General features: G+C 40.1%; 1 protein-coding gene across 4 annotated transcripts; it reads right to left on the minus strand.

Moving 5' to 3' along the window:
• Nucleotides 1-31,292: 31,292 nt before the first annotated feature.
• Nucleotides 31,293-203,779, minus strand: MYO1B (myosin IB). Of its 4 annotated transcripts, none has more exons than XM_045560105.1 (31): nucleotides 203,562-203,779; nucleotides 172,726-172,869; nucleotides 154,832-154,947; nucleotides 121,362-121,456; nucleotides 111,568-111,672; nucleotides 107,505-107,551; nucleotides 102,301-102,364; nucleotides 91,116-91,214; nucleotides 89,659-89,762; nucleotides 88,105-88,252; nucleotides 87,707-87,825; nucleotides 82,629-82,715; nucleotides 81,921-81,986; nucleotides 72,207-72,311; nucleotides 70,152-70,214; nucleotides 67,520-67,720; nucleotides 66,112-66,338; nucleotides 62,675-62,875; nucleotides 61,095-61,188; nucleotides 59,764-59,913; nucleotides 56,437-56,505; nucleotides 54,652-54,738; nucleotides 54,286-54,372; nucleotides 52,423-52,509; nucleotides 47,338-47,412; nucleotides 45,949-46,083; nucleotides 44,051-44,157; nucleotides 41,239-41,371; nucleotides 40,732-40,884; nucleotides 39,155-39,282; nucleotides 31,293-32,634 (listed from the first exon to the last, which is right to left on the minus strand). In XM_045560105.1, exons 2-31 carry the CDS (start codon nucleotides 172,858-172,860, stop codon nucleotides 32,511-32,513), a joined length of 3,411 nt encoding a protein of 1,136 aa, XP_045416061.1. In that variant the 5' UTR covers nucleotides 172,861-172,869; nucleotides 203,562-203,779; the 3' UTR covers nucleotides 31,293-32,510. The 4 variants fall into 4 exon arrangements, with proteins under 4 accessions (XP_045416061.1, XP_045416062.1, XP_045416063.1 ...); XM_045560106.1 differs by lacking the exon at nucleotides 203,562-203,779 and adding an exon at nucleotides 186,109-186,318; XM_045560107.1 differs by lacking the exon at nucleotides 54,286-54,372.
• Nucleotides 203,780-284,305: the final 80,526 nt, after the last annotated feature.

The raw sequence follows: 284,305 nt of genomic DNA on the forward strand, positions 1-284,305 counted from the left end.
CTTTCTCTGTTTTCCATTCCTACCTCGTCTTATTTTTTAAGCTGTAACTAAAATTAGTAAAAAATTTTTTGAGAAATGTAAATTCATTTAGAAAGTAGTTCTGCTGTAAAATATTTTTTTGGCATCAATTTCAATGAGCTCACTCTCCCCTTATTCTTTTGTTTAAAGATAATGGAAACTGGTAGGAGGAAGAACTTGGGGGTAGGGGGGTGTTTGGAGCCTTAGGACAGCCTGTGACAGGAAGTCCCAGCGGAGCAACCCGCAGCTACAGGAAGTGAGGAGCCTTTCTTCCCAGAGTCTCCTGCAGCTGTGTGGATTCAGGAGGCCACATTCCTGGGCCGACCTCCACTTAATAACTCTAACCAACAAGGCTCCAAACTTTGTCCCCAAAGTTGTAAGAATATTTTCTGATTTTAAAAGAAGTTTGACTCCTCACCAATGAGAAGCCAGCCTCTGTTGTGGGCTCCACCCCCTGAAGAGCCTTGGGGTCTCCTCTCCCCAGGCACAAGGCGGAAGGGCTTGGTGAAACTAAACAATCTTAAAAGAAAGAATAGCAAACCAAAAGTCTGGCAGATTTTACACATTCTTACCATCTGCCATGTTCTCTTACTAAAAGTTTACTGTCTCCGGGGATTCCAAACAGGTCTGATAAAAATTTGTATTAATAATATTAATTAAAAAAATGTTAACTAGTTAGAGGAAGCAGAAGTTATTGGCCTAGAGGCTAGAGATACGTGTGTGCCTATACATATAACACATATATATTATATATATATATCATTTTAGAACATGACTTTTCTAATACCCAGAGTGTGATAAAATGCCCTAACAAAATATGTTTACCTTTGACCTTCAGAAAAGAGATGTGATTTCAAGCCTTTTTTAACAGGTGATATACATTTAAACAGAAAGAAACATGCTAAGTTGGGAAAGAATTTTTTCAGTGGTGGAAATGGGATGCTCTCAAAACTATTGCCTTTGTTTCCAACTTTACAGTGCTCAACTGCCAAATATATTAGGGCCTTCAGGGAAACCATAAAAACTCATCATTTAAAGGCACATTAATTCTTCTAGGTCACTGGGTGTCATTAAGTAAATTACTGGTTCAAAACATCTTAAGATGCCTTTGGGGCCTGGAAGGATATATGCTGTTGTCAGAGAAGGACCAGAACCCCTGGATGGTTGGCCATCCTTCCATCCTCCCTGGGAATATCAGGATCAATCTATTTTAAACCCATGTTTAATGCCAGGAGGTTGCTGTGTATCCATGCCAGGAGCCAGCTTTTGCTGAATTGCAACTGCGTACTTTGTAAGGGCTTGATACGACTGACTCTTCACCCTGAAATACTCCTAACATTAGACCAGATTTCTCAAACTTTTTTTCTTTATTGCTCTCATAGGGAGCCCTTTTAGACATTTTTTTTTTTCCAATCACTAGCCCCTCCCCAGGAATTTAAATACTAAGGAGTAAGACTTTGTTGGGTAGGGTAGAGCCATAGACCATTGTAATATTTAAGTTACTGACCTTGTTGAAAGTGTGTGCATTAGACCAGGGCTTCCCAGCCTTGGCACTATTGGCATCTGGGGTCTGATCATTCTTTGCTATGGGGTGCTGCCCACACACAGTGAGACGTTCATAGTAGGATATTTAGAGCAACCCTGGCCTCTGCGCCCTAGACGCCAGTGGCACTCTCTCCTGAGTTGTGACAACCAAAAATATCTCCAGACATTGCCAAATGTCCCCTGGGAGACACAAGTGCCCCTATTTAAGGACCACTGCATCAGATATGTAAACAAGAAGGAGGTACATCAAAGTGTGGGGAAATTCAGAATAGCATTTTTGACAAACTGCAGGAAAGGCAAATTTTAAATGTGAACTAAGGGAAAGGCTAGGAAAGAGAAGGTGAAACTCAGACGACAATACTGTGGCCAGAAGAGTGAAGTGAGAAAGTGGGAAAGGCCACGCTGTGTGGGGGCAGGGGGAGGGGATGGCTGGGAAATCAGGCGCTGACCTCACTCTGCCCTCGGGGCTCCCACCACGTTGTGGGCCTGTTGGCAATTTGTTTGCTTATGTTTCATTTATAACTCTGTGGACTGTTCTCTTAACTTTTAATCATCTGCTCTGCCTCTTTTAGTGGCAGATTCCTAGGGAAGTATTGGCAGCGCTTGTCCCCGGCTGAATTGCTAGGCATCCAGGCCTTGGGTCTAGCTGGAGCCACCTGAGTGGGTGAGAACTTCGACTTCCTTGCCAATCTCTTTTGTAATCAGTAGCACTCATCCCTTCTTGACTGATTCTCAACAAGTGAAGATATGATCTAGACCAGTCATTTGCAAACAGCTCCACCCTACACACACACACACACACACACACACAGAGTATGATTGGGCTTTAATCTGTCTGATGTGTGTTTGTAAGATTTTATTTGAAGAAAGAATTCCTACACTTAAAAACATTTGGAGACTGTTAGTGACATCCTAGAACCTCATTTTGCATGTAGTGCTGAGAAAAGAGCTAAAGGTATCGAAACAAACACAAATAAAATACTGAACATCCAAGGAGCCCTGTGGATCTGAGGAACTCCATTTGAAAACCAGCAATCAAGATGGTTTTGTTGTCAGGGACTCTCTGTGCTGATGACAGACCCGCCCAAGGATGGGCACCAATGACTTCGCATCACCTGTAACAGCCCTATACAGATTGGCATGATTCGATTTCATCTCTACCTGTAAGAGTTGGGGAAGACTGAGAAGATGTAGGAAAGTACAGCAGAAATGGGTAAAAATAAGAACCAGAAGAAAAAGATTAAAGAATGTTAATTTTTTTTTCTTAAAAGGGAAAGGCGAAGAGATGATTTAATGTAGAAAGGGAGGCAGATGGTTAATAGTTTAAGGGCTTTCTAGTTACAATGAATCTTACAGACAGTTAACCTTTATGGTAAACCAGAGTGGAAGGCTACTATTTGGCTCCTAATAGTCATTCTTCCCCTTCTTCCATGGTAATAAAATTTGCACCTGGGCTGATAGCCGTGCAAAATAAATACTACATTTTCTAGTCACCTTGTATGTGGCCCTTTATCTAAGTTCTGGTTATGAGGATAAATGTTTTTGAGATCCTTTATTCTCTGCTTCTGTTCTTTTTGCTGCTGGCTAGAGAGTAGACATAGTAGCTGAATTAGAAGCAAACTTATTGGACTTCATGTGACCTTGGAAATGAAGGCTACTAAGGACAGAATCACAAGATGAAAGCAATCTTGGTCCCTACAGGCTTGGAGTGCTACCCTCACTCTGGACCAATCTCCAGACATACAGATGAGAGATAAAGAAACTATTATCTTGTTTGAGCCTTTATTATTTGGGATTTTTCTGTCACTCCTACTTTACCTAATCCCAACTCATGAATTTAGAGAATGGCCATTATCCTCCTCTCCAGATGAGGAATTTGAGGCTTTAAGTTACTAAATAATGCAAACCCATGCAACTAATAAACGAACACCAAAGTCCATGTGCTTTGCACTATACTGTGTTTAAATTACTGTATAAATTTAGAACTAGATGATAGAATGATGCTTACTATTGCTGTTCTCCATTTCTGGGACAAATAGGACATAGATTATCTTACAGTAAGAGTTTGGTAGACCTGTCTTATCACCTGATTCCTAATTAGGAGAAGCCAAGCTCCATCGGTGAATTTGTATCTATGGTTAAAGTACAGACCTATGTGAGAAAGAGGGATGATCCAAATTTATTCAGTCTTTTTTGCCCAAATGTCCAATGAGCATCTCCTAACTGCCAGGCACTGTTCTGGCACTGGGGAGTCAGCAATGAACAAAATAAACAAAAACTTCTGCCTTCATATGGCTCATTTTTTTCTAGTAGAAGTAGACAGACAATGAATAAAATGATGGTAAATTGATAATATTTTAGGTGGTAGTAAGTGTTGCGAAGAAAACTAAAGCAAAGAAGAGAGATAAGGAATACCAGTGGTAGTAGTGATGGTAGTTGGGGGCGGAGCAGGAGTTGCATTGAAAATAGAATGTTCAGGGAGGGCCTCACTGGGAAGGTGACATTTGAACCAAGACCTAAAGTTGGTGAAGGAGTGAGTAAGGTGGATATCTGAAGGAAGAGCATTTTAGGCAGGTGGAACAGCCAGGACTAAGGCCCTGGGACAGGAGTGTGCCTGCTGTATGTTAGCATAACAAGGAAGCAGGGCATGAGATCTGAAAATGGTCAGAAAGATAGTGATGGCAAAGGGCCTTGCAGGTCATTGTAAAGAACTTGGCTTTTACTCTGAATGAGGTGAGAAATAAATAGAGGGTTCTGATCAGAAAAGGCAACTGATTGTACTTAAATATTAAAAGGAGACTGCCATGTGGAAAATGGACAAAGAAGCAAGAGTGGCTGCGAGAACCGTTGGGCAGTTACTGCAATGCTCTAGGTGGGAAATGATGGCAGATTCTGTTTCCAGGAATGGCAGAATAACAAGTATCAGACTAAACCTCTCACAGATAACAATTATAAACTCTGGACAAAATATGTTGTTTTAAAAAATTTAAGGCACTGTAAAGTTACCAAAGCAGGAAGAAACTGTAGAAAATTCAACCCTTAAAAGAAAGGAACCATGCCAAGTAAAATTGTGGATTGTCACTGGATGGCAAGCTTTAGTCCATATGGCAGCTGGAGCTCACTCAGAAAGCACAGTCTTACTGACTTCAGGAGACAGAGCACAGAGTTCTGGGACGGTAAGAGCAAATGAAAATTGAGCAGAGAAATCTTAGAAAAAACATAACAGAGCAGGGATCCCCAAAAATCTGCATATAAATTCTATGCAACTTCTTGGATGATCCCTGAACTGTAAAAACATCAGGCAGATTCAAAGCTCCATGGAAAACAATAAATAAAAAAGCCATGATAGGCTGGGCACAGTGGCTCACACCTATAATCCTAGCACTCTGGGAAGCCAAGGTGGGAGGATTGCTTGAGCTCAGGAGTTCGAGACCAGGCTGAGCAAGAGAGAGACCCCATCTCTATTAAAAATAGAAAAATTAGCCAGGCGTCGTGGCACCTGCCTGTAGTCCCAGCTACTTGGGAGGCCGAGGCAGGAGATTGCTTGAGCCCAGGAGTTTGAGGTTGCTGTGAGCTAGGCTGATGTTATGGCACTCTACTCAGGGCAACAGACTGAGACTCTGTCTCAAAAAACCCAACCAACCAAACAAAAGAAAACCCATGACAACTGACTAGAGATTTTAACTATTACTCACAAAAGCAGGGGAGGGCAGAATTTGAAGTTCAAGTTCAGGTAGGTTAATTGTCTGTTCAAATAACTGGATAACAGAATCCAAGAATCTCCACCACATATAATCCCCAATGTCTACTATGCAATCCAAATTACTTGATGTGTGAAGAAACAGAAAAATGTGATTCACACTCAAGAAAAAAAGTAAAAAATAGAAACTTTGATTCTAATATGATCAAATATTAAAATTAACAGTCCAGAGCTTTAAAGTAGCTCTGATAAATGTGCAGAAGGACTTAAAGTAAAATGTAGTCATAATTATTGGTGACTCTAAGCAGAGAAATGGAAACTACAAAAAAGGGGAAAGTTTTAGAATTGAAAATTATATCTCAAAAAAAAATTCACTAAGATGGGGTTAAAAATAAACTGGAGATAGAAGAAGGAAGTGTCAGTGAACTTCAAGATAGATCAATAGAAATGATCTAATCCATGGGACAGATAGAAAAAAGCGTTTGCTTTTTTTAATGACTAGAGTTTAAGGGACTTATGAGATAATATCAAGCAGTATAATATTTATGTATTTAAAGTTATGGAAGGAGAAGAGAGTATAGATCAGTAGACCTGCACTACTAAAATAACAAGAGAAGGTTTTTGTCAGACTGAAGGGAAATGACACCAGATGGAAATACAGACTTACAGGAAGGAATGAAGAGCACTCAAATGTAAATATGTTGGTAAAAATTTTTTAAAGCTTTTTTTCTCCTACTTATTCTAAAGATTGCTCACTTTTTAGAGAAAAGAATATAATATTGCATTATGATATTATGGGGTTTATAACATATGTAGATATAAAATACTTGACAATGATAACCCAAAGACAAGAGGAGGTGAGTGAACATATACTGCTGTAAGGCTCTTACATTTTACCTAAAGCTGTATAATATTAACTCTAAATAGACTGATAATTTAAGGATACATATTGTAATTACCAGAGTAACCTCTAAAAAAATACAAAGATGTGTAACGAAAGAGCCAATACAGGCATTGAATGGGAATATTAAAATATATCTGATTAACTACCCTCCTCCCTCTAAAAAAGGCTGGAAAAATAGAATTGAGGGGAGGGTGTTTGGAAACACAAATCAGACAAATAGAAAACACCTATTAAAAATAGTGGACCTAAGTTCAACCATATCAATAAATATGTTAAACATAAAATGACATAAATAAACTAAATACTCCAATAAAAGGTCAGATATAGTCAGACTAGAAAAAAGACAAGACTTCACGTGTGTTGTTTACAAGAGACACATTATAAAGACACAGATAAGCTGAAAGTAAAAGAATGGAAAAGATATACTATGCAAATTGTAAGCATGAGAAAATCAGAGTGGCTATATTAATATCAGACATTGGGGTCCTCTATTAATACATAGGGATATTACCAGAGACAAAGACTGTCATAATGATAAAACAAAGTCATCACAAAGGCATAATCCTAAATGCATATTCACTTAATAACAGAGCTCCAAAATGCATGAAGCAAAAACTTATAGAACTTAAGGAAGAAATAGAAAAAGCTTCAATCAGAATTGAGGCTTTTAACAATCCCTTTTCAGTAATCGCAGAGCAACCAGAGCAGCTAGAACAACAACAACTAAAATTTTAATAAGAGTATAGACGATCTGAACAACCCTATCAACAACCTAACCTCATTGATGTTTATAGAACACTACGTCCAACAATTCCAGAATGTACACTTTTCTCAAGTGTACATGGAACACTCACCAAGAGAGAACTTATGCTGGGCCATTAGCTAAATATCAGTATACTTCATAGCACTGAAATCCTACAGAGTATGTTTCTGATCACATGTAATTAAATTAGAAATTAATAACAGTAAGATACTTAGAAAAGCCCCAAATATTTGGAAAATGTACAATACAATTATAAATAACATGTGGTTCTAACAAGTTATTACAGGAGAAATTAGAAAATATTTCAAACTGAATGATAAGAAAATATATTTGTGGGATGCATCCCAGTCAGTTCTTAAAGGAAATTTATAGCTATAACTGCTTATATTAAAAAAGACAACAGATTTAAAAATCAGTGCTCTAAGCTCTACATTAAGAAGACAGAGAAAGAAAAGCAAATTAAACCCAAAGCATAAGAAAGGAAATAATAAAAAGTAGAAATCAATGAAATAGAAAATGGATTAAAAATAAAGAAAATCAGCAAAGCCAAAAGATGATTCTTGAAAGAATTGATAAAATGTTAAAAAAACCTTTGCAAAAGTGATTGAGAAAAAGAGAGTAAACAAATTACCAATATCAGCATGAAAATGTACTTTATTAAGGGACAAAAAAGGCATATTATAAATAACTCTATGACAATACCCTCAACCACTTAGGAGACATGATCAAATTCTTTCAAAAACAACTTTCAAAAACTGACAAGAGGCCGGGCGCGGTAGCTCACGCCTGTAATCCTAACACTCTGGGAGGCCGAGGCGGGTGGATCGCTCGAGGTCAGGAGTTCGAGACCAGCCTGAGCAAGAGTGAGACCCCCGTCTCTACCAAAAATAGAAAGAAATGATTTGGACAGCTAAAAATCTATATAGAAAAAATTAGCCGGGCATGGTGGCACATGCCTGTAGTCCCAGCTACTCGGGAGGCTGAGGCAGTAGGATCGCTTAAGCCCAGGAGTTTGAGGTTGCTGTGAGCTAGGCTGATGCCATGGCACTCACTCTAGCCCGGGCAACAGAGCAAGACTCTGTCTCAAAAAAAAAAAAAAAAAAAACTGACAAGAGTAAAATAGAAAATAGCCCATAACTACCTATGAAACTAAACTCATTTCCCAAGTATTCCCACAACAGAAACTGTAGTCCTCGATGGTTTTACAACTGAAATTTAGTAAACATTTAAAATAAATAATACCAATCCAACACAAACTCTTACAGAAAATAGAGGAAGAGGGAACACTTCTCAGCTCATTTTATGAGGCCAGTATAAATCTGCTAACAAACCATCACAAGCAGAGAAAATTACAGAACAATATCGTTCATGAACACAAAAAAATTCCTTACAAAAGAGTAGGAAATCAAACCCAGTAATACATAAAAAGAATAATACTTCATGACCAAATGGGTTCTATCCCAGGAATATAAAGTTGGTTTAACATTCAAAAATCATGTACTATAATTAAAAGAATTAAGAATTAGAATTAAGGATAAACATATATCATTATGTTAATCAACACAGAAAAAGCATCAATAAATTCAAAACCCATTCATGATTTTTTATAAAAATTAACAAACTTGGAATGTAAGGAGTTTTCTCAGTTTGATAAGGGGCATCTACAAAAAATCTACAGGTAACATCATACTTTATGATATATTAATGTTTTCCCCCTAGGATCAGGAACAAAGCAAGGTTGTTCATTGTCACTTCTGTTTAATATTTAACATTGACTAGAGGGTTTAGCCAATTTAATCAGAGAAATAAAAGTCATAAATATTGGAAATTCAGAAGTAAAACTCTCTATTCACAGATAATATGATTATTTATGTAGATAATCCTAAGAAATTTATGTGGCAGACATACCCTAAGGCAAGGGTCCCCAACCTATGGTGAGTTATATAATTATTTCATTATATATTACAATGTAATAATAATAATAGAAATAAAGTACATAATAAATGTAATGCACTTGAACTGTTCCCAAACCACCCCGCTCCCTCCCCTCCCCTCTCCTCCCCCCATCCCTACCCCCAGTCCATAGAAAAATTGTCTTCCATGAAAACAGTCCCTGGTACCAAAAATGTTGGGGACCACTGCCCTAAGATACTCCAGTGAGTTACAACCCTTTTATAATTCCCTCCTCTTGGCTGTGTCAAACCTGCAATTTGCTTTAGAATATGGCAAAGGTGCTGAATCACTTCTGTGATTATGCTACATTAGATAAGACTGTCTCGGCAGAATGCAGGGAGAGGTTCTCCTACTGGTCTCCAAGAAATAGACCACCATGTCCTGAGAAGCCGATGAGAATGCCACATGGAAGAAACAGAGCAGCCTCAAGGTGCTGAGAGCAGCCCCTGGAGGACAGATAACCAGCAAGAAAACAGAGACCACAGTCCTACAATTACAAGGACTAAATTCTGCCAACACCCACATGAGTTCAGAAGAGGCCCGAGCTCTAGAAAGGAACACACTACAGCTGACACCTTGAGTGCAACCTTGCAAGACCTGCATCAGAGGGCTCAGCTAAGCCATGCCCAGATGTGTAAACCATGGAAACTGTGGGATAACACATATGCCTTGTTTTAAGCTACCAAGTTTGTCACTATTTGCTCTGCAACAATACAAAATTCATGCAGTAACTATGAGAATTAACATGTGAATTTTGCAAGGTTACAGGATACCAAGTCAATATACAAAAATTAGTTGTATTTCTATACACTAGTTGTAAATAACTGAAAAACAAAATTTTAAGAATTCCATTTAGAATATCCTCAAAAACTGTAAAATCATTTTAAATAATTTTGTTTAAACATGTGAGATTTCTATACCCAAAACTACAAAACATGGCTGGGAGAAATTGAAGAAGACTTAAGTCAATGGAGAAACATACCATGTCGACAACTTGGAAATGAGTTCTCTTGCCCACCATTTTCTTGCAATGTAAGATGTGCTGCACTGCCTGGATTTCCCATTTAAAAGAGAGGCATTTCCCCAGCTGCTTGGAGTATTGGCAGGTGATGGTCCTCAGCTGACCATCTTTCTTGGAATTGCTCTCAGCTGATGAGAGCCCTTACCGAAGATTGTGCCTCCAGGCTGGAGAGAGGCTTTTTTCAATGAATGGTGCATGTAGGGGTAAAAAGTCATAGCCCCCTTCCTTTAAGGTGGGACAACTTTGAAGGGCCCATCCCAGCTTCAGAGCTCTTTGTAGAATGAGCTGAGGCCCTTGTTGCAACTGTGTTGTAGTTCAACATCCCCCTCTGCCTGTTGCAATTCTGCTTCCCTCACTCCTTACAGGTATTCCTAAAAGCACTCCTCAATAAACTATCTGCTTCCAAATCTCAGAGTCGTAGCATCTGTTTCCTGGGAACATGACCTAATGCATTACCTAAATTGATCCATGTATTCAAATGTGATTCCAAGCAAAATCCCACAAAATTGTTTTCTAGAAATAGCTAAGTTGATTATAAAATGTATAGGAAATGTGAAAGACCTAGAAGAGTCAAAGTAGTCTTAAAAAATAAAGGCAAAAATAGAGGACACACACAATCTAATTTCAAATCTCACTAAAATTAAAGGAATCAAGTAATGCAATATTGGCATAAGGATGTATAAGTAAATCAGTGGAAGAGAATAGAGAGTCCAGAAATAACCCAATATGGTCAGTTGATTTTTGACATGGGCACCAGTGTGCCAATTTAATGGAGAAATAAAAGTTTTTTCAACACATGGTGCTGGTACAATGGGATAATAAAAAATGAATCTCAACTCCTTTATACCACATACAAGAATTAATTTGAAATGAATTATAGACCTTAATGTAAGATACTAAAAATTTTCTAGATAAAAAACAAAATAGAATATCTTTACAACCTTAGAGTAGGCAAATATTTCTCAGAGAGGACACAAAATGCACCAAACATAAAAAGAAAACCTGATAAATTGAACTTCATTAAAATTAAAAACTTCTTACCAAAAGCCAGCATTAAGAAAATAAAAAGGCAAGCCATCAGATAGAGAAAATATTTGCCATACATATATCTGACAAAGGACTTCAATCCAGAATTCACAGAAGCTCCTAGAAATCAATAATAAAAACACAAAAAACTCAGTGAAAATAATGGGCAAAATATCTGGACAGACCTTCATAAAGGTATACAAATGGCCAATAAGAACACGAAAAGATGATCAGTAGCATTTGTCATCAGGGACATGTTCATTTAAACCACAATGATAACTCCAAGATTCGGGGCCAAAGTATTTGGAAGGAAGAAGTAACCATTTATTAGGATGGGAAAATGGTGGGTGGAGAAAGTTTGTGGAGGTGGAAATCAGGAATCTGATCTGGGACATAGTAAGTTTGAGACATATGTTAGCCAGCCAAATAGAGCTGTTCAGTAGGCCATTGGAATATATGTTTGGAGTTCAGGGGAGAAGTCTGGGCTACAAATATAACTTTGGTAGTCATCAGTTTATTTAAAGCCACGAGATCATGTAGGGAATTAACATAGAAGATTGGATTCTGAAACATTCTTGATGAAGATCTTCCCCTTCTAAATCTATAAATGGCATGTAAATCCACAGTCTGTATTTAGCTATTTGCGTACTCATGGGGAGTTCAGTATGTTCCCCTGTCTAATTTATTCACCTAAACTTTATAATACAAGAATTTATTGAATATCTTCAGTGTGCAGGGCCCTGTCTCCATGTGTCTATCATGCAAGAACCAACATGTCTCAAAGATTCCACCTAGGTGATATGAATTAGTAGGGAGCATAAATAAACAATCTAGAGTCATGTATCTTGTCATGCTGCCTAACTGATTCACAGAAATTTATTGCCCTGATAAATTGCAAAGATGTTTTAGGTAATATTGAGCAATGCCTTTGCAAGAGAAAACACATAGCTCTGTTTTCTCACCACTTCTGGGAGATCAAGGGACAAAGCTTATCACTGTTTTGTTTACTTGTTTTTTAAAAATAAATTTGCTGTTCATGAAAGGTTACAATAAATTGGAGAAAACTTAACCCAAAGTCCCCTAGAAGTGAGTTTTCTAGGTCAAATCAACTCACGACCTCTGTGAGGCATTGCCTTCCCAAACTAAACAGTTATGGAAAAATTTACTCAATCTTTTGGTTGTTTTGTCTTCTTTATTTTCTTCATGTTGCTTTTTAAATTTTATTGTAAAATAAAACACTAATATGGAAAACCACACAAATCAAATGTATGGCTTAATGAATTATTTATTATAAAGCAAACACTTCCAAGATAATGAAACAGAATTTTCCCAATCACCCTGAAGTCCCTTTGATGTGCCCAGCCCCAATCACAGCCCCTCCTTTCTCCATGAATAACCACTATCCTGACTTGTTCCTCTGGTCTCTGTATTTCCTGCAAATTGGAAGTTGAATCCAGAGACCGGATCAGACTCAGGTTCCATTGCCTTGACAAATCTATAGGTGGTGTTTTTGGAGACTGCTGGCACGTAATACCTAGTTTTCTCTCCTTTTGCGATTTTAGAAACTGTTGATACTTAATTCCTATAGCTACTGAGTGGAGGTTGCAAAATGGTAATATTCTAATTCTATCACTTCTTTTTCCTTTATTAGTTAGAATACTTTCACCAAGAGATGCTTCCACTTATCCAGTATTTGGTTACACAGTGAATAGTTCATGTAGGAAAGGGAGGATAAATGTTCAGTTCTTTAGCTATTTACCAAAATAATGATTTGGTTTTCTATCAATCCTCCAAAAGTAGTAATTACTTTTTATATCAGTATGAAATTGTGAATTTAAACATAGGTGATGAATTTCAATCCATTGCAATTATCATTACTAACTGGAAACTTTCCATCTCTGGCCAATGGGAACCTCTTCAAGTTGGCTCCTAAGTCCTTTAGACATGGCCCCAGTAGTCTTTGATAGCTTCCTTGCCATTTAATGTGACAAAATGTTCCAGAGTCTTCTTATTTATTTCCTGCATTACACCTGGAATCAGAAATTTTTCCAAAGAGACCTGGTTCCTTGTAGTGATGAATGATATTGTAAGACCACAATCTGGATGGCAGATATGCTCACTGCTACTCTGAAGGTTGTTATTTCTAGATCTTTTCAGTGGACACACCTGGTAATAAAATAACATAAAAAACATCCTGGGTTTATATTGATACTTCCCATTCAGTCTTGAGATCACAGAGATTTTACTTAATGTCTTCTCTACTACTTAAGTATCACCTTTCCTCCATACCAAGAATCCTGTTTCTCAAGGAAAAAGGAGACTGGTAGACTTGAATATCTCATAACTATTCATTTGTTTTATTCCATATCATATACATAAGTCTCAGAAGAGCAATATTAAGACTAATACCAATATGATCGATGAAATTATTCTTCCCCTTTCTATTTTAAACAGTTGTACAATATCAACACTATCAGAGGATATAGCCTTAAGCATTCTTTCTTAGCACTCATTTAATTGTAGTTCTAGGGAACCTATGTACTTCACCAACCTATGTAGCTCACCAACAGTCCTTATATTATGATATTTGTGTGGTTATTTTATCTGAATCTCATTTCCTTAGAGATTTCTCAAGAAGTGTTCATGGGAACAATATTCCCTAAGTTCCATCTGTGCCCATTATACTTGAAAGTTTTGTGCTAGATATAAAACATTATTCACACTTGTTTTCTTGAGGATCTTAAATATGTTAATCTCTATTTTCTTGCATAGAGTATTAGTGTTAAAAATTATAATAATCTAATTTTCTTTTCCTTATAAATCATAACTCCTTTTTTCTAGGTATCAAGGAATATCTTCTTTTTTTTTAAGTTGCGTGATTTTACTAGAATATATCTTGATATTGGTCATTCTGGGTCAATATTCTCAGGGTAGATGGTGTGCTTTTTCAATATTTAGTTTCAAATCTTCTTAAAATTTATGTTCAGGAAAGTTCTCAAATTATCTGTGTGTTCTATCTTCTCTGCTTATCTTCAATATTTATTATGGTCTCTCAAATTCTTTGTCTTTCTTCATTTCCTTTTTCTTGTTTAGTTTTAAAATATTTTATATTTTAATTTTTTTTCATTTTTAAATAATTTCATACTGGCAAAAAACGTTGTAAAAAATAGCACAAAGAATTCAGTCTACTGTTTACCTAGTTTCCCCAAATGTTAACAACTTACATAAACATAGTACATTTTATCAAAATCAGGAAATTAACACAGATATAACTCTATTATCTAATCTATGGAACTTATTCAAATTTTAACTATTTGATTATTGTCTTTTTTAAAATCAGAATTTAGTCCAACATTACACATTGTATTTAGTTGTGTGTCTTTTTAGTCTCCTTTAACTTTGAGCAGTTGCTCCATCTTTCCTTGTTGTGCATATTTTTGAAAATTGCTGGCTAGTGATTTTGTAGACTTCCTTCCGGTTTGGATTATCTGCTGTTTCCTCATGATTAAGTTTAGGTCAGGATTTCTCAGTTTATTTGACATTTTGGGCCTGATAATTCTTTGTTGTGGGAGACTATCTTCTGCATTGTATTTATTGTACATTTAACAGCGTCCTTGGCCTTCACCCACTCAAGGTTAGCAGCACTCTTCTAGTCTTGACTTTCAAAAATGTCTCTAGATGCAGATGGGAAAGGGGAGGAGGAGATGGGTAAGCTCACACCTAACAGGCGCGGTGCACACTGTTTAGGGGATGGGCACACTTGTAGCTCTGACTCAGGTGGTACAAAGGCAATTTATGTGACCAAAGCGTTTGTACCCCTGTAAATATTCTGAAATGAAACAAAAAAAATGTCTCTAGACATTTTCAAATCTCCTGAGTGTGGGAGGAAATTAATCCTAGGTTATGTATTTTTGGCAAGAATACTACAAAAGCAATATGGTGTCCTCCTGATAGCATTGTATCAGGAGGCACAATTTGTACCATTACTGGTAATGTTAACTTTTGATCACTTGGTTAAGGTGGTCCTGCCAGATTTCACCACTTAAATTTAACATTTTTTCCTGTATAAAGAATGTGTCATGTAAGACTATGCAAATATATTCTACTTCTTATCATGCATTCACCTACTAATTTTGGCATCCATTGATGATTTTTGCATGAATCAGCTATTACTGTAGTTTTTGCCAATAATTTTTTCTACATTTATCACTTATACCATCACGTGCCACATAATGATGTTGTGCTCAACAACAGACCACATATACAATAGTGGTCCCATAAGATTATAATACTGTATTTTTACTGTATGTTTTCTATGTTTAGATACACAAATACCATTGTGTTACAATTGCCTACAGTATTCAGTACAGGTGTGTAGCTTAGGAACAATAGGCTATAGTGTCTGGGTTTGCATAAGTACACGCTATGTTTGCACAGCAGTGAAATTGCCTAATGATGCATTTCTCAGAACATATCCCTGTCGTGAAGTGACACATGGTTTTACTTCTGTGTTAAGAAAGAGTCTTCTCTTTTCTTCCATTTATCTCTTCATTTGATTATTTATTTATATTAGTATGAACTCATGCATTCTCATTTTATTTTATGTTTATAATCCATTACTGTACTATCATTATTCATTTTGTTGCTCAAATTGTCCAAGATATGGCTATTGGGAGGCCCTTAAAACTGACTTTTTTTTAACTTTGGTCATTTTATTGATGTGTAAAATGAAACCTAAGTGAAAAATGAGACAAGTTCTTGATCCTTCATCAGGTTGTGCCCATGTGGACATTCTGGACCTGCCCTGCTGTCTGGCTACCAGGTCAGACTTTATTAGTAGATGATGGTGATGATTTTTTTCCATCAGGACAAACTAAAACAAACAAAAAAAGCCAGGAGTGAGTTGATCAGGTCTGCAAATAAGAAAACATCAGTGTGACAGTTTGAAGTTTGGAAACTGGAGACAGGTAAGGCAGTGAGCACAGAAGAGAGAGGTGTTTTAAGAGGAGGGAGGTGCTACAGTTCAGATGTGAAAAGAGAGATCTGTGGAAAATTCTCAATAATTTTTTACATTGATTTCATGTTGAAATGAGAAGATTTTGGATATATGGGATCAAATAAAAATATTAAATATATTACTGAAGTTAATTTCACTTGATTCTTTTTATGTTTTTAATGTGGCTGTTAGAAAATTTAAAATTACATATATGAATTGCATTCATGGCTTACATTTTATATATATATATATATATATTTTTTTTTTTTTTTTTTTTGAGACAAAGTCTTGCTCTGTCACCTGGGCTAGAGTGCCGTGGCATCAGCCTAGCTCACAGCAACCTCAAACTCCTAGGCTCAAGCAATCCTCCTGCCTCAGCCTCCCAAGTAGCTGGGACGACAGGCATGTGCCACCATGCCCGGCTAATTTTTTTCTATATATTTTTAGTTGTCCAGCTAATTTCTTCCTATTTTTTTAGTAGAGACGGGGTCTTGCTCTTGCTCAGGCGGGTCTCGAACTCCCGAGCTCAAATAATCCACTCACCTCAGCCTCCCAGAGTGCTAGGATTACAGGTGTGAGCCACCGCGCCTGGCCGGCTTACATTATATTTCTATTGGACAGTGTTTGTATATATATAGAAAGCATTCTTTGTGATTAATTTATCAATATTAATGTACATTTTAAAATTTTATTCAAAAATTTAAGTTGTTTTTTTAAGGGCTATCTGGAGCATTGTTAAGAGTTCAGAAAAACAAAAATTACAACGAAAAAACATATGGGTAATGAAAGGGTTATAAGAACAGGGAATCAGCACTTTGTGTCCAAAACCTTTAGCAATTTTCCCAGCTCGCTGAATTGTGGGAACTCAGCTTTTCCAGCGAATAAATATACTATTTTTAACATTTTTATTATACAATTTGTCACAGGCTGTCTCATGAGAGTTTCAACAATCAGTTTCAAACAGAATCCGACCACAAGCATTTCTCCACATGTGACTCGGAACATCTGGCCGGCTGGAGTCCTCCTTCACGTCAGGCGGTGCCGGCAGTCTGCCTTTGAGTCCTCGCTCTTTGTCATACTTCCCACACTGGAAGCCAGGCGGGGGGACAGCAGCTTGCAGAGGCCAGCCTCCGGCAGGTCTGGGTCCTGGGCTGCTACTCCTCCTCACGTACCCTGCGGGCCCTTCGGATGGAGGCAGGCGGTGCCTGCCACGGCTATCACTGACTCCATGATTTATGTGGCATTTTCCCTAATGGGTTGAGATGAAAGCTTTGGTGTAGGAAAAAAAAAAAACAAAAAAATCAGTCAGCACCTCCAAGCTGAAGAGATCGTAATACCTGCCCTGAGCAGAATGCTTCAAGAAGGAGGCTCACGTTCTTAAGAAGCGCGGGGCTGCCGTGTCGCCCACACCTTCACATAATAAAGAAAACGTTTATGACTGGAAAAATGAAGAAGGCAAATGTGCTCATTCAGCTGGGGTGACCGCAGCAATGAAAGACGCCGAGAGAGGGCGATCTAGTGGGACACGAGAATTACGCAAAGGGACCCCCGCAGTCTTACCTCCCCTCTCAGCAATGTTGCTCTTTTTGAAAACTTAGAAACTGAACTTTAAAAATTCACTGATATTGTTGGCTACCTGAAAAAGCTCCGTGGTAAATTCTTTCCCAAAGGGAAGAAATCCTTAATGAAGTGAAAACTGTCCCTAAATTATGTTTCACAAGTGCAGGTGTCAATACCAGTTTTTCTTTAAATGATGGGTACATGCAGAAGAGTCTCGTTCATGTAAGAGGTAGATTCTTCAGAACAGCATCTATTTAGCTAATGCCTGTTTGACACTTTGGCTCTCCCATGTTCGGTAGGTAGACACACTACACCTCTCACCATTCCGTGATTCACATAGCTGTACACTTAGGTGCTCTCGGCTATAACAAGATGCATAAGAAAGCATCTGTCTCAGCAGAAAATGGATTTTGTCTTTAAAAGGATCATTATCAACATATGTGAAAATATTTAAGCAGAATTAATATGAATAAAAAATTAACTGGAAGATTAAATGTATTTGAATGAATATATGCCATTTTTTCATTATCTTAAATATCGAGGTACTTGTTGCTTTTTGCCACACTCATAATTGTATAAAATAAATGACAGAGAAGATAGTGAAAGTTTCAGCTTAAGTTGGGTCCAGTTTAGAGTCACTGCTACCATAACTTTAAAGTCTTTAAACTCTAATGACAATGCAACATGTAGCACATGTACATATTTTGTGGGGAATATTATACACTTTTATGTCATTACCTAGTTTTTATAATATTCCTTTCTGTGACTATTTAATGGATAAATGAATGAATGAAAGGGAAGCAATAATGTAAGAAGATGAAGAAAATAAAAGAAATTCTGCAAAAGTAACATAGTATTTATATTGGGAAGACTTTCACACAATACGCCTTTTAATTTTAATACGTAACAAGAATTCATGTGACTTGTTGAAAAGGTTTGTCCACCTTTTCTAGTTGGTAAATAGTCTTCCACATCAACAGAGGTGACAGCTGTTTGTTTGTTTGGTTTTTTCCTTTGGAAGAGGAGAAGCCTGAGGGATGGGCAGCCCCTAAACTGGGAAGGAGACTGAACTGACACACTGCACGGCCATAGTCAAGTTCTCTTTCTTGATAATGATGTTGGGCGATTGAGTAGATGAAATATTTATTTACATCTTTTTTTTTTTTTAAAGAGCTAGGTTATTAACACTTTGCAATTCTTCTTTCAACAGTTCGTTGGGTTTTGTCTATGCTGAAATTCCCTTTAACTATGCAGATAGGCTGTATTTCAAGAGTTTATTTTTTTGTTAGAGACCATGAATATCTTTTTCCATAAAAATCGTTCTAAAAGATGGTTGGATTCCTATGCTCATCCCCAAAGCCTATTCATGTCCTGTGGTTTTGAAACACCTCGTTTGCAGTGACGCATAATTGAAAATAATACTACTTGTCATTGAGAGAGAAATAACTAATATTGTTATTTATAAAGTAAAATAAGAAATATTTCCATTTGAAAACTGGCACTTCAGGAGAAGTTTACACTAGAAAAAGATGAGGAGATAGACTATATGTATTTTTAAGGTCTTTAGAGTTTTTTTTTCTATTTTCAGTTAAAATGCTTTTTCTCCTATTTCGATGAGGATAATTTGACGTAATCATCAATTAGAATGTAACCTGCAGGAGCCCAGGGACTTGTCAATTTTATTTGCCATTATTTCCTCAGCACCTAGAACAGTATCTGACAGAGATCAATATTAATTGCATTCATTCATTCAATAATTTTGCAAATATCTATTGAATGTCTGCCATTTGTCTGCCACTATATAGAAAAATTGGAATAGAAAAAAAGAAGTTGTGAAAAACCCAAGTCTCTACCTTCATCGAGTTACCTACCCTTTTGTAGGGGAGAGACAAACTCATAAAAGAATCTCAGTCATGAGTGTAAACGTTTAAAAAAGTTATCTAAGTGCTCTAAAGCTGTGGTCCCAACCCCTGGGCTGCAGACTGGTGCTGGTCCGAGGCCTGTCAGGACTGGGCCGCACAGCAGGAGGTGAGTGGCAGCGAGTGAGAGAAGATTCATCCGTATTTACAGCAACTCCCCGTAACTCAGGTCACTGCATAAGCTCCCCCGCCTGTCAGATCAGCTGGCATTAGATTCTTACAGGAGCACAAACCCTACTGTAAACTGCACATTCGAGGGATCTGGGTTGCACACTCCTTATGAGAATCTAATGCTGGTGATCTGAGGTGGAGCTGAGGCAGTGATGCTAGTGCTGGGGAGCGGCTGCAAATACAGGTTATCGTTAGCAGAGAGGTTTGACTGCACAGTAAATGTAATGTGCTTGAATCATCCTAGAACCATTCTCCCCGAGTCCACGGAAAAATTGTCTTCCGTGAAACCGGTCCCTGGTGCCAAAAAGGTTTAGAGTCTAAAGGAAAGTTATTTCACCATGATTAGCACACATTTTTGGTTCAAAGATTGCATGAAGTTGAAGAAACACAATTCTCCTGAGGCAACAGAGAGGCTAAGGGGCGAGAAGGAAGGAGGTTATACGCGTGTGCACGTCCAGAAGAGTGTGAGCTTTCCAGAGAGGCAGCAATTGCAGCTGAGAGAACGGCAAGCAGGGATGGAGTGCCAAATGCCGTCGTGTACAACGCCCCCGGGTGGGGCTGGAGTGAAAAGCGGTGGGGGTGGGGGTGGGGGTGGTGGAGATGTCCTCCCAGGGCAGGCAGCCATCCCATCCAGAGTGGTCAGTAGGCGTGGAATGGAAGGGGGGTGGTGAAGGCAGTTTCATTCAAATACACAAGATGTTTCATGACTTAGAAAGTTCCCATGTGGAGTCTTTCCAAAAAGTTAATTTTAAAATTTACAGAAATAACTTTTGATTAAAAAAAAACCATTTTTATAATTGAGTTCTAGAAAACTAATTGGAAGGATAAAATAAGGAATAATCAAACACTATTTATCCATTAGAGAGTATGTTAAGGCATGCAGCTTGAGCAGCCTCTTTGCCATTGCAGAATATTTTCTCCCACTTATAATCTCTGGCCCGACACCCCATGCTTTGCCCTGCCTTGCGTGCTGCTCTGTACACACAGCTTGGCCATATCCCTGTCTCCACCAGGTCATCCTCAGTTCTCCCATCTCTCTCCCCCTACTTCACCATCAATCTGTCAGAACGACCTAGAGCCACAAGGGTAACACCAGTCCACTCAGCGGAGAGCAATGGAGCATTTTCCTGAAGGCATGAAAGGAAGCTACATTTCTCCAGTAGCAGGGAAGGAATTAACAGTGACCCCTAGGGGCCTGACATCTGGGACTTTGCTTGGTCGAGTTGGTGGATACAATCCAAGCTGGCATCATGGAACTCTATTTTGTTCTTTTTGCTTTTTTCAAATTTTAACCCAAGTGTTATGATATTTGAGGGACAGGACATATTATTTTTAAGGAGGGTAGAAAAATGCAGCATTATGTTGCAAAACAGTTACAAAAATATCTCCAGTACTTCCTGATTAGATGCATCACAGATGGAGAGGTCCAGTCTGCCTGTTTGCAAGATGAGGTTAAAGTTCAAGAAAATAAGCACATAGGGAGGTTTTATGTTTCTCTTCTTTTTAACTGTACACCCACGTACATATGCACACAGGCATATTCTCACACGCACACCATATCTAACATTTAAATGGAAATAAGGCGTCCCATGTTGAATGAGTGACAGAAATAGGTCTATATAGTTGGCTTCTTTAGCATCTGAGCCCCAACGTTTTAAAGGGGAACAGTAGTAAACGATTCCCTTACAAATCTTAAATGAAGCATAAGTAAAACTCTGCAGATGCAATTGTTTCTCTTTACGGTCCAAAGCACCAGCTGTGTAGGTTCAAGGGCCATTTGGAGCTCGGGTGGCAGCTTGCCAGTGGGTCCTGTCTCTATCAACTGTCATTCACACCAAGTGCTGGAGGACATGCTTAAGATGCTAAAACCACTGTTCTCTTGGTCCCAGCTCCAGCAGTCGAAAAAATATTTTCAATCTGTAGCCATTTTTGTAGAAAACCTATCTGATCACGATTCTAATTTTCTTCTGCAACAGAATTATTTTATTAGTGGGTCTAGAAAATAAGAGGGAGGCAACAAAAAAGTAATAGCTTACTTAAAAAGAAACCAACCATGCCTGTGCTGTACGGCATATACTTATCAACAACAAAATCTATCCCCAGGGATAAGCATGCCTTTTTTAGGCACGTTCTCAAAAGTTTAGGATTTTTGTAAATTTTTTTTCTCATCATTCCACTTTTTTCCCCAATAGCTTGTTTTTGTTTTTCTCTAACTGGAAGTGGCTTCCAATATGTCTGTCAGCTCCCCTAGAAGTGAAGAACTCTAGGTTGTCACAATGGAGCATCGTGTTCCATTCTGGAGGCTGCATTTAGGAGGGACACTGACTACCCTGAGAGCAAGCCAGCTAGGGCCTGGATTCATACCGTACATGGAGAAGAAACAGAGGGTATCAAGCCTATGCTTTCTGAACAGAATGTGGTTGTCATGTTCAAGAGAGTGACCCACCAGAGTCATTTCAGAAAAGAACCAAGGTGGAAGTTACAGTTGCACTTTTCATACCATTCTTCAATCAAATTTTCATTGGTGACACATTTTACCTTGTGCCATTTTAGTGTTTATCAGTTAAATATTGAGTTACTAATTTTTCATAAGAAAACTATGAGTAATACCCCTCACATAGTGATTGCTTCAGGGCCAAACACCAATGCCAATAATTTGGGTTCCTACATAGCATTTGTCCTGAGAAGCTTGAGGGGTGGAGAGACAAGGGCAAAGTGAGATTAACCAAGGTGTATCCTTGATCAACAAGCTTCTACTGAAGCATGTGCTACAAAGGCTGTGTGTGTGTGTGTGTGTGTGTGTAAACCAAGAGTCAGATCTAATGACACTAACTCTAGAAGTAACTTCCAATCCACTCCAAAATGTTCTCCCAAAAAGATAAATGATGCTAAGGCCCTCGAGTCTCAGCAGTACAAATCTGTACAAATACCCATCATTACGTTGTTTATCAGAGGTAGCTGGCGTTGGCTTACTTCAGCCTCATGAAACCTAATTTGTTTCTCTTAACTTTCCTATTAAATAAATGGTATGTGTTGCGAGCAGCCACAATTGCTCTAAAAACAAAACAACATTCAGTGCCGCATTCTTACACAGACTTAAACATTATTTTGAAAGTGAGTACGTGGGCACTATCAATTTAAAATAACAATTTTCCCCAAGAGTTGAAATATTTAAATTCCCTATGTCTTTTCAGGCAGCTGGTGGTCTCTATTCCTTCCTCTTCCCTTTGGGAGAAATCAGGAGAGTACCTAGAACCTCAACTTGTCTGAAAGAGCATTGAATCCAAGAAAGGGCCATCTGAAATAAGGCCTGGCTTGCCTGACAAATCATTCTTCTACATGCGTTAAGTTAAATAAGCAGGAAGCCACTAACCTGAGGGTGTCTCTGGACTTTGAGTTCCTACATATGGAACTGCAGCCTAACCGTAGAATAGAAACAAACTAAAACTTAGGAGTTTAATAAACAGCCAAATTTCAGCCAATCACAGGCTACCAACTCATCACATCGTGTCCAAATAAGGCGATGCCTCCCTGTAGCCTATCAGGTGATCTCTCTACTTTGCTTTTGCATCCAGTATGTAAATTCTCGCTTCTTACACTGCTGGGTGGAGCTCTTTGACCCTATTCTGATTGAGTGCTGCCTGACTAAGCAATTGTTCTTTGCTCAAATAAACTCTGCTAAATTTAATTTGTCTAAAGTTTTTCTTCTAGCACCTGCAATGGGCTTCCCTCTTCCTTAGACATCTATGTCGGTTCTTCCACAAAAAGTGAGTCCTGTGGACTCAAGTAATAATTTCATGGAGGAGGGGAAGACACAATGTGTTTCTGAAATGGGTGACCATGCTGCATGATAGTTTATACTTGTGACATGAAGATAAAGTTTTGTTTTGGAATAAGCACCATCTTAATTAGCTTAGCAATAACTCTTATAATACCAGAAAAAATGAAGACCAGGGAAAAACTTATTTAATTATCATATCAATATTACTTTACTCAGGAAAGACCCACAAGAGAGAAAGTTTCTTTCTGAAACATCTTTTGGAGCTTCAAGAACTGCAAAACACAAATCTGCTATGCCCAATACCTGCCAGAGGGATGGTCCACAGGAATGGAAGGTAAGCCCCATAAACAGGTATTACAGAAAGGCATCTGCTCTATTTACTGAACAATTTACTATGTGTCAGGCCCTACCAGTTTTGGCTTCCACACTGGGGTCCCATCTTTCCTGTACCTTTTTTTTTTAATTGCAGCATCTTACATTAATATCCACCACTACAAGTTCATAAATGAAAACTCAAGAGTTGGGGCATATTTTCCTAATTCTCCTAGGGGAGCTTGTAGGAGTGGAAAAACAAGAAGAAATAGATTGTATTCTAGTCCTGTCAATAACCACAAAATCTCGTACCAACCATTGAATCTTTCTGGGCCCCAATTTTTCTTATCTATAAAGTGAAGAGATTGGAAAGTATAGATTGGCCATTTCCAGACTTTGGAGTTTTGTAAGTTCACATGAACCAAGTATATATTCTGTTGACTGTATTAAATAAGATTTGTAAACATATGTAATGCCATTTTCCAAACCTATTTAGATGTGCATTAAGAAAATGCAAATTTACTTGTCTTGAACTTTAAACATTATGTATTTGGCCCAATTAAAAGATGCTAAAAGCATGCCTACCACTATATAGGTGTTAATGAAGAAATTAAAAAACGGTCTTCATACTAGAAACTATTGGGAATCACCCAACTAGATGACATTGATAATCTCTTAAAATTCTGTTTCATTGATATTCTTGAAACCCTAAGTGTAAAGAGAAAATATTCTTTTTAGACAAGTGTCAAAAGTGCTTTCTTTTACTAGTACAGTCTTCGGCATCCACATGCTAAATCAAGATGGCAATCTCTGAGACACTCTTGATGTACCTTTATTTGAGCGGCAGAATAGGGTTTCTGCCAAGCCATCAACCGGCATTTCTGGCTAATGACAAACATTTGGCAAGACTGGTTGAAGTGAAGAGCAAAATTGCTCATTCACGGATCTAATTTAGGTCTAAAAGCATTTCACTAGCTCAATGGAAAGAACAAATGGTGATGCAGTTATTGGAAAATGAGCGACTTGATCACTCAAAATAGGACTTGATGGCAAAATCAGAAGAATTTAAATCTCTACACTAAACATAAAGCAGTTCCTATTACTAGAATGTACCATGTCTTAGCAGAAAATATAATGAACTCCCAAAGGGGTTTCCCCAAAGATGATGTATTCAAAGACGGGTTTGCTTTGGGAGGCCAGTGGAAACCATGTGACTAATGATTGCTTACTACAATGCAAGATGTGTAGAGCAGACTCGTATCCATTTTCCTAATTTGCCACATGTGCTCTTCAGAAATTACAGGGATACGAATGGTGTGTCTGCGTTTATACCTATCAAACCACACTTCTGAAATAAATTTTTCAAACAAACTTTGCCTGTGTGTCTGGTGTGGTTTGGGACAATTCAAGACACAACACATGGCATCTTCATCTGTGGGGCTTTTTTTTTAGTGAAAAGAACAAATCAGTGGGTGGATTTCCTTCCCTTTTAATAATGTTCCAGCAACAGTTCCCAAGTGCTTTTCATTTAATGTTACCAGATCCCATTTCTTTTTCAGATCCAAGTCCAATTTGTGCTAGGAAGTAAAGACAGCTGTTGGCAAATAGCCTCTGAGATGATCAGAAAGACTAGATTCCACCTATTACCATCTCCTGGATCTCTACATTAATTTGTTCATAACAATACAAACACAAGAACTTTTGCCGCATTTATATTCAAAGCCACAGTAAAGTGAAGGTATGTTCCATCAAAGGCACCTAGGCACCTATGAATATCTTCCTTTTTATTTTTGTTTATAGTTACCCAAAGGCTATAAAATAATGCTTAAGGTAATAGTAAGTTTTCTCTCCTGTGTACATGGCATGATCTCAATACTGCCAGGTTTGGCCATCTGAATAGAAACTTATTTCATTTTCTCCCATCAGAAAGTATTAGGTAGTTTTACATGAAAGAGTGCTCTGCCCCACCTAGTAGATAAAGCTCTATCCTCTAAGAGCTTCTATTCTAAAAGCTGTTGTTTTCAAACTCCAAGAAATCGATTTTCAGGTCATTTTAGGGGCTGTATCAAGGAGAATGAGTCTTGATTGATGCTCTGGTTAAATATGTCATTGTCCCATTCTAAAAGTTTGGATTTAAGAGACAACAGAATGGCAATATTACCATACTAGTTATATTGCTGAATAAACAAAGAAGGTGAATTTGGAGCTAAGGACTACTTTCAGGTTCAGGAAGAATGGGGAAAAATTTTTACTTCCTGCTGTGTAATGCCTTAGCAACTCTCCTCACCTCCTTTCAGTATATGAGTTTAGATGGCTACAGAACTTATTCATTTCCTATTTGACTTTTCCAAGCAATTGATTCTTATTGGTATATAGAAAATGAATTAAACATATTTTCCTTTGACTATAATTTGCTCCTCATGAAAAAAAAATATGATGTATATACGTCTTTATTGCTACTAAAACGGTTCATCTGCCTTTTTGGTACTATTCCTCTCTGTTAAAATCCCAATTTCAGGAAAGCTGAGCTGGCAGAGATTATTTTTAAAAAGGCAATTCTGAATTTAACTAGCTCAGAACTACATACAAAAAAATGGATTGGGTGATTACTGGGAAATAATTTAGTACATCTTTTTTTTTTAATTAAAAAAAATGTAGAAGGTATAGAAAAGCCAAACAAAGATACGGACTCCACCTCTGGCGGCATCTGGCCCCATCTATAAACTATTATCATTGCATGAGATAACCAACTGTAATATTTAAAGAATTAGAAAAACCCTCAGAGGTCTCGAATCAATCCAAGGGAGGGAAACAGGCAGTCTCACCTAAAAACTAAGAAAACATTCACATGCACTTACATAAGACAGTAATTTTAGGAAGACTTTATGGAAAATTTAAAAGGGGGATGACTAGTAATATGGATAAAAACCACTGAGTCAATGGAAAACCAAAATCACACAGAAAGAGAAGTTCTTAATTTACTTCAAGGAAATATCTAGTATTTTCCCCGTGTGATCCCATTAGGAACTCCCATGCTCAAATCCCTGTGGCTAAAGGGAAGAGCTTATTTTATGTTCCTAATTTAAGAACTCCGATGAACTATCACTGTTCCACATATCTGAAAGTGCATATTTATTAGTTTTAATGCTTTCCCCCACTCTTATCACCAAAGCTTACAACCTGTCACTAAGAGTTATGAATTTCACTTTTAAGCCACTATGCCAACATATTTCAAAGCCACAATAATGAACACAGTTCAGTGTTGACACAAAGATAGATAAACAATGCAACAGAAGACAGAAACTACAAACAGTGCACTGGGGCCAGGTTGGCCTTTGCAGTAAAAGGTGCTGGGCTCACTGGTTATCCATACAGGGAAAACATAAATCTTGATCCCCTATGCCATTAAAAAAAATCAACTCCATATGAACTGAAAATCTACATGTGAAAGGTAAAACAATAAAGCTTCTACAAGAAAACATAAGCATATATCCTTCATAACTTTGGGTAAGCAAATATTTCTTAAACAGGAAGCAAAATGTACTAACCATAAAGGAAAGAATTGATAAACTGTACACTAAAATAGAATTTCTGTTCATCAAGACACTGAGAAGAAAAAGGTAACCACACACTGTGAGAAGATACTTCCACCCACATAAAGATCTCGTATTCGAAATATATGTGGAACTACAAATCAAAAAGAAAAAATAGACAACAGAAAAATTGGCAAAATACTTCAGCTGACACTGAAGGTGGTATCCAAACGGCCAATACTGAAAAGGTGATTGAGCTCATTTAGTCATCGGAAAAATGAAAATTAAGGCTAAGATCCACCAGAAAGACCAGCATTTAAGACTGACAACAGCAGGTACGGCAAGGATGTAGAGCAACTACAACCCTCAGACACTGCTGGTAGAGCATCAATGGTACAGCTCCCTTGGAAGCACTTGGACAGAATCTGCTAAGACTGAACATAAGCTTATCCTGTGATCTAGCAGTTCTGCCTACATACATTCACCAAAAGACATGTACCAGAACGCCTGTTACAGCACTATGTACAATAGCCACATGGCCATCAACAGTTACAAGGATCACAAAATGGCAGTCTGTGCACACGATGAATTATTACACAGCCAGGAGGATCAACAAACTTAGCTATGTGCAAAAATATGAATGAATTTCACAATGTTGAACACATTGTTGAATGAAAGAAGCCAGGCAGAAGACTACATATTGTATGATTCCACTTACATAAAGTTTTAAAATGAGCACAATTAATATATGGTACTAGACAACAAGATCAAAGTTACTTTTGATAGGGATTATGACTGGGATGGAGAAGGGGGCTTCTGGCTGCTATCTTTGGGGTACCTCTTGTATTGGGTGCTACTTATTAATACATGGATGGGTTCACCTCCATGTGCACATTTCTGATGTGTATGTCATTACAAGGTTTATTTTTAAAGAGAATATGCCAGTTCTATCAATCAGTGAGCCCATTTCTCCCCCTCAAAAAAGAGAAGAAAAGAAAAAAGAAAGTTGGGATGAATATAATTGAAATCAGGTAGCTGGTTTATCTTTCTTTCTCTCAGTACTGCCAGGCCTTTGGGTGAATATGTCATTAAATTCTGTTCCCCATTCCCTTCTTAAAACACTGAGAAGTTGAGACTATTTTCCTTGGTTATAAAGTTACATTTCTGTTGAATTTTATGGAACTTTGCACAGGGGATCTGGCCACCATGCCAGTGAGAAAAAAGTTAATGAGGAAGAGATTGTGGCGTATGCTGTATTGTGATTAATTCCAGATTTTGAAAATAATCTTCAAACCAGAAAAAAAAAAAAAGAGGCAAACATTCCAAGGTTTGGAAGAAACCAACTCAAAACAATTAATCTTCTCCCGTGTGGCTATTGAAATAGAAGCTGATGAGACCAGAGAGCAAGTGCGAGCTCATCAATGTCATGGCTTCCCAGGGTTTAGCTGACAAAAACCTGAGAATCAAAGAGCACATAATAGAATTATTAAAACAAGATACAAAGAAAGAGCTCCTCCAATGATAATAACCTAAAGGAAAACCTTCAAATGGATAATGAAAGCTTACAGCTGTTTTTCTCACCAGGAGGAAAAAAAGCTGAAGGACTGCCCTCCATTCTATTCCCTGTTACCCGCTACCCTTGTGCCTCTAATTGTTTTAGAATTTGAGTGCCACAGTATTCATGGAAAACAATGCCCAGCTTAAAAACAAAGGCTCTTAATACAATGCGTTAATGAATTTACTAAATCCTTCCCCAGCAACACACACCATTTAAAAAAGTACTTACTATTTGAAGATTTCAAGAAGTCTAAGAAATACCTTACCTATTATAGGAAAAACAACAGATAAGAAAAAAAAAGTTTGTCTTTTATATTTGGCCAAAAAAAGAATTTTAAATCATGTTCTCATTATCATAATTATATTCAATTACATGAACTTGAGAGTTCTCAGCATATTAAATGGTATAATAATAAAACAGTTCATTCTCTTAGATCTCAGCCAAATCCTCAATATTGAAGATGTGCTTATGATTCCCAGAACTCTTACCCTGCTTCTTCACCGTTACGGACACACCCCATCGCCCCTGGAGTATGAGCAACGGTTTTCATACTTGAGCTGAAGACCTTACATCTGAGTTCTGGGTCCAGGTTATTATTCCAAAGGTGTGAGATACAGAACTGTCACCAGTTATTATAGGATAACTATTCCCATATTCCTTTCTTGTCCTGGGGTAGATGGATACCAAAGTCAAGAACAACTACATCAATCACACTGCTTACCTTGGCAACTACCGTGGTCTGATTTTTGGTGCTCGTTACCTGTTTACTTTTTTCAAGCATAACATCTGTTAGTCATGCCAGGGGCTGGGCAACCTTCTAAGTGATGGCTGAGAACAAGTTAGGGCTGTGTGGCTAGGCCAGAATATACAGGAATTCTGGAGTGCCACCAATACTTCAACTCTCCATTGCAGGACAGTGACAGAAACCCAAAGATAAAGCAGTCTCAGTTGCTTGCCCGTTGTAATAGGGTGATCCCATGGTTACCTGTAACCTCTAGTCAGGCGTTGAGGTGGCGGGCCGCACTGGCTGTTGTGGCCAACAATGCCGTGTACAGCCAGAGAGAAGCTCTAGACCAGTGGTTCTCATACTTGGGCATGAATCAGAATCACCAGAGGGGACTTTTTAGATGTAGATTGCTGTGCATAGCTACAGAGAAGCTCTAGTATTTTTTTTTTTTTTTTTTGAGACAGAGTCTTGCTCTGTTGCCCAGGCTAGAGTGAGTGCCGTGGCGTCAGCCTAGCTCACAGCAACCTCAAACTCCTGGGCTTAAGCGATCCTACTGCCTCAGCCTCCCGAGTAGCTGGGACTACAGGCATGCGCCACCATGCCCGGCTAATTTTTTCTATATATACTTTTAGTTGTCCATATAATTTCTTTCTATTTTTAGTAGAGACAGGGTCTCGCTGTTGCTCAGGCTGGTCTCGAACTCCTGACCTTGAGCGATCCACCCGCCTCGGCCTCCCAGAGTGCTAGGATTACAGGCGTGAGCCATTGCGCCCGGCCAGCTCTAGTATTTTTCTTAACAGTTCTCAAACTTTAATGTGTTTGAATCACAGAGATTTTCTTGAAAATGACTATTTTTAAACTCTATTCTGGAAATTCTCATTCAGTTGGTACAGGGGATGGCCCAAGAATTGGCAGGGGTTTTTTGTTTGTTTTTTTTAACATTGTCGTTTTTTTTTAAACAAGCTTTTCTTGTGATTTTGACACAGATTGATGCTTGGTGACATTTTGGAAAACACTTCTCTATACCGGGTAACCTGGGCCGTGGGGGCTCTCTCCTCATTTCTAGTGTGGTCAAGTTATTAATATTACTGCTCTCTTAGTGCAGAATGTGAAGCACTTTCACCTTGGGACGCAAGGAAGCTTTCTGGCTGAAGTTCAGCAAAACTATCCCACCAAGTAAAGTCTCAACTCATGCAGACTGAGTTCCATGATCAGAATTATTGAACACTTCAGTGGCAAGACTGTAAGTGCTGGACGAAGAGGGTGATCTTCCCTGACAGAGGAGGATTGTTCTTCGGTCAAGGGTATACGAGTAGCTGCGCTCCTCTGATAGAACCTCCAAACAAGCTCTCAAAAGCAACTACAAACAATGGTTTACTTTTTGGGGGATGGGTGGGAATTGAGAGATGGGTGAATGATAGGAGAATTTGTATTCTACACCTTCTTATACTTGTGTGTTGAACAATGTGAATGTATTACATATTTTAAAAAACATTAAGAAAACCCCCACTCAGTCCCAAATTTCTACTCACCTATATTAATCTACCACTTTAGGCACATGGCGGAGAAGAATGAAAGTAATTATATCCTCTACCTGTACCAATAAACACAAAGTACAAAAATCAAAAGAAAATCCCCAGAAAATATTTTCAATGAATGTTTCGGTTTATAAAAAGATAAGTGAAATTCAATTTCACAGAGAACATATAATGTTTGGATTGCAAAACCTTTCTGTGCGATGATACATTGACACACAACATACAAAAATAGCTTGACATACAAAAATACAGCTGTGATCCAGCGAATGGCACCAAATTTAGAACAATTTTATTATTTAACATAATACCAATGTATATACATTATCCTCCCAAATAAGAAACAATTTGATTCCAAAGTTTAAAATGTAGTTTCCAAAATGAATTCTTATTGTAAATTTGAAGAAAGAAAGAAAGCCCTGCAAATTACACAAACTTAATTTTGATCCTTGACTAGAATATGCACCCTGTACCAATCACCTTTCTCATACAAAAATGTATATTATAAATAAAACTTTCAAAAAAGATCTTGGATGTTTTATTGCACATCATACAGAATGTTTCCCACTATCTGAAAGGCTTTTAGCCCTTCGCTGTGTTAGCTGTTTAAAATATCTACTCAAACTTGGGTGAAAACAATCCTCTGCAGATATTAGTGTACCTAGGATCATGTATGTTTACCAGAAACAGGAACATCTACTCTTACTGGACCGCTTCTGTCACTGCTTCTAAAATAAGAATGACTTCTGTTTCCTACTGTTTAAAAATAATTACAGGAGATCTAAACAGATTAAAAGTCCTGTTCAAATGTCAGTTTTTTGTTGTTTTTTTTTCCAAACAGAAACCACATGGAGAGGGGTTTTACTTAGTCATATATTTCTACTCCCTCCTAGGACCAGCCCTTCTTGAAGCACACATTGTTAAAGATCATACTACAGGGTTCCTAACAATGCTGTCCACCATGAACAGTTATTGTTTTGGTCTCAACATTTTCAAACCTTCTTAGCGGTTGTTAAACCAGCACAAACCAGCCAGAATGGAATGGCCTTAAAAATAAAAAGTTTCCCTAGTAAGTTTTCATACCATCTAGCACAGCGCCTAGCACATAGTAGGCATTGAATAAATATTTGATGAATGCATGTACTATCTTTTAAGACCATTTCCTACACTTATATGTGTTAATGATTTATGAGTAATATGTTGACTTAGGGTACACAGATCTAACATGATGACTAAACAAAGAACACATATGACATGAAAATAGACACTGTTAGTTTCTACAATCCTGCTCCAGGACAGAACATGTATTTGAAAGGTTAAAACTATTCCAATAATAAAAATTGATTAGTCAAATATTTTTATTTCACCAAAGGACTCTAACAGTTAGCCTTTGGCCATTCCCAAACATACCATGAATCCCAAACAAAACAAAACCAAATTGCACCATTACAAAGAAACAAGTCCATGAAAGTAGAGGGGAGGCGCTAGTTAAGGGACAGCAACTTCAAGCAGACGGTTGTTTTTTCGTTTGCAGGTTGGGACACTCCCATTTTTCTGGTTGCCCTGAATAAACTTCACACAAACTTTGTCTTGTCTGAACTGTACCAGGAACCTAGGAGAAAAGAATAAAACAAATGAAAGAAAGTATGCACAAAATAGCTAGTGATTACAGTAACACTAGCTTTTGTATTTTAATAGACATTGATCTTGACAAGTACAGGCTGAGCATCCCTAACTTATCCAAAAATCCAAAATCTGAAATTTTTTGAGCACCAACATGAAGTTCAAAGGAAATGCTTGCTTGAGTGTTTCGAATTTCAGATTTGTGGATTGATGCTGAACCAGTTAAGTATAATGCAAATATAGTTATGTGCTGCATAAAGACATTTTGGTCAACTATGGACCTCACATACAATGGTGGTCTCATAAGATTATGATGCAGCTGAAAAATTCCTATCACCTATTGACTGTGCAGCTATCCCAGTGTTGTAGAGCAATACACTGCTCACATGTTTGTGGTGATGCTGGTGTAAACAAACCTCCTTGGCTGCCAGTCATATAAAAATAGAGCATATACAATTATGTACAGTACATAATACTTGACAATGATAATAAATGACTGTGTTACTGGTTTATGTATTTACTATGCTATCTATACTTTTCTCATTTTGGAGTATACTCCTTCTACTTATTAAAAAAAAAGTTCACTATAAACCAGGCTCAGGCAGGTCCTCCAGGAGCTATTCCAGAAGAAGGCATTGTCGTCATAGGAGATGACACTCTATATGTGTTACTGCCCCTGAAGACCTTCCCAGGGGACAAGATATGGAAGTGGAGGACAGTGATATTGCTGATCCCGAACCCGTGTAGGCCTAGGCTAATGTGTGTGTGTCTGTGTCTTAGTTTTTAACAAAAAAGTAAAAAATAAAAATATTACGAATAGAAAAGAGATTATAGAGTAAGGATATAAAGAAAGAAAATATTTTTGTACAGCTATACAATGTGTTTGTGTTTTAAGTGTTATAATACAAAGGAGTTAAAAAGTTAAAAAAAATTAAAAAGTTTATAAAGTAAAAAGTTACAGGGAGCTAAGGTTAATTTATTATTGAAGAAAGAAAAATATTTTCATTATAAATTTAGTGTAGCCTAAGTGTGGAGTGTTTATTAAAGTCTACAGCAGCGTAGGGTAATGTCCTAGGCCTTCACACTCACTCCCCACTCACTCACAGACTCACACAGAGCAACTTCCCGTCCTGCAGGCTCCATTCATGGTAAGTGTCCTAGAGAGGTGTACCATTTTTTATCTTTCATACCATATTTTTACTGTACCTTTTCTATGTTTAGATACACAAATATTTACCATTGTGTTACACCTGCCCACAGAACAGCAACATGCTGTACAGGTTTGTAGTCTAGGAGCAATAGGCTCTGCCATATAGCCCTGGTGTGTGATAAGGTATACCAACTGGGTTTGTGTGAGTACATTCTATGATGTTCACAGAATGATGAAACTGCCCAATGATGTATTTCTCAGAACATATCCCTGTCATTAAATGACTTGTGACTGTATTCCAAAATCTGAAAAAAACCGAAATCTGGAACACTTCTGGTCCCAAGCATTCCGAATAAGGGGGACTCAATCTCTATCACCCCTTCCCGTTAGCACTTCTTACACTGAATTATATCACTGCATAGTATTTCTTGTAGTTATCATTTAGCCCTAAGTAAACTGAGGTTTATTAACTCATCATATTCCAATAAGGTAAGAAGAGCTAAAAATAATTATTTCCATGTTTCAAATGGGAAGACCAACATGTTATATTCCCATTTTTCTCCATTTCTGTATGGCAAAAATATAAATTGGGGTGAGATCCTATTTCATTAACAAAAAATTGAGAAAATAAAGAATTTCAGAAAAGGCATCTGGAGACCCTCTGGACTATAGTTTCTAAACACTCGTTACTCATACTTCCTACATAATTTTTGTCACATCTGTATAAATATGCTAATAGTTATTTCTACTCTAAATAAATACATTTCAAAATTATAGTAGCCTACAGAATAAGGATAAAATCATGAGTTTGATCTTCCATGTATATTTTTAATACCTATTAAAATATTTACATAAAATTATAAATATATTTAAAAATCCACCTAAAACCATCTCTTATACCACCAGCACCACATGATACATTGAGGGAAACTACACTTCAGTCCAAATCTTTCCTTTCACAGACCAGCAGGGGCCAAGTGGCTGTCCACAGATTATTCTTCCACCTTCCCCGTGCTGGTGCTGTGAGGGGCACCCAGCTGTGTACAGCCCGATCCCTGCCCTGAAGGACAGCTTCACTGGGTGGGCACAAAAGCTGCATGGCTGGGCCGGAAACCAAGTCTTCCCATCTCAAAACTGGCGATCTTTTCTTTGCGGCTGCCACCATCAGCATAATGTTACACCATTTTCCATACGTTTCTCGGGGAACAGTTTTTTGAGTTAATGGCACATTATTAAGTGAGTCAACCTAACTACCACCGACTGACCACTGACTCGGCTGACATCCATGGCAACAGCAAGGATCTAAACAGCCCTGCTCTTTATACATCAGTTTCAGTTTCAAGGTCTGAAGAGACCACCTTTTGCAAATGTTATCTACTGCGGTGAAACCTAACACATAAACTAATTCATGAGTTGTTTTATAAGGATAGTACTTCTGATCTTTTAAATGAGTTGTTTCTTTTTAACTCAAAAGTACTGGGGAAAAAAACACAGCTATCGTTCCAGATTAGCCTATCTATGTCTCTGGCATGCATACTTATATCTACGTGCCTCAAAGAAAGAAGAAACATCTTTCAAGTTTAACACAAATCCACGCATTTAAAAAATACTCTTACGTTTTAATTTTCAAAGACCATCTGTAGTGTAATAAATGTACAGGAACTTCTTTCCCCAATAACTTTAGCATCCATTAATTATCTCCATGTTTACAAATCATGATCAAGATTCATGCTAGAAACAACAAGAGCTAAATGTACTGAGTGTTTACCATGTACACACTGCTCTTGGCCACTTACACATATTATTAGCTCAGCTTTAAGACAATCCTAGGAGGTAAGTACTCTTATTTATCTCTATTATTTATCACTATTATTTCACAGAAGAGAACTGAAAATTGTCCTCTAGCAAATAATAACATAGACGTATTATTTCATAGCATTAATGACAGTTAGAATTTCAAAGTAAAAGGAACACAGATTAGTTGCTTGGATTTAAATTATTCAGAAAAACAATTGTATAACTTAAATGATATATGTATGTGTGCACGGGGGAGTACCTATATATATACATGTATATATACATATATTTAAAATGTTTAATAGAAAAAATTCACTTTATGAATATGTTCTGAGAAAGGCATCATTAGGCAATTTCATCATTGTGCGGACATCACAGAGTGTACACAAACCTAGATGGTGCAGCCTACTGCACACCTAGGCTGTATGGTACAGCCCATTACTCCTAGCCTACAAACCTGTACAGTATGTGACTATACTTTATACTGTAGGTACTGTAACACAAGGGTAAGTATTTGTATATCTGAACATAATGAAACATAGAAAAGGTACAGTAAAAATATGGTACAAAAGATTAAAAAATTGTATACCCATATAGAACACTTAACCATGAATGGAGCTTGCAAGACCGGAAGTTGCTCTGTGTGAGTCCGTGAGTGAGTGGTGAGTGAGTGTGAAGGCCCGCATGCTATTGTAGATTTTATAAACACTGTATACTTAGGCTACACTAAATTTATAAAAAATATTTTTTTCTTCAATAATAAATTAACTTTAGCTCACTATAATTTTTATACTTTATAAACTTTTTGACTTTTTTGGAGTAACACTTAGCTTAAAACAAACACATTGTACAGCTGTACAAAAATGTTTTCTTTCTTTAATTCTTACTCTATAAGCTTTTTTCTATTTTTAATATTTTATGTTTTAAACTTTTTTGTTAAAAACTAACACACACACACACACAACACACACACACACACACACACACATACCCCTTCGTCTAGGCCTACACAGGGTCAGGACTGTCACCATCACTGTCTTCTACATCCACAACTTGTCCCACTGGAATATCTTCAGGGGCAATAACACGTATGGAGCTGTTATCTCCTATGATAACATGCCTTCTTTTGAAATACCTCCTGAAGGACCTGCCTGAGGCTGTTTTATAGTAAACGGTTTTTTATATATAGAAATAAATATAATAATGAAGTAAAATAATGATAAAAAGTAAACACATAAACCAATAACACTGTGGTTTATTATCATTGTCAAATATTATGTACTGTACGTAATTACACGTGCTATACTTTCATATGACCAGCAGCACAGTAGATTGTCTACACCAGCATCACCACAAACATGTGAGTAATACCTTGCACTATGACATTGCGACAGCTACAATGTCACTAGGTGATAGGAATTTATCAGCTCCATTATAATCGTATGGGACCACTGTTGTATATGTGGTCCATCGCTAACTGAAGCATCATTATGCAGTGTATGACTGTACTATACATCTTGCAGGTTATCTTTAAAATGTAATCTATTTACAGATTGAACAGTCTGGAAGTTTAAGGAGTGGAATTACAAGGCAGTTGAGTCTCTCACCGAATTCAATTCTCACTTCTATATGTGAAGGTTAAAACTGCACTGAAGAATAAACAAAACTTTGACTTCTTCCCATGACATCCAGTTTATCCATAATGATTATATGGGTTTGTTAGAGTATCTACTACTTCTGAAAAGGATACATCAAAGAGGGGTTTAGTCACTGAACTGCACGTGGTTTCCAATACTGGTTCTACACAGCTGGCAATGAAATGGAGTGAAGCCACTCAGGGATGACGTACACAGGCACAGGCACCTCTGCCTAAGAGCTCCCTGGGGTTATGGAACAGAGGCTGCTCTGGAAACCTCCTCTCCAGGCGTCCAGTGCCACCTAGGAAGGGATCCACGGGTGCTATGCAAGGTTCCATCAGCTGTTTGATTTTTATGAGACCAATGGATAATTAGGAAGTGGAGAAGGAAAAGTATTATAAAGCTATCAAATGTTTGTTTTCTTCACATGGCCCACTGTAAATCTTCACTCAGATAACTATGTTCACTGAAGGCTTATTTCATCCAGAATATCACATGCCCTCTGTGACGGGGCAGGGTCCCTGCCTTGTTTCCCAGACTGCGTGCCTCTGAGCACAGGTGCTGAGAGCCACTGGAGGGGTTCTGTCGTTGACTACATTTAGGGAACACAGCACATGCTATCCTCCCAAATCCCCCCCAGAGAGTCACAGCGTGCCACAAGATTTTACAGGCTCCGAGAAGTGCTATAGCGAAGATTTTAAATTTCCACCAGAGAGCATGTTTTTCACAATACATCGTTATTAATGTTCTATTAGAGTAGTGTTCTTAGAATATCCGTTTGGGACATGCTTAAAAGTAGCAATCCTTTGTGGCCTGGATTTTGGTGTGATTTCCTTATTAATGTAGTGGGCCAACTATGATGTCGCTTCATTCAGCCATACACACACACACCCCCCACCCACCGACCCACCCCCGAGAAGCTTCTGCACCTGAAATACATATAATCTTCCCGTGATGAGTGGGAATTAGCAGTCCCACCAAAGCCCATTATCCCAAATTATGAAACATTTCAACTAAAGGGATTTTAAAGCTCTAACAGGCCCTAACATGTTAAAACCTTAATTAACTGGAACCCAACCAACCATTATCTTTTTTCGTAATATTCTTTGTTTTATGAGAAAGGCCTCATTAACAAGAAAAGTTATTTAGTCCAAACAGCAATTTCCAATGTAGAGTGTACATAAAGCCCAATGTCCTACCCAATCTAAGCAACATTCTTAGTGTTCAATGAGAATTTAAGATAAGCCTTTAGCACTGCAGATCCTAACACATCAAAGAGAGTTTGACTTACAGAGGGGCAAAAATGAGTATGAATTTATTTTAGAAAGACTTTTAGGAAAAGATGAAACAGAATAGACTTTTTAAAACTAGAAAATAAGATCATTTCCTAAGCAATCTGGCTTATACAAATTTTTACTACCCATGCTTAGAAGTACATAAGCAGGTAGTAAACAATTTATTAAAAGGTAACTAATTAAGCATCAATCAATCTAGTAACTCAAACTCATCCAGACAACTCATAGATAGATTCACTAAATGGGAGGATGCCCCAACCTGTATGCAAATAATCAGCCTCTATAATCAGAACCTTAACAGGAAGTTAAAAAAGTGAATTTCAAATTTATATCAGTCTTAGCACTAACAAACTCTTGTCAGTATGGAATGCTTACCAATAACTCTAGCTATCCATGTATGAAAAGAAAAGGTCATTTCAAATCTAACCATTTGGAACACTAGAATGTCAGGTATATGAGGGCAGGGACGTGGTCAGTGGCATTCACTGTCCATTTATCACGTACAACAGCTACTGGACACATACCTGGGACTTAACAACTACTTGCTGTGTTACTGAATGAAATCAAAGATCTGAATTCAAACAATAAAGCTGAAAGTGAAAAGGCACATTCAAACAGTAATGAACATACTCATCGGAAATTTCAATATTGAGCTTCTGTTTGGTTTGGCTGAGCGTCGTGCGATAGAGCTTGGTGGCCATTTCAATTAGGTGGTCACTGCTGAAGAGAAAGTCTCCTTTACTGGCTGCTTCTGAGCCCTAAAAGGACAAACCAAGAGGTAGACTATCATAATTAAAGACACCTTAGGAGGTAAACGCTCACAGGCTTGGCTAAGAACGTATTTACAGTCTCTCTAAAACCTCAGACACTGGAGTCCATTCTCCCAAAGCAAACAATAATGACAAGAGCAGTCTTTCTTCCAACTTGCTCAGAGCACTTCATAAGGTCTCCTAACCCCTTGGTATCCAAAGCTGGTCAATGGACCGGAAGCACCACCTGCGTCGCCTGGGAGCTTGTTAGAAAAGTAGACTCTCAGGCCCTGCAGCAGCCCCACCGAATGTGAATCCCTGACAACACTCAGGTTCAGAGAGTGCTGACCTCACCTGCGACTCATTCTGGAGGAGACGGTTGAAAAACTCCTCAGTGGTTTGGTTAAAAAAATAAAAAATAAAAAATAAAAAATAAAAAATAACAACAACACTTCCACCAAATATCCTAGGGCAGAGGCTCTAAACCTTAGCTACACAAGGGAGTCACTTGGAGGAGTCTGCAAAAAAATCTGACTCTTTTGCCCCATTCTGAGAAATTCTGATTTGACTGTACTAAAAACATGGCCTGGGCATCAGCATTTTTAACATTCCCAAGCTGTTAAAATGTGTAATTTTAACATAGTGAGGTTGAGAATTACTATTCTAGGATTTGATATGCCCCCTTTAAGGTAAGATCCACAGTGGGGAAAACAGACTGAGGTAAGTTTTTAAGATTTTTCTAAGTTTAGAGTCAGCCAGAAAGTGGCACTATTAGCTAGACACATATGCCTAAATATGATTAATATTTCCTAACATTTGTTTATTCAGTGACTAAGTGTTATGTGACAGGCAGTGTCCATATAGTATCTTACTTAATCCTATGACGATGCTACGAAGTAGGTACTATTATTATCCCCATTTTAAAGATATGCACACAAAAGTTAAATGACTTGGCCAATGTCATTATAAAGTTAGTGAGACCAATTCCAGAGCCTACACTTAATCACTTCATTCAAGTCAGAAGGTCCTAGTTAAGCTAAAGGCAACGAACATCAAAAAATCTTTAGGTCAAAATTATTAGGCTGTTATTTTATTGTGGTTGTATCCTTTAGTACAAACCCCCAAATTAAAGATGAACAAGAAGACATTTACTAAGTTGACACAAAGAAGAAACAACAGGAGGAAACATAATTTGAAACATCTTAATATTTCTATGTATTAGTCTCAAAAAGCCAAGTGAACAAGTCAACAAAAGTGATTACATTTAATTCCAACTATTGAAAAACCAAGCCTGAGATCTTACATAGGGGTGAATATAGCCAAAATTTGTAAATCAGCAAGGAGGATATATAGACTTCAGGCAATAGGATTAATCAGATGTGGAAATTTTTAAACCAATGCCCAAGGGGTTGGACAAATGCAGAAATCTTTCAGTCAAGTCACTAGTTGAAACTTTACCTCTTTGAGGTGCACAGCGAAGAAGCCATCATTTTGTGAGCTCATTGACACCTTGGTCACATCCACCAAGGGAACCTCGGACTTGATTTGTCCAGACTTTTGATCAGCAAGAAGGAGATTATTATTTGTTAAGAGGAAAATCCGGGATGTACTCTAAAGCAAAGCAAAGAAGGATGTAAAACAATGATCAAAAATATCCAAAAATGATCCATGAATTTAAAGCATTATTTATTTCCAGAAATGCATATTTTATTCTAATATCTTTCAACAAGCATACCTATGTTAACCAAGAACACACTAAAAAAACATAGATAATACATTTTACTTCATAAAAATTTCAGAAAACATGCAAAATCCTACCTAAGCTTAAAGGTAAGGGGAAATAGCCCCCCCTCACAGTTATCTCTACCAAGAACATGAATTGCAAATTTTAAGATTCAGAAAACTAAGGATTACTGTCCCAACCAACAAATACTTCTTAACAGTCTTCAAGGTTAGCATTTTTACCTTCCCATTAGCACGGTTAATTTTGTTCACGACTTCAGCAATGATGATCTTTTCTTCAATGGCATCTTTGAGTTTCTTATACTTGGGGTTCTTGTTGATTTCCAGGTAAGCCCCTTGGAATGGCTGCCCGACACTAAAGGAAAGAATTTCTGCAGGTTAGAAACCATTTCAAATGCAAGTACTACTGGGAAAGGGAAACAGGTCAGCCGATTCTAAGGAGTAGCTGATAACTTCATAAAAAGTTATTTCAATTTATTTTATATATTACATTTTTACCTATTCTAAATATAAGTTAGAAAAGAAACTATAAACCTATTTTAAATATATTGTTGATGTGATCACGGCATTTGGTAGGTAAGACTTTGATGACGATCTTATCACATGGAACAATCAGAAATCGCTCACAACAAAAGCTAAGACTCAAATGCATAGCCTCATATGAAAGAAAAGGCAATTTCTTCTAATCTCTTAATATAAAGCTAACAGCTGCCCACAAAGGATTTACTAACGCCTTCAAACAATATGTGGCAATGAAAAAAGAGCTGAAATCATTACCATCACCTGCTCCAAAGAAAAATTTCATTTTCTTGCTGAGAATAAGAAAATCAGTAGGCTTTCTGGGAAAGAATGGATTCAGGGCAATCACTTTGGAAGAAAACTAAAGAGCGCTTAATATTACCATGTAATCCTGGTTCTAAATAGGCAATACAGCTGGTTGCCAACCTACCACGGGTCAACTTATGATTTTCAACTTTACAATGGTGTCCATACAACCCCAATGTTTTTAACTTTCTGTATTCAATAAACTACATGAGATATTCCATACTTCATTGTGTTGGATGATTTTGCCCAACTGTAGGCTAATGTAAGTGTTCTGAGCATGTTAAAGGTCGGCGGGGTAGGTTAGGTGTATCAAATGCATTTTCAATTTATGGTATTTTCAACTTCGATGAATTTACCAGGGTATAACCCCATTAGAAGTCAAGGATCATCTGTATACCAGAAGCGAATCAAGCCTCTCCTCCAACGTATGTCTCTAAAGGGACAGAAGTAACTGCAGCCAACATTCAGAATCAGAGCAGGTTTTCTTTCCCCAACAAATTCTCTCGCAAGAGGCCTAACTGTGCCCTTATCATTAAGATGCTGATTTCCCTAAATACTCGTGGGGGGACTCTCTTAGGACAGCATTAAAGACACCAAGAAAAAACTGCTGCTTCAAGCCATCTACAAGCTTTATTTTGAGCTATAAAGATCTGGCAATTTGCAAATATGACTTTAAATGCTTGTGTTGTGGGTGGAGGATTAGGGAAGAAAAATCCACGTAGGTGGTTAATGTTTCACAGCTCCCAGGATGTAAAAGGCCGACTGACTCCCATAAGAGCTGCCACTTCCCAGAGTGGTGGGAGGGTAAATTATTCCACCTCCCTCACTGCTGTGGGGTAAGTGTGGACACCATCCCTGAAAACTGATAAAACTACCCAAAAAGGACTTGGCCTGAAGTTAACTTTTAAAAATTCATATTCAAATGTATTTTAAATAATAAAAATTGCTAACAGCCTTTTAATTTGTTTCTTCAAAAATGTATTTTCCAGCCTGCAGTTTCTGAAGAGTCATGTGCAGGGAATGTTCATTAAGAAGGTTACTTTCTAATTTTAAAATGTATAAAGAAAAAGTTCAATAAAATTAGGTGCTGAAGCAAGCATATAGACAATTTTCTTGTTTGAATGTGCTTTATGTAATAGGCACTTTGGACAACTTTAGACTTAGCTACTGTGTTTGCCTTAAGGGAATATATATATCACCTCAAGCAGTCAAATCAGCCAACCCAGGAACCTGTGCAATTTAAAGTACTTAAACCCAATGAGTCTGGCAACTTATGTTCATTTAAACCTTTAAAAGGAGGCTCTTTCAAATGTGTATGGAGATACAGAGAATATAAATATAATATATGTAATAAATGTGAATATACTTAGCATATAAGACATTGTTGTTTCTAGGCCATTCTTTGGGAGAAGCTAAAAGTTGTCATAGATTTGGCTTGAAATTGTACAATCTACTTTTTATAATAAAATAAAAAATAAATAAATTAAAAAAATAAAAATTTATAAATATTGCATGAAAAGGAATAGAAATTCTGTGGGGACACAATGAATGTAGGAGATGTAAGAATACTCAGATAAGTAGTCTTTACCAAGGACTTCCCTTGTTAAACTTGTGACTGGTGTTCCTTCTTGTTCTGAGTACGTGGTGTTCACAATAAAGGAAATGAACTTGCTGCACAGGCCCCTGAAGCCACGTCCAGTGAGTGGGCAGACCAAAGGGCACTGCGGACCAGGGCTTAAGCAACACTCGAAAGCTACTCCACTGGCTCACTCTTTCATTGACCTTACAAACGAACTTCTCACCTGACTTGTTAAGACAGGTAGACTAGAATGGTAATTAGAGTATATCACCCACAGAAATTTGGCTCGTCTTCGAAAACTATGAAAAACTAACAGGAATTTACAATGCAAATGTATCTTAATAGCCTATACAATTTTTATTTTAAATGACTTCTATTTATTTAATAAAGTGTTCAAGCTAATGCCAATGAAGTAAAACCAACAACCGTAACCTCATTTCATTACAGTACACTAAGGAAGCCACTGCTCGAATGTGTTACGTGTATTCATATCCAGCTAATCATATGATAAAATGATTCACAAAATCACTCATTTAAGACTGAAATCAAACTCCACTAGAAAAGACCTACAAATATATTCAAGAAACTTGTAAATTTCTGACTTTGAGGGGTAAAGCAAAGACATAATACCTGGATGGGTATAAAGCCTTCTTGTCTTTGAAGAGTTCACTGGCTTCTAGTTTCTCTTCATAAATAAGTTTCTGCTGGTCTGTGAATTGGTCCCTGTATTTTTTACACTGTGTGACATGAGAAGAACAAAGCATTACTTATAAAAATAAATCATTACTCATTGTTAAATATGCTAAGCCAATTTAACAGCAACAAGGATAAGACTGAAGGTGCACAAAATATTCACTTAAAAGGCCAAAAACTTTCTTCCTTTGTTGGTTTTAAAAAGTTCGTCTTGGAAAATGTCATGAAGACTATTATTTGCATGGCAGAATTTGGGATGCTGATGTCCGTCCCTGCAGATCGCCTAGTCCTGAGGCTGTCACTCTTCTAGAGAGACTCACAGTAAAAGTCACTGTGCATCACAATCCAGTGCACACGTTTCCACACACACATACAGACAATTTATATAAAAGCTTCTCAAAACAATACCTATCCTCTCTACATGTCGTGGGTGCTGCTGTTTTCTATTCTATTTCCTTTATAAACACTGGTAGTGATCTTCTAAATTGATTTCATGACTCACAAATATGCTGTGACCTATAGTTTGAAAGCCACCGCTCCAAATCTACCCCCTCCACTAACATTTTGCAATGTGGACAAGAAATCTTAGAAATCCCACTTTGTTGTGATTCTGAGGCTGCAAAGAGAGGAGACAGGGATGGCCAGAGGAGCAGGGCCAGGTTTTTTATTAACAGATAAGCGTTCCAAGACATTCAGTTACAGGTGGGGCCGAGCATCACCGAAATAACTGCATGGAGAAAGGTTAGCATTGCCGCCGACCCTTCCCACAGAGGGGCTGCTCCAGGAGTAAACAGCCCTCTCACCTCCCACCCCCAATCCAAGGGAGATACGGGGGAGACTGTGGAGCCAGGGAGGGCAGAGGCAGCACCCCAGATTTATTTCTGAAAACAGTTTCTGTGTCAGACTCAAAAGGGGAGACAAACAATAGAGAGGCTGGTGAATCTGGCCAGACTGGCTCACGGTTACGGGACAAAACCCAGAATCCAGTTCCATATGTTGTGCTGGTATCACTCATCGCACTAATTAGCGATAACGTCACTCCACACATATGTGGTTCAGATACACAGACAACAAGCCTACACTCCTGGGCAGGAAAGAGCTTCCTAGAAGATGTATCCACTGATCATTCATTTACTAAATACCAGCCCTTCCATCTAATGGTTTTATTACATCTGATAACCATATATATTTAGCATTTCACATATCAACTGACTAAGTTATTGAAATACAGTCACCATCTCTACAAATGCCCCACGTGTCCCAGGCTGGGCAGTGTTCTCCTGTAAAATAAAGAGAGCTAAAATAAAAGCAGCATAAAACAGATTGTCAGCTTCCCTTTACTTCAGGTAGAAGAAGTTTTAATGTCTTTTAGGGACTTTAAGGCCTTTTTCCCACTCCATCAAAGTGTGTGAGTGTTCACATGTATTTCTAATGAGTACATGTTCCATAAATCTCATAAAGTAAACTCTAACGATCGGTAGAATTTCTTTATGTCTCTTGAAGGTGTTCCTATAGTATTCCTTCTGATAAAGAGAAGAACAAACAAACAAAAACTGAACTACTTGAAAGCCACGGGAAGCAGAATGGAAAGGCAAAGCGGGCGTGTGCTTTCTTTTCCAACCAGGTGGAGAAAGCCGCACGGCTGACGCGGGACTTCTCACAGAAAGTCAAGTATGGTGCATGGCTCAAACTTACCAGAGTTCTCAAGTAATTCTCTTCAAGGCAAAGCAAGAATATGTTCAAAATTTGATTTTACATAAGAGTTCTCAAACACTCAAAATATATGATAAGAAGTCTCTGGAAAAACATATAATATGACATTTTTTTTTTTTTACCCTCCACAAGTGGAAAATCCTTTTTAGCTCCTTGTGAGTAGAATCCAAGAATAGATAAGGTCTTGATGGCCAGTTCTTGTCTATTGGAGATAAGGAAGGCATCTTCTTTTTCATTTCTAAGAAGTATTTTTGCACCTGTATTGGGTTTGACAGAAAATACAAGAAAATGAGGAAAATATACCAGAAAAGACATTGCTTTACATATACCATGATCAATCTTTAGTGGAATTTATCAGGTTTTACTCCATAAAACTTACTTTCTTTCTTTTTTTTTTTTTCTGTAGCAACAGGGTCTGGCTATGTTGCCCAGGCTGGTCTTTAACTCCTGGCCTCAAGTGATCCTCCTGCCTTGGCCTCCCACAGTATTAGGTTTGCAGGCATGAGCCACCATGCCAGGCTAAGTCCATAAAACTTTGTAACTCATCTAGGAAGTCTCTATTCCACTCTTTCATACTGGTTGGGGAAATATGAGCTCCACCAAATGGTTAAAAGAAGAACACTAACACTCATATTAACATTAATACTTAATACCAGCTAATACTATAGAGCTGTATTGTCCAAAAGGTAGCCACAAGTCACATGGCCTATTTATATTTAAATTTTAAGTAAATAAAATTAAATAAAATAAAAAATCCAGTCAAACTGGTTACATTTCAAGTACTCAATAACCACATGAGCTAGTGACTGCTCTATTGTTACAGGACATTTTTATCACTGCAGAAAGTTCTATCGGAAAGGGTTGCTCTAGAGTACTTAATGTGTGCCAGGCAATGAAAGAGCTTTATATCATCACTCTATTTTAATCCTCACACCAATCAGCTCTATGAGGATAGTGCTATTATTGTTCCCATTTTAGGGATGAAAAATGAGGCTCACAGAAGTTAGGTAACTTGCTCAAGTCACAAATCTATAAGCGGCAGTGTAGGCTGGGTGCAGAGTTTGCAGTCTGTTCACCACCATACATACTTCTCTGGAAGACAGAGAACTCCAAATCCATGCTGGTAGAGTTGCATAGCCTTTCTCTCTTTCACCCTCTACCCACTAACTTGGTTGCCAGCCTTGCCCTGCCAATGCTCATGGCTGCAAGTTTAATAGGGCAAGACCTTGGTTTACTTGGGTTCATTTTCCCCGAAGTTCTCTCTCTGTCAAACAAGGAAAACATTTTATTGATCATGTATGGGCCAGTAACAACTCTTTCTGACATAATTCTACCTGAATTTGTTGGGAGAGGATAAAAAAAGATTACTAACTCTCAGCATCACGGTTATGATTTAATCATTATCCAAAAAAGTCACTTTTGTCAATTAAAGAAAGGCACATTTTATTGAGGTGATGCTATTAAGTAATTTAACAATGCTAATTAATCATATACAGAAAGTGTTCACTTACAATTCTCTGAAGTGTAAACTCATAGATTTTCTTTCCGGCATTGGCTCTGAAGAATTTTCTGTACTCCCTACGTACCTTTAGAAAGAAGAGGCAGATTATAGTGGTTAACACATGGCTGGCGCGTGTCCATAATGATACATCTCTCTCAAAAATGACAATGAAAATGTGTAGGACAAGTAAATTTACAAGTGTTCTTTCAAGGTTTAATAATATAATGGAAGCACATTCACACAGTGGCTCTTAAGTCAGAGAGAAAGAAATTGAGAAACGTAAAATGCAAATACCATAATGAATTGATGTTTTAAATCCTCTTAGTGGTTTTCGAAGAACTTGATGATTTGACTAGAAACATTTTAAAGGCACAGCTGCAAACTCATCACAAATTAAAATACATTTCAGAAAATATTATATAAGGTAATTTTCCCTTCAGATTGCTTTTTAAAAGCAAAAAAAAAAAAAAAAAGTCTGAAGAACTGTACTGTGGTTTCCAAAAGTCTTGCATATGAAGACAGGACTTTAGCACCACACATTGAGAACTGAATGTGGCTATGAATAAGAATTTTAAAAGAAGCTTTTAAACTACCATTATCTTCCATTTGATTGCATTAATTTTCTCTCTTAACTCTATTCCCACTAAACTTTATACTTAATGCTATCACAGAACTTAAAACATCATATATAGTTTTACTTCACATACTTTTTCCTTGCTACATTGTCATATTTACTTCATATGCTAATAATGTTTAACCAACAGCAGTAATTAAATGAAGTATTTGCTGAATAAAAGATACAGTAACATTCTGAAATTGAAGGAAAAATATTTTAAACATTTATCACCATCCCACTATAAACGGGAAAGTCAGAATTTAGCAAAATATTAGCCTATTTGAATAATTCAGACATTATATATCTTTTCCTTTATCTCCAATTTTCTGGGTTTAACTGCATATGTTCAAAATATTTCTACATTAGGGGTTGAAAGGTAACAACCTATTACTTAAATTCGGTTTGTACATAAATGTTTTATATGCATATTTTTAAGCTAAGAACTTAATAGTTGGGTTCTGACTGCTCCACTGACCAGCTCTTCTCTCCCTCCCTTGGGCCTCCCTATTCCCTGAGACACAACAACATTAAAATTAGGCCAGTTAATAATCCTATAATGACCTCTTAGGGTTTAAGTGAAAAGAAGAGTTGCACGTCTTTCACTTTAAATCAAAAGCTAGAAATGATTCAGCTTCGTGTGGAAGGCATGACAAAAGCCGGACAGGCCAAATGCTAGGCCTCTTGCGTCAAACAGTTAGCCAAGTTGGAATGCAAAGGAAAAGTTCTTGAAGGAAACTCCAGGTGCTACTACAGTGAACACATGAATGATAACAAAGTGAAACAGCCTTATTGCTGATATGGAGAAAGTTTGAGTGGTCTGGACAGAAGATCAAACCAGCCACAATATTCCCTGAAGCCAAAGCCTAATCCAGAGCAAGGCCCTAACTCTTTTCAATTCTATGAAGGCTGAGAGAGGTGAGGAAAGCTGCAGAAGAAAAGTTTAAAGCTAGCACAGGTTGGTTCGTGAGGTTTAAGGAAAGAAGCCGTCCCCCATAACATAAAACTGCAAGGTAAAGCAGCAAGTAATGTAGAGGCTACAGCAAGTTATCCAGAAGATCCAGCTAAGATCAGTGATGAAGGTAGCTACATTAAACAACAGATTTTCAATGTAGATGAAACAGCCTTCTATGGGAAGACAATGGCCTCTTGGACTTTAATAGCTAGAGAGGAGAAGTCAACACCTAGCTTCAAAGCTTCAAAGGGCAGGCTGACTCCACTGTTAGGGGCTAATGCCACTGATAACTGTTAAGTTGAGGCCAATGCTCATTTACCATTCTGAAAATCCTAAGGCCTTTAAGAATTATGCTAAGTCTACTCTGCCTGGACCTCTGTAAAGGGAACAAAGCCTGGATGACAACATATCTGTTTACAGCATGATTTACTATTTTTAGCCTACTGTTAAGACCTACTGCTCATAAAAAAAGATTTTGTTCAAAATGTTACTGCTCCTTGACAATGCAACCCAATCACCCAACAGCTCTGACAGAGATGTACAAGAAGCTTAATAATTGTTTTCAGGCCTGCTAACACAACATCTATTTTACAGCCCATGGATCAAGGAGTAATTTTGACTTTGAAGTCTTATTATTTAAGAAATACATTTTGTAAGGCTGTAGCTGCCATAGACAGTGATTCCTCTGATGGATCTGGGCAAAGTAAATTGAAAACTTTCTGGAAAGGATTCACCATTCTAGATGCCATTAAGAACATAAGTGATTCATGGAAGGAGGTCAAACTGGCAACATGAATAGGAGTTTGGAAGAGGTTGATTCCAACCCTCAGGATGACTTTGAGGGGCTCAAGACTTCAGTAACTGCAGATGTGGTAGAAATAACAAGAGAACTGGAATAGAAGTGGAGCCTAAAGATGTGACTGAATTGCTGCAATCTCATGACAAAACTTGAATGGATGAGGAGCTACTTCGTATGGATGAGCAAAGTGGTTTCTACTCCTGGTGAAGACGTTGTGAACATTGTTGAAATGACAACAAAGGATTTAGAATATTCCATAAAGTTAGTAGATAATGCAGGAGCAGGGTTTGAGAGGATTGACTTTAATTTTGAAAAAAGTTCTGTGGGTAAAATGCTGTCAAACAGCATCACATGCTACAGAGAAATCTTTAGTGAAAGGAAGTGTCAATCAATGTGGCAAACCTCATTGTCTTATTTTAAGAAATCACCACAGCCACCTCAACTTTCAGCAACCACCACCCTTGATCAGTCAGCAAAAATCAACATAGAGGCAAGACCCTCATCAGCAAAAAGATTACGATCACTCAAGACTCAGATGATCACTAGCATACTTTTTAGCAATAAAATATTTTTTCATTAAGGTATATACATTGGCCTTTTAGATATAAAGCTACTGCACACTTAATAGACTATAGTATAGCATAAACATAACTTTCATACGCACTGGGAAACCAAAAAATTTGCGTGACTCACTTTACTGCGATATTTGCTTTACTGCAGTGGTCTGGAACTGAACCTGCAATACCTCTGACGTATGCCTGTATTCAAATGCTGGTTACAGTTTATCATTTCTCTTCTAGCCACAAAGTTGTTAGATTCACAAACACTTTGAATCTCAAACTTATAAAGTTAGAAAGGACAAGAAGAAAAATGTTACCTATTAATTGGCTCCTGAAATTATAATAGCATAATAGCAGACAAGTTAAAGTGCAGTTACATGAGACCAAGTCCTCAAAAGTAAACTCAAAGCCCTAACTGTATTTAGTCGAGCCTCAGTATCACTGCGCTCATAGCTACATATTTTTTGATACACCACAGGACAGGTCGTTTTTTCCCCGAATACAACTATACAGAGTAGGAGCCCAGCCCAGTGACAATATGCTGACATATACGATGGTGCCCTTGGGCACCAGGAGTTCTAAAGGGTCCGCTGCACTTTGTAATCATTTCAAAGGGCAAAACTATCACTCATAATAACATAATTCTCATAATTCTCTTTTGGGAAAAACAAGTATAAAACTATTGTATTTTTGGAGTTCAAATGAGTTGAATCTTATTTCATAACAATAATAATGGCAACATATTCAAATAATGCTGTTTTCTTGGAAACTGGGGGAAAAAGTTATGTATAGAGTAAGCCCAATTAACTTCTGCTAAAATAACATTTACCTACAAACTAAATTTGCTTTGTAGGTTGCTAGTGCACGTCCCTAATGTAAAAACATTTTGAAATAATATGCAGTTAAACCCAGAAAACTGTCGATAAACATATTACTGATGGAAATCATTATAGAGAGTAAAAATCCTGACTCAATGTTGTTTTTTGCTTTCTTTTATGAAAATCAGAATGTAAATTAGAAGATATGAATAAAATGGGAAAATGTTTAGTTTTGTTTGGCTTTTAAAAAAACAGTTACAGAATTTGTTAAGAATTCTTCAGCTAGAACATCTGTTAAATTCATATTTAAGTTACTTCTTAATTATTTCAAATATTACTTGATGAATACTCAGTACAATCAAAAAGGATAATTTACTAAAAGTTTATAGGCTCAACTTACAGGAAAAAATGCAGATTGTTCAAAGCAGAATTCAGGGATATCTCTAATAGTTGTTCAGATTCAGAGTCAATGATTTCTCACATAATGTTCAAATATTTAGAATGAGATTAAATGTCATAGGATTAAAAACAAAAATAATAATCAGGAATAGTGTCAAAAAGGGACCTAATTATCCCCAAAAGGCAATAGGGATGGCTCCTTATGATGATTAGTTATTGAATATTTCAGAAAGATCAAATCTTTATATTGTCTGAAGATTTTTCAGAGCTCAGAGTCTTATTCTAAAGGTTTCCAGAGCTCAGAGTCATATTTACTTATATGTACTACTGCTCACATAAGTGTATCCTACTCGTAAACACCACTTTGAAAAATACGCCCTGTCTTAATCACAAGGCATTTGAATTTAAAGTTCTCTTTAACCTGAATGATCCACTGATCTCTGACTATGGTCTCATTCATTATAATCCATAAGTTCACTAATGCAAACTCCTTTGGTTTTTACGCTGAACAATTAGAATCATGTTGCTTTGAAGAAAGCTCCAGTCCAGCCAGCCATTACTGAAGCTGAACAGGCAGATAAAGGAAAACAAAAGCCTGGCAACCCCAGGCTGGCCACTGTGGGTGCAGGTCAGCTTCTGGCTCAACTATTGTCACTGTCTCACGGATTAGGAAAAAAACAACTTTATACTCATAAAGATAACATAAAATAAAAGTCGGACAACATCATATTGTTATTACTTTACACCTATTATTTAAAGAAACAGAAACCACAATAACATCAGAAAAAATATTAGCGCACAGGTTTCTTCTCAAAAAGAAACAAAATTAGGCAAGATGACATTCTACGTGTGCAGACCATCAGCAAGCATAATCAATAGTTTTCTCGGGGTTAGTAAGTGCTAGGCTTTATGGATTTCACCCTGGACAGAAAGAAGTGGTTGAGGAAGTACCTTCAGTCCAAGCCAGTAAGCCCAAATGACAGCAACTGCATGCTTACGCCTAGCCTCCTCCTTCAAGCGTTTCAATTCCCTTCGAGCCTAGAATGTTTTAGATAGTAAATAAAAGAGACAGCCCAATGCAGACAGCACACCAAACAGAAGAGCCAATTTACGAATAAGGATTCCAGAATGACAGAGGAACAATGCATAATCATTTATACCCAAGAACAGTGTCAGCTGGTGCAGTGCTTGTATTTTCAGTGCATTGAGGTTCTGTTCCAGAGGAGGGCAATCTGTGCGGTGTACCCAGGGTAATCACCTCCTGCCCCTTTGCTTCCATTCTTTTCCTTTCTTCTCCCCCGTTCTCTCTCCCTCTTTGCTCCCTTCTCCACACCTTCTCCCTCCCTCCCTATCAGACTTGGAACTCTGAGGGGCAGGACTAATAATTCCACTAGGCCTCCCTTCGTTGACAGCACGTGGGGCTTAAGAAGCTATGCACTCCTGTCTGAGTTCATTCATTTGGACGGATGAAAAGACAACTGTTGTGAACAACCATTTAGAACACTGGAAGTAATAAGGTTGTTTTTCTGAAGTGTAAACAAAAACCAAAACTAACAAAATTCAAAAATTCTTTCCAGTTAAAAAATGGGAAGTAACCATGTATAAAAATCCCAATTTTAGCTAAGGCCCCAAACAGGGAAATAATATACTGAAGATTGAAGCAAGACAAAAAGTAAAACACAACTTACAGGTTTAAAAAAATTACTCTCAGGGAAAAATTAATCTTAGGCATGCTATTTTAAAAGACAGAAATAGGCATTAATTTTTCAATATATTATAGTGCTGCGAGTGGGAAATGAGATCACTCATTGGAGAAATCCCAGCAATAACTGTCTCAGAGTCCTTGCGCCTCTGGGAGGACTTTCCCCTCGGTTGACTAAAGGAACTAGTTTGTGCTTCGCAGACTTTCAGGGAAAACACAAATGAACAACTTTGGTCAATTTTTGGCAAATTAAGCTCTTTATGCAGGCAAATATTGACTTTTCTCATTTTTTTCTCATAACATAGGCTTACAATGTTGACAAGGTACACTTAAAAACACAGGACTCTGTTGATATTTGTGTTTCTAACTGGAATACACATTTTTAGCAAAGATGACCTTTGATTTTCTAAGTAACGAAAACATCTAAAAATCTTGTCCCTTGGGGTATGTGAAATGTTCACAGAGCCCACGGCTATGCCTGGGGATTAGTGAGAGTATTTCAGGAGGCCTTTGTTTCTGAAAACAAACAGCTGATGCTGAAATTCCTGCAATTCTTCAGGGGCAATTATAGCTAGCTTTGCATGAACATGGTTTTCTGTTAAATCACAGATGATAATTCTTTGCACATGTAATATTTTGCTTATAATAATCAATAGCTGCCATAGTGAGGCAAAAAAACAATTTCATTAATGGATTAATTTTTTTAAGGCATGTGTTAAAGGCATTTGCATTGTCAAAACATTGCAGAGAACTGATTCAAGCCCACACCTTAATATTCCCAACATGCCCTCTCCCCAGTATCCCTAAATGACTGCTAGCATATATGGGGTGGGGGAGAAACTAAACATGCATATTACTTAAGAATTTTAAAAAAAGAGCAACTATACTAGTGCCTGATTAGTAAGCAATTAGTTTTTTTGGCCTACACATGCCTAAGCTCCCTAGGCACACTACTGATACTAACATCTCCAGGTTTATTCAGTCTGGCTGCTAGGACATGCACCAGTGTGAGCCACTATTCACTGTAGTCATTCACCCCCTGATATGCTAGAGATAAAGATGGATTACGGCAGAATTCCAAGATGGAGTGTTGGGATGTGTGCATCAAGTACCTTAGATCCAAGCCAGTAAGCCCAAATAACTGCAATAGCATGTTTATTCCTAGCCTCCTCCTTCAGCCGTCTCAGTTCCCTTCGCGCCTGTGATGCATGTGAAAAGGAGTTACAGAAGAGTTTAAGGCAGGAAAGGTTACTGCTGGTTCCCAATGGAGCAAGAAAAAGAAAGACACCGGTCACCGCCAAATGGTAAATGCAAAAGTGTGTGCCACCACCCCACACCAAAACGTTGGAAAGAGCAGGAGGCAGACGCGTGCTCAGTAGCTTAAGCCAGTGAAACATTTTCTGCCCCTGAAGCCGAGGCTCCGCGGTTGTACGCGATGTCACTCCCGACCCACCACTGTCCTCGGGGGTCTGGCTTACCTGGGTCCCGTGCCAGTAGGCTGCGATGGTCGTGACTGCTTCCTGACACCGCTTTTGATGCTTCAGTTCCCGCAGGATTTTTCGAGCCTAAGGCACAGAATCACCCAAAACAGAGTATGTTAAAGAAAGTGGAATTCATAGTGACTTGAAAAAAAGACCTGACAGGTGGCAGTCCCAACACTATGCTCCACTTTAAGGGGAAGATGAAGGTGCCCAGCTCAAAACTTGCTCTGACAAGGTGGTCAAGCATGACAGTGTAGGTCCCACTCCAGACTGGGACAGCAGCCTCCCGTGCCCTGATAGGCAACAGGAAAAATCTGACCACAGCAACGCCAGCTGGTGCACACCAACAGGAGGGAACAGTTCTCAGAATGTGGACGGAGGATTTCCAGTGATCCTCCAAAGTCCACTGCATCTCTTCTATTATTATGGTCTGGAATGTAACTGTAGCTGTCCTTTTTAAGTAAAAGAGATTTGTAAACATTTGCTAAAACAAAATGATTTAACTGATCTAAAACCAGTGGCTCCTTTCCAGTAGTTACTGGAAACCGATTTTATGGGGGCCGAGAGGACACCTGGTTTGGTAGCGGACTTTGGTTCCTGCCTCTGAAGTCCTGTACACTGGGACCAGGGTGCAGGCCCAGTCAGGTCAGGCAAGAACCCGCAGGCAGCAGTTTCACGTACTCTACATGCCTGGACTTGTGTTTTGGCATCTGCTGTGGGACAACTTCCGAGCCCTTGGGTTGTCCAGGGCCCAGGCAAAGGTCAGCCAATGCCACTGGACACCCGGCCCACCCTCGACCCTCCGAAGGGGCTGCAGGCCCGGCCACTACCTTGAAGTATGCCTTCTGCATCCAGGCCACTGCACAAAATCTCCTAATGGCAAAGTGGTCAGAACAGGCCCTGAAGTACCTTTGACCTAGAGCAAGGGTCAGGAAACCTTTTCCATAACGTGCCAGAAGGTAAATACTTTTGGCTTTGTAGGTTAAGCAGTCAGTCTCTACAACTGCCTGACTTTGCCACTGCAGCGCTAGAATAGCCAGACAACCTATGGAATAAATGAAGGTGGTTGTCTTCAGATAAAACTTTATGTACACTGAAATCTGTATTTCATGTAATTTTCACATCAAGAACTCTTCTTTTGCTTTTTTTTTTAAACAATAGTTTAAAAATATAAAAACCATGCTTAGCTTGCAGGCTGTATGAAAACAGGCAGCAAGGCTAGATTGGGACTGTGGGCCATAGTTCACTGAGCCCCAAACCAAGCCTTGGCAGGAAGGACCTGAAACCAGGTCCCCTGCTGTGACCGCTTCCCCAGCCTCCCCCCATTAGACCTGGCCAGAACTCAGATCTTTCAGTCATTATGGGGCAGCCCACAGGATGGTCACCGGGAAGTTATGGAAGTCACTGGCTGGGGGTGCTGAAGTGCTGTCAGTCTGCAAGGACTTGCAGGTGTGAAGCAAGGGCCGTGGGACAGCCTTCTGGACTACAGCTTCTCTTGCAAACACGGGGCAAGGGGATACTGAAATCACGTACAGTGTTATTTCAAGGACTTCCTGCTTAGAGAACAAAGCTCTTAAAAAGAAAGCTGGTTGCAAGGAAGCAGCCAAGACATGGTCACCAGGGTCCCCACTTGGCTCATAATATTTACTCTTTCCATCTGACTGTTTCCAGGGGAGGCAGGAGACGGAGGAGCCCTCCCCTGCAGGGCGAGCCTGGAGACATCATCCTTTGTGAAGAACCCAAAAGCCCCAGATAAATAAAGCACACTTATTTTAAACTCACCTTCCAACCCCGGATATAAGACTGAATCACCAAGGCAGAACTCTTTATCTGCTGATACCTCTTTAGTTGCTGTAGGACAAAAGGGGACAATGTTGGATACGTTGTAGTTACACATTATAATGTGGACAGTACAAGGATTGAGAAAAACTATTTGCTCACTTAGTGCAACTGACTTATGACCATCCACATACCTTCTGGAAACCAATATGCAAAGAACCAAAATATCAAACAGTCCAGAATGATCACAGTTACTCCAAGGTATGCTTTGAGGATGCTGAATATAATAATTTCTAAATGGCTCAGGACCCAGCATTATTATCATCTGTTCTTCCTGTTATGCTGTTATAATACAGGCCCCCCCCACAGCAGATCCTCGGTAAATGCGCACTGACTGAACACACACTGAGTTCTGCAACCACTTTTGACTGTTCTTTCTTCTTGCTGTCATTTCTCACTATGCTACTTCCTGGGCCCACCTCTAACCTCCCTAGTTCCTTTTAGGTTTGCTGTTTTTACTCTGCCTCAAGCTGAGAAATTGGCTAAAGATGTAAATAAACTGATATAAATTAAATAAGTATTAAACATATTGAGTTCCTACTCTGCATAAGACATTTTCATAAAACCATGGGGTTATAACAAACATCTGACTCCATCCCTGCCCTCAAGGACTTGCAGGCGACACAAGCCAACAGTGTAGACGGTGCCCTGGCTCGGGTGCAGCAGGGGCTGCTTCCAGGTGGGGTGGGTTAGAGAAAACCCAGCGAGGTCCAGGCTTGGGCTCGACAAGCTTGACACCCAGAGGCCTCTCTTACTCTAGGGCTGCTGCCTCGGAGGGTGGAGGCCGTCAGAACACTCTCCTTCGAAAAGGGAGCTCTTACAGGACTCAGTCTGCAATATACACTGGAACGTGGGCATGTCCGATGAAAATTCACAGCATTTCACGGTACTAAAGTGACGCTGTGAATCTCTCACGTTGGGAGTGCTAGATGGCCCAGCTCCCACTCTCTGAGGTGACAGAGAGGCCTGCCAGGATTCTGGAACAGCAGAGGTCACGGAGGATGATTTACTGGTAGACGGGCAGCAGAACAAAAGAGGATGCCAGGGAGAAAAGCCAGAGGACCCCAGGACCCTGCACAAGTCACTTGTCTTCTCTGGGCCTCAGTTTCCTCCCTCAGCTGACAAATGACAAGCTGGGAAATCGCTAAGATTCCTTCCAGAGTAATATTCCACAGATGTGTGAACAAGCCACACCTACAATATCTGACTACCTCTTCTGACATCCATTCGGTACCTCTATGTTGTCTTTTTAAGTTCCTAAATGGCTTGAAAATAACTATATCTCACTTGAAAATAACTATATCTCATTTGAAAATTCATCTGTAGGAGCCATGAAGTATCACAAAACACGGAAAAATAATCAGTAACTGAAAAGGGAAAATAGTGAGTTTAATCACTGGCTTGAGTAACATGTAGTTAACTAGTTGAAGTATTTAGTTCAAATTTTAAAAGAGCTGTTAAAACACTAGAGTGAGATTAATGCTTCTCTAAAAATTGGGCTATTATTTGTTTCCATTCTCCAGTTAATACTGCTCATAACTCCTACCACTGTGAGTTAATGACATATGGACACGTTTTTTCATCTGGTGACAGATAGCTCTATATTGGGAGGGGGAGTACAAATACTTTGCATTTCCTGTTCCTTCTCAACCTTCTGATCAAATTGCCCCTCTCAGAAGGTCTTCCTCCACCATCCTTTCTGAAGTTATAGCCTGTCTCCTCATTATTCTTTTTAAAATTATTTTATTATTTTCATTTTTAAAACTGTTTTTCTTTTTTATTTTCTCTTTTTCAGAGATGGGGTCTCACTCTATCACCCAGCCTGAAGTGCAATGGCACAATCATAGCTCCCTGTAGCCTCCAATGCCTAGGCTCAAGCGATCCTCCCACCTCAGCCTCCCAAGTAGCTTGGGACAATAGGGACGCGCCACCGGGCCCAGCTAATTTTTTTTTTTTTTTTTGGTAGAGATGAGGTCTTGCTATGTTGCCTAGGCTGGGGATTTTCTTAATGACCTCAAAATAAGAAATGATAAAAAGGGCTCCTATTTGTTGGTCTTCCCTCTCTCAGGCAAATAGAAAACAGAGCATTATGAATCCACAGCAGAATAAAGGAGCACTGCTACGTGCACAGAGGAGAATCCACTGCCACCAGGCTGAGTGACAACAGCTGTCTGTGCCTTTACAGAACACATATGAATGACTATCATTCATGTGGCTGGACAGGTTCATACTTTAAGACTTATACTGCTGGTTATACTCTTTTAACTAGAGGAATTTTAAAGATGCTCTTTGAAAGACCAAGCCAATTTTCTTTAGCTTAATGATTTTAAGTACCTCATTAATTTCTAAAGCTTGGAAATACTAAACTGTATTATGTGAGAATAGGTCAGCATAAATTATTCTTGATTAAATATTGTCTTATAGCAAAACATCTCTATGGCTAAGAAAGAGGAAGCATATGATAAAAAAAAAAAGACTTGAGTGCATATTTAATTCATATTCCAACTCACTCTGCAGTAAAAAAAAAGCGCAGAATGAAAAGCTCTGGAAGCACTATTCTTATCACTAATATGCATTCCCTGAGAACACAACCGAGCTCATGCTAGCCTAGAGGCAAACCTTCAGGCTTCTCTCAAACCTGTGGTATGCCTCCAACAAAACATCTACCACCGAGTTATGAAGGAAATTCCAGAAAGAAATTCCACATTAATAAACATACTTTATTATTGAATCTTTTCCCATAGATAATATGGCCAGATACCTGAGGGCTAAAGAGAATCTAATCCTTTAACCAAAACCAGAATTCTACTAAAACATGGCATTCGTTTTCTGGATTTAAAGCCATTTTCAATACTGTCATTATAAATGGAGAACAGTCAACTGTTCTGGAAAATGGACCCCAAGATAGTCAAAAGGTTAAATGACATTGTCCCTTCCAATATGATGACCAAATTGAAGATGCAAATTTCCCACTATATATATTTAGATCAGTGGGAGGCAATGTGGTGTAGCAAACTTGAGCTCTGAAATTGTCTTGGATTCAAATCCCAGCTCTGCCACTTATAACTGTGTGGCCATGGGGGACAAGTTACTTAACAGCTCAGTACCTTAGTTTTCTCATCTTTACAAATAGAACCATAAGAGCATTGATCCACCTCATGAGGTTGTTGGGAGAACTAAATATGTAAAAATTATGTACATAGTAAGTACATAACAAATGTTAGCAAATTAGCATCGTTATTACAAATTAAAAATGACCGGGACTCGTACCGCGTATCTCCTGTACCAGGCAGCAATCACGATCTGGCTTTTCTTCATTAGCAGGAAGTGTGTGCGGCATTTCCACCCCCGATAAATCTTCTGAATGAGCGTGGCCAAGTCCTCGAGCCTTTGCTTCCTCAAGTCTTCTAATTTAAAAAGCTAATAAGAAATGATAGATGGATTTATCAATAATCCCCCAAAACTTTACAGCATAGGAATTTTCATGAAGTAAAATGCCACAATGTTGGAGTCAACCAAATTGAGGGAAAAAAAATTGAATAATCATATTAATTACACACGAGATGGATAACAGCCCATGAGAAAATGATTTTGATGAATTCATGGAAAATGCACAATTTTTATTCCAGTGATGCAGAATTTATGACAAATCAGAGAGAGGCTGAAGGGAGCTTAAGTCTACCTTCACTCTATCTACGAGGATGCAATTTACTAATGGAAAGCAGACGCTGGCAAATTTTCTCTCTTAAACAATTTAAATACTAATGCGTTCCCAAATCTCTAAATTTCCAAATGACCAATCAACTGCTATAGTAATATAGTTCATGCTCATCTATTCATTTATATAAAGGTTCCCTTAGGGTTCTATGAGGTAGAATTTTATTTTATTTTTTGGGGGACAGAGTCTTGCTGTGTTGCCCAGGCTGGAATGCAGCAGCGTGATCATTCCTATAGCCGCAAACTCCTGGGATCAAGTGATCATCCCACTTCAGCCTCCCAAGTAGCTGGGACTATAGGCACATACAACCACACCCAGCTAATTTATTTTTATTTTTTGTAGAGACAGGGTCTCACTATGTTGCCCAGGCTGGTCTTGAACTCCTGGCCTCAAGTGATCCTCCCACCTTAGCCTCCCAAGGTGCTGGGATTACAGGTGTGAGCTACCGTGCCTGGTCTAAGAGGTAAAATTGTAAAAGTGTTCTTTTTAACTTTAAAAAAATTTTCATTTGAGTACCTTCAAGTATCTCTAAATAACAGGGCTACAGTTCCTAAAATTATTGCATAATTCAGACATTACAAATACAGACTGAATTTTCCCCTAGTTGGTGTGAATTCAGGAGATTTTATTGTTGTAGTAACAGTTTCTTTATAATTTCTTAAGTGTTGTACAATCTATCAGACCAAAGACTGACAGTTCATAAAAATTACATGTTTTTCCACTATCCCTGATTTGCTCCATCCTCTTAGACATTTGCAGATGAACACAAGACTGTGGCATTTGTGGCACCATCTTGGGTAATGTTATAAAGTTAAATATCTTTTAAGAACTTGCCTATATGATTCTAACTTAAGTTCAGAGTGTGAAAGTTTTGGTTACATACTGTTCTTGGGTTTCGGATGAAGATCTTTGATCTACCAAAGGAGTACTCTTCCACAGGGATCTCTAATTCATTAAACAGGACCTCCACACCAGACCTTAAAAAAATAAAAACAGTTTTCTGAGTTACAAAAATAGTTTTATCTTAGCTTATGTCATGATATCAGGTTCTCTGTGGTATAAAAAAATAGCTTCATTTCCAAGTATAACTGCTTTTTCAGTAATCATCCTTTTATCAAAGAATTTTCAAAACTGAATTCCATAAATTAAACCAAATTTGGTAAACACTAAAAAGGCAAATTTGGGTTCAGAACTATGTATTCTAAGAAAATATGGTATTAAAGCCAATTTCTTGGTTGCATTTGTACAGACAATAACACTTTTATCAAATATACCCATAATGATGTACCAACTAGGGACACTCAGAACCCACTCAGTTAATTCTTGAAAACATTTCAGACATTGTTCCTGGCCCTGAGGGTGTGCTAAGTGCCAGCCCAGTGGGATGCAGAAGAACGTGAGCCATACATGGTGGGAGGAAGGCCTGGACTTGGCTCTGACCTGCAAATCCTGCACCCTGGCTTTCCAAAACTAAACCTCGCTCCACCACCTGTGGAGTAGGTACCAGGCAGGGAGCAAGTACATGTTCAGTATTATGGTGCACGTTTTCCATAACACCCTGGGAATCAGCAGTGGGAACTGAAACAGTACCCAGATCCAACATTATTAGGCATTAGAGACCACACCATATGTCTGGAGTTTCTGTATCTTCTCATAACGCAGAACGAATGTCTTAATACTGTTGATGTTCCTATGAAAGGCCGGGTCCACTGAGAATGTGGAGGCAACACAAGCACAGTGAAATGAAAATCCCTGAGTTCCTGCCCAGCCCCATGAAACACGCACGTTAGCCCTCCTGTAGTATTCTGTAGAGAGCTTCCCCAGCCCGCAGAGAGCTCACAGGGCATGGGGACGCTCCTCGGATGGGCCTGCAGTGTCCAGCACTGAGCTGGGACTGAATGGGTCAGACAATTCAGGGCAGACTAGCTGAAAGCCATATGGCCCGTTCTTCAATCCAGCTTTCCCAGCAACAGCACTGACACTGTGAATCCCATCTGCTCCTGTCACCTAATTCTCAACTAGCGCAGACCTGGGCAAAGAGTGAGACCTTCACCCCCACCCACCGACTCTCTCTGGGGCTAAATTCCTCATGGGAAAAGTGGCAAGCTGAGAATGGTAATCCAGTGCCTCTAACTTTGCCCTTCTAAGATTCTACACAAATATATATATGTCAACTACAAATCACCTCCTACGAATTTACCATGGGCATATTTTAACAATTGTATTGACACACAAGTTCCAAGTGTGGATTCCATAAGTCTTATTTTGACATTAAGAAAACTGAGACCTCAATAATTAATCAAGAATTAGCACAAAATGGTACCGTCATAGAAAAGGGTCCAAAACAGAGGTTACACCCAATTTTTCATAGAATTCTGGTTTACCTAACATCATATGGGGAAAAAGCATGTTATTTGTATATTTTAAATATTCATTAGTAAGTACGGTCAATGGATTTCTTACCTTGCTGGCCCTTTCCAGTGGGGCCACGTTTGCTTACACAGCATTTTGTATCGTTCCAGGCAAGGCTCGTAGGCCTGCCTGAAGGCGTAGCCGGCCCTCCTCACTCGGACATTCTCCAAGAGGCCCAGGTACCTGATCTGATGACATACCAGAGCCTCACTGAAGATGTGTGCTGCTTTTTTATCATTCGGTTTGATACACCTAAGAGATTACAAAGATTTTAGGTTTTAAACTCTGCCTCTTAAGGATTTAACTATCTGTATTTTACAAAGTATTATATATGATTGTTTCATGGTACAATAATATGTTATTTCTGGGAAACCTAGTCATTTCTTTTGAAATGATTTCAAATCATTTTACAACAACCTAAAAATAAATACAATACTGCATATACAGCAGTTAAAAAAAAGAATAAACTACTACTATGGGTGACAACATGCATGAGAATCATTAACATTTCACTGGGTGAAAAAAGTGTCAAAAGAGTACCTGTGCGATGCCATTGATAGTTCAAGCAAAGCTAATCCGTGGTTAGAAATCAGGATTGCTGTGCCCTCTGGGGAGAGGTAGTGGTGGGGACAGACATGGAAAGGGCACAAGGGAACCTTTTGGGATGATGGAAATGTTTTACATCTTGGTCTGGATGGGGTAACACCAGTGCACACCTATGTAAAAATTCAACAAGCTGCACATTTAAGGTTCATGCACTTTATATATAAAATACCTCAATAAAAAGATAAAAATCGTTGCCTCCCTAGGTCTGTTCTTTTTAATCAGGGTACTTTGCTGCCCAGGGAAGACTACATTTCCCAGCCTCCTTTGCAAGTAGGTGTGGCCATGCCAGCAAATTCTGACCACTACTGGGATCAGACAGGAAGTAAGGACTGTAGATTCCGGTCTGTGTCCTTAAAGGAAAAGATGGGCTCTCTCCTTGGTCTTGTTTAGTTTACTGCTGGCTGCAAATGTTGACATGGTGGACAGCCATCTTTGACCACACAGATGAAGAAAACAGCTGAGAAATGGCAGAGCCACAGAATAAAAGAAGCTGTCCTATTAGCTCTGGAGTCCTTACATTTGGAAGTTATGTAAGAAATAAATGTCAATGTTGTTTAAGTCATTGTTGGTTTTGGATCATATTACAGTAATCCCTGTGCCCTAACTAATAAATACGATGGTTAAACATTTATGATTATGGCTGCCTGACTACAAGTGTCAAATAAATCACACACACACACAATATATGGACAATATCATCTTATCTATTAATAGTTTGGCCTTGGTGTTATGCTTTTTGTTTTACCATTTATAAAAATAATGTCCACTCTTTGGGTTAAACAAAGATAGACAAAATAGATCAATGGAACAGCCTAGTGAGTTCAGACCCCTACATATACATGCAACTGATACTAAAGGCACCAAAGCAAATAAATGAAAAAATAGATTATTTTCTTTTCAATATATAGTAGCAGAGCAACAGGATATCTATATGCAGGAAAAATAGACCTCAATATGAAATCTGAAATTACAAAGCTCTAGAAGAAAATATATGATAATATATTCACAACCTTGGGGTCTATTAATTAACATTTCTTAGAGAAGACATAAAAACCATGAAAGTGGAGGGAAATAAAGGAACTTTTTGAGGTGATAGAAATGTTTTATGTCTTGACCTGTGTGGTGGCTACCAAAAAGTATATGTAATGGTTAAAAAATTAATTGAACTGTTCACCTAAGATCTGTGCATATCACTTCATGTAAATGATTCCTCAATAAAATATAGTAAAATGTAAAAAAAATTCACTCAATTGAGATAACAAAAGCAACTAATCACAGAAAGTTTCCTAGTTTTTTTTTTTTTTTTATTTAAGAGACAGAGTATCATTCTGTCAACCAGGCTAGAGTGCAGTGGCATGATCATAACTCACTGCAGCCCAAATTCCTGGGCTTTAAGCAATCCTCCTGCCTCAGCTTCCCAAGTAGCTGGGACTACAGGCACACACCACCCCCTCAGCTAATTCTTTCTATTTTTTGTAGAGATGGGGTCTTGCTATGTTGCCCAGGCTGGTCTCAAACTCCTGGGCTCAAGTGATCCCCCTGCCTTGGCCTCCCAACATGCTGGGATTATAGGCATGAGCCACCATGCCCAGATGGTCTTGGCTCTTTTTTTTTTTTTTTTTAAACTAGAATCTTCTCCCAATATATGTTCTAATCTGACTGCAATCAAACCATGGGATTTTGCCTACTTATATTTCTACTAACATAAAAATCAGGTAAACAAGCCAAGCACAGAAATGTTCTTTCTCCACTCTAGTTTCCTCCTAACTGAATTTTCAAAGACAACTATAGAAAGTATTTGTGGGCACGGGTGTGCTGTCTGAAATCTGACCCATCAGAACATAGCTTCTATTATCTAGCTCACCAAATACACACGACAAATTGGAATACTAGTTGGTCTTTACTGAATCTTTTTTTTTTTTTTTTTTTTTTTTGAGACAGGGTCTCGCTTTGTTGCCCGGGCTACAGTGAGTGCCGTGGCATCAGCCTAGCTCACAGCAACCTCAAACTCCTGGGCTTAAGCAATCCTACTGCCTCAGCCTCCCCAGTAGCTGGGACTACAGGCATGCGCCACCATGCCCGGCTAATTTTTTCTATATATATATTTTAGTTGGCCAGATAATTTCTTTCTATTTTTAATAGAGACAGGGTCTCGCTCTTGCTGAGGCTGGTCTCGAACTCCTGACCTCGAGCGATCCACCCGCCTCGGCCTCCCAGAGTGCTAGGATTACAGGCGTGAGCCACCACGCCCGGCCTGAATCTTAAGATAGTTATACCTAAGATGGTCTATAAGTAGGAAAAAAAAAAAAAGACCAGAGATTTTTAAAGAAGATCTTTCTATTGTTTTTAAAACATTCAGATTGCTTTTAGAAATCACTGCTTTCTCCAGGCCTACACCTGTCACAGGGAAGAAAGAGGTGCATGTCCCCTAACAAGCACCAGAGTTGCAACTAAAGCTCCACTTGTTTCAGTGCTCTCCTCTAAGTTAATGTAATAAGAATTCAAAATGAAGCCAACAAAGGAGTTTTCTGCAAAACCCTGCCCAAAAAAACCACTTATATTTTGTTTCTTAATGTGTCATTAAAAAAAATATTAAACACACAGAAAGTTGAAAACCCCTAGATGCCAAAGACTAAGCTTCATTAAGTATCATTATCATCTCCCCGACTTTTTTTTTCTTCATTTTTTTTAACTTTCTTATTTTGGGGGAAAGGACAGTGGAGAATTTTTTAAGCCAACCCCAGATATTATTTCAGCTGTAAGTACATCAGGTATCCTCTGCTTGAGCTACACTCAGATTGAAGCAAACAGGAACATGATATTCCTTCGGAGCGCTCTCACATTTGAACTGTCAGAGAATACCTAATATATGTCAGAAATACCTAATATAGTTTGGGTTCTTGGTCTGTAGGTTTTTCATCAGAGTGGCCACGGATGCCTTGAATTGAGAGCCTGCAGTCGGAGGCCTTTTCAGGTTGATCTTGGTGGGATTCCCTTCGGGGAACAAAGACTTGATGAGGGCGTGGCTGGCCTTCCACATAGCCTGGGACAGGTCTCGATAGAGAAGGTCGTTGTTTTTGTCAACAAATCCTTCCACCTGGTACAGCACCTATGAGCAGCACACAGAACTCAACACTGGCACACTGCACGCTACCATGTCAAACAACTGTTAAAAATATTCCAACACTATCCACACTGCAGCCTCTTCCCTCACTACCAAAAAGTCCCCGAGACATTAGTCACACTCTATATCGAATTCACCTCCAAGTTTAAATTCCATCTGTCTAAATCACAGAAGAGATCAAAATAAATTCTATTACCATTCAGGATTTGCAAGAATAAACTCCAAAAATGTTATCATAACATTTTCAAAGGATTTGGGATTTTTTTGGTGTCTGAACATATTTTGAGGTTTTACTTTTATTTTTTAGTTCTCATGTGCCAATTCTAGTCTGTTTAAAAGCAGACAGGGGAAAACAGAAATAACACTAAGATTTTCATAGACATCCTGAAGCAGCAGAGAAACGGATCAGAGACGTATCTTCTAATAATCTAGGCTAATTAAAAAAAGAAGTACCAAGCTTTAATATTTTGAAATTAAAGGTAATTCAGATGACACATACTTAATTTTTATAAATACATAATTAAAATTTTTTCCCTTTGAAGTTTACAATCCTTTAAGAAAGGAAGTATTAACTATAATCAATAATATTTTAGGATTCTAAGTATCATTATCTTTTAATTATCAATTAATCTATTATCAAGATTGTTTTTAACATTTTCTTTATATGAGATGATATGAAATTAATTTCCCCAAATAGTAACCATGTAAGTACTTTCTTAAAAAAGTAATATTTCCCCCAGTGTCATTTCAAAATTTCAATCTAAGAATTCCTCATTTTTGCTAAGTCGCTTGTACTTTGAAAACCTTATTTTAAGTCTTTAGTGACATCTAATTTTTACTGGCAAATCTCCTTTAATAGTGTTGAGAGATATTTTTATAAGACTAGCATATAGCTTGAAAATAATAAAATCGATTTTTAAAAATATATTTGGACTTTTCATTAAGTTCACTGGCTTTGCTTTCAGTTCTCCATATGAGTGAGATTTTGCTCCCCATGGCCCAGATTCTATTTCTATTGAACACTGATTGAGTCAACTATGTCAGCAGCGCAATTCGTCCTCACAACTCAGCATTGTTACTGAGACACCCATCTCTCGGGCACCGCCTCCTCGCAGGAAGGGCTCAGCAGGCCTGGCTCTGGGCCGGTGCTCACGGCCGCCCCATACCTTGCCCGCATAATGCTGGATTCGGAAGCAGCTGTGAGGCAGCGTCGTGTCGTTGAGGAACCGAGAGCACTTGCTCATCCTGCTCTCAAAGTGCTGGTGGGTGGCGCACACCTGGTTCAGCTTTTCTAGGAAGGTCTCGTCGGTGACGGTGCCAGGCCGCAGGCACTCTTCGTCCAGCATGGCCAGGATTCCGTTTGTGTTCTGGGAGAAAGGAAATAAAAAAGTTACCTTCCTTCCTCACCATATTGTTTTAGTAATTATTCCTAATTACACCATCAAACACAATTAACTTAGTCATAAGAAAATTCTGCTCAGTTACGGACGAAAAGCAGGGAATCAAAAACAAATAACAAAAGCCACAGGAAGTAGCTTTTCCGAAGTGTCCCCAGGTGTGTGTGTGGTGGGGGCGAGGAATGTGTCTGTCTCAGTCTCTTCCCACCCACAGAACAGGACGTGGGAGTGAGCTCAGCCACCTTAGCCAGCTGATGACTGAAATTCATACTATTATAAAAAGTTAAACTGCAAAGATTCAAAAACAAATCTAAAAGCCAGAAACTAATGTGACAATACAGCCTCTATAACATGTTACAAATCACAAAGCAGTTTCCTAAATCCATTATTTGAGTCACAGCTTAAGAAGGAAATTGGTTTTGTTTCCAAATTCTTCATGTGTTCAAAATAAAGTTTATTTTCTAGTGAAAAAAAGCTGTGATTTGGAGTACTGCTCTTAATGATCGTTGCAATCAAACTGTTTCCAAGAATACCTCTTTAGAATAACATGCCTGTTTTATAAAGAAAAACATAAATGAAAATTTATTTGTTGCACGTTCAGATCCTGTGATCATATTTATTCCAAGAGCAGTCAGCCCTAAACTGAATCAGAAATCAGGAAGCTTTTACTTTGCCAAATAATGGCTGAGATTCCTTGGATTGCCCCTACAAGCTCACAAGTCTTAATTCCAAAAACAATCCACTCCACTGACCATCAACCCCACCCACTTCCACCAAGGCCAAGTCCCCTGTTCCTCTCCCCTTTTACTCACAAAGCCATGACATCCTGACCAGCAGTTACTTATTCCACACAAAACCCAGGGGAAGTGTGGACTCTCAGGAATCAAGTGTGTTCATAATATCCCCAGAATAAACTTTATTGTTTAATGATGCTGGAAGGAAACATTTCCTTTATGTACCCAGGCTCCTATGTGAACGTGAGTTTCTTCAATCATAAATGCAAGGGGATTTTTGGCTGAGATAATCTAGCTGAATTAAGTATATTACCACTGTTCTTTCCCCTCTCCTCTTCTCAAGGAAGAATAATTAAGTGCAATGTTATGTTTATAAAGGAAAACATACTAGTCAAGAATTTTGAAAATTAAAGTCCGTACAGCAAATTACCTTCTTCACAAAATTTATCAGGAAAATTTCTCAGGAAATCCACTGATTTTCTGGATTTTAGACTACAGTTTTAAATTGCTTATGTGGAATGTTAGTGTTCCCATTCTAACACTGTTCAGATTTTCTAAAATGAAGTTTAATTTTTATTGAAAAATAATGATGATTTAGAATATTGCTTTTAATGTTCAATTTATTCAAAGATGCAACTTTCAGGAGTATCTTGAATATTGAAGAAAAAAATAATGGCTAATTACGTCATTTCCAAAAGGGCTTGTTAAAGATGAAAAGAAAATGGTCTGCTATACATTCAGGGCCTGTGACGGTATTCCTGAAACACAGCGTTCCCCTACCACTGACTGCTAAAAAGACTGTAGGACGATGAAGTTTACACATTGTCTCAAATTACTTTATCAAGGTCAGAAGTACTAGTAATCCTAAGCGTAACATAACAGTTTCCTGGTTTTCACACACAAACCAGTCTTCCTACAATTAATTCATTTATGATAAACTACAGAATACGATCTAAAAACAAAAATCTTGGATGCACAAAGCTTACTAAAAATTATCCAATAATTTTTCATACTTTAAGTTTTTTCACATACACCCACGGGTTTGGGTCATCTGAAAAATTCCAGGGTCCTTGGCCACCTGCAGTCACACACCCAGTACCCTCTGCAACATTTTCGGAATCAGTGCTAGATGGGTACCTGAGCCACTTCTGGGGTCCCACTTAATTCAGCTCCAGAGATGGTCCCTTTATCCTTTTTTATCTTACTGTAGACAGTATGTTAAGAGGTCAATAGAGTTTTAAAAATGAAATGGGTATTTTGATTTGGCAAAACACTGGGTGGCTGCTCAGAGCCTACTCTCACCAAGAGCCTACGTTCCCAGGAGCCCTGGATTGGACCTGGCTCCAACCACACAAAAAAGGCCGGTGCATTTAAGGGCCTGGTGTCTGAAGGTCATAAAAAGGCTCTGTAATATGGCAACAGGATGGTCCTGGGGGACCCAGACTAAGTATCAAAACGTCCAGCTGTTTATATATGTGTTCAAGAACTGTATATGATCTCTTAGGGCTACAATAAAGTCTCTAGAACTCTGTAGTCCCTTAAAAAAAAAAAAAGTGTAAAACAGTGATAATACTAATGCTTAAAATTGAAGGCTGTGAGAACGTTTATAATTAGTGAATTATATTACTAAAAAGACATTCTTTAGAAAACTGTACCTAAGTACTCACATTTTCTATTAGGTCACATATGATAGCATTATTGAAGTAGTCAATGTGAGTCCACTCTATGTCCTAAAAAAATAAAACAGAACAAAATCAAATCACATATGATAAAACTACAATACTACCATCCATAAAACACACTTTGCCTATCTTATATCTCACTTCTTCTCCAAATTTATTTCCTTTATAGAATCGATGCTGCACATGTCATACTCAGTTCCCAAAACTTTCTTAATGTAGCAACCCACAGCTGACATAATCTGATTGAAGCGCATGCCCTTGACCTATTCTGAAACTGTCTCCCATTCCACTCTCTCATCTGTAGCAATTTCCCATGCAGTTCACTGGCCCTGGGCCAAATATTTACTCAACAGGCCCTTGGGTCAATATTACTTTGTGTATATTTACAGTGTTTATAAGGAAATAAGTTAGAACTTGATCCCAAGAATTTAAGGCCCAGATTTTTCTGTTCTTAATTTGTAATCACAAGGAAAAAATTAATTTTAGAGTCAATCTTATGTTGTAGGGAAGTTAACTATTTCAAGTGTTAAAAAAAAAAAAGCCCTGTGTCAAGACTAAGTATTAATACGTTCAACCTAAGGAAAGACAAGAAAACGTATGCACCGGTTTTAATGCTAGCTACAAAGCCAAATCTGTAAGGCCAAATGTAATCATTCTGTGTCTGCTTACACTTTGTAAGTATAAACATTTATTTTTCTTCTAAGGGGAGAGAATTTAATTCATACAGCAATCTAGGAATCTTCCTATATAGTCTTAGAAGTGTTTTAGACAATCTGTACAAACTGTTTTAAGTTACACATCAAAGTTTGGGCATTCTCTATGATGAAAAGACAGGAAGAGAATGAATCTTGCTTTTAGGATATTTATGTTACAAAAAAGTGCCAGACAAGTATAAAACATTCCTAAAGCATCAAGCATTCTAAAATCAAGATGAAATATTTATGATTTAGCTTTAGAGTAAATGGGTTGTTTTACTAAGTCACTGGGGATAATAATCACATTAGAAAAATCTACATTGAAAAACAAAAGAAAAGAAGATTCTGTGTCCTTAACAGCTTAAAATGACACTAAAGAAAATGAAAAAAAAAGGCAATATTACTAAAATATTAAAGAAATAAATGAAAAGGAAACAAAAATATAGACCATAAAATAATCCCTCCCTTTTATTTTTTTAAAATAAATAATTTTATACCTGGAAAAAGACTGGCTACTTAAAAAATGAAAGGGTGAAAGCCAAGTATTTGTTTTAAAAAATGCAAGGACTTTGAAAACATTACTTCTGGTTATTTTTGAATTATATTAAATGAGGTAATTTATACAAAGCACTTAATACAATACCTTGTATGTAGTAAGCATGCAATAAATGCTATCTATTTTATTATAAATTTTGAAAAGCAATGCTTTTGATTGAGATTGAGCAAAGTCTCAAAATATTTTCAAATCTCCTTATAGTGATACTATTTCTGGTATACAGTTCTTTAAGTTTTGGCAAATGCATAGTATCATGTAACCACCACCATAATTAGTCCCCAAAATTTCCTCGTGCTGTTCTTTGCAGTCATAACACTTCCACGACTTCCATCTGGGACTATTTATTTTCTTTCTTTTACTTTTTTGAGACAAGGTCTCACTATGTTGCCCAGGCTGGCCTCGAATTTCTGGGCTCAAGCAATCCTCCCATCCCAGCCTCCCAAGTAGCTGGGATTACAGCCGTGCATCACTGCACCTGGCTTCAGACTATTTTCTTAACACAGTGTTATTTTTCATCATTATGGTGGAATCCAATGAGATTAGAGGCTGCCAACTGATATTTATTGAGCACCTGCTATGTGCTAGGCATCATTCTAGGCACTAGTGGCACAGTAAAAAAGAAAATCCCACTTAGTTTAGACGTCATACCAAGCAAATTTTAAAAAACCACAATCTGACTAAACTTAGATAAACCTGATTCCAGGGTCATGTTTAGACCATCTTCTGAATCTGGAATTTACATTATGAGTAACAAAGGACCAACATTTTGAAAAAGCATTTCAACATTACCTCCCGTATATACTCCTCTTGCTCTTCTTTAAGTGTAAGTTCAATGAAGATCTGTTGTAGCTTCTCATTACAATAATTAATAATGAACTGCTCAAAGCTGTTGTCCTGTATGAAGAAAATGAAAAAAGCCTTATAAATCATGTTGCTAGTTCTGCCATAACAATGACACTCAGACATCTCAATCCATGAGAAATGCCACACATGGTCTTTCAGCTTTAAATGCGGCCCAGCACACGGCTCCTAGGACAGACGCTTGCCCGTTGCAGCACTCGAGGAATGCTTCACAAGAAAGTGAACGAATGAAGTATATACAAATGATGCAGCATTTGAAGGATGAAGATTTTTAGTTGACAGAGAAACACCCCACACATGGTTAAAAAAAATTCCCCTGAAGGATCAGCAAAGACACAGTGATATTTACAATTTCTGTCACCAAGTTCTCAATCTTCCATTCTCAGGTGAAACCAGAGCTCAAGAAAGTCCTTCTGACCTGACCTCTTATCCCCCTTCTCGCCCCTGCCAGGGTCAGATCCCCCACTCTTGACTCCTATGCCCCAGCCCTTTTTATAAAACATGTTCTGTGAACACGTGTGTATGTGAGTGTACACGTGTGCGGATTAGTTCCATACTCATCTGCCTCACTAGGCTGTACCTTCCTTAAGGGCAAGGCAACCACATTCTCTTGTGCACTGTATTCCTCGCCTCACACAGCACCTCACACCTAGCCAGTATCAGTATGAACTGGACGAGTGAACGAATGAATGAAGTTCCTACCAAATAGAGACCCAAGGGAATTAAACCATCAAAATCATTTCCCTAGCTAGAAACGGTCTCTCTTCTCAGAAGGCCCAACACACTTGATCACTCGTAGGTATCACAGCAGTTTCTCCTTCTTACTAGGGTTATCTCTTATGAATTCTCTGACAGAAGCTCCACACCGAAATCATTTCTGAACAATCCACGGGGCTTAGTGTATTGCTGTACATATGGAGGGCACAAAGCACATGTCTGTTGGGTGAATACATCTCACCAGGAACCACACCTTCCAGGAAGAGGTAGATGTGGCACTGAAACTTGTTATTTTCACCTCTGTCTCTCCCCTTTGCCAAGTGGGAGCAAGGGACAGTACGACTCTTCTCCCACTGAAGTGGGCGGTCCTGGTCTAAGGAGCAAGGAGGGTCCACATGCAATGGTCTAACTGAAGCTGGCTGTTCCTTGTGCATATGCAGAGCAACAGGCCTTTAGGTCTCTCCGTAAAGCGCAGAAGGGAGGAAGTCATAGAGTTTTTTGAAAGTTGATCTTTTAAAACCAACTTTGGTCCTACTTGGGAAAATTTTTAAATGATGCATCATTTATGATGCAACATCTGACCACATTTTCTCCTGGGAGTCAGCTAAGGATTTCTAATCACCAGTGATGAACTGATCAGAGGAAGTTTTTAACTCTAAACTACAGGTGACGCATGTGAATACACTATCACTGACTTAACTTGTTAATGCTAAATCTAGCCCGGGATAAAAGTTTGTTTGTTTGTTTTAAATCCTGAGGGTTCCTACTAAAGGGCAAACATTTCTTTTCACTATTTTCAACAAATATAGTCTCAGACACAAAGGGTGTTCCTCAGTACTCATTTTCACACAAATTTTTTAAAACCCTGTGTCCAAATCCTCAGAGCTAACAATTGTGATTAGAAACTGAAGTAAGTCTGGCATAGATGCCTTATTATTATTACAATTAGCATAAAGACATAGAAAACCTAGCTTTTTGGTTTGGTAAAACATGTCCTTATATAATGCAACTACCACAAATGAAAAACTTACAAACAAAATTAAACTTTTAATGGCTTACAAGAACAGATCTTTGGTTTGTTTTAGAAAACCAACTCATGGAGTAAATCTTTTCTGTTATTTGGCAAGTCTGTGCCTATGGAGTGATTTCAACCCAATTATGCTAAATCATCAAGTGGCAATTAATGAGGAGAAGGAAGGGGAAAGCAACTAGTGTCCTCAGACACACTGGTGGCCATGAACAGCTTGAAGTACACTTCTAAAACAGGACTATGAAACACACAAGCAGATTAAGAAATAAGAGGCAAAGCTTCACAATTATAACACAATTCAAGGAATAAGTCAAAGCTAAATTAAATTTGTCTTTAACCTTTAAAAATTGCCGTATGAATTCTCTATTTCATATCCACACAGTTAATCAACAACCGTTTACTGCAAAACTCACACAGCTAGAGAAGCTATTAACACAGGAGCATGCAACAGACCGGCACTGCAAACAGTTCATACTTACTGCATTCTGGTGCAAAAAGGGACAGATTACACGAAATGCAGTCAGTTCTTAATTAGCAATGAACTTCTAAAAGTAAACACTTATTGATAGTTATTCATTGTCACAAATGACAGCTTTTACCATTTAAGCTATAGTTTTAATTGGCATAAAACTTTAGAATAAGACACACATCCAATCAATTCAAAAGACAGGATCACAATACCTACATGTGGCATCTCAATTGTGGTTCTGCTAGGGGAGAGCTATCCAGGACAAAAATGCTTTGACTGAAATAATGACAAATCATGTAACTCAACTGAAGCCTTAAGGCTTCAGAATCTAATGCTTCTAAATCTAAATTATCAGGAAAAAGAAAATGTACATGACATTTATCCAAGGCCAACAACATCCACCGAAAGAGTCAGCAGCAGGCCAGGTGCTATGGCTCATGTCTGTAATCCTAGCACTTTGAAAGGCTGAGGTGGGAAGATCGCTTGAGGCCAGGAGTTCCAGACCAGACTGAGCAAGAGAGAGACCTCATCTCTATAAAAAATACAAAAATCAGCTGGGCATAGTGGCACATGCCTGCAGTCCCAGCTACTTGGGAGGCTGAGGCAGGAGGATCACTTGAGCCCAGGAGTTTGAGGGTGCAGTGAGCTACAATGATGCCACTGCACTCTAGCCTGGGCAACAGAGCAAGACCCTGTCTCAACAAAAAAAGAGAGAGAGAAAGAGAGAGAGAGAATGTGTCAGAGTTAGTCAGCAGATCACCGAATAGTGAAGAGATCCAGCAAGATCCATAAGTAGCTCCTCTTTTCTGCCCCAGGGACCCAGTCCTGTGTGGTACTGTACAAAACCTCTCCTTCAAAAATAAACAGGGTGGCGAGGAGAGTGTTCTCCTGGAGAAGGCCAAAGAACAAAAACTTGACTCTCCAACCTTATTCTAATGCTAAAATTTAAAAAACAAACCCCCCCCCCCAAACAGAACAGCACAATCATCAATGTAAAAATTAACTGATTTTCCCATAGAAATCAGCATCTATTGCAAACAAACCTCCAAAGCCTCCAAAACATGTCAAGAATGACCAGGGTGCTAATTACTGCTGAAAGTGAAGGCTAAAGATACATCTTCTGTGATCTAAGTTGTTGGCATTGTTCAAATTTGGAGGGAAATGGGACTTCACACATGATTTAAAATAACTTGCAAAAATTTAGTGAACAAACAATAACTTGCAGAAAATCAAGGAAGAGCCTGGTAAGAGTTCATAGAACTCCAACTTATGTAGGTCCAACACCTTGTTCCATTTATATAGGTATTAAATTAACACCAGGTTGTTCAACTTGGGTCCCCTTCCCCTTCATAAATTAGATAAACTGTGTCTAGAAACCATCACATAAATATGAAGGCCCCAGAGCAACTTTATATTTGGAGACTTTCTTTAGTTTGTCAAGAACTGTGTGAGCAGCCAGCAGTCCCTGGGCTGGGCAGCTCGCCCATGTGTGGGTCTCATGAATCAAAGCCTCCAAGGAGGAAGTGGGCAGAAGCTTGTCCTCATGAATGACTCATCGCTGTATCCAGTTTTCTACCCATGCTCCATGAATGCAATTTTTCTCTATTGTCTTACTCACATTTATCCCTAAAGACTGAGGGATAAAAGGAAAACTTTTAGAAGCATCTTCAAACAAGTACGTCCTGGGATCTCTATTATACAACCCCCTTGAATGAAGCTCAGGCTGCTTTAGAGAACACAGGTAAACAGCAAGGTGTCTGGGTTCTCTGCTATTCTATTTCACACTATATTTTGCCAACTGTAGATTGGGATAGTGAGCACTTACTATGTTTAGAAGGATATAATATATGCAAATTTGAAACCCTAGGGCTTCTTTCAAAGATTCTAGACTTTGAGTCCATCCTTTCAACATCAAAGAAACAGAAAATCATACTCCCCATAGAGTTTATAACTGGTTTATACTCACAAGTGTCAATCACAAACTTCCATGTGGAATGATTTTGAAAGATATATCAAAAATACTGGCCTATCTATATATTCTTTTCAGCAACAGAGGAGGCTAATGATATTTTATACTCTATAAGGAACATATATTTTTAAAACTCTTACACACTTAAACAATAAATACTGAAAGGAAGATGGCAAATACACGAGGCAGCTCTATCCCCTCTGTATTTGGGATGGTGAGATGAGGAGTGTGAAAGTGAATATTAGCGTCACAAACAACGAGCAGTTCAAACACAAAGACCGTGACTTATTTAAGCAAAAACTACTGTTATTTATATAAAATGTTTTACTTCAGCACTTTCATTTGAAGTCAAATTTTGGATATGACATGTTGGGCTGGGTTTCTAAATTTTACATACAATGCAGTCTTTTGCATAATAGATGAAACAATAAATTCATAAATGAGATAAACTAATTTATCTAGTTATAGGATTTTGAGCCTAATATCACTGCTTTAGAGAAGTTGGGCTATATTACTGCTGTAAAATGTGCTGTTGGTCCTAACAAAGATTTATTTGGTGTAAGGCCTTTGGCAGCCCCCAATTATAATGCTGTTCCTGCAGAAAAATATAATGCATTTAACCACAAGCCGTTTTTAAATATCACGATGTCAAGAAATAGGCTCCAAATTAAGAACTGATGTTTTTCAGAAAGTAAACTTTTAAAAAAATCCTCAAAATATATGAGAAAAATATTTAACATTAAGTATTCTACTCTTTTTAGAGGTTTATAAAATTGAAAGACTGCCTTAAGTTTTAGGAAAATTCTCTTTAAATATATAACATTTTTCTTGTAGGTATATATGCAAATACAGCAAATTTTAAGAAAAAGTGTTATAGTGCTTAAAAGTTTTTTAAATAGGCTTTCATTTAAAAAGTTAGAGCAAGAGTAATGATGTGCATATATATTATGAACCACAGTTAACAGTGCCATTTTCGTTTTTAAATCTACTTTAAATTGTCTCCTTTTTCTTTAAGTTCTCTAGCACATGAAGAACAAAATTGAAGACCAAAAACTAGAAGAGAAGGCGTTGACTATCATCAGAATTAAAAACAATTTAGAAAACAAATCCAGTGATCAATGTACTAGGCTACATTGACTCTTGCGCAAGAGTTAGATTGTTTTATTTGAAACAAGTATTTCCTCTAGCCTGCCCCATTCTTACTATATATGGGTCACTTTCAAGAAGGTGCATAAAGGCATAGTTAAAAATAACTTTGCCTGTAGGAAACTAGCTCAACTGTATGAAAAGTGAAATAATCAGCCACCACTGCCTGCTTTGGGCTACCGAACACGAATGATTAATTAGATTATGCTAGTAAACCACCTGTCAACTTTAAGACCTACTGGATAAGTACTTAGAAAAAGAGCTGAATCAATGGAGATTGCTCAACTTGCTTCTGAATATTTGATATCTTTTTTAAAAAGAATAGCATTTGTTCTTTTAAGGAGATGCAACAAATACTTCTTAGAAGACATAGACCACGTTTTCGGATATAAGAATGTCCAAACTTAATGGTGCGGAATTAGAGTATTTGGATTATAATTTTCTTCCTTTGGAAATTTGGACTTATGTTCTACTAGGATTTACAGCTAGATTTTTTTCCCCCTCTATGAATTTAATTCATATCACCTTATTTTTGGTATCAATGTTCCACTCATCTGTTTTCCAAACTGACATCAGATCACATGCGGCCAGCAAGACAGAGCTTATTCACCCAGCTGGTACTGGAATGTTTTGTAGTCAAATCCATGTGTCATCATCCCATGGTTTAATGCATCAATTTCCCTCTTCCGTTTAGAGACGGACCAAAGGGAATGAAAGGCTTCCACCAACTCAGCTAAAAAGCATTTTCATGGAGACTCTCAGTGGGGTCACGAGGCAGAATTAGACACATTAAAAAAAAAAAAAAGTTCTAGCCCTTTATGGTCCAGTTTTTAAAGGGATGCCCAGGGTATTCTAAAAGGCAGAACTCTTAAATACTACAGCTAATTTTCACTGAAGAACACAGAAAAAAAAAAAGAACTTTATTTATCCTATATCAGTTTATTTTCACTTAGGTGGAAAATATCATTTTTGCATTGATGTGGATCTGAATAGTTTTCTATACCCTGACCCCTTGTACTTCAGCTTGCCGTACTTTTAAGTCCTTAATTATCTTGGTTTCCTAATGTTCAATATTATGTACTTTCTGACGTTTCCATGAGCTCTAACATTGCTGAGAATCCAGGAAAATGTAGGCTTGCATCTGGGGTGTGTTGTGTATGTGAATAATTTATTAAGAGAAGAGACAAAAACTTTGTAATTCTATGTCAAGAAGTAACAGTATCTAAAAAAGCACTTAACCAAATCTCTATTCTGACTTCCCCCGAAATAAATGTATTTACAAAATAAATAATAAACAGGGTATTAAAATCAAAATGCTTGAAGATTAATCTGAGATTAGGAAAATGCAGAGAATAACTAATTATAACGAAAAAACATCTTAATTCTCTCAAGGAACTGGGCAGGGGTGGAAGAAGAAAAACAAAGCAGTTACTACATAGAGAAGGAAAATTAACTTTTAATGATGTTATGGCCATTGTAAGGTTTGCTATAGACATATAACTGACTGGATTTGGCCTTGGCTGAAAGTTTTGTTTAAAAAGAATAAAAATGTAACTTGCTTGGTTTTAAGTATATTATTTATGCACAGATTAGATTTCTATATAGATGAACAGCAGGTAAGGCTCGATTTCGTGCAAGAGGTCAAACAGCATGAACACCACATATATTTGCAATTTACAGTTCACCCTGGAGTTTTCGTTCACTAGAGCATTTGGTCTCAACCGTGACTGCACACTGGGATCACCTTGGAACTTTAAAAATACTGCTGCAGGGGCTCCACCCCCCAAGATTCTGATATAATTGGTCTGGGTACAGCCTAGACATCTGAATTTTCAAAAGCTTCCCAGGTGATTCCAATGTGCAGCTAAGTGCAAACTTCTGAAGTATTCCTCTGAAGAAAGGGAGAAAAGTATTTAGAAATATATTAAAGTCTCTAGGGGTAACAGTGTTGAGAAAAATGATGGTATAACTTGCAGAAGGAAGACATGTTCAGCAAGATAGGCTTGGAGAGAAACCTGAATTGACCATATGTGAAAAATATTCCTGGATTGCTGAAGGGTATTTCACCCAATGCTAAGTTTAAGGATGTTTTACCCAGGAACATCCAACGTCTATTCTGATTAGGTCTGTAGCAAACATACTTTGAAAAGTAATCCAGTTTCCTGATTAGACCTTCCTCCCCAGTAGGATGTATCCCTGCAGCTACAGGCTCTCAATCTTAGGGCCAAGCCTATAAGCTCCATGCAGACAAGGAACAGCTCTGCTTTCTCCTGGTATCTGGTAAATAATAAATACTTGAGAAATGACTCAAATTGTTCATGAGGCATAACCCAGTTTCCTTAGAGTGCTGTATGGGTTCCTTTCCCATGGCTAATCAGATCTTAGGACCTACTGGAAGAGGAAGCTAAGTGGATATCCCAGCATAATGCCATTACCCTATTTTTAAAAGTTTCCATGTATCATAACATGACATTAAGCACCTGCCCACTGTCTTAAAATCAATGTCTTTTTCTGGCAAAATTAAAATCAGTTTCTTTTCTTTTAGAAATAGCATTGAATTTTATTCTAACTTTCTAGTGAAATCTCTGCCTACCATCTGCCCTGCTCATGAAACCATTTAAATCTAGATCAGCAATGTGCCAGGTAAGAAATATTCTTCCTTGCCAACTATAAAGAATGACTTTGACATTCTGTCCATTTAGCAACAGTGACCTGAGGTCTTGCTAGAAATAAATTAATTTGGGCAGAGTGATTTCTGAGTATACTCAAGCAATTCTCCTAACTCACAAACCTCAAATTCTTCTCTTTTACCAAAAGACTGGCAGCTTTCCTTTGCAGATTCTGCTAACGGGGCAGCAGTACAAGCAGACTTTGTGCTGAAGAGCTGTGTGCCGGGGACACGATGGGGGACAGCTGCCAGCACACACGCGTACATCTGGGAAGACTCCCGATGCTGGCCAGGAGCTCGGAGTGATGACAAGGACAGGGAGATAGGGGAGTCAGAGACCTATCACATGTTTGTTTTTTTCCTTATTTCCAGATATTGGAGAACCTGTTAGTTTAGGGGAGAAATGTAAAGACTTGGTCTTGGTCTCACCCTTTGTAGGAAAGAAAAGCCATAAATGAAAACATTAGGGGCCTAGGGTTTAGGTCCCGGGCTCACCACTACGTAGCCGTGTAACTTGGGGGAGTTATGTGAACTTCAGGGCCTCGCTTTCTGATCTGTAAAACGGGAGTAATACTAACAGCTACTTTGTGAGTTTGTTTTGTGAAAATTAAATCAGACCATACATACAACACTTGCCATAATGCTTGCATAAACTCAGTCCTTGATAAGTATTTACCACTAGCTACTAAATAAGAAACATGACTGAGGGAGAACCTACTATTATAAAAATGACTGTTAGAAAAAAAAGTTATAAAAATGACTGTTATATGTTTGCTAGAAAGGTCAGCTGAAGAGAATACTCTGATGCTTTCTCTGTGATTCCGTGACCCTAATCTTCTGGAACATGTACATTCTTTGTGTGGTCATTCTGGGCCTAGTTACGTAAAGAAATTCACAAATCATTACTTGGGGAGAATTAAGAAAGAGGAGCCTGGTCTACTTGTTATTTCCAGGAAGCAAACTAAAATACCACTCCTAAAAGCAAGAATGAGTGTTTTAATAGGTCCTTAAAACTGCTTCTAAATGTCAAAGCTAGCAAGAAGGTGGAAAGGAAATTCTAACATAAGTGTATGTTTAAGTATTTAATTTGTAGCAAGACAGAATCATTTTTAAAAATTCACTATGAACTTCAGCAGAAAGTATGTCACCTTCTGCAGCAGAATTCATTATCACAAGATCACAGCTGGATGAGACCTGGAGGAGACTGAATGAATCGCCTAATCCAGACCCTGTGTCCCTGAGTCTTACGGATGAAGGGACCAGCTAGGCAAAGCCAGGACCCACATCCGGCCATCCCCTTCCTGGCTTTTCCCATGGCACCAACCTGCCTCACTTGCCAAGCAACCTACAAATGAGAAAATGGCCACAGGCATAATCATGTAGCTCATGAGAAGCTTCACAGTACAAACTGTAAATTTGCAATTTTAGAAGTACTAAGACAAGAAGTTCTTTTAAAACAGCACTGTCCATGGCTCTCAGCACTTAACACACAAACACATACACATACAACCAAATTTTGTTACATCTGCACAAAAGCTTATTTGTAGATGCGAAGTTATAACAGAAGTCTATCAAATACAGGACTTAATTTCTAACTGTTATGCTTTACTAAAAGTGCTATCAAGAAATTTTTTAAATCTTACCTCAAAAATTTCAAAGCCATAAATGTCCAGAACACCCATAACCTTCTTTCTCACTTTTGTTTGTGCCTTAAAAAAAGTTTCAAATTATTGGGTTAATTTAGGCATAAAATATAACATCACAAGCATCCAAGGAGCATAGACATATATTACAGGTTAACTGTGCTTCTTAACTGGAAGAATAACTATAGTTTGCTTGGTTTTATTTTAAACTTATGAGACGGGCTATTGGTATGGAATCTTTTAAAAATTTTACTAATTGGTGACTTATTCCAAGAAAGCATTAGTCTTAATTATTAAAAAAAAAAAAAATCACTGAATCTTACAAGAGGTAGGGGCTTTCAAAATCACCTAGTTCAACACCTCCATTTTAATGCAGAACACATTACCCTAGAGAGGTAAAGGGACCTTTTCAGCCGAATGTGTACAACTAGTTAGCAGATGAGCCAGACCAGGCGCTGGGATGCTGATTCTCTGAGTAACTTCACAGAAACTATTAGACTATTCACAGTGAGAGACAACACATACGGCAAAACAAAATAAACAAAATCCCCGACCAATTTCAATCTTAAGGTAAATTCTCTTTAAGAAATAATCTTTATAAGTGGTAATAAATTACCTATTTACAAAATTAAACTTTCTTCAACTTAATGTTTATACTGTGAATACCATCTATTACAACCGATTTCTTTGCTTATAGAGATGAAGTACCTTAATGCTTTCATTGATTCGATTTACCAACCATGAAAACAACCTGCTGTAGAGGTTTTTAGCCAGAGCGTCACGGGCATAATAAGCCTATTAAAAAGAGAAAGAAAAACTTAACACCTGCAATTTCCACAATGCTTAATTTCAGTAAAATAAGGCAGATATATATATATATATATATTTAAATATTTAAAGCCCTTTTATTTCAATTTCTTATCAGAACCAGTTTTTATTATACTCTGGATAAACAGCAAGCCTTTAACTGAATTAGGCAAATTGTTTACACACAGTTATATTTTTTCACATACCAGGAAACAAATTCTAAATATTGCAAAAGCTTTCACCACAGAGATATTCATCTCAGTGTTATGGAACAGAGAGAAATCAGAGGCAATTTAGAAGTCCAACAACAGAAGGTAGTAAAATAAATACCCACTGAAAGGAATGTTACATAGTCACCAAAGAATGATGGTTATGAAAATTAGGTAATGAAGTGGAAATGCTTATGTTACGTGAAAACTAAAAAACTGTACACTTAATTCAATAACAACTACTTTTTTAAAGCCATACACTTAGGAAAGGAAGCTCAAACGAAATACATTAAAATGGCTTTGACTGATGGAATCTGTAAAATTTTTTGTCTTCATTCAACCTTCTGAGTATTTAAAAAAATCTTCCACAATGAGTTCTTAGAAGTTGTAGTATGAAATAAACCTATTTTATGTGCTTATTTATTTATTTTTAAAGCTGTTCAGGGCTACTGGACAAAGAAGAAGCAGAAGACACGTATGTCTCAGTGACTCTTGGCTTGGAATGCAACGGCTGCAGGAAGCGAGGCGTGGACGGAGAACCTAACGGCCCTCGGTGTGCCAGGTGCCCCTGGTGCACAGTGAGTACCAACCAGATGTGTAATGCCAGCCCTTCTGGGGAGAGATGAGTGTCAGTAACATAAGAAGGAACCGGCCTTGGGAAGGGAAAGCTCGAGGTTTTGTTGCTGTTTTAAACATGCCGGCCAGACATATATATTTTGCTGCTTGTAAGTAGAAAGTCAGGTATTACGGTTAAAATATAGAAGTACTTTTTTATTTTATAAAGAACACAACTTGTTAGATTAGGTAGGAATACCTTTTCCACATTTCTTCCTGAATGAGTGTAACGACTTTAACAACACATTCGCTTCCCTGGCAACATATCACAGCTGGAAAGAGCAACTTTTCCCTTCATCTGACACTTCTATGCTAATCCCAAACTTTCCTCCCCCAATCTCAGACAGTTACTCCAATCAGGCTTAGAAAATATACCTAGGAGTTGGCAAAAAACATGGGAGGGAGTGACTCCAGAGTAGAAAATGCATATAAAATGCTAAAACAGAAAAAGCAGCCAAAATATAACTTAGATGCATATTCTTTCCCCAATACTCTTTAATCTAGTTTTTACTTTCTTAAAATAGATAATTTAAGTGCTCAGAACAGTGCCTGGCTGAGAGTCTACAGATATATTGATATTATGACTTTTTTAAGTATCCTTTTCCTCTATTACTACTTCACAAGCCCTTTCCCTTTTCTTCTTGTAAATTCAAGTTATCTCAAAACACACAATCTTAAAACACCATGTATTTGTAAATAAACCCTTTTTCATCTTAATGTCATCCAGCTTTTTTAGTTGTATGCTATCTGCTTCCACCAAACCAGCATTTCAATATGCAACAGAACTGACAATGATAACTTAGTCTGGTAAACTACTTTATATTTTTTAAAGTGTATTCTGAGCAAATATTAATCTTCTTTGCTTCCTTTAAATTCTTATGCCCAGGGGTATCAAACTTAAATGCTTCCAGGGACTGTGTGATAGAAAAGAACAGAAAGTAGTGGCTTCGTAGTGATTAGAGGATGTATTCCAGGTTAAAGACACTCACATTCAAAATTTAAAAAGCAAACAAACAAAACCAAAGAAAAAACTACTCTTTAGTCAAATAAAATATGCCTATCAAGCTATCTGACCCCAGGGGCTGCCAATCCCTAACTTCTTAAGCCTGATTCATGCTACCTAATCTCCCCAATAGTATCCTATAAAGCAGTAAGGGCAAGAATGTTTACTCCCATTTGAGGATCAGTAATAAGGTGTGGAGAAATGAGGGAAGACACCAAGTGCACTAATTCACCACCTCGGTTTCCAAGCACACTGTGAAAAGACTGCATTTCTGTAGCTGCCTGAAGCTCATGGAGGTAAATCCCAGATGGAATCTATTTCAGAGATGGCTGGGATCAGGGGTGGCCCAGGACGGCATGTGCATGGCCCACTGTGCACAGACATGGTGCCTACCCTCCAGGAGCTTAGAGTGAAGCTGGGGAGATCAAACGAACACAACTGGCACAATCAGTGGGCAGGTGCCAAACTTGGAAGAAAAGGGAGTTCAGAGAAGGTGGCCTCGGGGAGCCTATTTGATCAAAGAACTCTCCTTGGGTGGGGTGCAATTGGGTGGACCATTTGGACAGGCAGAAGGAATGAGCAATGACATGGGGGGGTGATGGGCAAGCAGGAGCAAAGGCACCAGGCAAAAGTAAGCATGGCATTTAGAGAACTAGCAAGGCATAAACTGAGATAAGCTGTGTAAGGTCAGATTCCAGAGGGCCTTGGAAGCCAAGGACAGAGTATGTAGTAGAAGCTGAATGATAATCTCCCTCTTGAGTTTCCATTATTATAATATCATCCTATCTGGGGAAAGATCTAAATGCCTTGGGAAAATGAGGCATGGGGCAATAAAAATGATACTGGGCCCAAGAATTGAAGCTATGAGGAAAAGCTAATAAAACAAATCACTTCTCACAGAATCAAAACCTACTGGGCAATAAGATAGGCAGGACCAGATACCTGAACACTACATTAAAAAAAAGAACTTAAAAAAAAGAACATTAAAAAAAGAACTTGATTAAAGAGCTGAATAATTGAGGAGCTCAACTGCCAAATTCTTTTATTCCAAAGGTTAAAAAAATATGGAAAAGTTTTACCTAGTGATGTAAGGTGACTAAAATAAGCTTATAAAGTAAGAGGCACCTGTGCCTGGTTTCCACAAAGGATGATTAAAAATACAAGAGTAAAACAAAATTTTAAAAAGACCCAAATTGTGTTTTACTCTTGCATTTTTATACATATTTTAATACATATATATATATATATATATATATTCCTAAAATGGCTTCATAAACAACACACATTTTTTATAGCGATACTATATACTTAACAATTCCCACTCTGGCTATTGAAAACTCTGCGGTTCTCAAAATGTGATCATGGACCAAGAGCAGCAGCAGTGTCACCTTTAAACTTACTAGAAATACAAATTCTTCCGTCCCCCTCAGACCCACTGATTCAAACACACCGGAGGTGCCGTCTGCAAACTGCATTTAACAAGCCAGTCCTCTGGGGGACTGATGCACACTCAAATTTGAAAACCACTGCTGCAGGCTTTCCGCTCTCCGACTCCTAAGACTTCACCTTTCCAGCAACACTGCTTTGAATCCCTTTCACTCATCTAAAGCTGTAGCCAAGCTTGACCAATCCTTTTCCTGATACGTACTCCAAACCGGCTTTTCTCATGTTTTTTTTTTTTTTTTGACATGCCCTTTCGCCCATTCTTTCCACATGTGAACCCTTCAATCTTGTCCATGAAGTCTTCCTTAATCCCTTATTTCCCTACTAATGGTCTCAGTTGGGGCTTGTGCTGTGCAGGCTCTCGGCGACATTTTCTTGATGCAGTCAGTCACTCCCCATCTGACTTTGAGTGAGTCAGGTGGACTTGTACAGAACGACAGCAGGGCAGTCATTTAGGAGGAAGGACACATTATGGTTACAGCTAGGAAAGGATTGCTACAGACTGAATTTCCATAAAAGTTATAGTATTTGCCACAGCCAAATTAACTCACTAAAATAAGAAAGCAACACTGAAAGAAAGCTAAGGACATGCAGGCATTCTTGGGTTAGTAGAAAAGACCAGTTCAGAGCAACAGAGAGAAAGCCACTCTACTGTCTTCCAAAGGCTTAAGGATAGTTACAAAGAGGATGAGACAAAAGAATACTGCTGGACAAAGTAGACTTGAGTCGGAAAGGTCCTAAATGAGTCATTTTATTCTAGCCCAAATCAGCATTAACTGGTGAGAAAATGTCGAAGCCATAGGGTTAGACAAAGGGTTTACGCCGAATGGGGCTCCAGAAGCCACCAGGGTACACAAGCACGCATCCATCCAACATCCTTCCATTTAACTTGAAGCAGAAGGGGAGAAGAAGACAGCTCAGATTTGTGTCTTAGAAAGACTTCACTGGCCTCAGTATGGAGGTTAGAGGGGGAACAATACGGAAAGCAGGGAGGCCAATTTGGCCACTTGACCACAAAGCTGGCTTCTCCCACTGTCTTCTCCAAATCAGTAAATGGCAACTCCATGTTTCCAGCTGCTTGGGCCAAAAGCACTGAAATCATCCTTGACTCTTCTTCCTCTTCTACCACACATCAAGCCTTCAGCAAATCCTATTGTCTCTACCTTCAAATAATATCCAGAATGTGACTACTTCTCAATGACTGCACTGTGACCACCTGGTTCAAGTTACCATCATGTCTGGGTTAATGCATGTCTCCTCAAAGGTTCCCTGCATTCACCCCTCCGTCCCCTACCCTCTGCTCTCCAGACTGCAGCCAGAGCAGCCCTGTGAAATACAAGGCATCTCATTCCTCTTCTGCTCAAAACCCTCCAGTGGTTTCCCACCTCACTCTGACCCTCCTTCCCTGCTCCTATGGATGCCCATTACTCTGCTCTACTTTTTCTCTTTGCCCGCTGCCCTAACCACCTACTAGCTTGCTACATCATTTATTAATTGTCTAGTTCCCCCTGCCAGAATTTTAAGCTCCACAGCAGCAAGGATCCCTGTCTGTTTAGTTTACTGCTGTGTCCCCAGTGCCTAGGACGATGCCTGGAATATAGTGTGAAAGTTGAGATAATAGCCCGCAAAATAAAATTCTTGTTTATACTTACATAAAAATAGCACAGACTTTAAAAAAAATTTTCTTTTATAAATTATGTTTCACCCACCTGAGCCACATTTAGCGTAGTTGAAACTTTCTCCTGCTTGGCCTCAACTGTTCGGAAACTGAATGCCCGTTCTAGAACTGACTGATCAATGCCAGTCAACTCACAAATTTCTTTTAACTCTGTAGGGAGAGGGGGATGGACACAAAAAGTGACTGTCTATGTGTTGCAACTAGTCATTTTCAAGGCTTAGGCTGTTCTTTCTAAATCACATTTAAACTGAACAATATAAAATGTGTAAATCAGAAAACTTAAAACTTAGCTGCAATCATATTTCAGCTCAGTTTCACTAGAAAACTTTTTTGAAACTAATGCAAAGCAAAAGTTTCACTTCTGGATTAAAAACTGGGCAGACGTTTAAAGCAAGTTTCCTAAACCAAATTGATTCTCCACTGACTTACCATTTTTATCTTTGATTTTGCTCTCATCTAAACCATTCACTCGTGATTCGGGCTTGAACTCGATGTTCCCCAGTTTCAACACTGCCGCCACGACCTCCAAGACAGACTCAGCTTCGTGATCCATAAAGCCCACAATCTGCATGGCATTCTGGGAGAGAAAGAAAAGCACCTGTTTTCTTTTTGTGTTTCTTTTTTTTTATGAATCATATTACAGAGATTGATTTATGGGAGAGAGAAAAAAAAAAACCCTTAAAAGATAAAGCTATATCTAGGTCAGTGGCTTCAAACCGTGATTCAGGGAGCCCTAGGGGTACCCCGCATGCTGTGGCTGAGGGTCATGCAGAGAAGACAGAAGGAAGGGGAGGCTGGGCACAGAGCCTTGGGTCCTCATTCCCACTTCAGCCACAGCGGCTCACTTTATGTGTCTTTTTACACTGGGGCTCTGCTACTAGAAACAAAACCAGACAAAACCCTTTCACAACCCCCTACAAAGAAAACCTCCTCACTTATTTCATATATCAGAAAAATTGTGGTTTGCAAAGGGGAAGTGCCAAGTCCGAGACACTGTGGGTAACAGGAGGCATTCATTCATTCATTCATTCATTCTCAACTTTTTTCTGGAGTGCCAGCTATGTGCCAGGCAAAGGGGTTATAAAACTGATCTTGGACTCAAGTCTTAAAATCATGTCCAGGAAATCAACAGATTATTGTTTCCATATGAGGATGTTTATACGGTTTTAAAAAATGACATAGTCTAAGAGATACTTTCTCTTTGAGAACAGCTGGCTTCTTTTCCTTTTAAATGACTAGGCTACATAGCAATGGGAGTAATGTAAGATTATTTTTGTTGTTACGGAAAATTTCAAACACATACAAAAGTAGAGAGAGCAGCAAGAGAACCCTCACGTCCTTTTCACTCACCCTCGATGATTAACTGATACCAGCCTTGTTTTATCTATAATCCAACCTCCTCCCCCTCTTCCCCACCACAGCTGTCTCATTGGGAAGTAAATCCCAGTCACCACATCACATCATAATAGGAGTAATTTTGAAAGTGTGTGTCACATAAAGACCGAAGACAGAGTACAGTATTATTTAAAATCATTTCCTTTCTAATGAACATGGAATGTTAATCATTCTACTTTATGTATCAGTTTTCTAAAACTGTATAAAAACAAGATTTTCTGTCTTAAAAACAGTTTTGATTTAACATGAACCAAGGGCAGTTTTCTCACTTGGACATAAATTTGGCTATAAAAACATTTGGAATTTAAACATTAAAAGAGTCAAACCGCAGGATAATATAATAAGAAAGCTCCTTTTGATAAAGGGTAAAATTGCATGCTCTCATAAAAGCAAAGCCTTCACAATCTTGTGTGATTTTTAAGCTAATAAAAAAAATCAAGCTAATAAAAATATAATAAATTATTGTATAATTCTAAAACCTTAGGGAACATGAGTTACACTTTAAAGAAAACTCAGAATTGTTACCAGTTCCCACTGAGCAACAGAGTGGCGTCCAATTTAAAGCTTGAGGAAAGTGTTATATCTTACCCGAACGGTCCTGAAATTTGCTGCATCGTCTACTCCATTAACTTTAGCGGAGTCCAGACTCAGGTAGTTGTATCTGCTGAAATCCCGCTCGAGTTTAAGTTTATCTGTTGAATCATAAACACAAATTGATAAGTCACTTCAATAAATCTAATCAGCTTTAATATCTCACTCCTATCTCATTCACGCAGATAAAAATGGGTAAATTCACACCTAATGGGTACAATGCACACTATCTGGGGGATGGGCACACTTAAAACATTGACTCAAACTGTACAAAAGCAAGACATGTAACCAAAACGTTTGTACCCTCATAATATTCTAAAATTTAAAAAAAAATGACTTTCATATTGAGTATTGAATCAAAAGAAAAACTGATCCCCAAATATTAATAACAGCATTTTCTTAAAATCATTTTTATCACTGTTGTACATTATTACAAACTCTGCTTTTTTATACTTTTTATACTTCTTTTTGGGTAAGTCCTTTCCTATATTTTTATAATATAAAATACCTTCAGTGTACTATTTCATTATAACATATGATGTTTGCCTACTGAATCCCTCAACATTGGGTATTTGGGTTCACTCTAGTTTACGATAATAAATAAAGGGCAGTGATAAACATCTTTATACAAATGGTTTTTTGGATTCATTTCAATTATTTTGTTGGGATATATTCCAAAAAGTGGTGTGACTGGGTGGTAGGCTCTGATCATTTTGTGACTCTTATTTTGGATTGCCAATTAGTCCCCCAGGACGAGGTCCTCACTTTGAAGTAACATCCACAGCATTTAGTAGATCAGTGACAATTCTGCTAACTTTATCCTTTTTAGTATTTTACTAATATATGTAGAGTAGCTACTTTCAGTGCTGTTTTAATTTGCATTTATTGATTATTAGTGAGGATGATTTTTCCTGAGTGTTGCTGACTTCCCAAAGCTCCTCTTGTTTGAACTATTAAATATTTGTTCAGTACTTTTCATCACTTGGCTATTGGTTATTGGCTACTGAATACTATCTTTGTGGACTTAGATACTAATTCTCTAAAATATCCAAAGGTCAGATTTTTATATCTTGTGTCAGTTGCAAATGTCTTCCCCACTATTTTAAAATCCTCACCAAGTAATTTGTTTTTATATAATTGCACTCATTTACTGCTCCCTACTAGTGTTCTCTCTCTGGATGGAATAATTATATTCTTCTATTTTATTTTTTAAATTTATGATTAGTACCTCCACTAATATCTAACTCTTCCAACCTACCTGAGCCGTATGGCACAGTATCTGGTAAAGTACATGGACACAAAGAAAATGCTCAGGTGTGGTAGAAGCAAATACATCATGTTCCTCACTCCAACCAGAGTCATGGAACAGTCTTAAGAAGGAAGGGGTAAAGCACATGGAGGACATTTTAAAATGCTGTGACACTGAAAATTAAAATACAGAAACAGGGACTTACTGAGGAGCTCTTCAGAGGCACCAGAGAGCAGCTGATAGAACACATGGAAGTTTCTTTCACCTCTTGGTTGCTTAACAACCCGAGATTTCTCTAGAAGATCTAAAGAGAAAAAGAATTAAACCATAGTATAGTATTCGTTTCACTTTCAAATCTACCAGACTTTTCTTTCTCTCTCTTGCTTTCTTTTTCATTTTCTATTTTGTATTAATAAAATAAAATAATAAAAGAAGCTACATTTTCAGTTCTACTTTCAGGAAGACGTACAACTCTAATGAAAAATCACCAAATTAATAAACAAGCTCGGTTCTTTTAAAAAAATGAATATGTAAAATAAGTTCCATTCAACATGCTGATTAATGATAATATAGTTTTGGGTTTTTTTTTTTTTTTAGACAGAGTCTCACTCTGTCATCAGGGCTACAGTACAGTGGCATCATAGGTCACTGCAACCTCACACTCCTGGGCTCGAGTAATCCTTGTGTCTCAGCCTCCCAAGCAGCTGGGACTACAGGTATGCACCACCACACCGGGCTAATTTTTTTATTTTTTATAGAGATGGGGTCTCACTCTTGCTCAGGCTGATAAGAGTTTTTATACAAATATTCTTTTGATTTTTCATGATGGCAAATTCTTCAAAATGTAACACGGCAAATTTAAGCAATGAAATACAACCAGTTATGAATCCACTTAATAATTATAATGATAAAAAAATAAGTGAACACTTTTGAGGTCTTATGTGCTAAGTGCTTTATAGACATTATCTCATTGAATCTCTCCAACCATTTTATAAGGTATCATTTTACAGGTTAAAACACTGACAGTCCAAGAGTATAAGTAACGCGGTAGCTGGTGGAACTAGGATTTGAAATCAGGCCATCTGATCCAAGTGAACATTCCACCTCATCCCCAAATGCCCCATGACCTGGGAGAAGGAAAGCAGACTTTAGAGATATGTTGGAAGTCTCAGAGAATGAAAGACAGTTCTCAATTAATGGAATTTAATCTTATTTGGTAGTATACTTTCATTGACTCCAGATCATTTTAGGAAGGAAGGAAGGAAACAAGCGAGGGAGGGAGGAAGGAAGTCTTAGCAGTATACAGCAGGTCCTGCTTATCACTGACCAGTGATCCAAAAGATTGTGCGGGCCAAGGCCAACTTCAGCTATAAAATTCCAAATCAGTAATGCCATTACTGAGCATTAATAATTAATTCTAGAGAATACATACATTTGATTTCCAATCAAGTTGAAATCTAAAAATCCTAAAAAGGGTGGGTAAGGGAGAGAACGATACTCAATCTCTCTAGGAATGATCATTGAACTTTAAAATGTGTATTTCTGGAACCTACACCAGCATTTGTGGAGGCACCTAGGTAGAGTTAAAGAATATATATTTGATGAATGAGAAGTCCTAGGGTGCTCCAAATACATAATGTTGTTTATAAGAATAAAGAGATGGATTATAAGAAAACATAAAATTAAGCCAACTAAAAAAAGAACCAAAATATGTAAATATAAAAATTATTAGAAACAAGATGCTGTGAATTTTTCATTTTCATCTCCAGCTCTCATATGATTGGGAAGATGGCCCATGTCCTAAAATCACAGATGGAGAATAATAAAGATTTCATGTTTTAAAAAAAATGAAAATTGAAAAGCACAAGTGGGATATAACCTAGGGAAAAAAGGATTGTGTAGTATTCCCTCTCTCTAAAGAACTGAATGTTTCCATCAATTAGTAAGTAAATACTGACAAACAGAGCAGAAAACACTAAATAGGTAACGACCAAAAGGCAGTATGATTTTACTTATCATGTGACTGAGCTTCTATGGGATCCTAGAACAGTTTTAGAAGAAAAAACCCACAGGGCGTGGCAGATTCTTCACTGAGAAGCTAATCCGTACAGGAAATTCCTCAAGTCTACAAGAAAGTAACTTGACTACATAAAAAATATAAACAAATGCTACAGCTTACTTCATCTATTCATGCACAAATTCCTTCAATCAACTCACTGCTCACCCACTATGTGCCAGGAACTACTGCGAACGAGCCCAGCACTGACTGTAAACACAAAGCCCTTCCTCTTGGCTGAAATGTGACTCCTGGTGACTCTCGCCACCCAAACCAACAGCAGCAGCTCTCTCCAAGGGGAAATGTCCAGGCCCTTATGTGTGAGGAAGAGGGGAGCCGCTGCCCTCTCACCTTATAGCAGCAGCCCCTTATAATGATGACAAATAATTGTTTGGAAGCACTTACATGATCACATTCCAAAAGAAATCGGTGGTAGTTCAAGACACAAAATAATACCTTCAAAATGCATGTGACAAGGCTACCCTGTGCGACAGCAACACACTGGCTGGCTGATGGTTGGCACGTTGTGAACGAATGCTCAAAGACACTGGAGAGTGCCAAATGGTAAAGCTGTAAGATCCAGCAGATCACCACCACCAAGTTAAAGATTAATACTCACTTGCGCACCACGTGAAAAGGAATGTGGGCTGAATGTACTTCTCGAACCACACACGCTGATATGATCAGTGATGACTACCATATTCAAATATGAAACATAATACTGTGAGTGTTTAAAAGGAAAGGTGCAAAGGGGAACTTTCACTGACCTTCCGCTATGCATTCGGTGCTTTTCATCTGTTATCATATTCAACCCTGAACACCTCCCCTGAGTTTGGTTTTATAATCTCTTATTTTACAGATGAGAAAATGAGGCTCACATCACACTCTTGGTAAGTGATGGAGTCAGAATTCAAATCACTGGGCAACTAGAGTATCATACCTATACTCTATTAATTTTCCAGCAAAAACGAATGAAAAATCCTTAAGCACTTGGAAATGCTGTACTTTATATAAGTTATATAAAATACACAACTTCATCTAAACAACTCAATCACAAAATGAGGAAACTTTTATTACAAAGCACTTGAAGGTTTTACCACTTACAATGCTTACTATATTACCCCAGAGCCTCCTATGGCAGTTTGTTTATGACTTTTCTCATAAGTCACAAGCTTCTAGGTAGAAAACTAATCAAGGGAAAAAAGTTTGCCCCCAAATAATTTACTAATGCTTAAAATCATTCCCTATTGGATTTTTTACCCCTAAATGTGTATGCACCAACACAATGTAACAGCATGAAGCCGTACCAAATAATTACTCAAAGTAGAGAACATAAATTCGATTCTCTGCAGGGACTCACCACCTGACCATTTTAATTTACTTAAATGTGCCCCTGACTTAAGTCAAAGTAGAGCACTGGCACAGCCTTCTCTTCTGCCCTAGGTAGTTCTACCACCACAGATTAAACCTCTGCTAATGAGATTTAGTAAAGAAGAGTTGTTATTAGACGTCAGATCTTTAGCACAGAAGAGATATGCCAGATATTCCAATGTAGCTACTCCCCTTTTCAAGATACAAATTTAAGTTTATGTTAAATTTAATATAAATTTCCATTTTAAGGAAAAAGGTCAATGTATTAAGCCATTGTAAAGGGGAAATTAAGGGGGCAGGGACAAAGAAACAATGGAGTCAGAGCTTGCCCACCCACCTACCCCACCACGTCACGGCCACCTATGAACACAAAGAGCCAGGCCATCATTTAGGGGCTTTCTTAGTTTTGCCTAATTACCAGCTAGTTTTGGACATGTCTATGTGCCTGTGCATGTCATAGGACAACCTCTCCAAGGCACAAGATGTGAAAGAAAGAAAATGTCCACCACGTTTCCATCTGCTGGAGGTTGAAGTTTTTTAAGAGGCAAAGGAATAAAATGTCAAGTAATGCTAGGGAAGAAAAAACAGAGATCACATTACACACTTTGTAATATAACAGAGGAAGGATTAGATAGTCTGATAAAAGTTTCTTTATTTTATGTATAATCTCCTCTCCTGGAAAAAGAAGTGTTCCAAGTTCTTAATTAAGGCTTAAGAAAGAATCACCTTAGTCTTAGTTTTGCCAGTGAGGTCAGAAGATAACAAAGGCCTGACTGAACGCCCACGACTCTGAACACTGACTGCCCCGTGCAGACCCTATGCCACCTCTCCAACTGCTCCAAGACGAACATTATGAAAAAGGCGTCCCAGTGGCATTTAGCCTCTTCCAATAAATTTATGCCTCTTCATTAAAGCAAATGGATACATTAAACAACAAGCATGTGCCTGTGATCTAAGTAACTATAATTTATCTACCTTTTTGTTCATCCTACATAATCATCTCCAAAGAAACAGTATCAAATAACCGGTGAATGAATGGGCATAACTTATGGTATTTTCAATGGAAAATTCTGACTATGGACTTCTGTTTACTTATCTATTGGGGTATATATTTTAAAATCAACTCTATAGTTTCTCTGAAAATAGACAACATAATCCTCAAGACTGACAATTAGGAAGGTTCACTAATGACAAATTTTAAACATTAAAAAGATGGGGCAAGTGTCTTCTCACAAATTATTCATTCACTGTGCACACGTATTACAGTAAAGAAACCAGATGTGAATGCTGACCTCGGGCTCTCTATCGGCCCTGGTCTCATGCAGATCTCCACCTATGAGCAGGTTATAGACTTTCAGAGACCTAAAACATCTGGCATGCTGTGACATTAAAATTCTTCCCCCCACCTCCATTGTACTCTGTAGCATTTTAAGAAATCAGCTTGGCTGGGCACGGTGGCTCACGCCCATAATCCCAACACTGGGAAAATCGCTTGACGTCAGCAGTTCGAGATGAGCCTGAGCAAGAAAGAGCAAGACCCCATCTCTACTGAAAATAGAAAAAATTAGCCAGGTGTCATGATGGTGTGCGTCTGCAGTCCTAGCTATTCAGGAGGCTGAGACAGGAGGATCGCTTGAGCCCAGGAGTTTGAAGTTGTTATGAGCTAGACTGATGCCACAGCACTCTAGCCCAGGTGACAGAGAGAGACTGTGTCTCAAAAAAAAAAAAAAAAAAAGACAAAAAAAAAATCAGCTTAAGGTTTTCACTCAAAAATTAATATCCTGAAGTTAGAAAATCAGCACTAAAGATAGCTGGACATGTGGCATAAAAAGTTCTGAAAGGTTTTTCGGTATTTGTACATGAAAAATTAACTTGGACTTTAAAGGACTAAGAAAACCTTGGCTTATCATCTACTTAATTAACTACTGTTTTTTATTAGGATTTGGTTATGTACTTACAGTATATATGTATCTTCACAACAGACTTTTCTGATGCAAATTCAATGTTTAATAATTAAAAATTTACTTATGAATGCATCTGAATCTAAAATTCTAGACCCAACCCTGAAATAAAATTAATGAAATAGCTAGTCCTTAATATCTTATTTTAACATAATATACTAATAAGTACAGATTCATTCCTTAATCTGTGGTTAATTTAGAGATATCTGAATGTCTGGCTTCTTCTATATTTATATATAGTCTCATTTCATGATAAACATGTAGTTTTTTTAAGGTAAACATATTTTTATAAAAAGAACACCAAAGTAAAACTGAGACGAAGGAAAGCATCTACTTTTATATAAAGCCATCCATTACCAAGTAACAGACTGCTCTTTTGAAATTTCAGTTTTATTGCTATAGACACTTCACAACCAATGATTGATTATTTCTGTCTTCTTCAGGAACTTTAAAATTCAAAATGTTAAAGAAAAGCCTGGCCTTGTATTATAAACTAGGTAATGTACTGTCTTAGTTTTTGATTTGTGATGCTATAGAAGACAGATTAAAAACAGAACGTTACTGATGAACATTCACTAGCTGTTGAGAACTGACTCATGTACAGGTCTCCAGTTACACCTCAAAACATATAATATAGTCCCAGAAAACAGACCAGAGCTGCCTTTAGGAAGTGTTATAACAAACACTTTCACTCCTAATCAATGCCTTCCCATCAATAAATTCAAAGATATGACATAAAGGAAGAACAAAGCTGTAAATCTCAAACTATTTTAAATGAATAAAATTATGTTCCATATCCTCAAAAATGGCATGAATATACCACACATATGGATTAAACAATATGCCAAGAGATAGATGGCACATAAAAGTATAAGCCAGTTGTATTAATATCATAAATTCAAAAAAAAATGTAAAAGAAAAGCAATTCAGTGAAGAGCTTGTTGTTTCCTCCTGCTTTACCTTTCCACGTGGAAAGATCTCCATAGAGTAAGTCCCCCAGCCCCAGTTAGCCCCTCGCTCACTCCTCCCCAGGGCAGGGCGGAGGACTTAGCTGAGGAGTGAGGTGTGCAGGAGGGAACGGGCATGCAGAGTGCTCAGCCCTGCGGGGTTCCCCACACCGGGCTCCACTCCGCAGTGTTTCGAGACAGATGGGACCATGCACACAAGGAGCGGCCAGGGGCTGCTGCGTGCGGTCAGCGACTGCTAACCGCCAGCCTGCCAGGGCTACTGGCACAAACCAAAAGCCTCTTTCTTTAACCTTAACTTTAACAGCAATAAATCCGCTTCCTCTCCAACTGGATACTTGTGCCTATTCTTCATCTGTTTCCAAACTGGGTGAGGGAAAGGATATATTATCTATCAGATGCCTGTATCAGTTTTTGTAGGGTAGCAAATCACCCCAAAACTCAGTAGCTTGAAACAATACCATTTATTAGCTCAGAATCCTGAGACTCAACTGGGTGGTTCTGGTCTGAGCCAGCCTGGCTGATCTCTGCTGGGCTTGCTCACGATGGGCAGGCTGCCGGCAGCTGGCTGGTCTAAAACGTCCTCAGCCATATGTCTGGCAGTTCACTCCATGTGTCTCTCATCACCCAGCAGACTACCCAGGCTCATTCCGATGGTGGTGACAGCGAGTCCCCAAGAGCAGCAAGGGTTCTAACTCCAATACGCAAACAATTCTCAAGTCTCTAGTTGCGCTATATTTGCTAATTGTTCCATCAGCCCAAATGAATCTCCTGGCCAAGCCTTGAGTTCCTGAGAAAGGAGATGGCACAGGGTGTGGACGCAGGATAAGGAATTATTGTGGCCATTTCTGGAAATAATCTATCAGATTGTGTCCATTAAAATGAAATGGTCACAAATTCTTTGACGCTCTTCCCATTGAGAGGTGTCCCCCACCCCTGAAACTGGGCAAGCCTGTGCCCCCTTTGATGTAACAGAGGACAGCAGAAGTGACGTGCCACATGATTTCCCAGGCCACTTCAGGCTTCCTCCCGGTCCCCTTGGAACACTGGCTATGAGGATGCTCCCTCTTGGAACACGTCTCCCTCTCAGACCCTAGCCACCATGCTGGGAAAGCCCACCTGTGTTTTACCCTGCTAAGTTGTTGGCGGGGGTTAGGGGGATGTTAGGCAGTAAGAATAACCAGACACACACCAATCACAATGTTTGCCTCTCTTCATCATTCACAAATCATATTTTTATCAAGTTAAACAAACAAGTCAGTAACAGATGAAGTTTAACTATCAATAATTTTGTTTGCCTTTTGGGGATATTTAGAAAAAGTATTTAAAGTGATCTGCATAGAATAGTAAGAACAAATAATCCAATAAAGCAGAAACTTTATTTCTCAACAAAATTCTCACTGTGCATAATTACTTATGTGATCATTAACAAATTAATTCAACAAATATAAATTCAGTATTAGACACTATTTTAGTTGCTGGGCATTCACCAGCGAACCAGACTAAGGCTCTGTCTTTATACAGCGTATATTTGGGCTAGAGACGATAAACAAAAAAGTATATAACAGTGAAAAAAGCAAGCGTTTATTGAGTGCTTACTATGTGCCAGGCACCATTACAGGTGCTTTAGATACTAATAAATTATTTATATGTCACTACAACCTATGAGATCAGTACTATTATTTATTCCTATTTCAAAATGAAGAAAGGGAGGGAATTAAGTTGCTGCCTTTTTGTTTTGACATTGGAAACCACATGATAAACTAGTAAGAGGTGCAAAACTGGGCTCATGGATAATGCCCCAAATAATAAACCAGGAAAAGATAAGGCCTGCCTGTATTTAACCAATTCCATCCTCATCTCTAGCATTTATACACCTACTTTGTGTCCAATATTACACTAGGCTCTTGATACGCTACTGTGAACAGAACAGCCATGTCTCTCATCCCCGGTTTATGCAAGTATATGCACACCTGAAATCGTAGTTTTTTTCACAGTGTATGTTTCTCTGTGCTATTCTTTTAGAAGACAGAATCTTGTGGGACTTGTACCACATTTTCTCCACAGTCTAAATTGCTCCCAAGCACCACAGATATAAGAAGGCACATGTGACTATTAATACCTGCAACACATTTCTAAAAGTTTCCAGTTCATAACACTAGATCCAAAATCCTTAAATACAAATGTATAAATATTATGAGACCAATAAGCTTAACAAAGTAGGGGAAATATTATTTCACATCAGCCAAACATCTGAATGTGCTTCCATATTTTATCTTCTCTACTGAAGCAAATGTTTGCCATCTTCTATTTTAGTAAAACCTCTTTTCAATGACACTAACCTCAGGGATACATAGCTTTCAAGTGAGTTTCAAACCCAAATTTTATAGCATATCTCTCTTACAAAATAAGAGAGAAGTTACTGGGCTTTCTTTTCCACTTCCTGGGAAGACAATTCTCTTGAGTGATCTTGTGCCTGCTTCAGGGTAATAATTTTAGCCAATAACAATCTACGCTTTTACTAGGCGGCTGCTGGAAACGGAGGCAAAATAAACTTCCTACAAAATGGCAAATCTCATCTCCTTTCTGGGCTACAAGAAGCTAATTTTTAGCAGCTTGGGGAGAATACAAGTGGGTTTACTCATTGCTTTAAATCCCCATAAGCCAGAAGGCAACTCCCAGTGACCACCTATGAGTCAGTCCTCAAGCTACACAGGATGACATTTCCTGCTCGTACCACTAATGTACTCCTTTCCTCTCCAAAGCAAAGGATACTCCTAAATACCAGGGTGTTCCCACTACCACAAATTTCACTGTGGGAACAAATGGTAACAAACACCATATGAAATCCATTCATGAAGATATATTAATCTTAATTGGAAAAGAACTGAGTGTTTAATATTTATTCTCCATGGATACTGAAAGCATCAGGGGACATGAAGATACTTCTGTTTAGAACTTAAACTTCAAAATTTACATCCAAAGTTATTTTTCTAATACTTATAATAAAGTAATCCTGAATTATTTTCCTAGAATCCTCAAGAGTAATATTGATTAAATCATTCCAGAATGTTTAGGCATAAACTCTGCAATGAAAAACAATAGTAAGCTTATCCCATTTCAAAAATAGTTTTATTAATTAATAACTCAAGTTACTTTGTCTTGTCATAAGAAAGCACTAAAGATGCATGAATAGTTTTCAGAATAAAAGTTAATCACTCCTTAAAATGGTGCTGTCAAAACTGAGGCACACCTCTTCCTAGACAGCAACTCATCAGGGTTTGCCGAACAGGTTTGGCAGGGGTTACAATCATTTCCCTTTGGTTACAGCATACGTGGTCTGCCCGAGTAGTTTTGCTTCCATATTTGGCATATAAAATCACTTAACCTAAGTGGCACTATCCTACTGGATTTCATTTCACATCAAACTTTCTCTTCAAGACATTTCCCTAATTATTATACATTTTTACAAATACGGATAATCCCAACACATGGCACACAAAAGTGTATAGTTGAGCCAACTAAAATGGAAAATTAAATTATTTAAGAACTACAGAATGTTGGAAATGGGAAGAACCATAGAATTCATCCAATTCAATCCCATTGTTTCAAAGATGAAGAAACTCTAGTCCTAGAAGATTATGCTATGAATCATGCTTCATTTTTTCTTTAAAATCAGCTGCATAGTTTGCCTAAATTACTTAAAACGATAATTTTCAAACACCATTCCTCTGGTTCTAGGGCCGGTTAGGAAGATCTCAAGGGTCCCAGGGGGCACAGGGGTTCTGAGCTACCCACCTCCTCCTCCATGAGATCAGGTCTCATTCTACCCGTTTCATCTTTGGGGTTCAGCATAACACTTCATTTGAAGACGAAATGCCACTTTTATAAAAAAGACTAATGAGCACACTTGAGATACTTTGGTCATTTTTTTCTAGTCCAAACTTAGACTTTTTATTCTTTCTTTTTTTTACTTCAAAATATTAAAGAGGTTGGAATGTTTTTTGCTATATGGATATACTGTACAATGCTGAAGTCTGGGCTTTCAGTGTGAGCTAAACGATGGGTACACACAGGCACAAAGATTTTTTTCTTTCTAACAATCCCAATAGTGCCATGGGATGGTGAGACAGCCAGGGCAGCAGAGGTTCAGTACTGTGGCCCTCAAAGAACCCAGAGACCTCAGCAGGCCAACCGGACTATGGCTGGGGATGCACAAAACCCTGAGTCATCACCTTAAATTTTCCAAACTAAACACAATGAAATCGACGGGAGCAGATACCTCAGGGTAGTGCTGTGGGTACTGCAGCTCCACAGCACTGACCACAGCGCCATATTTGTGACAGACACGCACAACCTCACGTTGCACTCTCACACCCACTTTAGAAAACTCTGGATCTAGGGCTATTGTAAGCAGACCTCACCTGATTACGTTCATTTTTTTTTTTTTACCTTTCACAGAGAACATTTCATTTCAACAGTCACAAACCATGTCTAAAGGAGGCTAATAAATCTGTGTTTTACCTAACAAGTGTATCACATTCCAATTACCTAAATACACTGAAAGAGAAACAAAATTTTGCAAAATAAAATTTGAAGTACAGGTCTATTCCATTTATTAGATAAATGTTACCCCAAAAGTTTTTAATTTAAAATTGATGATTTATATTTTTTTTAATCATAGAATAAACATTTGGTTAAAGAAAATAACCCTTGGAGGATCTTTTTCACACTGTATTGACTTTAAAGACTTACAGAATATGAAAAACAGTTGGACAAATACTTATTTCTTTATCAGACTTCTAAAATGTTTTTCAAAGGTAAAGATTTTAAGTGATCTTTAAAAAGATTTTAAATTACATTACATTACAAAGCAAGCTGACATGCAAAGGTTAAAAGCCTAAATGTAAGACAAGGAAACATATTCTTATACCTATCTCTTAAGGGCCCAAGTATCTAAAATATTCTGCTATTCTACCACAAATATATGTTTTACTCTTCTGAACTTCTTTGCAAAGCTTCAAGTAAAATACTCACAGTTACTTATTACTCCTCCCAGTGGATCACCTTTAAAGTCAAATTCAATATCCATATATTTGCCCTGCGAAAAACAGATATTGTGAGTTTTCAAGTTCCATGTACTTGAAGGATTCAGTCCATGTACTTCTTAGAGAATAGCATACTAAGCCCTTATTTTAATGCATTTGTTCAAATATAATTAAGACAAATACAGTTTATATAACCATGATGCAAAACATTATGCCCCCATAAATAATGCAACTAAATGCCCCATTAGCTCAAAGTGAATACAGCCTGTTGCTAATTTAAGAATAGATCTTCTCGGCCATCATGTAACTGTTCCACTTCAGATATGTGTTTCAAACTTCTGAAGGGTGTGTGTACTCAATTCAAGAACAAAAAATGGGAAAAATAAGTAGTCCTGGTATATGCACTGTTTGGGAAGATAAATTATTTCATTTTTTTAATAGGCAAAATATGTTTTAAGCCATGGCTAGACATTAACAAACATATTAGACAGTGGATGAAATGCAATGTTCAGAGACGCTTTTATATGTACTCAAATCAAATACACAATTATATAGTGTGACCAGCTCAGAATCACTTATCATTATTACATTTTTTGGCTTTTGAGCTAGATTATACACCCATATATAACCCAGGTTCATATTACACTTTATAGATGGTATCTTAAACACAAAGAAACACACATGGAGTTTAATACTGTGATTTTTAAAGAATTGGTCTATAATTGCCTAGTTAAAGAGTAACAAGTATAACAGAAAAACCCTGACAGCTGTTTCTTGTTCGGAAAAGGGTGTGTTGATCTAATAAGTAAAGTCTTAGGTTTTGTTTCATGCCCTGAGAATTACTTTAACCCTTTCTAATTTTCCAAATGATGGTAAGGAAGAAGAAACATGATTCCCAACGAACTCAGTCAACAATGCAACTTGTGACTTTTTATCAGCTTATGCATACTCCCTTCACCTTCTCCTGTTTCACTGTCATGGGTCATCTAGCCTTTAAGTCTGTACTTATTCATAAGCAAATGTCCATGGAGCACTTCCTTGATGCTGAAGTGGGCACAGGAGAAAGCAATGCACAGCTCCTGCCTTCGAGGAGCTTACTGTCTAGTGAGGAATTCAGACAGGTCAGCAGGACATTCCAGGGTGGGAGGTACATCCTATAGTGGGTCTGGGTGTTATGCACAAAGAAACAGGGACGAAGGGAGAAAGGGCAGTTGGTCCCCCACTTAAATGCAAAGTGTCAGGAGAGGTGAGGCAGCAGGCATAAGAACTGGCATCTGTGGGGATGGTGAGTGGGGAAACGAGGCTGGAGAGGGAAACCGGAACCCCCCACGACTTTGAGACATTCTTCTTGCAGCAAAGCCATTTCCTTAAAGGCTGCTAAACAAGGATGCCATGATCAGACCTGCCTGTCTACAAGATCACCCTGTCCAGTGTGGAACGGATGGGAAAGGAGCAAGACCAGATGTAGCAGACAGGAGGTGGCTCCAGTGATTAGAGGAGAGATGTTGGTGGCTTTAAGTAGGAGTCACAAAAGAGAGAAGTAAACAAAGTTGAGAGCTCCTAAGAGAGTCTCAGTGACAGGCCTGGGTTGGGATAGGAGATGAGAGAGGATAAAAAGTCCAGGAATGTGGCCCAGGCAACTGAGCGGTTAGGGAGGCCCTCCATGGTGGTGGGGGACACAGGAGGAGAAGCAGCTACAAAGGAAAGGAGGGGAGGAACGGTGGCTCTGTCCAGGGAGCTAGAAGCTGACCACGTAAGACAAGGTCATTTTGACAGAAGGTGGTCCCTGGCACAGGAGGCGACAGGACCTAGGGCAGAGGCAGAGGGACTTGTGAGACCCATGACAGGAGGGAGTGTATGTAGACATATGTCCAGGTGAGGCAGCAGGAATCGGGAGTAACTCAGTGTGACGATGATGATGATTTCTGTGAAGGGACAGGAGGTTTGAAGAGAGCAGAATAAACACCGAAGAGAATGGAAAAGGAAGCCAACCCGGGCTAAACCAACCAGTGGCCCCGCGGACTCAGCTGACGGTGGAACGACACTTCTCGACACTTCCCGTTCAGCCACTTCCTGATGACTTGCCAAAAGCCTGCTTCTTTCTGATCACGTCACTAGGTCTGCTCAGAAATAACCAGTGGCTCCCAACACCTATGACATGACCCTGTGCCCAGGAGCCTGACACTCAAAGCCCTCTGGCTGGGGCCTTGCCCCGTGTTCCCAGCTGTTGTCCTGCGGCTCCCTTCACAGCCTCTGGCCCAGCAGCCATGACCATGAGCAAGCCCACGTGGTCTCTCTCCTGGCTTCCTCGTGCTGTAACGCCAGGTCCTCCCCCTTGCCACGCTATTTTGGCACATTTAAATCTTACGGGCCCCCTCAGGACTATGCCCTGTGCCAGACTCCTCCAGCTTCTCTTTTCTGAACATGCATGAAACTTCACCTATACTTTTTATGAAGAACTTACTATTTTATGTGTTGTTATAATTATTTTCAGATACATCCAATTTTTCTGACTTGTCTATAAGCTGCTTAAAAATAGGTATTCATTCATCAATAAATATTTTCTGAGCATCCACTATGGTACCAGGCACTGTTCTAGCTACTGAGGCCACCACAGTGCACAGGAAGGCCAGGGTACTCGCTCCTGTGGCCCCTACTGGTATCTGCGGTCAATGATCACAAAGGAAGTAAATACAGTCATTCCAGAGACTGATACATGCCTTAAGAAAATAAAAACTGGATGAAGTCAGAGTCTACGAACAGCGTCACAGAAGAGACATTTGAGGGCAGACATAAACGTATGAGACACTTCGAGCCATGCAAAGATCTGGGGCCAGAGCGCAGCATGCGAGAGGAAGCTCCTGGAGGCTGAGGCAGAGTGAAGGGGGGCAAGGAACAAAGACGGGGTCCTGGCAGACCAGGCCCCAGCTCACGCAGGGCCCAGCAGGCCCCGGAAGGAGTTTGAATTGTATTCTAGGAGCAAGCAGCAGCCATGGGGGCCTTTCAGCAATGCAGAGATGCGACTTAAGTAAAGGTCCCTCCACTGCTGGCGGGGAAACAGTGCAGGATGCAGGAAGAGCTATATTTAATTATGTTAAAAAATAGTTTTTAAACAAATGAATAAATTTTGTGGGCTTTTTTATTCTTATTGAATGAGATTTGGTAATGAAATTTTCCCAACCCTGTAGGTTCTGTCTTACACTCTTCAGTGCCTTGCTCAGGTCTTTGCACATAGTAGATGCTCAACACATTACCCACCCCCCAAAGCCCTGGTTGAGAACAGTGATTTTAAAAGCCTTAAAATGTTTTTTTTCCCCCAAAAAACAGTAGGCCCCTTTCTTAAAAGAAGCTCAGTAAGTCAAACTAGAGCTCTCGTGATAGGAGGGGGACACTTTGAGGCTCCTCCATGGGAACACCGGTCCCCAGTGTCAGCTACGATGAGCTTGCATCCACCGTGACGTAGCAGGTCCATCAGATTCTCAGTAAAGAGGTTAAGAAACTCATTCTAGGTTAGCCAAAGTCAGAGAAGGAACAGCAAATTCCCTGGAGCACAAGTATATAGTACATAAACCACTGTTATGTACAGTAGTAACTTTAAATACTGTAGAGTACTACTATAAAATTATAACATATATTTGGGTATATTACTAGTCAAGTCACAGACCACAAAGCAGAGAAATTGCTAAAAACGGGGCATGAAATGATTTAGCCTATAATCAGGTATTAATCTCATATCCTAATACTGGTGTTGTAATAGGATTTCTCTCGAGTTACTTAATAAACCAAATCACCTGCCAAGCCTTTCACTAGATTTCAAATATCACTAAGTAGTAATGACCTTTTAAGCAATATGATTTTCTGCATTTTTATGGTCTATAAACTAAATATATTTGCAAATATTTTTTTAAAAGTGTGTGTGCATATAATTTGCAGACAGCAAAAATAAACTCTCTATCAGCAAAAATAAAATCTCTATCACATAAAGAAGCTTCATCATTAGAATTACTTCTCTCTGCCCACACTTCGCTTCTAATTCTATTTATGTAATGAGATTAGCTGTGTTACCACAACAGGAAAAGGCATGGATCAAATCAGTTACAACAACTTAAGGGGCTAATCTGATGGAAAAAATTCACAGCCTTGGAATTAGGAGCCTTATTTAGCCCTTCCCTTTCTAAGCTATTAGAACCATCTTGCCTTCAGCACCGAATAACCCTAATGAGGAAAAAGCCAAAAGGGATCTCAAAGAAGAAAGGGGAGAAAAGTCAGGAAGAGTCTCGGATAGGGAGGCATAAAGGATCACTGAATATGGTGATGGCACAAGTAACGCATGTGATAAGACAGCTCAGAAAGTAAACAATCTTTTTATTATAAAAATGTATAAACTTTATTAAACTACAGGAAAAAAAGAACCAACCAACTTCAAAACATGATCATCATGCTCAATCCCTCCCTGCATCTGGGCAGCGTCTGTGTCGTTGTAAAGGCCGGAGGCACCAAACACAGCCCAGCCGGAGGAGCCCTCGTGCCAATGTGAGGGCACATGCCCGGGAGTGGAGGGTGGGGGTGAGGCTGGAAAGGTGGGTCAGGCCAGGTCCCTTGTCAGTGGAAGCAGGATTTTTCAACTCAACCCAACTCAAAACACCAATTAGCTTCAGTGTTTACTACTTAGTTCTACTCCCCGCAACCCCCACCTCCACCCCTCCACCTCTGCCCCAGACCATCCTGCATTTGTTGCCAAACCTACTGATTTTACCTCTATAAAGATTCAGAATACATCCCATCTTTCCTGGGCCCTCTAAGTAAGGCACAAGGACTATACAGTATACAAACTTGACACCCAGTTTTATCTTTCTTTTTACTTAATTTGTGATTCTTAATCATGACTTCTAAATACCAACACCCTGATGAGAAATGAGTTACTCCAAATAGCCTCATTTAAATTGCTTATGGAATTTTATGGTAGAAGAAAACGTCAAGAAAACATGATAAAAATAGCTTGTTACTCCAAAAAGAACTAAAAAGGAAAATTCCAGAAAGCAAAAGAGTCCTTATAGAACTTTCAGTGTCCAATAGAGATAATGTTCTTATTTTAAAAATGTGTGTATTAAGAAATATTAAATGCCTACTGGTTGTTTAAACATACGTGAGCTAAATATTAGTGTTAACACTTATGCTTATACAAATACTTACAAATCTAGAGGAGTTGTCATTCCTTACAGTTTTGGCATTTCCAAAAGCTAGTAGGAAAGAAACAGATGCATGGTTAAAGTTGACAGAAAAAATAACTTCAAGCAGAGAAATAAAGCAGATACAGTATTTGACATCTATAATTTCTGCAAACTACAACTTGTAGCAATGACATTTCTGTCCAAAATTTCTATAGAAATACACTTACCAAAGTCTTAATCAGCTGCTAAAGCTTCCATATCTTATTTTAAGTTCACAGAAAAAGAGTCATCTCTATGATTCATGGAATTTTTTCAACCATTACTGTAAACTCATCTTATCTAATTCAATACCTCTCAACACTTTTGGATAGTAGTCAATCAGTCCAGTGGCCAACAAGCAAAGCTTCTATGCTCTTACACCATCACCAGTGAATAGGTTATTTCAGAGATTACTTACTGTTCTCAAAGGCTTTCTGGAACTTGAGGAAGTTTCCAGATCATGGAAACAGCATGTGAAATTTTAAATTGTTTAATTAATTTTAAAATAAGGCTACTTAAATGTGATTATTATGTAACTCCAAAATACAGAAAGAATGGGAAAAAAGTTGTTTCCAATAGACTGAAAATGCTACAGAGTTTCCTCAGTTTATGTCCATCAGACCTAAGTGAAATTTTCCAGAAAATAAAGAAAACAGAATTGGCTCATCATGCAAAAGCTATTCCCATCTTAGCTGCTTCCAGGAGACAAATCCCCCACGGGACTCCCTTTTAAATGAGGGCACATAAGAACCACAGAGTTGACACTGCCCCAGGCACAGAGTAGGCCTGTTTAACACAGGTAATGGCACAGGCTCAAAAAGTAAAAGGACTGTTTCACCAGTCTTCACCAAGCCTGTGTACAAGAGAGGGCAAATTAATCTGGGCCGTGGTAGTAGGGTTCAGGAGTATAAGCATAAATTGTATAAGCAGAGGTGATCTCTACTGGGGGCTCTGATCCCTGCTGGGGGCTCTGCAAGCCCAGCCCGGATGTAAAGCCCACCTGTACCTTCTCAGACTTTAATGTGCAAACCAATCACTTGAAGATCTTACTAAAGCACAAACTCAGGTGCAATGAGTCTGGGACAGGCATGAGATTCTCCATTTCTACCAAGTCCCCCAACTCACCCAGACTGTTACTAGGATGTAGGGGCCACACTGTAGCTAGCAAAGAATGCATGACAATGGGGTAAACAGAAATGACTCTTTGGATTAAAGGGTAGGCATCAAATCTCTGGAAGCCTCCATAACTTCTTCAAATTAAACGGGGAGAACAGCATTAGAGTAATAAGCACTCACATGAGAACTAAGGGCCACAAGCTGGTCTGAGTTTTGAAAGCAGTCACCTGATCAAGGAGTGAGGGTGTGGTGTTTACAAAGAAGTTAATTTTACTCAGCAGCCAAGCCTGATGCGTTATATTTTGCATTAGGTGGCTTTTTTTATTTTTTTTTTTTTTACTTAAAAGACATAGTTGGCTCAAGTTCAGCTACAGCAAAACTTACCAAGTCAACACAGGGAAAGTTCTCTGCATTCGAGATGCTGCTTGGGCCGAGTACGGTTCAGTAGGTCCCAACAGCAAATTCTCTCTCCAGCAGAGACAGATGCTACATTGAATGAGGAAAACTGCACACTAAAAATGCTCAAAAAGGATGCCTATTGGGGAGGTCCCCACCCTTATCCCGTGTTCACCACCAGCTAAAAGGCTTTCATAAATGCAACCTTGATGATGGTGTGCGCCGACCTAGTTATCATGAAGACTATGACATTTCTTGTGTTTTCACAGGCTAGTCCTTTGTGGTGGGTGTGAACAGGCCAGGCTGCCAAGTTAGCTAACTCGGACAACCCCAAAGTGCAGTTAGAGATGCTGGTGCATAAAGGACGGCTTATTGTGGCTTGAAGGTCAGGGGCAAGTGAAGGAATTGCTTCAAAAACACTTTATTTGGGGCACCATTTGCAAGCCATAAACCATCTTTTCATCAAACAAATCTGAGTTGCACATTACTAAACACAACCCTAAACACTAAAGCCTTTTATTATGAGCCACAGAATCAAAGACAAGAGGTCCATTATAGAACACTTGAGACACATTCCTCAATTGTTTTTTTTAAGTTCATTGTTCTAAATGTTCATTTACAGTAGCAGCTCCAGTTAAAAAGTAAAGCATTCCCATAAAAGATACTACATGCCCACAAGGAGACATTTCTTCCGTCTCCTGCACTGGAGCCTAGTTTCAAATACCACTGAATAAAGAGGCAGATTCTAATCACAGATGCAAGCGACAGCATTCCACCGCGTTTCGCCTGTGCATCGCGGCATTCTTAAAATAAGCATATACAGAAATACAGCATATGCATAGCACCCTAACTTAAAAGCAAAAGACAACAAACAAAAAGTCAATATTGAAACAATAAAATGAAGAGATCCCACTTCCCATAATAGCCTCTTTCTCAGTTAAGGTACTAAAAGGGAAGAAAAATAAAAAACAACGTAATAGCTTATTCGGCCTTTGCTTCTCTCTTGTTCTATCCGAGGGTGCAGATGCAGTGTCTCCTTGTAATAAAATGGAGAAACCGGAGCAGGAAAGTGTATCTCGGGGTCACAGTGAATGCTCAGTGTTCAGGAGCATCTCCAAAAGGGAGGGAGAGGCTGGGCCTGAGTATAAAGGACAACAGAGCAGGGTTCTGTCCCTCCACACGGAGGAGAGGGGTGCCCACCTGCCCCAGAGCAGCTCTGCTTTAATCTGTGTTAAATCCTGTCCTTCCATGACTTTGCTTGCACAACTTTGACCAAAAGGTTGCCATCAAACTACTTCTCTCACCCAGAGATTCTAATCAGCGGTGGTTTTGACCCCCCAGGGGACATCTGGCAATGTCTGGAGACACTTTCAACAGTAACAAAATTAGGGGCAGGGGTGCAAGTGCCACTGGTGAGTAGAGGTCAGAGCTGCACAGGACAGCCCTCCACAGCAAAGATGCACACAGTCCGGCAGTGCCAAGGTTGAGAAACCCTACTACCCAACAAGTGTGTTAAATGACACCAAAGACACGCTTACAGTATGAAGCAACTGTAATGGCTTGCTTTGATTTACTGTTTCCAACGTAAGAGTGGTTTGTGCCAATGTGTGTGCCATCCCCGATGGCAGTAAGGGAACTCTTCTCTGGCTTTGTCTTCTGACGGTGTTATGGACTGAATGCTTGTGTCCCCTCCAAAGTCATATGCTGGGTTAGGGCTCTAATCCTCAATGTGATGGTGTTGGGAGGTGGGGCCTTTGGGAAGCAATTAGGGTTACATGAGATCATGACGGGTGGGGCCCTCATAGTGGGACTACTGCTCTTATGAGAACAGATGCCAGAGAGCTGGCTTGTTCTCTCTCCCCACTCCAGCACAATGAAAAGGCCATGTAAGCACACAGGGCGATGGCAGCCACCCACAAGCCAAGAGAGGAGGCCTCAGAATGAAAGCTACCTGACCAGCACCTTGATCTTGGACTTCTAGCCTTCAGAAGTGTGAGAAAATAAGTTTCTGTTGTTTAAGCCACCCAGTTTGTGTACTTGCTGTGGTAGCGGAGCTGACTAGTACAGAGAGCAAACCACGGAATCTGTGAGCTCTACAGTCAGGTTTAGGCTTCCTCTGACCCTGAAAAAACTGGTCCTTAAGTGTTTCTTTGGCATAGCCTTCGTTTCCCTGACAACAAAAATAACCAGCATCAGGTGTTATCCTGAATGATAAAGCAGTACTGCACCTTCAAATGCAAGTATCATTTGATTATTTTAAAGCAAAATTTAGGTAATTCAAATAAAAATTGAATGGGGAAAAATGGTTGTTAAGTGAGAAAGCTGCTTTTACACGAGTGAACCGTTCCCTCCACTAAGCACGTGAAGCCGAGTGTCTAAGATACAGCTTATTTGCTCAACAGGACTTGGCCCAGATCTCTTCCTTCCTCCTCCCTCCAAGAACATCTCCCAGTAAAGCAGGCACTTGAAGGGCCCTGAAAACTGAATCTACTGTTCGAGTCACACTGACCTAATGTACACAAAAAAAATCCTACCTTCCAAGACCGGATTGGACTGTAAAAGCTGTTCTTTGACTTGATTAACTTCTGCTCCTTTTCCACAAACGGCTGCCACATAGGACATGACAAGCTTGCTGGCCTCTGTAATGAAAACAAGCCATATTAATCAATAAAGCAGAAATTTTAAAAATCTTTTTTGGGGGGAGGAAATTTGGGGGAGAAGACCCACTGACAGTGTTTTCAAATGCCTTTATTCCTGGGAATAAATGTTTTGGAAAACTTTTTAAATATGTGTGCTTTCTACTCAATGACATGTCATCATTTCAGATATAGTAGGAATTACACTTAAAAGTTATCACTGGGCAAAAAAATTGCTTAGTAACATAGCCAACAAAATCTCAGGAGAATTATCTTCTTAAAGCAATCATTTGTATACAATTATTATATTACATACAGATGACACAAGCCAAAAATAACTTGGTAACATTGGTATCTTTACCGAACGTATCTTTAAAGTTTAAAAGAACTGCTCTTCCTCAAAGATATTTCTAAATCAAACTGGTTTGCACACAACCAGACATAAAATTAATTACTCTTCAACTCAATTCAAACATTAAGCAGCTAATGTAAGGACTTGGTAACAAGAAATATAGCCATTTCAGGGCATGGTAGTTTTAACAGGCTTCACTAGTAACCCCAAAAGGTAAACTGCTAAAGAAGCCACATTAGGCATACAAAAAATTCTTAGCTCAAACTGGTGCGGTCGACCAAATGTGTTTTGGGTTTTATCCTTTCCCTCTCAGTTCGTGTCCCCTCTCAACATCTGCCTCTTGGAACCTGATTCTTTTAACATTGAGATCCAAGGAATATTACTAGGTACTCAAGGAAAATGAGGTCCAAGGTCAAATGAATTTGGGGTCACAGTGAGTGAGATGCAGTGAAATGAGTTTTCTCATCAAAGGGCTTCTCCTTTTCCTCGAATATTTATTACCGTTCCTTGTGGGGGCCACATTTCCCTCCACCCACCGGTTCAAGGTGGAACTCTTCTCTGGTCACTTCAGGATACTTTCTTTCTAGGCTCTCTGCCTTTCCAGTTCAGGTGAGTCTGCCCACCCAGCCAGTTCCTGACATCCTGTGCTACCTGGACTCCAGCTCTGGGCCGGCCCTCCTGAATCGCCCGTGAATCCAGCTCTGTGGTCTGGCCTCTGAAGCAACTCCCCACCAGGCTTCTCATCATTCTGCTTTCTCAGCAGCATTCTTCTTTCCCATCCCCACCTACACTCACACATACACTATGTATACACTTCTTTCTTGGCATAAATTTCTGCCCTTTCTACATGTTACGCTACTAGAAGACTGAAAACAATTATAGACAAATTAACTGTCTTAGACAATGGCAAATATACAAACACACATACATACACATTCTAGATGAAAAGGTGAGTTTTCTTTTAGGCAAAGGAAATAATTATAATTATTCTGGTAATTATGGACCTTACTGTAGCCAAACCTCAAACCTCAGATTCATGGCCACACTGTGTTCTCTGGACATCCTGTCCTGGCCCAGGATGGACCTCAGGGACAAACTGCCTTGGTAGGAGTAGGGGAAATCAACCAAGAATGGGAACCCTTTGGTGGCTGCTAGAATTGATTTGGCCTCTCTAAGACCTTTTTAATGGGCAGAACAAGGTGGGATCAAGTTCTTGATTCAGGGTCAGATTTGTTTGAAAATGGCACCAGGAACAGATCTCTTGGAATTTGTGTTGGGTTTACATCACCTGGCTATTAAACTCTAAATAAACCCACAATATCTGCTGTCACATAAAGATGGATTAATTTAAATTAAAATTAGGAATCAATTTTATTAACTTTAAAACCTGCTTAAGCAATTTGAATATAATTTTTAAACGTAGTTTAAGGATACAGGTCAAGTTGTTTTAACAATTTATTTCCAAGTTGTTGAAAAGTTTCTATGTTCAGATTCTTAACTACCTTCAGGAGTTCTATTATTGGGCTCATTTTTTAGAAGATGAGATTAACAGTAATTTTCTCCAAAGTCACACTGTCTACAAGAGACAGCTCTTATAATTTTCTTCTGAACATACTTGGTCTTTAAGTCATGTAGTTCATGATATAAGCACTACTTTAGAAAAATAAGTAAACTAGGAAGGATGAAGTGCAAGGTCCAAAATAGTTTAAGGAACTGTTTTCCTAATATTTCACTATGCTGGAAACAGGAAATAACAGTTATCTCATGAGTCTTTCTGCTTCATTTCCTTTTGGCTCTTTGGTGCTACAGTTCTAATAAATTTGGATCTGTATTCAAATATTTATCTATTTATACAAATCAAATCTTTATGTAATAACTTCTATAAATGAAAAATACTAAATTTTTGAGAGGAATTAAGAATTGAATATCATCCTCCAAATTTCAAAGTCTGGCTGTTGAACAATGTAGACTATAAAACGTAAGAATACTGGCATTTAAAATTGCAGAATACAACAGCATTGCTTAGAATCTATTCTTAGTTCATTATCTTCTCTAACTCATAGATACTTTACATATGTAAATTCATGAACATATATATGTTTGAATATAACCTGAATCTTAAAATTCATTAATAGTCAAACAAAATACAAAGTTTTTGAGGTCAAAATCTCTTCTCAACAGAAGATAGTAGACATCTAGGGTTTAACACATATTCTGCACTGATGGACAAATGGCCTATGATGAAATACTTCTGGATCAGAATATGTAGATCAGAAATAATTTCTATAAAGAACAGAAGGTAATCATAAATGACAGTCTATGAATCTGAGGATTTTTAGGTCTTATAAAGGTAAGAATATAACTAATTTAATTCTGTAGGCCCTGACATCTTACACTGTGTTGTGAATAACATACATTCTATATTATTGTGTAACTGTCATATAATCATAGTATCATATAAACTCATAATAATAAATTTTTTAATGAAAGAAAGCATTGTGAAATAGCAGAAGGTAAATGAGAAAGGGAAAACAAACATTTCAACAAAACACGTTGTGATCGTGAGGCTACAAGGATGGGAATCTCACTCCTAAGATATTTAAACCTATGCAAGTTAACTGTGTGGGCTCCACATGGATTCGAGCACTGTGTCAGGGAAAAAATGGTATGAATACAAGCAAGGCTTATTCTGGGCTTTTTTCACAGAGCTTCTAATAAATGTATCCAGGAGTAACAGGCATCTATGGATGTATTCACAGATAACAGGTTAATATCTTAAGTGTCACATACTGATCATATCATATGGCATCTCAGAGAGAAAGCCACACCTTTACTCACACACATTGATATACTATCTACCTCTTTACCTCTCCATCTCCTTGATTAAGATACCCAAGTTTTTCTAGGAACTGAGGTCTGGCAGTTCAGAGACCTAAACCTAAAGAGTAAGGATGCCTAAATCAAATAAGTCATGTTTGTGTACAATGAAACAAGCACCCAAAAACCTAGAGGAACACCCTTTTTAGCAGTCCTGAGTCTGCTGTGCTGCAAAATAATCCAGCTACAACAATCCAAATAGATCAACAGTTCCAATCAGAGCACTAAAAACATGGGTCCTGCAACGAGAGATGCAGCCTCTGCTACAATGGAAGTCACAACTGGTGATGTTTTCATTGAAATAAAACAGCATGTCATCTGCTTCTGAAAGAGGCCACAAAATCTCTGATAATTCATATAAAACACGTGGATTGAGAGGCGCCTTTCTCACATGGGGAACAAACAACAAAAGCTCACTATATTTTACCCTTGAGTTTGTGTAGCTATTCTGCTTCAGTATGGATATTTCCAGTGGTGCGAAATGCTCATCGATGTTTAGGCTATAGTGAGTCAGTGGCATCTCTGTCGCTGACCAAGTCGGAGAACCATCACAGATGTTAAGTAGCAGAAGGTCATTTAGGGTTTAGAACCAAAGTTCTTAATGAGTAAGGCAGGCTTCGTAACTCTTCTAGCAGATGGCTGAAGAGTTCCTAGAAACTGATGTAACTGTAAAATTAGAAACCAGATAATTTATAATGTTTTCTTATGTCAAGATCATCTTCTCAGGCCCGGCGATTTATTCCGATGTCCTTGGAAAAATGTAATTCTGACGGTTCCCTCATGTTCTGCCTCCCTGCCCCCATCGGCACTTGAAAGGTTCTCCACAAACCGCTTATATCCACGGCAGGGAATTGTAAGTTCACTGCCTAGAAATACTTCAGCACTTTTACGAGGCCTGATGAATTTTTTATTTAGCACTGCAGTAATGAATTAAATAGCACCTAAAGGACTCAAAGAGTTCATGCCTCTCCCTAAGTGCCCACATTATAGAACTGTGCAGCTGAAGAGTGTCTCCAATGTTTAAGACCAATAACATCATCATTTGCCAAGGAGGGTTTATGACCTACTTAAATTAATTACTTCTTATAAAATAAGCCCTCTGATACTACATGGTGGTTCTATAAAGATTCTTATTGAAAAGAGATATTATTAAGTACAGCGCATATTCCAGGCCCACGATAAATGTTAGTTATAGTGTTTCATTTACATAGCAACACAAAATTTTTAATAAGTACATGAACATCATGTACACAGAAACAAATTCAGTGACTAAGATGTGGCATTTCAAAATGGCCTGGCATCCCCCTTCTGCTCAAAACTGACATGACCGCACCCCCCCAAATTCCTCATACTATTGTGCTGCAATTTCTATATTATATTCCATCATTTTATTTTCCCTCAAGTTATCTCCATGAAACAGACTTGTAACAACACACAACTCTAGGCTTTAATCAATTTTATAGTCTAACGACAACTATAACCATAATATATGATTTGAAGCAATTTTTTCACCACTGCTTCCAAAAGGAAAGAAAAGTAGAAAAAGATAGGAATAAGTCAGCAAACCACCGCATGTCTCTATGGGAACGGAGAAGTAGAAGACGCTGTTGGGTCTGTAAGTGAAAAGAAGAGCTCACGGGCTAGGAGCTACCAAGTGTGTAGCTGAGCGGGTCATTTCAAAGCAGGAGCTCTCAGGAGTAGTATCCACCTCCCTGCATTAGAAGTTTCTGTGAGAATGGACAGCTGAAGCACCCAGAACTATAGTTCATCATGAGATCTAGGAAGCACAGTAGCTCAAAACCAAGACAAATACTTCAAGTGACCTCTAGGCAGTGCCACTCAAAGTATGGGCCAAGGACCAGCCCTAATCAAAGATGGCTAGTTCACAGACTATTACTGGTCTCCACAAGAGAGAGCAGGCTTTTAAAAGTTTTTGTAGCAATTTGGTAGTTTGTTTCGTCTCTTAAAACTAAAGTAAAAAATTAGGGCTTAAATTTTCTATGGCTTCTTTTATTTCCTTTTTCTATTTTATTTCACTTTTCTAGTATCGGTCAGCAGATTTGAGGGGAGGAGGGTAGAAGTAGTGCTTCCCCGAGGATTTGAGTCTGTGGTGGCCGCCTCCAGCCTCCAGCCTCCTGCCTGAAGCAGCCCCTGACCTTGTGGTACTGGCCCTAGCAGAGGAAAAGGCGACGGCCCTGGGAAGCAGCCGTCCATTCTCCAGCTTAGGACAGAGGGCAGAGGGATCCCAGGAAGGACTAAACTCAGGGAAGATGACAGGGAGAAAGGGGTTTCAAGTGGTGATTGGAGCACTGAAACCAAAAGGACAAGTTATTGAGTTGAAAAATATTAAGAGAAGAGAAAACTACAAAAAAGAAGAATGAACTCCCTGTTACTATTAGAGTTCTACCAAAGGAATGAGGTATTGTTTATTTTTTTCTAAGAAAAAATGAATGCCAACCCTCTGCAACGGTACCAGCAACCTCCACTCAGTTTTTCAGCAACGAGGATGCACAAGCCCACCAGGAGGCAGCGGTATAGTTAACAACTCCCCGAGAGGAGGATGTCACACGCTGACATGGCTGATTAGTCGACGTGCTGTCTTCTTGGGACATACGTTCCAGAGGAGATGAAGAATTGGCCAAGACCCATCAAACCAATGATCGCAACCCACTTATGATGACTCACTTAGGAACAACCTGATAATCAAAATACCCTCAAAAAAAAAAAAAGTGTCATTAGTCATAAACAAGATTAACTAAACAACTAAAGAATTTAGAAACTAAAGAGGCTTAGGAATATTTTTCATCTCTTCTTCCAAGTGAAAATAAAAATGAAGCTATGTGAAGTGAACGAGTGGGCTTGGAGATACAGTCAAACGTGACCGGGGCAGGGGCAGCATCAACACAGACACCTTCAGCAAGGGACAGAGTTTCTGATGTGCCTTGACACCATCTTTACTGGGCAACCTGGAGACAAACAAGAAGCTGCACTGCTTCTAAGAATTAAATTCCGTTTCACCTGACAGAACTGGCCAGTGACAAGGAAGGAATAAAAGCATCCAACCAAGATGCCCGTGCCCTGTTAAAGTTCCTACAGGTGAAAAAAATATCTGAACAGCCAAAGACTGGTGTCTGTGAAAAGGAACTGTGTGTAGTCAAGACAGGCAAGAGAGAGACCCATTAGACACTGCTGCAAATAGTCTTCAAGGGAGATAATAGTTGGTGGCTGGGCCTGGAACCTCCATGTGGACACAAAGAAAAGGAAGAAACAGCCTGGCATGAGGTATATTCTAGAGATAAAACTGACAGGATAAGAAAATGGAATTGCTGTGGGAAATATAGAAAAGAAAGAAATCAAGGGTAACTCTTACATTTCTAGCTTGATAACTAGGTTGCCTAGTGGTCTCATCTACTGAGATCATAAAGTTAGTTATAGGAGGGTATAGAAAGAAATCAAGAGTTCTGTTTTATATATACTCAGTCTGAGATGTAGATGAGACACCCAAATGGACACATCAGATTGGCACTGAATATATTCGCTGGGAGATCAGGTTAGAGGTACTGACTGCAAGTATAAATGTAGAAAGCATGAACATAATCAGAGAATAGTTGAGACTACCTAAGGAAAGAACACAGAGAGATAAAGATACCCAGCACTAGGCAGAAGTCAATTAACTTTTTTAGTAGGATAACCTATATTTTCAATGAGACTAGGCAATTTCTTTGGCCTGGTCCTATTTAGTATTTTTGTGAACTACCTAACTAAAGACAGGAGGCTGGCTCCTTGGATTGGGGGATGATATTCATTCAATCATTCAAATATGCAGTGATTAAGTGTGTTGGGCACTAAATGAGGTAGCAGAGACACAAAACAAAATCCCTCCCTTAAAAAGACACTGGAGGCCGGTTGAAGGAGACTTAGCAACACGAGCAATGGTGGCCCAGCACTCAGAAAGAAACATGTTCAAGGTACAGAGACGCAGCTTAACATAGTGGATAAAAGCAGAGACTCCAGAACTATACTACCCACATTCAAAATCCCAGCTTTGCCGCTTACTCGCTGTGTAAGTTTAGGCAAATTGCTTAACCTTTCTGCATCTCGATTTTCCCATCATAAAAATGGGAGTAACAAAAATACTAGCCTCATATGTGCAATATGCTAAATTAAGTACAATGCCCAGTATGCGGTAAGTGCTCAGTGTAATTTAGCTACTATCATTGTTACTTAATAGGATGACAACGGTCCTAAGGGAGGGGACAGAATTATAATTTGTCAGTCTCTCAAGAGGCTATAACAATGGACCAGAATTAATAAAAATAAGTAAAAGATTCTACATGTAGATTTAAAATAGTTTTGTTGATCAATACTAAATTGAGAAGGTCTGACCTAACCAGAAGTTAATGTACAAAAAACCTACAATATCTTGTTTGGTGAAAAGACCAGTGTGAGTCAATATATGTGTTACGTTACTAGAAGTCTGGTGTCCGCATTAAGAGGGATAATATTAATAGTTTCACCATAACCAGGACCAAACCTCAAGTCTCCTGTTTACTTCTTGGTATGCAGTTTCATGAAGCATCCAATCCTCTTGTTACAAGCTCTCATGAGCACCCTGTGTTTTTCCTTCACTACACTTACATTTTATATGTAATTTGTATATATAGGTGCATACATATGTAGGTGTATATATAGTCAAGAGCTATTGTTTATCTCCCCTACCAGACTGTAAACTTGGAAAGGGCAAGAATGGAGTCTGGCTCACCACTATATTACTAGTACCTAGTACAGTCCTTTCACCAAGTAGGTACTCAGTAATTTTTTCCCTGGATGAATGAATAAATGAATGTATATAATGTGAGACGTTGTTGAAGAAAAGGACATGTTTAGCCCTAGGAAGATATGGAGGTTGACTTCAAATAACTGAGTGAGTGTCCTGTGGAAGAAAAAGTAGACTAATTCGGTAAGGTTCCAGACAGCAGACTTAAGACCAATAGGTAAAGGCAGAAGTGAACTCCGGGTAAGGAAAAACCTATGTTAGCTGAACCTGTATGACAAATTCAGTGATGTGGTGAGCCCTCCATCACGATAAAAGAAGGAGTCTGGCTGTGCCATGTGGAGGATCCTAGACTAGATGGCCTACAACTAAAATCTCTTCTAACAATATGACACTATGCTTTCTGTTACTTAGGATTCTTACCTGCCAGACCTTTTCCCTCCATTTCTGCCCACCCAGAACCCGCAAAACCCTGTAAAGAAATGGTGCAGTGTGTCTCCAAAGGGCTCAAGGAAGGAGCTGGACACACTGGTCTAACCACTCTTTCTTCAGCTATGCTAGGGTGCAGAGAGGAGGTACTCCTAAGGAAAAGTGGAGAAAAGGAGTAGGTACAGAATCAAAAGCCAGCTCAAGGCAGATAGTGGGCCTGTCAGGGCACAAATCTTTCTAAGAGCTTATGAATAAAATGGATTCAGTCATTTGACTCAACACCTACGGCAGATTTTCTTCTCTTGGTCAATGGGGACTCAAAATGTATGTCTGGTAACTGAACAGTCACGATGTTAGTTAAATTGCAACATTTAAAATCCCACGTTTACATACTATTAACGATAGAAATGACCAATTATCACATTCCTATCCTTAAAACAAAAGCATTTTACAGATTAAACTTTAGGAAAATACCATCTCCTTCACCATCCTCCTCCTCCATTGACTCATCAGTTCCATTAAAAAAAAACCACAAAAACAAACAAATGAAAAGGACCCATGGACAACAGCAGTTTTAAGCTTCCAAGTGTGGATTCAGAGTGTGGCTCTTTTGAATCTTTCCCAGGTAGCTGGGCACCCTCTATAAAGTCACTTTCTCATTCAAGACCACCAATCATATGAATTGCTTTTATTAAAAGCACAATTAAAAAAAAATCATAACCTCTCCATTTGGGAGAAATACAAAAATCTCAATTCTTTAGGCTTTAGAGGAAAACTCTAAAGTGAAATTTAAGTACTTTCCTCGTGCCTTCCCTCACTTTTTTTTTTTGGTTTATTAGCACAACAGATACTGACAGAGTTTCCTCACTTTTTTAGCAAAGATAGGTTGTGCTGGAGCCTCCTAAAACTTGAATAAATTGGCATTCCTTGGGCAAGTGACTCTTACAGAGTCAAAGCACACAGGCCTTGATGTCTTGGAAGAAAGGCCTAGAATCCAGCACTAGATTTCCACAGTGGTTGGTTGGAATCCCTTTGATAGGTACCTTGTTTCTTCATGTGAGAGATGAGGCAAGTCCTCCCCAGGGAACATTCCATGATCCTAATGATCCTAATCAGCCTCCTGCAAAGGAGCCCTCACTGAGGGAGGCCCTGTGAGGAGTCTTGCTAAAGAGGTCCCACATGATCCCTCTGCTATCTGCATTCTGTGTGGCATTTACCTTCTACAGAGGAGAAAGCAAGGTTGTTTGGTAGTAGCCTTACCTGTTTTTCCTGCTCCACTTTCCCCTGTAATGAGAATACATTGGTCTTTATCTTGATCTCGTAGGGATCTGTATGCTTCATCTGACAGGGCAAAGCTGCAGGGGATAATGGAAAAAAGTCCTTAGAATTCAGCTCGTTATCATTTGTTTCTCAAATGGAACTAGAGTTCCTTAAAGGGCCATTCTGATAGGCTCTAGGAAGCAAGCTGATGCATCACATTTTACTTCCTTCAAATTATTAAAATAAATAAATAAACCTATCCTTTGTGACCCATGTTACCTTTTTCCATGCATTTTCTGTTTATTTCCATGTACTTTTTTTATTTATATATATCCACAGGGTACAAGTGCAATTTTGCTACACTGATACACTGCACTGTGGTGAAGTCAGGGCCTTTAGTGCATCCATTACTGGAGCAACACACATTGTATCCACCAAGCAACTTCCCATAATTCACACCCCAATCCCCTCACCTCTCCAAGTCTCCACTCTCCATCATTGCACACTCTGCTTCCATGTGTACATATTATTTAGCTCCTACTTATAGGTGAGAACATGTGGTATTTGTTTTTCTGTGTCTGAGTTGTTTCACTTAAGATAATGGCCTCCAGTTCTATCCATGTTGCTGAAGAAAACATGATTTCATTCTTTTTTATGGCTGAGTAGTGTTCCACTGTCCATATATATCACATTTTCTTTATTCAGTCCTCCATTGATGGACACTTAGGTTGATTTCTTATCTTTGCTCTTGTAAATAGTATTGTGATAAACATATAGGTGCAAGTACCTTTTTTTGTATATTAATTTCTTTTCCTTTGGATAAATATCCAGTAGTGGAATTGCTGTATCATATGGTAGCTCTATACTTAGTTCTTTGAGAAATCTTTATTCTGTTTTCCATAGAGACTGTACTAATTTACATTCCCACCAACAGTGTTTAAGAGCTCCCTTTTCTCTGCATCCTTGCCAACATCTGTTATTTTTTGGTCTCTTTAGTAATAGCTATTCTTGATTCATCATTGTGGTTTTAATTTGCATTTCTCTGATGATTAGTGATGTTGAACATTTTTTCATGTTAGTTATTTGTCTTCTTTTGAAAAAACGTCTATTAATGTCCTTAGTCTACTTTTTTATGGGGTTATTTTTTGTTGTTGTTGAGTTGTTTGAATTCCTTATAAATTCTGGACAGTAGCCCCTGTTGTATGTATAGTGTGCAAATATTTTCTCCCATTCTGCAGGTTGTCTGTTCACTCTGTTGATTATTTGTGCAGAAGCTTTGTGCTTAAGTTCCATTTGTCTATTTTTGTTTTTATTGCTTATGCTTTTGGTCTTAGCCATGAATTCTTTTCCTAGACCAATGTCCAGCAGAGTTTTCCCCAGGTTTTCTTCCAGTATTTTTTATAGTTTCAGGTCTTACATTCAAATATTTAATCAATCTTGAGTTGATTTTTACATATGGTGAGAGATGGGGGTCCCAGTTTCATTCTTCTGCGTATGGCAATCCAATTTTCCCAGCACCATTAATTTGGAAAGGGTGTCCTTTCTCCAGTGTATGTTCTTGTCGATTTGTCAAAGATACATTTGGCTGTAAGTATGTGGCTTTATTTCTGGGTTCTCTATTCTCTTCTGTTGATCTATTTTTATACCACAGTACTATGCTGTTTTAGTTACTATAGCCTTGCAGTATAGTTTGAAGTCAGACAATATGATGCCTCCAGCTTTGTTCTTTTTGCTCAGGATTGCTTTTCCATGCATTCTCTATTAACCAAAATGGTACTGATTCATTGTACTCTAAAAGTATGCTTTATTTAACTCACAAGCTCCATCTATGGCTCTTTTTATTAAAATCTAAGTAATTCAGAAAACCAAGGAGAAATATTACATCACACATCTATAATTGGATAATGTTGAGACTTTTCAGGATAATACACTGGAGTTACAAAATAGTGAGAAAAACTAAAAACTTTCTAAACATTATAAAATAAGAATGCCATCAAATACCAAATAGTTGATATTATCATCACCAAGCTAAACACAAAACTACTGCCTTTGCAAACAAATGACAGAAACTCCAGGATCCACTAGAGGCAAAATTGTATGCCTGCGTTTGTATGATTCTTGTCTAGTCCTGGGCCTCAAGCTTGTCACCTGCCTTAGGATGACAAAAGGCCTCTATCAAGTAAGGCCAAGCCAGTCCTCCTGCTGACCTTCCCGGCAAAAATTTACTAATAAGGTAAATTTTGCCCCTTCTAGCTAATTCAAAAATAATTCTGACAATATGATAATGTATTTAAAATAGGTAAAGTCCCTCTTCTAATTCATTTACTAACTTGGGGGGGGGAGGGGATGGGGGCTGTGGAATATACAAAGAGAAAATGCAACCCAACAGATTAAGCCCAATGATAAAGACATGCAAAACACTGCAGAGCAAGACAGGAACCTCAAAGGGGTGGGGATTAGACCTAGAGAATCTTCAAGAGGTAGAAAAACCAGTCCTAAAGAATGAATTAGCAAGATAAATGGCAAAAATAAAGGCCAAAGCATCACAGAGGTAGGGGTGAGGGGTTATGAGAAGTTCCACTTAGCTGGAAGGCAAAGTATTAGGAAGAGAGGATGAGATGAGCTAGAGAGAAAGATGGCAGATTCCAAAAGAAGAATAGAGCTGACAAGGAACCTCACTGCAGGACTGCACATGGGGGAGTGGCAAGGTCAGAGAGTAATTAGAACGAATAACAGTGACATTTACCATGTACCAGAACTGTCCCCAAGTCCTTCATGTTTAATCATTTAAAATCTCACAAGACCAGCACAAGGCAAAGACATAACTTGCTGAGGTCACACTGCCTCAATGTGGCAAGGCGGAGCCAAAACCAACCCCTGCTACTGACCGTGGGATTTAGCACCTCTGCATCTTGGCTATATCACAGGGTGACAAGGGTGCATGTGAGAGAGACCAGTCTGGAGGCAGGGAGACTGGTGGAGAACTGGGATACAGGAAGAGCTTAAATCTGGCCAAGCAGATCACAGAGGGCTTTTCACACCCATCAAGGACTTCGGCTTTTCTTCAGAAGGCATGTGGAGCCATCAATATTGACAATTTATTGCACTCCTTCAATGTGCCAGGAGCTGAATGAGGTTCAGTGAAAATGTATTCGTATTTGTATACATAACTGGATTTAATCCTCCATACAGCTCTGGAAACTAAATGTTAGCCTCTTTCAAGAAACATGGTCTTGAGCAATGACATGAGAAGCCCACTATCCTATTCTGAGCAAAGTCATAACTTGAACACAGAAACACTGTGAATCACGTGCCCCACCCAACTGTCATGTTCTCTTAAAACTATTTGTTAGCATATCTGATCTTCTGGCTGGACCACTGTGAAGCCTCAAGAACAGCCATCTCAGTCTTATGTTGTGACCCTCACATCAGTGAGTCTGTCACCTTGCATGTGTAAGTACCATATACTCTGAGTGCATTTGTTGAATACATGTATAAATAAAAGAAAGACAGAAGAAAAATAATGAAAATATCTGGCACCAGGGTCTTTTTCAAGTAACAGGTCACTCTAGCCTGTTCTTTGGGACAGTGTACCCTGATCCCTTTCTGTCCCTCAAAGCCCTTTTAACCATGCTCTCTCCATACAACCAAAGCCTTGCTCAAGCCCCACAGCTGCTTGTGGGCTCAGCCTTCTCTAGCGTTCTGTGCACCACTGCATAACAGGGATGGCGGGAAACACAGTGAACATAGGATGGAAAGCATCCTAGATGTGATTCCCTGTGCCCCAAATCTACAACTCACCGCCTATGTGACCTCAAGCAAATCATTCATTCTCCCTGGCTAAACTTTCGTTTCTTCATTTACAAAAATGAAAGTGTATAAAAGTGCTGTGAAAGTTATAAATCCCTGAATAAATATCAGAAAATCTTTCTGTATTATAATCAGTTATGTACACATCTTCTTATCCCCTACCAGAGTATAAGCTCCTGTAAGGCAGAGCCTTTCTATCTAATTAATCTTTGTGCCATCCACAGAGCTATGAACATAAAATGTAACCAATACCAAGTCAGGAATGAATGAATGGATGAGTGGATTCTCTCTAAGAAGTGGCAAAGTCACTACTGGAGTGAGTTAGGAAATTCATTTCTTCTATGACCTTCATGCAGGGAAGGAAAATATTGTGTAGATTTTTTATTAGCCTTCTTCCCTTCCTGCTCCTCCAACCTCCAGACAATAGCTCTGAGATGCTGCTTTCATTATCATCATTGGCAAGAAATGCAGGAAAACACATTAAAACAAATACAAAGGAAGTTTTCCAATCATACGTATTCACTGGACTCTTCATGGATTGTTTAGTACAGGCCGCTGTCCCATGCTCCCAGGACTGCAATTCAACATTATATTTACACTATCGCTAGATCCAAAATAGTGCAAACTTACTTCACACACAAATAACCACATGACACATACACATACACACACAAGAGGCTTTGGAAGATCACCAAATGACATTGCCATGGGTTTATTTCAAGTCAAAACACCTAAGTCAAACACTTATTTTTTTCTTCTCTGTCCAGACTAAAACACTTAACTGCTATCCCCAAAAACAGGACCAGATTCATAAAATGTGGAGTATAATCTTAATATAAGATAAAGGCTAAATGGGGGTATTTACTCTTTCAGAACTCTACAGAGCCACTAGTTTCAAATTGACATGAAAACTTACCAATTAAAGTACTTAAGCATTGGGATATGGGCTTATACTACTGACACACTCATCTCAAGTACAGTATAAATGTCATCATACTTATTTCTTATAAACACAGATCTTGACTTCACTTAAAAAAAAAAAAGACAAAAGGGAAGGCCCCAAAGAATATAAGCCCTCCTCCCAATCTTGCTTGTTCTTCTTCATCTCTGGTAACTGGAGCACGTATTCATCGGCAGTGCCAACATTTATAACTATAAACTGAAACCACATGCCAGCCTTCCAAACCACTCCATAATTAAGGAACCTAAATAAATCTTTAGAGAAGCTTTTAGTTAAAAACAGTTGTGACCCATATGCTTCGCATTATTTTGTGACCGTGTCAGCATTGTTATTTACCGCACACAGAAATGAACGGTTAAGTATACTATCGTGACGGTAACGTAAGGGGGTAAACATGCTTTTTGTCCTACCACATCAAGAGCACGGTTTCATTCACTTCTTCTGTCCTCTAGTTGAGCTCTAAGAATAGGGGCAGCCTGACGTCTAAGTGCAGTCGCCCCTTCATTTCCAGATCAGCTACACGGCTGTTCTTTGAGAGCCAAACCTTTCCCAGCACCAAGCATGTTTGCAAACAGCTGTATCTATCACTTTTAGGTTCTCAAAGTTTGGTTTGGGGCTCATCTGTTATTTTCTGCCAGGATGGAATGCTGGGTTGCATGTACAAAATTTTCTAGCTGGTATTTATGTTCCTCTCCCATCTTATTTCTGTTCAGAGTGTTAATCACAGTGGTTCTGCTTCCATGGTCGTCAGGGGCAATGGCAGGGATTCTTTTCCCAAAACACCATGCTCTCCACCCTGCCATTTCCTTTCTAAGTTTGCTTCACCTCAAGTGCACAGGAGAAAAGATGTCTGCAACACCCAAACACATCTAAGGCTTATGCTCTTTCAAACATGGCCCCATGTTTCAGACTCTCTGGCTCTTTGCTAATGAGTTGCTTGAGAAATCATTCTCCAAAGCAAGTCTAATCTATGCTGAGGACTTGTAATAGGTCCTCGCCATTAGCTAAAGTGTTTAACAGAACACGATTTGTCGCAAGAAACTTTCCTGAACTTAGGTAACAGTTTCCACTTTCTTATTTCAAGTCTTCTTCTTCAAAGGGTCTCAAAATGGCATTCCCTTTCATTCAATCCTGAGTCCTAGAGTACTTTCAAGTCACATTAGAGAAATTCCCCTTCTGACCCTCTTAAAATAGCTCAGTCTCAAAATTCTCATCTACAATAGAGATCTACAAATCTTGACTATTTCTTTTCCTTTCTAGCTCTGGTTCAGCCCTAAAAACTGGGTGTTTCTAAACTAGGTAACAAAAAAAAGTATTTTTTAAAAATGGCTAATCTCCATGTGCTTCACCAATTCTAACTTCATATTGAACCCAACAAGGGCTGAGGAAGTCCAAAGAAGGATGTGGAAGAGAAGGAAAAGGAGAAAGGGAATTACGTGTGGTGTGTTTTGCATGATAACCTTGACAGGTTTTTTAATTTTGTTTTTTAAGAAGAGACACCATGTTGGCTTTCCTTGTAAAATATTATTGTAGATATTCTTACATCTATAATTGTCTCATATTCTTAATTCAAAAACATTTGCCTACTTGAAAATATCACCTAGGTAAGTTAGTGTTATGCCCTTCCACCAGACATTCATCCTATCACATCTTAAGGGAAAACTTTAGGGAAAATAAGTCTTTCTAGTTATTTATACTTTTATCCTGGAAAGCTTTACTGCAGTCTTGTCCTAGGCCAGTACAAGCACGGTAAATTAACTTATTTACACAATAAAGTTGTTCTTTCATAGCCACAACATTGGTAAACATTCCAAACAATCCAAGCTTCAGAGCAAGAGATGATAAGAGAACAAAAGTAACCCTTTCTTCAAAATAAATAGCAATGGACAAAATGTACCCTATGAAGTAATAAGGAAAGAATGTGAAAATAAACATGAAGGACTGGATTAGGAGGAGATGGATGGTACGTGGACCTAAACGGTTGGAAGGTTTCTATATTTCCCATAAAGTGAGACAATATTAACTCTATATGGATTCCGGAAAGTTAGGAATACATATCACAATCACCAGAACAACCACTAAAATAGTAATACAAAGAGCTATAGCCAAAATAACTAAAAAAATAAGGGGATTTATAAACATTTTTAAAATTCAAATAATCCAAAAGGAGGTAGTAAAAGAGGAACAGAGAGAGGAAACAAATAGAAAATATATAATTAAATGGCAAACTAAATCCAACCATATCAATAAGAACATTAAGTACTAATGGACAAAATACTCCAATTAAATGGCAGGTAATGTTAGAATGGATAGAAAAGAGACTCAACTATACGTGCCTATAGGAGTCGCACTTAAAGTCATAGATAGGTTGAAAGGAAATAAGGTGGAAAAAGATACACCATATAAAAACAATTGGCCCAAAAAACAAAAAAGGGCATCTTACTTTTCTTTTTATACATCTAAACTCAAAGAAGTCCCTAGGTGCCATCCCAATATAAGAATGATGCTGGCTGGGCACGGTGGCTCACATCTGTAATCCCAGCACTTTGGGAGGCTAAGGCAAGAGGACTGCTTGAGGCCAGGAGTTGGAGGCTGCAGTGAGCTATAGTCCCACCACTGTACTCCAGCTTGGACAACAGAGCAAGATTCTGTCTCAGCAACAAAAAAAAGATGCTATGCCATGGCAGAACATACAGTAGAATGCAGGTAAGAATTATCTTAAAAATGAGCTACAGTCATTTTTCTGAGACTGTTTTATCAACATTTAATTTTCTAATTTCATTTATATTCTTATATCCTAAATGTAAGTAGTCACTTTGCTTTCTTTTTGCTATATAACTGAAAAAAGTTTGTTTCTATTGGCTACAAAACGGAATAATGTCATCAGGATAAATCACTTTAAAGTGACATCTGTCCTGGAATGACAATAGTAAAATATCAAAGCTCAAAAGTTAGGCTTTAAAATAGGACATGACAAACAGGCATAAAAAGTTTCTTCTTCCTTTAGAATCATACTGGTTTTCAAAAATCAGATCCCATAGTATTTTTGTGAAATTTCATAGATTGCCTTGGTCAACCTCAACATACGCCACATTTCCCATTATATTAATGGGTCTCTCAAATATATTTTAATCTTGTCAGTCAAATGTAACCACTAAGAAGGCAAAATCACAGTATCTGAATGTTACGTGTAAAAAAATGGTTCACATGTGTCATAATGTTTTAAGAAACAACAGAAATCTCTGGATAATTGGATAAGAAATTCTCCTACTTAAATAGCATTAGAATTAATAAGCAAAGTTCTTTATTTCAAAAGTTCACATGCTAGTTAAAGAAAATAATCCAAAATTTAAGGGGTTGTCTCCTTTCGAGATTTTAGAAATTTTATTTGTAATTCACATGTAATACAGAAGCTTAGGGACACACCCAGATTTTTCAAGCCCACGGGCCTGACCATTAACTAATCACAATGGAGACCCTCAAGTCTACCAGGGCCAGGGCCAGCTTCCTAAGAGTCACTTAACAGAATAAGCACCTTTCCTTCTACCGGACTGGCAAGAAAGTGGATTGGGCCAAGGGGTGACTCTTTGTCAAAGGTGGATTACAAACACTAGGTATTGGAGACACACATTAGGAAGTAGATAAGAGATTCAGAGAGACTAAATTACCCCAGGAAGGAAAAGGACTGGACTTAAGATATAAAAGTAGTGAGGAAACATCTGCCTTCAGGGCCTGGAGGCTGCTCTTTGGAATTTAGTAGTAACCCCTAGCTACTGAGGACTTCCTCCTGAAAACTTCAACAGCTTCAAAGAAAACATGCCCAAGGCACGAAACAAACCACCAAAGGGGGAAAGTGCTCCACAGTGGAGCATCATACTTGGGCTTGGTAAGAGGTCAAAAGCAAAGAGGCTAATTCCACTTCTTCATCTACCTTCACTACTATAGGGCCCTACCTCATAAATTAATCAAGTGTGAATGTCTTCTACTGACTTGACTTTATCCCTTAATAACGAAAATGGAAGAGTATGTAGAATCAGTGTGAGACCAACCACCAGGGCAGGGCTCCCAGAGGAGTTCATGGATACCCATGAGGTAAGAGGCCTTGTGCTCACTGTGAGGGTCCCGAGGACGGACGATTAAGAGAATCTGTCCTCTAGAACTGTGGTCTCCAACCCTGGGGCCACAGACCTGGCTGCAGAGCTCTGCCACCCCACCCCCCACCCCTGGTCCCTGAAAAAACTGTCTTCCATGAAACCGGTCCCTGGTGCCAAAAAAGGTTGGGGACTGCTACAGAAGCTTAAAGTCTAACAGCAAAGACACTTAAGTCTTAAGTCTTCCAAAAAAAAAAAAGGGAGGTGGAAGAAAGTAATAAACACTTCTGCAACTCCTAAAGCCATTCAGAAAAGGAAAAAAAAGGCTTTTACTGAGAGAAGCATGTTAAGAAAAAGCTACACTGAACTCCAAGGCATACATAAGGACAGAGGCAGGGAGGAAGCAGAGAACAAGGAGGAAGTTAAGTTATTTCCCCCATCCAGAAATTAACAAAGCACACCTGATTTGGGGAAAAAACAAATAGGAAATTAGGGCACTTAATTCAAATTCAATAAGCCCTTACAGTATTTTTAGTATCCCTTTTAACAAAAGGATTCTAACAATCATCTTTTATTACCCAACTCTCATATTAAGTAATTGTACAGTTAGAGTTACAAGAATAGCCTTTCTGATTCAAGGTAAATACAATTTAAACAAATTCCCAACACAAACATTTGAAAACTTTTTGGCAAAATTGCTTATTTCAATTAATTTCATGGCCAATTTTTATGACTTTAGTACAGGCAACAAATTCATGGAAACACCCCAAGTTATTCCAAAAACCTTCCTAATCACCCTTAAAAAGTAATGCTGAATTTAACATTTAACTCATTAAAGTAAAAAGAATGATTTCAAGTTTTCAAAATGCTGACTGATTTTTCACAGATGTTCCCTACTGATTTAAAGCCTAAAAATGTACCACCTTGTATGCCACTTTGTGTGTCTTTTTCTTTGTCTAACTTTGAAACACACATTCTGATCTAAGATACTTTACATCCACATCCCAAATATTAATAGTTCAGTAAAGCGAGCTTCTCACGTTTGTAACATTCAAATGTAAGCCACTGTGCCTCATCTAATTCCAATAGTCCCACGTGTCCGCTAGGTACACAGGATGCAATGACGCAGATGTCACAGCTTCGTGCCAGTGAAAGGGCAGGACACAGGATGGCCATGCAGAGCAGACAGCGCTGTGCTGGGGGCCTTGCGTGGCACCATGTACTGCAGAAGTACAGAGAGATCTGGCTGAGGTTGCCATGGAAGGCACTGGGTGGAGATGCCATTTGAACTGGAACCCCACGTACATACAGCTTTGATTTAAAAAAAAAAAAATGGAGTGGGCAGTAGTGAAAGGTTATCAACATCTTCAAGCTTTGGTTTGTGCTTCAAGCCTCATGGGGCCGTGCAGAGGATGTTTATAAAGCATCCTGTACAGTGTTAGAAATGCAGCAGGCACTCAATAAGGGACTAAACGGCCAGCTGGGGCTAACTCTGTGGGTTTGCCTGATAGAATCAAGGTCACCAGTCCACTCATGTTTGAGAGAACCAGATTTGCAGCCATTTCATAGAGTGGCTGCAAAATTCAATTAAAGCAACCAATATGAATGATATGCCTGAATACAAATAGATGCATGCACATACATACATACATAGATAACGTAGACCACTGGTATATACACAGTCTGAGTCTGCAGATATTATTACAGAGGAAGAAAAGCGAACTGGCAAACTAATAAGAATAATATTGAGCCTTCCTGGTTAATAACTAAATTCATATCATGATACTGTAAAGGAAGATATATTCTGGAAATAATTTTAAGAGAATTCAGTACTCATTAATCCAATAAACATTTTATGTGTCAAGAGAGTGTCAGGCAGAGAAATATCATCCCTACCCTCGGGTGCTCAGTTTAGAGAAATCATGTACTATCTAACCAGAAAATAATTTAGTTAGGTGAGGACAAGTCATTTGGTCTGTGTCACTTATTGAAAACAACAGAACAACAACAACAAAAACCTTTCCCTAAAGCAAGAGAGGGATATTGGAACCAGAAAAAAAAATTTTTCAATAAAAATTTTGCTTTTCCTTTTTCATACAGGCACCTAATACCTTTCAAATCCGCCCCTTCCTTTCCATAACTACCTTTGTCATTGACGTAGATGAGTTCCTCACTTCTGGCCTTCAGTAACCTCCTTAAGGGGGTTTTCTATATTCAAGCAAGACATTTTCACAAGCCATCCTGATACAATGCTGTCAAAATACAATGTCATTTTTTTTTATAACCATGGCTTTCTCCATTCCAGATTTAACTTCTTGCTTTTAAATATTTCTATAAAAAATTGTTAACACTCAAAGCAAGGTTATATCAGTTCTGAGAACCAAGACTATGGTTCCAATGTGCACGCTGATTTTCAGTGTGATGTATTTGCTCTGCTGAGGCACCAGAGAGAAGTGCTAGCAGCATGCGTGGAGACTTTCTGGGCAGTCTCCACTGAAGCGATCCTTACACGGTGCAGGGGCTCCCGTCTCCCCCACACCCAGTTTATGATGTACCTATTCAAATAAAGTTTGTAAATTTGGGACACAGACAAAATGTAGAAACTTTTCCTCTAGATTTACAAATAGAAAACAAATAAATTCCATTATGACTTAGCCAAATCCATGTCAAAAATCAGTGACTCAAGGGGGAAATCAGAGGCTTATGATTCAGACCACGGGGAAAGAAGGCCCCTCAGAGAATGAGCAAGCTCTGAGCTTATAGTGACTGACAGCTTTCTCTAGAAGGACCACTGGTCAACACAGGGAGGACTTCTTATGTGAATGTGTCTTCCAGAGGGTTCTCACTCCCATTCCCGCCCTCTCCCCCGTCCTGGTCCCACCCTAGGGAAGGTGCTTCACTGATAAGGAAAGGGAAGCTCAAGATGCCAGGTCTGTTCTGCACGTTCTTTGATCACTATTTTTATGGGTTTTTTTTTTAAATGCTAAAATGTCTGCATATCAAAAGTGCCTTCCACATAGCCACATAAAAATGGGTAAACCAAAAATACCATAAAACACTCTGCCCGCAGGCTCACTTCCTGCAGCCCTCGTCCTCCCTCCTGGAGTTACCCTCAACCACAAAGAGGTCATTCCCTCCTTCACAAGTTTCCAAGTTTCCTTTTTCCTTGACTCTCCACCATTCTCTGCCAGAGAACATTAGGCAGGGGATGATTAGGCAGCAATGCTTGAAACCTGCAATCCCCAACCCCCAGGACAAGCCACAGACCTACACCAGTCCATGGCCTGGCCACACAGTAGGAGGTAGGAGAGAGTGAGCCCGCAAAGCTTCATCTGTAATTACAGCTGCTCCCCATCGCTCCCATCACTGCACAAGCTCCTCCTCCTGTCAGGTCAGCAGTGGCATTAGTCTCACAGGAGTGCCAACCCTACCATAAACTGCATATGCGAGGGATCTAGGTTGCCGCTCCTTATGAGAATCTAATGCCTGATGATCTGAGGCGGTGATGCTAGCCCCAGGGAGCAGCTACAAATACAGATTATCATTAGCAGAGAGGTTTGACTGCACAATAAATGTAATGTGCTTGAATCATCCTGAAACTATCTCCACCCCCCACCACCATCCGTGGAAAAACTGTCTTCCATGAAACCGGTTCCTGGTGCCAAAAAGGCTGGGGACCACTGCTTTAAGCTAGAGAGAGATTCAATGTTGATACACAGAAAGTGCACTGACACTTACAAAGGGTTTCACACAGCTCTGCTATGCTTCCATCACACAGAAAGCACAGTTCCAAAATGAGCCCAAATACAGAACACTCAAATATCTGCTTGAAAGTTTTTTAAGTCATGTCGATATGTCTGAAAAGCAGCCACGAGAAAATGACTGCGTCCAAATACCACATACACAGATTACAATATATTTGAGAGAAAGAAACACTTGGATCTGCAAGCAGCAATTAGTATTAATTACCACATGTCTGCAGGGGGGAAAAGTCACCTGACAAAAGACTTTGGCCTTAACAATCACCAAACTTTGAGAAACTATGTAACTACTTAAACCAACACTAAGAATTCAAGAATAAAGCAAGCCCTGGAAGCTAGTGACAATCTTCCCGGAACAGCTGGATAGGGGCAAGAGACTTGGATGAGAACAGAGATTAGTCCCCAAGGCACTCGGAGATAGGCATCAGGTCCTTGGGTGATACACATGGTACCTATACACGTTTTCATTACAAAATATAAGCTCGATACAAGCTTATATCTTCAATATGACAGCTTCCTTTACATATATCCAGACTGATTTCTGGTTACCCAGAGAGGTAAAAACCAGGCAGGATATGCTCGTACAAAACCCAGTCTTAAAAAACTTGATTTCTAGGGGGGAGGAAGGAATGGGTGAATTCACACCTAACAGGTATAATGCACACTATCTATCTAGGTGAAGGGCACACTTATAACTTTGACTCAAATGGTACAAAAGCAATTTATATAACCAAAACTTTCATACCCCTGTAATATTCTGAAATTTAAAAAAAAAGAACTTGATTTCTCACTGATGTGATACAGATTACAAAGCAAGCAAGGCTCTCTTCTGGAGCTGGCCCAGCTGTCTTTCCTGGCTCATGTCCCTGGAACTCCCTGCCTCTCACCTCATTCTAGGAGTCCCTAGCCTGTACACCCATTTATCCATCTATTACAGCCTTAGCATGTGGTGTTTTAAGTTCGGGAGACTTTTTGTTTACAGTTTCTTACCCTGGAGAGTGGGAATTATGACTCACCATCTAAGTACCTAGCACTGACACATGGTGTGTGCTCAGAATAAATCAGTAAAATGAATCCTAACATTGTCTTTTCTCCTATTCATGGGAAAAAAGCAATAAAATTAATGTATGGAATTTTCAACATCTACGTTTGCTTACCATTTATAAATAACTAAATAAAGGGGAAACCAAAAGAACTGCTACTTAAGTGTGCATATGTAAGTGTACATTCATATGCTGACAAAGAAAGAGCTCTATAGATTCAAAATACTAAAAGAATATTAAAGAGGGGAATCTATTTCATACTCTCTAGCTAAAATTCTTCATTTAGGTTATTTGTTAGGATTCAGCAATTCTCCCTAATGCTAATCGATATAAATTCTGTTTGAAGACATAGGCAAATAGTCACCTAAAATCTACTTTTAAAAGGCAGCCAAAGTGCGGTTACATTTGCACTCATAATGTTCTAGGATCTTGCCAGTTCTTGAACTAGGGAGCAAAGGCAACTTAGAGTCATCTTCAGAGCTGGCTAATGAAAATATGCTGCTCCTACCATTCATTCCTACAGTCCCCAGCTAATACACCCTATATCTGCTCCAAAAAAAGGTGTGGTCACTTCCCTAGGTCATCCTTGAGCAAATTATCACTTTCATCCTAATTTCCTTCTTGAGTTCTGTTGCCAGTATTTATCAAGTGCCTACAGTCTACCAGGAACTGCGCCCAGCATCAGAGGCCAAGGTTCTCCTCCACCACGGCCTCCTAAGAGCTACCAAGAGCTACCATCAAAGTCCTCTTCTGCTTCTCCCCAGCAAAAAACCTTCCCAGAGGAGGAATTAGAGTTTCAATGTTCCAAATTTACATTCAGAGTAAGTTTTCTGCACCTAGAAAATCACTGGGACTTGCAGATGTGAGGCACTGAAAATTTTTAATGGATGAATGGACCAATAAATCTTCAAAGACTTTACATGTTAAATCTTTCTAACTTAAACCACCAGAAGACTGTCTAGAAAAGCTGTAGTGACAACCCTCTGCTCCTCACCCGTATGCCTTTCTTGCCACTGAGATCTAACATGCTGTTGAATCCAATCAATTCAGTGACATATCCTAGGACGATGCCAGAGGACCTTTGCTGGAGCTTTCTATACACCAATGGCAGGGTTAGTGGCAGGGAAGAAAATCCGCAGAGATTTGGAACGAAGCCACATGTCTCTGGAGATTTTAGAACTAAACACTTACTGAAGGGAGACATTCTGAAATTTTTAGAAATGGTCAAATAGGGAATTCCAATTCCTAAAGCCATTTTATGCCAGTGGGTCTTGCCTTAGTGCTTAAGGTTAAAACACACACACACACACACACACACACCAGCTGTCTTCAAGTATGTGTACTTCAAATACCTACCGATTAAGATTTTAAAATACCAATCTCTGCAGTAACTCCACAGGCCTGAAGACTGGGAACCATCACCAAACCCTACAGAGCTGCCTGATCACCAGAGCTGACTATAACTAGTTCCAGTCTAGAGAACTTGCTATTTGCCTTATACCTTATGACCCATATCTCTACGGAGATGAGGGCCATCTATTCAAACAAGTCTTGGTTTGCTTCCTAAATTTTCGAAAAAAAGATGACAGCCCAACGTACTACTCAGTGAGTTTTAAAATTAAGAATCTGTCTTTTACTGGCAACAGAGTATGTGTACTCGAGGCCCTTACCAGAGAATACGACCTCCAATTATCTGCAGACCACCTTTAATTCAAAGCCCAATTAAAAGAAAACAGAAAACAAATAAATGAACATACAAAACTATCACAGCAACAGGAAGCACCTGAAGGAAAAACTGCAAATATCTGTTCCTTGTATTCTTCACTCTAGTCAAACCAATAAGGTAGGCACTTGTACCAGTGGTTGTCACCTTGGATGTACCTTGGAGACATCCAGGGAGCTGATGTCTCTCCCACACCCTACAGATAATGAGAGAATTCTGCAGTGGTTCTGCAGCCAAGAATGACAACCACTGACTTATACCTCTTACAGACTTGCTTTTCCTAAATTGCACTTTGGTGTTATGCCCTCTGCTTCCACTTAGTGACATAAGAAGCAGCTATATAAAATTCTCAATTTGCCGCAAGGAAGTCTTGGGAGGTGCTACTCAGGAAGAGATCCTACACGTCCTAAGTCCCCTAAGAGAAATCCATTTTAAACCTAACTGGCAAGGAACACTTCACTCTTTTGAGCACATATTGCACTTTTATCTTATATGCAAAAAATAATGTTGTAACTGATCCTATTTCCCTTTTTGCTTTGACTACCAGGAAATGAAAAGTTCAAGCTCAGTAAGTATAGAAGACATCGGGTATTAACTTTCACTTGGGTCTTATTTATTTTCTATGTTTCCTTTACTCTGACTTTTAGAAAGCTATTAATATTTATTTTATTATGTTGACTGTAAAATAGTAAGCTGCCTCCAGTCAATTGTGAATGTGAGGGAATAATTAGTTCACATGCATATTCTTCACATATATATAAACTATAAAAAACTAAATAATGCAATTGTTATGATTAAAATCCATGCATACAGGTAGAGCTCTTCTTTGTTTTGGCGGGGAGGGGGAGAGGATCGATGGATGGATGGATCTTCCTCACAATACACATGCCCCCTTATAAGCATAGCTAAGAAAATTTTTTCCCAGAAAATTTTCATTTATTCAGTTACAACTGTTAACATTCAAAACTATTAACAAATCTAGGAAAATCTTCAGTGTGCAGACACGTGCAAGTTTACCAGAATAAAAAGACTACAATTTAAAAATTATGGCACCACTGAGTCAAGAGAAACTTTGAAAGCCTATTGCCCTGACACATGTCACAGAAGTAGGAAATCTTAATGCATGATTGTTGGGATGGGTTCCCTATCTACTCAAATTGTTAGCATATTCCTAATTCTGTGTTTTATCCCCAATCCATTACCCAACCACCTGAAACCCTCCCAACCTCTCCTGAAAAAATCCAATTTTCTTCTCCTTTGTTGACAAAATAATTCTTCTGTAATCTTTTCTAAGACTTCCATATTTCTTCACCTTCCATCTTTGACCACGTCCATATTTAGAAAAAGAATTTAATCAAAGTTGCCCTCACACACATTCCTGAGTATAGGGGAAATTGACTTTTATTTATTCATCACCCATTTGGAAAAAGTTGAATACCAAAAAATTAACATTGCTCTGGCTTAAGTTTCAAAGCCGTTTAGAACCCTTTTATCAAAATTCCCAGTAGATGAATACGCGAATGAATACAGAATAGATCAACATCCAATTTTCTAATCATCCCAACCAACATACTGGTTCCAAGAAAATCAATAATATGGGAATTGGATGAAAGATAGATCTATTGCAATAAACCATCAAACCATTAAAACATCTTCAAATAATTACATAATCACAAATAATCAGATAATATCAACTATTTCTATAAACAATAGCAACTAGAGGGTACACTACTAAAAGCCTTTGTTCACAATAAACTAAAAAGTTACTAGTGTCTGTGCTGAACAGTAGTGTGAAACAAAAGGAGTAACAACAAACACATGAAAAATGGGTACACAGTTTTACTTTCGTAGAAATGCTATCAAATAAGATTAAAATGGAAATGTTGAAATGCATCATGATTACAGTTATTATAAGGAAAAAATTACTTGAAAATACTAAGAGGGCTTTCCTTCTAAATTACACTAGTGAACTCATGTTTAAATTCACGCAGAAGCTTGCTTTACATGTACCCATGAGTTGAATTATCAAATAGTAGTGATCCTACTGAAACAGGAATCATCGCAGACAAGAGACCATGTCACATATTTACTAAATTCCATTCTGTTTTCTGCTTCCTGGGCACAAGGGGAGACTGTATTTCCCAGCTTCCTTGGCAAGTAGGCTGAGCCCACGTGACTGTGCCCTGGCCAGTGAAAGCTGCCCATGCTTTCACCTCCCACAGCAATTAGAAGCCATGTGGTCCAGATGCTGCCACAACAATACAGAAGCAGCCTGGATATCTGAGTCACCTCAGAGAAGACCCTCTAGGGACAGCCATGTGACCCCCAACAGACTGTGCCATCAGTGAGAGACAGAGCTGGGTTGTGCTGTGCCTTCAACTATGAAGAAAGCCTGTTACACAAGCAGAATCTACGTCATTTTGATGAACACATCTCTTATGCCCCCCTACAAGATCTTAAACACACTTAAGCTATAACCTCAAGTTTCATCTACGACAGGTGGGAGTTTTGTTAGCAACCAGCACAGAACAGCTGGCGGCTAAACATGAGTATTTCCTGAGTATTACCATGTCCCTAACACCAGGCCTCCCAGGTGAGGTGTGGGCACCCCGTGACATGCCCACGATGAGCCACTGGAGTATGGATATAAAATATTAGAACTTCTATTTAAACTTCATCACTTAAAAAAATTCCTGTTCTTGTATGTTTTATAATGTACACAATACATTAGGATAGTGGTACTTGAAGTTAACTATAGATAAGCAAACAAATCCAGGTGGATTTTTAAGATCACCGATCTTGAGGCAACAAAGTAAGTATGTATGTATAATGCCTAGCTACTGCTCAAAAGATGCTTATTCTTGTAGAAGTCCAATACTTAAATAGGCAACAATTAAGGAGATATATAAGATGGTACACTGTAAAGGGTCCTATACTCGTGTCATAATGCATGGTATGGACCACAGGGAAGAGGCTTCAAAATGGAGGTGGTACCCCAGATACATCTTGAAAGATGAGTAGGATTTGAATACATGGGGAAGAGTGGAATGAGTGCAACAAAATACTACACCAGGGTGCCTGAAAAGGAGAAGAAATGAAATAAACAGTGGGACAAAGGAAACAGTAGGCAAAAGGTGCAAAGCGTAGAAAACTTAACAATTGATCAGTACCTACAAATTTATCAACTCAACTTCTCTATTTCACAGCCAAAATTTTTACTTAGGACAGATTTTAATTTTAAAAGTCCTATTAAAGATCAATGCCACATATATGCAAACATCAAAAAAAAGTTAAAGTCCCTAAATACAGAAAATGACAAAGATTCTCAAGTTTTAAAATTCATTTATGCTACCTAAATTCTGCCTGCAAGACAAAGTATTGCACTCGCCATCATACCTCTATTGGTATAATGAAAGTTAAGTAATGTTACGGAAAAGAAGCAAATGTTCAAAGCATTACAGACCACTTTCTATTTGTTTTAGGGATACTGCCCCCAAAAAAACACCCATACACACGTTCCTACACTTCCTCCTTCCTTATACGCACATTCCAGGTAATGAGAAACCAGATAGCAGTGACTCACCCATATCATGTAATCTTAAATAGCTACATGTGTTCCTTTTATAATTTATGCCTTTAAAATCTTTATACTTCAGTAACAGTTTCCTTTAATACATTTCCCTGACCTCAGATGAGATTTTGCCATTTTGATTGTCTCTGTTTTTAGCCATAATGCCATTTACATGGACAAAATATGCACAAGACTCTGCTATTAGTAATAGCCAAGGCAAGGATAAGTATAGACAGGAGAAGCAGCAACAATATGTGGCCAAATGTGAGGTAGGGTGTGAGAACAATTAAAGCCATGGCTTAAAAACTAGCAACTCCTAAAGAAACATTCAAGAGCCCTTAATAATCCCATACTTCATGAAAATATAGAAGTTATCTGTATTCATGAAGATACAAGTAGAAATGGACCCCTCCATTCTTAACCAGGGAGCCTAAGGTCTTCAGTAGGTGACCTGAGATGATGCCTGCGTGTATTTGCCAAAGGCAAAGGGCCACGGTGCAAACCTTCCAAACCTTCCCTCCCTCCAGGTGCTACCTGAGTTTTGGCTGTTGATGTAGACCGAAGGAAAAAGATTTGTAGAAAATGCGTACATTCTAACATATTCCTCCATTGCTAAATTTGCGTGCAATTAAGCTACACTATTTATAAGGCTTCGGATGTTCCTGCTATAATTGAGAATATTCTTCTTAGCCCTCGAGCTGACCACCTGTGCATCCCGACATTAAACACTAACATCCACAGGGCAGGGTTTCATATGCAAAGAAGTGTGCATCCTCCATAGCAGTCAATAAAGGCTTAAATCAAAATACATTGCATCAAATGTTCCCCCTCCTAAATAACATTATGATTCATCACCAATAGTAACTAGAGGCTTTGTCATAAAACATAAATAAATTCACATCTGTTTACACTTGTCATTTCAACATTCCGCCATTTGCCACTCTTTCATTAAAACATTGCACTTAAACACATACATCTAGGCATATTTAACAAGTCTGAAAATTTTTTCCAGTTGGTGACTGAAATGCAAGATGGCAAGTTTTCCAGACACATAAGTTTGCAATTTTAAGTAATTCTCTCATCCCAAACTCTCCACCTATTACTTTGGAGTAAGCTTCATAATCCTTCAATTTTCCCAATGACTCAAGCAGACTGGTATTTGAATGTTTTATTAAAATTAAAAAATAGTTCTACATGCTTAACTCAAATACCTTTTCCCTTTCCTAACACCCTGGTTCATTAAGCCATAGCCAAAACTGTCTTTTCCTTTATCTTCTATAAACTACAACGGCCACCTACATCAAGAATTCCTTCTACAAGACTCAACACAGGTGGCACCTTCAGAATCTCTGACCCGACCAATTTTTCTGTGCTTCCAACTTATTCCTTGCGTTTGCGAATATGCTGTTATATTAAACTGACCTGTTTATGTGGCCAGCCGCTCTCAACTAGACTGAAAGATCCTTGAAGACGAAGACCATGTCTTCTATACACAGTTTCTAACAAACACTAGGCCCCCAAATTCATTTGTTCATTCACTCACTCACTCCACAAGCATTTACAGAGTGGCTGCTGCGTGCCAGGCACTGTTCTAATTCCTGTGGATACAGGGATGTGTACAATACACAAAGCTCCTGCTCTCAAGGAGGAAACATTCTAATGCGGGGACAAACAATAAAGAAACAAACAAATGGACACACAGTGAAATGTCAGGTAATGACAAATGCTCCGAAGAAGAGTAAAGTAGTCTAAGAGAATAATGGGTGGTTGGGGTGGGAACTGCTCTTTCAGGTATAGTCAGAGAAGGTTCGCCCTGAACGCCAAGCCGTTTCTTGACTGATGTCAGCCCCCTCTGCAGGGGAGGAGCAATGCTGAGTGTCTGGCAAGTTCGAGGAGCAGCAAGGAGGCCAGTGTGGCTGGGGTAAGGAGGTGAGGAGCCACACCTGCAGTCAGGGAGGGGGCCAGTGCCCGGCACCCAGATCAAGGGGAGCCCTGCGGGCCACACGGGAGCTGCCGCAGGTGTTTGAGCAGCAAAGAAAAGCCATCTGATGGACACCTTATAGAAAGATCACTCTAGGAGCAGCAAAACATCTGCAGAGAAAAGACAGTTGGGGAGTGAGGGGCAAGAGGAGGAAACAACAGGAGAGGTGGCACTGGGAGGCCACCACCAATAATCCACCTGAAACAGCGTGGTGGCCTGGACACGCACGGTGGCTGTGGAGGGGCTGAGGTTGGTCAAACTGGGATGCACGAGGCCTGACGATGGACTGAGAATGGTGCGAGACAAGGAAGAAAAGGTTTGCGTCACGAGTAACCAAAGGATGAAGCTGCCGCTGACACGGTGAGAAAGGAGAGGACGCGGGACAGTCCTGAGTCTGGCTGGAAGCACGTCCGTGTGAGATGCCTCTCAGCCACCCAAGGAGACGCTGCAGAGCTAACGTAGCCGAACCGCCCGCAGCCCAGGGGAGCGGTCCAGCTGCAGGTCCAAACCAGGGAGCAGCATCGGCACATGAGGGGAGCTACAGCCCACGCGGGCTCTGGTAAGCGATGCGTCCGCAGGAGGAAAGACGAGGTCCCCGAGCTGAGCCTCCCTCGGACATGCCAAGGGCACACGGAGGCAGGAGATGGAGCTGCCAGTGGGGTGGGGAAAACGGGGAAGCTGGAGGCCGGAAAGCCAGATTTAAACAAGAATTTCAGGAAGGAGTTGGTCCCATGGTCAAATGTTAGCTCACAACTAGAGGAAGAGGAGGATTTGAAATTGACCCCTGGATGTGGCAGCATGGAGGTCACAGCCAACCTTACAAAGGACAGTTTCAGTGGAGTGGGGAAATGAAAGCCCAATTCGAGTGAATTTACCAAAGAAAAGGAGACAAAAGGGAGACAACAAGCACACCCAGCTTTTGTCGAAGAGCTTTGTAATAAAGGGAAATAAATGGTGCGATAGCTAGAGATGCAGAATCAAGGGAGACCCTGCAACACACGTTACTGAGAATGGAAGAGGGAGAAGCAAGACAACAAACAGTGCAGGAGAGAGGGGAGATGAGGACAGCGAGACGTCCCTAAGGAGGCGAGAGGGGCCGGGTGGGAGCCCGGCACACGTGCCGGAGATGCGGGCTGGGCAGTTGCATCTCTGCGACACTCAAAACGTTTACTGAACTGAACTGCTGAACTACCCTTTGACATTTCTTGGAAAAAGAAGACTCACTAATTCAGGTTTCGAGGACATCATCCAGAAACTCCACCCTTAACCTGGCTTCAGGAAGCCAACGAACATTGAGTATTAGTATTTCCCAACAAGCTTTCTGAGACTTCTCAAGAACAATGTATGTGCATGTCCACATCTGTGGTACAAAAAGAAATACATTTAGACTTTGTCTCAGGCCCCTGGCAAAAAGCTCCTAAAACCATTGGAATTTCCTGAGTGACAGGAGCCTTCTATTTTTCATAACGTGCCCCTTTCGCCCTTACCCGGGGTTATGCTAACAAGGTGACTCATGGTGGGGCCCCTAGATAGCTTCAGAAAGAGGGTGTTCACCAGATTTAAAGACCAAGTGTGGGATTAGAAGGTGGGAACTTTCAGACCTACCTCCCCACCTCCAGGGAGAGGAGGAGAGGGGAGCTGAAGATTGGGTAATAAAAACCTGACCGGCAAGATTCTGGCTTGGGGGCGAGGGGGAGAGCTTCTGGGCTGGTGAGCAGAACGCTGTGCTGGGACAGTGGTACACCCAGAGCAAGGACACTCACACACACACACACACACACACACACAAACACACCCTCACACACACACACACACACACACACACAAACACACCCAGCCCTAGGCATCTCTTCCACTTGACTGCTCCTGTGTTGTAGCCTTAATAACAAACCAGTAAATGTTAAGCATTTTCCTGAGTTCTGAGTTGTCCTAGCAAATTCTTGAACCCGCGGAAGGGTCGTGGAAACCTCCGAATCTGTGGTTGTCTGGGCAGAAGTGTGAGTAGCCAGGGCATGAGGCAGTCTTGTGGGACTGAGCCTTTGGCCCGCGGGGTCTGTGCTAACTCTGACCTGTGTAGTTAATGTCAGAACTGAATCGTTGGGACACCCAGTTAGTGTCAGAGAATTGGTTGGTGTTGGAAAAAAGCCACACACCTGGTGTCAGAAATTATATTAGAAAACACAAGACATCTGCTGTTAGGCTATAGGGGAATAAAACAAACAAGAGACAAGGGCCCACGGGAAGTGACAACAGGAGGGAATGTCTCGGTGTTGAAATTTAAGTAACCAGGTTTAAGGAATAAGAAAACAAGACTACAAAACCTGCACTTTCTTAAAAATGTCCCTAACAACCCTAAACGCAGAAAATATGGGAGTGGGAGGTAGCACACAAAGCTGGTCTTTTTGCTTCCCAAACCCTAAATACTTTAAGAGGAAGTTCAGATCAAAGCAGCATCGAGCCCATGAGTTAAAAGTCAGACAACTGAACATGAATAAATAATTACCTTAAAAATAAAACAGCTACACAGTGAATTAATACACTAAAGAGAAATTTGAATTTTGCTTAAAACTTTTTAGAAGCTGATTTACAAAGCAGTAAATGCTGAGTGACTGAACATAAGTGGCTGGGTGCAATCTTGGGAATTTAAGCCCATGCACACCCCTCCCTAGGTTGAGACAGAGCACTCTGCCAAGCGGGGGAGTCGGGGAGTCAGGGAGTGTGGAAGTGCCAGGGAGGAAGTCCCCAGTTCCAAGGATCCAAAGGATCGCCTGGAGCCTGGCTCTCCTGGGCACGCACTGCTGCCTCACAAGCTGTCTCCAAGCAGGAATCTCCTGGCATGCTGGACCTGCTACTCCCCGTCCCCACCAGGAGCCGTGACTGGCCTCCTCCCCTCTTCAGTCAGCCATGGCATTCTGTGGCTTCACCTCTGAAATGTCCCCCCATTCCCCGATGAGCCTCCTGTCTTTGTCCCTTCTAGCCTAGATTACCGACTGAAAAAGCCTACCAGGTCCCTACACCTAAACATCTCCTTGAGTTCCTCTTCCCCTGTGCACCCAGCACAGTCCAAATCCCAAGGCTGGTTTCTCTCTCCTTCTGCCTGGGTCAGAGTGTGCATCCTTGGCACACAAGCTCCCTGCCACCCGACTCTGGCCTTCCTCTTCCGCCTCATCTCCCCTCCCCAGCTTGCACCCTGCGTTCCAACCCTAGGGAACCACAGGCACTTGGAGCACTGACATGCCATGCTGTTCTGTCTCTGTCTCCCCTTCAGACCTTTGCAACTGCTGCCCCCTCCACCTGGAACATTCTTCTCCCAGCCTGTCACAGGGCTCGGCCCTCACCCCTTGAAGATGACACATCACCATCTCAACAAGGCATTCCCAGGCCACCCTCTTTAAAATGGTAAACCACAACCCCACACCCCACTGCCCTGTGCCCCTTCCCTGTTTTACATTTCTCTACGGCACTTGTCATCTAAAAGACCCTTTATTTTATTTACGTTTGCTGTGTACTGTCTCTCAGTGCTAGACTATAAGCCCAACAGAACTGAGGTTTTTGCCTCTTTTATCCCCAGTATCTGCACTAGTGCCTGGCACATGTTGAAAGACTGAGTCAACACTGTTCCCTCTTACTAGAAAATTCTTTCCTGGGCCTACAATCCTACTCCTTATCCATGTGGCAAAACCCATCTCCTAGCTCCTCAGGCCAGGCTGCACCCCGACTCCTGGGGGACCACACCATTTACCGCCCACACTCAGACATTTAGGGAGGGCAAGGGCCTGCTACGCTGCTACAACAGGAAGAACCAGGCTGTCCAGGGCAAACCAGGGCACACCCCTGCCGTTTTTATGGCAGTTCTCTTTCCTCTGTGCTTATTTATTTACCAGTCTGTCTCCTGCACCAGGCCTTAAATCCTTAAGGACAAATTCATCTTTGTATCCTCAGCACCTCACACATATTGTGGATGTTTAATCATGTTTCTCAAATGAAGGAGCAATCGCGTCCACTTGGGAACCTGGGACCCCTGAGACGGGCTGGACCTGGAGCCTGGGGCTGGTGCGCCCGTGCCTGTTCCCCTTGACCCCAGCTTCTGCCCCTGTGAAGGCCCCAGTCCCCAGCATTGGTTCCTCAGTCTCCTACATGGGGCCCCCCACTTGCTTTGCTGAACTCTGTGTCTATTGTCCCTGGCTTTGCTGACATTCCCGGACTGGATCAGGACGAGCATTTGCCAGCCCCTGTTCAGACAAACTCCCACAGGGCTCCCTTTGCCCTACGCACCCTGTCTCACCCGCACAGAGTCCCAGCAACAGACCACGATGCCGATGCTGACTTATGCCCTCCCGAAACACACCCTCCCTGGCAGGGCTCCCCAAGTGGTGTCCAGCTGTGGTTCTCTCCATCAGGGACGAAGCATTAGACTAATCCTTTTCAGGGCCAAGGCTGCAGCGCCACTCCTCTCGATGAAATGGATCTTTTCCAGAATGTTGTAGAATTTCTCAGGGCCTGTCAAAGACCAGTCACATTCTGGCAGGAAGCAGCCGATTTTTCTAAGAACCAAACTTTTCCTTTTAAGATTATTTCACTGAAATTGTCATGTATGCTGGTGTGAACACATGCTTGGCTTCACAAACAGCCTTTTCAAAACAACCTCTTTCAAGTCTGAGATATGCATTTGGTGAGAAAGGATATAAATTTTAATTGGGGATCTAGAAATTAGGATTCTGAGACTGCTCGGACATAACCAGAAACACTCTCCAATTAATAAATGTATTCTTACATCACAAGAATTTTCATGACAAAAACATCAGGCTGGCATCAAACCAACCTTCCTACTTGAGTTTAAAAAGCTCCATAATCTGGAAGAAAAATTAGCTGACGTCTCTTTCTGCCAAGAGTATATATCCTCAAAGAAACTGGTTTGAAAATAGCCCCAATAAAGTAATACACTGGGAATAAAATTTGAGAGGCAAAGGCAGTAAGTTCAATCATGGAGCGTTTGTAGAAGCTGATTGATTAAGTGCTAGGCTCAGAGATGTTTCCTGCCAGGGACTCAACCTCAGGAAGTTTTCAAGTTCAACAGCTGACCTTCACTGCCACATGCCACTGCACTGCTAATATGAAACTAGCCTCTCTGAGTCAAGAAGTTTTCAATCCTTGGTTGTCCGGAATCCAACAAATATCCCCCAAGACTGAAAGCAGACATGGTGCCTGCCTTCCATTTATTTGACCCATCCCAGTCATGCATCAAAGGAAAAGGATAATTTTAGTTGTTGTCAAGATGGTGTCATTACACATGAGATATTCATTTAAGGCATGTAAACCGGAGGGTAAGACAGAGCTCTGATCCCCTCCTGCACAAGTTACTCATGTGGCTCAGAGATCAAAGCAGATGAAAAGCTTTGCAGACCATAACCTATCATCCACTGACTTGAACTACCTCAGAGAATGTGGCTCAAAACGTGTTTTATAAGAACATCATTTAATGTTCATTATTTTCTTTCACCAAAGCTTCCCTTCTTCTGTTCTTCCCCTTTTTCCTCCTAATTGATGACGTTAACAATCTTGGTTTCTGAATCCTTAAGTCAGAGTATTGTCTCCCTTCTGGAGACAGGAACTTCATTGGTTTGTTCACTGCTGTATCCCAGTGCCTAAAAGAGCCCCTGCCACATGGTAGGTAAGCTCTCAATAAATATTTGCTCAGTAAATGAATAACTTTTCTAAAGCAATAAGTACAAAGAATGCTAGCTGGGAAAACATAAAACTCTTTTCCAAAACTGGTTTTTTGGGAGGTACTGGATCAATTAAAGGCTCAACTATTCCAAAAGTAAAATGAGAGAAATAATAGAATAGCTTCAGTCACATCTCATCAACACACACACACACACACCCTTGAGAAATCACTTTTACACCCAATTATACAAGCAACCTCTATGAGCATTCAGAATCTAGTTGTCATGAGAGTTCTCAAAATAAATACAATTTTATTCACAGAATTTCAGCTTCTGTTGCAGAGAAAAATATTGATTATATAAGATGAACAATGTCTGAGTCTTCCGCCTTGGAACCATAACCTAAGCTCTCTACACTCAACCACAGCACTTGTACATTTTGAGATACAGCCAAACATGTTCTTGATAACATTTATCTGGTTCACCTTGAATGGCGTAAAAGGACGTAAAACACACGCATTCTAGCAATGTCATGCACAGGCCATGGCACATGGTCCTAAAAAATCGCTTCGGCACAAAATTAGGGGTCGAAGGTTCCACAGAGGCAGAAGGCTGACATCTGGGCAACTGACATTAGCACCATCCCAAATCCTCCCACTAATTAATTACTTTCCAATTTTTAGGTGAGGTTCCCAGAAAGTGTTCAAAGCCTTAAGCCATTTTTCTAAGTTTTTTAAAAGTTGTTGCTGGGTTTTTCTTTTACTAACATGGAAAGGCTACTTGCTTCAGACAGTGATCATAATGCCTGATGTAAGGTGGCCACCACATTATATCCTAACTCAAGAAGGCCACACTGCAGCTCACTCCTGGGCTGTGACCAACAGAAGAGATCGTTGCCCGGAGCCACATCATACTCTTCCTTCTGGTGGCAAGTTCTCTCCAACGGGTACACGGACAACACGAACAAATTGAAACTGAACAAATACTTAGGGTTGAAGAGCACCATAAAAATAGTAGTTAGCTTATGTTTTCATAAAAATGAAAAAATTCTCATTATACTGCAAGAAGTTTTGAATAAATTCCTGAAATATCCTACCAAGTACATATTGATTTCATTAAACTGTCAGATATAGTACATGTAAAATATAATGAAAAACTATTTAAAACCTCTTTTATTCTATAGTTATTGAACTCTTAAGAGAGGAGCCCTGAGAGCAACACAGAGACACGCAGGATAAAGTTTCTGACCTATAGAAGTTTCTACCTCATTCAAGAGGATGACACTGAAACACAATCAATCACAGTAAGAAGTGGCGTGTAAGACCATGCGAGTGGTTCCAGCAACTCTGAGGCAGGGCAAGTCACTTGTGGGTTATGCTGGGGCTGACCAAGCCTTTTAGACAGACCACAGGAGACAGGCAGGATTTTAACAGCAGAGAAAGGGTATGGGGTAGGAGACAGGGTATGGGGCAGGAAAAGCCACGAAAGGCGGTGACTCAAGAGGAGGTTCCATGAGGGGGGGCAGTAGGGGTGGGGCTGGGAAGAGAGCTAAGGCTGGACTGTAGAGGGCCCTAGACACTAGGCCAAGGAACAGGGAGTAATAGGGAGCCCATGAAGGTTTCTGGGAAGGGGAGTAATGTGATTTGATTTTAGGAAGATCCGTCTGTTGGTGATAAACCAAATCAACCACTGTAAGGTCAAAATATAATCACCCAACAAAAAGCCAGTGGATTTGGTAACTAAAATATCTGAAGGTGCACTCTCACAGTGTTATTCCAACTAAGTGGAAAGAGATTAAGTACGAGTTGAGTGAAGTATCCCCCATCTGAAATGCCTGGCACCAGAAATGCTTCGGATTTCAAATTTTTTCGTATTTTAGAATATTTGCAGTTATACAAAATGATCTTGGGGATGGGACTCAAGTCTAAACAAGAAATTCATTTATGTTTCCTATACACCTTACACACAGCCTGAAGGTAATTTTGTTTTTCCCTTGGGGACCCTGAGTACACTCTGTGTTGTGTGCCTGCACTCTAACTGCAACCTGCCACATGAGGTCAGGTGTGGAACTTTTCACTTGTGGCATTAGGGCGGTACTCAGTTTTCTGATTTTGTAGCATTTCAGATTTCAGATTTTCCAATTAGGAATGCTCAACCTGTAGTTCAATTATTTCCCTCATCTCTCTCCTCTCATTCTTTCCTATCTATAAGGTTTGACAATCTGAGGAGAGGTAGCACTCAATGGATCCAATGACTGCGTTGTCTGAAATGCACTAAGTCCTCTATGGGAAACATAAGAAAAAGTCCTTATTTTCAAAGAATTTAAAAATCACACTGCAAAGACATTCCTTACACAATTAGAAACACAAACGGTGTAGACTTTGTCACCCAGGGGAGTCACATTTCCCTGGGGATGCCACCCAATGATATCAAATGTGCAGCTTAACACACAAAGGGGGACACAGAAAGTTCAAAGAAGGAAGGGAGCTGAAGAAGAGGGGTTCAGTGGAGGAGTTTGATATTTGGGGAACTAAAAGTCCCATGTATGACAACAAAAAACTGTTTTTGGAAGAATACAGGTAAAAAACCAAAATATTTTTATTTCACTCATTTATACATTTCCACTATCTGAAAGTCACATACGTGTGTGTATTTACATGGAATGTAAATATTTTTAATTGTCTGAAATTTAAAGAAAAATAAATTCCAGACACCTTCAAAACATACGAATTACAAGGAAATTAATCTGGATGCTTTTGTAGACTAACAGTGAACAGCAGCTCAAATTAAATTCCAAATGTAATTTGGGGTAAGTTTATTGGCAAAGGTTTCAAAGTATATAGTCCGAGCAGCTGCTTAAATTGTTTTCTATTCAAATTGGAACCAAACTCTTGAAATGTTTACTGTAAGAGTGCATCAAAAGCTAAAGTCATCTTACCACCTTATACCACAAATATCCTATTTGAGAATGCCAGGCTGAGTGTTAGTAGGGAACCAAGTTAGCACTGATCCTGTTTCAAGATACTATCACAGATGGACATTCACAACGAATAACGCAGGAAGATCCATTAAAGGCAGTGAAAATGTCCCACCATAGAGACAATGGTAAGAAAGAGCATGTGAGAGTGTGGGAAATGTGTCCCACATATTTTATTATTACAATGATTATTATAATTATCACTGCTAATAGCAGCAACTACCCTTTCCTACAGGGCTATGGCAGATTCCATGCTAAACATTTTACATATACCAGATAACTGTATTATCTAAATATCAACTATATATTTTTCCCTCCCAAAAATCCTATGATTTTGTAGTAAGTATTTTCCCACTGAACAGAGTAAATTACTTAATTTCTCTCAGTGGAAGTTTCTTCAAGTAATTTGTTCAAAACTGTATAGTTTGTAAATAGAAGAGCTGGGACTTAAACCCAAGTCCTGTTCAATATATTCTTACTGAACCCATACTATTAATATATTCCAGGTCAAATCATCCTTAAACACATGTTAAATTGTAACTGTGACAAGAGCAACAGATCTGGCCTCAGCAGGAAGGTTCGTCCCTGAGAAGGTCTACTGTGATCTGAGTCTGAGGGAAGAGCAGGAGTTGGTTTGGGGAAGGAGGAGGGAAAAGCATTCCAGGCAGAAGGCACAGAACATGCAAAGATGCTGCGGTGGGGGGGAGTGTGGTGAGGGAGAAATCTGAAAGAACTAATAAGCAAGACGGGGAGGGGGTGTGATTGGAATCTGGCAAATTCAAATGCATTAGGTAAAAATGTACCTTGCACACCACATACAGTGTTTTATAGGCCATGGTAAAAAGCTTCTTTCTCTATCCTAAGCACACAGAGAATTTAATTTATTTTATTTTATTGCTGGTAGTGACTGTTTCCTGACGGGTGAGGAGGGTGCACTAGGATAGCGGGGCCATGCTGCCTCCCACAAGAATCTTTCAGGGCAGGGATAAAAATGGATATTCTGGAGCATAAACTTCTATGTTATAGAATAGACTTCTAAACATTCTCTATCTGTACAAACACATATCTAAACACCCCCAAAGTGAAGATTTAAACCGTAAATGGAAAAATGGCATGTGAGACAGCTGACATAAGTAAACTGAGGCACCATCAAGATTATCTTGGAGGCCTGAGGTGCAGGAACACAGGTGACCCAAGGGTGGTGGGATGGACGTGCACAGGAAGAGGCCCCGCCGTGAGTAAGACAAACCCATTTCCAGCTGAGGAGCAGCAGGTCGCTGTGTTCACACCCGGCTCCACTTCCACCAGCTGTGGGGCTTTAGGTAAGTTATTTGATCTTTCTGTAACAAGTTCCCCATTTGTAATAGTGTCTACCTCATAGAACTGAGAATGAAATAAGTTATAATACATGTAAAGTATTTAGAGCAGTGCCTGCACATAGTGAGTACTCAATAAATACTAGCTATTATTATTATTACTACAACTACTATTATGGTAAAAGATCATGATTTGTGGTAAGCAGTTAAGAAAGGAAAGAAAAACATTTGTAAGTATGCATCTGAGACAACATATCCTCAAACTTATATGCACCTAAGAATCACCTGGAAACCTTGTGAAAAAATGTAGATTCCTGGATAGGTCTGAGGTAAGACCTAGGAAATCAAATTTTTCATAAGCCCCTGAGGGATTCTGACACAGCTGGTCCAAATACTGTACTTTGATGAGAAGCAGGGCTTTAAGGACTAGAATTTAAAATAAATATTCAGACATCAATTAAGGTATTTCATCACAGGGGCTTAACTAGAAGGATAACTTTATAAAACAAATTTTGGATTTTATGTTCTTAAAGAAAAATGAAACAGGAACACTTGCAAAATATACTTCTAGAAGAAGACTGAATAATCAGAATCTGCTTGGTTGGTAAAATATATAACATTTTGTTTTTAAAAACCATTTGTGCAAATTTAAATAATAAAAAATCCTTAGTTCCAAACAGTCCAAATATGTCACTATGAGCTGCATTATCAAGAGCAACTAAAATAAATATCTGGACAGTGGTACATAAATACTCCTTAATTATTAAATTTTATTTTCTATCAAAAATAATAGAACCAATCTTTAATCATACAGAGAAAATCCTTTTCTGCTAGGACACAACTAAGACTTTCTGCAGGTTCTTTCACTTTAGTTCAGGGTTTCTCAACCTGGGCACTATTGACATTGTAAACAGATAATTGTTTATTGTGGAAGGCTGTCATGTGATGCTTAGCAGCATCTCTGACCCCGACCCCCTAGTAGCACCCTCCTACCCCCAGCTGTGACAACCAAAAATGTCTCCAGACATTGTCAAATGTCCCCTAGGGTGCAAAATCGCCCCAGCTTAAGACTGAAAATGTCTGAACTCTAGAAGTGACCACAAGTTGGCAGCTTAATCATTTTCAAATTCCCCCCTACAATATCCCAATGACCAATTAAGTCTTTCCACTGTCAAGACATTTTCTGAACATTCTCCCATCGATATTTATGTGCACATATATTTATGTACATTTCATGACAATTTGGGGTTGTTTTCAATGTTTTGAGAGAAAGAGGACAATGCCATTGTTAAAAGGTAATAACAATGGCAGTAGTGACAAGTCAGGTAGCCTTGTATGGTGCTTGACGCTTTCCAAGGCACTGTTGCATACATCAGTCCCAGTCCAGAGGTCAGCAGTAGTCCTCAAATATTCTAAACCCACATTCAACAGTTTATCACACAAAAAGCACTATGCTGCATCTGCCAACGCCCCTCGGCACGACACCACGAGCCTCCTGAAGTGAATAACTATAGTAAGAACATGAATTCTGGTAAAACACTCCCATGCCACAGGGGAGGGGGCAGGAAACATTTCTGCCTAAGTAGCAAGTAGACAAGTCTGAGGCTCTCAACTCACTGAACAACTTGGCACAGCTCGGCAGCTTTCTCTTTCCTTTGCTTTAAACTCAAGAGCTGACACGAGAGTGTAAACAGTGAACAGATTCCTCTTGAGTATCACTCCATGGAACGTAACTTGAGAAATGAAAAGTTTAAGGTGTTCTTTATGATAATTTTTGGGTATTCTCCTACTTTTTTTCAGTGTCAGACATTTTTATTTGGGGAATCAAAAGTTCTAGGGCCTAATATCCCAGTTCTGCCACTGACCCACCAAACCTAAGAAAATCTTCCCAGTAGTATTTTTCAGTCATTCAGACTAGAAAAGAAAATTCTAGTGGTATAAATAGGCGGAATCATTTCAGCGTCTCTCAGGCACTTCAATGAAGAATTCACCTTGAAGGAACAAAGAGAATCTACAGGTTTTGTGAAGGAATTATTTACACTAACATGTGACCTTCAGAAAAAATCAAACAAGTGGCTAACTCCAGGGAAGGTGAAATCACAGGCCTATGGCACACATCTGGGGAACAACATCCCTGAAGGCTATAAACAAGGTATTGCTCAGTCCTTCTACCCAAACACAAACACACAGCCCAACACTTGGGGTCATTCTGGCCCAAAAAGTCTATGAAAACACTGCTTGGACTCTATCATAACAAACAATGCACATTCCTGTTTTATTTGCAAAAATAATTAGGAACAGCTGCTACTTACACAGAATTTTGAACAGAAAATATTTTACATACTGAACCCAAATATTTCAGAAGTGAAAGAGTCTGACATCAAATGAAGTATTCTGCTTTTTTTTTTAATTTAAAATAAGGCGTAACAATTAACATCTAAACTCCTCTAACTTTTTTTTTAAAACTGACAAAAACATTTTCCTGAGACTCATAGGAGACAGCTGCACACATCTGTCAACTATACATCTCTGGAGTAAAAAAAAACTTAATGCTTTAGTATCATACTTACATGTGAGGGCTCAGTTCATAAAAATTTCTATTCCTGTAATCTTCCACTTTCTCTGGTGAATAAATGGGCAAGGAGCGGTATGGGTTAACAGATATAACCACACTTCCAATGTATGTCTGTAAAAGAAAGAACAAAACATGCCCCTTAGCACACAGGACATATTTTAACATCTTAAACTTTAGTGTTGTATATGGTTTCAACCTTTTAAAATCAACACTAGGTCTCCGTTCACCATTCATTTTATACTTTTCAAAAATACGTTGCATCTCTGATGACAGACGGTCAACCATGCTTATTTGTTTTGCTGATAAATGGAAAGCACAGATTTATACATTAAAAATACTTCTAAAATAAATCTCTACAATAATTTATGGCTCTGGATAAGAGCTCTCCAAAGCCTGTCATACTTCCCAAAAATTTTGTCACCACCAACTATTGCTAATAGTAAGCAAGAGTCGCACTCTCCCAGCTCTGGTTAGAGCTGTTGTTCCCTTCTTCTCTCATCTTTATCCACCTTCTCAGTCAACAGGAACCCAAGGTTTCCCCTCCTCGCCACCCACACCCATACCTAACCAACAGGGCCTTCACTTCGGTTCTGCACCTCCATTAAGTCTGTCAGTCCCTACAACTGACTCAGATTAGGCACAACTCAATATTAGACCTACAGTTATCCTCTGGGAATTCAAACAACGTAATTTCATATTATACATAATGTACTAGAAGATCAGAATTTGAATGTCAAATTTAAATATAATGTAAAATTTAAATGTACCTTCTTAGGCATCAATGTTATATTTTAGCAGATGCTAACCTCTCACACTGAATACTAAACCAGAACACAATTCCTCTTCCTTTCCACTTCAACCCTAAACTCCTAGCAGCACCAGTGGTGCTGGTTTAGTTCATTTTATACAATGCCTAGCACAATGCCACAAGCAAAAGTCACTAACTGTAACTCATCTTGGCAGCTCCATTTTTTTCTTTCAGTTTCAACATCATGGGGTGGGGGGGAGACGCCAAAAAAAAAAAAACCTATGTAAATGATAAAACCTTTAAAAAGAAAAAGGCTCATAAAAGACAAAACGAAACAATGGGGAAAAAGTCACCTTCAACTTCCCCCCTGTCCAATGTCAACCCACAAAAAGTAGTATTTTTTTTTTAGAGCAACAATTTCCAGTATTGCCACCATAGGGATTCAAGGAGACTGTCAGATCTTTCTAGAAAATTAAAAAGAATAGAAAATGAAGGAACAGTAGAAATGTTCTACTGATTTTTTTGTGACATGGGTCACAAGGATTTTAATTACAAAAGACTTTCCCCCAATTTGGAAAACTGAACAGGTCATTCACATATATACTTTCATACTATAAGAACATAATCTTGTTAAGAGTGGACAAGACTGCCAATGTAAAAGAAAAATTGCAATTTCCATGCAATTGTTTGCATTTATTTCTAACATTCTATCATGAGGACCTGATTAATTTGGCCTGACAAAGATGGGAAGATTTTCTCAAGAAGGTTTCCTGGTCATCATCACACTGCAACCCACCTGGGCAGGTAGATGGGTGATGCTTGACACTGAATAATTGTCTGAATAGCTTCTAACTAAAACATTAGAATTAGTTGGATTGGCAAATATGAAAATATAACCATTGGTTATTCCTTTAACATCTGCTGATTAAAAGACCAGCCTTCTTTAGGTAGGAAAGTACTACTTGAATCCTTGTCCCTTTTTAGGTAATTTCTTGAATGTAATAATTTTTAAAATATACAGACTTGCTGTTAGCAGAGAAACCAATTACTGAGTTGGTCTTTAAAACCAAACTTCCCTGTGGATTAATACTTGATAAAAATCTGCCTCTGTGGCATTCTTGCATGAAGAACAAACTGCTGCCTCAAATTCAAAATCAAAAGCCACACTACTAATTTGTAAGTTTCTCTCTGTTACTTGTGACGCTTAAACATACTGAATTATGTGTGCTCTTTTCCGCCATCACCTAAAACAATGCCTGGCGCACTGATGACGTGCAATAAATGTTTGTAAACTGAATGACTGATCCATACAGGGTGCGTTCATCACTATGAAAGCGGAGGGTACAAGGTACTGAGTTGCATACAATTATTTTTGTGTTGAAGTATAATACCAAACATACTATTTACAGTTCCTAGTATTTATTAAGCCTTTATGCTATGTGTTGCCATTAAATAAATCCTTAAACTATATCTTTTCCCCCTCAGTTTCTCTGTCCAAGTCTGGTAGACTATTAGCAAAAATGCCCAGAACAATTCCTTCCATCCTTGCATGCACACCCTATTTGTAATGTGACTTTGCGACTCTTACTATCAAGAGGTAGAGTTCATTTCTCCACCCTTTGAATCTGGACTTGTCCATGTGAGCTGACTTAACCAGAGGGACATTAGTAAATGAGACATAAGTAGAGGCTTGAAAAGTATTTGTTTATTAAGATGTGCCCCCTTTTTTCTGATGGTGGCTGGAAGCTATGGTGTGAATGAGCTTGAGCTAGCCTGCTGGAGAGGCCCCACGGAGAGCCGAGGTCCCTAACCTAACCCTGCTATGAGACGTATGAGTCACGCCATCCTAAACCATCTAGCCCTCTGTTAGGCCACCAGATGCCTAAAGCCACATGAGTGATCCCAGGTGAGACCAGCAGAAGACTTACAGAGCTGAACTCAGCCTAAATTGCTTTCCCAGGGAATTATGAACAAATAAATGGCTGTTGTTTTAAGCCATTAATTTCTGAGGGTGGTTTGTTATTATACAAAGTAACAATAACTGATGCACCTACATGGCTCTACAAACCAAAAATGGGGCCAAGCAAGACAAGCCTTATCAATCCAAATAAGCAAACAAAAGAAACTGCATTCTCTCTCCATTCCATTTTATGTATATGGTTCAGATACGCATCCACTAACCTTGAACTCCCAACAGGTTTGTCCTCTCCTATGTTACCTGGCCTCACTGAGTTTCTTCCTTGAAGGTTCTATGTGCATTAGCCAAAGATTTAAACATCCCCACATGTGCCAGTAGAATAACTGAAACGTTCAGTCACAACCTTCCTCGTCCCTCTGAGACACAGAAAGACATTCCTGGTGGCAGCTGTGTGTGGTTTAAAATCCTACTCTAGTTTTAGGCAGCCACCCCTTCTACTTTCAGGTAACTGCAGCACCAGATTAAACCTGCTTTTCAGGGATCAGAACAATGGTGACCAGACAGTTCATTTTTACATAAATTAACTCCTGGACTTATGAATGTGATATAGCATTTCTTTTTCTAACAAACAACTGCCTACTATTTAAAGTGGGTATTTTCTTATTTCATCATGCTGTAAAAAGGACGATGAACTAACTCGTTGCTAAGTAACCACCGCAGCCACAGCCTGGCTGACCCCCTCCATGCTCCTGGACCTCTGCAGCCCCAAGTCCTCAGGCACGCACACACCATGGCCAACATGGCAATGGAAAGCTCCTCGGCCCACTGCCCTGTGGGACAGCCTCTGACATCCAGGAAGGAAAGGGAAGCGGGAGGGAAAGAGAAGGGAGCAAGAGAGAAAGAGAAGAGAAAGGGAAGAGGGAGAGTAAAAGGCTCCACCTTTCTGTAAGTGGCACATGCAGTTAGCAAGGTCCTCTTTCCTTTCTCAAGCGCAGACATTAAATGCAAAATGTATAAACATTCTTAAGTCAAAACCATCCCTATCTTCCTAGTTCAACATTCCAAAACAGATGTCTTCTGAATAACCAAATAATACTTGAGCAATAATACTACCATGATTACCATGAAAACGGAAGTCTTTTCTGGAGGACTTGCAAGCCACCAACTTCCACTCTCCAAACCACCATTCAGAACTCAAAAGAAAGGCCTGAGTAGTCAAAATATATAACCCAAAGGCCATGTGTTTTATTGTATAGGAAAGTTCCTCCAGAACTCAGTTCTCAGAGATTTCATTTCAACAGTCTGGGCAGAGCCCAGGAATCTGTATTTTTCAAAGAGACCCCAGATAAACAAATGCGGAGCCAGAGCTGAAAACCACTGCTTGTAGCCTCACCTGCAGGACACAGGCTCAGCAGGCTTTACTCGCAATAGCGACACCCTGCTAGAGCCACTGTTGGCCTAGCTGCTCGCTCACCTTCGCCTTTAAATATTCCTGTGTAATTAATTTTGAAAACATTTTGAAAAGAAAAGAAAAATCCTTCTAGCCTCACTTTCGTTTTAGCCACATTTCTAATAAACTGGGCATATGGTATCTCAACACATGACAGAAAAACAGCAGCAACATCTGTAAACTGGGGGAGGCAAAAAGGGCCTTCTACAGCAGTGCATTTCAAATATTTGATTATGACTTATGGTGAGAAATAAAATTTTCATCACAACCAACTATGCATATGTGTGTCTATTTATGTGCAACACATACACGAGATTAAAAACTTCACAAAACCAAAAATACCCTTCTTCTCTATCTGAGGAGAGAGGTATGGATATTTTTTGTTCTATTCTATTTATTACAAATTTTTTTTAACTGCTGGCCCTCGTCCACTAAATGGTTTCCATGCGCCACTAATGAAATGAAACTTGCAGTTTAAAAAACAATGCTACGGAGCACTCCTTAATCCTTTATTTAGTTGCTCATCCCTTTGTGATACCAATGGGAGCTATGAACCTTCTCCTTGGAAAAACACACATGTGACATGCACATAAAAGTTGGCATACACAGGATATACTAGGTTAAGAACTCCCACCGTAAGGGAAGAAACAGTGGTCACTAACAGAAAAGGAAGAGAGAGAGAAAGAGAGAGAGATTGGGGGAGTGGGGTGAGGGGGGGCAAAAAAACAAAGAAGAAAAAAGTAATCATAACAATACTAAAAGTATGACCGACAGCCCCATGGTTCAGCAGGCCCTCGGTGCTTTATTAAAATCCTGAGTGAGAACACAGCACAACAGTCAATGGCCAAAATGAGAGAGTATTCTGGCTTTGATGACAAGGTTATATGCAATACATTTCTGAAAGACACTTAACCGAAAAGTTCAATATTAAAGCACAGCTTTAATATTTTGTGAGTCTCAATAATGGGGAACATTCCTCCACAAAGCCAGATAAGTGAAACATCGGTATATGTACATAGAAAAGTCAGAAGAGTTTTCACATCTTTTATATCATAATTCTTCCCAGGGCAAGATAAAGATCTTGAAAAGCCCTAAACCCTGAAAGTTTACATTTCAATTCCCTATATGAAATTTAAAATAAATTATAACTAAACTATAAAATACATGTAAGAAAATCCTACAATGATCTGTTTTCACCACAATGACTACTTTGGCACTTTTTTGAAATACCAAATTCTTCCAAAACATATTTTTAAAACCTCTGCTCTGCTGGGGCTCTAACTAGGAATCCAATCTGTCTACCTACCAGCTTCCTTATTTTCTTCAGAATAAACCTATTTGTTTCCACGTCTCTAGAATGCCGTAGAAACTCATCCCCAAACCTATTAAAGTGCTGGCATAGAATATACACTTAAGCACCTTTTTCCTGAGCAATTCCTAAAGCCCCATGAGATAGATATGAATTCTCTATCTTAATGTTCACAACAATGCAGCACAAAGAAGTTAAGTGATATGACCACATTAGCTAGCAGAAGTGAAATCAAGAGTGGCCAAGAATCTGTTCTCTTTCATTAGAGCACACGATCTATCTGTTAGGTCTGGGAAACTTTGGCAAAAAGTGGCCAAGAAGAATGCCTGACCCCAGGAAGCTCGTGAGTACAATGCCACACAAAGCATCTCCAACCTTTGTATAAGACAGTACTCCTCTGTTAGGCAAAAGCCTCGTGTTTGACCATCTGAGGAATGCTGACATCCTTATACCACCAGGATTAAACAACACGGCAGAAAGGAAAAGATCTTCCAGTCACAGGGAAAACGTTTTTATCTCAACAGAAAAGATTTAACCATAATCATCCTTTGACTTCAGAGAAATAATTCAGGAAAGTGGCAATGTAGCAAGCAATGATTATTTAAATATCTTAATACTATTTAGTCTAAAATGACATCAAAGAAATATTAAGGAAGGTGTAGGAGTCCTCTAGGTCTGACTGAGTCTCCAAGAGTCTCCGAGTCATGTTACTTTCATCTCTGAAGTAATAATGGCTCAAATCCAAGAGGACCCAGGACTCAAGTAAAAATAACCCATCACAGGCTGCACAATCACACTGACTGCTAGACTGAGTTTAGGCTACAATTGTTTAACAAGCAAGCAACAAATATATTAAGGGCCAACTTTAGACAAAACATCATGTTAGGCATTAGTGGGAAATATAAGAAGCTCCTATGGTCTGTGCACCTGAGGAGATTATAATATAGCTTAGGCAGTAAGTTTTTTAGATAGAAAAACACAAAATTTAAGAATTAACTAACTACTCTAGACACTAAAACCAATGAAATAGGATTTAAGTGATTCTTGGCTAACTGAGTCAATAGATTATCTCATCATCTAAATGAGTGCTCTGAGTGTAGAGGAAGGAAAGGTCACTAGGAACCGCAAAGGTCTAAGAAAACTCAAGGAAGACAGACTTGAGTGGGTCTAAAAGCACGGGCATGATTCCAGCAAAGAAAATTTCCTCCAAAGAGTAGCACAGGAGATCTTAGGTTTTAGGTTACAGTTGAACCCACACACACACATAGACACCTTTTTTTTTTTAATTTTGCTAAGATAATTGTCTCCTTCAATATTTTTTTAAAGTAGGAATTGCCAGGGACTCGGATATTTGCATACCCATGTTCACAGTAGCATTATTCACAATAGCCAAGAGGGGAAAGCAACCCAAGTGTCCATCGACACATGAATGCATAAACAAAATGTGGCAGACGCATGCAATGGAACATCATTCAGCCTTAAAAAGGAAAGAAATTCTGACACATGCTACGATATGAACTAAAATACGAACAGAGGCAGAAAAGCCTACCTGAGCACATTCCAGAGAGAAGGAATAGAACAGCTTCCCTAGACCAAAGGCGTCCTGAGTGTAATTAAGACAGGGATCAAATTGTAAAGAGCCCTGAATTTCAGGGCTAGTAGCCTAAGCTTCCATCTGAAAACAGTTTTGAAGTGGAAACTCAGTGTGTAGTGAGAGGCTTGGATGATGAAACTGATGGAATTTGAAGCCAGGTCATCCTGCCTTAAGTACAGTATTTGAGCTCTTTACTCCAATTCTATGTCATCTTGTATCAATAATGCTTCAGTGTATTTGAAATAGTGTATAAACCCTGGCTCCAAATTATCTGGCAAAGTTCTTCAGTTTTGTGTGAACTTGGGCATATTATTTAACTTCTCCATGTCCCAGTGTCCTCACCTATACAAGAAAAAGAATACTATTAATAGTTCCTCCCTCATCTAATTCTGAGGATTAAACAAGATTGTGTCAAAGCACCGGACACAGCACCTGACATGCAGCAAGAATATTACCTACTATAATTATACAAATTCCACTGGGCGCTGGTGGAATCTATTGGCCACTGTAAATAGCCAAACCCGGACTTGAAAGCCTATATAATATATGTTAAAACCTCAGCTAAATTCATTAACGAGTCCTATTATACCAAAGTCTTGAAGACTCTTACGAAATGGTCTTTGTACACAGGAAACTGATGAGTTATCAGATGAGCAAGTGAGGTATGTCTTAACAAAACTAATATTTAACACACTGACTGCCACACTAGAAAAAAAATTTTTTCCCTTGGGGTCACAGTGTTTTATTACAAAAATAAAATTAAAACTTTGAAAACAAAATGATCCTTTCTAATTTAATGAAAAATTTGTTACTTTTTATTGTCTTCTGTGTGTGAGTTATAAGCAACGTGAAAACTAGTTCACAGCTCCCAAGGTAAAAGATATGTGAGTTACATATGTTTCACGAGGCCCTAGGCTCAAAACTAGCATGAGTTAAATACAACTCACATGGCAGTTAATGTGTTAAAGCCTGGGATACTGACGAAATGACTGTACAAGACAAGCTGGTGGGAATCTTCAGAAATAACAATATGCTGTTTACTCACTTCATGAGGAATCTACCCTCTTCCTGGGTCTTGGATCCTGGGAATTTGATCACAAGACTCTAAAATATTATATGCCACTGTTTTTAATTAGATTTCTGTAAGACTTCCCAAATTCCCTTGCAGAAGGCCTTTGTCTTAATACATGGTATGGTTTACCAAACGCCTTCATTGTTTTCTAGACACAGTTCAAAATTGTGCAAAACAGCCTAAGTGAATATAAGATCATAAACAGATTTATGTCATTAATTCAGCACACACATCTCACATCTGCAGTCTCAGAAACATATTTGTGATGCATATGCAATAAATATATAAAACTGATGCTAACAATCTATTTTTACAGGAAAGAGACTGGAGGTATTAGAAGGTTTTAAATAACTTGCCCAGGGCTCACCATTAGGAAGGCAGAGGTAGAGTTCCATCCCAAAGCTCTACGTCAAAGTCCATGACACTAGGACAAAGACTGGTGACTTGCTCAGGCTCTGTCAGCTGCACGGCACACAGGCAGGTTTACTGTAATAATGAACACACCCAGGAACCCCTGAAAACCTGTCACCAAGCTACAAAAAAAGTTGGTCCCCAAGGGTGATTACAGGTCCAGGGCAGCTGTATGGACCAAGGCAACACGTGGAGATCTCCTCTCCAGTCCTAAGTCAACGTGCCTCCTCCCCACCCATGTTTGCTCACTTTCTGCTCCACAGGCAGGCAGTCCACTTCAAAGACTCTTAGTCACAGTTTCTGCTTGCTCATGGCTCATCACAGCCTCTCTCGACATCATCACTGCCAGCATCTCGCTTTCCGGGATGTGTTGTTTTTTTTAGTATTTCTCAATTGAAAGTTTAGGTAAAGAATCTGGCCCTATTTATCTTTTTATCTAGGCTATGCCTTAAATCACTAGCCTTAGATCAGAAGCCTTAGATCACACTAGCCTTAGATCACATAGAGCAGGAGGTCCCACAAGCCATGGCGGCCAACGGCAGCCACAGGCCTGTCGGGCACAGTCACTGCTATCTAGTCCAGGACACGCCTACACTACCATCATATTATATCCTCATGCTCCTGGGCTGCCAGTCATTTCAGACTATGAATTAAAGAACTATATGAGTCCCATGCCACGCTGAAATACGGGCTAAAAATATCACCTTGGGCAGCCTTTATTTTAGAGCAGGATGAGACAATACTTCCATATTGTCTTTGAGATAAACTCTGTCATGAGACAAGTACTCTGAGAGGCTGAGGTGGAAGGATTGCTTGAGCCCAGGAATTTGAGGTTGCAGTGAGCTATGAATATGATGACGCCACTGCACTCTATCCAGGCGACAGAGCGAGACTCTGTCTCAAAAAAAACAAAAAAGTAGTAATACAACTAAAATGAAATCTGCGCAATGAATAACAAAAAGGAAGGGAGGAACAGAGGGAAAGAGGAAGGCAGGGAAAGGCAAAAAGAAAAAGAACCTAGTTAAAGAACACTTTAATGTCTGAAACCCTAAAGAAAAGTCATTCTGGGTTTCCAAGCTTGTCAGACAGTCATGGCACCTACCATGGACTCCACTCCTACTATGTGCCAGGTACGGGACTAACATGCCCCTTCGTCCCCACCACAACTCACCAAGGTTAAGTACCACAATGGCCACTTCACGGGCGAGAGAACCTCTATTACTTACAATGGCCAAGATTCAAACTTAGGTCTGTCTGCCAAAACCCATGCCTTTCCCAACATGTCACATCATATCTCACCCTCCACTCCTTCCAACGCAGAGTTCAAAAAACAAAATACCCTCTCTTTAGAAATTAGGATTATCATTAAAATGTATCTGCACCAAAGGTTTACAGCAGACAGCAATGCATTTGTAGAGGGGACAGTTGAAGTGGTGACATGTCCCTTGTGCTGAGTTGCTCCTTCTTCCTCCTCAGCCTTGTGTTCATAAAGGTGAGGACCATGTGCAGCTGCCAGTCACCTGCCATCCTGGGAACATGATGAAAAACACTCTCCTCCCAATACCTTCTCCTGCCTTCCAGAAGAGGGAAGAATCGTCCTCATGGCTGTTATCACTTTCCTTTGACTTGAAAGCACCATGTAATGATCAGTAGAACCTAAGAAATGAACACACTTGCTCCATGTCACATCAGTTCCTGTGGCATTACTGAGCGCTAACTCAATACATGGCAAAAATGCTGATTATCATTTCAACGATTTGTCCAGGCCATTCCTCAGATTGCCTTGTTCTAAGTCTACCTATTCTTCAATACATACCCAATTATTCTGAAAACTGAAAGGGCTTTCATATTAGTGGTATTATTAATGCTCATAGCAACCGTGTAAAGTTAGCAGAACTATCATTGAGAGCACGGCCCTAGAGTCAGACTTCCTGGGTGTGAATCCTAGCTCCATCTCCTACTTGCTCGCTGTGTGACCTCAAACAAGTTATTTAGCCTTTCTGAGCCTAGTTTCCTCATATATAAAATGAAGATAATTTTAAAACCTACAGTGCGTTGGACTCCAGTAAGAATTAAAAGAACTAATGCATGTAAAGTGGTAATAAACATCAGTTCTCAGCATTTATCAATTTACCAATGAGCAACCAGTCTCCGAGGAACTATGGGACATGTCCAAGGTCTCAAAGACAGTAAACGGCAGAGCCAGGGCTGGAGTTCAGGTCTTTGCTTCTTAGTGCCACCACACTGCTTCCAAAAGATGACACTTCTACAGACCTGATGTCAGGCCTTAATTTCTTCCAAATCAAATTTTAAGTATGGCTTCAACCAGAATATTTAATATATTATAAAGATTATACAAATATTTCAAGTCCTATGTAGTGCCTACATGATGAAAAAACTCTCTAAGGTTGATAAACGACAGATAAATGTGTGCCAACTTTGAAAGTTCTAAGAAGAAGAAATTTTCCAATCACCATAGGTTTTAAGAAAGCTTGCAGGGGGTGAAACTGGCAAGTTACTACCCAAAATGACTGTTATTATAAAACTGTCCAAAAGATAGACTTTGCCCAGAAATTAGACACAACATTTCTCTTCAGCATCATGATCTGCCATCTTTCACCAGCTTTACCGAGCCTTCTAGCGCTGTAGCTCCAGTCCAAACACACAACCACACTCCGGAAAGCACGTACAGCTTGCACTCCAGGTCTGCCTTAACAGTCTACCTTCTCAGCGAGCCGAGGAAGCTGAGCGGGGCTGACGGTGAACCACTCATGCACAATCAGGATTAGGCACCTCATGTTAACAGGGCTGGGATTCCTCCTTATTTCCCTACATGGTCTAGGTGGCATTTGGAGGTAGCATTAAAGACTGCTCTTGTTCCAATCAAACCTTGTTGAATCTGGGTTCTCTGGGTAAAGGTCCAGCCATCAAAACAAAAGAGCATTTTTTTTTAAGTGAAAATTAAAAAATGAGAATGGAATGAGAAACTTAGTTTTAATCAAACTAACATAATCTTAAAGATGACCTACCACCCTATTAACCACTACTCATGCTGAAAATGGCCTGCAGTATGAAAGGAAGAAAACTACATTTTTATGTTACGTATTTGAATTTTTTTTCAAAAAAAAGAATTCTCACCCGAACCTCAGGTGAGACTGCAGCCCTGCCAATACCTGGACCACAGCCTGGTAAGACCCTCAGCAGAACACCCAGCTAAGCCAGGCCTCAACTCGGAGATAATAAATGTATGTTACTATAAGTCACTAAGTTTGTAGCAATTTGTTTTGCAGCAAGAGAAAACTAATATACCACTTATGCCAAATTCCCAGGAATATTTATTATACTCATAAGGTGAGATTTTCATATGTATAAATGAAAAGTATTTTTGAAATGTCAAATAAATTATGTTTAACCAGTATTATTTTCATTAACTCTGCAATATTTTAAACTAAATATACAGTATTTATGTCTTGAGTATATTTCATAAAACTATCCCATCCTATCCCTTCTGGGAATCCCAATTCTAGTACTAACTTCTAAAAAATAAGACAATTTTTCCTAGACTTCTAAGTAGTCACTCTTACGACTAAAACTGGTTTAATATAAGCTCCTAAAATTGGACTCATTCAGACCCCTATATCCCAATGATCCCCAGCCTGACAATTCAGATAGAAACAAACTAAATTTACTGGTGGGCACCAAAAATACTTCTTGCCAGAGAACAGACACCTTGGTTCTTTAGTTTCCAAATTTGTCCTGGGCCTTGTTCTCACCTAAATTGCAGCTTTCCTGTTCCCGAACAGAACCGCAGTCCTGACCAGTCTCCCTAAAAACAGAACACATCTGGCTGGACCTCAGCTCTGCCATCTCCCACATCACAATAAAAGTCCATATGAAGTCCTGCCACCATTCTGTCTGACCTGGGGGTGGGGGTGAGGAGGCCGGAAGAAGGCCTGACAAAGGACAGAAAGCATACAGAAAAGCAGTGCTCGGAATGTCACGACCAGCATTTCCCAGCCAGTGACCCCACACACAGCCTGCCAGAGCGAACGGCACGTCCTGCAGCTGGGCCCAGCTTGAACTGCACTCTGCCAAGAGGGAGGAACAAAAGCAAGCAGAGTCTCTGTCTTTGTGTGTCTCCCCATCCGCACAACATTTCCCTCTACCTCCTCTCACCTGATCCTCCTCCATCTCCACAGCCCTAACTACAAAGACCCCATCAACATCTGCAACTGTCCCAGATTTAGAGACCCAACCCGGCCACAAACAGCTATGAACCCACTCGGCGCTATTTAAATAAGTGTGTGAACCTGCCTAAGAGCGAAGAAAAGATATTCCTGGAGCAGGCATCTTACTCAAAGAAGGGTTGCAAGCAGTACTTTAGACCAAAGCAAACCCATATGCAGTAGTGCTGCCATCCCCAACCCCTGGGCCACAGACCAGTGCTGGTCCACTGCCTGTTAGGAACCTGGTCGCACGGCAGGAGGTAAGTGGTGAGCAAGCAAAGCTTCATCTGTATTTACAGCCGCTCCCTGTCTCCCCCCTCCAACCCGACCCAGGTCCGTGGAAAAACTGTCTTCCGTGAAACTGGTCCCTGGTGCCAAAAAGGTTGGGGACTGCTGCATTAGAGAACAGAATAAAACTTGGAATTACTTTTGGAAGCAAAGATTTCAGCAAAATTTCCCTAAAGCAAACAGACTTCAAGTATGTCCCTGAGTCCCTGGAGAAGCTATTTACTCTTCCCTGCCATTGGAAGCTCACCAGGAAAAGAGTCCGAGAAGCAAGTCTTTGGTTTACTAGAAGCCTAGAGCTCAAGTGACAAATGTTTCCCGGGGGCACATCCTTTAGCCTGATATCAACAACAATAATGCCACTTCATTACAGAATTCCCCACCACACCGGTGAGGGCTGTACAGCAGGTGGGCTCCTCGGCAGGCCCAGCCCTTTCCCTCCTCCTGGCACGTGGACAGATATAAGTGGCTGGGTATCCCCTTTTCACACACAGCCCATCTACTTTGAACAAAGCTGACCCAACCCTGATCCTAAACACCACTTTCTTAGGCCACTCAGCTCACTCCCACCGCCTGGTCACAGTCAACGGTTTGAGGAGGGTGTGTGACTGACACAGCTTAACCAGGGTAAATCTCAGACTCTGACTTGGAGCTCTAGAATAGAGCATTGTCTCTTCTAGACAGCACAGCGTACGAATGCAACGCCTGGAATGCTGCAGCTGCTTTGGCGCTACGAAGCCTTGGAATGAAGTAACAGCCAAGGAAGGTAAAGCAGACCGTAGGAAACAAAGTCCCTGGTGATATCAGCGAGCCACAATATCAAACCAATTCTGAAAGCAGAACTACTTGCCGACTGTCAGGTATACAAGTGAATAAATCTCCTCGTGTTGCTTAAACCAGGCGGGGCAGGTGTTATTTGCAACAAACACATCCTGACACTTCCGACCAGCTCCAGGCAGCCTCGTCCTACACAGAGCCTCAGGTTTAGTGTGACAGAATGACAAGGGAGTCTACTTCCAAAGCCAGCTGGCTGCAGATCCAGAGGTTCCCTAGGGGTTGTGAATGCTCCAGAGCATCGGTACCTTATATCCGGGGCAATGCAAACACTCATGAGAGCTCTGTGAAGGCAGGAACTATTTTTTATTTCTAAATATGTGAGGGGAAAAAGAGGAAGAGTAGACGGATGGCAGGATGGAAGAACAGAGCCCCCCAACAGCAAGCTGGTTCACACAGGAGGTTGCTGAGGCTCTGGGTGTACCCAGAGTTCAAAACTCTGGGCCAAGGGTCCTTCCGTTCACTAGTCCCCTTATCAACCATGGCTCTGAACCTACAAATGACCATTCCATATGCTCGCACGATGGATCATCCTAAATGATCACCCACTTTTCTAGTATAACAGAGCGACTATTAAACAGATTTTTTTTCTTAACTACATCTTCATTTGCTGGGAAAGAATTAAAAAACAAAGCAAAGGACAAAACAGTAAAATGCTGCATTGTCATATTAACTTAGCCTTGGGCATCAAGCTAAACAATTTTGTGGCAACCCATGAACAAAAGCAAAGCAGGAGTATTATCAGAATAAGGGCCAGAAATAGATTTCCCAAGGGTAAGATACATGACATGTGGGGCTGGGGAGTATGGTAATCAAATTTATCGTGCAGCATTTTTTAATTACAAAAGCAATATATGCTTCACTGAAGTTCCAAAATACAGAGATCTAAAAGAGTAACCCTTTCTGTTCCCACACGCCACTGTGTACACAAAGGTAACATATCTTTCTGTGTGTGTGTACAAATACACACAAACACATGTACATATTCATACCCCTCCCCATTTTTTCTTTGGGGAAAAAATAAAAAAAAGTGTACCTTTCTTTTATAACTCTGCCACCTAGGCTGGAGTGCAGTAGCAAGATAATAGCTCACTGCAGCCTTGAACTCCTAGGTTCAAGTCATCTCCTTTCCTCAGCTTCATGAACAGCTAGAACTACAGGTACATGCCACTACATCCATCTACTTTTTTTTCACTTTTTTAGAGACAGGGTCTTGCTGTGTTGTCCAGGCTGGTCTCAAACTCCTGCCCTCAAGCAATGCTCCCACCTTAGCCTCCTGAGCTGCTGGGATTATAGTCATAAGACACTGTGCCCGGCTCTTCCCTAATCCCCATTTATTTTAAAAAATAGGATCACACTATACACATTACTCTACAATCTGCTTTTTTTCACTTAAAATAGAGAACACCCAGCTCATCAACATGACGTGTGTTTAAAGTTATAAAAGGAAGGCAAACATCTCATGGAAATAGTACCCCTAAAGTATCATGGAAAACATTAATTGATGTGAATAACTGGAAGTTGAAATCAATTTTCTGCTTTTGTTTTATAACCAGAAAGGGCATTCCAAAAATAATTTTGAAAATAAAATTATGTAGGACTGAAACCCAGACATTTTGTCTGCTAAAGACTTATGAATGTTAACACTTGGCATTTTGTTAAAAAGGGGATTGTTTTATTTTTAGTGGCCACAACAAATCAGGTATCTGAATGCACGTAATGTTCTACTCTCCATCCTATTTTCAATTCATCTAAAAGTGAATTGTGCTTTTTAGAGCCAAAAAGAAAAATAATCAGCAACATTAGTCACAATATAATTGATTCCCCTTATCTTCATCTCAAAGACCAACGTTTAAAGTCTTTTATTCGATATCAGACCACGCTTTCAATTAAAGCTGGAGAATCGTCAGGCTTTCCCACCTGAAAGCAGAACTGCTACACTTGGAGGGAATGTGATACCCCGGCCACACTGCCAAACCAAACAATGCCACCTCCCTGCTCTGCAGCAGCATTTTCTACCTTTTCCATTTAGATCAGCACTTTATTTATTTATTTATTTTTGAGACAGAGTCTCACTCTGTTGCCCAGGCTGGAGTGCAGTGGTATCATCATAGCTCACAGCAACCTCAAACTCCTGGGCTCAAGTGACCCTCCTGCCTCAGCCTCCTGAGTAGCTGGGACTATAGGCATGTGCCACCATGCCGGGCTTATTTTTTTCTTTTCTTTCTTTCTTTTTTTTTTTTTTTTTTTTTTTTTTAGAGACAGGGTCTTGCTATGTTGCTCAGGCTGGTCTTAAACTCCTGACCTCAAGCACTCTTTCCGCCTCAGCCTACCAAATTGCTAGGATTACAGGTGTGAGTCACCATGCCTGGCCTTGGATCAGCACTTACACCTCAGTTTAGTATCCAGTTATCAAATTAATATTCCCAAAGCAGTATTCACATGTCTCATGTTACCATCAACCTCCTCCCACCTCCAACAATATGAACTGAGAAGGATTAAAAGTTCAAGTCCTACATTATGACCATGATTTCATAAAGAAATCAATTATCCAAAGTTATCCTTGAAACATGATTGGTGCTCTGGTCTGAATGTTTGTGTCCCTCCAAAATTCTTATGTTGAAACATAGTCACCAATGTGCTGGCTTTGGGAGGTGGGGCCTTTGAGAAGAAAATAGGTCACAGAGGTGTCACCACATGATTGGGATTAGAGCCCTTACCAAAGAGGCCACAGAGAGCTTCCCCCTTCTATCCTGTGAGGACACAGTGGGAAGACAATCATCTGTGAACCAGAAAGCAGGCCCTCATCACACAACGAATCTGCCAGTCCCTTCGTCTTGGGCTTCCCAGACTCCAGAACTGTGACCAATGAATTTCCGTTGTCTATAACCTACCCAGTTTATGGATTTTATGTTACAGCAGCTCAGACAGACTAAGACAGTTGGCTATCTACAAAGGAAAGCTGTATGTGACATAAAATAATATAGCTTATCATTTTGCATAAAATTTTTAAAAATACATTAGTTCTATAAAAGCTATAATTGATCCTACTTGCATCACTTTATCACCTGTCCTTTTATGTATTTATATTTCTTTCCCACATTGATAGACAGAAAAATATGAAGCATGTCCCCATAATCCAGTTCTTCTCCATGCACAGATGCACATTTTAAAAAGCAGAAAGAGAACTCAGATACGAGGCAGGATCCATTAACCCTACACTTCCATCCAATCCGTCCTGCTTCCTTCTCAGCTAGAAGTCTAGGGAACGAATGCCCCATTTCTTTGGTTTAGTTAACAGCACACCTTTATCTCCAGAGATGCAAGTTTCTATGCTTTATGCAAACTCCTAAAAAGCTACACAGAAATGTATTTTTTACTCACATTTTATACATATTTAGAGAACTTGATAGTTAAAGTAACACTGTGAAATCCCTTATAAAGAATTTTTACAACATGAAATTTCCTCCTATTATTGTAAATAGGTATTTATGCTTTCATTTTTGTATATGGCATTATACTTTTGTATAGCAGGACATGACTAGCCCCAAATCTCCAGAGGCCAAGCATATATTCTTATCTGGTAGTTTTTTCTGTCCCTACTAACTACAAATGTCAGGAAGGTTGATGTCTTTTTTTTAATAGTTCACTGCCTTATATTTTAATGAGTAGTTTCCCAATGATTAGATTTTATTAATATTATGAAGGCATCCAAGAAGATGCCTCTGGATTTCAAAATTCCTCATGAACATATGTTCCTCAGAGGGCAGATGCTAAAGTGTTCCACTTGCTTTAGAATGTCCCCAATATCCGATACTCTGCAAACAGCTGATAACTCTATAAGCACCATTTGGAAAGCAGACTCACTTAACTAATCAATATTACTTATGTGCCAAATGCTCAAAACTCTTTCTGAGGGTACAAATATTAACACTTCTGGACTTTAAGAAACAGAAAAAGGAAAAGTCTGAGAAAGAAAAGCCAGCCGTCTACCACAAAATACAAAGTCCAAACACCACAGATGACCTTCACGTATACTCACATATATTTCATTATGGTCAAAACGCTTCTTGAGGTTGTTGATGAAGGTCTCCTCGTTGAGAGGTTCTAAAAGAACCATGTCTCCAACGCCAATCATGTTGTCCAGAAGCGAGGTTTTCACCTCCATTTTGGCCATGGTCTCCCGCTGCAGGAGAGAGGGAAAGGGGTCAATTTAAATAAGCAAAACTATTTCGATGGATTCTTGGCACTGCTGGAGAAATGAAACTCTGGAAGTTCCAAACGCCCCTCACCTGCCTCACAAGATGTCAGAACCTCCCCTCCCTATGAACTACGTCAGAAGCTGCTGACTTGGCTGCCCATTTGCCAACCCGCTGCCACAAATGAAGCTCCTTCCCCACCTCTCATCCCAGGCAAAGGCCACCTACAGAAAGAGCCACTAGAAAGCCATGATCTTTGTTTTCTTCTTTAAACCATCCCTTCACCCCAGCCGAGAGTTGCAGAACTCCAGGGCAAGAAAACCCAGCCCAGCCCTTTCCCCCAGGCCTTGCATACCAATGCCAGACTGTGAACCTGCTTCCTCCAAGACATATCCTCTAGCATCCCATGATGAAATTCAGAATGCACTTTCCCAAGAAATAATGTTTTGAAAAGTAATGCTGCTAACATTTATTGGTTACTTGCCACATTATCAGATACTACCCCAAGAACTTTAATGCATTAATTAATCCTCATAATAACTGTATAAGGTAGGTATTGTTACCCCCATTTTAAGACAAGAAAATTGAAGCTCAGAGAGATTAAGACACTTGCTATGGTTACTTAAGAGTGTTTTGCATTTGGTGTGAAAGAACCCAGTCACCACTTACGACATTGCATCTATGGGAGGAAATTTCATTCCAGGTACTCGAAACGGACATATAAAGAAAAGAACACAACCCCCACTTGTAAATCAGAGGTTGCCAATATGATATAACCTGCCAAGAGTGACCTCCATGTTCTTAATTTTCATTCCAACAGATGTGCCAGTATAACAGGAAAATCAAATTAATAGGCAATGAACAGACAAGAAATACTATAGTTTCCCTTTGGCTAGATGCAAAAGTGTACCAAGTGGAAACAGAGGCACATTATAAAGGCAGCATTCTACCCCATTACTAATGTGTAAGGTGTCACCCAGCAGTGAAATGCTAAGTCCCCAAAGCTTCCAATCTGATCACTGTCAAAAGTACTAAAATTCTTTCAAATATCTGAACACAGGAAAGTGGCATGTTTGTTAAAATGAAAGTTGGCATTGGAGTATATGTGAGCATGTATGTTGTATGTGTGTGTACATACATGTTTGTGTTAATTCTTCTAATATGACCAGAATCAAATGGTAAAATGATAAAACTAAATTCATCTGGGCTATTCTCTCTAAATGTTTCCAATACAGAAGTCAATTTTATATAACTTCAGTATACTAATACTGAACAATTTTTCAGAATACTAATAAATACTTACATATATACATGCCCCTGATATTGAGTGGAAAGTACATTTGATTTTTTTCTATTAAGAAGTCACCCGAGCATACTACGTCCTTCATAAAAAGGCTGGTCTGCTTGTTTATGTCATAGCAATTTAAATTTAAAAAATGGCCTCCCATTCTAGTCTACAACAACCAGTAGGTCTCTTAGGGGCAATAGAAACTATATCTAGTTGGTCTGTTTTAAAGAGAACTGGGAAAGAAGACCAAAATGTTACAAAAAAAAAAAAGAGAGAGAGAGAGAGAACTGGAAAGGGCTGGCTAGTAACTAAGTGATTCATTATTATTAATTACTAGCAATTTATATAAATCTACAAACATATCCTTCCTTTTTTGACCCTACTAAAAAAAATTGGGGACCCTCTGAAAAGCCAAAAAGAGAGACTAAGATGAAGTCAAGAGGATCTCCCACAAACAAGAACAACCAAATAACGAACCATTTAATACACAAAAGAATAGAGTAATTTTTTGTTAATTTATGTATTTTTAATTTTATACCAACTACACCTGGAATAAATAGTCCCAGATATCACTAAAACCCAATAATGGGGGCCCAAAGAATGGGTTCCTGCATTTTGAAGTAGGCCAGGCTCTGTTTCCGAACAATATTTATGGGGATGGGAGAAAGAGCCCCGCTCTGGAGATGCAGCAAGGAGCCAGCCAGGGGGACAGCAGGGCCACGCCGAAGTCCACAGACAGACGTGCACAGGAATAGCACCATGAGTGCCCAACCTCTGTCACAATAAATTAACATTTAAATCAAATTTCAAGTTCTCAGACTCATGGAATGCCAAAAGCACTCTAGCTACGATGCATTACATATAATTTGGCAGATGAGGGAAGAAGGCTTAGGGATTAAGGGGGAAGTCAACCTGAGAAGGGTTTCAAAAATAACTACCTCAAACCAGCAATTTAAATTAAGCAAAGAGGTTGAATAGGAACTCTCTGCCCTGCGGTGGATTCCTGTATAGAGTCTATTTATAGAAACAGTGGCAGAAAGACACCAAGGCCTGCCTCACTACAGGTAACAATAATTAAGCAGCCAATCTTTCTCTGTAATTAAACCTGCTTTACAATCTTTTCCAATATAAATTCCAAGAAAGTTTGTATGAGTTCTGATTTTTACACCTCTGTCCCAACTTTATAATCCAAAGGAGAGTAGTGGGCAAAACACATGCTGGGTTAGAGGCAGTTGGTAAAAAGTGAAAATCTCTGACAATGCAATTTTTGCAAACCAAACCGAAAAGATGATACCAAGATTCATTTAGACATTCAAGCACAGGTTTATATTTTATCTTTTTAGCATCTAGGTATTATACTTTGGAGGAGGATACGGTGACAGCCTCCTTCATCCTCAACGTAAAAACAAGACAGTAAGAAAATGGTGTGGTGGTACGTCCACATCTTCCTAAAAATGGATTGGTTTCCCATGTGGTGACCACCATCTCCAACCTTGGTTTGGCACCCAGTGAAATTAGTTGGTATATTTACTCCACCAAAAGAATCCATTCGTTTTTTTCTCTGAAGGAGCTTGTTAACTCAACATTTCCATAAACCAACCATCAGTAGAATTCACATGGGGTTACATGGAGAATGAAATGAGAACATTTGCAGAGCACTGGGGATACTTATTGTTTGATACCTACTATGGGGGTATCTACCTTTTCCCTTCCCAAGAGCCCCCGTGGGAATGCATGTGTTCTGGGGAAGGTGATGCTACCCCATGCTCCAGGAATTAGCATGTGATCTAGGCTAAGTCAATCAATACACTCCCATCTCCCAGCCACTGTAACTGATTCAAGCCTGGGCAAGTGACTGAGCTTGAGACTCTGGCTTGGAATATAAGCATGAAGATTCTCTCTACCTCTGGATAGCATGACTTGCAGACGTGACACTTGGAACTGCTGTAGCCAACTCTGCTTTCATGAGGGGGGCTAGTCCGAAGAGGAAGAGTATACATGGAGGAGGGCAGGGCGAGAAAATTACCTAGAATTATTAGAGCTGGAGCCCTGCTGACATCCCAGGCCTCTGGATCAAATTGCATTTGAAACCCACACCCCATCTCTCAAGTTTTCAGTCATGTAAGCCAATTAGTTCTCTTTATTGTTTAAGCTGTTCAAGGTGGATTTTCTATTATTTGCAACAGAAAGCATCTTACCTAATAAAAGAGACAGGTACCAGGAAGTAGAGTGTTTTAAATATACTAAAAAGCAAAAACTGGTTGATCTAAGGCACAGGGTGGAAGGCAGGACTGGCAAGATGATCATCTTTTCTATATAATAGTAAAACAGCCGACTAAACCACAGCCTGGTGTGCCCTGAGACTTGGACTTTGTGCCTGCAACATTAGTGAATTTGAGAAAAATTCATTTTGATGTTGAATAGTGGAATGACCATGCACTTCACATAGATGTCCTATTTTGTCTAGCCAGTACACATTCCCACTTCCCGGGACTCCCTAGTTATATGTAATCTTGTGAGAGCTAGTACCCAACTTCCATTACAGAACCCAAAGGAGACAGATCTGTTCTCTCTCCACCCCAAGACAGGCAGGAAGTGGGAACATGGCTTCTGCGCAGCCAATCACATCTTCCTGGGAGGTGACAGCAGCAGCAGCAGCACAGGGACCAGGCAGTCCTGCAGCACAGCTTCTGCTACGCATCCTGCTGCCCAGCCCACCGGCCCTTCTTTGCTTCCTTGTCTATCTCCCCAGCCTGCATCTATCCTTCCAGGTCTTCCCACCCCTGCAATTCTCTGGGTCTCTATATCCTTCCTGCCTTGCCAGCAACAAAGATCCCTAACTGACATGAAACTAGGTACTATGCCTAACATACAATACTATACCACTGTTACATGTTCATTGCTATGTAAAACCTAACCTGTTTCTCCTAAACTTGGCAAAGGCAATCTACAAAACACAATGGCTGCAGGAGCCTTCAGAGGAGCCGTGGAGGAGCCTGGAAGCAGAGTCCTTCTATCTAAGGGTGCAGTTTAGGCCAGCCACCAGCCTACCAACTGGTGCCAGGCAACTCCATGGCCGTGCCAGCTCTTTCCAGCTGTTTGTACAGCCAAGAAAAACAAAATATATGATTGCAATTGTTTCTTCCCCTACCTACTCTCATCTCAGGAACTTCCAAAATTACTATCTATATTTCAACATACACCAATTCATTTACTGGCATCTTTTGCAGGGTTAAACTACTGTTTAAAATATTGAAAGCATTGTTTCAAAATTTCCTCAAAATCCAAGAGAATGCAATATAAACAACCTATGTCATCTTAAAATGGCCACCTAACATTTAAATATAGTGAGTCTACCCAGTCACTAACCTTAAATTGCAAGCCACCTACCATGTCAACCTCATCTGAGGCTGGGAACGTCAAAGACCAACATTCCCCAAGCTGTGAGCCCCCGCACACAGAGACAGCTAGACAAAACAGCATAGCCATGTGAAGTGCATGGTCATTCCACTATTCAATATCAAAATAACACTGAAAAGTTATTCCAAATTAATAATTAACTAACTTAATAATAGTTTAACAATAACTAAGATGAGATGGAGGATAAACTGAAATAAATCTCACTTTATCTGGTGAGATTCACTGAATTCCACTGAATTCAAAGTTCTCAGAGTACCACAGATGAGAACAAACATATATTTTTAAGTTGAAACGCTTTTATTATAGAATTTGAAAGAATATTCACAAGTCAGATCTGAGGTGCAATGATTAATAAGAATTAATATCAAGTCACTAACATAATTTTAAATTTGAAAGAACTTTTAAAGCAAAGCCAAAAGTCACGTGCAGGAAAACTTCATGAAAACAGTTACCTACTGCTTTAGTAATTGTAAATGATGACTTTTAAAACACATCTATTATAACATCATTAGCAATATACATCAGAGGCAGCACCTACAGGGAGTCTTCTTAGCATAGGAACAATTGTTTTTATCTGACTCCAATTCCACTCATTAACCTCCCTGTATGGTGGTCATGTATGCATGACAGCACATTCTCTGGAGAATCAGTTCTTCGGTGTCAAGAATCACGCCTTATTCATCTTTATTTCCCTGAAAGCATAGTGCCCAGCCTCTTGCACATGGTAGCCATTCAGTGATATACAAAGGGAAAACAAGTATGCAAATTTACAACTGACAACTGAGTCACACAACAATGCATGTTCTCACAGCTGCCAAGGGTTGGTTCCATCACAGCCCACCAGAAGGCAAAATAATGACTGTGGTTTCAAGCCACTTTGATCCATTCTTCCAAAAACATATTATCAACAAAGGACAGGAAACAGAATTGAGCCGCTTGGCTCCCAACAAGATCACTAATGCTTTTAAGAATAACATGAGAAACACATTTGAGTAAGAAAACCGGGCCAATGTGGCAAGATTTCATGAACAAAATAACTCTCAACAAATCCTGAAGGCAAAACAAAGGCAAAAAAAGGGGCCAAGCCTATATAGGACGTGATTCAGTACCTAATATAATGAGCTAAGTGATTGAGAAAAACTGGAATTTCCTTCCTAGGTTTTTTACAACAGCACCAAATCTCATGTCTCTGAGAGGAGTTAGATTAAATTTCCATTTTCAGTTCGACCAGCACTTACAGTACTGAGTCCTGTTGTGTTGCTGGCATTGTATGAAGTGCTAAAAACACACACAACATCATGGTACCACCCCTCCCCACACCACCCCCCAGGAGCTCAAAGTCTAGTAGGTGAGGCAAGAAAACAGGCCACTTTTGAAATTTCAAAAGACCTTTTTAATGATTAAAAGTAATACATGTTCACTATAGAAAAAAATTAGAAAATGCAGATGAGCAAAAAGACTTAACCAAATTCACCACTCTTATGCTTTGGTCCAAATCCTTTTGAATTTATGAGCATCCTTTTGAAACATTACTTTTATAGCCAATGAACTAGCCATCACTTCTGCTTTTATAAATTTTGATATATCATCTCAAGGTAGGAATGTGAAATAGACCCGTTGGAGCTATGAAACTGTAGAGCTATACCAGTAGCGCCCCCATCACTTTTAAATTCAACCAAACTGCATGGCCATCTGCCCCTTTGTTCTTACCTTCTCCCTTCCCCCAAATTAGCAACCCATATTCATCAACAGCCTGCCCACCGACCATCTCTACCACTTGGCTGTGCTCCATACATGTCCAAAACTTGCATCATCTACTACCTGACACCAAAATACCAAAACGAACAAATAAACAAACAAAAAACCTCTTATTCTCCCTAAATCCCCAAAATCACGATTGACCCAGGTTCTCATCTTTGGTTTCTCCCTGTCTCTTACTTCTTCTCTTCATATCCAACCTCGCTCACTGATTGTACCTCCTTAATCACTCTCACTTCCATCCCTTCCCTCGACAGCCTTGTCTGGCCCACACTATCCAAGTCACCTTTTGAAATCACAGTCTGATCAGGCATACCCTGCTTCAGATTCTTTAATAACTCTCTAGTGCTTTAAACCAATACTCCAATTTCTTAGCAGATCCTCAAAACAAATTAGACACAGAGTTGCCATACGACCCACCAATTACACTCTGGGTATATACTCAAAAGAAATGAAAAGCAGAAACCCAAACAGATATTTGTATACCCATGTTCGTTAGCAGCATTATTCACAATAGCCAAAAGGTAAAAGTAACACAAGTGTCCATCGAGGGACGAATGGATAAACTAAATGTGGTACATATGCAAAATAGAACATTATTCAGCCTTGTAAAAGAAGGAAATTCTGACACATGCTACAACGTAGATGAACCTTGAAGACATTATGCTAAGTGAAATAAGCCAGTCACAAAAGGACAAATACTGTATGATTCCACTTATATGAGGTTCCCAGAATAGTCAAATTCATTGAGACAGAAAGAAGAATGATGGCTGGCAGGGGCTAGGGAGTTGCTGTTTAATGGGTACAGAGTTTTAGTTTGGGATAAAAAAGCTCTAGAGATGGATGGTGGTGATGGTTGCACAAGAATGTGAATGTACTCAATGCCACTGAACTAACTGTACATTTAAAAACAGTTAAAAATCGAAATTTTATTTTATTTATCTATTTTTTTTTTTTTTTTTTTTTTGAGGCAGAGTCCTGCTCTATCACCCTGGCTGGAGTGCGATGGCATCAGCTTAGCTCACAGCAACCTCAAACTCCTGGGCTCAAGCGATCCTCCTGCCTCAGCCTCCCGAGTAGCTGGGACTACAGATATGTGCCACCATGCCCAGCTAATTTTTTCTATATATTTTTAGTTGTCCAGTTAATTTCTTTCTATTTTTTGGTAGAGATGGGGTCTCACTCTCGCTCAGGCTGGTCTTGAACTCCTGACCTCGAGTGATCCTCCTGCCTCAGCCTCCCAGAGTGCTAGGATTACAGGTGTGAGCCACAAAGCCCAGCCAAAATTTTATGTTATAAATATTTTACTACAATAAAAAAATAAATTCCTTAGCAGAGAACACATGGCTCCACAGCCTGACTGTTGTTTTCTCATCTCTCCCATGAGAAGTCCCCCTACCCTAAGACAAACTCTCACAACACACAAAAGTGCCGAGGCCGCCCAGGACACCCTCAACCAGGCCACAGCTAACCGAGCTGTGGGTACACACTGGCCAAAACAATGGCAGCTTCCAAGGAAGGGGCTGGCATCAGGACACAGAGACTACAGGCAGCTGGCTGCACACACCAGAACAGAAGTTCATGAAGATCCAGGGAACCGGGTGTCATTCAGGGGAGCCTTGCCAGGCTCCCGCAGAAGAAGCCTCTCTGAAGAGAGGAATGAAGCACGATGACAGGCCATGTGGGGCAGACACAACAGCTACTTTAGACGCTGAGAGTAGCTCTAGTTGTAGCCCCTCGGGAGGTTCAGCTGAGCTTCTTGTCTTAAATAAATCCCCCCAAATTAAACCAGTGTGAAAGGCCATTCATCATAGGCAGTGTGCTCTGAGCAAGCCAACTGTATAGACTGTATGCTTATGTCCCCCCAAAATCCATATGTTGAAGCCCTAACCCCTGATATGATGGTAATTGGAGGTGAGGTCTTTGGGAGATAATTAAGTTTAGATGAGATCAGGAGGGTGTACCCCTATGATGAGATTAGTGTCCTTATAAGAAGAGGAGGAACCAGAGCTCGCTCTTTCTCTGCAATGTGTGGACACATCTAGAAGGTAGCCATCTGCAAACCAGGAAGAGGGCCCTCTCCAGAAACTGGATCTGCCAGCCACCTGATCTTGGACTTCCCAGCCTCCAGAACTGTGAGAAATGAATGTTTGTTGCTTAAGCCACCAGTCTTGGTGTTTTATTACAGCAGCCTGGTCAGACTATTATGCCAACATACCTCCCTCACAACTGTTAGTCTGCTTGTCTGCTCCTCCCCTGCAGAAGGGAGGCTTGAGTTCTCAATGTGCAGAGTGGCTGACACCCAGGGTGCTGGCGTGTTAAGAATGCATGCACGTTAGAGAGGCACAGCCCGTTCTTCCGTCCAGGACTGTTTCCATCATCTCTACCCCTTCTGTCCAGGTCATAACTGGCAAAGGATAATCAGAGAGCCTCAGATGACGCACCAAGAACATCCTCATGAACGACTCAAGTTAGAAACCAAAGGACAAAACACTTTCTCCATATTCACCAACCTAAGGGGCAAGTGGAATGAAAATTGGATTCTTTAGAACAACTTACTCAAGTAGCATGACTCTGGAAAGAGAGGGGGCTGGTGAGCCACACAGTACCACATGGGGTACTCTGCAGGGTTCCCCAAAGCACACGACAAAGAGAGCCTTGACAGGCATTTGTGAAAAGGTTCAAGTGATGCTGATTTTCATTCCTACCAACACACTTGCTTGGAGAAACTTATATAAGGTGTGTCTATTCATGGCATTTACTTCACAAATTATAGTCATCTCACTTTCCAATCCTTTATTCCACTGTTAAAGCCAACTACATATTGAGCACCCCCCTTCCTCTAAAGCTTTCTGCCAAAAATATCTAATGGATTGCTAGTAGGAGGGCTTTTGTTAGGTTCTTGGATTAGGGAAGAAACAGGCACAACTACTGGATAATTTCCATACAGTATGTTGTTGCCTTGTGTTCAAACTCTGGATAATACAAAGGACATTAAATTAACAGGCAGTGAGGAAATCAAATAGATTTGAACAGGGAGTGAAAATAAACAAACGGATAGCAGCAAATGGAAGCCCATACACCATAAAGCCTGACTCCAGCTTTAAAAAGCTCTATGAGGGAGAGGGGCAACTAACTCACCATTCCAGTTCTCTAAGGGTTAACACCCCAGAGAGCACCTCTGCATAGGCCACCAGGGGCCAAGGCCAAGGTTTCCTTCTGTTTGGGTATGGAAAGGATGGCCTTACTAACAAAAGCCATCAACTAGGAGCTCAACTACTAAGACCCTCCATCCTAGGCACAGGCCAGTTACTAAGGATTGAAAGACAACACCTAGAACTTCACAATTTGTAAAGTGATGGGAAAAAAGTTTTTTCCAACTGTGGAAAGTGAGTATGACAAATATAGCATCTAGACTAATTAGAAGGACTTTTGAGTCAAAAATAACAGTGGCTGCTATAACAACATGGAATGCTTTGGATTACTAACTACCAACTCTCCCTTCTGACTTAAGAGCAAAATTTCAAAGTGCCTTTGTTTATAATTAAAGAGCAAGGACTCAGACCTTAGGATCCCAGGCAAAACCTCTTTTAACAGACGAACCAGTGGCCCCAGGAGGTGTCGCACATCTGGCTTCTGGGAGAGCCAGGGTGAGGATGAAGCTTTCTTGACTGCTCTGAGAATGGTCTTTCACACCTATTATATTAAGCACACCCTTCAATCTAATTCCTAAGTTGCCAGACTCTTCAAAACACCACACGGTTTTTTAAAGAGAAGCTGCCTGTCTGCATTACAGAAGGCTGTAGCAATAGTTTACCACAAAGGACCCTTTTGATCCACCCCAATATGGTATAGCACAGGCTGTGCAACCACAGACCCAGTCTCACATGCAAGGGAATTCATCTCTGGAATTCAAATTTCTGCTCTAAAAACTCAGGGATGACAACATCCTTCCACAGGATCGTTATGTGGACTGACTGAGAGCACACTCGCCAGATGAGTTCCTCCCTTCCCAAATTCCCACTTCTTCTGACCTGGAAGAGCTTACAGACTCTTCATCCTGTCTTCTGGGAAGTGTGTAACTAACCTAGAGAGTTGCCTCATTTGCAATCGACCTTCCATGGAATTCTAACCCCTGAGGAGGAAACGCAGCCAACATCACTGTCCCCTACAGTCATTGCCTGGAGGAGGCTCAGCAGGTCAGGGCAGGCATGGCTGTCAAAGGGCAGGGAAACTTCAGAGCCCTGCCCTCCCCCAAGGCCCTGCCTCCCTCTCCACCCCCTCACCTTGGACCCTGCACCTGCCACAACCCTAGAAGGTCCTGAATGGGTAGCAAGCAGCCCTGGCTTTAGGGGAGAACCTGGAGTCATGCTTTGAGGCTCACACTGTTACCAGAATTAATGAGCTAACGTCTGAAAAGAGCTACGAGTTCCTGAGGGACAAGGTAGCCAAAAACTATAAACCACTGTTACATCCAGAAACACAAACTCAGCTGTACGGAGGAACGTGCTAATTATAACCAAAGACTTTTCAATTTGTTCCCTCGAGACAGATAAAAAAAATTCCGAGAAGTCGAATGTGTTTAGATTGGCAAAGCTGAGACCCTGGAACCCCGAGGTGAATGTAAAACTGCTCAAATATAACTGGCACATCCCTATAGCTCTGATTTGTTCCTGGCGGGTGCACAGACACCAAAGACTAGTGATTATTAAATTGAATACAGCTGCCAGGGAAAAACAAACTTCCCTTCCAAATGAATCACCTTTACTAATCAGAGGGTCCCAATCTCACTCCATGTGCTAATATTCTCACCCAAGTCTTGTCCCTTGCCCTCTCCCCCTGCTTACACAGCTTGTAGATTCATTCTTTCTGTTCTCTTTATACTCGACCAGATCATCCCATAACCCAAGGTACTCCCTCATTCCAATTAAAAGTCCAGTGATTTGCACCTGGTAGGCACTCACATTGTGTTTCCTGTACCCATCAGTTTTGGAGAGCCCCCCAGATCAGTTCTGGAAGACAAGCCACTGAACAAGGCACTCACATAAAATAGCCTGGAATACACTGGGGTGTTAACTACCTTCTTTTGAAAACATGGGCCTTCCCATCCTCGGGCTCTTTTCATTGACAAAGGGGAGAAATATACTGAATTTAGTGCACTCTTCTTGTTCCTGGGTAAGGAAGCAAGTTATCCCTCAGGAAAACTGCAGTTTTGGCACCCTGCTACAGACCACGGACAGTGGAGTGACTAGCACAGTGGATCTGGAAACACACCCAGAAGATCCAAGTTGCAGCCCCAGCTCTACAGTCAGCTCACAGTGAGACCTTGGGCAAAAGGTATAAAACACATCATCTCCCTAAGATCCTGTCCCAGCTTCCATCACTGTTGACTCAACAAAAAAGGCTCCACTCTGGAAAGACTGAGTTTCTTCATTTGGGGGTGAGCATGCATCCCGGGTCTGGTTATAAAGAATGCTAAAAACCAAAAAGTCAGCAAATGCCAGTCCACAAAAATCTTTCTCAATGACATTTACTCAGAGGCAAAGGCAAGCAGTTCTCTTTACTGTGACCTCACCATTAAAAAAAAAAAAAAGTATTAAGAGTACAACCACACACAGCACAAAAGGAGAGGCACAGAATGAAGCAGACAAGTGCAGCCATGGGGCACACGTGAACGTGTTCTATGTGTTTACCAGTAACTACACGCTTCGTCACAAAATGGCATCTGCTATTTTTAAAAATTCTTCTAGTTATGAAAGCAAAAAGGAGTCTAAAGATTACAAATTAAGAAATCTATATATAAAGGAAGAGAAAAATATGCATTACTCAACAGCGCAGCTTTGGTAATGCCTTTGTACTTGTGGTTAAAAAAAAAAAGTTTTTTAGAATAATAAAAATTCAGAAGCTTCCTCAAGCAGTTATCCACTAAAATAAAGCCTGATAAGCTATGTAAACAAAGGGAAAAAGATTTATACATTTACATCAGGATTTCATGAATGTTTATTAGTTGAGAATTGATTAAACAAAAATAGTTAAGATGTTCCAAAAAAGACACTGATGATGTAAATTGAAAAGGCAAAAACTACTTTGTCATTTAAGAAGAATTTTTAAAGAAAATAACTAAATCACCATGGTGGATTATTTCACCTACAATGATTAAAATCAACAATCATAATAGAATTTGGAAGCATTTTGGGTCAATTTCTAGTTTTTCTAACATTGGAAGTATTACTTACTATAAAAATCAAAGACACCATAACTTGAGTAATCTGCTAATTTCCAAAAGCTCTGAAGGATACAGCAGTTATTTCATATATTTATATAAGATACATACATACAAATGCCCCCCCAACATACACACTTTTTTCCCCTTGAATGTAGCACACACGTTATTAACTTATAAAGCTATACAAAAGTCCACTTTTAAAGTTAATTAGCTTGACCACATATAGAGCCATACAACAAATTTTCCCAAGGGAAGTTCTGGTAAGAAATAAAATATACAACAGTGAACTACCTTGTAAAAGCCTGCTTAAGAGAAGTTCACTTCCTTCTATAAGTAGTTTATCAAAAAAAGGCTTCAAAACACATTATTATATTACAAATCATCAAATTCAAAGGCCTGGAAACTTAAAATTTACATTTCTGGCCTTATGCTTATCTCTCAATAGGTAGGTAGGTAGACAGGTAGATAGAAAAACTATAGCGTTCTTTTTAAATGATATAAGGTTCCCCTAGTTTAGAAATTAAAACTGCTTACCAACTTTTCTTCTCCATTGTTTTTTCCACTGATTTAACTAGCACTTTAGCAGTCAGTTCAAATGAAAGAGAGAGACAAACATTCGTTGTGACAGGGAGAACACACTAAGTACAACAAATATTTTGCACACAGATAAGAAGGGAAAAGTAGGTCAATGTCCTGTGGGTAGGAAGAGGCGGCCTCAGCTTCTATCCAGGACTGTATGATATGCTTACCCATCCCGGACGCCCTTCTGTTCACAATGTCCTGCTCTGACCCACGCTCCGAGCGGACACAGGCACTGGGCAGGCATGGAGGGAGGAAAGAATGAGAGACACCTATTGCTTCCCAGGCATTTGCCGTCTGGTTAGGGAAAGAAAATACTTAAGAGCAATATAACCAACAAAATAGGTGCTCCCACAGGGCAGCCAATTCACCTCAAAATGGGGAATATAGAGATTAACATTTATGTTTAGAAGTGGAGTTATTATTATCAAGGCACAGGAGGATCACAGCACGGCTGAAGAGGGGAGACTTGACCTTGGCCTTGAAGGATGAGTAGGATGTGATTAAGCAGAAAAGAACTTTAAAGCAAGAAGAACGAAACATATTCAGAGGACAGTGACTGGGCAGAAGTACAGGGTATAGGGCGCTGGTGGGCAAAGAAGCCGGGGTGAAAAGTGAGCTAAGGCCCAGACCGCAGTCAGCTCTAAGGAGCGGAGTGGTGGGAATGGGTGTGAGGAGAGAGGGAAGCATCGCACGGCCTCTCCAGTGTGTCTGTGCTGCAGCCATTACTGATGTCAACGCACCAAGACGGAAAACAAGTGGGACTGAGAGTCACTGGTGACAGTCTGACGGAAAATAAAATTGCAGGCAGCCACTACATACAGATGACAGGAAGCCACCAAAACATTTTTGAGCAGGGATAGAGACAACAAATTTAAAACAGGATTAAGCTGGGGACAGATAGTCTGAACTTGTTGGGAGAACGACTAGATGCAGGGAGGACTGCTCTGTGCCTCTGCTGAGCCTGCACACTGCATAAAAGTGGGCCAACTACGGGGGAAAACAGGGACTGAAATCAAGTGGTGATCCTGCGGGATTATGTCTGCCCCAAAGGGAGCCTTCTTCTAATTGCATAATGGCCCTGCAAGCTAGCAGCCGGGAATCCACCTGGAGCACAAATCCAGTAGTTCAGGAGTAAGAACTAGGGTGGTGCTAATGGAAATGAAATAAGAGGAGACGTGAAAGAGAAATCACAGATGAATCTATCATAAAAGGTGGGAAACTGATGTGATGGAGGGTGTGTGAGAGACAGGAGGGTTTAGGATAAAGCAGAGGCCCTCTTATCCAAATGCATAAAGACTGGTGGGTTGATATTTTTTTAAGTCAGTTAAATTTGGAATTCATAAAAAAATGTTACATATCTAAACACATTATTTTAAACTAAGCCCTATAAAGTGCCAAAGACTTTTATTTGAGCGTATGTCCCTGTAGTACTCAGTGGTCTTTCTTTTATAAACCATCCTCATGGCATCATCCTCCAGGTCCAATTTCCTTAAAGAACCGTGAGGCTGTGAAGACACCCAGGAAGCAATGTGTGGCAGACTGCATGGCCCCTCACAAACGCCACTACGGCTCTCCATGGTTAGATCACACATCCTCGAGTTGCTGGATTCAGGCCCACAGCCTTCCTTCTGCTGCAGGGACCCTCAGACGGTGTCCTGAGTGGGGATAAGGACAGCACGGAGCTAAGGGCTCACCTGATCCCCAACAGACAGTGAGAACGTGGCTTATTGCTTTGAGCCAGTAAGATTCTCGGGTTTTACACAGTCACAGCTTAACCCACCAATCCTGAATGACTGGAAATATTAGTAAGAATAGTTTTGTTTTTATGATCCTCCGAATCCTTTACAGTTATCTCGGCCACTCCTAAATTGGCTGCATTTATAGACACTCCCTCTTATCAGGTGGTTTCCAAAGTATTCGAATGAATTTTTGCAGAAACAATTCTTTTCACACACATATTTAAAATCATGATATTAAACGACAATAATAAGCACACTGGCATATACAGGTTTGGGAATTAACACAGTAAAGTCTAGATACGCACACATCTCAGCTGGTGGGAACAGACATTCAAGAAAGAGCACACTACAGGGTAGCCGTCTTTGAGAATGAGTGTCTCGGGTATCAGCAGATACACTTTACAGAGGAAAAGAGAACACCAACTAATCCGGCAAGTCTGGAGTTCGATAAGAGTTTGTACTGTTTTCTAAGGCTGTGAGTCTAGACGATTGTAAGAATGAATAGTACTATCATATTACCAGATTAGAAATCTGGTTGGCTTCTCAAAACTATATCCGACTACCATATTTATTCTGTCCAAAAATATAGTCATAAGTGCTTAAGTCATTTAAGAAAGCACAAAAATAACTCTTCAAACCCACAACCAGACATAGAGTCAAGAGTACAGGGTCACATGTCATTCCATAACCTGGCTCTTAGAGATAGAATAAACACATAAGTTACTATTAAAAACTAAATGTGAGTTTCATACTTTAAAATTACATACTTCTTTAAAATTGTTAACACAGATAAATGTTCTTCTCAAAGGAAATTTCACACTCTTTAAAGAGCAAAGGCTCTCAGAAAAATGTGGGTACTTCTATTCTAGGTAGCCATCCACGATTTATGTACTTTCAGAAATCTGATATTCAGCCTCTTGAACAAAAATATGATCTTCCATGTAGAAATGATATCAATATATTCCAACAGACTATTGAGAAAAACACTATGTAAACACATATACACCAGAAACCCAAAACAACCAAACATAGTTTAAGTAACACATACTTACAAGTCAACCCCAAGCCCTTCACCAATACCATGCATGTAAAGGTTCCCCACTCAGCATCAAATAGGATAATGTCAACCCCTGTAGAGCTTTCATTCCAAAAGAAAAAAAAAAAAAGCCTATCTGGAAAAAAAGACAGTAACAACATACCCTCCAAAATAATTCTGCCCCCAGACTCTGCTGGGAAAGCTACCCACTCAGTCTCATTTTAACCAAAGTAGGCTCTTGGAAGGAAAGGAACCCCCGGCTGCCCACTTCCCACCTCCACCACTCCTCATCTTCCTTAGTGGCTTTTCCTGCCTCTGCTCATCACAAAATGATGTTCCCCAGAGGCTACATGTCCATGATCCCTTCATCTGGACCCCAGGCCCTGGCTTTTCCCCAAGCTCCAGGCCTTGCATTTCAATGGTCTGCTGAACCTCCCTCAACTCCTGGATGCCGATGCCCCACATCCCAAACTGAACCCCTCACTGGCAGCCCTCGCCGTGCCAACCATTACCGACATCACGCCAGCCAGGAACCCGAGAGTCACCCCAGACTTCAACCCTCCCCTCCCTTCAATCCACCCCATGGTTAAAGAGGGGTATACTGAAGAGTTCACAATCGTCTTTGACCCAATCACCTCATTCTCAATATCTATTGCCTGAAAATCATCCACATACAGAAAATGCTGCATGGACAAAAAGTTCCATCACAGTATAATTTACAACAGCAACGTAGCAGAAGCAACCCAAATACCCAACAATAAAGGGATCTTTCAGAAAATGATGACAATCAATGGAATAATATACAACTATAAAATTGATTTCAAAAACTCTGCAACAATATAGAAAATACATGTACTCTATGATTACAATCGTATTTTAAAACATACACATAAAAGGCTTAGAAAGGAATATTTCAGAAATGACCATAGTTGATATTTTAGGGTGGTAGCTTCATGAGTGTCTTTTTTAACTCCATTTTCCAAACTTTCTGTAATGTTCTTAAAATGATTCTCTAATACAAAATATCCAAAACAGAATTCCAGTGACCTTGGAGTTTTTCAGTGGCATGGTTTCAACATAGGCTTAGTTTCAGGATAAATGGGAAGTTTACCATAGAATTGATGCGTCCCTTCTTCAGCTGCCTCATTCCACATCCCTGCTACATCTGTTGCAATACCAGTACAAAATCCCATAAAATAAAGTTTCCCCCTAAATCCTATTATACTTGCATCCCTCAGCATGAGATCCTCAAAATTGATTAATTCTTTCAAGAAATCCAACTGGACATATAAACAGCTGCACAACTGCAGAACTGGGTTCCCAACATCTGCCGAGGTTATTAACTGTTCTAGTAAGAAAAGATCACCATGCACAAGCTGCTGCCAAGAGAGCAACTGTAAAGCTGGAAGCTAAATCACAGAGAAGGTGAAGTCGACTATATATCAAATGTCTGACAGGCTCACTGCCCGCCAGGTAAGGAAGGGGCATCTTCTCCATCTGAGGAGTAGTCAGGTATTACATCCCAGAGTCCACGGATACAAAACAGGTCGCCTCTAAGAGCGTAAAATGGCACAAGTTTCCCTTAAAATTTTGCCTGTATCTTTGAGTTTGTTTTTTTTTAAATTGGCAACAAATGCCAATCATTAAGGTTGAGCTGGCAGTTTTACCATTATGTCTTCAATGCTCATATCCTATCCTGACACATCTAGGCTAACAACATTATCCTCCTAACAACTTTATTCTCCTCCATGGTAGCAGTACATGTGAAATGAAGATACAAGGTCATGCCAACACCTATGTGGCTCTGTGATAAAACCTAACGAGCAGTATATACAGACCTTGCCAAAACTGCTGCCTACTTCTAAAGGGGTATACAGTCATGCGCCACATAACCACCTTTTTGCACACATGATTGTGGTCCCATAAGATTATGATGTCCCTGAAAAATTCCTATTGTCTAGTTACATTCTAACGTAATTATTTTTCTTTTTTTCCTCAAACTCCTGGGCTCAAGCGATCCTCCTGCTTCAGCCTCCCAAGTAGCTGGGACTACAGGTGCATGACACCACGCCTGGCCAATTTTTCTATTTTTTGTAGAAATGGGGTCTCGCTCTTGGTCAGGCTGGTCTCAAACTCCTGAGCTCAAGCGACCCTCTTGCCTCAGCCTCCCAGAATGCTAGGATACAAGTGTGAGCCACCACACATGGCCTACTTTTCTTTTATAAATGTAGTGCTGCCTAAGTGGACAGTGTTTATAAAGTCTACAGTGGTGTAAAGTAATGTCCTAGGCCTTCACATTCACTCACCACTCACTCACCGACTCACCCAGAGCAACTTCCAGTCCTGCAAGCTCCATTCATGGTAAGTGTCCTATACATCTGTACCATTTTTTTCTCTTTTACACTGTATTTTTACTGTACCTTTCTTTTCTATGTTTAGATACACAAATGCTTATCGTTGTGTTACAACTGCCTACAATATGCAGTATAGTAACATGCTGTATAGGTTTGTAGCCTATAATAGGCAGTATTATACAGCCTAGGTATGCAGTAGGCGCTAGCACCTAGGTTTGTATAAGTACACTCCATGATGTTTGCACAAGAAAATCATCTACTAATGCATTTCTCAGAACAAATCTCCATCATTAAGCACAACCATAGGTTTCTAATTGTTTCTAAAAAGAATTCCTATGATGAATTCTTTTGAAAAACAAATACTAAATTCTAGTTATATCCATTCTATCCATCTAGACTTTACTGTAATTATACTAGGTGTCCTTTAAGCAGAGAAAGAACTATCATATATATTTATGCTACATTCAAATTAGGCATTTGTAGTGGGAGATAAAAAACATTATAAATTGTGTAATAAGGTATGGAAAGCCATCACCTTACTTCCAACTATTTATATACCGTCAACTAGATTTTACATTCAACTGTGCAACCTCACTGAAATCAGCAATATTTCTCAAGTCAACAGCTCCTCGGCTGATGCCGGGCAACACTGCTGGAACCAACTACCCTCTTTGAAATCTGCGTCAGGATTATTTTGAGATACTTACAGGATGCCACTGCTCAAGAATAAATTCCCACAGATAAACAAGCTTTGCAGGAAAGCCCATTTCTCCATTCACAATTATACAAGAAGAGGAGCATAAAAGAAAAGCTGGAAAGCTCACTGAACTTTTCATGAAAGTAATTAAAGTCAACGGGCTTTTGAAGAAATTTGTCAGATTTGGCATGGTTTCTTTGTAAAAATGTATTTTCATGATTTTCCAGAACTCTATTCTTCCAGTTTGGAAAACTTTAAAAATTTTGATACATACCAAAATGGTAGCAACACAAATAACCCTAAGCAAAATAGCTAAAAAGGAAAAATTTAACTTCAACATTCCCTCAATCTTCCCTTCCTTTCAGGCACCCAAACCCCCAAGATTCCTGGTGCTTTTAGGAGGCCACAGACCCGCCAGAGTTAGATAATTAGTAAGTTAACTAATCAATTAATTATAGGTATAAATAAATAAAAGGCAACTTAATTTAGATTTTTGAGGGTACAAAATTACAGTTATCTATCTTTACGATTAAAAATAAGAAATGAAACTTACACTTTATTTTGAATTAAAGAAATGCATGTATCATTTCTATGTGACAGCAAGTAAAAGATGAAAGATGGGGGATTAAAAGGAGCAATTTTCAAGGCAGGGGGAGTAAGAGGACACCAAAAGAGAGGAAGTAACAGATGGCAAGAGGCCCACTAAGGGAGCACCCGAAAAAACAAAAAGGGAAAACAATGACAGAAAAAGAAGCACTCAAAGAGAGTGGGGCTTCACAAGAAACAACATTCTCGTCCTCTAACTTTTCTGGATACTTCTGCTGAAGACTTTTAAACACTGTTGCAGTTCTGTACCTATAAGCACCAACAGAGAAGTACTCCACCTTCAAACTCCATCAGAGCAGGTCTCGGATACTGCCAACCTGACCTTTCTTTTTTAAATATAATTTTATTATATCATTATTAGTACAGAGGTAACATAACCAGATTATAGATTTAGAAAATAAAAAGGGTAAAACTAAAAGTTACTGTTAACATTTTGGTTTCTTTCTTTGCCATCTTTCTTCCTACATATTTTCCAAAAGAATAACTGGAATCCTGTATCAAATCATAAACTATATGTACTTCTGGGATTCAAAGAGATCTGGGTACCTGGTAGGGAGAGGGGGAAACCAGGAATCGAAAGACTGAGTTGTATTAGCGAACATCTACACTGGGTGCTTGTTCCATGCCTGACACTGTCCCAGGGACTGCACGTGTGTTAACTCTTTTCATCCTTATTACAACCCAAAGAAGGCGGCTCTATTATCACCCACATTTGCCAGATGAAAAAATGGAGGCAGACACAGATTAAGCTACAAGCCCAAGGTTACAGGTTACTAAGCAAGAGTCAAGTTTTAAAACCAATATTTTCTCCAGAGCCCAGCCCATACCCTTGCACCACACAGCTTCGCAATACACAGAGGACTCCCCTCAATGTAAGGCTCAGACATGCTGTCCCAGGTGCACAGCCTTCAAGACCGAAAAGAGCACCAATTCTATATGGAATAAGGTGTGTACAACTCAGCCTGGATCCCTCCCTGCCACTTGTCCTGCCTGAGCCCTCAGTGTGTGTTTGGAGGGGGGTGGGGAGGGGAGGTGGAGGGGGGAGGGCTGAGACACTGGAAGAGCCATAGGTGATCCTGCTCAAGACCCCTCCCAGGAAGGGCAGAGTGTTTTTCTTCCACCCTGACCTCAGACAGCAACGACCCAATCCATTAGTGCAGAGCCCAGGAGGAAACTGCTGAGCAGGGCACCCCGGTGCCCAGCAGACGCCGGTACCCAATGGCCATGGCGGCAGCAGTACGCACAATGGGAGAGGGGGCTGGGGCACGGGCAGCAGCCCCATTCAAGCCTCACCACGCAGGCAGCCCTCTCTTAATCCAGGCAGTTTCAGTGGGGGAAGGGAGTGAGGGAGGGAGAACATACTGAACAAAAAGATCTTCATTTTGTCAAAATTTACACACTATTAAATACCACTATTATGATAATTTTCTAAGAAGTAGTAACGTGATTAAAGGCACTGATTACTAACATTCCCATCAATGTACCACCAACAGCAGAGTCCCATCTCAGGGCTTCTGAGCCTCTTTTTCACTGTCTGGAAAGTTCTTCCACCCTACTCCTCCTCTAATACCAACTCATCCTTCAGGCACCTGAGTGAATGTTTGTTTCCTCAGACAGGCTCTCCCTGGGCCCCAGTCTAAATTCCCCTCTCCCCAGCTTTCTTTTTTTCACAGCCCCCTGTCCTTTTCCTTCACGGCATCTACCCCAATCCATAAATATATATTTATCAGTGTCCATTTCTGCAATGTCTCTCTCCCCTCATACTCCACGAGAGCAGAAACCACATCTGTTCCATTCCCCATGAAAGGCTCGGTACCTACTACAGTACGATGCCTGGAACATACCAGGCACCCAGACATATGATGAACAAATAAATGAATGCATTAAATAACTAAAAGCCACCCTTTCTTCCTTGTCAAAGTACTACATATAACTTTAAATTAAAGTCAATTGTGAGGTTTCCAATTCACTATTCCCTATTAGAAAAGCTGCCAGACTATAGGCTCCCACAGCAAATGCAGATTTAGATGTAAACTTGATCAATCAAGAACCATTCATAAATAAATACAAAATCAATCCCTTTCTTGTACTCCAGCAACACCAACCAGAAATGTACTAAACAATTCCATTCAGAATGACCACAAAAACCACGAGGCACCTTGGCACAAATTCAACAAAATATGTGAAGGAGTTTTACATATAAAATTATAAAATTTCACTGAAGGACATAAAAGGCCTAAATAAACAGATAGGTTTATCAGGTGTGTGGATGGAAAGCCATGAAACCATAAAGATATCAATTCTCCCTGAATTTCTATTCAAATGCAATGCAATTCCAATAACGCAAAATTAAAAAAAAAAAACCCACGCACAAGCGACAAGCTTGGAGAACATATACACAAGGTAACCTGTGGGGAAACAGAGGAATGGGATGTGTATGTGATGTATCCACTGACACAAATATGGAAAATGGTATTTTGCATCAATTCCAATAATTTAACTATGATAGGTTTGTAATGTTACTTTCAGTATTTTATTGTGTTTCAAATATTTTCTCTTTTTTTAAGCTGTGAAACAGTAAGTGACACAAGTTCAGAAGAGCAAGAGCATCCCGAATTCTGGGGAAAACTGATAAAAATGGAAACAAAGCTGGGTACAGAAAAGATGTGTCAGTAAGACAGGTGGAGGGGGGGATTCCAGAGTAAAGGAAAGGTCCAGGAGAACAAGGAGGTAAAAAAGCATAAGACATGGCTCACACAGAATACATATTCCCTTAGAAAGCCAGGCAGTGATGGATCTAAAAATCATAAAATGAAGTGACTATTGCAGTGTTATCCAAAAATGATCCCCCTAAAAAGTGGTACAATGGTAACGTAAGTTGGGACGTGTCAATGCCGTATCTTCCTCTTGGCAAATTCACAGTGCATAGTCACAAACAAAAGGCCATGAGAAGTCCCTCTACAAACAAAATTTACTTAAAATGCTGTTTAATCCAGCAATTCCAACATGTACTTGGCCAAGGAACCCCTTTTTATACTAACATCTACTAACTGTATGGGTTTTTTATTCCCCAACCTACTAACTTTTCCTGTAACAACCCACTTTAAGTAACGCTGCACCATAACTCAGCCTTTTCAAGGTCTGAACCAGAATGGGGGCTTAAGGATTTGAAGAGAAAAGGCAAAAATAAGACAGAATACACTAAACATGGCGACTAACTGGTTGAATGTAAGGGTCACAGAAAATGGAAAGTAGGTGATGCTCCTCAAATCCAAAGTCAAGATGATGATGAAAAGGCTATCAGCACAAACAGTGAAATCAAAAGGGGGTCAATTATTAGGTAATAAGTCCTAAGCCTGGAATTAGATGGGTTTGGAAACATAGGGAGATATTTTCCTAGAAAGAAAATTAAGCACCAGGTTAAAAGACTTGGGGTCAAGTTACCGGATCTGTCTCCCGTTAATTTTACAAGCTGAGCAGGTCTCAAGTACAACAAAGTGGTTACAGCGATGACCTTTAAGGGCCCTTTCAATTATAACATTCTACCATTCCAAAAACGGGGGATTGAAATCAAAATCCCAATATAATCAAGTTCTGTCTTTATAGAAGGTATGAAATGCACAGAATATAGGATAAAAATAAATAATTCAAGATGAATTTAAATATATACAGGAGAGGTTTTCAAGAGACTGTACAATTATAGATATTCAAGAGACATCCCTGAACCCTTCTAGAGCTGACATCAGGGAGTCTAACTCCGCTTCCCTCCCCCAATGTCACCGAATATTTGCAGAAGACTAAAGCAAGTAAGCCCTGAATCTGACCCAATGTGGCGGTTCATATATTTTTATGAATACATCTCACTACCGTAAAGATTTCAGGCAAGTGAAAACTTTGTCCTAGATGGCTTACTACATCAGGGGTAGATCAAAACTGCAGTCTGCCTTTTTTTTACATCTGTAAGCAGATTACACGAGGACTATAAAACATAATTAGCCACACAAATTGGCGTAGGCCTAATGTTTATGAAAATGAAGCTTTTCCTAAAAGCATTTAGGCTATAGCTCCAAAATGAATGAAACAATGACAATCCTTCTGAAGCACTTCCACAGGAAAAAATGATCAGCTAGGACCCAAGCGTATCTGCAGTCTGAACACCCCAAACAGCACTTCAGGGTCTAACATAGAATTTAAAAGGAAGCAGCACTAAGGGAAGAGAGAAGGTATATACTGGAAAATGGAAGTGGGGCCAGCAGAATTCTTGCAATCAAGGTTCTTTGTGTATTTTTGTGGGGTTTTTTTTTATTGCAATGTGAAAATGCTTTCATGAAACCAGTGAAAATGATAGGCAAATATAGTACATATACTATAACAAAACCAATAACTAATAATCTATTCCACTGTCCTTTCAATTCAATTTTCTAAAAACTCTTTACGGATATTGAATTCTTTTTTTTACACAAGTTTTAAAACCTGTAATGCACAATTCTGAATTGCACTTTCATTATAACACAGCAACATTAAGCCATTGGTGCCATTTCAAAGCATCCTGAGTCCAGGAAGGATTGGACTGAAGGTCCCTGGAAGGCAGAGATTTGGTTTCCTCTCAGGCCTCTCTGGGCTATCAAGGCAAGACAGGCACCTGGTATTTTTAAAAGTTTATCAGATGCTTATCTGATAAGAACCATGTCGATTTTCACTTTCCTGAGATTTCCAAAACTGCCTACCTTGAAAAACTATACATTCCAGACCACCTTTCCTCTTTCCCACCTTGCTCAAAGTCTTACCCACGGAGCCCCAGCTCTGCAATGGCCCTCGAACCATTTCATTCACACACCTCAGACCCTGAGCTCCGACTGGATGCCTAGCAGCAAACTGCTCACAAGAAGACTGGAGATCAGCAATCAGACAAACTCCCTGCAGACTCCCAGATGGCAATCTCATGCCTGCAGAGAAAGACAGGGCCAGCTCTCCAGCAGGCTGAATCTTGTTTCAGGCTGAATCTTATCTCACAAAGTCTCCCTCATTCAGGGGAGGAAAATGATGCTGGGCCCAGGAGCCAAGCAAATAGCCAGAAAAAGAGAAACTGAGGAAGAGTTCAACCAATTCTCCCAGCTCTGGACCAGCAAAGTAAACTGGCAGGAACCCTGATTCCAGGTGACAAAGGAAACAAGCCACGAAGGATGAGACTCTCAGGTGGGCTCTCTCTCTAACTCCTTAAAACAAACTCCTTAAAAGTGGCTCGTGCCAGGGCAGTGGCTCACACATGTAATCCTAACATTTCGGGAGACTGAGGCAGGAGGATTACTTGAGGCCAGGAGTTCAAGATCAGCCTGGGAAATAGCAAGACCCCATCTCTACAAAAAATGAAAATAAAAAATTAGCCAGCCTTAGTAGCATGCACTTGTAGTCCCAGCTACTCGGGAGGCTGAGGCAGGAGGATCACTGGAGCCTAGGAGTTTGAGGTTGCTGTGAGCTATGATGACGCCACTGCATTCTAGCCCAGGAGACAGAGCAAGACCCTGTCTCAACAACAATAAAAATAAGTGACCCAAAGCATCAAAGTACTTGTCCAAAGCTTCAAAGTACTCTCCACCTTCTGGTGGCATTGTGTTGTTCTAGAAAGCAAGTGGTCTTTGGGGCCTAATCTCTGGGCTAGTGACTGAAATGCCTCATTTACAAGTATCTCCTACTATAGGAAAGTGATGAGGATGAAATGAAATAACCTATAAAAACTCAGCAAGAGGCCGGACGCAAAGCAAGCACCCAATACTTAATAAACAGTAGCATGAATATCGTATAATACAATATGAATGATTCATTCTTTGGGGACTTGGCATTTCTTGTCCACAAAAGCCTTTTAAAATGCAAATATGCCCAGAGTCTATTAACAGCCTTAGTGGGGGTGAATTGACAGGCATGTTGAACACAGGATGAGACAGGGATGCTGGCAGGTGTGGAGAAAAGAGAGTGGGAGGGTACCAAGGACTTGCCGTGTGCCAGTGCAGGCATTGTTATTCAAACCTTCTCCTACGGAATAGTACTTTATATACCAGTTTTTGGCCCTCGGGGGCTCAAACCTGAACCCTTTCATATCATCGGAGGTTGGAGGAAATAAAACCAAGGACAGAGAAGGAGCTGGCACCTGCGTTCGGCTTCCTTTCACTCTCTTGCTTCTGTTTGTTTTCAGCTTTTGTCTCTGAAGCATGTGTTGCCCTGGCCTTGGTCACCACAGCTGTCATAGTCATTTTCTTCATTTCACCAACATCCACTCTCTGAGCACACCCATCTGCCCTGCTATGACGTCCTTGGAGGCACAATGGAGTTCCTTTCTTGCTTTTGAAAGGTGATTAATGCATTGCCTTGCACCAACTGTGTGCTTAATAAAATATGAACACATGAAGGTACTGAGAACTGAAATGACCTACAAGAGGCTATAAAAGTGCCTTGCTGCTGAGCACCCTTCTTCCTGCCCCACGTTGCTTCTCAGCTGGTAAATTGGAAGGTGCCCAGCTGTTGGAACTCAGCAAACCATGTGTCTGCCTCCCCTCAAGAGGTAAACTGCTAACACACCCAGTGGAGGAGAATTTAATAGCATGAGGTGGCTAAAGTCACTATCACCTACGCCACAGAACTTGAAGACTCCAAATGGTGTCCTAGCTTGAAATAAAATAAACAAGTAAAGGCAGATCTTCCAGTCTTCAAAGTTTTATCTGAGAAACAAACAACCAATATTGACTTTTCCATGTGCCCAGGAGCATTCTGAGGAATCCACGAACAATCATGATGCCAAGTGTTAAACTCCATTCTGCTCCTACTCTTGGTGGTCACTCCTAGGTCAAGGTCTGGTGCCTCCTGCCCAGCACCACTTTCCAAGGACGGATACCACTTCAATTCCCTTCTCATGTTGACGCCTAAACTAGTTCACTTCCCCTGTGGGGAAGGGATGAGGACAGAAATCATGTGGAATGTGTGTTCCCACAGAGCTCAGAAATTTGATGATCTCAGAGGATATTGTAAAGAAAGACCCTTGACACTTCCTAAGGAAGAATGTCTTCTGTAAAAGGCTACTGCCAGGACAAAAGCATGTGCTGGGAAAATCTATGGCCTGCTGCTCTGTATTTTTCCAATTCTGATGTCCCACTTCCTCTTTATAATCACATTCCTTCCCTCCTTATTTCTCTCCTAAAAAGACACTCCGGCATTGGGTCTCAGTTAAGAAGCAAAGTGCAGTGTTCTATTAAAGGCTGTAAGATAAAAAGAGCTTAAAATGGATTTCAATAAACATAAAAGACTTGAATACTACATAAGATCTACTCCATTCTACCACTTTTAAATGTTTGAAAAAAACAACTTATTTTTAAATGTTGGCAAGTCTAATGTTTTAAAAATAAAGTTCCATTCACTTAAAGCTTATTCATACAGGCCATAACATATAGCTTTTTAACAATACAGTTTTAGGAGTTGTGAAGTCACTAACCTGGCCTTCCAGACCTCTCTCACAGTGGTTTTAGGAAGGATCAATTACAATATGTGTGAAAGTGATTTGAAATCTGCAAAGGGCTAATCAACTAGATAGTCAAATTGCTGGATATCATACCATACAGTATATGCTTAAAGAGTATGGACTTTGAAATCAAGAGTTCAAATCATCTCTACCACTTACTAGTTTTTTTTTTTAATTTCAAAGTATTATGGGGTACAAATATTTTTGGTTACATGGATCCCTTTTATAATGCTTGAGTCGTGGTTATAAGTGTGCCCGTCCACCACTTACTAATTAACTACACCAGTACAGATGGCCCCCCATTTACGATGGTTCGATCTACAATTTTTTGATTTTACCATGAGGAGAGAACTATAGGCATTCAGTAGAAACTGCACTTAGAATTTTGAATTTTTACCTCTTCTGGAGCTAGCGATATGCAGTATGACCATCTGTGGCAAGGCTGGGCAGTGGCAGCAAGCCGCCAGTCCTGCTCCCAATCAGCCAAGACAAACCACCCATATTCCACACCCATACAACACATCTGTGTGGCCAGGTGATTTTTCCCACTTGTAGGCTGAGTGTTCTGAGCACCTTTAAGGTAGGCTAAGCTAAGCTATTATGTAGTAGGTTGGGTGTATTAAATGCAGTTTCGACTTAACGATATTTTCAACTTATGATGGACTTAATCAGGACATAACCCCACCATAAGTTTAGGACCATCGGTACAGTCTAAGAGGCAAGTTACTTAACTCCTCTAGGCCTCAGTTTCAACTGTAAAACGGAGATAATGCCCACTTCATCAAGTTGTTGTAAGGATGAATACAGTAATGCATGTAAAACTCTTGGCATATAATAAAAACATGCTCAATGATAGCTTTAATTATTGTTAGGCTATTTAATTAAAATCCAAATGTTCAGCTATTGAAAATAGTTGAAGGGAGGTGGAAGAGAAGAGAATCTTATTCAAAGAAAGAATGCTAAAAACATGGATGCTACAGGCTGAGGATCCCTTCTTAGCCAAACACCACCCACCCACCTCACCCCCACTGATGTCAGATGCTCCTCCTGGCTTTGCATAACTGTGCAGCAATCAGGGAAAGTTAGTCTTTAACTCCAGGCTTGACAAAGTGATGATTCATCCTGAGAAGGGGGTGCAGCCTGTTGCCAGCCTTAACACACAATCAGGCATCCACTGGGACAGCCAGAGACCAGAGACCAGCTATTTAAGGATTCCCCCATCCACGTACCAGTAGCAGTCATGTTCCTATTCTTTGCAGTAATGTTCCTATACTTTGCGTTTTGTTAACATATAGACCAATGAGTACCTGGGAGGAATTCCATTGTGTTGTATTTCACAAAACATTTCACAACATAAATGAAAAGCACAAAACAGTAAGTCAACAATAACAAAAGTCTTCCTTCCTCCCTTAGCTGCTCTGGCACAATGCTTTGCCAGGCAGTACGTTAGTTATAATGACAAACAGCTTGACGGTTGGACACCATCCCATTTCAACTTCACTGATCACAATGGCTCCTGAGGACAAGTCCTAATGTTTTTCAGCCTGGCCTGAAAATGTGACCACATTCCCCACGAAAAAGACAAACCCTCAGCAGTAGCTTGTACAGCTCTTTTCCATTACCACTCAGTGGGCAGGACACATTTTTTCCCCCAAAGCAAGCTCCTAATTCGCCTTCTAAGGTTAAGAGACTTTCAAACTTGGTTTATCTTAAAGTGACTGGCCAACAGGGTGATTTCACAGTGGACCCCCTGCTTGTCAAAGAGGCAGCTTGGGGCCACTTCCCAGACCTGTCTGCAGCAGGATTACTATAACGAAATGTCTCCCAAATTATCACCACAGTAATTCTAACCTCCAGTCTGGCTTTGGGATCCTTCCACCAGTGTCCCATAGGCACAAACCATGAATGCCTGGAAATGTCAGTCTCCTCCCAAAACAGTTTTGCTTGGAATACCCCATTCAGAAAACACAAATCATTCAATCCCCCATGGCTCCCTCCCAAGGTCAGCCAATCCTTTGGGGACTCTTGATTTCAATCTAGAAAAGGGTCACTTAACAAATGCCTGACATATTACATTTAATTCTACCTCCCCCTAAAAAAAAAAAAAAAAAAAGCCCAACACAATGAAGAGTGTTCTCTTTCTTATTCCAGATGATCCTCACATGGAGAGTGAAAGCCCAGAACACTTGAATGCCACAGCTCCTCAGCTCAAAACCCAAACGATGGTGAGTGTGATGTATTTTCTGGAACAGACTGTAAAAGGGTTTTTCAATTGTGTTACATAATCTGACTCATTTATTGAGCACTATCTAATTTTCTGGTGGTTTGACCCCCTCAAACATTCCCGGAAAATTGCTATACTATATCACAATGGAAAAAATTATTTTATGTCAAAATTGATTCGATAAAATTTGTCTCCTACCCATTCGAGCCAATATCCACTGGCCACAAACACACTCCTACAGGCACACATACACACACAAATACCCTGATTCATAGCAAAATTTTTAGAAACGCTTTTTTAAAAAAGCCTTCTTCCATTGTAACTAACAAGATTTGCTTTCAGCAAACTAACATTGAGAGCGCCGGGAACTCAAGAAGCACACAACTTGTTGCACCAATACACGCTCAGCCTCAGCCTGAACAAAGCACTACAAATAAGCTCCAGAAACCCACGGGGCCCTCGGACAAAACGTTGTGTGTTTGTAATTAACTCCGCAGCGCACTTTCATCACCTCCTCCCAACCCTCTTCCCGGTCCCAGCACCCTCCAGGGCTCCCGTTCCTAATCTGGTTTCCATTCCAACCCCGCCCCCTTCCCCTTCCCCTTCCCTCTCCGGGACGGTGAATCGATCCCATCCCGGGCAGGAAACGGGACCCAGGGCGGCCCCCTCCGCCGCGGCGGAACAAAGGAGGAGAGCGCAGCTGCACGCGCAGGGAGCCCCCCGGCGTCCGGGCCCAGCTCCTCCGCGCCGCCGGGGCACACCGCACCTGAACCCCACTCCCCGGGACGCCCCATTGTTCTCCCTCCGCTTTCCTTCCCGGAGGAAGCTACACCTTGTCGCTCCCTACAACCAGGGGCCAGGAAACAGCTGTGGGCCAGCGGGATGGAGGGGGTGTGGGTAAGCGGGAGGACAACCAGGACTCCGCCTTACCCACAGGTACCAGGGGCACCGGGCGAAGTAAGGGCAACTTAGTTTGCAAGCCCTCCTCCTCTCCCGCCGCCCCGAAGCCACTGCGGGGTCCTGACCACCCTCGCGAGCTGCAGCGTGCGCGGGTTCCCGCCGCTCCGCCGACCGCCCCGAGGAGGGGGCGGCAGACCCCGCTGACCCGCGCCCGCGGGCTGCGACGGGGCCGCAGAGACCGCGCGGGCACAAAGGCGCGGGGCGTGCGCTTCACCGCGCCTCGAGGGCCGCGGCCAGACCGAGCGGGAAGGGCCGGGGACAGAGGGAAAGCGCTCGCGCTACCTCGCCGGGCGCCACTCCGCCTCCACGTCGTCCTCGCTCTCCGGCGGCGCTCGGGGACACGGGCCCAACCCTAGGCTGTGGGGCTCCCGCCGCGGCTGCCCGGCGAATGCTGTCCCGCGGCTGCCGGCCGACCGTGCGCCCCGCGCTCCGGCACCGCCTCCACGCGCCGCGGCTCGGGCTCCCGCGCGCACCGGCTGCAGAGTGCTCGGCTGCGGCGGGAGGCGCCCGGCCACTCCCCTCTCCCCGCTGACGGAAGGGCCGGCCGAGGGGCGGGGGCGGCGACCTCGCAGCCCGGGATTCGCCCCTCCGCGCGCGGGCCGGACCCGGAGCCGCCGCCTCCTCCCGAGCCGACTCACCTCCGGCCGCGCGGTGCCGGCTGCACAGCGCCACCCGGTGAGCGCGGGCGGCAGCCTCCGCGCCTCGGGCTCCTGCGGCGCGACCCTCCGCACCCGGGCGAGGCCAGGTGGGACAGGGACTGCAAAGCAGAGGGAAGGAGAGGCGTCCGTCACGGCCGCCCTCACGCCCCCCGCCCGGAACGCACTTCTACTTTTGTTGCCCCCGGATTCACTAACATAAAATAAGACATACGTTTGACAACTCGAAGCCTACCTGGGGACAAATACTGGGAAAGAGTGGGAGTAGTCTCAATGTTTCTTCTTCCCCTAGATAACAAAGTTTGGATGCCAAGAATATCAGAAAATATTAATTTGACCGAAAGGGGAAAAAGTACACTGAGTGGTGCAGTGTGTCTTCAATTACAAGGTGCTTAGTATCTATTAATCTACGTAATCTCACATTATGCTAAGTTGACACTGACCAATTCTTTATGTTACAGATAGTTTAAAGAAATTTCAGATACCCATACATATTTGAATATAGTGTATTAACTGGCATTGGGTAATAATCAATGATAGGGTATGTTACTTAGGCATGTTAGAGGTGCCCGAGAATCAGGACCCCGGCTTCTCTCTCCGGAGGCCCTCTTGCCTCTTTGTAGAATTTAGAACAAGCCTCTTGACCCAAGTCCTGGTTTCCTCATTTCTGAGAAGGGAAGGGTACTCATCCAAATTTACTCACTGGGCGAGGTGAGGATTACTTGGCTGAGGTGTTAAAAGGACTATAGACACGGTAATTATTACTCATGGTTCTAACTACTTCATCCTATAATGACATAAATTGCCATAAATGGGACAGGTTTAAATGGACTGACCTATATCTGGAAACTGTCACTAAAATGAGGTGAACCAAAGAATTCAGACCATATATAGTAACAATGTTCCCACAAGCATAAGAACCACAGGCACTGGAATTTGTCAAACACCACCACTGGAGTTTGGAAAGGTGGGTCCGCCACAGACTGTTATCTGCTTGGGACTATACCATTACTGATGTCACCACCAGCATCAGTTCAGATCTGCAGATGGCAGGATAATGGTAAAGCTAACACATATCCAATACTGGGTACTGTTCTTTGTTTAATCCTCACAAAAACCTGTGAAGTAATTTACTCTCATTATCCTTGTTTTACAGACCAGAAAAGCCAAGAACAGAATGGTCTTCCAGCTTGTAAATTGCTAAGATGGTTTGAAGACACGTCCACAAATTCTTTGATATTCTTCCCATGAAGGAGTGGAGTCTAATTGCCTTCTCTTGAATATGGGCTGATGTAGTGACTTGATTGTAAGGAACAGAATGTAGCAGAAGTGATACTATGAGACTTCTGAACAGGTCATCAAAAGAAATACAGCTTTCACCTGGCTCTGTCTGCAGACACTCACCCTTGGAACCCAACTGCCATGCTGTGAGGAAGCTCGGGCCACACGGAAAGGCATGTGTAGGTGTTTGGGCTGATGGTACCTGCCCAGCCTACATCCAGTATCAGTGTCAGACATGTGAGTTGGTGGGCCTCTGAGATGACTCCAGCCCCAGTCACTGACTGACCACACTGCCTGAGGACCTAGCTAAGCCAAATCAGGCCCCAGGCACACAAGAGATAAAAACAATAGTGAAAGATTGTCATTGGGATGGTTGTTGAGTAGCAATAGATACTTGCAACCCAAGCTGTCTGACTCTTCAGTCTTCACCGCAAACTATCAAGCACATTGTCTCAGACCTTGATAATCTAGTGTAATGAAAACCCTGGAGACCCCAGCCTTCACAGCAGACAACATATAGACCTGCTGCTGGCGACATGTGCTAAACTCACTTCTCCATTTTGCCTGTCTGATTTTAGGTTCCAAAGTGGCTGCTTACAGCAGTTCGGCAGTAACAAAGCCTCTGACCCCTACTGTCCATTCCAGCTTTTCAAAAATAGCAGAAATGCAGATGGCAGGTTCACAAATATAAAATGTAAACAAACGGTTTGAAGAGTGGGGGAATTTTGTAACCTTTCGATCTTGGAAGATGGCCAAGTTTTAGTAAAATGAAGGTTTGGGACAAGTAATGTGCTGAGTAGGACAATTGAGAGGGCTGCTAGGTTGCAACCCCTGCCTCAAAAAAGGAATGGGAACTTGGTTATGTCAGAAGAGTTCTGCCTCTAGAAGGACCTAGCATAGTGGGGACAGTTGAGGCTTTCCCCCTATTTATCAGCAAGTTCAAAATGGAAAATACTAGAAACTATTGAACTTATTATCCTAATAAACACTAAGAAAATTAACCAAGAAGCTATTAGAAAGCCAGAAATGTTTCTAGAGGAAAGCCATATTTCTCTTTTAAAAATACCATTAACTTAGTTTTCATAAATCTCAAATCCAAACTTCTGAAGACATACCATGAGGTTTTAAAATACTTTACCTTCCTGGCCATTATTTTCAAAAGTCAATCAATCAACAACTTTTGAATTACAAAAAGCAGATTAAAGTTGTTCTCACAATTGTCAGGAATAGATAATAAATCCATCAACTACAAAGGCATTTTTTACTTTCTCCTCAGTCTATTTGGAGGAAATAGAATGTATGAGGAAGCAAAAAGACTATTATTAAGATTTTAGAGTGAAAACCATAAATTATCAAATTATAAGAGTACAATAAAAGAATATAAGAAGCGTGCTTTACCTTAATGAAAACATGCAAAGATTTAAATTAAGACAAGGGAAATCTTGCCTTCCTTGGGGAAAATATACAAATAAAAGCATATTTGTGTGTGCTCCAGGAAGAGAATTAATACTAAGCATGTATAATTTTTTTTTATTTGTTTTTACCTGAGCTCTTTAAAAAAATTTTAAAAAGTTTGACATTGGGAAGAAAACGGACGAAAGGACCACATAACCAGCATCTGCCACATTTCGGTGTAGCAAACACAAAAGTGGGCTGGAAACCATAGTTTTAGATTTTCTCATTGGCTCTGTCTTCAGCTAGCTTTCCAATTTTGGCCAGAGGCCCACGCTCTCAGTCCTTAGGTATTTTAAATCATGTTGAATGTGTAAAAGACCCTCTACCTCTAAAATTCTAAGAGTCTTCGTTATTGCTATATTTTCTCTCATCTACCCACCTAAACACTTAGTTTTCACCCACTTTACTTATCCTTGGAGACCAAACTCAGTTCTCACCTATTCCTGACCATTATCTTGAATTGGATCCTGCTTTCTTTATTATGGTAGCATCTTGATGCCACATCCTCTTGGTACCTATTAATTTACTCCAAGTTATGAAATCTTTTTACTTATTCTCTTAGAGACGTTTCACCTCTCCAGCTAAATAATGGGCCTCTACATTAAACCAGTGAATTAGTTTAAAAATGCCAGGTCAGTGGCAATAAGAATAGTCTTAGCTGACTCTGCCCTGGAATGTATTTAAATGCTCTACATACGTAACTCATTTAACCCTCACAATAGCCCAATGAAGTAGGTTATTATAATCCCATTTTGAAGATGTTGAAACTGAGGCAAGCAAGTGACACACGGTGTGCCAAACTCTCCTGCCTCCTCTTCCACCTCCTCCATCTCTACCTCCGTCACCCCTGAGACTGCAAGACCAAACCCTCCTCTTCCTCCTTCTCCTCAGCCTACTCGTCATGAAGCAGACTTTCATGATGATCCACTTCCACTTAACTAATAGTAAATGTATTTCTCTTTCCTTATGATTTTCTTAACATTTTCTTTTCTCTAGCTTACTTTTTGTAAGAATACAGTATATAGTACACATAACGTACAAAATATGTTTTGATTGACTTTATGTTATCAGTAAGGCTGCTAGTCAACAGCAGGCTATTATTAGTTAAGTTTTGGAGGAGTCAAAAGTTATTTGGGAATTTTCAACTGCATGGGGCATCAGCACCCCTAACCCTCAAGTTGTTCAAGGGTCAACTATACTGCCTCATTTCTTGAGTATATGTCTCTTAGTTTAGGATAGTGTTCCAAATGCAATAAGTACCAAATTAGCTATTTCTTATATAGCTTCATTACAAAAGAAAAGCTTTTAAAATATATTTAAATAAAGAGTGCTTTAAAAATAAGTACTTAATGTTTAAAGTATTATTTGAAATTCAGATTAGGTACTATAAAAAATATTTCTATAGCATTGTCAGTCTCCAAGACTCAGCAGTAAAAACACAACTATTACTCTAAGTATTTAAAAAGCCGTAGATAATGAAAACAAGAATATTTAAGAGTAAAGAGACTGATGGAATTTCTCCCCAGCAGGAAAATTCACTAAATCTTTTTGAGGCTAAAAAGAACTGAATTTGAAGAGCTCACAAATCGGATTTCTTGTAGGTACTGCACTAGACTATTTGAAAATCAAAAACAAGATTCCTTATAAAAATATAACAATGTAATTTGAGCACTAAAATTGAGCAGTGAAATTCAAACTGTATTTTTTTCTCCACAAAGTGCATTTTTCTACAGTTCTGAACCTCAAATAAATTATAGACCCATTGCCAGGAAATTTAAATTGCCTGAAATTTTTCCCCTGACATCTTATAATTTAGCATTTTGTCATTTCAACCAGTAAAATAATTGTCTCTTTTATTTCCTCTCAAGCTGTAGCAAGTTAGTACTATTACGGCAAAACCTTTCTGGGAAACAATAAATCAATGTGAGAAATGACTAGACTTTTTTCCAATCTTTTTAAAAAATCATTTTCATTTTTCTAATGATAACTGAGGAGCTGTCATCTCGTTGCTGAGGAGATCTGAGGAGCACTGCAAGGAAAAGCAAATATTATGGCAAAGGAAAAAAAATATTGGCTGTCTATACCAAGTGAAGAGTAATTTAGCAAACATATGATGTAATATTCTGTTTCTGCTTCAGTCCCTAAAACTCAATGTCCATTTACTTGATCTGGTGCATATATTCATCATAGGTGTTAGCATATGAAAATGCTGATAGAGAAAGATAACTGTGTAACTCAAAAATATCTTAATTTATTAACAACCGAGATGGCTTATAATCCAGGTTTAGGGACCATTGACAAAATAAGCCAAGATTTAACTTGGAAATATGAACCAAAAGTTAGTAGCAAGTTTGCTCATCATTTCCGCTGCTTTCTCAATCTTGACATCTGTATAAGATAAGCTCCATCAGGGTGGAATTTTTGTCTGTGTGGTTCACTGTTGTGTCCCCAGAGCCTAGGAACATACAAGGTATTCAATAAATAGTGTTAAATTGATGAGCTAATTTCATAAATGATTATTCTTTTAGGTAAATTGAATTGGCCTATAATCTCAATCAAGATTTTCAGATGGATCTCAGGGCAATTTTAAGGACTTTCCAGAGACCAAGGTAAAACAAAAGTAGATCTTGGCAGAGGTGATCTTCTCGAACTTTGAATAAATCTTGAAAAACTTTAAAGAGAGTAGCATCAAAACACAGCCCACTTCATGCAGAGGCAGAATCGGACCACGTTGGTTGGGTCATTGACAAGCAACCCAACTCCCCAAAATAAAAATGACCTTTACCAAAAAGATGCATATTCTCCTTTCCTATTAGACACATGCTGTACTGTGGGTGTTTCTCCAGAAACCCGTTCATCCCAGTATGCCTGAGAGAAAGGAGCAAAAGCTTGTCTTGGACTCTCCAGGGCCCTCTTGCCAGGCCCCTGCTCATCCGCCCCCAACCCCCATCTCAGCCACTGGGAACTCTGCAAAGTTTCCACAAATCCTGAGTCTAGGCAGCCTTGACACAGCTCGTGGGCCTCAAATATTTTCCCCTCAGGAGCACGGGGTCTATAAATTGCTTTAAAAATCTTGCTGTCCTAAAGTCTCCTAAAAACTCCTATCTATTCCCTGAGGGGTCCCTTCAAAAACCTGCATGTTTGTACAAGTCCATGGTTTCATTAAATTACAGTTTTCTTTATGAATCTTTTTCAGCCTAAAGCAACTATCACCACACAGATTTAACCTGGGTAAGAGAAAAAGAATCTCTTTGTTTCCTGGCATGTGGGCTCCTCAGTACCTAAATACTTTTGGTCCCACTGGGTAACTTTGATTAGTGACATAATTGCTCTAGATTATCAGACATAAAGCAGACCCCCTCCACTCTGTTAACTTGTTACCAGGCACCACCACCTCGAGGCCAAAGAGTGAAACAGATGAAATTTGCCCTGCATCAGGAAATATTTACTGAGTGTCTGTCAGTCCTGGGCTAGCCCTGTGCCTAGGATGAGATGATGACCGTGACAGTCAGGGTCTGTGACCACCCAGAAGGTAGGGTCTAGCTTCAGGTCTTTGCCACCTTGCACATAACTCCCTTTTCCTTTGTGGCATCCCCTAGTGCCACAGGCAGTGAAGGCCCTGATGCGGCTCCCAGGCACCTCCAGACCTCACCAGCCCACCTGAGCCTTCACCTCCTCTCCCAAGTGTTTTAGATCCGTGATGTGCAACCTGGGGCCCGAGAGCTGCAGCACAGTCCAGGATTTCAGTTCTGAGTGAAAGATTAGAAAACCACCTTTATGCTCCTCCTTCTCAAACATCTAAATATCAGATTTCAAATATTCAAAAATTTAGTAGCTAAAAGATACTCGTCAACATTTTTCTAGTCAATAAAGTAAAATATTAAAGAAACTTCAGTTGCCTTTTAACCTGTGGCACTGCCCCCACCCTCCGACGGGCTTTGGGATTTCAAACTATATTTACTACTTTGTCATACAAATAACATTCAAGTGTTTGTAATAATAAATATATATTATTTTTATAATCAGAAAAAAAATAATAAAGCCCTTTTCATCTTGGTCAAAATGTGGTCTATAAATTTTGTTGTTTTTCTGAATTGGCCCTACTGAAAAAATTAATAAATAAATATTGCTTGAGTACTTTTCTAATACCTTTCTATCAGAATATTTCAGTACTTGCTGATCTTTTCCATCAGGACATGTTAGACACTGGCAAATCTAATAACCAACTCATGCTGAGTGAGGGTTTATACTAAGGACCCATGGAGAACCTTGCTTTGAATGCAAGGTTCTTGGATTTCTTTATTGCATACTTTTGCAGAAGAGATCCTTCTTTCCATTTCATGAAGTCATGTGCCCGGGGTAGTGGGCAGAGTGTGGGAGGCACAAGTCATGAGTAGGAGTGCTGTGGGAGGTCTCTCTGTTGCAGGCTTCATGGTTCGTTATCATGGCCACTTCAAAGGAGAATTACAGCTGCAGAAACACAATCTGCCAAGGGCGATGCATCCAAGATCCTTGCACGAATTTGATCAGCTCCCTTAATGCAGAAGAGAAAGTCACAATTTTAGGTAGAGCTGACAGAGATGAGGTGAGGGGTATGGCACATGCACCTGTTAGAGCCTTCAAAAATGGCTGACCCAATACATACATGTGAGGACGTATATGTGGTACTACGGACTGCATGTTTGTGTGCCCCCAAAATTCATGTTGAAACCCTAACCCCCAATGAGATGGTATGAGGAGGTGGGGCCTTTGTGAGGTAATTAGGTTTAGATGAAGTTATGAGGGTGGAACCCCCATGATGGGATTAGTTTCCTTATAAAAGAAGGAGATGAGAGCTCTCTTAGCTATGTGAGGACACAGTAAGAAGGTGGCTGTCTACCAGCCAGGAAGCACGCCCTCACCAACACCAGATCTGCCAATGACTTAATCTTGGACTTCCCAGGCTCCGGGACTGTGAGAAATGTTTGTTGTTTAAGAGAACCAGTTTATGGTATTTTCATTATAGCAGCCCAACTAATACATATGAAAACTTCAAATTCCCAACTAGCTGTTTCCTAGGCTAGTTGCTTTTGCAAACAGGGTAGTTTTACCTGATTCCCATTGAGTAGTTTATCCACGACTTCATGCTTTTGAAATCAATCCTGGAACTTAGTACTTAGTACACCCTAACTCTTATCACTGTGCTGGGATGTCCAGGTGAACTATATCTACATTAGTAACCTCAATATGTGGTGGGTATATCAAAGTCTTGAGGAATGGATGATGTTTTATACTATACTATAAATATATTTTTTGGAAAAAAGATTGTTTTATAATATAACCAAGTAAAGTTTTAAAAAATTGGCTTAGTGAGTAGAAATATTCAGAAGTTAAGAGCTCAGCCAGGTGCAGTGGCTCACACCTGTAATCCTAGCACTTTGGGAGGCCGAGGCAGGAGGATTGTTTGAGTTCAGGAGTTAGAGACTAGCCTGAGCAAGAGCAAGACCCTGTCTCTACTAAAAACAGAAAAATGAGCTGGATATAGTGGTGAGCACCTGTAGTCCCAGCTACTCGGGAGGCTGAGGCAGGAGGATCACTTGAGCCCAGGAGTTTGAGGTTGCTGTGAGCTAGGCTGATGCCACGGCACTCACTCTAGCCTGAGCAACAAAGCAAGACTCTGTCTCAAAAAAAAAAAAAAAAGAAGAAGAAGAAGTTAGAGCTGTAATCCTTTCAGAAAAGGGGGCACTGTCTGATTGGAATTCTGAGCTAACTAAATTGAATTTTTATATTTATTGAAAAAGGAGCCTGGGTTTTAGAAGTTCTCTCCCCATCGGTCAAGTTTTTGGAAGCCTCGTATATGATTTCTATCTACTCTCTCACTTCCCTTTCACACCCCAATTCTTTGGTCCTGTGACTGCATTAAAAGTAATCTTGCCAAGGTCCTTAGTGGTCTTTCAGTGGCCACATCGTAAAGACAGGTTTGGGCCCTCATATCAATTGACTCTCCTGCCACATGGCACCCAACTGCCTTCTTGAACCTCTCTGCTTCATTGGCTTCTACTTGTCATCCTCCTTATTTTCCTCTTGCTGCTCTTGCTGTTTTTTCTCAGTATTGTTTAGCATTCCTTTGTCTCTCCGTCTGTCCCCCCTTAAATATTAGTGCTCCCTTAGGCTCTGTTTTCAGCCCTCTCTCTCTCTATTTCACCCACACCCAAAGCTTCAACTTCTGAGGACTCCCAAATCTGTATCTCTTAAGCTCAGATCCCCTGTATTCAAATGTCTACTGAGCATCTACCTCAAACTCAATGTGTTCAGAAACAGAAACTCTCAGGTGCCACAAGCACCACACAAGAAGAGAAATCATCATCTCTATCCAGTCGCAACCCTATTTATTGTCCTTTATTCCTAATCATGGTGGATGACACCACCATGAATCCAGTCATCCAACTGGGAAGCAAATGTCATTCTAGCCCACTCTCTGTCATCTTTGGAATCCCTTCTCTCTGGGAGTTCTGTTGCTATTCTACCTCCTAGCTGCCTCAAGAATCCATGTTCTTTTCTCTATACTCATTGTCCTGCCTTATCCTAAAGCCTTTGACATCAGGACATCCCATTGCTAGCCTGGCACACCTGCCATCTGTGCTCCCTCTCTTAGCTCCTCTCTCTGGGCTTTTGCGTCAAGTCATTCCAGTGCCTGACCTCTCGGGACTCTCTACCATGGCCTTTGCATACACTGTCTCTGCAGCCTCTCCCTCCCCTTTCCCCTGGCCAACTCTTTTTCATTGTGGAAAACATTACCTCCTCTGAAAAGGTCTCCTGATCCCCCAAAACAAGAAAAGAGCACTCTGTGCCTCTATCATAGTGTACATCACATCATGATCAAATTACCTATTCAATTACCAGTGAAATTATTCTTTCATCACACTGAGACCATCCTGAGGGCAGAATCATGTTTATTCATTTTCTTATTTCTATGTTTAACATAAGTCCTGGAATATAGCAGGCACTCAATAATGCTTGTTGCTCTCATGCACAAACAAGTGAATGAATAAATGCCAAGTGTTTCCAGTATCTTCTTTCATGGCTCCTTCATAGCTGTTATCACTCAGTTTGAAAGATTGCTCCATCTTCTCATAGCAAGCTCCAGGAATTTTTGCATAATAGTCTCTTCCAAAAAAGCTAAAATATAACAAATAGTTATAATGTTTTAAAATAAAGTCAATTTTTAATTTTTAAACAATGTTTGTGTTGACATCTCCTATACTTCTGGTATACATCCTCTTACCTCAATGCTAAAAGAGATCTCATTTCTGCAGACACAGACGCACTAGGCTGACCCCACTCAGCTTGTCACTAATATTCCTAATATTCCATAAGGGCTTCTGTCTTTACTTCAGAGCCAATACATATGGTTTTCCTAGTCTTCCTGCTCAAGTCAATCCATAAATGTTTTTAATTTATGAACTTTTAAGCTCAAAAAGAAGATTTATTGGGCCACTTTAAATACTTATTTCTTGCTTACATAGGACTGAAAGATCACAATGGCTCCAGATCAATTGCATTTCATCTTTTCAGTACTCATTTCACAGCCGAGCACTTCTCAGAGTTATGAACATGAGTCTTGTCCCTGACAAGCCACAGCAAAGGCCAAAAGAATGAGCAAAATTATCCCCCCTGGAACCCACATGGAATAGCAGGAAGTATATAGGCAGCATCTGCCGTGACTTATTACAGCGTTCTCGTTACACAGGCCTCAAATCAATCCCAAAATGGAAGTCTCGGGTTATGGGTCTTTCACCACAGGAAAGCAACATACACATACATTTGACAATAACACTCCATAAATCTCTGCCCCAGTCACAGAACTTTATCTCATGTGGTGCCAATAAGAAAGAAGCATATCTCAAAACAGCAGGAGGAAATTACTGTTTCATGTACAGAAACCTTTAATATCACTATAGAGAAATCTTTCAACACAAGTAAAACATGGAACTATCTGCCTTAGGATGAGTCCAAAGGATCTGACAGACAAATAGCATCTGACAGATTTTGTATTTTGAAGTGAAATTCAACACTTAAAAGGAGGTAAATGGGAAGAAAATAAGTTGTCTATAAAACCATAGTTACACACATAGGCACCACCCAGCGCATCCTGTGTATGAATGAAAGATTAATGGTATGACCAAGGACCACACGTGGCAGGGGTGAGGTTCTCATCCTGGGATTGACAAACCTCCTAAGGTTTATGCCAAAGTGTGCGTGGGCACGTGTGTGTGCGTGTGTGTGTACACGCACGTGTGTGCTCACACACAGCAGTACACGTGCTCACTCACAGTCATGGTGCATATGCGTGTTTTTCTGAGGAGAGAATTCTGACCATTCCTCAGATTCTCCCAAAAGGCCTTTGACTCACGAAGTGATAGAAATCACTGCTCTATAGCAAATACTTCCCAGATTCATGAGCGAGGCTGTGTTGCTGTAAGATTCAAGATTATGGAATGTGTGATGATCAAAACCACATTCCTGGAACACTGAGGCGGTGGTGCAAGCAGACAGGCCATGCCCACTCAGATGGGAATGAAAGGGAAAGTGACCCACAAACCTTGCATCACATTTTGCTATAAAGCCCACGTCAGCGAGGCAAGAGCAGAAAATCCTTCACTCCATGTTTGGGAGAGTGCAAATTGCAACAGGATGCCCAGGTACATAAAAGTACTCCATCTGTTTCCCTCCGGTTTTCCACCTCACCTGTACCTCCAACTTACCTTTGGCTTTGCTGAGACAGCAAAGGGAGGGGCTGTTCCACAGCAGCTAGGATCATGGAGGAGAAGCAGCCACTGCCAGAGAAACCACTGAAAACAGAAAAAGAGGAGGTGAAGTTCCCTGGCTTCTCCCCTCCTCCTCTGCTCTGCGATGCCTTCCATTGGCTCAGCCTATGTGGAAGCCAGAGGGCAAAGAAGCTGGAAAATGCAGTCCCCTGTGATAGAGACAGCAGAGCAGAGAAAAGACCAGAGCAACCAGGCCAATGACCAGCACGTTCCTTCTTATGAAGATGGTATTGAGATGAGTTTGAAGAGGAATGCCAAATGGCTATGGAATTCTTTGTTGATATGGTGTGGGCAAGGGAGGTGAAATGAAGAAAGGCGGGGAAGGAAGGTGGGTAGCGAAGACTGGAAGTCAAGAAGTAAGAGGAGAGAAAGAGTTGTCGGGGAAGAGGGGCCGGGGACTCGCTCTCCAAGTCTGCGAGGACAGCTGCTGGGATTGGGGGCGCCATTTGTACTCACAGTACAGTGCTGGGCCAGGCTAGGCCCAGGCCAGGGAAGGCCAAGGAGAGAATTACAGAGCTGCAAGCGACCTTAGTAACCAATAGAGAACCAAAATCTGCACTTTCATGTTAGTGAAGTTTGTTTAGATTTAATTCATAATTGACTGAAATCGATGTGAATTTAATTCTCTCCTGTCGAAATGGAATTTAAATATCTTTCAAGAAACTTAGGAAGGGATTTCAGAAAACCAAACTACTGCAGGCCCTTGTATTGAGCACAAAGGAAAAAAAGAACTGAGAACAAACAAAGCAGCAGAAAAAATGTGTGTGGGGGGGATAGGGTGTGGGAGAAGAGAGCCCAAGGGATTTCTTTAGTAATGTTTGTTTATGGCTGTTTCAAATTAAGGAACTAATTTTGGGTTGGGGAATAAATAAAGAAGTTCTTTGAGAAATAGAAGACTATTGCTAAGCACGCAACGCCGCCTAGAGTTAAGGAGAGAAAAAAAAATCTAGTCACACACTTGGCTTGTTTATTTTGTGGTGTTAATGTGTTTGTGAAAAGAACCCAACTCTTACTATTTTTCTTAATGTTTCCTGTTTAGCTGCCCATGCAAGTAAAGAACCAGCACCTCTGCCTGCTTTCCTCACTCAAGTCTTCGATGGGATCGTCTTTTCAGAAGAGGCAGGTGAGGTGCTTCTGGAACCTGTGTTGACTCCTTCAGGCCCCAGTCAGTAGTAGTGCAAAGCTCTGTGCTAGATTAATACTTCGTGGATTCTGTGGACTCTACTGCAGGGGCTGGCACATGGGATTTTGTCGGATAAGAAAGATGTCTCGGCCCAACAATATGCTTTGGTTAAGAGCTTAGCAGAAGAAAGCCCATATGGAAACAGTTGAGGAGGTTTCTGAAGGCCATTTGTTTGGTTTGAAATAGATTCCAAAGTGGGATGACTGGAGAACCAGCCTGACACACCTGAGCTGTGGCCTGGCCATTTGCACAGACACCAGGGGATTGCTGTTGGCTTCGCTGACCCGTGTTCATTTGCATGAGAAAGAAAGCATGAAGCCTGTCTGAAGCTATGAAGTATTTTATAAAATCATTTTGCCAGTAGCAAAACCTCATCCAGAAATAGTTTAGCTTTTGTTATTCGAGCCACCCAAAAAGAATTGCTATGGGAAATTTCCTGTTTAATATTCAGTCTCATCAACCGAGTTATTAATAGAAAGTAGTTCATGGCAACCATTTCTAAAGTGCTGGTAAATGCCTAGTATTAAAACAGCCAATCAAATATTGATCTTTTTATATGGATTTTCTGAAAAGAGTAGCTTTGGCCCACGTTTTAGAGTGCTGAAAACATGCCATTTCTGAAATACATCTTCTTAGCCATTCTCATTGTAGCTTACAGGCCGTAGTTTTCAAACTCATAAATACATGAGTCCATGCTGGGTAAAAGAGATCTTGGTACTGCAAATAGCATGAGATGCTGCTATTCCCACTTTGAGGAGTTTATGATCATCGAAGCTAAATCACCAACCTCAGTTATCAGCTGAGTCGTTCTTTTCTCTTTTCCAACACTAAAGCTCCCTGAAAAGGTAATCATTATAATATCAACTCATTATCAAATGCCTACAACAATAAGCCAGGCACAGTACTGATTTCATTTAATGCTCACAAAAATCCCAAGTGACAGGTAAGTTAATCCTGCCCATTTTAGAGAAATAGAAACTGAGGTTCAGATAGATTAAGTAATTTTCCCCAAAGTTACACAATTATTAAGCAATGGGTTTGGGATTCAAACTCTTCATTTAAAACCTTGTGCTCTTAACCACTATAGCCAGGGCTGGCTTCCTGGGTGTGAGCCCTGGGCAGTAGCACGGGGCCCAAAGTCTAAAAGGGCCCACACTTGGGTTAACGCTCTGCTGCCACTGTCTTGAAATTCTTAAACAGGAGTTCTGAACTTTGAATTTGCACTGGATCTCACAAATCTTGTAGCCAGTGCTGACTAAACCACAGTTTCTGACATCCTAGATGACTACTATATGTGGGGGTTTTGAAATATGTCTACAAATTCTTCAACAGTTCTTCCTCCAAAAGGTAGAACCTGACTCTCAACCCACCCCTTGAGTGTGGGCTAGACCTAATGACTCACTTCTCAAATATGGCAGACGTGATGGTGTATGTCTTTGTGATTAGTAATACAAGGTATTGTGGCTTCTGGCCTGTTCTTGGGGCACTTGCTCTGGGGAAAGCCAGATGCTGTGTTGTGAGAAAAAGCCCGTCTGGTGAGGAACGGAGGCCTCCTGCCAGCAGCCGAGTCCGTGAGCCTTCTCAGAAGCACTCGGTCAAACACTCAGGTGATTATGCTCCTGCCTGCGGCTCCACTGCAGCCTCACGAGAGACCGTGAGACAGAGTCATCCAGAGAAGTTACTCCTTGTTTCCCCACCCTCAAAAATTGCGTAAGATGAGCTTGTTGTTTTAAGCTAGGATAATTTTTTATTCAGCAATAGATAATGAATACACCATGTAACCCTAGAATTTAAGAAATGAGAGGAATATTTGATTAAAAGGTGAACATGATCAATATTTGATGTAATATTAAAATTAATTTTAAGTCTCTTCAGAGAGTATAGGCATTGTATTCTAGGACTGCAGTCCCCAGTTCCCAGGCCGTGGACCGGTACTGGCCAGTGGCCTATTAGGAGCCAGGCCACACAGCAGGAGGTGAGTGGTGGGCAAGCAAGGAAGCTGCATCTGTATTTACAGCTGCTCCCCATCAGTCACATCACTGCATGAGCTCTGTCTCCTGTCATATAGCAGGGGCATTAGATTCTCATAGGAGCACAAACTCTACTGTAAACTGCTTGTGAGGGATCTAGGTTGCATGCTCCTTATGAGAATCTAATGCCTGATGATCTGAGGTGGAGCTGAGGTGGTGATGCTAGCGCTGGGGAGCAGCTGCAAATACAGATTATCATCAGCAGAAAGGTTTGACTGCACAATAAATGTAATGTGCTTGAATCATCCCGAAACCATTCCCCACTCTTGTCCGTGGAAAAATTGCCTTCCATGAAACCAGTCCCTACTGCCAAAAGGTTGGGTACCACTGTCTAGGGGACATTTTAGCAATGCACGTCTGTGTTTGTCAAAGGGCTTCTTTCCACACGTGTTCATTATGTGAAGGCCTTCCTTTAATTTGGGCCACAGTTGTTCATTGTTAACACCTGACATTCTGTCCTGATTCTTAATTCACAGACTGCCAGACACATTTCTTTCTCAAGAGCCACCTCCCTTCTGACTGAGAAGTCTATTCCCCTTGGTGTTCCCAGTCATGCCACGCCCACACCACGTGACCTGGAGCTGTATTTCAGTGTGCTCTAACAGCATTCCTTCCACCTGCCTGACATGGAATTGGGCCACCTGACCTTGCTCCCATATATCTTCCTGGCTTTCCTACTGTCATCCAACTCTGCATGGTCCTGCCCAGAGGAGTGATAAGAAATAAACCATCCCTAAGTGCTGCCAGATTGGCTCCAACACATACCTTTGTTTTTCAGGATCTGGTCACACTGGTTGGTAGGAAATGTAACAATGGTTCACACATGACAACAATCAATGCAATGGACCCGCTTGCAAAATAGGTTCAATACTGGCTGTGCAATAATAACCAAGCACCAGAATCATAAGTGTGATTTCTAATTCAATAGCCCAGACATTTAAAATCTGGTGCTTGAAGTCAAGCAGTCTCTTGGTCAGGGACTTCCGTGCATGTGTATAATGCCCGAAGAGCCTGCCTGAACCAGGACCACAGGCAAGAGATGAAACCAGACTTCAGCTTCTTCCTTCTGCACAGTAGAGAAACCTTATACATCAGAAGCAAATTATCACTACTTTAACATAGAAAATTAGAGGAACATAGGACTCTTTTTACAGAGCCACAAAAGATGTGGAAATTTCTAGTACTGGAGGATAAGGTGGACTTAGCCTTATTGAAAATGTAGGCTCCAGACTCTGTTTTTACTCAATTATATTAATATAAGGCAAAAAAAGGAAGAAGGTATTGATTAAGAGTGGAGGAGGAGAGGAAAGAAGGGAAGGAGGGAAGACAGAACAGTGTGACCATCACTGTCCTACAGAACTAGCCATAAGTCCCCTGCTCTCAAGGAAATCTATTCACTTTAAATTGTCCAGTTATTCTGATAGCAGACACAGCCAAGTACCACTAAAGCCTAAGATACCTAAATGAGCATTTTCCAGATGAAGGTATAGGAAACTTGTTTATTACCCTGACAGGTTTTTATTCCAGTGCAGTGGTCCTCTTTTGATTCCCACTTTTTAATTGAGAGCTTCAGATAATGAAGGTTGAGCCATTAGGACCAGGGGATGAGGGGCAGGAGCTCCCAAGAGAGGCCGTCTTTGCTGCTTCTCACTTCAGGTACGTCCTAGCCCCAGTGCAGACAGGACCAGCGCCAGGAAGATTTGCACTACTTGAGGTTATTGACTGGTTTATGGTTTTGTTTTGTTTTATTTCTTCTGGCCATGGTTTATAATGTCAGCGCCACAAGCGCCAATGTCTGTGATGTTCACAGTTGTATTCCCAGCTCCAAGGACAGATCTTGACACTTGGTAGGCATCAATAAATATTTATGGAATAAATGAAGAAAGGAAGAACTAAACTCACAACTAATGGAATTAAATGAGACTTATTGCATCTGGAGTGTCCCTAATGGCTCTAAACATAATCCTTATGACCCCAAACAACTAATAGCATTCTCGAATATTTATTCATCAAATATTTAATGAGTAACTACTATGTACCTAGAGGAAAGGCATTATCTGCCACTCTTAGCACACTACACTTCTCATTTCATGCATTCAGAATATGATCTCCATCCAAAAGGTTAAAGCCAGAAGCAATCCTGTCCTCAGTTCCAGGACAAAGTGACACAATGATAGTATTTTTCAAAGTATTTTTCCAGAAAGAAAAGTACTGTTTTACTACATAAAGCACTCCCGAGCAGGCACCAAGTAACTTTATAATTAAATTGGCTTATAATTTTACTAAATAGTTCACATGTGAATTCTTACTAGTGCATCAGAAAATAGTTTCACTAGGTGGAAGTAGTTTTTCTACTTCATGTGTTTTAGGTTATTATTATTATGGGAATGTTAGTAAAAATAAGGCATAATTCATATTTCAAGGACCTGGCCTTCCCCCCCCCACCACCACCTTCCTTTTAGTTAATGTATTTCCTCTTCATCTGTATTTACAGCTGCTCCTCATCATCCACATCACCACACAAGCTCCGCCTCCTGTGAGGTCAGCGGCAGCATCGCATTCTCTTAGGAGCGCAAACCCCTACTGTAAACTGTGCATGCGAGGGATCTGGGTTGGACACTCCTTATGAGAATCTAATGCCTGATGCTCTGAGGTGGAGCTGAGGCAGTGATGCTAGCACTGGGGAGCAGGGAGAATAACAATTGATCTCAAGCCAATCCTGCAGCTTCTGCTGCTTCTGAGTCTAATTCTGGAAGTAAACTTTAAGAAAACTTTTTAAAGAAATAAATATGCTAGGCACTATGCAGTTGTTTTCTTGAAGGTGACAGTTTTTGCATCTTTTATGATGTATGTAAAAGAAAAACAATATAATGGTCTTCAGAATCTCGTTTTATCTATCACGTGGCAACTGTTACTATGAATGAAGTATGCATACAATGTTTGAAAAAATTATTCTGAGACGTCTTCATCTTCTCCAGCGGCCTCTCTCAACACACAGTTCAGCTATCTCTTTCAGGCAAATGCGAGACTCCTTTGGGACTCAGAAAATGTTTCCCATCTTAATACAGGTCTTTGGGGGACATTTAGAAAGGGGGAGGGAAACAAAAATATTTTCCCAAGTCAGAAGACTTCTGGTCAATAGGAACAAATGTGGAATCTGGAAGGATTCCAGTCAGCTTACTTGAAGTAAAATAATTCCAAGGCTTTCCTTATTTTTAAAACATATCCTTCACTTATGTAGGTAACATGAACAAATAATTGATAAATGTCATTAACACGGCAGTACAGACCGTATGGAATAAAATATTCTCTTTGAGAGCAAGTTTGGCTTTTTTCAGTTCTTAATGCCCTCCCCTCTAAATTTTATTTAACTTATTGATACTTTCCTGGTTTCACAGGTGATTTAATTGCTTTTATGCACACAGATAGGATTTGAATTACTTATTTTTTAAAATGTAAGTCTCTTTCAAACCCCTTTCAATAAAAATTACTACTTCTGGTTCTCAGAGGAGTGCAGTAACCTTCATTTGCATCCTTGAACAGGGCTCTGCAGGAGAGAAATCCTTCTAAGGTCCTCCTCTGGAACCCTCAGCAGGGGTAAAATCATGAATGAAGCAAGAATTTCTTTTGTTTGTTTTTCCAAAAGAGGAAAGAGACTCTCTGCAAAATAAACAAGATGCTTTACTAAAGAGAAAGAAAAATATATGGTTGCTTCTCTTCCTCACCTCCTGCTTAGGTACTTAAATTGAAGGACAAGGAGCCAGAACTTTAACAAAAATCTCAGAAATCACAGACTTCACAGCATCCTCTCTGGGCCTCACATTCTTCGTCTGCTAAAGAAGATATGATTCGCATCTTATAAAGTAGCTTTTAAATAAAATGGAAAGCACTGGAATAAAACCCAGCACATAATAAGTGCTCATTAAATGTTAACTTGTGTTAAAAGCAAAAATGACTCCATGTAATGCTGATTGTAGGAGTCAATGGCCTTGCTTGTGGCTTACTCCTGCAACTCTAGCCCTTTGGGAGGCAGAGATGAGAGGATCACTTGAGTCCAGGAGTTCGAGACCAGCCTGAGCAACATAGCAAGACCCCATCTCTACCAAAAAAAAAAAAAAGGAAATATTAGCCAGGGGTGGTGGCATATGCCTTAGTCCCAGCTACTGGGGACGCTGAGTCAGGAGGAACACTGGGCCCAGGCATCGGAAGTTGCAGTGAGCTACGAGGACACCACTGCAATCTAGCCTGGGCAATAGAGTGAGACCCTGTCTCCAAAATGAAGAGTTAATGGTTTGCAGTTAAGAGTTTGTTCTAGGCTGAGTAGTAGCAGCTGGAAAGGGATCAGAAATCCTACTAGCTATTTTATCTTCCATCAAACACCTATAGATTGCTTACTGTTTGTGAACTCTTCTGCTAGGAAGGAGAGAGGTTACTGACAGAGGTCAGGACCCAGGGCCTACTGTTTAGGTGTTCACAGTCCACAGATTCCTAAGCCAGTCATTGCAATGCAATATGGCAAGTTCTGTAATAATAATAATTACACCTATTATTTATTGCCTGTGTCCTAGGGTGGGTCAGTCAGCACAGTTAGCAAATATTCTCCTAATTGGTTCTCACAACTCTATGAGGTAGGTGCGATTGTGACCATTTTGCAGGTAAGAACACAGGTTCAGAGAAGCTAAATAATTTGCCCAAGGTCACATAGCTAGCAAACGGTAAGACTGGAATTTGAAATTGGGCTATTTAACTCCAAAGTCTGTGTTCTTAATCGTAACCCTACACAGTCTCCCTTAAATATAATATAGAAATAATAGCATATATTATTTTATTAAAATAATGACTATGTCATTATATACATAGATAGTACAAACATTTGGGAGCACCGAAGGACTAGCTGGCTAGCTCTGCCTGGGGGACTATGCGAGAGCTTCATTGAGAAGGTGACATTTGAGATAATCAACAGAGCTGTTTTCATGGACATGCTGTGGATTACAGTATATGTTTTATTTGGTTTCCCAACCCACCCAGCTGCCAGAAATCTGAATTTCAACTTTTTCTAAACTGTAATACATTTTCAAACTTACTTCATCAGTGAACTATATTTGGTCATAGAATACCTTTGGTCACTGAAACTCTCTTTAGGAGAAAGCAAAAATCACACACACATTCACTGTAATATAGCAGGGGTTTCTTTAAATTCCAATAGATTGTGATACATTTTGACAAGGCATAAATAGTGATATACATCAAAATGTTGACATTGATTACTTCTAATTTTACAGGTTCAGAGTGTATAGGTGCAACATATTTACTTTCATAATTTGCAAGTTCTCTCAATTAAACATTTATCACTTTTGAAATAAGATTATACATGTATTTAAAATAACAGGCAACCCAACCTTTTAGGTGTTGTCCTAAAGTCAATGTATGTTAAATGCACTCAGCTACAACTTGTCACATCTCCAGGAACAAGCTCCTCGAAGACGAGGCTACATCCCCAGGAAGAGGCAGAAGTAAGGCCTTGCATGTGGTAGGTGCTTGAGAAATATTTGTCGCCTAATGTGAAAAATGAGTGCTTGGGAGAAACTACACAACTTACAAATGAAGACGAAGCTGAGAGACTCTCGAACTGATACTCTGGCAAATACTGTGTAAACAAAGCAACTACGCACATCCTGTTCTGCAGGGTTTCTCTCAAAAATGGACCCTGTTATGTATAAGGTGCTTTGTAGGAGGAAAAGAGGGCAGGAATGGGCAACTCTGGAGCCTTGAATATCTTGCAGGCTGGCAACAGAGACCAGACATTAATACAGGAAGAGAGAACTAGCAAGACCTGTGTGGAAAATGAATCTTTGTCCACAAACTCAAGTGGGCAAGAAATGCAAGTTCTCTTTCTCCATAGTAAAAAAGGTACAGTTCTTTATTACAGAAAATAGTGAATGTCTACAATTACTGATGATAACAGTTTTATTTATTTATTTATTTATTTATTTATTTATTTTTTTGAAACAGAGTCTAGCTCTGTTGCCTCTCGTAGAGTACGGTAGAGTCATCACAGTTCACTGCAACCTCAAACTCCTGGGCTCAAGCAATCCTCCTGCCTCAGCCTCCCAAGTAGCTGGGATTACACGTGCATGCCACCATGCCACCATGCCACCATGCCCGGGTAATTTTTCTTTTCTTTTTTTTGTAGAGATGGGGTCTCACTCTTGCTCAGGCTGGTCTCAAACCCCAGAGCTCAAGTGATCCTCCTTCCTCAGCCTTCCAAGAGTGTTAGGATTACAGGTGTGAGCCAACATGCCTAGCTCTAATAACAGGTTTAGATCTTTCTGAGTGGGAAAAATGTAATCCTAGACAATTTAAAGACTTCCCTTTTTTCCATGGTATAAGCTGTGAGAGTGGCAAGATGGTGGGGGGAAACTATGAGGAACAGACAGGTGTTCAAGCTGATATTTATTGAAATCTGTTGTCTTATCTGGCCTTCAGGGACTGAACTACCCAGATGGCTGCTTGGATAGACCTTGTTCCCATCCAAAGGGATCATTTAGGTCCAGGGACTGTCCTTGCTAAGGCCCCTGCATGTCACTGGGTTTGAGGGGGTTTTGGGGGGCTGTGCAAGGGCCTTCAGCAGTTCTGTGCTTTTCATGAGCACACCGAAGTCATGCCCCAAAGCCAGTCTGTGAGGGAGCAGTCTGTGAGGCAGCATCTGCCCCATGCATCTAGGCAAACCCTGTAGCCAAACTCCATAGCCATTTCTATTCTGACAGCTTGAAGCCTCCTCAAGCTCTACCTGCAATTAGGGCAGTCACTTCTACTCACCTGGGAGTTCTAGAGTCTCTCATCCAGAACAAACCAGCAGCCCATGTTGTTTGTTTCCCCTCTGATTCTCAGGGAAACTTACTACCCTTGACCCACCAAATGTCCTTTGCAGTGGGAAACCTCGTTTCTGCATCATTGTGTACTCTCTAAAATCTATTAACTTCGCCTGAGAACTCCTTGTTCTCCACAGGCCTTATACATTTGAACTCAAGTCAGAAAAACACTATTTTTTCCCTGAGTCATTGGATGGCCTGTGGTCCACTTGCGAAAGGGAAGAAGGGCCATGGAGTTACAAGAAAACACACAAACAAAATTCTCAGATAATTAAAGCATTTTGCTACCAATTGCTTACATGAATGTTCAGGATACTAATGGAAGAGATGGGCAGGTCTAGACTTGTGACATGCTCGCGGTTGCTGGGATACGCACCTGAGAAACTGACTTTCCTTCACTTAGTCTGGCAGTCAATACTCAGGAAGTGCAAGGGGTGTTCTGCACACACTACTAGTGGACAGGCTTGCATGTAGCCAGAGTTCCCACAATGTCGGACAGGAGGAGCAACCAGGTAGAATAAGGCCTCCTGCAATTGCAGAAAAGGGACCATCTTGCTGTGGCACAAGCCTTGTTCTGTGGGAGAAGCCCCAGGGGAATCTCTTGGGGTACCAAACCTCCATGCTGTGTTTCCTCCTGTTTTATATCACCATCTCTTTAAATTTTCTCTTCTTCACCACCAGTTGTGTCTGCTGATGTCATTCACCCATTGTTACATACATGCAAAATGTCACAAAGGTATAAAGTTTAATGAACACATTTTATAAATATTAGTGTAAATGTTAATATTGTTATTCTTAGCAAGTCCATCAATGACTTTGGGCAAGTTGCTTAACTTCTTTATTTGTCCATTCATTTAACAAATATTTGTTAAGCACCCACTGCATGCTAGGCAAGCATTAGTTGTTGGGATATAATAAGAAGCAAAACATGCCTTGTTGCTACTCTCACGGGGCTTATAGATTGTGAGAGAAACACAAAACTGATTTTTTAAACATCACACAAATAAAGAATAAGCCAGAAACCTTCACTCCTCCCCCTCATGCATGTAATCAACAAATCCTATGAAGTGCACATGCCTTAAGTGTCTCTCAGAACCATTCCCTTTTTGCCACACTGGTTCAGGCCGCCATCATCTTTTGGCTGAAATAATATAAAACTTTTGCTCTGGTCCTTGCCAATCCAGTCTTCCCCCCTCGATCTATCTTCTTCATTTCAGTCACAATGGCCTTTTACAACATGCAGTTCTTACAGCCACACCATCTGATGTCACTTCCCTATTTAAAACCCTTCTTCCTGCCCAGGAAGCCGTCTCCCCATCCTCCAGCCCCTCTGCCCTACTCTTTCTACCCTTCAGCTACACTGGACTTATCTCAGTTGTTTGAATTTAGTAAGCTCCTTCCCACTTTAGCGCCCATGCAAATGCCATTTCTTTTGCCTGAAATGCTTACCCCCCTTCTTTTTGACTCATTATCTGATTCCCTTCTACTGTTACTTCTATTACTTTCTCTTGGAAGTGTTCCCTGGCCCCCAGACTAGGTTACATCCATCTGTTTTGCATTCCTTTGCACATTTGCAATTGTTTACTTTTATGTCATTATTTCTCTAATGTCTCTATCCCCTGTTAGATTATAAATTTCATGAGGGTAAGGATAGGACCAGCCTTGCTTATATTTGTAGCAGCAGCATCTAGAGAATTAACTGACTTGCTCATTGGAGATGGTAAATCGATACCTCTTGTTCAAATGACTAACTTACATCTAGTAAATAGTCATGGCTTTACATTATCATGTAAAACTGAAACTCAAGTTCATCTCTTTGATGATATATTCTGAGCCAAGAAAAATTTGCATTGCATTTCAGTGCCCAGTTACTGAAGAGTAACGAAATTGGTTCCATTTCATAGAACATTTATTTGAGCCCTCTGTGCACAGACTGCTGTTACAACTGCTGGTAGGTATAATGGCTGTACCTATTTCACTGTCCCCATTCCCTGGAGCACAGAAAGGTTAAGTGACCTGCCCAAGGTCATACAACTAGTAACTGATAGGGCTGGGATTTGAAGAAACTTGAATTTGAATTTGGATTTGAAACAGAGCCCTGCATCCATCCACTGTACCATGCTGCTATGCACCTGAGACTGTCTTTCCTTTACAGCAAAATAGGAAGAGTGCCTTGGGAGTGTCTGAAAGCTCCTCAACTATCCCCAGATAGGATAAAAAGCTGTAGGCCTAGGAAACTAAAGGCCAGGACTTAGATCTTTTTGCCAAGGATGCTGATAACACAATGTATTATTCCCATCCATGCTCCTCATTTAGAGAGACGAGTGCCACCTGGCGGACATAGCTTGGTGCTGCCATGAATTCTCCACTCAATATGTATTAATCTTTAGCATAACACCATATCCATGTTGACTTTAGGAACTAATTAAATAGATTGTTATGCAATAACATACTTAGGCACTGTGCTGGGCTCCTAAGAGATGAACTTCTGTTTTTGTTCTTTTTCTGTTTGCATTTAATTTTTATTGAGTCTACAATGAAGTTTGATTAAAAACAAATAGAAGGAACTGTTTTGTCATTGTCATTCAGGGCTTTACTCCTTTTGAATAGAAAGAGAGGGAAAACTGATAAGCAAGTAGACTTAAATTCTGTGCCTTATAGCATTTACCTGACAGGATTGTCATGAAAATTAAATAAATTAATTTATACAAAATGATAAGACAGTGCCCAGCACACAATAAACATTCAAGAAGCGTTATCTATTATTTTTGTTATTCCACAAGGAAATTGAATACTTTTCTAGAGGCTTGAGACAAAGATAAACGTCTCAATTTCTAGAATGCTCCAGGGTCACTCCTTTTGAAAACAAGGATGGCACAAGAGAGAAGTTTAAATATTACAACTATTACAACTAGGCATAAAATTATGGGTTCAAGTTTTCATTCATTCTATAAATATTTCCTGATTCTCTGCTATAAGCTGAGACAGGCTAGAAAGCAATGTCCAGGGACAAGAATCCCTGCCTCCAAAGAACTTGAAGTCTAGAGACAAACTTTATTTGCCAGCAGCGGTACCTAACGAAGTTTTATGGGGAAAGTTGGTGAGAAGCCAGTCGACTTGGAGTTGAAGAGGTGAAGTTTGTCTCTGGTGGCCCTGGGTAATACTCCCTCCTCTCCTAGAGAATTCTTCCCCTTCCAGGTAACTTCCTTAGCACCTTAAAACTCCTCTCCTTCTTGATAACTGCCAAGTAATCCATGTTAAGATGTTACCTGTTACCTTTTAAGCTATTACCTGGTAATATAACCTTTCAAAGGAGTATTTGGATTCTAAGGGAGAACTCTCACAGTCTCCCAACGAAAAGATCACCAAATGTCCTTTTTTTTATTTTTAAAATTATTATGAGTACATAATAGCTGTATATGTAATATTTTGATATAGGCATACAATGTGAATTAATCAAATCAGGATAATTGGGGTATCCATCACCTTAGGCATTTATCATTTCTTTGTATTAGGAACATTCCAGTTCCACTTCATTTTAAAGTATACCCTAGCTTGTGTTGATTACAGTCACTCTGTTGTGTTATCAAATATTGTTCATTCTGTCTAACTATATTTTTGTACCCATTAACCATCCCCACTTTATGCCCCCTACTCCCCTTTCCAGTGGGGAGGATAACCACCATTCTACTCTCTGTCTTCAAAGGAGGGGACATCAGTATGTAGAAAAGATGTCTGCACTCTCATGTTTATTGCAGCACTATTCACAATAGCTAAGATTTGGAATCAACCTAAGTGTCCATCAGCAGTTGAATGAATAAAGAACTTGTGGTACATGTACAAAACGAAATATTATATAGTCACAAAAGGAATGAAATCTACCATTTGCAACAACATGGATGGAACTGGAGAACATTATGTTAAGTGAAATAACCCAAGCACAGAAAGACAAATCTCCCATGTTCTCACTCATATGCAGAAGCAAATGTCCTTTTTCACCTTAAGATTTTTAGTTAAAAACTTAGTTCAACAAATACAGGAGCAAAATCCTCAGATAATAGGTTAAGGCATTTATAACCTGGTCTATAAAATGGTGGCCAAATGATCATTAGAAAAATTAATGATGAATATTAGTGACATGATTTCATGTTCTAATAGATATGAAAAAGCTTTGAAAAAGGAAAAAAGCACTGTGCAAATGTGAGATATTATTCCCCTCACTATATGCCTACTCATGCTTTCAACGCCACGGGTACTGAGAGTTCAATTTGGGACCGTATTTCAGGCACCTTGGGTCCAGACATCGTGGTTATAACAGCTGTCATATAAATAAGCTCCATAAAACCAAGGTTGCTTTCATGAGATAAATATTGCCTGCATTTCTGAAAAGATCTCTCTAGATAAAGCATTGGGTTGAAAGACTTTAATTACACTTCTGTTGCTCTTCAGTGCCAAATAATAGATCACAACTCATAAAGGGCTTTCTGCTCTGATTTAAACATTAAAATTGGTCTTTGTCACTTTTGTAAGCTTATCTATCTGCTTTCTGTCTTGTCCTTCCACTTTCCACCATCAATCATCAAGAGGTCAAAAAACAAAGCAAAACAAAAATACAAATACAAATAAAACACTCCTATTCAGAGGGGAAAACTCCAGCGTACAGGTATATATTCAAATAAAATTAATTCCTGGGTGAACAGAGATGCAGAAGAAATGTGTGCCAACCCATCAAAGTGCCCACTAAACCCTGAATGCATCATGTCTTGTTAGGTTTAAGTTACAGGCCCTCATCTAGCATCAAATAGTAGCTCCTAGGATCTTGCCTCCTAAAATCCCCATGACCATCAAACCCCTCTCTGCACTAGGCACCCCGCTCCAAGTTTGTCAAAGTTTCCACTGGGGAGGATGGGACAGCAGAGCCACACTCAAGTTCTCCACTCATGGTGACCCACATCCTCCCTCCTTTCCCCAATCAGTTCAACTTTTGGGGAGACAAATGGTGTCTCCTCCTCACAATAAGACAGGGGACGCTTCTATAAACTGTCATCCTCCCAAGTTGCCCAGTCCATTAGGAAAGTATTGTGGCACTAGCAGGGTGCCTAGTCCAGAACTTTTACATGAGAGGCACTAAATATATGTTAGTTTAATTGAATTTAATAGCAAGAGGCCCACAGCCAAGTAGTGACATGCAGAACCACTGGGGCCTATTTGGATTTCACCACTGCTGAGCGATGCCAATTGATCCAACACAATTTATCTACCAATGACCGGGTTTTCTAGTCTGCCAGACATTTTGTTAAACAACCAGTCTGGTTCAAACTAAGGAAATTGCTCAATTAAGTGAGTAATTAAGGAGGTGAGAGGGGTATTGACTCTCCAAAGATGACTTAAATTAAGCTGACATTTCTCATATTTCATCTGCATTTTCACAAGTATTCATTTTATATTTTTTAAACTCCTGCTGGTGACTGTTTTCTGATCCAGAGAGTTGAACCAGTTTCCAAGTCTAATTGATACAGCATGAGTGGCCTTCTGGCTGGAGAACGCTTCTTCCGAGACATTCAGCTTTGTTCAAATTGCCCAATCCAGGTCATCACGAAGACCTAGGAGAGTCCCCAGACACCCCCTTCCAGTGAGTGACTTTTCTGAGCCAATCACAAATTACAGGTTAATTGCTCCAATCTCAGTCAAACTGGCTGATTCAACCTCTTGTTTTAAAGCTAAAAAATCTCCCTTAGTGCAGACAGTCTTAAATTAACTACAGTTTGCAAATATTGCCCAAATTGTTGGGGCTTTCCAAAGTTACTCTGAACACAATAGCGATATTGTACAGACTAATTACAGAAATATGGTGAGATTTTTGTTTAAAAACAAATATGGGGCAAGGCCGGGTGTGGTGAATTTCAAAATTCAGAATTAAAAAAGCAAATTCAAGACAGGATGGCCTAGGGAGAAAGACTCGCCTTGGAGTTAAAAAACCCAGATCTGCGTATTGGTTCAGCTGCCTCTTAGGATCATAAAGTACCACACCTTCCTTAAATGCCACTCAAAAGTACACAAGATGACTTTTATTTACTTATCTTTAAAAGTCACAGTGCAGACCTTCTAGGAAGAAGGCCTATGGGTTTGCCTTTCCCTGTTCCCCGGAAACCGCAGGGAACCAGCGGCACAACAAAGGTCAAAATACAAACTATTTATGTTAATAACCTAAACAAACACTTTCATACTTCTAGTATTAGCAATATTATAGAGGGCAGGTTTCTAAAGAAGCTCTTACTTACTATATAAAATATATTTCTTTTAAATGACCCCTTGATTTCAGCAATTCTGCCTTTGAAATGGAACATAGCTGCGCTTTGTTCTCCCTCCTGCCTTAATCTAGGCTCTCGGAGACTTTTCTGGCCTCTAACAACTGTCTCTACAGATCTCCCTGCCTCCAGTCTCGCTCCTGCTCCAGCCTTTTTTCCACAAGGCTGCCTTACATCAAAATCCAAAACTCAAAACCAAACTAAGCTAAACAATATACTGTTAAGGGACATATACATATGAAATAAAATAATTCTTCAAAAAACAAGAGAATAATAAACACAAATTATAGCAAAATATAGAATAGTATTAACCTCTTAGAGGGGCATACAAATGCAGCAATGGCAATCTTTTTGTTCTTAAATTGGATAACAATGTTTTACTTCTTATACTAGATGATGAGTTTGCAAGTATTCATTCTACTATTCTGATTCATAATTTATATATGTGATATCTGTCCTTTTTTACATAACCAAATATTACATAATAAACCATTTTAAGTGAGCTGAGTTCAAGTTGATTTAAAGAGATGTGTTAAGTAAACATTGGTACAGGCATTGTATAGGGATATGAAAGTCGAAGCAGTAGGACCAAAATTTAGGGAACATTGGCCTAAGGGAACAAGTTCACATCTTAGCAGATTGTAAAAAGTGTAGAAGCTGGCTTGAGTTTACTTTTGCAGCAATTCCCTTTCACTGTCTCCCTCCCAAACATAGCAAATAAGCCATAATCTTTCCTATTTCTGTGCCTTTGCACATGCTATTTTCTCCTGCTGAACTATCTATCCTCCTGTGCTTGATGAACTCCTACTCATTCTAGAAGACCCAGCTTAGATGTTACCCTTCCCAGGATACTGATACACCATATTCACCTTCCCCAGGCAGAGTTATGTCCTCCTTACATTCCCAGAGCATCCTCTCTGTTAACCACCCTTTGTTATTGCACCCTTGCGCTGTGTGTCCATTTTTTGTTTGCTTATTAATCTCTCCATCTAAATAATAGATTCCTTAAGACCAAAGCTTATGTGACTTTGCATGCCCAGTACCTAGGGCAGCGTGTGTATTGAGAAGGTGTTACTCCACAAACAGCTGAGGACTAATTTCAACAAATAACCTAAAAATGCACTCATAAGCCTTCCTCTGCCTGAGTGGCACTGAGACCTCTAGCGCACTCAGTCTTCCAAAGAACATAGCCACTTGAAGGCTATTTCTGCAATCAGAGGGTGGTCAATAACACATAAGCAAGCACAGGAAAGAAGAAAGATTACAGAGACAAAAAGCCACTGAGCCCAGAGCACTCTTGATGCTGGGAGCTGCACCGGAGAGGGACTGAGATAGTATCATTGAAACACGCGCTACTCTATGGGTGGGTACACACACAGAAAGTACTGGGACCTGTCATCCTTAGCTTACAGAAGCTTCCAAAGCCTCAGTGATTGAGGGAGACTGGAAAAGGGGAAGAAGATTAGCAAAGAAATGTAACAGATGAAAAAGAGAAAAAACACGAAGCCTTACCGCCAATGAAGCAAATGTCCACTCTCCATGGCCACTCAGGATGAGAGAAGTGGGCACGAGCGGCAGCCACATCAAGAGCATTGACCTTGGAAGCACGTGTTCGGAGAACAGGGACGCCTGCAGTACTAGACCCAGCGCTTTAGGTGAAAGCAGTGGACTAGGGCAGATTGTCTGGGAGGCCCTTCCGTTTTCCTCTACCATTCATTCAATGATGATTTACTGAGCACTAAGTGATAGGCATAGTACAAGGTACCAGGACAGCCTAAAGATTATTAAGATTTAGTCCTTGCCTTTAATAAACTCTCAGCCTGTGGGGGAAAAGTTGACATGTACACAAAATAATTACAAATCAAATTAGAATGTGATAAATATCCTATGTGAAGATGTAGAAACAGAGAACAGAAAGCTAAGGCTTGATTTAACAATATTGACACAAAAAGAATAATAAAGGGGGTGACATATCATCTGGATATAGAAGAAGGCATGGAATTTTAACAGATATAGAAGAAAATGAGATGTGCAAGGGAGAAGGAATAACGTGAGCATGGAGTAAATTCTGAGAACCTAGTGTGCCACCTTTTTCATTCTGGAAGAATTAGTCCAGAAATCTTTGAGTCTGTCCCAAATAAGAAATACACCTATGGCGTATGATAACTCTTTATAATACTTAGGAAAATTAGGCCACAAAAGAGAAAAATAAAGGGCATATGCCATCTCCAAAATTATGCATTGTAGCAAAAATTATATATATGTTTTCAGTATTGTGTGCAATAATATAGAACACAAATGTGAAATTGCTTTTTGAAAAATTTATTTTGAAAAGGACCTCAAGGGTATGGGATTGGATTAGTCATAATTTGTGGTTCATGATATACCCTTCCTTAGTTAATGAGTGGAAGCCCTAATTTATTATTTGTTTTTTAGTTGGGTAGTATTTTTTAAAATGTGACTAAATTTCTGCTTCTGGCAAAAGTGACATAGTAACTGGTACTTAACTTCAGCTCTGACTGAAGAAAACTGGGTATGATGCAGGAAAAAAGTAGCTTTCAAATATTAGAAATCAGGCAGTGCAGGTCAGTGACCCCTGAGGGAAAGGAATCAAACAAAGTAGCCTATGATCACTCGGTATTTCTACATGGAGACACTTTCTGGACTGTGCCACAGGTAGGGGAATCCAAGCAGCATACACAGGTCTCACTAAGATGAGGAGACAGAAATTGCTAAGACAACAAAATCCAGACACACAACAATATAAGGCAAAAATGTCCAGCATCCAATAAAGAAATACTAAACATGAGAAGCAGGAAAATGTGACCTATGACCAGGGAAAATGTAAGTCATTGGAAACAGAATGATAGTTAATTTCTTGTTAAAAACATGGGCCAGAAGATAATAACATCTCTAACATGCTGAAAATCAAAACATGATTTAACATACTGAAAGCAAAAATGCTGTCAACCTAGAGTTCTCTATCCAGCAGAAATATCTTTCCAAAATGAAGGCCATGGCCATTACCTTTGTGCATTGATAACTAAAACAATGGTTTCGGAACACTGGGCAATAGTCAGGGCAGGATGATGATCACTAAGAAAAGCTAAACAAACCAGGTAAGCCCTGTGATTACTCCAGAAAAACTTAAACAGAGCCTGGTGTTTTGAGATTCCAAAAGGAGGCCCCAGTATGAACATTAAAATGATGAGGAGAGAAATGGAACATATTTTAAAAATCAAAGTTAAACTTTGAGGAGTTAAAACTATAATATTTGAAATGAAAAATACTGGATGGGATTAATAACCAACCAGACACTTCAGAAGAAAAGATTAGATAACTTGAAGATATAGAACTATCCAAATGGAACTACAAGGAGGAAAAAAACCAATAACAAGTTATCTAAAATATGCACAATTGAAATTCCAGAAGGAGACGAGAGAGATGGAGAGACAGAAAAATATTTTGAGGGAACAATGTCTGAAAAATTTAAAACATGTTTGAAAACTATAAACAAGCATATTTGAGAATTGCAGCAAACACAAGCAGAGAAAACATTTTAAAAAAAGAAAACTACAGAGAGGCACATCATAAAGTTCTGAAAATCACTGACATAGAAAATCTTAACAGTAAGCATAGTGGAAAAAAAAGCCATCCATAGAGCACAAAGATACAAGATAGCTGACATTGTCAGAAACTGTATAAGACCCAAACAATGATTCAACATCTTTAAAATCCTGAAAGAAAAAGAAAATTGTCAATGTAGAATTCTATATCCAGAAATTCAGATAAACCAAACCTAAGAGAATTCATCACCAGCAGATGTTCTTTACAAGAACTGTGAACAGAAATTTTTTTGGCAGAAAGAAAAATGAAACCAAGAACAGATGTGATGAATAGAACATAAAGACAAATAAATGCAAAATTATTTTTAAAATATTAGCAAAACAAATCCAATCATATTTCCATCATATTTTAAAGGGATAATACATCATGAAAAAGTGGAGTTTATCCCAGGAAGTAAGGATAGTGTAATATTTAACAATTAATAAATGCAATTCATCATATAACTATATCAAAAAACATAAATCCTATGGTCATCTCAGTAGATACAGAACAAACATTGGAAAAAGTCCACCATCCACCCGTGATAAATATACTCAGCAAAACAGGAATAGAAGGAAACATCTTCCAATTGATAAGAGCCATCTACAAAACACCTATAGATAACACCATACTTAATGGTGAAAAACTGAATGCTTTCCCCTTAAGATTAGGAACAAGGCACGGATGCCAATTCTTATCATTTCTAGTTAGTATTGTAATGGAGGTCCTAGCCAATGTAATAACAGAAGAAAAGAAAATCAAAAGACTGCAGTATTAAAAACCAAAGATGGTAATACACACACAAACACAGTGATTGTCTATATGGAAAACCCTAAGGTGTCTAAAATAATGGTATAAGAATAAATAAGTATGTTAAACAGGCCGGGCGTGGTGGCTCACGCCTGTAATCCTAGCTCTCTGGGAGGCTGAGGCAGGTGGATCGCTCGAGGTCAGGAGTTCGAGACCAGCCTAAGGGAGACCCTGTCTCTACTAAAACTAGAAATAAATTATCTAGACAACTAAAAGTATATATAGAAAAAATTAGCCGGGCATGGTGGCGCATGCCTGTAGTCCCAGCTACTCGGGAGGCTGAGGCAGTAGGATCGCTTAAGCCCAGGAGTTTGAGGTTGCTGTGAGCTAAGCTGACGCCACGGCACTCACTCTAGCCCGGGCAACAAAGTGAGACTCTGTCTCAAAAAAAAAAAAAAAAAAGAATAAATAAGTATGTTAAACAAAGTTGCAGGTACAAGATCAACATTCAAAAATCAATTTTATTTCTATATATTAGCAACAAACAACTGGAAATTGATGTAAACAGCACTATTTATAAAAGCATCCAAGAAATGAATAGTTACAGACACGTCTGACAAAAGTTGTGCAAGTCCTGCCCACTGGAAACCGAGAACTGAAAAACATTGCTGTCAGACATTAACAACGATCAGTGAAGGGGTCTTGACCAACTGATATCACTCTTATTATAAAGATACAGTCATTTAGATCATTTTGTATTAATATTTGTGAAGGCATAGACAAATTAACCAATGGAATAGAGAGTCTAGAGACGTCCCTCCAAACGAATCAATTTGGTGATGACAGAAGTAGCATGTCAGGTCAGTCAGAAGAGGAAGATATGCAAAAGAGTGATGTTGGATCCCTATTCCTACCACATACAAAAATCAGCTTAAGATAGATTAAGTCAACTAACTCAAATATAAAAAACAAAACTTTAAAATCCATATTAGAAAATATAAGTAAATATGATTTAGACCTCGGCATAGGGAAGATATCTTATACAAGATTTTTAAAAAGTGTGTGCTATAAACATTGATATAGTGTATTAAAATTATTAATAGTATATTTTGTTCATCAAAAGATATCTTTAAAGAAATGAAAAATGTCAAATTGAGAGAAGATAGTTGCAGTACACATGTGATTAATATCAAGATTATCAGTATCAAAAATATATAGCTTCTACCAATCAATAAGAAAAAAATACATAAAATTAGAAAAAGAAATTAAAAGACATTTCTCAGAAAAGGAAACATATATAGCTAATAAATATAAAGAAATATTTAATATCATTAGTGATGAGAGAAATACAAATCAAGACAACAATGTGATAGCATTTTATATCTATTTGATCAGCAAAAATACAGAAGAAATGTTGAATTTTTAAGCCATAAGAGTCTAATGTATTCCAGTTTGGCTGAGGGAGAGTATGCGTAGTACATAGTAATCTTACAGAGGCAGTTTGAAGCTAACCCATGGGCAGTATTAAATGCTAGTCTACGTAGTTTAATTCTAAGTAACTGAGGGTCCAAGGTAACCTCTGGCTAATCAGATTGTCTCATTGAAATGAGAAATACCTTTCCCCAGGGTAGTGATCTAGGACTCAGCTCTTCAATGCATCTTCTCTACCCTCTTCACAAAACACTGGTCACATGTTTTATTTTATAGAATGTGAAGCATGAAAGAAATTTTCCCTCTTTCATATAATTTCTTATTTTGGCATACATTTTTCAGTATTTCAACCTAAAGTAATAAGGAAGATGGGGATTTCAGATATTCTGGTAAGTGGAAGAAAATTTTAATTTTTGTTTCAATAAAACAGACACTTTTACTGATTGAATGAAACTGTTGGCATCTCTCTCAGATGCCTGGAAAGCCCCATAGGAAATAATAGACACGATGTCATCATTCAGATAAAAAATGTGTTTGAGGATTCAAATTACAGAAAAGTAGCTGTGATCAAACAATATCGCATATGAATAACCATGCCATCTGACGTTACAAAATGCACTTACTTTTTCAAACACCTTCATATACTCTTTTTATTGGCAAAAATTCTGTGAGACGGGGTAAATATTATTATTTCCATTTGCTGAGTGAGAAATTGAGAGACAAAGATTAAATGACTAGACTGGGTGGTTTCTTAACAGTAAAACTGGGACTATTAATAGAACTCAGTGGTCCTGATTCACAGCCTCATGTTCTCATTCTCCCTCCTCTCTTCTCCCTCTTCTCTCCTCTCTCTGTCATTTCTTCCTCTCTTCTTTCCTCTTCATAATATCAATTTTAATAGCTTTTCAAAATATATATTTATTGCTGAGAATTAAGAAAAGCATAAAGAAGAAATTAAAATCACTCATAATCCTACTATTTAACTATATTAGTTGCTGTAAAAGACATTATTCCAGTCCTTTTTATGTGTGTGTTTAATTCAAAACACTCTATACCGATGAGTTATATTTTGGGGTAAAATTTCTTGAGCTCCTTCATTTATATACTTTTTACTGCATGATACAATATATTTTCCCAAATTATTAAATACTTTTCAGAAACACAAATTTAGTTGGCTGCATAGTATGACATATATGGATATACTAGAATTTATTTCAGCAATCCACTCTACTGTTGCAGAATGTCTTGAATACTTTACCATTAAGAACATAGTCTTGTACATATATATAAATAAATCTTTGTGTACATCTCTGATTCTTTTGTAATAATAAATTCCTAGAAGTGGAATTTCTGGGGCACTTTTTTTTTTGTATTCTAAAACATATTGTCAAGTTGCCATTCAGAAAAACCCTACCATGAGCTATGTTTGTGGAAAGTGTCCATTTCCATAAAGCTTTGCCAATATTGTTATTGTCATAAAAATTATGATTAGTTCAGTGAAAGTAATATTCTTCATTTATTCTTTTAGCAAATACTTAGTGAGCAATTACTATGTGCCAGCCACAGGGTTAGGTGCTAAAGTGATCCCTCTCCTTGTTAAGTAGATAGCAAGTGATTCTGGGTCTCCTAGGGACAAAAGTGGGTGCCGTTGCTGTCCACCCCCCACAATGGGCTTTCAGAGGGACTCATGGGAGATCCACAGGTGCAATAAACTCAGGTCACAAAACTCCCAGCTGTCCAATCAAAGTGGTTCCATGGTGACATCTGAGCCACAAAAGAGGTCCCAACCTGGACACTATAAAACAAGACTCAGACCGTAACCAAGCCCTTTTACTCTCCTTTTTGCTATAGCATTGGGTCCGGTCGTCATCTGTGGCATATGTATCACGCTATGTAAACCTATATCTTGCTCTATAATCCTATCTTTTTCTCAGTGAACCTCATTTTTGTGCTTGCCTTACTTACTGTGGTCATTCTTCAGCTGTGAGTGCACCAAGAACCAACATTTCAGACTACAACCCGACATCCTCAAGAAATTACAGTCTAGTGGGGGTTACAGTAGATTACTACACGTCTACACTCACACAGTACTATAGGAGCACAAAGGAAAGATACCTTCTCTTGAGGGACTGTTGAAGGACCCCTAGAATTACTATGCCTGAGTTGAGACTTCTTAGCTAAGTAGGAGATGAGACCTCTGTGGTAAAAGGATTCTAGGCAGAAGGAACACATACAAATGGAGGAGTCAGTATGGTGTACAGGTCCAGATACCTTCAAATAAATAAAACCCCACTCAAGCTAGCTTGGCCATAAGCTAGTTTATGATCTTACAGAACAGGAAGGTCCCTGCAGCACGGGCCTCAGGCAGGGTCCACAAAGACCCAGCTCCTGTGCTCTGTGTTCTCTCGGCTCTTCCTCCTCCTTGTAGTCCACTCCATTCTTGGCATAAGAAAAGATACTCTCCTTTCCACGTAACTCTTCAGGAGTAAGAAAATTTTTCTCTGTTGACCTCAAGCAGATGACTTCCCCTCATGCCTTTTCGGCCAGAGTTGAGTCATGTTCTTTTTCCCAGTCAAATTGCTAGCTAGGGGAGTGAGATTACCATGCTTGGTTTAGACTAATGACTTGGGGAGCAGAGGAGTCAACACCATATCCACCACCCAGGGAACTGAGAGAGTTAAATATGGCTGCAGCCCCACAGAATAAGGTGGTGGGTGGCAAGAGTTGGGGCCCTGGAAGCTAAAGGAACAAAAGGCTGTTTCATGAAGGAGGGTTGCAAAAGGTGTCAAATGCTACCGAGAGGTCAAGCAACAGGAGGTTGTCAAAGTGCCCGCTTTAGTTACTGCCGGGAGATTACAGAGCCGTTGTAGTCATGATGGTTGAAGTTAGATTTTAGGGGTTTGGACACTAAAGGCAGGATGAGGATGGAATACTCACAAGTGTAGCTACTCTCACAAGAAGTCAGGCAATGGACAGGAGGGACAAGACAGTGACCACAAGAGGTAGAGCAGAGTCAAGGGAAAGGCTTTTTGACGAGAGAGGCTGGAGGATGTTTCAGTACCAAGGGAGAAGAGTCAGGAGAGAGGGAAGAAAAGTGGCATTATCGCTTCTCCGAGGAAGGCAGACGAGATGGCCATCTGAGGAGAGGAGAGTTCAGAGGAGAATGGAAGGCTTTGAAAGAGCTGCTGGGCAAGGGAGTGTTGGCAGCGGGGGCAGTGTGGAGGCCCAGGGGAGGTGGGGGCACGCAGATTTCGAGCAGCCGAGGTGGGGAGATTTCTCTCTCAGAGCACTCGGGACCGAGGTGTTGGCTTGGAGGTGGCAGGTGGTTGGAGCAATCCAGGGTGGGGCTTTTGCCCTTACAAAGAAAAGGAGGCTGAGGTGATAGACTGTGGAGCGGGATTTCATAGGAACAAGAGGGGGGAGGGGGACACCCACGGCCAGGAGAAAGTGCAGGGGTGTCATGGCAATAGCTGGATGAAAGTTTGGACAGAGGTACAGCAATCAATTTTGGATTTCAAAAGTGGAACAGTTATAAGTTGCCTAGAGGGTGAGCATTGAGGTGAACGAACAAACAGAAAAGTAGATTTTTACGGAATAGGGTGATAACACTCTATATATTGATTGTGAGGGCATAACGTGGGCTTTATGAAGGGCAATTTGGAAAGCTTTAAAAATTGAAAATATATACACCCTTGCATCCTGCAATTCCACCTGTGAGTATTTATTCCACAGATTCACTTCGACATGTGTGAAATGATGCACATTTAGTCACTGTAGCATTATTTATAGTATTAATAGTAACAGACTGGAAGTAACCTAAATGTCCATTGATAGGGATTTGGTTAAACAGAATGGGCAGCTCCATATGTATTGATGTGAAAAGTTATTCCGATTACAGTCTTAACTTAAAAAAAAGGAAATAATAAACAGTATTATAAAATACTACCATTTGTATACAAACACATGCACACACAATACATAAAATATCTCCATATGTTTACATAAACTGAATATAAGGGTTCCCTCCAGGGAGTAGAACTAGTAGAACTGGGTGGCTGGATGAGATCAGGGGGGAAAGACCTACTTTTCACTGTCCGTCCCTTCCTTTGCTTTGAGTTTTATTTCTGTTTATTAACCACGTGTGAGGAGAAGTGGCTCCTTGTGGGGAGGAGGAGAGGGAGGTCTCTCAGATCACACGACACTCACAGGTGCCCACTTATCCCTGTCTGCAAGGTGGGTCCTAGATCTTGGGAAGTCAGAATCCAAGAAGGGAAAATAATGAAGAATGATGCGTCCGGCGGAAGCTCCAGCTCTGCTGCTCCAGCTGCAGAGAATGGGAAGAATATTCTCCAGGTAACGAGAATGGGAAGAATATTCTTACTTCTCAGGCTTGCTCTGAAGAGCCAGTGAAATCATGCAGTGCTTCATAATGGCAAAGCAATACTAAAAAGTAAGGTATTTATTGAGCAAACATTAATTGAACATTTACTATACTCCAGGTGCTGGGTTAAAATGGTAATTATTTTACTATTTATTAATGATTTTTCTTTCCTCCTATGAAGAAGTGTTTATCACTGTTAATCACTATGGCTGTTTCTTGGTAAAAATCAGTTTGTCTGTCTATCTGTGTCCCCAACCCATCCCCGGCCCCACCCATACTCCACTGGCTTTCATTTATACTCCATTAACTGCAACAGATGTTATCAAGAGGCTCAGGGATCTGATTCAGCCTCCAGACATGTTTTATTTGCCCACAGAGTGTTTTTGAGATGGTAGACAATGTCAAGAAAAAAAAATAGGCACTTTTATAGTCCGGATTTTGAACTTCCCTGAAAAATCAGAAGACCTGGCAACAATGCGCCTCAGGGCAACAGACCGCGGCAACCTGCCCAGGCCTGATCTCCGTGGCGGGCTGTGCGGTTCTCTGTCCGCACACTGTCCTCTCCTGTGCCATATGTTCCTGCCTGTCCCCGTGGACAGCAGAGGTTTCCACGCCTTCTAGAATAATGTCTGGGAGGTGCTCTGTGATGACTGCTCATCACTGTCTTGGCTCCCAGGTGAGTGTGGAAGCAGAGGGGCTTTCCTCTTCCTGTCAGCAAGGTCGGGTCCTTTTTCATGGCCCAGGGCCAGTTCTGAGAGCCACTGCTGACAGGAGAAGCTGGGGATTGGTCAGGGCTCACGAAAGAGACAATAATCAGACAAAACAGAGCCTATGAGGCAAATTTTAAGGAACTGGATTTTTTTCTTGGAAAAAAGAGGGTAGAGAATGACTCAATTGTCTTCTTCAAGCGTACGTGGGGTAATTATGAAGGGAGTGATGCCCAGCCGCTCTCCACCCCAAAGCCACCAGAGGAAAAGTGTTTATCCTGCAGCAGGACGGAAGTAGCCGGGCAGCAAAGTGTTTCCCTAAGAACCAGGGGTGAGAAAAGCTCCATCTGCCTCCAGCCATCAGGCGGGGCAGGCTAGACTTTTCTGTCTGAGACTCAGAAAATAAACTGGGCGACTCTCTTCTTTCCCAACTTTAATTCTTAATGTCTTCCTCTGCCATATTCTGTTTTATTTCTGCAGGCTTATCAGAAGAAAGTTAGAAAAAACTTTCCTGAATAAGAAAACATGGCATGAATCACTTAAAATTCTCTTTAGCAGCATCTATCCTTGATGTTACTACACTAAAAAATGTGTGTATACTCTTCCTAAACACACAATTAGAACACAGCTGGGAAAGTGCGTAAGATTCTTTTCCCAAGTTAACTTTTTACCAGTCAAATTGTTACGGGTACATTTTGCTCAACAGACTCTAGGAGAATAATAGTTTGGGGGACTCAGCAAGTGCAGGGCTTATGTAGATTAAAAAATATCCCCTAGAGTATCCATCATTAGTTGTTTTTGCTTAGTTTTAAAGACTGTCAAGTTTTCAGGTCTCTGCCTATTGTGCATTCTGTGAGTCCTGGCAGAGAAGCTGGAGGAATTTCTCAGGATGGCACTCCTACTGGACAGCATCTGGTATAATAAATTAGAACACAGACTCTGGTTGATAAATGGTCATGGGACATTTAACTCTTCAAAATAACAATTGCCACTCTTTGTTGTGTGTCAAAGGTGTCTTTCACGTTCATCTTCGTAACAACCCTGTGAGGCTGGTATCACTTTTCTCACTTGACAGATTAAAACACAGATTCAGAGAGATGAGTAACTTTTCAAGATCACGTAGCTAGCAAGAGGTGACATCCAGGTTCAAATCCAAATCCAAATTCAATCCAAGACCTGTGTTGTTTCCGTGTAACTGCCCCGCTCCTTGCGTGTGCCTTCGCTCTGAGAGCATGTGCTGGCCAGGGCGTCCAGCACAGGGCCACGCAGTGCAAGGGGTTATTCAGGTCGGTCTCCTGACATCATTATTTTGTTAACTAAGAGAGCTCATCAGCTCCCAAGATAAATATAGGTGGAGATTGACAGGGACATCACAATTAAATATCCCCACTGCCTCTCTGCATTTGCAGTTTTCACCTTCTTCATGCAGTCATCTGTTAACTCTTTTGAGCTACAACTTTAAATCTTCACAACTACAGCTTCTTAATTCCCACTAGTTAAGCACAGTCCCTCCTCAAGATTCTTCAAGCAAACCTGGCCTAAGTAGTGTTCCTTATGGAGTGGTCCCTGGGTCTTGTGCGGCAGCATCACCTGGACTATTGGCTAAAAATATAAATTCCTGAGCCTCATCATTGATCTACTGACTCAAAACTTCTGAGGGTGAATCTATGTACTTAACAAGTATCTCGAGTCATTTTTATACACACTAAACTTTGAGAACTACTGTTCTTAAAGCAATGGTTTTTAACCTTGGCCGTACATTGCAATCACCTGGGGAAATTACACCTGGGTTCCACTGCCAGAGATTCTGATTTGTCTGGGGTGTGGCCTGGGCGTCCAATTTTTAAGAGCTTTCCAAGTGATTCTAATATTCGGCCAAGACTGGAATCACTGTCCTACATCCAGAGCACTGCTTCTCAGACTTGAATGTGCATCAGAATCACCAGAGGTCTTGTTAAAGCACAGGTTTCTGGGCCCACTCCCAGAGTTTGTGATTCAGTAGGTCTTAGGTAGGAACTGAGAATTTGCATTTCTAACAAAGTTCCCAGGTGATGGTGATGATACAGTTCCAGGAACCACACTTTAAGTACCACTGGTTTAGAGAGCCTCGGATATCCGCATGTACCACTGCTAGATTTTAAATAATTGAGGAAAAATCTTTTTGTTGCTTTAAAAGCATCAGGAACATCTTGTACCTTCCACCCCTAATTTAAATAATTTTGGACATGTTATATCCACTGTAGACACATCAAGTCAGCCTTGTTTAAATAGAAGAATTATTAATGTATTTTTCCCCAGAGGAGATTTAGATTTAGATTCAAGGGAGTGAAATGAAATCAGCATTTACTTGGAATAAATAATTTGAGCTTCTTAGGCAAATTGCTCCTTGCAAAGCCGGAAGGAATCTGATGAGCGGAGACCCATGAAAGTGTAGGTCACTTCTAATATCGAGATGTATACTAGAGCAATAAAATGGTATGGAAAATAAAATACCTTGGCATAGGCACAGAAATAAATCTTGGCTTCGTCATTATTGGCCCTGTTTCCATTCCTGCTATTGCCAGAGATGCTGAGTATAGTCACTGATTCCTTCGGGACTAGGCATCACTGGGGAGAGGCAGGGTCACTGTGACTGGTCATGCAGGCTGTGCACTGCAGAACTCCAGGGGCACCATTCATGTAGACTTCAGTGGGAACTGTACCTTTCCGGGTTATGTTAATTGGCAGAGCTGGGAGAGGGTTACATATTTTCTGGGGTTATAGAACTCATTGCAATCTCTCCCCAGAAACCAGGACCTAGAAAGTATTCCAACACATGTCCAGAGGTCAAAGTTCAAGTGCTGTCCTGTCCTGGCCACACCTATTCTCCTGCTTCCAGGTGCTGGTTCTGGATGGCCACTAGGGCAGGGATGGGGAGCACAAGAAGTTCCCATAGAGTCTGTTCACAGGCACAGAGAGACATGAGAGATCTTGTTGGGTGAACGCTGACAGCAGCCTCAAGGGCCTGGGGAGGCACAGAAAGGAGATTTTGGGTGGAGTGTAAATCTTAAGCAGACAGGGCCTGAATCTACACCTGTGAACCTCAGGTCCATCTCAGAGGCATGGATGAAAGTTAGATCTTGCTCCTCAGCCAGGTTTCTTTATTCCTTACTCGTTTATCTTTACACAGTCCTCTATTTCTTTTGATGTCCCCTGTACCTACCCTAGAGCAATCATATACTACATATTTCCTGGAGAAATCCCTATTTTATTTACTTATTTATTTATTTTCATCTGGGAATAGTTTTTTTTTTATTTCAAAATATTAAGGGGGTAGAAATGTTTTAGATTACATGGATCATTTTTGTAATGCCTGAGTCCTGGCTACAGGTGTGTCCATCACCCAAATAGTGTTCATTGTACCCATTAATTAGGTTTATTCTCCTCCCCTCTGCCTGCCCAATCCATGGTTGGTTTCCATTGAGTTTTACTTCCCTCCGTGCACAGGTGCACTCATCAGTTAATTCCAATCTAATAGTGAGTATATGTGGTGTTTGTTTTTCCATTCTGTGATACTTCACTTAGGAGAATGGTCTCCAGTTCCATCCAGATGGTTGTAAAGGGTATTAATTCTTTTTTATGGCTGAGTAGTACTCCGTATTATACATATACCACATTTTATTAATCCACTCATGAAATGACGGGCACTTGGGTTGATTCCATATCATTGCAATTGTGAATTGTGCAGCAATAAACATTCTAGTGCAGTTGTCTTTTGGATAAAATGACTGCTTTTTCTTTGAGTAAATATGTAGTAGTGAAATTGCTGGATCAAATGGTAGGTCTACTTTTAGTTTTTTGAGGAATCTCTGTACTGTTTTCCACAGAGGTTGCACTAATTTGCAGTCCCACCAACAGTGTATAAGTGTTCCTTTCTCTTTGCATCCACACCAGCATCTATTGTTTTTGGACTTTTTAATAAAAGCCGTTCTAACTGGGGTAAGGTGATATCGCATTGTGGTTTTAATTTGCATTTCCCTGATGATTAGTCACATTGAGCATTTTTTCATGTTTCTTTGCCATCTGTCTTTCTTCTTTTGAAAATCATCTGTTCATGTCTTTTGCTCACTTTTTAATAGGGCTGTTTGTTTTTTTCTTGCTGATTTGCTTGAGTTCTTTGTAAATTCTGGTTATTAGCCTTTTATCAGATGTGTATCTTGCTAATATTTTCCCCCATTCTGTAAACCTACTATTTGTTCTGTTGTTTCCTTAGCTGTGCAGAAGCTTTTTAGTTCAATAAAATCCCATTTATTAATTTTCATTGTTGTTATGATTGCCATTGAGGTTTTTTTTTATAAATTTTTTGCCTAGTCCAATATCTAGAAGAGTTTTTCCTACATTTTCCTCTAGAATTCTAGAACTCATGTCTTCAACCTAAGTCTTTTATCTATCTTGAATTAATTTTTGTGAGTGGTGAGATGTAGGGGTCCTGTTTCATTCTTCTGCATGTGGCTATCCAGTTTTCCCAGCACCATTTATTGAATAAGGATTCTTTTCCCCAGTGTACACCATTGCCTGCTTTGTCAAAGATCAGTTGGTTGTAGAAATCCCAAATTTACATGTTCTTATCTGAGTCTGGATGTTTGTCCTGATTTTGGCTCTGGAAATGGGGTTATTTTTAACTGCAGTCTAGAGGACAATCAGGACGTCTCCCCTCCACTTTCCCCTCAGGCAGTTGCTCCTTCTAGAACTGGCATGAGTATCGTCCATCCTCTCAAATGGAAGTAGCTTCTGAGGCTGAGGGTCTAAGCTAAGAGGTGGGGGAGCCATGCCAGTGGGAATAATTTAAGTGACTAAGTCATTAGTTTCTATGTAAATCTTTCAGACAGCAAGAATAAAGCTTAGGAGACAGATTGATTCATCCAGATGTTTCATCTCAAAGCCATTGTTATGGAATAAATCTTTGTGTCCCTTCCAAGAGTCGTATGTTGAAGCCCTAACCCCTAGTGAGGCTGTATTTTGAGATGGGGCCTCTAAAGAAGTAATTAAGGTTAAATGAGGTCATAAGGATGGGGTCCTGATCTAACAGGATTGGTGTTCTTATAAAAAGAGATACCAGACAATTTGCTCTCTCTCTTCACTACGTGAGGCCATGTGAGGCCATAGAGGAAGGTGTCCATCTAGAAGCCAGGAAGACAGCCTTCATCAGAAACTGAATCAGTCGGAGCTTTAACCAGGACTTCTAGTCTACAGAATTGTAGGAAAATAAATTTCTGTGTTTTAAGCCACCCCACCTGTGGCATTTTGTTATGACACCCCAAGCTGATTAATACACCCATCCTTTCCCTTCTCTCCCCTCTTCAACTTGAGCTCCTCCACAGTACCAGCTGGGTCAGGTCAAGATTGGTATCTCCATCCTCACTATGGCTTCTCCCCATCTCTGCCACTAGATTGTAGCACCTGAGAGTGGGGACTGGGTCTCAGCCACTTTCTAACCTGCTGCTCCTGTATTTAGCAGAGTCTTACCCCACGGTCATGCATGAGAGCCCGGGCAGAATGCACAGTTATGGTGTGCATGTGCATGCTGCTGGAAGGTGCAGAAGGGAATTATTTTACTTCTCCTTTTAATGGTAAATCAAGAAAGCATCTACCCCCACTACTAAAACTTCATGTGAAAATGTCGAAGCAAGAAATGGCTGAGATGCCAGAGCAAAACCACAGTGAACGCAAGTTACTATGTCAAATTGGAGAGATAAAGGGCTGTGCCTCATCTGCCCAGCTCAGGCACCGGTCTCCTCATGCCTGGCAGGGCTTGCCAGACTTTCACTCTGGTGGACAGCTTGAGATGTGGGAAATGGGTTTGGTGGGGAGAGGGACTTTCTCCTCAGGAGGCTGGAAATTGTACATCAGCGAGTCTCTGACGTTTAACTAGAATGATCAATCCTCACCAAGAAGATATTCAAAATATCTGACACCTGGTAGGGCAGTTGTACACAGCTCGGGCAGCTGCGTTAGTGCATAGCAGCTGCTCATTGGCTCTGGAGTGACCTCAATGTCATTTCCACTTTCCCCATTTGCTCCACAGACAAAAGCCACATATGTGGGCACAGCTAGATCAGGGCAGTTAAAATCCAGCCTGCACCATTCATCATGAGGACTACACATGCCACCATGAGAGTTATCCAGAGAACTAACTCATTCAAGGTGGCAAGGGCACAAGACCCAGCTCTAAACCAGACACATGTTTAGCTAATGCAAATTTTGCTTTTGATTTTAAACCAAATATTGGGGAAGCAAAGAAATAATGCCTATAGTGATCCTTGCCAAACACAAATATATTAAACAAACACACAAACTGGCATCTTGCTTTCATGTGTACATTCTTCACTCCAAGCCTTCAAACATGGCAAGGAATAGATTTAGAGAGATGAATACTCCAAATAGATTTTGTTTATACTCTAAGAATTATGTAATATAATATGAAAAAATTATTTCTAGTAAGTCCTGGCCTAAATTCTGTAAGCTGAGAAACAGTGATAAAGGGAGTGGATGTAACTGAATATAAAGATTCAATGCAAATTATTCAGGCCACATATAATTCTTGCACATACTTGCAGCACATGTTTTGAGAGGAAACTCCCATATTTGGGAGTTCTACTAACTGTTCTACTATCTGTTCTACTAACAGATTTTATATGTAAGTATTCACATTAGCCACAATAGCACCTCAGTTGTTCAAAGGCCATTTATGTAGCAGATTTATTCAGAACCCAGCAGAGAACATGGGAAAAGGTTTTCAAAGGCCTTATTATGATTAAACTATGTAAGTCCATGCATTAAATGTCATTCATTTTACTTCTTAGGAGAAATCCGTATTACTCAAAATCTCTACATAATTTTCTAATAGGTTTGGATATTTGGTGTTGGAATATGGCAGAAACTGCTAGTGGTTGATCCTGACATTCCTTCTTCCATTCTTACTTGGTATCAGAAACTCAATTTTATTTAAGGAAGTCATGCACCCGGATAAAAACTACATTTCCCAGCATTCTTACTATTGTAAGTGTGACAAACTTTGAGCAATGGGATATGAGCAGAAATGTTGTTGTGTAGGAAGGCTAGGAAGTATCCTATGAAGGGGCAACCCAGCCCTCTGCCTTCCTGTCTTCCAGTCTGCTGGCTGGAACTCTGGAATGTTGGCTTTAGGAACCATCCTGGACTGTGATGGTGAGAGATACACCCTATGGATACTGCAGCAGAGAGCTAGAAGGAGCCTGAATCCCTGTGGAATTGAAGATGTGCCATACTAGTCTTGGACTGCCATCTCTGGAATTCTTATCATGAGATTGAAATAAACTCCTATTTTGTTTTGGTAACTGTTAGTTTTATTCTAAATGTTTATCTGTGCATCCAAGTTTATTCTAATAAATATGCTCAACATAAAGCGGAAGTAGGAAATTGTTGGCTTTGTGGTTACTAGAAATGGATAGTTAACACCTGGGAGGAGGGATGTCTGACACCCTTAATAATGAAGAAGACATTAAAAAAAAATCAAAATCTCCAAACCAACCAAAACTATAAATAGGTTTTCATGGAAATACTTTTAAAGCATAGCATTCTACTTATTCCCATTAAGGCAAATTGTCCTACAGCTCTTCAGTAGGCACTGAGGGTACAAATATGCAACAGAAAATCAGAGTCACCTGATTCCATAGTGATGGCTTTAAGAAAAGAGCCATTAAGAAAAGAATAAATTATGCTTGATTTAAGAAATATCATAGGAATAGTTTAATTCAAAATACCTTCTTTTTTTTAATTTCTTCCCAAAAGAGCAAGCAAAAGGAGCAAATTTTCTGGAAATTCTGTAATATGATATAGCACTTTTTCCAGGTTGCAAAATATTTAATAAATAAGTTTTCACTGTATATGCTTTTGTTGGTTTGAACATTGTGCTGATTTTATATAAGAATTATTTTCTTAAAATATTTTTACACTTAAATATCATAATAATTTTATTTTGGTCTGCATTCCAATTGGATATACATTTTTTCACAAAAGAAAAAATTAAAATGAAATAAAACCACAAAATGATAAGAGAACATAAAAAAATATCAAATAATAGCCTTGAGCCTCGGAGGCAACAAAATAAAGAAAGAAGTTATGCCTCTCCTACTGCCTTTATTTCCTGGAAAGTTTTAGTTCTTTTATTCAAATCATGGGAAATTCTCACCTGAGCAACACTTTACACTGACGGGTGGAGAGAGTGCCAGCTCTTTCTGGCAGGGATCAGAAATAGGCCTAGAGACAATATGATCTTTAAGCCAAACCCAGATAAATGAGAAACCTATTACAAATGGGAAATCTACCCAGAACTTGCTGGCTATTTGCCATTCTCCAAACAAAGCTAAAGACTGCAGCAGCTTAAACAATGGAAGCAAAAGGTTAAAGAACAAAAACATTTGAATAAAATCCCTTCATATTATATTCATTCATGCAGAGTAACAGGAACTCTCCCCTGCAATGCTTTACTTTCTAGGGAATAGATGCCCTGGCCAGGTGTTCCCTTGCGATCCTCCAACTTTCAGTATTCTTCAGGTCTCTGATCAATTATCATAATTTTTTTTCTCACAAAAGTTGTCAGCTCCTTGAGGCAAGAATTGTGTCTCTCTGATTCACAGTTATATACCCCCATTACCTGCCTAGCACAGAGCCTGACAAATAGTAGGCATTCGTTTAGATGTTGGATGGATAGATAAATGGAAGAGGAGGGGGAGGGAGAGAGGGAAAGAAAGAAAGAGAGAGAGAGAAAGAGAGAGGGGAAGGAAGGAAGGAAGGAAGGAAGGAAGAAAATTCACAGACATTTGGAGGTGGATATGATTGGGCACATAATAGGCAAGGGAAATTTAAGCAAAAAATTATCCTTAACTCCTACTCCCTCCAACCTAACTTTTATGCTCTGAAAACACCAGGGTTCCTTGGGAAGAAAGGGAGAGAAAATGTAAAGAGGAAATAGAGGAAAAGAAAATGGTAATGAGATGTAAACAAAGCTACGGAGAAAGCTGACCAAATTGGTTCTTTAATACTCATCCCTGCACACACACATAGATATAGCTGTCCAACATGGGCCAGACATTGACCCCTAAGAATTGTTACTCTGAATAGATTGTATATATTAGATAATAATCAATAATATGCAAATTTCTGACATCCCAAGCCTGACAATGGGCCCTCAGAAGGGAATTTCCTGTATGGTAATATAAGGCCCAGGGATCACATTTGAGGTGAAGGAATTTGTATTTGATGCTTCACTTTTCCCCTGGCTCTTCTGTGCTCTGGTTGAGGAGTAATAACAAGCCTAGAGCCTGGACAAGAAAAGCAAGAAAAGGAGGTAAAGAACCAGCTCATTCAGAAACTGAGTAATACACCTGTAAGAACATTGAATAAACCACAGCTTTGTAACTCATTTCCTTAACTAGGAACATAAAGTTCAGCAAAAACATAGCCACAAAAAAAGATGAAGACAAGAATGATTCAATGTGCAACAGACATTATTGCACTTCTCAGGGCTGCTTGTTCTCTTCCAGGCTCACAGGAGGACTTCATCCCCACCACATCTACTGAAGGTGGATGTGGCCATATTGTTAGGTAGATAGTGATGGATTCTGGGTCTCCTAGGGAGGAAAGTGGGTGTCTTGCCTTGCTGTAATTGCTCCACTTGGGAAGAAGGACAAGGGTGGGCCCCAGGCTCCCATCTTGGTCCTGTCCCACCTTAATCCTGCCCTAGCTACTGCCATACTTGGGGGAGGAGGGAACACCCTGCGAATCTGCCAATCATAACTTAGTGCACCAGCTGCAACAGACTGCAGAGGACTCTCTAGTCCATAGGCCAAGCAGCATAGATAGGTACCACAGAGTCTAGAAAATGACCTAGAACCCGCATGCATAGTAAGACTTAGGTCATATAACTCCCACTGTCCAACCAAAGTGGTTCCATGGTGATGTCTGAGCCACAGGGAGGTCCCAATCCAGGCACTATAAAACAAGGCTGAGACCATAACTGACCCCCTTTTTTGGCCCTTCCTTTTGTTCTCCCTTTGCTGCGACAATGAGTCCAGTCATCACCTGTGGCATATGTACCTCACTCTGTAAACCTATATCTTGCTCTTGCTCTATAATCCTACCTTTCTCTCCTCATTTCTGTGCTTGCCTTACTTTGGTGCAGTTGGTCATTCTTTGGCCATGAGTGCACTAAGAACAGACATTTCAGACTGCAACCTGACAATATGAATGTCAATAAAATGTGAATGGAAGTGACTTGGATCACTTCCAGGTGAAACATTTAAGAGCTGGTGCAAGATTCTCCATCTTTTTCCCTACTATCACCATGATTGGGCAGCATTCCAAATGATGAAGCCTCCACAGCCTTAGTGCTGGAGTGAGAATGATGTCAAGCAGGATTAGCAAACTATAGCCCATGGGATGATCACCTATTTTTGTAAATAAAGCTTTATTCACAAAACACAGCCATGCCCATTTGTCTATGTATGGTTTCAAGCTACAGTGGCAGAACTGACTTGTTGCAGCAGGGACCATACAGCCTGCAAGCCTAAAACATTCACGAAATGGCCCTTTAAGAAAAAGTTTGCTGACTCTTGATAAAGACACTGCCCCCCCACACACACTTACTTTAGGAGGACATGTAGACTGAAAGGAAAGACAAGCCTTTGTTATACTAAACTAGCAAAAATTTGGACCTTATTTGTTACTCGTATATAACTACATAGTTCTGAGTGATACAAAACTCTTTAAAAACCACTTAATTTGTGTGTATGCTAGTAATAGAAATATATTATTCAATAAATAATGAAAACAATTCACATATACCAGGCACAGCATAAACACTAGGGTACTAATTTTGCTTTTCTTGGTTGGATATCACCCCTTGATAAGGGAGACAGGGCACAGGTGTAATCAGGGAAGGGCTATGCCCCTGCGGTCCCCCACTGCCCGGCCACAGACAGGTGCCAGTCCCTGGCCTATTAGGAACTGGGCCGCATGGCAGCAGGAGAGGAGTGGGTGAACATGCGTAGTTTCATCTGCATTTACAGCTACTCCCCATTGCTCACGTCACTGCATAAGCTCCACCTCCTGTCAGATCAGCAGCGGCATTAGATTCTCATAGGAGCGTGAACCCTACTGTAAACTGCACACGTGCAAGGGATCTGAGGTGTTTGCTCCTTATGAGAATCTAATGCTTGACCATCTGAGGTGGAGCTGAGGTGGTGATGCTAGCATTGGGGAGTGGCTGCAAATACAGATTATCATTAGCACAATAAGTATAATTCGCTTGAATCATCTTCAGAGCATTCCCCCCCAACCCCTGGTCTGTGGAAAATGTGTCTTCCATGAAACCCGTCTGTGGTGCCAAAAAGTTTGGGGACTGCTGGGCTACGTGGCAACTCCCTCAGAAGACATTGATGGTTTTTCAACAATTTTAAAAGGAAAGATGTTGGCATGATAGTTATTAAGATAGTTAACAGATGTTAGAAGGGGCTGAGTGAAAGCAAACGTGGGTCTGTACCATGCAGGGTAGAAGTGTCAGTTGTCAGGACCTGAGGGGTGTGCAGAAAGGAGGCAGAGCGGTCCCTTTTATGATCACTCCTATGGCACTGAAGCCTGGCCATGCATTTGAAGCAGAAGTGAAAAAGTTGAACTGGACTCAACTGGCTTCAGTAAGGAAAATGGTTTACAATTTTGAATAGCAAAAAGAAAAAAAATTTTTTTAATTCTGGAAGAAAGATAGGTAAGAAAATATTTGCTTAGTTTTTAATAATAATACCAACAATCAACACTTTTATAGTGTTTATAATGTTTCAGGCACTCTTCTGAGCACTTGACATATCTTAGCCCTTATAATCGTCATGACTGTGTGAGTTAGGTATCATCATTATTCCAGGTTTACTGAAAAAAAGGGTGAAGCACAGAAAAATTAATTAGTTTGCCCAAAGTCAGCAATTAGAAAGAGGTGGAGCAGGATTCAAATGCAGGCATTCTGAGTCCCCTGCAATGGCTCTTCACCACCTTGCTCTGCTGAATGTCCAAAGGTGTTACCACTGGACTTGGGATGGAGTGTGAAGGCAAAGACTGGTGGCGAGGCTGCTGTGTTATCAAGGATGCTTTTGACTCTATGTATCAGAAAACCCAACTCAAACTGACTCAAACAATGAGAAAATTCATTATCTCACGGAACAGAAGCTCAGAGGAAGGACAGCTGCAGAATTGGCTGAATCAGTGGTTCATTGATTTCATAAAGAACCAGATTCTCTTTGCCTTTTGATCCTGATATCCACAGCATTGACTTCACCTGAGGTTGGTTACCCTTATGGTCAATGGTGGCAACCAGTAGCAAAGGGTACATACGTGCTCCTTTGTTCTCACCCAGCCAGAAAGAGAAATCCTCCTACCCTCTTCCATTCTTTCTGGGCCAAATGAGGTCACATATTCATTCGAGGTTAGCCTGGTGGGTGGAGGGTGAAGGTAACCAGGACAATGCCACAGGCTGTTAGCCTTAGAAAAATCAGGGCTCCTGCAGTTGGAGAAAGGGTCAGCTTCTCCTGAGTCAATCCTCCCTCCATAACAAAGGGATTAATAGCTGAATAGTCAGAGTTTGGTTAAGAAGGAAGGTGGTGGTTGGATGGGAAAGCAACTAGCAAGGTCCCCTGTTGGCAGGTATTCAGCACAACCATATCTGTCAACTTGGTTATTTCTGCCACCCTCCCTGGGATCCTTCTACAGAGATAATATAGTGAGGTAGTAAAATTCATACTCTTGTTGCATCATGAATTTGAATCTTAATTCTGTTATCTGTTCCTGAACAAGTTGCTTAAACTGTTGAGAGACTAACTATATACTAATGGACAATGGACACACACTATATAAAAAATAAAATTCTGATCCACAACCTGAGGAAACAAGTCCAGAAAGTCAACCTAATATCTACAGTAACCAGTCCAGGAAGTCAGACTCCTATCTCTAGCAGGCAGTCCATAAAATAAGCAGTAACTCCCATTGACCCAAAATGGCCAAGATTTGATTAATAACTGACAACTTCCATCATTTTTGCCCTCCCCCAGCTTCCAATTTAGGACCAACCAGAGAAAGCCAAATATGCCCTCCAACCAATCACATGGAATGCCCTACTTGTAGCTAGCCTGCCTACAGCTTCCCCATGCCAACAGCTTCCAACCAGGGAGAACCTGAAGCCTTCCCTTTTTCCACTATAAAGCTATTATTCCCACTGTTCTGCTTGTCTTTGCCTCTCTGCCAAATACAAGTGACTCCTTTGCCGTAGCAAGTTCTGAATAAACAGCCTTTGCGTGTTCTCATTTGAGCGATCTTCATTTCCACATTCTCTAAGCTTTGGTTTCCCTATCTGTAAAGTAGGGATAACAATGACACTAGCTTCAAAGGGCTGTTGTGAGATTATGTGAGATTAAATGAGATTACGTGTTAAAGTCATTAGCACGTTAATCATTATAGACTGAAAATTATCTCCTGAGAAATAATTGATCATCTGACTGTTTGGTGGATATATTTATAGGGAGCAAAGAAACCCTGCAGGTATCACCATAGGGTCTGATTCAGCAAAGCCAAATGCCATGCGGTCTGAGCAGAAAGGCCTGGGTCACACAGCTGTTTTCCTGCGAGGAGCTCTTGCTGTACACTTCACCTGAAGTGCCCCATAGTGAGTGGATCCTTGTGTGTCTTCGCTGGCATCCATCTGGGCTGCTCAGGGCAGTGAGACTGGCTGCACTGGGAGAAACCAAAGGTGCCCAGAAAGTCTGTTGATAGCTTTCAGTGTCAGCACTATGTCTTCCACACAGCAGGTAGATAGTAAATATTTATCAATTGACTGACAGAACGAACATTTACCATTGCTAAAAATTTGAGCGTTGATTTGAATTGCGTGTGGAAGCTATTTTCATAAAGAACTATGATATGATACTATAGTTTAGCAAAATGTTACCACTGGAGGAAACTAGGTAAAGTGTACAAAGGATCTCTCTGCCTTGTTTCTTACAACTGCATTTAACTCTATAATTAACTTAATTTAATATATAATATATATATCCATACATTTTATAAAATTATGTAGAATTATCAACATAAAATATAAAAATTATATACAAAATATGTGTATAAAATTTATATATGTATGTATAGCTTGATGGAGTTATAGTTTGATGATATGACATCCAAATCAACACCACATGTCAGCAAATTAAACCAACCCCCTTTAAAGGTAATTCTGACTATTCTAGATATTCATGTTTACTCTCAGGCTGTGTGTTCACAGCATACCCAAAGGAAACTTTTATTTTTAAAAAGACTTTTACTTTTACCATAAAGCTAAGATTGAATTGTAGAGGAACTTAAAAAAATACAGAAATAAAAATAAGGAAAATGAAAATCATTTCTAATTCAATAATAATTTCAATAGTATAGGCATACTATTCAGAGACATGTTATAATTTAATTTATTTTTAGCTTTTGTCATTTTTGCATTATAATTGATGCACCCATGCAAATGCTTTCATAGATAGCTGAGCTTTTGTTTCTTAGAATCTATTCTTTTTTTTGAGACAGGGACTGGCTCCATTGCCCAGGCTAGAGTGCAGTGGCATCATCATAGCTCACAGCAACCTCAAATTCTTGGGCTCAGGTGATCCTCCTGATTCAGCTTCTGAGGTAGCTGGAACTATAGACATACATCATCACGTCTGGCTTTTTAAAAAAAAATTTTGTAGAGTCAGAATCTTGCTATTGCCCAGGCTGGTCTCGAACTGCTGGCCTCAAGCAATACTCCTGTCTCAGCCTCCCAAAGCACTAGAATTACAGGCGTGAGCCATCGTCCCTTGTCTGTTTCTTAGAATCTATTCTTTTTAAATAATTTATATTTTGTTAGTAACACCACTTCTATACATATAATTAAGATCAGTAGATTGTATCATGTCAATATCCTGGTTATGATATTACACAATTCTGCATTTATAGACATGTGCATGATGTGGTTCCTCTACTACAATGTACAATACTCAAAAACATTCCTGGTCCCCACTTTGTTGATAACTTTGCAGGTTGGGACCCTCAATGTGTGCACAGACATAATATCTATTATAATCTCAGACACGCCAGGAACATCACTAGTGCTGGTACTTGAGTTGCTGTACTAAGGCTGTATATTCAAGGATATACAATACCTATTAAAGGCTTGGAGATTGTCCCTCCTGGATTGCTGCGGGCTTGACTGCACCTGCAGGTCCAGGTTTGAGAAGCATGTCAATTCAACAAGCTTCCTTGCTGAACACACATAAAGAAATGGAGAAAAAGCCAAGAAAATACCCTCCTAGTGGGTACAGTTCTGCCGCCCTTGCTCTGTCTCTGTTAGTGGGTAAAATCTGATTTTGCAGCTCCATTTGTGCAAGCCTGTAATGGATTTTTCTGGGCATCAGGTAATAAACCCTGACATTTCAGAAAGCCCCCAAAGTAGAACTCACAGGAAACGACACTCTGCATAATTCAGGAAACAACAAAAGAAGTGCACGATTATATATTTCTCAGTCTTCAGTCTCACGGTGCCACAGAAGGGCAATAGCTTTTTCCCACCTAAAAAGAGTAAAACAGACAACTCTACGTGCGCAAAAGTAAGTGCACCATTTACCTCCATTCCCAGGGAGGTTGTTCTTAGCACCCAGAGTAGCACCTGGCAGACCCTGGATGTGAGCATCCTTTCCACAGCGGAAACACTAGTTCCAAGGCTTTACTCACTCTGCTGATGTGATAGTCTTGCTTGGAAACTACCTAGGCTGTTTCTCACACTTCACTGAATTGCATTTAGTCTGAATTTTTCCTGTTACATATCAATGGATCCTTCTGGGGTGGAGAGGGATAGAAGGAGAAGAGCTGACAGATTGAAGAGACGCTGTTTTCCCTCCTGTCTCTAGCTGTCTTCTCATTCAGAGTTTGATCCACCATGAAATCAGAAGTGAAACTCTGCCTTTGGCAGAAAGTATTCCAAGCCAGCGCCAGGGCACACCGTGGTTGGCACCCACTTGTGAAAATTCAAAGCCAGCTCATCAGTTTCCTCCTGCGGAGCTGGGGCAGATATTCAAATATATTGGTGCCAGGCTAATTTAAGACATGATAGAAAACAGATTTTAGCAAGCCAGATTTTTTTTTTTAATTTTCTCAAACAGAAAATAAAAACAACAAATTTTCTAGGATGTTATTTGGAACACAAAATGAAAGAAGATTGGTACCTCCTATTGTAGCTTCAGTAGCTGCAGAAATCAAGGTGATCAGAAGGTGGAATTCAGATCTTTACCCCCTTTAGTGCACGTGTCAGGAGGACAAGCTCTCCAGATGCCACTGTACCTACTGTGTCCACCAAGAGAAAAGCAACCGGATTTGCTAGAAATGAGGCTATTTTTCAAGTAACAGGGGTTTCTGCTCTAGCTACCTATTGATTTTTACAACAGCTACAAATGTCACCTTGATAGCTGTGCTAAAAAGGGCACAGAGTATTAGGCTTCCACTTGGGTGTGAATGCAGAGATCATAGGAAGAAGACCTCTGAGCCAATACTGGAGAGTTGCTTAACATAATAGATTTAGAATTAAAAGGGATGCAGTAACTTGATCTGACACACTCACCTTTGTTTATTGACACTCCTTTGTATTATACTCTGTTTCATCTCTAAAGATGAGGTTCTGCCTCTGGAAATGTAGCTTCTTATAACACCTGCTTTGATTCGTCAACAAAGCAGGCTGGTACTGTTTAAAAATTTTTGTTCCAAAACCAACAATAGCACTTCCAGATTATATAACATCTTTCCTTCCGTGTTCTTAAAACAGCTTTTAGACATTACCTCACTAAACCAACACCTTCGAGAGGCTTTGATAAAGGCAAAAGTGGAGCACCAGCGATCCGCCCCTTCACCTGTTTTATCAGCCCGGGACAGTGGAAAGAAGACCGGAATGGAAGTGGCATTCTCGTGTCCTCATTACTGCTTGGCTTGAGAATGTCACTTAAATTTTCTAAAGCTCATGCTTCTCCTCTGAAAAATATGGAGGCCGAACCTAATGATTTACACAGACCTTTCCAGTCATGTGACTCTATGCAATTCTAAACTGAGAAAAGGTTCTTATTAAGAGAGGTAGACCACCAGCTTGCTACACCTTTAAGAAGTGTACTTAATGTTAACATCAAGCTTTATTTTCTCAAAGGGAAAGTGAATATACCAGGCCCAGTTTATGTGTCACTCGGATCCACTCTTCCTCACCTATTGCCTGAGGAACCTGGCTTTAGTTACTGGCCTTTGTCCCTCACCGGAAATATCGTAGCAATAGCTCAGTCCTTTGCTGCGATCTTAAAGTCCCAGCTGCTTCTACTGGGGTCACGGCCGCAGAGAAGCCTCAGCAGTCATCACCAGCTGAGGAAAAGAGACCCCCGCAGCCACACGCTGCCTGGACTGGATCTCTGGAAGCTCCGGTGGCTGCCTGAGGAGATGTAGAGTTGATACCACTCAGATTCGGGGGGGAAGTTGACGAAATGGGTGAACCTTTACCAACGGGAGACAAGGAATGAGAGAACGCCTGCACATAGACGGCTTGCCTCTTAGACTGCTCCTTGCCCTGGGAACTGTTCCAAGATGCAGTTATTTTCATATGATCTTTCTGGAGAAGTCTTCTGAAGACTGGGCAACCGATGTGCTTGCTATGAAGCTCTGGATAGCTTGGTAGTGCACCTGCTTGCATTTGCTCTTCCTCGTTCTCTGCCTCACTTCTCATTTTCCCTGGGATTCCATCCTACAACAAAGTGTTAGCACATGCAATTTGGCCTCAGGTTCTATGTTCTAAGGGACCCTGGCTATGACATGATACAAGGAGTGTCCTTAGAAAGCAGACTTCCAGGACAGAACTTTGGGTCCCCACTGATGGTGGTACACTCGGTGGCCTTGCCCCCTGGCATGCAGTGATATCACGATTGCCAAATCATTCATTTGGGCTTAATTGGTGTGTGGTACAGGTAGAAGGCAAGAATATTGGCATACCAAGTGGCTGCTGTACTTGATCAGTGCAGGGAAATGATAATTATAAGGATTGTGTTATGAGGTGGCTGCTTTTGATGGCATTGGAAGATTTGCAAAAAGGAATAACAAGCTCAGGGAAGCTAATTGCCCACTTAAAGCATGCTGTGGAAGCCAAGGCCTCTATGGCAGCCTTCAAAATCTTCCTATTTCCTGCACCGGCAGGGCAGATAAGGAAGGAAGTCATGTTCAGGATTGCATATTATAGGATGGCAGACCTACAAAGGAGAAAAAATGCACAGCCTCAAAATGTCTCCCATGTCAACATGAAGCCTCTGATTAGGAAAGAGTAGGAATGCGGATATTTGAGTGGACAAGTCTGATAACCTTGAATATCCAAATTTCCCTGGCCCTCCCTGGAGATTATGCAGTTACCTCACTTGGAGACTATGCAATGACATCACCTGAAGTACTATAAAATATTAATAATACTTGTTCTCCTCAAGGTCTGCCTGCCACCACACCTCATTGCCTCCAGGCCAATAATTATGGTAACATCTCGGAACAACCTGGCCAGCTGGGTGCTTTGATCCATGGGGACTGCCGTGATGAGTAATGAATGATGACATTGCCAGGAATGAGAAGGATAGGAGGCCAACTAGAATGTTGGGTGCTCTCTCTTTACACACACACACACACACACACACACACACACACACACACACACACACCAGCCAGTTTCACCTGTGGCCCAGAGGAAGAGAGTCCAGCCTGCAGTGGCAGTTGCCCTGCCTCTTGAGCCATGTGACTTATCCAGTTTGCAGTATTTAAAGGTATTTGTGAGTAAAAAGGCCATGTAGAATCTCTGAAAAATCTCGCTAGAAGAATCATAACACAGACTCTTAGGATTCTGTGGCCAAGCCATATTTTACAACAGAGAACAACTTCCCATATGAAAAACAGAATGACACTGGTCGCAAATAAAAACTTAGTCCCCACCGGGGAACACCAAGTGACTGCGAAACCTGAGCTGCTTATCATGAGATGAGTTCAGCAGCTCCACCGAATCATAAGGCCAGGGGGACATGGCGACAGCCCATCACCATATGGACAAGGAACCTTCGGTATTACACGGACATCAGTCCAGAACGCCTGAGTAAAATCCATAGACAGGGGGCCTCGGCTCACTTCACCTACCTGTGTTGTACAGTATGTCTCCTTCCACCCGTACCTGTGTCATCCGTGGGGATTCCCTCTGACCACCTGACAACAGAGAAAGGACTTGGGCCTGGTTCACACAAAGGTTGGTGTAATATGTTGGTGCTAACAAGAAATGAATTTCTGCTGTATTAAATTCCCACTCAAGATTGACCCTGAAGAAAAGCAGTTAAAAGAAACTCTCCCATTAGGCAGAGTGAAGAGCAATACATTTGATTATCCATTTCACATTGAAGGAGACGTGGCCCGAGGAAAGGATATATATTGACTCGTGAGTGATGGAAAATGGCTTGATCACATATTCAAGACTCAAGGACATGGGACAAAGATGTCTGGCAGATATACATGTACAGAGACTTACATGAGTGGACACAATACATGTAGACTTTTTCTCTCATCTTAATACCCACCGGAGAACAACCACCTCATGCAAAGCTCTCAGCAGCCAAGTAGGCAGCGTGACTGGTCTCGTGTTAGTCAGCCTCTTGCTGAGTCAGCCCCGTGTTTGTGCAATGGGGCCATGGGGTCGTGGTGGCAAGGATGGAAACTAAGCATGACTCCAACAACATAGGCTCCCTCTTGCAAAGGCTGATCTAGTGACTGCGTCTGCTGAATTCCCTCCCTGCCAGGTTCGGAGACTGTTGCTGAGCTTTTGACATGGCTCCAGTCTTGGAAATTTCCACCAGCCATCTGGTGGCAGGTCACTTACATCAGACCCCTTCTGACTTAGAAAGGGCAGTGATTCATACTTACCTGAACTGAGGCTCTGGAGAAGGGTCTGCCTTTCCTACCAGAGGCAAGGGCAGGTGTTATCTTTGTCAACACTATCATCTGAGGACCTACAGAATGGCTGATCTGCTAGCATTATACATAAGACATTTCCTCAGAGTGAAGGCCCTGTTTTATAACAAAGGACGTATAGCAACAGGATCATGGCTCTCGAGTCACTAGTTCTAAATGTATTCTATCACTGAGAAGCAACTGGCTTAAGAGAATAATGAAAGGCCTGTGGAAGGTTCAGTAAGGTGCCAGCAAAGGGACAACACCTTGTGAGGCTGGGATGCTGTCCTTCATGGTGCGATTGATTACATGGATGATAGATAGGTAACATATAGATATATAACCTATGGGAGATAGATTATATGTGTAATTCCTGATACATGTTAGACAGACAGACAGATGGAGGATAGTTAGATGTAGAATTGACCCTGTTCCGCCATAACTCTGAATCATGCACTTTCAGAATTTGAGTTTCTCACCCCCACAAACTTAGTCTCTGCTAGACTAGAGGTCCTAGTTCCCAGGGTGGAAACTTTTCTGCCATGGGTTCCACTGAACTGGGGGCCACAACTACCACCTGGCCACTTTGGGTTCTATCTGCCAGTGCACCATCAGGCAGAAAAAGGATTTACTATGCTGGTAGGCAGAGCCAATGGCGGCTCCCATGAGGACTGCGGGCTGCTGCTGCAGAGAGGGTGTGTCTAGACCCCAGGGGCTTCACTGTTGTGTCTCTTGGTTCATCTGTGTCCAGTAGTATCTATCAAAGGGCAATTGCATCAAAAATGACTTGATAAGATTAAGGAACGAAGGGCTGAAGCCCCTCAGGGATGAAGGTCTGTGTCACCACAGCAGGCAAGCAACCAAACCTGACACAAATGTTGGTCAAGGGTGAGGAAAATCTGTTAACAGAGCGAGTGGTCAGGGAACGAGCACCAGTGCTGCCCTGGGCCCGGCTGCAGCGGCAAGGCCTGGGGCTTGGCCTGCTAACCTTCTCTAAGCCCTGTCAGAGATTACAACTGACCATTACCTGGAAGGACCAGACCCATGCCTTGCCTTCTGGGAGAAGTAAGAATTTCTTGCTATCATATGAGATCTGGACATCAGGTCTGAGGGGCACAGGAAAGGGATTCCGACCTGCCTCTCCTCCCCTCTTCCTCAGGCTGCCTGTGAGATGACGGCTATCGTGGTGCCAGAATCATGCCCGCCCTCAGGCTCTGTCATGATGCTTATCATTGTCAAGGGGACTGCAAAGCCATTCTTGTGAGACCAGTCCAGACAGCACGTCACAGTAAAGTGTCGCTAGGGAAAGCACTGAGATCAGGGTGTAGGGGTGATTCAAAGCCACATCTTGATGCAAACATCAGTTCTAGGGACGTCAAGAAGAGCCTGCATGTGCTGCCCAAGGGCATATACTGGCTAAGAATCTCAAGTTTTCTTGATGTGCAGCAAGGCTTACTCTGAGAACACTGCTCGTTCAGACTCTTCTAAGAAATGCAGAGGAAAGAACAGACCTCCTGCCGACCACATCAGCTGCCTCTGAACCAGGATGTGGCATGAAGAAAAGGAGGAGAACCTTTGCACATTTTGTTTGTTTTGAATAAAAGCTCAAATGGGGTGTGTGTGTGTGTGTGTGTGTGTGTGTGTGTGTGTGTGTGTCTATGTGCACATACAACATGGCACAGGATAAAGGGAAGAAAACTGTACCTCTCAGAAGAACCCAGAAGAGCAAACTGGGGCAATTCCAGGCAGAGCACACATATGCATCAGTTTGCTTACACAGGAACTGAAGATGAGGAGGGAAGGTGGGCAGGAACTCTGTCATCACTGGAACCTCTAAGCTGATGAGGACTGAGATCCAGGTGCCATGGAAAGGCCTAGACTTGAAACTCAGAAATTAAAAACGATGAATCCAAGGAGCCAAGGAAAAACCCAGTCCGTGTGACAAGTCAGGGTTCCGTGAACTAAGCTGGGTATCTGTAAAGGGTGTCCCTGCACAGTGTGTACTCCCACAGCTTCTGCTCAGATTGTAAATTAGTTTTTTATTCTAAATATTCGGGTGTATGATGAGCTATAGGAGGACTCAATAAATATTTGTTGAATAAAAAGTGGTTATTACAAAACTATGGGGCAATATTGGAAACTCCCTCTAGACTTCTAAAGGTCCAAATAAACAACTTTATCAGGTTAGTAGTTTCCAGCAAGATCTTTTGCTTTTATTAGTGATAGATAGATAGGTAGGTAGGTAGATAGATAAATACTTACTTTAAGGACTCGGTGCATATGATTATAGAGGTGCAGGGTGGGCCAGTAGGCTGGAGTTGCAGTTCAAGTCTGAAGCCGTCTGCTGGCAGAATCTTCTCTTCATGAGGGGAGGTCAGTCTTTTCTCCCATTAAGGCCTTCAACTGATCAGACAAGGCCCACCTACGTTAGGGAGGGCAATCTGCTTTACTCAAAATCTACTGATTTAAATGTTAACTCATCTTAAAAATACCTTCAGAGAAACATCTAAAGTAATGTTTGACCAAATATCTGTGTACCATGCCTAGCCAAGCTGACACATAAAATTAACCATCACAGGCAGTAAGTGAATATTTAAGTATATTTAACTGGCTTATACACTTTTTTTTTTTTTTTTGCATTGAGACGAGTGTAGTTGTTGAGTTTGTAACAGGAAGAATGTAAATGCTTTGACTTGGTTATTAAAGAGGACATTTAAAATATACGAAAGTGAACTCTCTGTCAGCTCCCACAGCAGCATCTGGCCCTAAGTGTTATAGGTCAGTTAACACCCTAAGTTTTTGTTGTGTGTTGGGTTGTAGTAAGAAGATCAGTTTGTCCTGAGTTCCTGGAACTTCTCTGGGTTTACTACTGAAAATTCAGTGCCCTCAGAGACCACTCAGTCCTGGGCAAACCAGGACAAAGATCACTATAATGTGCTGTACTAAAGCCCTCCCTACTTTCCTCAGTGAGCAAGGGGTTAGGGGTGGCCAGGGCTGGCAATAAAATACTTTTATGTTTGAGCAGATGTGAATCATTTTATGATGCCTTCCATCTTCCCCTTAGAAGGAATCCTAAAACAAACAGAGCACCAGCAATGGGACATTGTCCCTGGATGACTTTATCATCTCCTGCAGCTAGAGACTTCACCAAACTTAGCAATATCCCATCCCAAATAGGGTTTCACTTCCTTATTTGCTTCTATGACCTCTGAGGACAAAAGTCAGGGCCCCTGTAATGAGGTGGCTTGCAGTGGGCACTAACCAGGGCTGTGATTGGCTCAGCCCTCTTTACGTCATAGCAGCGCCCATGACGACGCAGGAGTGGGTCCAGCAGGGAGCCAAGCCCTCCCGCGCAACCACAATATTCCACCTGGGCAAAGATACACCTCTGTCACCTCTATATGGCATTTGCTTGCTTCCTGGAGCCATCTGCTTGAGTGGTATGTAGAAAATGTTTAGGATTATAAAAAATGTTTGGGGCCACAGATGAGAACCATGGAGTCTTTGAATTTTGTTAAAATGTTTGGGGGGAAAGATGGGGTGATACTGATGCCTTATAAACCTCCCACCTTCTAGTGACCTGAGCAGCTCCCTTTTCATTTATTTTACATATTAGGCATCCATTCCAGATTTTGTCTGAAGATGTGTTCTTTTATTGCTAAAATGTTTGATATATGCTAAAATATAGGATACAGGATATCTAGAATATTTACCTGCATAGACACGGTGATGTACACTTTAAACCACGTGAGCGCTAAAATGACCCCACTAGATGGTATCTTCAACCACATAAATACTTATATCTATTTTTTCAATTTTCAAATATAGAATTCCCCTTCTCCCCTTTTTTTTAAAAAAAAATTAAATTCTGAGAACTTTAATGGTTAGGTTCAAATTCCAGCTCTGCCACTTTCTAGCTTTGTGACTGTGGCAAGTCAACTGCTGCCATTCAAGCTTCCGTCTCCTGATGTATAACATGAGTGTAATAATATTGACCTCCGGGTTCTGTGAGGATTAAATGAAATCATGCACATGAGTTGCCGGCATGTGGATGACTAATAAATGGCAGCTACTCTAATGAACTGAACACCAAGCTTCACCATCATGCCTCTGCATACCTTTCCGGTCCAATCCCTTACCATCCTCTCACAGTTCACTTTTTTGGTTTGGGTAGCCCTTCGAGGTCTGGCAGAGACTTAAATCACTTCCATAATAAAGAAATTGAAGAATTTTCTGGCACATTGCTATGGTTTGTGGCGGGGTGGTGGAGGATGCTGGAAGTGCGAACTGTGATGCTATTCTGCCCAAACGTCCCTCTGCTTTGGGTGTGTTGTTTCATTTGCCTGTGGCCCCATTTCTCTTCATCTTCATTGTACTAATCATTAATGTTTCTCCAAGATCCAGCACAAATGTCACCTCCCCAGGAAAACTTCCCCTTAGTCTTCCCATCTGGATTTCAGGCCCCTCCTTTGCATTCTTCCATAGAACTCACCACAGGGCACCGTAACACACGCTTAAACATTTTGCCCCTCACAAGACTATTGCAGCAAACATATTGCATGGTGCCTGTACAACCGTGGCCAGTTCTAAAAGGGTCCTCCCTAGTCCCTGGATGGCCTTGCTTTGTACAGTATGACTCTCCTCTCCACTGCATCTCCCCGTCTCTGGCTGAAACTGGAATAGCTATGAGCAGTGGGCCCAAGTTCCTCTCTAGGAATGACAATCTATGATTTGTTACCTATGGCAGTAGTTTCCCTCCTATTTGTGCATCATGATCACCACTGGAACCCAAAAAAAATACAGATGCTGGGATTTCCATCCTCAAAGATTCTGATTTAGTAGATGTAGGATAGACCCAGGTATTGGTATTTTTTAAAGACCCTCAGGAGATTCAGAGAAGCAGCCAGGATGAATGACTCTCTGAACTAGCATAGATAGGAGAGGTGTTCTCATTAGATTCTCTTTTTTAAAACAAATTTTAATAAAAAACTGCATTTACTTCGAAGCATTCAGAATGTCAATAAAACAGCTGGAATTTTTTTGGTATTTTTGCAATTACAGAGTGCCATTGCATTCACAGAACAATTATTTCATATAGGCTACATGAGAGACAACTGAACATGAAAATACTACCATCCCCATACATAACCAATTTGTGCTGTGCACTAGCAAGAACCTGCTTTAGATTTCCATGCCAATCTACTGTACCCCCGTACTGTACCAAGCGGGGTTAGTGGCTACTGAAAATATCACCAGGACAAGGCTACATAAAGACACATCTGATATTGTGTTAACTATACAGAAAAAGACACTGAACAGTTTAAAAACAAATCTTACACAGCCTTACGTTTCAGTTTTTTTCTTTAACAGGAGTTGTATATAGAAGGTTAAATGCTGTGCAGACAAGGAAAAAAACTGTGCTAGAACAAACTTATTTATCATCATCTTCATCTTCATCTTCTTCATCTTGCTCTTGCTTTTTTCAGCCTTGGTGACCCCCTTTCTGCAGCGTCAGGCTGTCCTTTAGCTTGGTATGCGGCGACATCCCATCAGCTTGGCACGAGCTGCGTGTCATCTGCGGCAGTGTTATTCCACCTCTCTTCCGGTTTCTTTGCAACATCACCAACGTATAAGCCAGGACGTTCCCCTTTGATATTTGTCAATACTCAGAATGCAACAAGAAAAAGACCAAAGGAGGCATCTTGGGCATGTTGAGATCCTTGAACTTCTTTTTTGCTTCCCCATTAGGAAAGATGCAGATTTTCATTTCTGTTTCATCACGGGCCTCATTTGCCTTTGTCGTGTCTCCAGATTTTCCTATCTCTTTAGCAGACGTCGTCTTCCACCTCTCTGAACACTTGAGAAAACTCTGAGAGGGTGACTAAGGAATTTGGACGCTGCTTCTTGTGTTCCTCCTGGCAAGTTTGCACAAAGAATGCATAGATGGTGTTTTACCTCTCAGCTTCGTTTTGCCCGCGTTTAGGAGTCTTGCCTGAGCAAGGAACAGAGTCGCCCGCTGTCTATCAGCTTTCACTTGCCCCAGCGCCGTCTCTATGGACCTCAACGTACTGTGAGAGCAGGGGCCAGATGCAACCTCCCATTGAATTTTCTTTCTTGGAAATTTGAACAAAACATATGGATCAAATTTTATAACAAACAGTGGAATGGAAAGGGAGAGAGTTTTGTGGGATCGATGAGGGCTGTAGAACATCAAAGGCCCCTGCAGTCTGGAGTTACCAGGGAGCAGATTGAATGTGGATGGTGACAAAGTTGGTCACGAGAGAGAGGAAAGTGGAACTGACGCAGAGAGAGAAGCTGACACTGTGAGGGACTGATAGATAAAGACAGAGATAGTGTCACAGAGAAAAACAGACATAGACAGAAAGATAGAACAGATGCAGAGAGAAGAAGAGAGAGAGACCTCTTTTGGAATGGCTACCATCAGCTTAGTCTGCCAAACTAGAAACCTCTGTGGACTTCTCCCTCATCACCCACATCCAATCTTGTCAATTCCACCCCCAAAAATGTCCTTGACATGTGGGTTTTTTCCTCTTCAATCCTGCTGTCACTGCCTTAGTCCAGGCCTTCATCAGCACTTGCTGGGACTACGGCAAAAACCTCACAGTGGTCTCTCTCCCTCTAGAATCTCCCTACCCCAGCCTACCCCAACACCATTTCTAGCCACACTGAGTTATCTTCTGGTTTAAGACTCCACAGGCCTCCCGTCTGGCCCTGTCTGCCTCACCCCCTCCCCTGCGAGCTTTAGCCTCCTGCAGACCCTTGCTCCCGCCACAGAAAATCAGGCCACAGCCTTTGTAAATGGGATTCCCTCAACCTTCTCTTCTGTGTTTGGCACTCTCCCACTCAGCCATCAAAATCTAGCTCAGAAGTACCCCCAGGGTGCCTTTTTCACAGCTTTCAGGCAGAGCTGGCTTATTACAAAGTTCCCCCTTTCCCCATTAGACCGTGAGCTTCTTGAAGACAAGGCCTCTTTTCTACTCCTCTCTGCATTCCCAGGGCACAGTGAATGTGTGTTGTCATGAACTAAATGTGTGGAACTGCTGGTAGGGAGGGAGGGATGATGTTTGAGGGCCAGGACATTGCTGCAGGGGAGGCCAGCCCTGTTGACGAATCTGCCCCTCCCTCCCCGGAAGACTCAGCTCCTGGATGTTCAGTTTCTTGTGTCCATCCACGTTCACCCCACAGATCCTGGAGGCTCCAAATAAACTTTTCCCCACAGCGCCATGGAAACCTCAGCAGAGGCTCCTAGAGGTGACAGTTTGGGGTGCAAGAAGAGGGATGGAGTGAGGCAGCCATTTGTCAGTGTGGGTGTTTGGACTGCACTGAAGCAGGCACAGAAGAGCAATTTCCTTTTTTTTATTTTAACTTTGAATCCTAAGAAAATGCCTCAATAAAAAACTTAACCTTGAGAAGGGAGACAGTAGAAATGTGAATTAACTCATTTTCCATGACCTGAACCACTTAGAGCCTCCAGAAAAGCTTTTGGGGAAAATCTGTGCTCAAGCAATGTTGAAACAATCACTCTGATGCAGAAATGCACACAAAAAGAGCAATTTCTAACCAGCTCTTATTTTGCATATTTCATGCCCTTTGACAGTGATGACAAATGGAATAAAACTTTTTGTTCACTAGAAGCAGCTTCACTTGGAAATATCTGATGCATAAGCATGGTTCAGGGGCCTATTGAACTTCACTTGGAGGGCTCATGAATCCTGGTTGCCTCCACTGGCTAAAAAAAATACTGTAAAATCTTGAATTGTGCAGTAAATGTTTTCATTTTGATTGTGACTCCCACTTGAGTCATGTGGTGTCAGAGGAAAGATGAGTAGGAAGGGGCAGATCAATGCCAACTGAAAGTTGAGAGGCTAGTCTGGGCAGAGCATTTTGTAGGGTGCAGATTTGATCGTAAGCCAGCTATTTAAAATCTTCATTCTTGTAAGCTAGTGCATGACCTCTCTCCTAAGGGTGCGGAGATTCCAGAGGTACATATCTGCCAGCTGGAGTGGACTGTGCAATTCGTCTAGAAACCTGCATCACCGTGCACTTGAAATTAATCATGGTGATGAATAAGGAGAACATGCTGGGGCAGGGAGGTCAGTTTCACTGGATAAGAATAGAATGTGCGTTCTAGCTGGGAATGTGCTGACATCCATTGCAGTCAGGAAAATTCTACACAAAGCCTCTCCCTCTGGAGAGGATCCTTGGGAAAGAAAAGGGTCCCTGTGTGGCCATAAAAATGAGAAGCCGCTCAGAGCCCTGGGTTTTGATGGTGTCCAGAATCACAGTGATCCTAACGCCATCAGATGCTGCTCTTTATCTTCCTGGAAGGGAAACGTCTCTGCATCCACGCCTGCAGCGTTTCCTGTGTTTGTCCAAATCATGTTAGAAGTAGAATACCTAGTTAGTAATCAAGCACCAGTTAGAGCTGTTTCCTACCAAACGTGTGGTTTTACTTTTGAAACTCTCCATTCATTGTTCTTTAGCACTGTGAAGGGCTTGTGACCAGCTAACTGCTTCTCCCACGTTGCCTTGGGAAACTAAGCACAGTTCTGGCTTAAACTTCAAGGGGGCTAGGGCCAAATTTTGTTGGTTTTTGTTGCTGCTGTTAATTATTTTTGAAAGAGGTGTGGACAAAAAAAAAAAAAAGCAACAGTAAAAATGGTATTTGAAGTTCGCTTTTGTTGTTTTAGTGAAATGGGAACATATCACTATAAAAGACTTTTCCTGCATTAGGAGAAAGAATTCCTCACTGCTTTAACTTAGCTCTTGACATTGAAATGTTTAGGGAAAAGCAGAAATCTCATAAGGGATCACGGACTCACGGGGGTGAGAGAAGATTTGAAAAATCATTGAATATAGCTCCTTGATATAGTAAGACCACAATCTGTAGCTTTCTTATGAAGTGACATAGCCCGGAAATAGATATTGCGGGTGAATCTAGGTCCTTGTACTTCTCTGCTTTTATATATTAGAACTGTCATCCACAAATTCTACTTTCACGTCTGAAGATGACTTCTGAATCTGCATGTGCAGAGGAAATGGCATCAAACAGAACTGGGTTAAAATCCCAAATTTACCTCTTACTTGCTGTTTGACCTTGCATAAGTTATTTGAACCCTCTGACCCTCAGTTTCCTCATCTATAATATGGGGATAATAATAACTATTTTACAGGGATGCTTTTAAAACTAAATTAGATAATTACACACACACACACACATACACACGCACATATATCTTTATGTTCCATCATATGCAACATAAATTTTGAAAATTAAAATATAACCTATAAAATTTGGATGTAATTTTATTGATTGATTTATCTTTTGAGATAAATCTTTTTATATTGATTTATTGATTGATTTATCTTTTGAGACAGGATCCTGCCCAGGCTAGAGTGCAGTGGCATCATAATAGCTGCTCACTGCAACCTCAAACTCCTGGGCTGAAGTGATCCTCCTGTTACAGCCTCCCAAATAGCTGAGACTACAGGCATGCGTTATCATTCCCAGCTAATTTTTCTATTTTTTGTAGAGATGGGGTCTCTACAAAGTGCTCAGGCTGGTCTTGAATGCCTGGCCTCAAGCAATCCTCCTGTCTTGGTTTCCCAAAGTGCTAGGATTACAGGCATGAGCCACCACACCCAGTCCTGAATATAAATTTCATATGATGGATGTTGTTTTTCTGAAATTAAATGCATTTACAACGTGAATTTGACAGAGTTATATGATGGTTTGTTTGAGTTCAGTGAGCCTGGAACATCAAATTCTACTATGTAAGTGTCCCAGGAATTCAATTAGTCCTCAAAGATATCGCTCAGCCCGTCTGCCATGGCATAATGGGTTGCCAGGTGCTATTTTTCCACCTCTCTCTGAGACTGTTGCTTGGACCAAAGAGGGGTCTTGTTTACCCAGCTAGCTCCTTACGAGTCTAGGGAGGGCCACTGGCAACCTACCTGGCCAAGCTCAGCCAGAAGGAACCTGTATGTTGGTGCTGAGTTGCGAATAGTCCCACAGACACCCATACTTGAGTGGACTTAGGAACCCAGGTCCCTCTAAAATCCACTGAGAAATCTTCAACGGGAGTTATGTTTTAACTTTATCTTTTAGGGGGATCACATTGGCAGCAGTTTGAGGACAGGCTGGAGTGGCTGAGTATGAAGGTGGGGGCCAACCGGGCCATAGAAATACTCAAAATTCATGCACCTGGCATTCAAACACCACAACATTTTCACTACTCACAGCTTTGTCCACTTCTGTTTGCCAATATGAAAGTTCTGCTTCTGCCAACATGTCCCCTCTACCTTCCCTGAATATACACTGGGCTTTCCTGCCTGTTTAAGGCCTTTACTCACATCTTTCTCTTCGCTTCCAATGTCTTCTCCCAATCCTTACCAAAAATCCTAACTATTTTTTAGGGTGCATCTGCTCCACTCAGTCTTCCTTAGTTTGTTCAAACAACCTAATGTAATTCATAAATTACCTTGTATTGAGATATTTATGTTCAATACTATGATTTGTCTCTTCCAGCAATTGGGTTCAAATTTGACAGCAGGGACTTGTCTTGTCCAAGGTGGTATCTTACCTTGTTTTAACCTACAACAGCTCATTGTTCAATGATGGTACTCTGTAATCTGCTGAACAAACAGATGAATAAACTAAACACCCACAACTCATCTTGTAAGCACCTGTATATAGCTGTAAAGGAATTATTTAGTAACTGCTTAAAATGTATTCAAATTGGTTGTTTTACATTAAGTTCATAAGTGAAAAGCAAGCTAGTCGGAGATCTTCAGATGAAGCTCATTTAATGAGTTATGTTGCAAAGGAACATACACAATAACAGAAAGCCACAAAAAGTGGGAGTGGCATAGAAACATGCTTTCAAGAATAACATTTTACTGATTAACAAGGAAAGTAAAAATAGAAGTGAATAGTGAAAAGACTGAAATAATTTTTCCTCTGTTTTTTTTAATGTTTGTTTTGCTTCTGACCATGACAAAAACCAAGTTGTAGATAAAAGACAGCACTTTTGGTTGGCAAGAACTGACAGTGGTTAGCAGGAATATATTGAAACCATATAAAGCAGTAAGTTAAAAAGTACTTTAGGAAATCTGGGATCTTCAATCAAGGCTGGAACAATACTTTAAAATGTAAGTTTCTTTTAAAAAGCCAAAAAGAAGCCAAGCCATGATTAAAAGGGCTGTCTTAAAACATTAAATTTTCCCTGAATTTTTGTCCTAACTTATATCAAATCCTCAAAGTAATCAGGACTTAGTTACATCCTGTTATTCTTTTGGTAATCTTTTTAAGTAGAAAAGGCAGTAATGATTAGGTCTTGTTCAAAACACTTTCCAACTCCGCTATTATCAATGGGGAGATACCTAACCAACTCCATCACTTTTATTTTCTTTACTCCTAGTAAGTTTCCTTGCAAAAATAAGCTGTTTAATAAGTATTGGGTGAATGAGTGAATGAATGTATAAAGAATGAAGAAATGATACTAGTGACATCTAGTGATAGCTATTTGAATGGTGCAATTAGTATATCAGAGGAATTGAATAATTTTCACAGGTCCATGCTTCGAGTTCAATTTTTTAAGGGACAGAAAATGGTATAAAATCTGAGATGATCTTAATGCCCTTGGCTTCAGACCCCTGGTTTCAGGTACATCCCCAGCTCTGATCTCCACCTCCCTTACTCCTATCTGAGATTCCAGTCTTGCCATGGTTTCTTGGGCTTGGTTCTATACCTGTTTTCCCAGTGACCTAAGGTCCCAGCTTGGAACCACAGATATAATTTACGTACTTTTTGTCAGTAGATTAAACTGTTAGATTAGTCTGGGGGAAATGTAGTTTGTGTAAAGTCACTATCTTATTCTATTCACATTATTTATTCACTGTGGCAATTTTTTCCTTTGCTATAACATTTGAGCTTACAGGTCTTTAATTTTCAGAACTAAACCTTTTACCCTTTTATTGCACAACCATTTTATTGTTGGCTCTTTTCCCAGTGTGCTGGCACTTCCTCCGTCCTCCATGAAATGTTAAAGAGTAACAGATGTAACCTTGCAAAAACTTCAACCCTTCCAGCAAGTACTTTGTGAAGTAAGTCATACTCTTTGTAAGTTTGAATACAGCCTCTTTACAAATACTCTACTGTCAGTCTCTTGCTCTCTTTCTGGCACTCTCTGTCCTTATCTCTATCCATAGTATGGTACTACTTTTTACTATATCCAGCAGGCTATATGACTGATTGCTAGGGACAGACATTCAACTCCAAGTTGCTTAAGACAAAAAGGAATTTATTTGCTAGGTTATCTAGGCAGTCCAGGGGTACAAAGACATGACTAGATCTAGGGCCATATGTTGGCTTGGCTCAGTAACATCTTTCAAGGACAGGGAAGAGGTCACTGAAAGCTTCAGGCTCACACAGCCCTTACCACTCCCAGTTCCAAAGTGGGGGTGTCAGAGAGATTGAGTGCCCTGATTGGTCTTCCAGGGTCCCACCACAAGTCCAAAAGCATGTTGCTAGATTGATAACAAAGCCCAAAGTGAAGGGAGAATCTGGCAGCCATTCTGGATAGTTCTAGTCTCCGACTCCTAGATATCATAAAATACACTTTGCAAATTTGAATTAGCCATATTTTGAACATAAGAAGAAAATATATCCAGGAGCAAGGTAGGCCCTTCAGTTATTATAAAGACCAAAACCTAGGAGTGAGAAACCAAGCGTTTCAGCTGTGCTATTGAATAAACTCAATGAGGTGAATAAATAAGCCTGAAACAATAGCCCTTTCTGAGCCAGAGTTTACTCAATACAGTGCACAGAAAAGGTGAAAGACTCTCCGCAGGAGGACTCTGTAGGACTTTTTTTTCCCTGTGTTGGCCTTGTCTTGTCAAGGTTTTCTGGGTAAGTAAACTGACCTTGAGTTTTGCACAGGCATCATTTACAAGAGTTAATTAACTTCCACCAGATAGCAGTTACTCTATTGGTTATCTCCAAAGAAAAAAGCAGCACTGTGTTGGAAGCTCGTGTTTGAGGAATTGAGTAGGGCACAAGTACAGCCAACTCAAACAGATTTGGTGCTCTGTCAGTATGCTGGAGAAGACAACGAAGTCAGTGTGGTTCTTACTACTTGGCCCTTTGCCTTAGATGAAGTGTTAGGTTCCCTATCTGAGAATTCTGCTGCCCTTTGCTGGAAAGACCAGCTGACTGGATGATCTAATCACTCTTCCCCCTTTGCCAACCTCTGTGTGTAATCCATTGTTATAATTATTAAGCAACATCCGCTGGAATCTCTGGGAATGGTATAGGAAGTTAGAAATAACAAATACAGGGAATACAGCCTTCCTCTGTGATGTCAGCTTGTGTCTCAGTTTAAATATTTTTAGAGGATATCCCAGTTAAGCCAGACATCTTGTTTATAATGGGGCGGTATTGCAGAGTATGGCAGGAGGACAATACACTTGCAGTACAAGTTACCACGGTGCAGTCACTTATGTCAAAGTTTCATGTTACAGCTGATTAACTGGCTGCTTCTGACAGGGCCAAGCATGACGAGCTTCTCCACGTTGAGAACATCTGCAGACTCAACGCCATCGAAAAGGGAGCTTAAATAGACAGCTCTTTGGTACATTACCATGGATCTTAGTATCCCTGATTTTTATTAATTAATCTTTTATGTACATAGCAGTTCTGACAAAGATGACAACTGCCCTTGTGATTTCCTTGTGGATTTTTCTATCCCTTGGAGTAATGAGGAAGTGAATGTGGAGGCTGTGCCTTTATACTGGAAGTGAAACGGATTATTAGAGAAAGTTCTCTGGAAAATCCAACCAACCAACAAGCAGGTGGCTCTAGAATTTCCATAAAGAAAGGACTTAAAAGTGGCAATTTATGTGGAAGGGACAGTCAGGGGACTTTTTTCGTGAAGGTGGATAGCAAATACATCATCTTTACTTTGATGATGTGTTTTTTGGGAGGGGTGGTATGGTGGACACTATGGAAAGCAAGAGACCCCCGAGCCATCTCTTGGCATCACCACCTTGTGTGAGCTTGACATGCCTAAATACCTCAGACACAAAGATTTTACCTGAACTAACTATATCTGACCAGTGTCATACATCAGGTGCTCAGGTTAAACAAAGCCAAGAATAAATCCTCACAATCCTTTGACGTAAGTATTATTGTTCACATCCCCTTCGCCTTCCCCCTACATCCATCCTGGTGTAAAATAAGACCAATATATTCATACTTGTCATAGCCATAGAATAAGCTGGTGGAGTCTAGTTTATTAATTCTGTAAACTCTCTGATGTCTCAGGGACAAGCGATTGCGCAGTCACAGATGACAAAAGGCTAGAGGCAAATACTTGGCTTGTTTAAATGTGAAAGGAACTCTGATACATAAACTCAAAAGCAGCTTCCATTTTCAGGCGCTGAGAGTTCAGGCATGTGAGCATAGTGCCCTCTGGTGCTGCTTTAAGGTTCTAGCCTTCAGAGCTGCACCAACATCAACGATTTATGTAACAGGACTATCATTAAAACAGCACTTTTCCATTTTACAACTGTGCTTTTTGTGTGTAAAACTATTTCCCATTGCTCTAATCTAGCATAAAAATAAGAATTTGTTGGGACGCAGAAAGATGAATGGAGGTAGTAGCCAAACAAAAAAGACATGCTTTTCTGCCAGTTCATCACCAATGATTTGACTCTCTGAAGTCAATCAATTCTCAAGAGAAAGAAGATATCGACCCTTCATTTCTAAGGTTAAGTTCATTACTTTCACCCCCAATGGAGCTCCAGGTATCAGTTCATCTTCTGTGAAGGCATCTAATTTAGTTTAGTTTGGTTTCCTTTGGTTTGTTTTCAGACTTCATATCCATTGGTCATTTCTACACATGGAAGAAAGAATGTTATACTTCTCTAATGACAGATTTTCCACAATTTGGGTATTAGTTCCAGGTGTATGTTTTCTTTGGGGATTTCTTTTTTTCTTATGGCAAGAAATTTCAAGTTGGTGATAATCAGAAAATGCCTTTTTCTGTAAAGATTCATTACAACCACTTTCCTGGTCTCTAGGCAAGAATCCTGGTCTAAATTTTGGTAATAAAACTAAACGTGAAACTATTGCTCCAATAGGTTAAGTCTGCATCAGATTGTCTCATTCTTCTAAAAAGATCAAACTGATGAATGATAAGAGGGGAGAAAGTAGCCACTTCAGTTCATGTCCTCCAAAATACTCATTTTCACCCATCTTGCTATAAAAGGTACTGTTTGGCTTGATTCTCCTCTTCCTCTTCCGTTTCTCTCTCCCTTTTTCTACACAGTATGGATACAGTGTATAGAATGATTAGGGCTGGGAAATATTGCTTTAGAATGAAGAAGGAACATTGGCAGCATTTACACCTATAGATCTATATTATTTATTTAGAACAGTGTAGGTCTACACTGTGTACGTATGTGTGTGTGTTTACATTTTTTTGAATTATGCGAACAACTGAGATTCAGGTGATTTTTTTTTCCTTAAAAATCCAAAATTTGCAGCTGCCTGTTAGATTGATTCTCTACCGGTCCCATCATCTGCTGGCCCCAGGGGGACTTTGAGTTCACAGTGCTTGATTTAGGGTTCACTCTCATTGGATGGATTTCTGTTAACATTCAGACCACTGAGTACTGGTGCTGCATTTTGGAGGGGGTCTACCAAAATATTAATCTGAAGCCCTATCAGCTCCATCTCACTTCACCTCCTTTGCTCCCTCCAACCATAAAACCAAATTTCATCCGGTCCCTACCCACCCTCTTCTCCGTAGTGGCCCAGTACAGAAAGGCTCACAGCCCAGAGATGATGTACCTTCTAACATCTCCATCCACTGCTCCCCATAGTGACTGTAGCAATGAAGAATTTGGGTCAGTGGCATAGAAGTAATCATATTGCAACTACTCAAAAGGAAGGTCCTGGTCTCATCCAGGACCTCCGAAGACCCACAAGGAACCTTCACATTAGAAAAATCATTCCTTCCTCTGATTGGACGTGGCCCTGCACCAAAGCTCATATCTTGGGAAGTGGAGCACAGTTCAGATTTTAGCCCTCACACATTCTCCTCAACTAGTGCACACTTGTGCAGTGAACAAACTGAGCGACTATTCTCAGACACCCTGGTATCAACTCATCTTGTTTATAATGACCTGCTCATGGCACCTTTGGTTAGGTTATTTTTCTCCACTGTCCACTGGATGCCAATCTTAGTTCTGCATCAGCATCTTACCTTCTTTAGGCAGGACAAGCATCATTGTCTTTCTCCCTGTGCAAATACAGTGCTTTCGTCCTTCACTTTTTTGTAACCTTACCTCCTGGCTTTTTATGACTACTTCAGTTCATTTTGGCCATTCTTCTGAATTCTTGTGGCATTTATGCTTAGCGCTGTCCTTCAATTGAGCATTTATTAGTTTCATATATTTATTTTGTTTCTTTGCCAATTCAACTCTAATCATTCTCATTGTGGTATAGAAGCTCAGTAAATATTTCATACTGAATTAAATGGATTTCTGACAAGAACACAGCTCTAGCACCTGAAAGAGTCTTTGGGGACTTCTGATTTGGACTTGATACATTAACAGGGATTGGGGTTGTCAGATAAAATCCAGGGAACACACTTAAATTTGAATTTCAGACACATTTATACTATAAATATGGATCATATATGTACTTAAAAACTATACGTTGTTGATCTGACATTCAAATTTAACTAGGAGTCCTGTATTTGGTTTTGTTTTGATAAATCTGGCAACCTTCTCTAAGGGTGGATTACTCTCTCATCTTAAACAAGTAAACAAACAAACAAACAAACAAAATGAAACAATTATTTTCAGAAATTGCCAAACAGGCAGTGCAAGAGAAGAAACCCTGAGAGAACTGAGCAAGGGGGCGATCTTTATGATTACTGTAGCTTCCTTTCTAGAGAGTTTTCAAGCTTCAGCACAGAAAGAGGAAACTCAGAGCTTGGCAATCTCTCAGAGCTGAGGACAGAGTTGAGAGTGTGGGGAGGTCACACTGGCTAGAACTCATAGGCAGAGTACCAGAAAGAGATTGCAAAGGGCTTTTCTTGATTTTTCAGCTGAGTACTGATTAGTGCACGTTTGTAAAAGAACTACCCAAAGCTGAGGGGGGTGGGGGGAACCACTAGAAAGGAGCAGGTGGAACAATTTCTGGAGCTCACACAAGGCTAGGTATAGTTTATATTCTCAAAAACAGGAGTGGAAAACACTCATAATACATAATAAATGCAGAAATTGTCAAATCAGATTAAAAAAGCAGGATCCAATTATATACTACCTACAAGAAACCCACTTCCAATTTAAATAAATAAATAAGTTAAAATTAAAAGTTTAGAAAAATAATATACCATGCTAACATTAATCAAGGAAAGCTGCAGTGGTTATAGAAATAAAAGACAAAGTAGACTTCAGAGCAAAAATTATTATCAGGGATAACAAGTGTTATTTCATAGTGATAAAAGGGGAAGTCATCAAAAGAACAAAACAATTCTAAATGTTTATGAACCTAACAAGAGAGCTTCAAAATACATAGAACAAAATGTGACAGAACTGGAAGGAGAAATAGACAAATTCTGTACGATAGCTGAAGATTTCAGTATTCCACTAACAATAGATTGAATAAATAGGAAGAAAATCAATATAGAAGATTGATTTTCAATAAACTTGACCTAATTGACATTAATAGAATACTCTACTCAACAGAAGCAGAGAACTTTTCAGTATGTCCTAAACATTGACCAAGATAGACCATATTCTGTGCCATAAAACAAGACTCAATACATTTAAAATAATTAAAAAGTACATTATCTAACCATAAAATTAAAAACAAATGTGAAAAAATATTTGGAAATTAAATGGCACAATTCTAAAAAAAAACCAAACCAACCCAAACCCCCTAAGTGAAAAAAGGGATCACAAGGAAAATTAGACAGTATTTTAAATAGAATGAATAACCATTTGTATAGCGATTTATAAACCTATAAATATAAGTTGTCATTGTAATTATCGAGAATAGTGACAACTTTGGTGGGAACAAAAGGCCCAGACAAGGCAAGTCACCAGAAAGCCCTCGCAGGGAGGACAGACAGGGGCAATGGGGCTCTCCATCAGCCTTCTGTGTGCTCAGTAAACACTTCCTGAGCACCTGCTGTGTGCCGTGGGACCCTGGAACATGAAGAAAAATAGCATTTAGTCCCAACTTTCTTGATATTCCCTGCTGAGAAAGACCAACATGTGACAAATACATAAAATATAATAAAGTGGTTAAAGGATATTTAATTGTCCCCACAGAAATTTTGGGGAAGAGTCTACAATTCAAATATCCTATCCTATTTTCTAATCTGTGGCTCACCAGAAACAGTCACCTTATGGAATAGTATAAACAGATCCTATAGAATCATTTAACTTGCTAAATGTTTTGGAACCCTGTTGACAATGTGTCTACCATCCTGATATGTTGGGGACTTGTAAACGCAGGGCTACTGTCCACACATTCCAAGACAAGGTTGGAGAATCAGAGTCTATGCATCATCTCTAACCAATAAATTATGCAATGAGCCTCTCTATTTTGGGATTCATGTTTAAATCATTAAACTATTTCTTCCATAGCTCTCTGAGCAATTTATTGCTTTACTCGCAAGAGCAGATAAGATTCTTAGTAAAGCATAACAGTTACAAGCATCGTTTCTGGAGTCAGTCCGGAGTTTGAATCCTGAATCCGTGCCTTACCTCTGATAAGCCTCACTAAAGCTCACTAACCTTCCGTCTCCTTATCCGTCAACTGGGGATGACAACGATAGTCAATCCTAGGAAGTGTGGTGAGGATTAGGTAAAACAATGCAGGTGAAGTTCTCAGCACCATGTCTGGACGGAGGTAGAGCCAAAAAAGTGCTTTTGTTGTTTGAAGAATGTTGATTTGTAAATTGCGATGCTCCTGTTCTGGCAGTAGAGGGAGCACAGTCATTGGGAACAGGGCTTGAGGAAACTGACAAGATAGATATTAAGCCCTTTCACAAGGCAATGTCCCTGTTCTAATAGAGCTTGAGCAACCCACACACAGATGAGCTGGTGAGACCCACCCAAGCCAGGACGTCTTGTCCCAATAATCCTCACTGCCCCACTCCTTGGGTACTACCATAAGCTACCGCAGGATTCAATGCTCCTTTCTATGCGCATATGTTGTCTGTCCAGCGTTCGAGTCCAGCTCACCCCGGTTTCCTTGGGATACACACGAGAGGAGCTGGGAGGGGAGAATTAAGATGCTACCACAAAAATGAAAACCAGCAAATGTTTACATTCTTTGTGCACGAATTGGGAGAAGATGGAGCTGGCTTAGACCTCTTGCGGCAGCAAAAGTGAAAGCCCCTCTTTTCCTCTGTCTCCAACATAAACAGCTCTACTTGGCAAAAGCGCCATCAGAAGAGCTGACTTTGAATTTGCTCTGCCTCATATTCACAGGTGCAAACCTGCCTGCCTCACCTGATTCTCTTCATCTCTTCATCTGTACGGCGAGCAGGGAAGGGAGGGCGGAGGCTCAACTCAGTGACCTCCAAAGGTCCCCACAGCTTGATTATTATTCTAATGCTGGCAGACTTTGAGCATTTTCCCTTATCTCATTTTTTACATTAGACCCTCGAATCTTCCCAGCAATTTCATGCTGGATATGATACCCCCACTTTTATAGAGAGAGATTTTGGGGCTTGAAGAAGCTAGATAACTTATTCAACTTTGTACCACTCACTGGAAATTGGCATATCAGAGCTAGAATCTACTTTTATGAAATTTATTTATACTTTATTCTGGAAATTCTCTCTTAGGGTGATGCAACAAGAAATTAGGTATAAGGTTTGTGGGCTTTTCACCAAGGTAAATGGAGGGCCCTTTTAGAGGGGAGACAGGAATCTAGGAGGGTCTTTGACTTTGAAAAACTTTTCAGGGATTTTATGTTAGCATTTGGTTTGTTTCTTTGTTTTACTTTGGATTTTCTTTACTTTTTTAAAATCCTTGTTAGTCTCTGAGGGACTGGTGAGACCAGGGCTAGTGTAGAGCCAAGAAATTGAGGACTTGCTTGTTTAGACTTGATGCTAGGAAAGAGAAACAAAGTGAATGTAGTGATGTCCTTTCTTAGATGTCTGGCTCAGTTCAAGAAATAGAAAAGGAGAGAGAGGTTCAAGGCATATGCTTTAACCAAGAGAAGAGTGTTTTTTGAGCAACAGTCCTTTGTGATGTGCACCTCTGGATAAACTGATCACAGTGACTAGGATATGGCAAACAGAGCAGAGGTTCTCTAAGTGTTACCTGGAGATCCCTCAGGATGGTCCCCAACATCTTTTCAGGGGATCTGCAAGGTTATACTATTTTTATAATACTACTGATACCCTTTTGCCTTTTCACTCTGTTGACATTTGCTCCAATGGTATGAAAGTGATGGTGGGTAAAACTGTTGGTGCCTTAGCAAAAAGCAAGGCAGTAGTGCCGAATTATACAGCAGTCATTTTAAAACAAAATTTTAAAAATGCCTGTTTAAGAAATTTTTGATGAAGCAGTAAAAATTATTAATTTGATTAAATCTCAGACCTTGAGTACATGTATTTTAATACTCTGTGTGATGAAATGGGAAGTACATGTATACTAAAGTATGATGATCATCTCAAGGGAAAGCACTTGTGTGACTGAGTTGCCAAAATGAGCCTGTCACTTCAAGGAAAACAACTGACAATATCCGTTGCCAGTAAGAAGCTTGGAGCTTCCAAGCAAAAATTAGAGTTTGGAGAACTTGTATACATCACCATGAGCTTGACAACTTCCCAATATACAAACTGCTTTTCTGATGAGAACAGTGGTGATATTACCCAATGTGAATTTCTGATACTGTGTGATGAAATATGTCAGCATTTAGAAATTTTGTATAATTCAGTGGATAAATATTTTTCAGATGACCAATGTCTGACACTTCAAAATCATGTGTGGGTAAAAATTCTATTCAAAACATGATATAACAAAGGATTTTAAGGTAGCAGTATACAGAAAGTTTATTTATAAGGTTGCAGATTTCACAATGCAACTGGCCCTTAAGAAATTACCCTTGTTGAATTTTGGTGTGGTATCAAAGAAGAATAACTACATTATTTGAAAAGGCCATTAGAACACTCCCCTTGTCCAACTACATAACTGTATGAGTCCAGATTTTCTTCAAATATTTCAACCAAAATGATATTCTGCAACAGATTAAATGCAGAAGCGGATATGAGAATCCAGCTGTCTTCTCACAACTCAGGCATTAAAGAGATTTTTTAAATACGTAAATCAATGCTGCCCTTCTCACTAACATTTTGTGTTGGAAGATATACTTGTTTTTCACAAAACATGTTTATTTTAACACATAATGGGCTTATTATTATAATTTTAAATGAAGAA

This window comes from Lemur catta, chromosome 8 (assembly GCF_020740605.2).
Source record: "Lemur catta isolate mLemCat1 chromosome 8, mLemCat1.pri, whole genome shotgun sequence".
Lineage (NCBI taxonomy): Eukaryota > Metazoa > Chordata > Mammalia > Primates > Lemuridae > Lemur > Lemur catta.

Bases quoted from the DNA above. Each gene is read 5' to 3' on its own strand.
- MYO1B (XM_045560105.1), bottom strand. From the start codon at position 172,860: ATGGCCAAAATGGAGGTGAAAACCTCGCTTCTGGACAACATGATTGGC. The intron at 82,716-87,706 runs GTGGGTGAAACA...TCTTTTTAATAG, and splicing joins CTACGCTAAATGTGGCTCAG to GCTTATTATGCCCGTGACGC. The intron at 32,635-39,154 runs GTATGTTCATTA...CTTTTCTCCTAG, and splicing joins AATATTGAAATTTCCGATGA to GTTCCTGGTACAGTTCAGAC.